This window comes from Bubalus kerabau, chromosome 3, assembly GCF_029407905.1.
Source record: "Bubalus kerabau isolate K-KA32 ecotype Philippines breed swamp buffalo chromosome 3, PCC_UOA_SB_1v2, whole genome shotgun sequence".
Classification (NCBI taxonomy): domain Eukaryota; kingdom Metazoa; phylum Chordata; class Mammalia; order Artiodactyla; family Bovidae; genus Bubalus; species Bubalus kerabau.
Genome location: NC_073626.1, coordinates 78,526,857 through 78,815,214, shown reverse-complemented (window position 1 = coordinate 78,815,214; position 288,358 = coordinate 78,526,857). Strand labels below are relative to the sequence as shown.

Below are 288,358 nucleotides of genomic sequence, written 5' to 3'. Positions count from 1 at the left end.
CAGTTCCCTCTGGCTTCACTTTCTGCCTTATCCAGTCAGACCCCACAGTCCTCTTCAACCCCATTCTTGCCAAGACCATTAATTTCCTTACTCTTTTAAACTTCATTCATTGAACTCACTCTGCATCAATCCAACCTCTGGCTTCTCCCTCTTATACCTGAATGTCTAGAAAAATAAGAATCATCGAACTATCAAAAATTAATACTGGAGATCATTTTGTAATATATTCTATATAATATCAAATTGCTATGTTGTATACCTGGAAGTTGGAGAAGGCAATGGCACCCCACTCCAGGACTCTTGCCTGGAAAATCCCATGGATGGAGGAGCCTGGTAGGCTGCAGACCATGGGGGCGCGAAGAGTCGGACACGACTGAGCAACTTCACTTTCACTTTTCCCTTTCATGCATTGGAGAAGGAAATGGCAACCCACTCCAGTGTTCTTGCCTGGAGACTCCCAGGGACGGGGGAGCCTGGTGGGCCGCCATCTATGGGGTCGCACAGAGTCGGACACGACTGAAGCGACTTAGCAGTAGCAGCAGCAGCATACCTGGAAGTAACCTGGTGTTGTAGGTTATTTATACTTCAATTACTACAAAAAAAGATGTTAGTAATGGCTATCTCTGAGAATATAGGGATATAGAGAAATTTCACTGTCTGTGCTAATACATGTAGAAGGAATGATGGAATTAGAAAATCACTTCTTGGCAATCCACATAGTAACAATTCAATAAAGGGGACACCAATGGATGCTAATGCTGAAGTGTGAAAGAGGAATAAGAAACAGAGTTTTATACAGTCGCAAAGTATTTCCTTCAAATACCTGTTAATAACAAAAAGGTAAAGGAGTAATTTTTCAGTTGAGAAACCTGTCAGAAACCATCTTAAGCAACTAATCAAACTAATGCCACCAGAAATGGGACAGACTGACATCACAGGCTACACACTGGGATTCAATTAGAAGAATCCAGTTCAGTTCTATGGTGTTCCTGGATGATCTTGGTCTAATCATAAGGAAACTTCACGTAAACAGAAACTGAGAGGTATGCTACAAAATTACTGGCCTATAGTCTTCAAAAATGTCAAGGTCATGGAAGTCAAGGAAAGACTGAAGAACTGTTTCAGGGTGAAAGAGACTAGAGAAATATGACAACGGCCTACAGTACATAAAAAATATGTGCTTTTGCAGCATCACCAAGCAGTTAATCCTGACATCATCTACCTGGAGACAGCATCAGATCCCTCAGGTTAAGGGCTCAGTCCAACAAGACTGCCTCCCCTACTTCAGTTACCAATCACAAATCCAGGTTGTTATTTGTACTGCTGACCAACTGGCTATCAATCAGAAGTTTTCACAACCTTCTCCTCGGGTTCAACTAATTTGCTAGACTAGTTCGCAGAACTCAGAGAAACATTTGCTTATGGACACCAGTTTATTATAAAAGGATATAATGCAGTAGCAGCCAGGTGGAGAAGATGTCTAGGATAAGGAACATGGTAAGGAGTGAAGAGTTCTTCATGCTCTCTAGGTATGCCATTCTTCCCACATCTCCATGTGTACACCAGCTGAACTCTGTCCTTTGGAGTTTTCTAGCAGTGGAAACGATTCATTAAATCATTGGTAATTGATTCAATCTCCAGTCTCTCTCCCTCATGGAAGTCAGGGGGTAGGTCTGAAATTTCCAACCTTCTTTCGCATGGTTCATTCCCCTACAACCATCCCCCTTCCTTCTAGGCTTTCCAACTCACTTCATTAACATAATCTTGAATACAATCGAAAGGTGATTCTTATAAATATCAAGATACCTTTATGGCTTAGAGAATTCCAAGGCTTTTAGGACCTTTGTGCCAAACAATGGGATGAAGATCAAATATATCTTTCTTATTATAAATTACAATATCACAAACACAGGAAACTAAACCCTTTTGCTATAAAAAATATTATTGGGACAATTGCCAAACTTATATGGGGCTTCTGGACAAAGGATATATGGCAGTTCTTTGCACATTCTTGCAATTAACTGTAAGTCTGAAATTATTTCAAATAAGTTGTTTCAAAATAAAAAGTAAAAAACAAATCTGCTTTTCCATTTTTTAAATCATGAATCATTGGATGTGTATTGCGTGCTCAGTCTCTCAGTCGTATCTGACCCCATGATACATACACACAGAAAATAAGTATAATTTACAAGTAAGTTATGACATTTAAAAATAAAAATGAACGCCTATGAATTTAACACTCAATTTGAGAAATTAGATATTAATCAATAATGTTACAGTTTCCAGTGTGCTCCCCTCCACCTTAACCGCACCCCCCCACCTCAAAAATATTATCCTGAATATATTTTATCATTCCCTTGCTTTTCTTTGAGGATTTACCAGATATATAGAAATTCCTAAATAATATTTTCTAATAACTAAAGACATTTAGCTTCCCACCTCCTTTGTTTATTGGTTACTTTGATTTCTTCTTTAAATCATCTTTTTTATCCTTTGCCCATTTTTCTATCTGATTGAGTTTCTTCCTTATTGGTTTGTAAATACTCTTCACATACTATGGATATTTTCTTTGTCTGTTATACACCTGGCCAAATTTTTTCCTAATTTGATGCTTTTCTTTTAACTGTCATTTTTTTGTGTGTTGCTTTTCATTTTATAGCCTTTTTGAGTATTTATTGTGCCAAGTATGTTGATAGCTTTATTTACAACAACCTCTAGATTTCTTATCCTGTCCAGGAAAGTCTTCCTTATTTAAAGATATCCTCCTGTGGTTTCTCCTATTACTTTGGTAGTTTTGTTTATTTTTGTGTTCAGATCTTTAATCCATAAGTAATTTATTTTTTGTTTATGGTGTGAAGTAGAGATCTCAATTGACATTTTTCACCTGTGATAGGCAGAATAATGGCCCATAAGATGTCTATACCCTAAACTCTAGAACCTGTAAATGTCACCTGACATAGCAAAAGAGATTTTGCAGATGTGATTAAGGTTATGGATTGAAATGAGGAGATTATCCTGGATTCATTGTATGAGTCCTTAAAATTGGAAAACCTTTCCTGGCTGTGGTCAGAGAGAAATTTGACTATATAGAGAGGAATGGTTAGAGAAATGCATTGTTGCTGGCTTTGGAGATGGAAGGGAGGCCCAGAACCCAGGAATGAGGGTGGTTTCTAGAAATGGAAAAGGCAAGGAAATAAATTCTCACCTACAGTCTCCAGGAAGGAATACAGTCTTGCCAACACCTTGATTTTAGCCTAGTGAGCCCCACGTCAGACTTCTGAGCTACAGAACTGTAAGATAATGAGTTCGTAGTGTTTAAGCCACCAGGTTTTTGGTAATTTGTTAATTGTAAAACCAATACATGCCTCTAACCAACACTTTTTAAAATATTTCATCCTGTTCCTACTAATGCTGGTTTCTGAACTCTATTGTGATCTGTTGACAATGGATCTCTTTTCCTGATCTATAAACTTATTGTTTAATTTCTGTTACTTTATAATTTTTTTAAAAATCTGAAATCCTTCCTCTCCTTTAAATCCCCACTCCTACCTCTCTATTTAGGATCTCTTCATTTCTCTCCTCTTTCCTGGCATCTTAACCACTCTCTATCTTGGATTTCTATTTCCTCCAGTTAATTTTCCAATCTATTGCTAGAATGATTTGAAATGCAAATATCATCAGACTTTTTTCCTTTAAGTCCTTCATGGCCATCATTCTTCCTTAATTCAAAGTCAAAGTTCCTAAGCATGGTACATAAAAGTGTTAGGACAAATGACGTTGCCTATCTCACCAGTGTCATCTCCTGCTCCTTCCTAACAGACGCCAGAGAACTGGAGGCTTGTAGACTACAAACTTTCAATCCTTCATAGCTTGTCTGTGTTACTGCTTCTGCCTACATACAGTACCTTTCATTCCTCCTCCAAGCCATGAACACTGTACATTCAAAACTTAGATAAAACATCAGCTTCCCTCAGCTAACTTTTCACATTCCTCAGCGTGAGACTGAGCTAGTGCCCTTCCTTTGCATTCCTATAGCTGCATAATTATATCCTTTCTAGCATGCACTTCTATGTTCATATTGCAATCACTGCTTCACTTGCCTCCCTCCCTCACTAGATAGTGAATTCCTTAAAAGCAAGAATTGCTTTTCACTTCTGTATCCACAGTACTTAAAATAGATTGCTAACAACCTTGTAATAATAATAAGAACATGAAAAACAATGAAATAAGTGGTACCTGCTATTATAACTTGGACTAAGTTCTTATCCTAATTCAATAACTATGAAGTGTCAGCTCATAATTTTGTGTTTTGTGAAACTGCTTTTAACTAAAAATAATATTGTCCAGTTTGTTCACTCATCTTATTCACATGGCTTGGTTACAAGTGACTTTGGGATGTTTCCAAAGAAAGAAAGTTTCCTACGTTGAACAAATTCAAAAGAACGTGACCCAGGCTCTAAAAGTAATTCAGAAGAGAATTTCTAAAATATTTTGAGTAAGAATGGCATTATTGGATTGTTTTGATAGGAATAACCCTTAGATGCATTTAGGTGCCCCTCCTCTGTGCTCCCATAGATATGAACACAAACAGTGATCCTAGCACATAGCATATGGAAGTGATGTGCCATCTCCTTTGGTATCCCTTGGTATTGGTTGCAAGAGACCTGTGGTTACCAAAATCTGCAGGTGCTCAAGTCCCATATAAAATCGTATAGCACAGTTGGCCCTTGGTGTCCCCGGTTCCACATCCGGGGATTTCACCCTGAATCTTTTCCCCAACTGCCAGTGTTTTTCAATCAGGAAAATAATACAGCTCCCCTTCCTTGTAGGCATGTTTGGGGAAATTTTTGATTATCCTAGTGATCCAGGTAGGTGGGGTGGTGGCGGTGCCCCTGTCATTTCATGGCCAGGAACCAGAGATGCTAAACATCCTACACTGTGCAGGCCAGTCCTGCACAGCAAAGAATTATCCTGCCCGTGTTCACTAAACTTACTGAAAAATCCTTTCATGGTGTATGTAAGTCAAATAATTATGCTCTACACCTAAAACTTCAGTTCAGTCGCTCAGTCATGTCCGACTCTTTGCAAGCCCATGAATCGCACCACGCCAGGCCTCCCTATCCATCACCAACTCCCGGAGTTCACTCAGACTCACGTCCATCGAGTCAGTGATGCCATCCAGCCATCTCATCCTCCGTCGTCCCCTTCTCCTCCTGCCCCCAATCCCTCCCAGCATCAGAGTCTTTTCCAATGAGTCAACTCTTTGCATCAGGTGGCCAAAGTACTGGAGTTTCAGCTTGAGCATCATTCCTCCAAAGAAATCCCAGGGCTGATCTCCTTCAGAATGGACTTGTGGGATATCCTTGCAGTCCAAGGGACTCTCAAGAGCCTTCTCCAACACCACAGTTCAAAAGCATCAATTCTTCGGTGCTCAGCTTTCTTCACAGTCCAATTCTCACATCCATACATGACCACAGGAAAAACCATAGCCTTGACTAGACGGACCTTTGTTGGCAAAGTAATGTCTCTGCTTTTCAATATGCTATCTAGGTTGGTCATAACTTTTCTTCCAAAGAGTAAGCATCTTTTAATTTCATGGCTGCAGTCACCATCTGCAGTGATTTTGGAGCCCACGTCTGACACTGTTTCCACTGTTTCCCCATCTATTTCCCATGAAGTGGTGGGACCGGATGTCATGATCTTCGTTTTCTGAATGTTGAGCTTTAAGCCAACTTTTTCACTCTCCACTTTCACTTTCATCAAGAGGCTTTTTAGTTCCTCTTCACTTTCTGCCATAAGGGTGGTGTCATCTGCATATCTGAGGTTATTGATATTTCTCCCAGCAATCTTGATTCCAGCTTGTGTTTCTTCCAGTCCAGCGTTTCTCATGATGTACTCTGCATATAAGTTAAATAAGCAGGGTGACAATACACAGCCTTGACGTACTCCTTTTCCTATTTGGAACCAGTCTGTTGTTCCATGTCCAGTTCTAACAGTTGCTTCCTGATCTGCATACACATTTCTCAAGAGGCAGGTCAGGTGGTCTGGTATTCCCATCTCTTTCAGAATTTTCCACAGTTTATTGTGATCCACACAGTCAAAGGCTTTGGCATAGTCAATAAAGCAGAAATAGATGTTTTTCTGGAACTCTCTTGCTTTTTCCATGATCCAGCGGATGTTGGCAATTTGATCTCTGGTTCCCCTGCCTTTTCTAAAACCAGCTTGAACATCAGGAAGTTCACGGTTCACATATTGCTGAAGCCTGGCTTGGAGAATTTTGAGCATGACTTTCCTAGCATGTGAGATGAGTGCAATTGTGTGGTAGTTTGAGCATTCTTTGGCATTGCCTTTCTTTGGGATCGGAATGAAAACTGACTTTTTCCAATCCTGTGGCCACTGCTGAGTTTTCCAAATTTGCTGGCATACTGAGTGCAGCATTTTCACAGCTCCATCTTTCAGGATTTGAAATAGCTCAACTGGAATTCCATCACCTCCACTAGCTCTGTTCATAGTGATGCTTTCTAAGGCTCACTTGACTTCACATTCCAGGATGTCTGGCTCTAGGTCAGTGATCACACCATCGTGATTATCTGGGTCGTGAAGATCTTTTTTGTACAGTTCTTCTGTGTATTCTTGCCACCTCTTCTTGATAACTTCTGCTTCTGTTAGGTCCATATCATTCTGTCCTTTGTTGTGCCCATCTTTGCATGAAATGTTCCCTTGGTATCTCTAATTTTCTTGAAGAGATCTCTAGTCTTTCCCATTCTGTTGTTTTCCTCTATTTCTTTGCATTGATCGCTGAGGAAGGCTTTCTTATCTCTTCTTGCTATTCTTTGGAACTCTGCATTCAGATGCTTATATCTTTCCTTTTCTCCTTTGCTTTTCGCTTCTCTTCTTTTCGCAGCTATTTGTAAGTCCTCCCCAGACAGCCATTTTGCTTGTTTGCATTTCTTTAGGGGATGGTCTTGATCTCTGTCTCCTGTACAATGTCACGAACCTCAGTCCATAGTTCATCAGGCACTCTGTCAGATCTAGGCCCTTAAATCTATTTCTCACTTCCACTGTATAATCATAAGGGATTTGATTTAGGTCGTACCTGAATGGTCTAGTGGTTTTCCCTACTTTCTTCAATTTAAGTCTGAATTTGGCAATAAGGAGTTCATGATCTGAGCCACAGTCAGCTCCTGGTCTTGTTTTTGCTAACTGTATAGAGCTTCTCCATCTTTGGCTGCAAAGAATATAATCAATCTGATTTCGGTGTTGACCATCTGGTGATGTCCATGTGTAGAGTCTTCTCTTGTGTTGTTGGAAGAGGGTGTTTGCTATGACCAGTGTATTTTCTTGGCAAAACTCTATTAGTCTTTGCCCTGCTTCATTCCGTATTCCAAGGCCAAATTTGCCTGTTACTCCAGGTGTTTCTTGACTTCCTACTTTTGCATTCCAGTCCCCTATAATGAAAAGGACATCTTTTTTGGGTGTTAGTTCCAAAAAGTCTTGTAGGTCATCATAGAACCGTTCAACTTCAGCTTCTTCAGCATTACTGGTTGGGGCATAGACCTGGATTACTGTGATATTGAATGGTTTGCCTTGGAAATGAACAGAGATCATTCTGTCGTTTTTGAGATTGCATCCAAGTACTGCATTTAGGGCTCTTTTGTTGACCATGATGGCTACTCCATTTCTTCTGAGGGATTCCTGCCTGCAGTAGTAGATATAACGGTCATCTGAGTTAAATTCACCCATTCCAGTCCGTTTTAGTTTGCTGATTCCTAGAATGTCGACATTCACTCTTGCCATCTATTTGACCACTTCCAATTTGCCTTGATTCATGGACTTGACATTCCAGGTTCCTATGCAATATTGCTCTTTACAGCATCAGACCTTGCTTCTATCACCAGTCACATCCACAGCTGGGTATTGTTTTGACAGAATGTGGTCCACTGGAGAAGGGAATGGCAAACCACTTCAGTATTCTTGCCTTGAGAACCCCATGAACAGTGTGAAAAGGCAAAATGATAGGATACTGAAAGAGGAACTCCCCAGGTCAGTAGGTGCCCAATATGCTACTGGAGATCAGTGGAGAAATAACTCCAGAAAGAATGAAGGGATGGAGCCAAAGCAAAAACACCTAAAACTTATACAGTGCTATATGTCAATTAAATCTCAATAACACTGGAAGAAAAAAATATCCTACCAAAACTGCCCACAGAGACTCCATTAAGAAGCTGACTTTTCTTTTTTTTACTTTTTGACTTCCCATTGACTTGGAAAGCCTAGCAATAAACGTCACTCTGAACTGAAACCGCGAAGAGATAGGGGCAGGAATACTTAGTTATAGTTTGTAGGTTATGTGGCCTTAAATAATCAGTCCATTATTCTGTAATCACCTTTCATAGTTACTTCTATATTTCTCTTATATAACTGATGAAAAGTAAATGATTAAAGAATAAAGTCCTTAAATTCAATTATTTCTTTTTCTGTTTTTGGTTGGTTCAGTTAAGGTTAATTCTAATCAAAACAGCAGAAAAAAAATTAAAGTTCATCTTCAATACTTTCTTCCAACAATCTGCTCATCTCTTGGAGTCTCCGTCATATTTTGGCATCCACCTCAAAGAACCTCCCCAATTTGGCACCATTCTAGGAAATAGATATCTTGGCCTGGATAATGTATTTCTGATCGTGTATTCCTGATAATGCCATTCCTTCAGAGTTCAAGGTCCTCTATTGTTTGAGCTGATAATTCAGATAGCAGATAATAGAGCTTCTACATTATATGTAAACTCCATTTCAATTTTAACATTCTGTGATTCAGTACAATTGAGAGTGTACCATATTTTCACAAGTCCTTTTCAAAGTTACTCATGACAAGAGTTACCAGCATTAACAGTTTTTATAAGAACTGTGCCAGTGCCATGAGTTGAAGTGTAAGGAGAAGGGGGCACAAGGCCGTTTCAGCCAAATGGGACATATTTGTTGAACTGCCAGATTTGGGGTTCCTCTAATTATGATTTTTAGGTAACCAGCTCACCACCATTCCCTAGGTTCATTCCTAGTTTAAAAACAACATTGTTTATTGCTTGCTTCTGCTAAAATGTCAACTTCATGGCAGCAAGAACCTTGTCAGCTTTATCTATACTGCATCCCCAGCACCTAAAACCATATCTACTCTATAGAGATACTCATTAAATACTTGTTGAATGAAAAAGTAATTTACTATAAGTAGAGATTTAATAATTTACCAGTATTCTACAATGGATATTCTACAACAAAAGGAAACTTCCACTAAGAGGAGATCATATAACATATTGTGAACTCTGTACTGAATTGCAAAGTCACGGGGCGAGAAGCAGGAACCATCCATATGCATAACACGAAATATAAAAATGGATATCACTGAATTATAAGGAGCACTTAAGCATGGTGCAAAGGTCAAGTGAAACTCATTTATCCCTGTGTCTGATTTAGGTGAAGAATATCTGGTAGGCTTGCAGCAAAACTACAATTAATTTTAATGTATTATTCTGACAAGTCTTAAGTCTGTTAACTTAAGCAATAATTCTAGACATACTTAAAATATTATTTTTCAAGATCCTAATATGCACACGAAAGCCAAAGCAAAATACCTCATAGAAGTAATGTTTAATACTTTACTGAGAATATACAAAGAAATTACAACAAACGCATTTACCTCACTTATGTTTACTGGGAACCAGCAATTATTTCCTTTTTACAGAAAGACAAAATAAAGGTAAATGAAATACAAGTCAATCATGAAAATCATCTTAAATCAATACCACATACTAAGTGAAATTTCCATGTAACCAGATAACAGTGAGGGAATTTCAATAAAGTTGAAAAATCAACTCAAACATTGATAGTATAATTTTAAAACTTCAAATGTTTCCTGACTTTAAATGTCAATGAAAAAATAAATAAATGAAATGTCAATAAGAAGCACGAGAAAGACTTGTGAAAACATGCATTTTTTCATTGCATAGGCAACCAACTTTTAAAATGTTCAAAGTCCCACAGAGATTTGCAAAAGAAATTCTGTCTCCTGGATCCTTAATTCAAATCAACATAAAGGGAACCATTTTAATTCAAGATTGCACTCTACAGCAAATAACAGAAAACATGATCAATTTTTTTTTTTATGTACCAGTGAGTTTGAAGGTAGAGAGTGACTTGAAGCTCGGCACCTTCTATCTTTCTGGACCTCCATCTTAGCATATAGTTTTTGCCCTCATGTCTTTATTTTGTGGTCACAAGAAGGCTGCTCGACATCCAGCATTGCACCTGAGTTCCAAGCAGGAAGAAATGACAGGGCAAAAGGCATATGCCAGCAAAAACTTGGAAAGAGATTTATCAGAAGCCTCAATTCAGTGACTTTTCACTAAGTTCTCATTAACTAGAACTTGTCTCAGATTGCCACCCCAAGCTGCAAGGAAAGCTGTGAGATGTACTGTTTAGCTAGCATATTGCCACACTCTTCATTTCTATAGGATTTAGATTTATGCATAGTAAACTGTTCCAAGTTAAAGTATTGACTATCTAACTGGGTAAGAAAGGGTGTGAAACTCAGAGGCAAATTTACCCTGATGCTAATGGAGCTTCAACTTCAGCTTCCTGCACTTATATGGACCCTGCTAAGACCCTGGAAGAACTTTTGGAAATAATGTTCATGATGTCATACATTTTTGTAGAATTGCACAATGAAGTTTGCAATTAATTAATACTACTGTTCTTTCCTGCTCTGACTTTCCCACTCTTAGGACACAAGGTGAGCTTTGTTGGAGTGGCCATGGATATTTGGAGGATCAAGCTAAGAGGAGGCTAAATTGAGGATACAATCAGTTTGGATTTAGTGAGCTATTTTAAGGGGGTTTGCAGGTGATTCTGTGTATAGTGGAGTTACCACCAGCCATCCAAATGTAAGAATCATTTTCAGGAATATGCCTACTGCCCACTGTGTTAACTCATCTGGCTCAACATAAAGGTCATTATTAGTTTACTACAATAGGATGCTGGTGCCAAACTGTTCAACGAGCGTCTTCAACTGAAAGATTACTTAGATTACTCACTAACAGAAAACCTGAAATGCTCTAAAGTCCAAACTTTGCAAATAATTCCTAAAATGCTACACGCTATTTCCAATAAGTTATAATGCTGAAAGAAACTTTTCTAACTGACCAGTAATGAAAAAAATTTCAAACTTGCTAGAGGAAAGCTTGGATTAGCTTTTTGTTTTTATTAAGGTTCAGTGAGGCAAGGACTGTTATTTATTTCTTTGGCTGCCTGCAGCGTGCGGGATCTTAGTTCCCTGACCAGGGATCAGACTCATGCCCCCCGCATAGAAAGCACAGAATCTTAACCACTGGACAACCAGGGAATTCCTCTGGATTAGCTTTTTATTCTACACAAAACGTTATTTCAGAATCTGAAATCTTCATATGAAGAGGCAAACAACAAGAATACAGCAAAAAATATTTTTTAAAAAGAGACGTGTGTCAGGCAGTTAATAAAATTTGTGTTGTTTTTCTGGGTCTTGTAACATTCACAGTACTTGACAGTTTTAAAATTTTAATTTGTTATAATTCTTTTCCTCATTTTAAATAGTCGCTTTTGCTTCTAATTTTGTATTCTTTCTCTTATCAAGTTCCCCAATCTCCAAACTGGGTAATTTTCAAGCTCCATCAAACCTAGTTCTGCCCTTGGGACCCTCATGAATCCTCTAACAAGAAGCACTCCCTAAGGCCTTCTAAATTTACCTCCATGTCCATTGCAGGAAGAAATTGTAAGGACAGTGCCGTTCTCCTGAGTCAGAACTGAAGCTGGCCAGAGATGCCTACTTGAAGTGTCCTTTATCCTGAGCTACATCCTAAGTTCACTTGGCCTGCTTAGATGAAGGTCATCGTCAGCCATCTCACAGCAGCCAAGAGAGGGTCACAAGAAGAAGCTAAAGGGAAGTAAGTCTTAAATTCTCTTACTCCTTTCACTGAAAACTAAACCCCAGAAATAGACTCAGATACATAGAAAACAAACATGGTAACCAAAGGGGGAAGGCAATAGGAAGGATAAATTAGGAGCTTGGGATTAACATATACACACTACTATGTATAAAATAATCAACAAGAATCTACTGTATAGCGCAAGGAGCTCTGTTTACTAGTTTGTAGTAACCTACAAGGGAAAAGAACCTGAAAAGGAAAATATATATAACTGAGGGGCTTCCTGGGTGGCATAGCGGTAAAGAATCCACCTATCGATGAAGGAGACGCGAGAGATGAGGGTTCGATCCCTGGGTCAGGATCTCCTGGAGTAGGAAATGGCAACCCACTCCAGTATTCTTGCCTGGAAAATTCCATGGACAGAGGCGCCTGGCTGGCTACAGTCCATGGGGTCACAGAGAGTAAGACATGACTGAGCACGCACGCAATGGTGCAATTATATAATTGAATCATTTTGCTGTTCACCTGAAACTAACACAACACTGAAAATCAGCTATACTTCAATTTAAAAAAAAAAAAAGAAAAATAAACTGGGGGAATTCTGCATGCTAGAATCTTCCCCAAACATTCCCAATGCACACTGGCATCTTCAAAATTTCAGAATGGAAGTCAGTTGACTTCAGTTCCACATTTTTCTAATCTCATTTGTCCATAGAATCCTTTACAATCCAGAATACATCTTCAGAATTTTTGCTCTAAATACACATACAAACAGTATTACTATTATTATTGTTAATTAGCTTCATAACACAAGTGGCAAGCCTCCAAAAAGACATTTGGATTTTGAACAGCTTTTGGTAACAAAAGAAACCAATCTGTAACATTGAACTTTAAGGGGTTATGGCCACAATGCTAGAGAAGTTTAAGACAATATCAGGAAACATATTTTAAATTCTGACATCTTTATGGCTGTTGTCCTAGCCATTCATAAGTCTGGTTTTGAACCTGTTCACAAAACAAAGAATTTATGATGCAGGATGTTATTTGTTTCTTGATTATGTTTCCATGCTATTATACTCAGATTTGAAATTAGTTGCCTAATGGATCAATAAGACTTTAACACATGAACTTATTAGTTTTTAGTTACAAAATCTATAGGATGATTAAGATGTAAAGCCTGCTAATTTTCCTTGCTTAATAATAAAGCCAATTTAAATCGTTATGAGAAATTTTGTTTAAAGTTGCTCTTTAACACATTCTGCTCAGGTATAAACTTGTACAGTATTGGTAACCACACATTTGGCAAAAGAAGGAAATCTGTGAGCTCAACCATATGCTAAGATAAATCGAGTACATGGAGCTGGTAACCATGGTTAGAAATTAATACAGGCAGTAACAAAAGGCCTAATTTAGGTGGAATGGACTCACTACCACTAGGACTTCATAATCCTAACCAAAACCCTTATGTCTTCAATAACATAAAATACATCTCCATGGTGACTTTAAAATTTTTGTTTGACTTTATTATTTATTTCTTGTTTTAATAATGCAGTTTCCCTGGTTGTGGCATGTCTGGATCTTTTTTCCCTCTTGTGCTAAAGGCAAATGGTTTACATGCCAGTTTGTGGTGGACATAGTTGGGGATCTCCATTGACGAAACGTATTTCTTTAGTTTCTGTTCATTCTAATAATCTGCAAATACAATGCTCAGGAAATGTAGGAAAATGAGCCTCTTCTATTAGGGCTGCCATATATGATTGCGCAAGTTGTGGACTGTACAACTTACACAACTATACACAGCAACTCTGTGCTGCAATCATCAATAGGGCCCTGTGCTCCAGTCTTTCATACTTGCAAAAATAAGCTGACTGAAAGAGTGGGATGTAAAGGAATCTTATGAAATCCTGTGCTTTTTTCCCCCCGCACATGAGGCAAAGTTTATCATTCATTATGTAATTTTAGGTTCCAGCCTTTATTATGGAATAAACAACATTTAGGGGGTTGAGAAAAAAAAGTACAGTGGAATAAAATTTTGAAGTGAAAGTCAATGTATTCATTTTCTATTAAGAGGAAAAAATCAGGGAGGATTGAAGTACAGGCTCTTGGCAACCACTATCTGAATCATCATTCTACTCATCCTTGCTCCTTTTCTAACACACCCTTTTCCTCAATCAGTTCAAAATGCAGAACGTCTGTGGCTGGCAAGTGGAGTCAGCAGCAAAATTTCTGAGATGCATTTTTATATATTTGCTGTCAGTAGACATGGAACTAGTGAAATCCTTCCAGCCATTACAGACATGAAATACCCTTCACAACCCCCAAAACCCTTTTCCCAGCAAGATAATCTCAGACATTAAGAAGAGAACAGTATCTGAGCTAGCTCTATAGTTAAATATATATCGTTTTCCAGAGGACAGTAATTAAATATGTCTTCATGTTTTGCTCCCAAAATTACATGTATAGTCCCTGAATAATACACTTTTCTTTGTGATCTATCTTCTTAGATCTCTTTTTGGTTGAGCATATAAACAACAAACAGTGATTGATCTTATAAGATTCTCTGTTGAGAACTAAATTGGCTCAAAGGCATTGTAGCTGCTCTAAGTGAGATGTGGTGGGACTGTTCTGCTTTGTTTAAATGTAATGTGGACAGCTGTATCCTCCTTACTGGAAAACATCAAATCCAGGAAGATTTTTTTGATGGTCTCAAAAATTGACATGTATATGCCAGTCTTATACATATAACCATATATATAATATATGACAGCTAAGTAACTGTCAATTTATATATATGTATATATGTACAGAGGACTTCCATGTATATGTACATGTATATGAATATGTATATATTATCTCCTCAGATGCATGGACAGAGTTTGTAGAGAAGTAAGGTGGGGGGAATGGATTTCTTCTCTGTATAGGGAGCTAGGGCAGCGCTTTAATCAGTTTTAAAAGACTAAGCAGATAGCAACTGAAATACAGAAAAGATGTGCAAGGATGGAGGTCATTATCAGATTGGTTTTTAAGAAAGATTTCACAAAGAGTTGGAAAAAAAAGTTTAAGACTGGAATTACGGTACAGGGGTGGGGAGAGGGGGGTGGACTCTGCCTGATCGAACTTAAGCATTAGTGAAAAATCCCCAAATTATGTGTATGTGAATATGGATCTAAAATTTCACTTGGTGAGACTAATATTTTGCTTTGTTAAGATGTAGTTTCATAGTCTCTTTCAAAGCAGTGGGCATATGGCTAGAATCTGCATCTCAAGTAAATCCTAATTTGGGTCTTTAGTTGGACTAGAAAAAACTAACTGTTCCTTTCTTCCTGGAAGCAGGAGATCCTACTTGCAGGAAAAGTATCTGTAGAAAAAGAACTGACTCAGAGTAGCAAACCTGAAATCTGAACTTTTACAAAGTGATACCATAATAGTGTTATAAAGTTTTTAATTTTATGGTTTAATGGGAGGAAGGAAAAGAGAAGATATATGTATTTAAAGCAAAGTACTCATATTTTAAATCTTCTCATACTTGACTGGTAATCTCGGAATATGAGAAGATTTCTTAGTTAAAAGTGACAGAGAAAAAGCATTAATGGAAGGGAAACTGGTTAAACATTTTCCCTTAAATAGCATCTTTAAAAAAACAAAAAACTTTGTGATAACAATCCAGAACTACAGGCACAAATATTCAACATTCAATAGGGTTTAATGTGGTATTTAAAAGTTTTATCAATGTACCTGCATCAGAATCACTGGGAGGATTTACTAAAATGCAAATTCCTGGGGCCAACCCAAACTTAAAACCTGGGGAGGTGAGAACTCCAGAATCCACACTTCAACTAATACTCTCAGACAGGTCTTCTAAGAACACTAAGCTATGAGAGTCGCAGCACCAAAGTATCTTCTGAGTAGAATAGATACGATATATCCATTTTTTGTGTCCTCAGTACCTAGCATTCTGTCTGGCCTAGGGCAGAGGTTCAATAAATGTTTACTTCAGCAACTTGTAAAGAGGAGATGGTCTTTCTCTTCTTAATCATAGCTTACATGCCTGCATGCTATGTTGTGTTGTGTCTCAACACAGTTGTGTCTGACTCTTTTGACGCTATGGACTATAGCCCACCAGGCTCCTCTGTCCATTGGATTCTCCAGGCAAGAATACTGGAGTAGGTTGCCATCGCCTCCTCCAGGGCAATCTTCCTGATCCAGGGACTGAACCTGCGGCTCTTATGTCTCTTGCATTGGCAGGTGGGTTCTTTACCACAAGCACCACTTATGAAGCCCTAATTGTAGCTCAAATCCAGGCATTTACCCAACAAAAGTATTCATCTATGTCCTACAATTACAAGTAGAGAAGAAAAGAGTGAAATGCAAAGGACATGGGCTGGCCAACTGGAAGATTATAAATGTATTTGATGTGCATGTTTAATGTGTGATATAAATGTATAAGCTCAATTAATGTGCTATAAAGGTGTCAGCTCAATTAATTAAAGCATGAAACTTTTCTGCTCAGAGGCACCATTTAAGAAATAGCAATGGATCAACATAGTCCCAGCATTTCAATTGCAAAAAAAATACATAAAATATTTGCATCTTTTGATGAGTAGGATAATGTTCAATATAAAAATCAGCACATTTAAGACAGCAATGGGAAGATCCTAAAATGAATGTGCCAAAGTGGAGGATTGGAGTGGGTTTGGATAGGATATATCAAAGGGCCATTAAAACTATTCAATTCCAGGTTGTGAGACAGCTGGGCTGGATAGAATTGGTGGTTGGGTTGGCGGTGATGAGAATGGAAAGTTAGACCAGTATCCGAAGATGTACCAGAAGTAGGTCTGATTGACTGAAGGATGGAAATGAGAAATGATTGCACATGGTCCCTAAAATCCTGCATGATCAGAAAAATCTGACCCTAGTAAATTTATCTTCCAATCTCCAAAAGAAAATGTTTGTCTATTTTAGTTCTTTTCTGATAACAACTCAGTCTTTACTATTCATTTACCTATCAATCAATTTTAAAGTAAATTTACAGTATATTTCTTAGGTTAAGGAATTGAAGTGACAGATTAAAATGTACAAAGCGTGCACTGATAGTGCCAGCATCTACCTTTTTTTGTAATTATATATTACAAATTATTTAAAAATAAGAATCAAGTCCTGCCCATTCAATAAGCTTCTAATGAAAGGGTCATATACCGAAATTAATTTTTAAAACAATATAAATTTTCTTTCTTTTTTTTAAGGGTGTCTATAACTAAGATGTTTGCCACGTGGAACTATTTCTCTTAAAAGTAGTGTTATGTTAGCCATGTGCATCTGTACCTTTTAGATTAGTTTTCTAGGCTAGCCCACAAAATCATGCCAGGGTCACTCGGAACTCAAAAGTCCCCAGGGGTAGGGGGTCTTTCTGAGCCTTGAGATGTAAAACCCAAAGTCACTCTGAAGCTGGAAGGATCCCTCGGACAGTGGGTCTTCCTGTAGATATGTGTTGGGGGTGGTGCACCCAATCTACCAGAGCAGTAGATCCAGAGGTACCCTTTGTTGTGGGAAAAGTTTTTGATCTGGGGAAAAGTTATCTTGCAAATTCAGAATCGGGAAGTTTCAGAGCCTAATCTCTTGAAAAGGTTCTACAGGGTAGAAATCATGGAATATGCTGCTGCTGCTGCTGCCAAGTTGCTTCAGTCGTGTCTGACTCTATGCGACCCCATAGACAGCAGACCACCAGGCACCTCCATCCATGGGATTCTCCAGGCAAGAGTACTGGAGTGGGGTGCCATTGCCTTCTCCGCATGGAATATGAGTGTTGGTGTTTTCATGTCTTCATCATACAGAATATCTGTGAACAAAAAACCTGAGGTTTTGTTGATATTTCAAACAAAGCAAGTCTAAGATGGAGGGTGGGGTTGGGGGGAAGCTGTCACACAATGGTTTGTGTAAAATTTACTAAAAGAGCTATTTGATATATTGTTAATATTGTTAACCTTTCAATTAACTCCACTAAAACTCAGAGAAATAAAGCTAGTGCTTTTTCCATTATAAAAATAATTTTAGGAGACATGGTTACTCTCGTATGCTACTGTTGAAAATGTAAATTTTAAAAACATCTTAACTGTGGTAAGATATACTTAACATAAAATATACTATCTTAACTATTTTTAAGTGTAAGTTTTAATAATGTTAAGTACATTTACACTGTTGTGTAACCAACCTCAAGAACACTTTATCTTGCAAAAATAAAATTCTATACCCATCAAGGGGCTTTCTGGGTAGCTCAAATGGTAAAGAATCTGCCTGCAATGCAGGAGACCTGGGTTCAATCCCTGGGTTAGGAAGATCCCCTGGAGAAGGGCATGGTAACCCACTCCAGTATTCTTGCCTGGAGAATCCCATGGACAGAGGAGCCTGGTGGGCTACAGTTCATGGGGTCACAAAGAGTTGGACACGGCTGAGCAACTAAAACACACACTCATACCCACCAAACAACAACTCTTCATTCCCCCCAGCCCCAGCCCCTGGCATCCACCATTCTACTGTCTGGCTCTATGGATTCGATTAATTTAGGTAACTCACATAGGACTTCCCAGGTGGCAACAGTTGTAAAGAATCTGCCTGCCAACGCAGGAGAAACAAGACACACAGGGTCAATCCCTGGATTGGGAAGATCCTCTGGAGTAGGAAATGGCAAGCTGTTCCAGTATTCTTGCATGGAAAACTCTGTGGACAGAGGAGACTGGCCATGGAGTCTCAGAGAGTTTATTCTACCGTCTAGCTCTATGAATTTGACTAATTTAAGTAACTCATATAAGTGTATTCATACGGTACTTATCCTTTTGAGACTAGCTTATTTCACTTAGCATCATGTCCTTAAGATTCACTGTTGTGACGTATCAATATTTTCTTATTTTAGAGGCTGAATAATATACCATTTTATGTATATACCGCATTTTGTTTATCCGTTCATCTGTCAATGGATACTGGGGTTGCTTCCTCCTTTTGCCTATTGTGAATGATGCTGCTATGAGCATGAGTGTGGAGAGTGAAAGTTCATACAAAATTTCTTAGAGGAAATTTAGTCATTCAATAGAATTTACTACAAACTCGTGACTGATGAGCTAAATAAGGATAATAAAAGAGAGGATGATAAAATTATGGTGAAGTGAGGGGTTAAACTTTTAAGTTTGTTGTATTGAAAACAAATTAAAAATTTGTATATTAGGGCCGAATTTTGAAGAGTTTAGAGTTAGATTGAAATAATACTGTTAAGGTGGATAAATCCATATAAACTCAAGATTTTCTAGAGAAATATCTTTTCCAGCTCTGCACTAAGGTGGCCTGGCAGTGTTATCATCTTGGCTACACCAGGACATGAAATGATGCAATTTGTAACTTGAGCATGTGCCCAGATTTTAGTGTTTAATTCTAGCACCCATTCAGTTCAGTTCAGTTCAGTTGCTCAGTCGTGTCCGACTCTTTGCAACCCCATGAACCGCAGCATGCCAGGCCTCCCTGTCCATCACCTGCTCCTGGAGTTTACCTAAACCCATGTCCATTGAGTTGGTGATGCCATCCACCCATCTTATCCTCTGTCATCCCCTCTCCTCCTGCCCTCAATCTTTCCCAGCATCAGGGTCTTTTCCAATGAGTCAGCTCATAGCATCAGGTGGCCAAAGTATTGGAGTTTTAGCTTCAACATCAGTCCTTCCAATGAACACCCAGGACTGATCTCCTTTAGGATGGACTGGTTGGATCTCCTTGCAGTCCAAGGGACTCTCAAGAGTCATCTCCAACACCACAGTTCAAAAGCATCAATTCTTTGGCACTCAGCTTTCTTTATAGTCTAACTAGCACCCATTACAAGTAGCTAATTCTATGTCCTACAACAGGGAGGAAAACTAACATAGGCTTAATATATCTTAATGTTTTCAGAAAGGAAGGATGTTTTTTAATCATCACTGCAATGTTGGAGGTACAATGGAGCCAACTTAAAGTTAGTCTTGGTTAACTTATTTCAATTTGAACTTTAAAAATGAAAAAAAGATAATTATGGCTAACTGAAAAGAGTTGCATCTATGAAAATCCATGAGTCTGTAATGGTACTCAAAAAAGAAAAATCTATATATATTGTATAAAAGGAAACTGTGACCTAAACATTGCAAATTAAATGGAATATGCTTAATTTTAAAAACATATTTAAATATATTTAGTTGAATGTATATAAACATATCTAAATATAGTTTAATAAGTAGGAAAATGTTGACATCTGTGGATGTCCTTTTTTTATATTAAACATCACAGTTAATAAATTATATATACATATTTGTGATTCTAAGATACCTTGTTTCTTTTTGGATTTTAATGTGTCTGAAATTGTGCTTCTACAGTGGATGGCCTTTTCAGTTGCTGTTGGTGAAGAGCTGTATGTTTGTTCATACTTGGTCAGAGCTGTTTATAACATTTCACTTCAGTTGAGTAATGTGCATTGCTGGTATTTTACAGGTTGAATTTAACCACCATTTGAAATGCCTTTTAAAAAGTTTCTACTGTAATTTTGGCACTGAAATGAGGTATTGTACACACAGAGAGAAAGTGAAACAGAGCAGTGGAATGTGCCTTTGACATTAGTGAAGGCTTCATATTTGGAGGAATGTCAACATATTTTTCATATTTTCTTTCAATGCAACAACCAAATACTTTATGGAAACTGAGAAAGAGAGATACCCACAAGCAGATGAAGTTATATTATAGTGACTGAGGGATCAAACCTGTATGTCTCCTGCATTGGCAGATGGGTTCTTTATCACTAGCGCCACCTGGGAAGCCCAAGATACATAAAAAAAGATTCTTAGATTCTTATTACTCAACAAGAAATACAACCGAGGGCAGGAAAACTCGCCAAATCACTTGTAATAGTTTTGGAGCAATAAGAGGATAGTTGAACTGATTCCTAAGTCATGCAAGGATTTAGGATTTTTTAAGGCATGTGTCATAGCTTAATTAGTTTTTTCCTTCTTATATAAAGGAAAGTATACAAAGGTGTATAAAATAATGGAGCAGCTGACTGTAGCATCTTATGCTTAATAAAGCATAATATGCATTTTTTCTGTATTTGATTAAGAAGGGAAAGAAAATGTCATAGAACTATGAGATAGCCACATAGTAATGGGGAAAAAGGAGTAACTCTACAAGGATAGGAAGAATGAGAAAAGACAGTCCAAGAGAGGGTTGAAAGATGGTGGATTAGCCACATATTCCAAAGAGGCAAGGGGCAGTACAATCTCCATTTCTGTCTCCATAGAAATGAACCTTTAAAGGACTTATTACTTCAAAGACCTAGTAAGGCTTATCTAGTTCCCCAACAGTGCTAAAGACCAGGACTTTTAATAGGGGACACGATACTTGTTTATATGATGCTGATCAAGCTAACCAAAAAACATAGTCGACACTTGAATGACATGAGTTTGACCTCATGGGTCCCCTTATACACAGATGTTTTTTAAATAATAAATACTACAGGACCACACCATCCACAATTAATTGAATCTAAGGATGTGGAATCAAAGATATAAAGAAACCTCGGATACCGAGGGCCATCTGTAAGTTACACACAGATTTTCAAACACACATAGGGTCAGCACCCCTAATCCCACATTATTCAAGGGTCAGTTGTACACCATTTCAGGAAAAGAGATCATCTTGCAGGAAGCTAAAATCCATGTGAAAGTGTAGACATGAAAATTCCCCTTGATATGAGTAAAACCTAACTACACAAAGGTACTTACCTTGCCCAAGAAGACATACAGATGATAAGTAATCATATGAAAAGATGCTCAAGATCCATGTCATTAGGGAAATGCATATTAAACCATCAATGAGATATGCCATATAACTGTTGCTGCTGCTGCTGAGTCACTTCAGTCGTGTCGGACTCTGCGCAACCCCGTAGACGGCAGCCCACCAGGCTCCCCGCCCCTGGGGTTCTCCAGGCAAGAACACTGGAGTGGGTTGCCATTTCCTTCTCCAGTGCATGAAAGTGAGAAGTGAAAGTGTAGTCGCTCAGTCGTGTCGGACTCTTCACGACCCCATGGACTGCAGCCCACCAGGCTCCTCCGTCCATGGGATTCTCCAGGCAAGAGGACTGGAGTGGGGTGCCATTGCCTTCTCCGATATAACTGTTAGAATGACTAAAAATCCAAAACACTGGTAACTCCAAATTGTGGCAAAGATGCAGAATAGGAATTCTCATTCATTGGTAGTGGGAATGCAAGTGGTACAGTCACTTTGGAAGAAAATTGTAGGTTTCTTACAAATTAAACATGCTCCTATCATATGATCGAGCAATTTTGCTCCTTGGTATTTATCCAAATGAATTGAAAATGTGTGTCCATACAAAAGTCTGAACAGGTGTTATAGGAGCTTTATTTATAATTGCCAAAACTTGGAAGCAACAAAAATGTCCTTCAGAAGGTGAATAGATAAATAAACTGTGGTACATCTAGACAGTGGGATATTAATAAGTGTTAAAAAGAAATGAGCTATCAAGCTATAAAGGAAGGAACCTTAAATGCATATTATTGGAGAAGGAAATGGCAACCCACTCCAGTGTTCTTGCCTGGAGAATCCCAGGGATGGGGGAGCCTGGTGGGCTGCTGTCCATGGGGTCGCACAGAGTTGGACACGACTGAAGCGACTTAGCAGTAGCAGTAGCAGTAAGTGAAAGAAGCCAGTCTGAAAATGCTCTGTCTTTATGATTTCTACTACATGACTTTCTGGAAAAGGTAAAACTATGGAGACAAAAAAAGAATCAGTAGTTGCCAGAGGTTAGGTGAGAGGGAGAGGGAGAAATGAATAAGCAGATCATAGAGGATTTGAGGGGAAGCAAAACTACTCTGTACATTATAATGGTGGATACATGTCTTTATAAATTTGTCCAAACCCACAGAATGTCTAACACCAAGAGTAAACCCTAAAGTAAACCATGGACTTTTGGATGATAAAGATGTATTAATGTAGATTCAACAGTTGTAACAAATTTACCTATCTGGGGGGGTGGGGATATTGATAGTGCAGGAGGGTATGTTGTGGGGGGACAGGGAATATATGGAAATTTTTGTACTTTCCACTCAGTTTTGCTGTGCACTTAAACTGCTGTAAAAAAAGAAATTCTAATGAGACTTCCCTGATGGTCCAGTGGCTAAGACTCTGTGCTCTCAATACAGGAAACCTGGATTTGATCCCTCAGGGATTAGATTCCACAAGCTGTAACTACGAGTCTGCACGCTGCAACTAAAGACCCTAATGCTGCAGTGAAGATCAAAGGTCCCAAGTGCCACAACAAAGACCCGGTGCAGCCAAATAAATAGCTAAAAGTAAATATTTTAAATAAATAAATAAAAGGCAATCTATTTTTAAAAGGGTGGGAAGGTATTCTGATGACATGATTTAGGTTTGAATCATCTCGGAAGATACAAGTTAACCAAATTGACAACTCAGGCCTGGTTTGAAGCAGTCTTTTTTTCCTTTATTTTCTTTTTTTCTTTACTTTTGGCTCTCATAAAATTACCAGAAAAGTATAAAATCCTGGGAAAGTATAGAAATTTGTATTATTGCAACCTTAGGAAGGTACAGAAACAAATATAGAGGTTGATTTTTTTCAATGAATTAAATTAATGATGCTATTTTAAAATATTAAGTATAACTTTTAAATATTATCACTGCTGTTTAAGGCATGTGAAATAGTCTAAGTAATCCTTCATATTATATTACATTTGTGATTAAAATTTAAATTATTGAAGACATTTTAGTTGTTTAGAATCAATTTTAAATGCCTAAAAAAACTGATTTTCTAAGTTTTATTTATTAGGTATATAAGCTTAGAGCATTAATTATGTTACAGGAGTGGAGAATGTTCCTGTCCATGCTTAAACATTCATGAAACTTTAAGAATCCCCAAAATAGTTTGTACACATCAAAAACCCTAAAATGCAGGAAAAAATGGATCAACTTTGAGAAACTTATTTTAAGGAAATAATTAAAATATGGACAAAGTTATAGCTATAAGAAGGACTTCCCTTTAGCTCAAAGGGTAAAAATTCTGCCTGCAATGCAGAAGACCCAGGTTCTGTCTCTGGGTTGGGAAGATCCTCTGGAGAAGGAAATGGCAATCCACTCCAGTATTCTTGCCTGGAGAATCCCATGGACAGAGGAGTCCGGTGGGCTACAGTCCATGTGATGAAAAAGAGTTGGACACAACTGAGCATCATGTGCCCGATAGCTATAAGAATATTAATTTTAGTATTGTTAAGTGTAGCAAAAGTGGAAACAACTTAAATGGTCAAAAATGAGGCATTTGATGTTGATAAACATTCGAAAGTTTGCAACTCATCCTACGGGAGGCTATGTAGAATCAGTCACTGTCCGCTGTTGGGACTGCAAAATGGTGCAGCACCTGTGCAGGGCAACTTGGTAGTGTCTGTCAAAATTACAAATGCAGTTTAACTCAGAAATCCCCAGTATTACTGTACTTGAAGGGTTTTAAAGATGTAAATTTAAGTTTAAACAAGGTCCTTAAAATAGTCCCTAACCCAACATGACCTGTGTCCTTATAAGAAGAGGAAATCTAGACACAGATATGTACAAAAGGAAGACATGAAGACACAGAAAAAAAAAGAAAAGGTCATCTACAAGCCAAGAAGAGAGGCCTCAGAAGAAACCACTCCTGCCTACACCTTGAACTTGGACTGCTACAGCCTCCAGCACTGTAAGAAAATAAATTTCTGTTGTTTAAGCTATCCAGTCTGTGGCAGCTTGTTATGACAGCCCTAGCAAATGAATACATGATGGATCCACCTTGTCAAAATTTTCAGGAGCTTGTACCACCAGTGCGGTACGAGAATGCCTGTTTCATACCTTCTACTAGTAATTAGTCAGCCAAAATATAGTATCCCATTCTAATTAGTGTTTTCCTCATGTTAAAAAGTTGTAGGACTCTTCTGAATTTGGATGTCATTACACTGCCATGATCAGTGAACCAACTGATTACTCTTAAATGAATAAGGCTGAGCTGGTGAACAAGGTGTATTGTGCCTCGCTGAAGAAGCAATCAGTTATCATGCCACCCACACCTTCACGGTCACCATCACACCCCCATGTGTGACAGTCCTAGCTAGGGCTACTCGCCACCATTTCTCCTCTTTCCACCCCCTCAAGCCTCACTGCGACTACTGTTTTCCCACTTTTAACACCAATTCTCCCAGAAACCGGTGCTTCTCTAGTGGCGCAGTTGGTAAAGAATCCGCCTGCTCAGTGTAGGAGACACAAGGGCTGTGGGTTCGATCCCTGGGTCAGGAAGATTCCCTGGAGGAGGAAATGGCAACCCAGTCCAGTATTCTTGCCTAGAAAATCCCATGGACAGAGGAGCCTGGTGGGCTATAGTCCATGGGGTCACAAAGAGTGGGTTATGACTGACCACGCTTACACACACGCTTCCAGAAACCACACCTAAGCAAGTATGTGGAAGAGGCAAGTATTTCAATCCCAGAAATAATCAGAAAAATCTCCATAATGAGCACATCTAATGGGCTGAGCACCACAAACAAACAAACGAAAAACCCAAAACCCAGTCTTAAAACTCAGAGATACTTTGGACTCAGAAGTGATTTGTGTCATATTGCAACATTCTTTGGAGAAGGCAATGGCACCCCACTCCAGTACTCTTGCCTGGAAAATCCCATAGACAGAGGAGCCTGGTAGGCTGCAGTCCATGGGGTCGCAAAGAGTCGGACATGACTGAGTGACTTCACTCTCACTTTTCACTTTCATGCATTGGAAAAGGAAATGGCAACTCACTCCAATGTTCTTGCCTGGAGAATTCCAGGGATGGGGGAGCCTAGTGGGCTGCTGTCTATGGGGTCGTGCAGAGTCCGACACGACTGAAGCGACTTAGCAGCAGTAGCAGCAGCAGCAACATTCTTACATCTGAAGCACCTTGCGGCTAAACTAGGATGCTTTACAAGGGAGAACCTGCTGGCTAATTAAATTAGGACAAAGTTAATTCATGGAGAATGCCATGAAGTGTGAAGAAGGAAGCTAGGAACCAACAGGAAATAGGCTTCTCTGACTGTTAGCAGCAGGAGAATGGAAGTGCATTTGAACCTGGATATATCCCAGAGGCTGAGAGTAACTTCACCCAGAAGGTGTGTACAGCTGGGCAGACCAAGGAGGGTAGTTATGAGCAGGCAGCCCAGAAGGTAGTTCTAAAGATGCATCTACTTACCTCATAAGATCTCTGCGGCGACCTCCTTGGGCACATGAAAACCTTACTTCTGGTTTCTTTCTCTACTTCCTGCCCCATGTTACATTCTTAGAAACTGAAAAGTGCTCTGAAGACAAATGCTCAACAGCTCAGAGAACTCAAATCTTACACAACTGTCAGTGCCCGTAACACAGTACATATTGCTGCAGAAACTTTCATACAATAAAATTTTAAAAATATCATTGTGTTACTTACCTGGTTCACTTTGTATAACAGATTTTGGTGGTAGGAAGTCTTTTGGGTTTCACCATGAGTTACTTCAAACCGTTTGTCATGGTAAATTCACTTCCTCTTCCTTTTCTTACATAAACTCATCTAAGGTACTACAATGTGGTTACTCCACATTCTAATATACCAGAAATATAACTATAATACTTCATCGATGTGCACACCAAAGCTTAATTTTTCAATGCTATTTTCTACGGACACTCTCAGCCTAATATTCTACAGCATAAATATGTTTGGTGATACCTAAGTTAAATGGAGGCTCCTTCCCCCTTTCTTCTCAGTCTAAAGCCTGTCTAACAAGCCTTGCCAGTTGGGAACTCCAGAAATTGATAAGCATCTGCCTAAGTGCAGCCTGGCCACTCCAACGGTTGTGTTTTATCATAGGAAAACATTCCTCATTCCCTCCCCCCAGTCCCCACTCCTCCTTATGCTGACTTCATGCCGCTTGAACCTAACATCTCCAAATTTCCTGAGATCTCTGGGGTTGATATTATCTTTATATCTTATAATAAGTCCTGATGTTTGATTCCATCATCTCTTTCTTGCCTGGGTAAGTTAATACGTTCCCTCAAGCAAATAAGAGACATCCTATTACACTTCCTTTATCAACGTCAGTGTGGTCTAAGGGAAAAAGGATTCTGAACCAGGAGATAGAAGACTTCAATTCCAGCACCAACTCTTTTTATAACTGGTTATGTGACCTTGGAAAAGCAATTTAAGTCCTCTGTACTTCTAGCATGTAGTTTCCCAACTGTAATAAATATTATAAATCCATTCTGTCCTCATCATTTTTATCATCAAAGAACATTTATCGAATGCCTACTTGGTGACGGCACCTTGCAGGGTGCGGCAGGCAGTCAGAGCCCCTTTTAGTTAGGGTCTAAAGCAGAGAGTTTGAGCCTCAGATGAGCATTTGAGCACAAATTTTACTGCTCTTTGGGGAAATAAGAGGAAAACACATAGTAAAAAAAAATTTTTTCAAGCTAGATGTATTTAATATTTTAAAAAATCTGTCCTTTAAAGATTAAATCTAATATATTTTTGGTGTAAAAAATGTCATCTCATTATGAAAAATGTCATTTCTTCTATGAAATTATGGTCATACTAAATGTTACCTTCTAAAACTGCCCTCACCAAAATAAAATTTTACTTTAAAAAAAATTTATCTCTGAAAGATTTTCCTAATGGGGGAATTTCAAGTCCAAGGTCTGGTTGGGCCATATCTCCCTTGAGAAAGTGTTTTCATCCCCCCGAGAAGTCATCTTCCACTTCAAGACTCTGTGGTGTGTAGTTTCACCACATTCTGAGTTGGCAGTCTCTGAGCAAGTGAGGACTTGGTGTCTGTGCCACCTTTTAGTGTCTGTTCAGTGTGGGTAAGTCCTCTAGCCCCTCTTCCCCTCAGGTTCCTCATCTATAAAATGGGCTTGAGAGAGGTCAGCTTTTATCTGAATGGGTAACAAAGATTCTCTTCTTAACCTAACTCTAGTCTGGCTCCTCTAAACTCTCAAGGCCCTGACCCCAGGCTCTGTCCTTGAGACACTGGTCCAGTTTTAGCAAGAATCCTGCTGGGTCAGTTTAGTGGAAAATCTGGCACCTTTGATATCTGATCAAATTCCTCATCCCCCACCCTGAATGTCTTATTACCCTGGCTTGCCTTCAGCAAGAATCCTGTTGAGTCAGTCTAGCAACAATCGCATTCAGTCCAGTTCAGTTCAGTCACTCAGTCGTGTCCAACTCTTTGCAACCTTATGGACTGCAGCACGCAGGCTTCCCAGTCCATCACCAACTCCTGGAGCTGGCTCAAACTCATGTCCATGGAGTCAGTGATGCCATCCAACCATCTCATCCTCTGTCATCCCCTGCTTCTCCTGCCTTCAATCTTTCCCAGCATCAGGGTCCTTTCCAACGAGTCAGCTCTTCAAATCAGGTGACCAAAGTATTGGAGTTTCAGCTTCAGCATCAGTCCTTCCAATGAATATTCAGGACTGATTTTCTTTAGGATTGACTGGTTTAATCTCCTTGCAGTCCAAGGGACTCTCACGAGTCTTCTCCAACACCACAGTTCAAAAGCATCAATTCTTCGGTGCTCAGCTTTCTTTATGGTCCAACTCTCACATCTATACATGACTACTGGGAAAACCATAGGTTTGACCAGACAGAACTTTATTGGCAAAGTAATGTCTCTGCTTCTTAATATGCTGTCTAGGTTTGTCATAGCTTTTTTTCCAAGGAGCAAGCATCTTTTAATTTCATGGCTGCAGTCACCATCTGCACTGATTTTTGAGCCCCCCTAAATAATATCTGTCACTGTTTCCATTGTCCCCATCTATTTTCTGTGAAGTGATGGGACCAGATGCCAGGATCTTAGTTTTCTGAATGTTGAGTTTTAAGCCAGCTTTTAAACTCTCCTCTTTCAGTGTCATCAAGAGGCTCTTCAGTTCTTCGCTTTCTGCCGTTAAGAGTGGTGTCTCTGCATATCTGAGGTTACTGATATTTCTTCCGGCAATCTTGATTCCAGCTTGTGCTTCATCCAGCCCAGCATTTCACATAACATACTCTCCATATAAGTTAAATAAGCAGGGTGACAATAGACAGCCTTGATGTACTCCTTTCCCGATTTGGAACCTGTCTGTTGTTTCATGTCTGGTTCTAACTGTTGCTTCTTGAACTGCATACAGATTTCTCAGGAGGCAGGTAAGATGGTCTGGTATTCCCATCTCTTGAAGGATTTTCCACCGTTTGTTGTGATCCACACAGTCAAAGGCTTTGGCATAGTCAATAAAGCAGAAATAGATGTTTTTCTGGAACTCTCTTGCTTTTTCGATGATCCAATGGATGTTGGCAATTTGATCTCTGGTTCCTCTGCCTTTTGTAAATCCAGCTTGAACATCTGGCATTTTATAGTTCATCTACTGTTGAAGCCTGGCTTGGAGAATTTTGAGCATTACTTTGCAGGCGTGTGAGATAAGTGCAATTGTGCAGTAGTTTGAACATTCTTTGGCATTGCCTTTCTTTGGGATTGGAATGAAAACTGACTTTTTCCAGTCCTGTGGCCACTGCTGAGTTTTCCAAATTTGCTGGCATACCGAGTGCAGCACTTTCACAGCATCATCTTTTAGGATTTGAACTAGCTCAACTGGAATTCCATCTTAGTAATTTTCCAGACACTGATCCCCATCTCGCTCTTTGGCTATAAATCTCCACTTGTCCTTGCTGTGTTAGGAGGTAAGCCAGATCTCCCTTCCAACACACCGTATTGTGGTAGTCCCTTGAAAAGTCTTTCTTTTAACAAGTATCACGAATAACTTTTTCTTTAACATGGGATTCCTGAAAATGGCATGTATATTTGCATAGCTCTTGGGGCTCCATTCCCTGGGCACTAGCTGTACACAGCTTCATCCCTTTCACTCTCCCTTGATAAAGCACACCTGGATGCCAACTGAGTTAAATTAATTCCATTTTAATAGTGGTTCTCAGACAGGAGTGGGCATCAGAGTAATCTTTGCGACCTCATGGACTACAGCCCACCAGGCTCTTCTGTCCGTGGAATTCTCCAGGCAAGAATACCGGAGTGGGTTGCTATTTCCTTCTCCAGGAAATCTTCCTGACCAAGGGACTGAACCTGGGTCTCCTGCATTACAGGCAGATTCTTCACCATCTGAGCTACGGGGAAGTCCAGAGTAACCTCTAGTGCTGGTTTATCATAGGTTGCTAGGACCCACACTAGAGTTTCTGATTCAGTAGGTCTGAGGAAGGACTTGAAAATCTGCATTTCTATTAAAGTCCCAAGTGATGCTGCTGCTCTTGCTGGTAGTCCTGGAACCTCGCTGTGAAAACCATTGTAAGCTAAAAACTTTGAATTTAGTAATCGAAGTAGAATTTAGTGATCAATCCAACAGTCAATCACTCACAAACTGTGCTCTTAGTATTTGTAACAAATTATTTACTATACTTTGGCTTATCTGCTGAATTAGTGACCCCTCAAGGGCCTTCCAGCTAAACAATTCTTTGATGTTTAAGTGAGGTGAGACAAGACAGTGGGTCTTAATTTTGTTGAAGCCTGACTCCCTCTGCAATCTTTCAATTCTTGCCATTACCCTGTCCACCCCACCTATCTAAAGACTAACACTCAATGTCATAGGGACCAAGGATGGTGCACGGTGTCTTGGTTTCCTGCATAAACATGGAGTGTCTTGTCAGCTGTAAGAGGGGTCTTCTGCTTTCCTCAGGGATCTTTCCAAGAGGATCACATCTACATTCTGGCGCTCCTGAGGCTGGAGGGAGGTCACTCCAGGCCGAGTCAATGCTGCAGCTTGCTTTCAACAATGTCCAACACAGGCACCAGGTTTCCCAGGTGATACTAGTGGTAAAGAATCTGCCTGCAACGCAGGAGCCAATGTGGGTTCAATCCTCGGCTCGGAAAGATCCCCTAGAGGAGGAAATGGCACCCCACTCCAGTATTCTTGCCTGGAGAATCCCATGGACAGAGGAGCCTGGTGGGCTACAGTCCACAGGGTTGCAAAAGGTTGGACACGACTGAAATGACTTAGCATGCAGGGAAGATGGGCACCACGGTGGTATATTGCTCTTTTTCTGATAAAGCCTACAGGGCATCTTAAGTTGCCATCCAAAAGGAACTGAAGAAAATTTAATCATATATACAAACACACACACATGAACACCTAACAGTGACATATTGCCTGTGACGTATTTTAATCACTTGTTCTTCAGAGGGTGATGGTCTAAAAGAAAGAAGAAACATTTCTCTGGGAACTTTGGAAGTCTACTGGCTTTATGGTCTGCCAGAAGCCAGGAAAGACAGCTTAGCAGAATAGGCAGTGAGAAGTATACTGGGCAGCTGCTCCTTCACTCTAGGTCCCGTTTCTCTTAGAAAGAGGCTCTTGTAGGTGCATTCACACAGTGGAATGCTTTATTCCCTCAGGCTTTTTCACAGGCCACCACCACCAGGCCTTTCTTAAGAAAATTGATTCTAAAAACAGTCAACTCATGGTAAGTCATTTTTAATTGAGAAAAAAAACACAAAACCTAACATGTATGAGGGTTCTTTTTGTGGCAGAAATTATTATAAGGACTTTCCTGGTATTATTTCATCTTATAACAGTCCCATACATACTGTTATCATCATGCTATAGACAAGAAAACTGAAGTACCAAGAATTAATTAGTTTGGACAAGATCACACCACTTAGTACAAGGTAAAAGTGGGATTCAAACTAACTCTGGCCCTTGGGTCGAATTTTGTGCTGCTTTTTTTTTTTTTAAACAGAGGACAACAATCTTCCAGATTAATTAAATCCATGATTCAATATTTTATTGAACCACTTAACAATCAGAAACTGTCCTGGGCTGAATTGTGCCCAACCTTCCCGCTCTCCACTGCCAATATCTCTAAGTCTTAAATCCACAGTACTCCAGAATGTGGCCTTTAGAAAGAGAGTCATTTCAGGGACTTCCCTGGCAGTCCAGAGGTTTAGACTCCAAGCTCCTAATGCAGGGGGTCCAGATTCAATCCCTTATTAGGGAACTAGATCCCACAGGCTGCAACTGAGAGTTCACATGCTGCAACTAAAGACCCAGCACAGCCAAATAGAGAAGTAAATAAAAATAAATAGTGTTGTTGAAGGTGTAATTAGTTAAGATGAGGTGATATTGCAATAAGTGGGCCCCTAACCCAATATGACTGGTATTCTTATAAGAAGATTGCCATTTACAGACCTTAATAGACATTTCTCCAAAGAAGACATGCAGATGGCTAGTAGGCACATGAAAAGATGCTCAACATCACTAATTATTAGAGAAATGCAAATCAAAGCTACAATGAGGAACCACCTCACACTAGTCAGAATGGCCATCTTCAAAAAGTCAACAAATAACAAATGTTGAGGACAGTGTGGAGAAAAGGGGAACCCTCTGATACTGCTGGTAGGAATGTAAGTTGGTATAGCCACTATGGAAAACAGTATGGAGGATCCTCAGAAAACTAAAAATAGAATTACCACATGATCCAGCAATCCACTCCTGTTGGTATACCCAGACTAACCTGCAATTCAAAGATACACACATCCCTATGTTCATAGAAGCATTGTTCACGATAGCCAAATCATGGAAATGACCTAAAAATCCACTGACAGATGAATGGATAAAGAAGATGTGGTACACATACATAATGGAATACTATTCAGTCATATAAAAGAACAAGATAATTCCATCTGCAGCAATGGGGATGCAACTAGAGATTATCACACGAAGCAGAGTAAGTCATAAAGAGAAAGACAAATACCACATGGCATCACTTACATATGGAAGCTAAAATATGGCACAAATGAATTTCTCTACAAATCAGAAACAGATACAGACACAGAGAACAGGCTTGTGGTTGCCAAGGTGGGGGGAATGAAAGCTTGGCAGTGTGAGGTCAGTAAAGCAAGCTATTCCATTTAGAATGGGTAAGCAATAAGGTCCTACTTATTAAGGTATAGGAGAACTACATTCAGTATTCTGTGATAAACCATATGGAAAAGAATATTAAAAAAACAATGTTTATATGTGCATAATGAGTCACTTTGGTGTACAGCAGAGATTGGCACAACATTGTAAATCAACTATACTTCAATTTAAAAAATAAAGAAAAAGATGACTCTTTGAAGACAGATACACACAGAGATAACACCACGTGACTACAAAAGTAGATGTTGGAGTTAGGCAGCTACAAGCTAGGAAACACCAAAGATTGCCAACGAAATGTCAGAAGCTAGGAAGAAAGGAGTCCCCCCAGGTTTCAGAAGGAATGTGGTTCTGCCAACCAACACCTTGATTTCAGACATCTAACCTCCAGAACTGTGGAGACGATGCACTTCTGTTATTTTAAGCTCCCGCTTTGTGGCATTTTGCTATGGCAGCCCAAGGAAACTGACATCGGACTGAGGCCTTCGTTCTGCCTTTCTCTCCCTTCTCCCCCCTGACTACCAATGACAGCAATGTCACAGAGCAGCACGGGCAGGACAAGGAGGAGAACCTGAGCTGTCCATTCATTCAGAGCGTGGCTGCATTCCTGGCACATTGTAGGTGATGAATAAATCTTTGTGAATTGAGTGAACTTTTCCAGCATTTACTAAGGGACTACTCTTTGCCAGGATTATCTAAAAATGTGACAATAAGTCTTAAAAATCAAGAGTAGACAGTGAATAACATTCCACCTTTCAAACTGACAGACAGCTTGATAAATATTAGTCACCAAAATGTCTTTCAGAATCCCCATCACACAGGTAAACATGGCCGTGTTGATTTGCTTTCTGGGCTTTCCTAGTCCATTCATCTATCTTCAAGTAATGCTCCCCCTCTTTTCCAATTCCTTGCCCCCCTCTGGTGGAGGTGCTGAAGAGCGGAGGAAGGTATGAAAAGCAGATGGCAGGAGGGAGAAGCACACCCCAGAGCTGATCACGAGAGACCGAGCACCACCGTCAAACTGCAGAACAAACACTCTGAGCACGCTGCAGACGTTAGTATCCAACGAAGGCTTATCAAGGTACTTGACAAAGGTTTGCCCAAAGACAAAGAATGAAACGAGTATTCTGAGAGTAAATTTGTTGAACATATGGAGTGAAAAGAGCAAAGAAAAGTATGTCATACAGTCTCATTTTTATAAAACAATGATAAAAAGTTCCTGTGTATGTATGTGTGTGCAGGAAATGTTTATGTACATTTATATATATTTGAGATTGTGTGAGCCTAGAGAAAAAGGTAAAAGTATGCTCTTTTAGTTTCCTGTGGTTGCTATAACAAACTGACACAAACTTGGTGTCAGAAAACAACAGAAAGTAGTTAAATTCACACAAATGGAAAGTTGAATGGTGGTTTCCAGTCGGAGAAAAAGTGGGGGTTGTTACTGAATGGGTATAGACCTTCAGTTTTGCAGGATGAAAACAGTCCTGGGGATTAGCTGCACAATAATATGAATGTACTTAAGAACTAAATGTACACTTTAAAATAGTTAAGATGATAAATTTTATGTTCTGTATGTCTTACCACAATTTTTTAAAAAGCTTGACACATTTCAGCTAAGTATTATTTTTAACCCTATTTTGGAGGAAACGAGGCACTGAAACTTGCCCAAGATTACAATCATAGTCAGTGGCAAAGTGAAAGTGAAGTGAAAGGGTTAGTCACTTAGTTGTGTCTGACTGTTTGAGACCACATGGACTGTAGCCTGCCAGGCTTCTCTGTTCACGGAATTTTCCAGGCAAGAATACTGGAACGGATAGCCATTCCCTTCTCCAGGGGATCTTCCTGACCCTGGCATCGAACCCAGGTCTCCTGCATTGCAGGCGGATTCTTTACTCTCTGAGCCACCAGGAAAACCCAGTAAATGGCAAAGCTGGGATTCAAATCCAGGACAATCGACTCTAAAGATCTTCCTCATAATCACTATGATATATAAAAGATAAAATAGTCTCTAATTATTGAAAAAAAAAAAAAGACAAAAAGAAAAAGACACTCCCTAGAAAAAACAACACCCACAAAGTGATTCTCTTTTGTTCTGAAGGCCAGAAGTCTGCCATCAGCTGTTCTGGGCCAGAATTAAGGTACTGGGAGGACTGCAGTGCCTCTGGAATCTCTAGGGGAGAATCCATTCCTTGCCTCTTCCAGATCCTGATGGTTGCTGGTGTTCCCCAACTTGTGGCTACATTGCTCCAATCTCTGCTTCTGTGGTCATACTGCCTTCTCCTCTTCTGTATGTGCCAAATCCCCCTCTGCTTCTCTCTTACAAAATCATTGTGATTGTATTTAGGGCACTCCTGGATAATCCAGGATAATCTTCTACTTCAATATTCTTCACTTCATCGCATCTGCAAAGGTCCTTTTTCCATGTAAGATGACACTGGTTTCAGAATGAGAATCTGCTATCTGGCCATTCTCCAGCCCACCACAGATACAGGGGAAGGAGCAGCACGGTCTCCAGCCTCCAAGATGAGCCCCGGTGATCCTTTCCTCTTGATATGATCCTATCCTCTTGATATGTGAGCCTTTCTGTAATCTCTTCCCGCAATGAATGAGGGTGGTCTCTGTGTTCAACATCTGGTGGAGCAGTGACAGTGTGTGACTTCCAGGCTGAGTCACTAAGGGTGTTGTGTAGTTTCTGCTATGCTTTTTTGGACAGATTGCTCTGAGGGAGACCAACCATCATGTGAGGATACCCAGGCAGTGCTGAGATAAGGCCCATCTGCAGAGGAACTGAGGTCTCCCATTGGCAACAGGCACCATGCTGCCAACCATGTGAATGTGCCACCTTGGAAGTAGATCCTGGAGCCCCAGACAAGTCTCAGATAATGAGAGCATTCTCAGAACTGCCCAATTACCCAACCAAGATATCCTGACCCACAAAAACATATGAGACATAATAATGTTTATTGTTTTGATCATTAAATTGTGGGATGATTTGCAGCATAGATAGTGATATGGGAGAAGGAGAAACCAAGACAAACAAACAAAACTATCCCCCCCAAAATTCCTCTTTCTACCCCTAGCATTATATATTTTAAAAATTCCACAGAGGATATTTTGGGCTCACGTGTTGTTAATCTCTGAGAAAAGAGACAGATTTGAGCGACACAGAGCATTCTACATTCTCAGGAGCAGAGAGGAAAGAGCCCATAGTTTTGTTGTAGTTACTCTGCCTCTTCTCATACTGAGGAGTATAATTAGAATTGGTTGTTACTGCTTATCAGTATACATCCTCTTTCCTTCCAGTAATAGTGCTCCACTTTTCCTCTAGGGAGCTACTCTGGAAGAACATAAACGAGCAAAGGAATGAAAAAAGAGCCTATTTGAAGGCAGAATTGATTGAAAAATAAATAAACAAAGGAAGCCTCTGGATGCTCGACTTATAACTTCAATAATCTGTGTGAGTCATATATTTAAAGGAGAGCTTAGGTATGTGTGTATGATGCCAGTGCACTCCTCTTCTAACCCTCACAAACTCCCTGGATAAAAAAAGAAGACGTACAAGTTGTTAAAAAATCCAAAGCTTTCCACTGCTTCACAATTAAGTATAGATTAGTTTAAAGCATTCTACAATGTGATTAAATCCATTATCTAGTATTCCCTCCCTCTCTGTGGTTAAAACATGGTATTTGTCAGCTCAGGGCTGCTATAGCAAGGTGCCATAGACTGGGTGGCTGAAATAATAGACTTTATTTATAGCAGACAGTCTGGAAGATGGAAATGCAAGATCTGGGTACCAGCAGAGTTGGTGTCTGGTAAGACCTCTCTTCCTGGCTTGTAGACAATCACCTGTGTGATTGTCTCACTGTGTCCTCACATAGCCTCTTCTCTGTACGAATGTAGTAGAGAAAGAGAGAGATCTCTGGTGTCTCTTCCTCTTCTTATAAGGATCTCAGTCCTATTGGGGTGGGGCATCAATCTTATGACCTCGTTTAACCTTAATTTCCTCCTTAAAAGCTCTGTCTCCAAATACAGTCACCTTGAGGTTAAGGCTTCAACATATGAATATTGAGAGGGGGACATAATTTAGTCCATGACAGATATTCACTGCTTACTAAATATCCACGTGTTTCCTACCATTTCCCAGGCTCCTTATGGTCAGTCGGGGTCATGTGACTAGTGGTAGCCAATCAGCTGCAGCAAAAGACACTTCTGATTAAAGATTTTAAAAGCTTGGTGCACAACCTCTAGTTCTCTCTACTTGCCTCTTAGTAACTCAGAAGGCATATATTCCAGTTGATGAGGTACAAGATGACATGGCCTCCATTAGCACGGGTCTTGAAATGACTATGCTGCAGCAACTCTCCCCCGCTACCCCCCCACCCCTGTCAGCTTGCGCGGGACATATATCTTGAATGAGAAGTAAGTCTTTGTGATGTTAAGCCTTTGTGATATCAGGGTAAATTTGTAGTTAAGCAAAACCTTGTGTTTCCTAATTCTTAATCCTTATCCTTGGAATTACTAAATAAATGGAAAGATGGTTCATTTTCATGGATCTAAAGTTTTATTATTGTTAAAATGGCAATATACCCCAAATCTATATATTCAACACAATTCCTATTTAAAATCTCACTTTTTAAAAACACATTTGACAAGCTAATCCTAAAATTCATATGGAAATACAAGGGACTTCAGAATATTGAACATATTGAAAACAATATTGAAAAAAAGAACAAAATTGGAGGACTCACATTTCTCAATTTAAAAACTTACTACAAAGCTACAGTAATCAAGACAGTATGATACTGACATAAGGCTAGATATATATGTATATGGAATAGGATTGAGAATCCAGGACTCTCCTGGTGGGCCAGTAGTTAAGAATCTGCCTGCTAATGCAGGGGACATGGATTTGATCCCTAGACTGGGAAGAGCCCATGTGCTGCAGAGCAACTAAGCCCATGTGCTACAACTACTGAAGCCCATGCACCCTAGAGCCCATGCTCTGCAACAAGAGAAGCCACTGCAATGAGAAGCATTGCAACAAAGAGTAGCCCCCACTCACCGCAACTAGAGAAAGCCTGCATTTAGCAACAAAGTTTCATTGTAGCCAAAAATTAAAAAAAGAAAAAAGAAAGTGAGAAGCAACTCACAGATTGAGAGAAAATATTTACAAATCATATATGTAATAAGGGTCTTATATGCAGCACATATAAAAAACTTTTACAACTCAACAATGGAAAGAAAAAAATCAATTTAAAAAAGTGGGCAAAGGATCTGAACAGACATTTCTCCAGAGAAAAAATTAAAATGGCCAGTTAGCACATTAGAGATGCTTAACATCATTAGTCATCAGGGAATGCAAATCAAAACCATGGTGAGATAACCACTTCACACCCACTAGGATGGCTGCAAGAAAAAAAGGAAAAAAATTCTGGAGAGGATGTAGAGAAATTATAAGCTTTGTACCTTACTAGTGGGAATGTAAAATGGTGCAGCTACTTTGGGAAATGGTTTGGCATTTCCTTAAATAGTTAAACATAGAGTTACCATGACCCAACTTTCCACTCTTTAGTTTATACTCAAGAAAATTGAAAACATATATCAATAAAAAAACCCGTACATGGATGTTCATACCTTATTATTTATAAAAGCCCCAAAGTGGAAACAATCCAAATGTCCATCAGTTGTTGAATGGATACACATGTGTTCTTTTTTTTTTTTTTTTAAGATTTGTTGTTTATTTATTTTATTTTTGGCTGGGTGTATCTTCATTGCTGTAACTGGGATTTATCTAGTTGCGGCGAATGGGGGCTACTCTTTGTTGCATTGCACAGGCTTCTCATCGCAGTGGCTTCTTTTGTTGTACAGGCTTTAGGGTGCACACGTTTCAGTAGTTGTGGCTTCCAGGCTCTAGAGCATGGGCTCAACAGTTGGGCACATGGGCTTAGTTGCATGTGGGATCTTCCAGGACCAGGGATCGAACTGATGTCCCCTGTATTGCAAGGCAGACTCTCAACCCCTGGACCACCAGGAAGGCCCCTACACATGTGTTATTAAGGCCTCCTTAATTTCTGGAATAATCTTTACCTGACCCAAACCTAGAGTCAGCCATTTCTCCAAGTTCTGGTATTTTTCATTAGTGAATTTAGAACCCAAGGCTCGGCACTAAGTATACTCATTGCTACTGGGCTAGTTGCTTCTAGGTACTATCAATGGATAGAGCTGGATTTTCTCGTTTTAGTTCTAAAAGTAATGCATCCTAATTTATAAATTTATATGATATCTACCCACCCCTTACAGTCTTCTGTGAGTATTTAGGGATTTCCTTTGATGGAGTCCTATATACCAGAGCCCCCAGGAAGCAGCCTGCATGGTAATACATGGAAAATGGTGGAACATGTAGTAAGAATGAGAAATAAGCTTTTGTTACTGTAAGCCTTTGAAATTTGGGATCATTTGTTACAATCAGCCTAATCTAGCCTAATCTGACTGTTACAGTAATTATGCACAAAGCGCTACGTTAGATCCAAATAGCCATTTTAATATAAGTAGCAAGAAGTATTAGGAAGTTAAAATCTTGTTTGCTTTCACATAAATAAGTAAGGCATCAGCAGAGTAGAAGTCCCATCAGAAATTTCAAACTGGCCAAATTTTGTAAAAAGCATCTGGTACTCAATTCTGAAATAAGAAGGGCCAGTTTCTATATAACAGAGGTTAAATCTCTAGGAGAAACAGGGTAACAAGGGCCATGTTTTCCATATAAAAATCTCTTCACTAGAATATGAGGACTTCATGTCACTGTACAGATTTATGAAGAAAACAGAATTCTTAATAGAGCCTCGGGCATCTGCTCATATCATGGAGGGAAAGCACTCCCAGAAGCAAGTAGACAACATTTGCCTAGAACCTGCTATTATTACATTCTGTGCATATGGTAGCTAAAAACTCATTAGTTCTATAATTCTGGCTGAAGTTGGCAAGCCACCTCCAGAAATATTTCATACAAGCAAAGTGACAGAAGGCAATTTCCTTTGTTACAGGATGAGCTGGTTAGGGTAGTGGTCATGCACACACACACAAAAATCAACCAGATAAGAGTGAAACTACTCTTATGAAATTTATTCACAGCTTTTGGTAAGTCAGTTTTCATGTCACTGGCCTCATGTTTGTCATCTAAGAATACAGTATTGGTCTGACTTACATAATTTCTTTCAAATAGGATTAGAAAATATATTTCAGGAGCCACCATGAGACAGATATATATTTATTTTGTTGAAACAAAAAACCAGAGTGTAGTCACTTTGTAACTTTCCTCCCACAGCCTCAGTTCCTTCTGCAGGGAACTGTTTGTTTCCCTCCCCATCCTCATGGTACCCCATGTGGAGTACCATCCGCATCTTCTTTCTGTAAGTAAAAATGTCCCAGTAATACGTTGAGGCTCCCTATGCCCTTCAACACGAAGAGCTGACCCCCACCCTTATCCTCAGGCTCTAGTGATGAATACAGGACCCAAAGTTGACCAATTAGAATGTCAATATATCCTGTCGTCATAACTGGTTCAGAAACGTGTACGTGACCAACTTGGGCCGATGAGAGGCTCCCTCAGGTTTTGTGCTGAAGTCTTTACAAAGATACTTTCTTTCCAGTGAATAGAATGCAAGCCTGGAGTTGTTTTTGGAATCTTTGCTACCACTTCAGCAGAGCCTGTCAGACAATGCAGCTGTAGAGGAAAGCACAACTAAGAGATTCCTGACTCTATCTTTTGTGTACTGCTGCTGCTGCCGCTAAGTCGCTTCAGTTGTGTCCGACTGTGCGACCCCATAGACGGCAGCCCACCAGGCTCCCCCATCCCTGGGATTCTCCAGGCAAGAACACTGGAGTGAGTTGCCATTTCCTTATCCAATGCATGAAAGTGAAAAGTGAAAGTGAAGTCACTCAGTAGTGTCCGACTCTTAGTGACCCCATGGACTGCAGCCTACCAGGCTCCTCCATCCATGGGATTTTCCAGGCAAGAGTACTGGAGTGGGGTGCCATTGCCCAAGATCCAAATAGTCTCAAAACTACAACCTGGAGCTTTTTTCATTTAGATGAGTCAGTAAATATCCTTTTTACATTTAAACCAGTTGACTTTCTTTCATTTGCAACCATAAGAATTCTGACTAACGTACTCACAGTTACAGGACAAACAACCAGAAAAATATAGTCCTCCCTGGCCTTACTTATCTCAATGACAAGTCATTGAGCCAGAAACACAATACAAATAAAATTTCTTCCCAATATAGTACATTTTCCCAAAGAATCTCAAAGCATTTACAACCTCAGGAAACAATACCCTGGAACGGAAGAGACACTTTGAAAAGAAGACCTAACTCTTGTTCATCGAGTTGAAAATAACATCGATCTTTTCCTAAGAACAGGCTATGTACCAAGAACTGTACAAGGTATTTTATAGCTTTACCTTATTTAACATTCACTATTTTATTAGGCTGGTGTTATTTTGCCCGCTTTATAGATAGGGATGTTGAGGCACAGAAAGATTTATTTTCCTGAAGTGATTCAGCTCAGAAATGACCTCTCCAGCATTTAAACTCATGTCTTTCTGGCTCAGTTTGTGCTCTTTTATGCAACATTGCTCATCTCTTTATTTATGCTAATATTATGTCAATACTAACCTTTCTATCGATACTTGCCCACTCACCACTGACAACTGGCCTTCTGCCTCCTAAAGTCCTAGTTGCATTGTGTGAATCGGACACCTTACCTGGGCAAGGTAATTAGATCCATTCATTTGGATATTTAAGTGCAGGACCCAGAAGGATATTCACTCAGTGCTAGATTCTTGACCTGAAAAGGCATATATGCTACTGGTAAGATGTACTTTTTTAATGTAAGGAACAATATGGTCCTACACCTTTAAATTTTTCAGTAATGTACTCATGTTCTCATGTATAACTTTTCTAGGATCTCCCCTGTGAGGATTTCCCCTTGAATTGTCCGAGACTCTCAGGGTCTTTCTTGGTACAAAATGATCCACTTAGTCAAACCTCAAAAAGAAAGAACTGGAAATGTGATTGGTTCTCTAGCAGTATCAGTCTTGTCCCTGTTACACTGCATTATGTTTCAGCGCTGATCCCGTGCTGGCTGGTGGATGCCTGCCCATCTCAGTTAGCCTGGATTCTCATTCTTGGCATCCAAGATCAAACCTTGGTTGACTTGCATTTACTTATTCAACACAATGCGGGAGAGCTGGGTCTCACAGAGAATCCAGCTGTCGGAAGTTTGTGTTTAATCCAGGTCACCAGTTTATACTTGCCCTTCCCTCTTGGTGCCACATATTTTGGAAGCTGTAGTGTCCGGTTCTTCCTGAGGACAGGCCCATGTTGGTTGACCTTGATAGGCTATTGAACTTTAATCCGAAAAACAGAAGGTCTCTGCTCTTCTGTATCAGGAAGTCTTTTCATTAACAGAAAGGTGCTAATGGCCTTTACATTTGCATGATTAAGGAGGGTGCATTCAAAGGATTCCCTCATTAATAATGAAACTCCTGGATTAGTTATTGTCCCCACCCAAGAACACAGACATTGCTAAAAGATTTTCTAAAATGGTACCTCACCAGGCACCCTATGCCATCTTGAGTCAGAGGCTCGACAAGTTAATTAGTAAAGCAGGCTGACTGACAGAGAAAGAGACTGACTTTCTGACTTTGCCTAAAGTTCCAGATCTGATGCCTAAGACCTTGTTATTCTTCTGGCCCTTCCTTAAGTTCCACCCATGTTAGTAAGGGGCCACCTCAGTTCAGGAGTTCATATTGCAGGTCAAGTTTATATTCCAGGGGAAGGCAACTTCATAGTATAAAGGGCTAATAAAAGGTAATCATTTCCATAATGATTAATACGAAAAATTAACATACATTTCCAGAAGCTCACCCTCCTTTCACCCATTAACTGCCACAAACACGTTAAATAACACTCCATTGTCTTGAATAAACAATAACAGAATAAAGAAAACTTTGTGTAACCATTCTTGAAAATGTTAATGCTGGACTTGATGCAAGAATTACTGAATGTTCTATGGAGAACACGAAAAGCCAGAACTATAAACACTATTTGGTGAAATGGCCAGTTATGTAAAGGAGAAATGGGGCAGAAGTTGGTCAGTATCCCCCACTGTACAGTCTGCGTGTATTTTGAGAGCCAAAAGCAGTTGGGGGACAGGAAGAAGAATTTTTTCGTAGGCTTGATGATATATATTTACGATATTTATCTGTATTTTTACGTATTTCAAATAACTCATGATTTTAAAGCATATATAGGTTATTTGAAATACATAGAAAATACAGATAATAGTACTCATAAGCCTCCCAGATTTAACATATTTTCACTTTTTGCTCCATTGTATTAGTTTCCTAGGGCTGCTATAACAAGTTATCACAAACTTCATGGCTTAAAACAACAAAAATGTATTCTCTTACTGTTATTCCAGAAGTCCAAAATCAATATGTCAGCAAAGTTGATTCCTTCCGGAGAGGCTCAGAGGGAGAATCTTTGCCATCCCATTGTGGCTGCTGCCAGGATTCAGTATCTTCTGCCTTCTCTCTTCTTCTAAGGATACAGTCAGTCCTTGGTATCCATGGGTCCTGCATCCACAGAGTCAACTAACTGCAGATAGAAAAATATTCAGAAAAAAAAAATTTCTAGAAAGTTTCAGAAATCAAAACTTTAATTTGCCACACAGCCTGCAACTATATACATAACATTTACATTGTATTTACAACTATTTACATAGTGTTAGATATGACACCCCACTCCAGTACTCTTGCCTGGAAAACCCCATGGATGGAGGAGCCTGGTGGGCTGCAGTCCATGGTGTCGCTAAGAGTCGGACACGACTGAGCGACTTCACTTTCACGTTTCACTTTCATGCATTGGAAAAGGAAATGGCAACCCACTCCAGTGTTCTTGCCTGGAGAATCCCAGGGACGGGGGAGCCTGGTGGGCTGCCGTCTATGGGGTCGTACAGAGTCGGACACGACTGAAGCGACTTAGCAGCAGCAGCAGCAGATATTATAAGTAATCTAGAGATGATTAAAATTATACTGGCAAAGGATGTATATAGGTTATATGCAAATACTACACCATTTTATGTGAGGGACTTGAGCATCCCTGAATTTAGGTAGATACCCACGAGGTCCTGGAACCAAACATCTGTGGACACTGAAGGGTGACTACACTTGTCCTTGGATTTAGGGCCTACCCGAAATCAGGATCTCAAGATCCTTATATTAATTTCATCTGCAAAGATCCTTTTTCCAAATAGGGACATATTCTCAGGCTTTTGGTGGAACACATCTTTCGGGGGGTGGGGGCACTGTTCAACCCACTACAACTATTTACCTTAACCCTTACAAATAAAATGGCACAAATATAGTTGAAATTCCTTCCTCAACCTTCTTCTGTTTCATTTCATCCTCATTTGTAACAATAATCCTAAGTGTTGCTGCTATGTATGTTTCAATACTTTTACTACCTTTATATCTGCAAAGAATTTGCAGTTGTTTATATATAGACACTACCTTTACAAGACTAAAAGATTTCTATAAATGGCAACACTGTGTACATTTTTTTGCAACTTTTTTTTTTTACTGAGTATCAATATTTTAAGATTTACCTGTGCAGAGCTATGATTTACTTATTTTGACTATGGCATGAATGTCCACAGTTTATTTCGCCATTCCTCTGTTGAAAGACATTTGGATATTATTATGATTTGGATATTATAAACTTAGTGGTCATGATCATTCCAGGATGTATCTCCTATCCTTGTATACACACACATGTGAGAATTTCTCTAGGGTTGATACCTTAAAGTGGAATGGATAGATTCCATTTTTTTTTTCCTCCATTTTTCTCTTTTCTTGAAGGGAATATGTAGACATCAACTGTTGTTTCTTGAAAGTTTGCAAATACTAGGGTATAAACTATCTGGATCTTACTCTGTTTGGGGGATGGGCTTTTTTTAAATTATAATTTAATTTCTATAATGACTGAAAGTATATTATATCTTAAAAATTTCTTTTTAAAATTTTGGTCTTTTATATTTGTCTGGAAAATTATTCACTTTGTTTTCAAATGTTTTAGTTTATTGCTGTTCATAATAACATGGAATTGGGGTTTTATAAGGGCAAAAGTTTGAATATTGGCAATTTCATGTGATGACATAAAAATTTCTTGTGGCTTTAAATGTTCTTTCTTCATTTATAATTATGAGTCTCTTTCATTACTAATATCATTATTTGTATTTTTGGTTTATTACCAAATACCTCTGTATTTTATTAGTCTTTCAAAATGTAAGATTATCTCAGCTGTTTCTTCATTTTTTATTTCATGAATTTCTAGACCCTGATGCTGGGAGGGATTGGGGGCAGGAGGAGAAGGGGACGACAGAGGATGAGATGGCTGGATGGCATCACTGACTCGATGGACATGAGTTTGGGTAAACTCCGGGAGTTGGTGATGGACAGGGAGGCCTGGCATGCTGTGATTCATGGGGTCGCAAAGAGTCGGACACGACTGAGCGACTGAACTGAATTGAACTGAGTCTTGTTTTTATTTTTCCTTCTTGCGGCCATCTTGTGACCTTTGAATTTACCCTTTTGCTCTTTTTCTAGATTCTTGAACATTGATCTCATGGCTTTTTAACATTTCTATTATCTGATATAAGTACATTTAAGTTTAGTCTCTCCTAGATGTATCCAAATTTTAATAAAAGGTATTTTCATTGTCATTTGGTTCTACATATTTTTTATTTCTATCTTAAATGTTTCTTTGAAAAGTAAATTATTTAAAAGTATGTGTTTTAGTATCTATAATACAGGAGGGTTCTGTTTATTTACCTTCTTTTTAAGAATTCATTTAAAATTTTATTTAGAGAAAATACATTAGTTTTATAGTATTTCTCTTTATGGCCTAATGCATGATTTGTTTTTGAAGAAGTTTATGTGTGCATGAAAAGAATGGGTATATTATGATTTTCATGGTTAAGTACTATATTTATTTGAAGCTGATAATTGTGTAGTTCAAGCCTTCTAGAAGCTTATTGATTTTTTTTGACTCTTCGATCTATCAATTTTAGATACATGTATTAAAATCTACTATGATTCTGGATTTATAAACTGACCCTGTTCATTTTTGCATTTCATATTTTGAAACTTGGCTATGAGGCATATACAAAGATAACAGCTACTTTCTCTTTGCACCGTGTAACATGTGGAATCTTAGTTCCCCAACCAGAGACTGAATCCACACTCCCTGCATTGGAAGCATTAAGGCTTAACCACTGGACTGCCAGGGAAGTCCCTCTCTTAGCACTTTTAAGACATTAACTCCATTTGCCTCTGACCTCTATTTTATTGTCTATCCAATTGTTGATTCAATGTAGGCAATCTGTCTCTCCTTATTGTTGATTTTCCCCTTTGTCTTTAATGTTCTACCATTTCATTATGAAGTTTCCAGGTAGATTACCCTACATGGAAATCTTACAGAGTCCTCAGACTATGGCTGCTGCCACTCAGCACCCATTCCCTAGGCCAATATCCTGGGCTTGTCCTGACCCTGAGCTGTGGGCTTCCCTGGTGGCTCATATGGTAAAGAATCTGCCTGCAATGCAGGAAACCCAGATTTGATCCCTGGGTTGGGAAGATCCCCTGGAGAAGGGAATGGCAACCCCTCCAGTACTCTTGCCTGGAGAATCCCACGGACAGACAAGCCTGGTGGGTTACGGTCCATGGGGTCGCAAAGACTCGGACACGACTGAGTGACTGTCACTGTCACTGAGCTGTTGGCGACTTCTGGCTCTTATTACTCTGGCTTTGAGTTTTTGCTTTATTTCCAGAATTCATCGTTTTATTTCTCTTACTTTTTTCTTTATGCATTTTCTCACATTAAAATGATTTAGTAATATTTTATCCAGAACTTTTATGCGATTATAGTGGGAAGAGGTTCTATGTCAGCTCTGTCATCAATACTGATGAATCAGAAGGCTCTGAAACCCCCTTTACTCTTCTATGAGATCAGGAGAAAAAATATGGAGTCAACTGCTTTCCACTGAGAGCCCAGCACTGAGAATCAGGGGATAATATTCTCTTCCATCCAAAATCCCTGTCTGACTTAAGGTCAGTATACTTTAAAACTGTGATGACTTACAGGGTGAAATGTTATATAAAATTAAGTGATGCCACTGTGAAAGAATATGTTATTATTTACATTTTATAGGGGAAGAACTGGGGCTCAGAAGCTAAGTAACTTGATCAAGTTTAGAAAGGTAGTAAGTGAAAAAATTAAGATTTTAAGCTATGATTCTGAGAACAAAGCCCACATTTCCCCTATTATGTTGCATCCTAGGAAATTGCAATATGCATAACAAGAAGACATTTTAAAAAGGTAAAAATTAAAGAATCAGGATACATTTAAGGGCTAAGCTGTGTAACATAGAAAAAATTATAAAAGGAAGATATCAATGTGGGGTATATATTATATATAGATATATATCACTTCACTCCTGTTGAGAGAAATCAAATAGCTGCATGTCAGTTGAATGCATTTCTCACAGATAGGATTACCTGTCGAGAACAGTTTTGGAAGAGCTCAGCAGATGGCATTCCAAATGAGAGATGCCCACATGGGCTGTGAAGGCTATAATGGATTTCAAACATCTATGTCTGTCTCTTTGGCAAATGACATCGCCTTGAAAAGGTGGATTTTTTTTCTTTGTCATTTGAAGGTTGTATCTACTTGTAAAGAGAGGCACATTTGCCTTATATGGATTGGATCTAAATCTGTGTGGACACATCAGATTGTGTGTGTGAGTTGACCCAATTATATTGGGTGATTCTGAGGTTAGAGGTACCCTAGCTGATTTTTTAAAATTAATAAATTAATTAATGTGGCTTTTAAATTACATTTGGCTGTGCTGGGTCTTTGTTGCTGTGCATGGGCTTTCTTTAGTTGTGGTGAGTGTAGGCTACTCTTAATTGCAGTGCATGGGCTTCTCATTGGGGTGGCTTCTCTTGTTGCAGAACAAGGGCTCTAGGTGCATGGGCTTCAGTAGTTAAGACCCATGAGCTTAATTGCCCCATGGCACATGGAATCTTCCTGGACCAGGGATTGAACCTTTGTCCCCTGCATTGGCAAGTAGTTCTTAACCACTGGACCACCAGGGAAGTCCACTCCAATTGATTTTTTTTACCCCTAATATTTGCCTTATTTCTTCATAAGATAAAAGGATCTGATTTCCCAAGCAAACATGCTATTTCCTGGTGTAAAGCTGATGTTAAGTGATGCCTCAGGTTTTAACTCTAATGCTTTAAGTTGTATATAATAGAAAAACCTAAGTGAAAGTGGCTAAACAATAAGGAATTAATTTTTCCAAACAGGAATTTTGAAAGTAGAGTGATTTTGGGGTGGTCAATTTAAGAGCTCAGATATGTCATCAAAGACTAGCTCTTTCCATGTGTTCTTGCTCCATCCCCAATGTGCTGATTTCTGTTACCTTGCTCTTCTCATTATGGTTCTAAGATGGCTGCCTCATCTGCAGGAATCTTTCCCTCATGGAGCAAAGTAGAGGCATCAAAAAGGAAATTTTTCCTCACAGGTAGAGAAGAAACTCCCAGAAGCTACCACTCAATCCAGAAGTTTTTTTCACAAATCATTTGCTAGAAGTGCCTCATACACCCATTCCTAAATAATCAATGGCAAGAAAAATGGGATTATACAATGGGTTTTGCTAACAGAGGCTCATTTTTGCGGGCTAGAGAGGGCTTATTTGGCCACGATAAGGATGAAGCTAATCAGGCTTCTACTGGTAAGCAACATGGCAGCGACCAGCTTTCAACAGGTAACCAACAACACTTGCCACATGTATGTCTCATTGGGCTGGGAAAATGTGCTAACAATTCTTACCTCGGTCAGTTGCTTGAAGAAGGTGATTGTCATTATTTATCCACCAGAGAGCTGTGAATAATATTTTGTTTTTAACCAGAAATACTTTCTCTTTTTTAGTTCATGAAGCTTGAATCTATAATACGAAAAACAAACAAACAAAAACTATAGTTTCATCAGCTCAAAACACCATCTTTTTTCTTTAAAAAAAAAAAAAAAATCACTCTACCTACTTCTCTGGCCATAGAGCTGGGCATATGACCCAGGATGGCCGTAGTGATTGGTCTGTGATGGGCATGTGGCTCGGGCTAGGTCAAGTGTCTTTCTCAAGATTTTTCTAACAGGAGATGATAGAAAAAAATAATTTTTTTTGCGGGTTAGGGTGGGAGTCACATACAGAATTATAAAGGCTGGAGACAAATGTAGCCATGGTTCTGGATGATAGTTATAGGTGTCCTGAAATAATGAGAACACATGCAGGGAAAAAAAAATCAGAAGCAAGGTATGGGGTAGAAAGGAGGACAGAAAAAGGAACATTCCTACATTGTTTGTGAGAATGTAAATTGGAGCAGCCACTATGGAGAACAGTATGGAGGCTCCTTAGAAAACTAAAAGTAGAGTTACCATATGATCCTGCAATCCTACTCCTGGGCATATATCTTGAGGAAACTAACTTGAATAGATACATGCCCCCCAGTGTTCATGGGTAATAGCCAAGACATGGAAGCAACTTTAATGTCCACTGACAGATGAATAGATAAAGAAGATATAGTACATATATACAATAGAATACTACTCAGCCATAAAAAGAATAAAATACCATTTGCAGCAACATTGATGGACCTAGAGATTACCATATCAAGTAAAGTATGTCAGACAGAGAAAGACAAGTATCATATGATATCACATATGAGGAATCTAAAAAGTGATACAAATGGACTTATGTACAGAAAAGAAGCAAACTTATAGAAAACAAATTAATGGTTACCAAAGGGAATAGCTGGGGATTGGGAGAGGTAAATTAGGAGTTTGGGATTAACATATACACACTCAGTTCAGTTCAGTTCAGTTCAGTCGCTCAGTCATGTCCGACTCTTTGCGACCGTATGAATTGCAGCACGCCAGGCCTCCCTGTCTATCACCAACTCCCGGAGTTCACTCAAACTCACGTCCATAGAGTTGGTGATGCCATCCAGTCATCTCATCCTCTGTCGTCCCCTTTTCCTCCTGCCCCCAATCCCTTCCAACATCAGAGTCTTTTCCAATGAGTCAACTCTTTGCATGAGGTGGCCAAAGTACTGGAGTTTCAGCTTCAGCATCATTCCTTCCAAAGAACACCCAGGACTGATCTCCTTTAGAATGGACTGGTTGGATCTCCTTGCAGTCCAAGGGACTCTCAAGAGTCTTGTCCAACACCACAGTTCAAAAGCATCAATTCTTTGGTGCTCAGCTTTCTTCACTACTCTGTGTAAAATAGACAAACAAAAGGACTGACTCTATAGCACAGGGAACTGTACTCAATATTTTGTAATAACCTATAATGGAAAAGAATCTGAAAAAGAATATATATATGTGTGTGTGTGTGTATATGTGTATGTCTATATAACTGAATCACTTGGCTATACACTTAAAACTAACACAACATTACAAATTAACTATACTTCAATTAAAAAGAAAGAAAGAAAAGACAAAGGCATGGTAGTGTTTGTTTCCCGAACCTTTCCTTTCTGTCTTTTTTGCAGTTTGGTGTTTTGAACCAATACATTCTTTCTTATTTAAGTTAATTTGAATTAGATTACTCTCTACTGCAACAAGAAGAGTCCTGACTAAACAGAGTCCTTTAGTTATCTAAACTATATAGTTGAGGGGGATCAACATTCAAATTGTACAATAGGGACATTGGGCCAAGGTCCAATCAGGAGGCAGAAACCAGAAAGTAATTTCAACAGAGGAAGTTTAATATAAAGAATTATTGACCATAATAGAGGGTCAGTGTAACAAGGGAACAGGTAGCAAAAGATGAGGAGAATTCTAAATAATACAGGAATAGCAGAGGTAATGGAGCAGCCACTACCCAAGGGCTGAGTTCGAGTAATCATGGAAGAGTCTGCCAGTCCCTCTATACTGATAGTCAGAACATGTTGGAGTGGGCAGGGTATATGACTTACTGAATGGCAGAAATTCCATGGATGGAGGAGCCTGGTGGGTTACAGTCCATTGGGTTGCAAAGAGTTGGACAGAACTGAGTGACTAACACTTTCACTTCACTTTCAAAAGTATCTTACTGGAATTCCTTGAGAACCTCATAATGTACTGAGTCTGGGGTCCAAGCATAAAGATTGCCTTACTTGAACCTGAAGAAATATGCATCTTTAACAGTGGTGCAGGATAACTGTTCCTTATTCAATTCCTTTCAGTAGTCAAAAAATGAAACTCAAGGCCATTCAGCTCACTTTAGGTTGTTTCACAAACAAAACAACTCCAACAGAAGATTGTCACAGCAAAGATTTTGTTGGATAGCCTATCCTCTTCCATGAAGTACAGTACAGTTTCTCACAATCGTTTGGTCATTTTGTTAGTCTAGGGCTTAGAAAAAAACATTCCCCCTTACAGAGAAGAGGCTGCTGTGTAAGAGACACGACACAGGTTCTGGAGCTGGACAGCCGAAGTTTGAAGCTTCGTTGGCCCTTTCCTATGCATGCGATCTTGGATCCTTAAGGATACTTAACCATTCCCGTTCAGATTTATTTCATCTATAAACTGATTATAATGATAGTCTCTCCCCCAATGGTTGCTTTGAGGATTGAGTGAGTTAATATGCTCAGTTGTTTAGAACAATTCTGTGCCTCCTGGTAAGTAGTTGGTGCTGCTAAGTCACTTCAGTCATGTCCGACTCTGCGCGACCCCATAGACGGCGCCCACCAGGCTCCCCCATGCCTGGGATTCTCCAGGCAAGAACACTGGAGTGGGTTGCCATTTCCTTCTCCAATGCGTGAAAGTGAAAGTGAAGTCGCTCAGTTGTGTCTGACTCTTAGCGACCCCATGGACTGCAGCCTACCAGGTTCCTCTCTGTCCATGGGATTTTGCAGACAAGAGTACTGGAGTGGGGTTGATAAATTGTAGCTATTATTATTAAAATCAGACCCTGGAAAATAAAACCACCAGAGGGCTATAAAAGAAGACAAGGTTAAATTATTTGCAAACCCAGACTCTCTTGAACTCTAATTCTTGATGTTTTTGTCTACCAAAAGACCTCGTCTGAGTGGGTAAAACAAAGAGAGAAGAGAGGCGAGAAAAGTGAGGAGACACACACACACGGACACATACACCACGGTCCTTCATCCACTGTTTTCTCAGCCCTTAGTAACCAAGTGATCTGTTTCTGCTCTATTTTCCCATGCTCCTGATTAGGCTCTATTTGGCTAAAGAAGCCAACATTCTTTGATTTCTGTAGTGAAGTCTAGGTCAGTGTCAAGGGGAGTCTCTGATCTTTTCAGTTGACACTTTGTCTGAGAAGAGAGCAGCTCTGCTCTGATTTTATTATGTAGCAGACGATTGATAAGGTGAACAACCCTTGTGTCAATTTAAATTATGCCCTCTGTCCTGTTCCTAAACAAAAATTTGCTAAAAATCCTCTATTCAAATCCTATGCTCAAAAGTACTCCCCCATGAAGCTTTTCCTTCTATTCATAGACCCCAAAAAATGCAACAGTGTGACTAGTGGTGGAAGATAGAGTCTGGGAAAGGGAAGGCCTATGCAACAGGGAGCAGGGTCATTTGCTGACTTGAATAAGGAAGTGGCTATGTGAATTTCAGGGGACAGAAAAAAGCCCCAAGAGCAGAAGCGCAGGGCAGATTTTGGCTGACTCTAGGTAACATTTCCTGATAGAGTGACTAAAACAAGAAGGGCCACTGTACTAAGTAGAGACTTTTCTGAAATAGTTCAGGTGCAAGTAATGGATGCTGCAGAGCAGATTCCTATCTTGCTGGGGAGAATGGATGAGGTGACCTCTAGACTTTCTATGATTCCATGACACTTGATGAGCAAAGGAACAGCTGTGCTTTGACAATCAGTCCTAAAGAGAGCTACTGGATAATGGTGACTTGTTAAAAGTCTCGGGCACAAACCAATTCTCATTTGGGTATCCTGACTCATCAGACATTGTCAATGCTTTCATTACTTAATCCTCTCAGTAAGTCAGTTATTTAAAAAAAAATTTTTTTTTATTTATTTGGCTGCGCTGGGTCTTAGTTGTGGCATGTGGGATGTTTTGTTTGTTTTAGTTGTGGCATGCAAACTCTTAGTTGCGGCTTACAGGATCTATTAGTTTCCTGACCAGGGATCGCATCTGGCCCCCTGCACTGGGAGCACAGTCTTAGCCACTGGATCACCAGCAGGATCACTTGTTGACCACCAGTATCAGTTATTATTTCACTTTTACAAAGGAAGAAACTGAGGCTCAGAGAATTTAGGTTGCCAGTCTTAATTAAAATTCAGTCTCATCTGTCTTTGATGTAAAAGAATGTCTTTGACACTTGGAAGGAAAGTTATGACCAACCTAGATAGCATGTTGAAAAGCAGAGACATTACTTTGCCAACAAAGGTCCGTCTAGTCAAGGCTATGGTTTTTCCTGTGGTCATGTATGGATGTGAGAATTGGACTGTGAAGAAAGCTGAGTGCCGAAGAATTGATGCTTTTGAACTGTAGTGTTGGAGAAGACTCTTGCGAGTCCCTTGGACTGCAAGGAGATCCAACCAGTTCATCCTAAAGAAAATCAGTCCTGAGTGTTCATTGGAAGGACTGATGCTGAAGCTGAAACTCTAATACTTTGGCCACCTGGTGCTAGGAGCTGACTCATTTGAAAAAACCCTGATGTTGGAAAAGATTGAAAGCAGGAGGAGAAGGGGACGACAGAGGATGAGATGGCTGGATGGCATCACTGACTCAATGCACATGAGTTTGGGTGAACTCCGGGAGTTGGTGATGGACAGGGAGGCCTGGTGTGCGGCAATTCATGTGGTCTCAAAGAGTCGGACACGACTGAGCAACTGAACTGAACTGAACTGAAACTGAAATACTGCTGAAAAGATGCTATACAAAATTAAGTGAACTTTAAAGGTAGTCAAATAAGTTCAGATACAAAATTTTGTTACTATGTCATAAATAACAAAATCTTGACTTTTCTCATTTGCTTTTCAGGAAAAGAGGAAAAAACCCTTTTTCCTCCCTCAGCTTTAAAACTTTCAGGCCCATGGCAGGCTATGAATAAATTGTTCTTTAAAAATCATAGTGGACATCACAGTGTTTCTTTCTTCTTTTGTATGTGCTAATTCAGAATTGTGAGTAGTATGAATTCCATATCTTTATTACATCAATTTTTCTCCACTATATTCTTTCCTTGCTCAGAAAAATATATCATGTTCTTATAGGGGAGGAAAAATTTTCCTTTCCACCCTTGTAGGTTCTGTGGTTGGTCTAAGAATTTGATTGACATAAGACAGATTAACAGGTGGAAAACATTTTTTTTTTTTTAATTACGGGCACAGGAGCCTCACAAAAGTATGAGGTTCAAAAGGTAACTTCCTTCAAAAGAATCTGGAGAATATATTCATCAGATTCTTTTTATATATATATAAAACTGAATCTTATATATTTCTGAAGAATATATATACATATATATATAACTGAATCACTTTGCTATATACCCCAAACTAGAATACATTATATATCTGAATATATATATAAATGAATCTTATATATATATATATCTGAATACTATATATAACTGAATCACTTTGCTGTACACCTAGAACTAACAGAACAATGTAAATCAACATATGTCAATCATAAAACAGCAGCCAGACAACTAAGACACCTACTATCCTGAGGTGAAGAGAGACAGGGGTTTGGAGTTTCTAGGTGGTGGTGGTGAGGAGGTAATTTCTGGAAAGGTGAAAGGAGGAAATACATGGTAAATAATGAATGCCTTGTTACACAATTAAGCCTCTCAGGTGAAAAAAAGTTATTTCTGGTAGTAATTCTCTTCCTGGTCCAGTTACCCTTTCTAGTGAAAATTTCCTTTACAAATGTAGATTCCCCCCTCCCTCCCCGCCCCCCGACAAATGGGAAAATTTATATTTACTTCTAGGAGACCCAGGTTGGATCCCTGGGTCACGAAGATCCCCTGGATAAGGAAATGGCAACCCACTGCAGTATTCTTGCTTGGAGAATCCCATGGACAGAGCAGCCTGGAGGGCTACAGTCCACGGGGTCGCAAAGAGCTGGACACGACTGAGTGACTAACACTTTCACTTTCTTTAGGTAGTTTTCAGGGAGGAGACTGTTGAATAGCTTTTTTTTTTTTCCTGAGATTTCTGGGCCTTCAGCTAAAAACAATCTGCATGTCAAAGTGGCATACTTTGAGGTTACCTGTTTCAACACCTTCACTCTCCTGGAGTGTCCAAAGTCTGTGTCTAACCACTTTGTTTCTTTTCAACCAGGAAACATTTACCCTAGTAACCAAGTTACTAATTCACTCAATTAACTTCCTCCTCCATCATTTTGGTTTAAGTGACTTAATTGGTTTAAGTGACTTCTTTGCTAAATCCTATAGTTTTACAACCTGTTCTGGCTAAACTGCATCTTCAAAAATACTTTTTAGCTTAATCAAAAACACTTTAAATATTATACTTCTTAACAGAATAGAACCATTTAAAATTATCTATGATGAAGGTATGGGCTTTCCAGGTAGCACAGTGGTAAAGGAATCGCCTGCCAATGCGAGAGATGCAAGAGATGAGTCTTTGATCCCAGGGTTGGGAAGATCCCCTGGAGTAGAAAATGGCAACCCACTCCAGTATTCTTGTTTGGAGAATCCCAGGGACAGAGGAATCTGGCAGGCTACCGTCCATGGGGTCATAAAGCGTAGGACACAACTGAGTGACGTAGGCATACTTAGTCCATACACCTCACTTGATTCATATTCTCAAAAATGGTGCTATTTGTAGAATTGTAAGTTGACTCTGATTTTCCCCTTGAAAGTCATAGGAAGGAGATGAAGCATCTAAGGACTGAAGCCCATGATTTAATGAATGCTACTGGGCTTCTCAGGTGGCGCTAGTGGTAAAGGACCTGCTTGCAAATGTAGGAGATGTGGGTTTGATCTCTGGGTCAGGAAGATCCCCTGGAGGAGGGCATGGCAACCTACTCCAGTATTCTTGCCTGGAGAATTTCATGGACAGAGGAGCCTGGCAGGCTATGGCCCATAGGGTCACATAGAGTCAGACACGACTGAAGCAACTTCAAATGCACTCATGCACATGCACAGTGAAACTGCACAACTCAGATTGAGACTTGGACCCACTGTCTTTTCATTGAAATCACACACCTGGTCTCAGAACTTAATGAAGCTCAGGCCCTTTATGTCTTGTCACAGGAAGAATTCAGTGAGATACAAAGAAATAGGTCAGAAGTGGATTTATTTAGAGAGATACATATTCCATAGACAGAATGCAGTCTGTTTCAAAAGGTGAGTACAGCTTTGGGAGAAACACACTCTACAGAGAGAGTGGGGGCTATCTCAGAAGATGAGAGACCCCAGAATATGAGGTGGTTAGTTTTTATGGGGGCTTCCCTGATAGCTCAGTTGGTAAAGAATCCACCTGCAATGCAGGGGACCCCGGTTTGAATCCTGGGTCAGGAAGATTTGCTGGAGAAGGGATAGGCTACCCACTCCAGTATTGTTGGGCTTCCCTTGTGGCTCAGCTGGTAAAGAATCTGCCTGCAATGTGGGAGACCTGGGTTCATTCCCTGGATTGGGAAGAACCCCTGGAGAAGGGAAAGGCTACTCACTCCAGTATTCCTGGAATTTTTATGGGCTTGGTAATTTCACAGGCTAACAAGTGGGAAGAATGTTCCAACTATTTCAAGTCAGGGGCAGAGATTCCCAGGAATTGACCCACCGTCCACTTTTTTATCTTTTATGGTCAGCTTTGGAACTCTCATGGCGCCTGTGGGTGTGTCATTTAGCATGCTAATGCATTATAATGAACGTACAATGAGGCTCAAGGTCCACTGGAAGTGAAATCTTCTGCCATCTTGGGCCTAAAGGGTTCTAACCAGTTATGTCTTAACTTCAATTGCTGTGTCATTCTTATAAAGGTTGTGCCCTGCTCCCTTCCCTCCTGTTTCATTAGGAATTCATTAAAAAGAAATAGGTGTGAAACTAAAAGAAAGCTTAAAAATCAATTAGAGACTCCATTTCTTCCATCTTACAAATATGGAATAGCAAGCTCACACTTCACAATCAGTAAATTATATATTTAATGCTAAAGTGTATAGTTTTCAAAAATATATATAATCCAAATATCAACAGTAATTCATGATATCCAACTTCAATTTTCATGATAACAACATATAAACACACTATAAAAAGTCTTTTTTAATGTATCTTATAATTTATTCCCTATTTTTACTGTAGCAAAGCAAAAATTGAAGGATTGTTACACCTGGAGCCAAATAATTTCTAAAAGAGATTTTGAGAAAGCTTCTTGGGAAAGCAACTTTAAGGAATATCTTGGGGAGAGTTTGGGTACCTGGCTCAGGAAATTTGTTTCATTGTCCAACTTCCTACCTTTATGAATCAAATTAATGGTGTTGGATTGTGGTATAATAAAAATGTATGTTTGGACTTTGTCCCCAGTTTCTGGCACAGAGCTCCTAAAATGCTGGGAAATTTCCTGAATGATAGGAGTGTTGTTATTCATAAGGTGCCCCTTTCACAAATATCAGAGTTTATACTAATGAGATGATTCAGGGTGGGGTATTAGAGCATTGTTGGAACTTTCAGCAAACCTCCCCTCCAGGGAGAGGGTGAGGGCTGGAGATTGAGTTCAATCACCAGTGGCCAATGATTTAATTAATCTAGCCTATTTAATGAAACTTCAATAAAAACTCTTAAACACTGAAATTCAGAAGTTCTGGGTTGGTGCCTTTGATGTGTTAGGGAAGAAGGTATGAAAACTCTGCACCCTCTCCTCCAATACTTTCCCCTTTGGATCACTTACATTTGGCTGTTCCTGACTTGTATCCTTTACAATAAAGCAGTAAACAAAAGTAAAGCCTTTTCCTAAGTTCTGTGAATTGCTCTAGCAAATTATCATACCTGAGACAGGGTAATGGGCTTCCCTGGTGGCTCAGATAGCAAAGAATCGGTCTGCAATGCGGGAGACCTGGGTTTGATTCCCAGCTTGGGAACATCCCTTGGAGGAGGGCATGGCAACCCACTCCAGTGTTCTTGCCTGGAGAATCCCCATGGACAGAGGAGCCTGGTAGGCTGCAGTCCATGTGGTCACAAAGAGTCGGACACGACTGAGCAACTAAGCACAGCACAGAGAGAGGGTAATGGGAACCGCTGAGTTTGTAGCCAAGTGCAGGTAGTCTGGGGCCAAGGACTTGTGACTGGCATCTGAAGTGGGGATGGTCTTTTGGAACTGAGCCCTTTACTTGGGTCTGCACTAACTCTGGATAGTTAGTGTCAGAATTGAGTGGAATTGCAGGACACTGGGCTCATGTGGGAGAATTAGAGAATGGTATTGGAATGACAACAATTTGTTGTTGGAAAGAAACCATACATTTGTTGTCAGAAAAAAAGACACATGGATATATGCAAAGTTTGTCCCCTCAGAGTTCAAATGTTGAAATTCTAATGCCCCAGTGCAATGGCATTTGGAGACGAGGCCTTTGGGAATTCATCAGCTGATGAGGGTGTTGCTCTCATGAATGGGATTATGGTAACCTTATAAGAAGATGAAAGGACCAGAGCTTTCTCTTTCCACCATGTGAGACTACAATGGGAAGCTGCCACTCTGCAACCCAGGAAAGCATTCTTACTAGAACTCGACAGTGCTGGCACCCTAATATTAGACTTCCAGCCACCTGAACTGTGAGAAATAAATTTCTGTTCTTTATAAACTACCCAGTTTAAAGTACTCTGTTACAGAAGTAAGACAGGATCCATTTTCTCCCAATTGATCAGATGATGCCACCTTGTAGCACTTGTATCACAATAATGAACTGTTTGTTTTCCTGTCCATCTGACCCACTCTGAGTACTTGGAAGGCCAAATTGGGCTTTAATGCATATGCATTCCCAAAGCCACATATCACAGACAATTCTAAGTTCGGTGTGCCTACAGCATATATAATTTGAGGAAGAAAGGATTTTTCAAAGGAATATAAAATTCGGTGAGAAGAAATCACAACACATTACAAATATAAAAAGCTGATAAATACCATCAAATTTATAAAAATGAAATATTTTTATTTATTAACTGCTCGACACATCTCTTTAATACATTTTTTCCTACTTTTTTGACTCTTATTCTTTGATCACCTCCTGTGACAACGGTTTATAAGTGCATTTTCTACAGTGATTAGAAGTATAGTTTATGCTTTTCCCTAGTGCGGTTGATCAACATATTTTCTATTCTTGATCATTTCAAAAGGCTTCTTTTGTGACTTCCCTGGTGGTCTAGTGGCTAAGACTCCGTGCTCCCAATGTAGGGGGCCCAGGTTCGATCCCTGGTCAGGGAACCAGATCCCACGTGCTATAACTAAGAGCTTACATGCTGCAACTAAAGATCCTGAATGATGATGAGTGAATGATAGTTGCTCAGTCATGTCTAACTCTTTGTGACTCCATGTGAGGCTACAACTACACGACTGTAGGCTCCTCTGTCCATGGAATTCTCCAGGCAAGAGCACTGGAGTGGGTTGCCATCTCCTTCTCCAGGGAATCTTCCCAACCCAGGGATTGAACACGAGTCTCCTCCATTGCAGGCACACTCTTTACCATCTGAGCCACCAGGGAAGCTTCAAAGATCCTGAATACACAAGTAAAGATCCCATGTGCCACAACTAAGGCCCGGTGCAGCCAAATAAATAAATATTCTAAAAAAAAAAAAAGCTTCTTTCAGTTTCTCAACTCATTATTGATAAGCTATATATATGTACATATGTGCTTTTATAGGAATATGGTTAAATTTGGGAAAACCTCTACAAACTTTCTTTCATATGTGGGTTGTAATGTCTCAGGGCATTTCAAGTTATGCTGTGCAGTGAATAATCTTAAATATTCTTCAAATTGACCATACTTGTATTAACCAGGGTATTATCAATGCCTCTGCACCTTTAGGACACAACAGAAGGTGAGCTGGCACAAAGAAGGGAAAGGTACTCCTACCAGCCATTCCTAAGAGGAGATGGCCAGCTATAACTTAACAGTTCACTGAAATGACTACCAACTACACATATTTATCCCACTAAATTAAAACAAAATATGTTCCTATCTTCCCTTAGTTGAATTTCTGTAATGACCACAGGCTCTCCAGAGTCATCAGACACAAGAAAAACTTATGACAATAGGGATGTCAGATTGGAAAGAGATAATAGTCTTAACTAATTGTGGCTAAAATATTTTACTTCTGCAAATTTTGTAAAAATTTATGATCAATGAATATATTGCTAGATGTAGCCTGGAAGAGATCCTTGAAATTTCAAGTCCCTGAAGATCAAGCTTTTTTCCCTTCATATCAAATTATCTATTCCCTAACATGGTGCCAGGCACAAAACAGGTGTCTAACAAGTACCTTAAGAGTGCAGGAGTGAATGAGAGAGCTCATCTCTGTGCAGCCTGTGGAAGGGCACTAATGATAACACAGGAAGGAAAGGAGTGCTTCACTTAAGTGCTTTGAGTTAATTATTCTAAGTCAGGGATTGTCTTATCTTTCCTTTTAAGCATTTATTCCAATGTAGTAAGAGAAATGAAAGGTTCCTCCAGTTAAAAACAGTGAAGTAATTAAATCCTAACAGCTCTGAAAATAACTTTTACAGCACATACCTCATAGTTTCTTCTTGTTGCGTAAAAGCAGAGTGGACTGGCAAATCCACTGAGAGATAAGGAGGCCTTCCAATTCCTCGCTGAGCTGATTCTGAATATCCCACTAGTCACTTAGCCTTATCACCCTGGTGAGTATCTCTATAATTTGGGGCATTCTTTAAAAATTTAGATATGATAAGGTCTTTCTCATCTTGAGGTCAAGGTTTAAGTTTTATGTTCACCAAATTCAAATGTGAAAAGAAGCTTTTCAAAAATTTAATTGGTAATCCTAGGCACCATCAAGAAAATGCCTTCACAAGTTGACTAAGGAATATTTCTGATCATGAAAATAACCAACATTTCCAAAGCCTGAAAGAATAACTTTAAGAGTTCATATAAAAGCATACCCCATCCTAAAAATTTAAGCCACTACATCCTAGCTGAAAAATGAGCTATTTGTTAATGTTATAGAGTATGTTATACATATATATATAGTTATATATGTACACATATATGTTATGCAGTATGGTATATAAATATATATAGTTATATATATACACATATATGTTATGCAGTACGGTATATATATATATATAGTGAGTGTATATATATATATATATATAATTGTGTGGTTTACTTTTTCTTTTACAGGCTCAGTTCTGGGTTATGCCCCAAGTTGTGACTTAGGGGGCAAGTGGTTGCTACCTTGTGGGAAGTCAGAAGTGGGTTTTGGACTTGACTAGCAAGAACAGGTCCAAAATTTGAGAAAACTAAAGCTAATAAAAGCAGGCTATTTACATGGCCAATAAGCACATGAAAATATGTTCAAATTCACTAATTATTAGAGAAAAGCAAAACAAAACTACAATGAGATATCACCTCACACCAGTTAGAACGGCCATCATTAAAATGTCCACAAATAATAAATGCTGGAGCGGGTGTGGAGAAAAGGGAATCCTACACTGTTAGTGAGAATGTAAATTGGCGTAGCCACTGTGGAAACAGTATGGAGGTTCCTCAAAATCTAGAGTTGTTATGTAATCCAACAAACACACTCCTGGGCATATATCCAGAGAAAACTCTAATTCAAAAATATACATGCACCCCAGTGTTCATAGCAGCACTATTTACAATAGCCAAGACATGAAGCAACCTAAATATTCAACCTAAATGTCCACTGACAGATGAATGGATAAAGAAGATGTATAGCTGTTTTTATCCATCCTCTCACACACTGGATATTACTTGGCCATAAAAAAGGATGAAATAATGCCATTTGCAGCAACATGGATGGATCTAGAGATTATCATACTACATGATATGATATCACTCATATGTAGAATCTAAATATGATACAAGTCAACTTATTTACAAATAGAAACCAACTCACAGATAAACAAAACAAACATATGGTTACCACAAGAGAATGTTGGGGGTAGGGAGGGATAAAATAGGATTTGAGGATTGGCAGATGAGAGCTACCATGTATAAAATCAACAACAAGGTCCTACTGTATAGCACAGAAACTATATCCAATATCTTATAATAAGCTATAATAAATATGAAAAAGAATATATGTATAACTGAGTCTGTTAGCTTGCTGTACACTAGAAACTAACACAACATTGTAAATTAACTATATTTCAATGAAAAAAAAAATGCGTCTGCCTGCAATGCGGGAGACTTGGATTCAGTCCCTGGGTTGGGAAGATCCCCTGGAGAAGGAAATGGCAACCCACTCCAGTATTCTTGCCTGGAGAATCCCATGGACGGAGGAGCCTGCTGGGCTACAGTCCACGGGCTTGCAAAGAGTCGGACACGACTGAGCGACTTCATTCACTCACTCATACTTCAATGAAAAAAAATAGAATAGGCTATTCAAAAAATAAGAAGTCATAAACAGGCGCCGTGGGAACATACACCCAGGTTAGAGGCCAGTTCTGCTGGATGGGTATTTGTAGTTTCTCCAATATCAGGTGGTCAGTCACCCCTCCTTAAAAATCTCACATGGGTGATGTTTATTGTCACTGATGTTTATACTCAGCATCTGAAACTCTCTCCTACTTTGGGGAACAAATGTTATGTTATGAGTCTCAATAGGAAACAGTTCCTATTTCTCACTTTAGAGGCAGAAAATGCCAGATGCTTATTCCCCAGCTTCCTTATTGGAACGTTATGCCACAATATGGGTAAAGCCAATGAGAAATACCTGCCTTGGGGACCCAAAGAGATATATATTGCAGAGAGTCCCCCTTGATAGTGGCATCAGCAGCAACATCAAGTGGGGAGCAGCTTTAGGTGACGTGGTTTTGGCCATGGTCCCAGCTGCTTCCTGCCCTCCCCATTCTTATCTGTTTTACATTTGTGGGAATTACCAAATATTGTTTCAAAAAATTTCTTTCTCACACACTCCCTTAAATTTTTTTTTTCTCTGAAATCAGCCAGAATTAGATTTGTTGTGTGAAACCTGTGATCAAATTGTAGCTCTGACATCCCAGTAGCATGTAAACTGCTATTTTAGGGGGCCTGAAGGGCACTTTGAAATTTTGAGTAGTTTTCTTAAGCATTAAATATGACTCTATCCTGCATTTAAACCTTAGAAAGGATGCTGACATCTATTTTGATCATTGATCCTCATTATAACACTTAAATAATTGGTGCATGTATTATAAATCCAATTTTACATCTTAGAAATCAGAGGCACAGTGAACCACAGTGCTCTGCCCAAGTAGCAGGTCCACTTGATGGCAAAGCTGAGAATGTTGAAACCCAGCCCCAGATCTTCCTCTTCTTTCTTTGCTAAATCTTTATTGTGAAAGCCAAAGAAAAGCAGAGAGAAAGGTCCAGGATCAGAAGTCGATTCATATTGAGAGCAGAAAGGTAAAACTGGCATCAAAATGACTTGAGGCAACTGCTTTTGTCAAGGCAGCCCCTCAACTCAAAACGGGACCTGAATGCAGCACAGAGGGTTTTCAGTTTCCTCACTTGTTCTGCTGCAAAAAAGACAAATCAAGAGATTCCGCCTTTTTCTATGGCCAACTTAGACTGTGACCAATTGTGAAGGGCAGTGACGAAATAGTCAATCATCAATTCTCTGTGTTTAAGAATAACCTCTGTCAGATTATCTTAAGGGGAGCAATTACTGCTAAAAACACACTCATGGAGTAGTAATCAGAAAGGCTTTCTCTAATACAATTCCCAAAGGAGATATTTGTACTGAATAACATCCTTAAAGCAAACCTACTTTGCAGAATACATTGCAGTTTTCTTTTAATGCTTCTGCTTTTATAAAACTCAACTCTGTAAAAAGTAACTTGAGCAATCATGGCTCCCACGGTATCAACCCCCAAACAGTCATATGCATTTAATGAGAACTTCAAGGAATGTTCCTTAATTTGGAAGAGGTACTGTCTATAGGCAATGACTGTAGTTATTGCAGGCAACCACTGAGAATTCAGCTGTTGTGTTAAAAACAAAAGGTCGGATTCCATCTTAGAGTTTCTCACAGATTATGTTCTATTCACACAGACAAATAACAAAATGCTTTGGGAAGTTGTTTTTTTGTGTGTGTACTGCTTTAATTCCAGTTTTTCTCTATTTAATTCCATTTTTTCTCTAAATTAGTTTACAGATGTGTGGCGGATACTTTATATCCTCCATCACCCCACTGCAGATAATAAACTGCAGAATGAGTGCAATGCAGAAAGCAACCGCTGCCTCTGGTTGTCTGTGGAAGGCTAGGGAATAAGTCTAGCAAAAGGGAAAATCTAATTTTTTTTTTCTTTTTAATAAAGCTTTTATTTTAAAAGTTTTGGATTCATAGAATTATTATGAAGATAGTGTTACCAAAAGGTGTTGGGGTCCGGCTGCTCGCCACCCAAAAGCCAATAAATAGGTCTGGTTGGTGGAAAGGAAAGCTTGCTTTATTTCAGATGTGGCAACTAGGTGGGGGAGGGCTGACGTCTGTGCAAAGGTTGACTCCCCATTTACTGACAACCAGTGGGGCAAGAGCTTTATATACAGAAGGAGGGGGCCACATGCAGAAATAGCACAGTTAGCTTTGTCATCTTGAAACTGGTCATCGGTGGTCTGACATGGGGTGGGTGCAAGGACTATAGGGTCCTACTTCAATAGTACAGAGTTCTCATATACCCAACACTCAATTTCCCCTATTGTTAGCATCTTACATTTGTTATAATTAATAAATCAATATTCATATATTATTATAAACCAAAGGCCACAGTTTATTCTGCTTTCCTCAGTTTTTCTCATGTCCTTCTTCTGTTCCAGGATCCCATCCAGGATACCACATTATATTCAGTTCTTATGTCTCCTTAGGTTCTTCTTGGCTCTGACAGTTTCTCAGATTTTCCTCATTTTTAAGGGTTTCTGAGGAGGACTGGTGAGGCATTTTATAGAATGTTCCTCAAATGAGATTTGCCCACTATTTTTCTCATGATTAGACTGGGGTTATGGGTTTTGAGGGGGCTTCCCAGGTGGTGCTAGGGGTCAAGTTCACACCTGCCAATACAGGAGATGTTAGAGACACTGGTTTGATCCCTGGGTTGGGAAGTTCCCCTGGAGGAGGGTATGGCAACCCATTCCAGTATTCTTACCTGGAGAGTCCCATGGACAGAGGAGTCTGGTGGGTTACCATCCATAGGGTCATAAAGAGTCGGACATGACTGAAGAGACTTGGCACGCACGCAAGAATGGGTTTGGGGGAGGAAAACCACAGAGGTAAAGTCTCATTCTCGTTGCATCATACGATCCACATGACCCGTCACTGCTGAAGTTCGAAGAGTCCATTTATTCTCTCACTCTTAGGTACCTTTTTCCAGGCCCCCAAATAACACTGCCTTGCTTTCCTTTCCAATTACTGAATTATTGTAATTTCAAAAATAAAATTGAAGATCTAATATTCAAAGGGAGAGAGAGTCCCTAAGGTAGGCAGGAATTCTATAAATTCCAAACCTGTAACAGCAGAGAAGGCAGCAAGAGAGAAGCCTTCTTGTCTAAGCCTCTGCCTTTTCATTGTTCCCCTGACAGATCAAATCACCTCAGATGGAGGAGGTTCTTCCACATCAGCGTACAAACCAGGTGATACTGTCAGTAAAGGACGAGAGGAATTGCCAATTGTGTCAATCACACTGTCCAGTATATTTTTATACAGATTTCATTCGGCTAAATGTAGTTGTAATTCATTTCTGTTGCTAAGCATCATATTTTTATTAGGCGAGGTACTCTGTTTGAAAATCCAAACAGTCTGAGTCTTGTAGCAAAGCGCCTGGAAAAAAAAGGGACAGACTCTAAATGTCAGTGACTTGGGTCAGTTTGAGCTTCCAGACGAGTGTGGTACTTTTTCCTAAATCCACCTCACAGATGAGTCCTGGGAATGACCTGTTTTCATCTCGCAGCCTCCCTGATTTTATTGCCATCTCCGCGTGTCTTATTTCATAGATCTTTCCTGTCAGCTACCGAGAGGCTACGACTGCGGCTGCTGGGCTGTGTCTCCACAGTCATGCGGTTCAACAAATGGCTCACTCGATGAGAGAGGGCTCTCCAGAGCAGGGTGATCTGTAGGAGAGGGGAAATCGAAACCTGTTTAAAATCCTTCCTTGTGAGGAGACTCTGGGAATATATTATCAGTGCAAGGAGACTATGGGTTGCTAAAATTGCAGCAGGTGACCCATGGACGTTTACGTAGAAAATTCTTCGCTGGCAGTTGAAGAAAAGCAGAATGGATGTTTGTCTATCTTGGTGGCTTAAGAATAAACTTTTCTTGAAACAGGCGTTGGCTAAATGTATTAGTCAGGGTTCCTAGTTGAACATCAGACACCTCCAGTTGGTCCTTTGAACACAAAAGGAATGTTTTTGTGGAGGTCAGTGGTTGTGACCAGCCACTTACTTTTACATGGCCTGAAAGCCAAGGATAATTATATACTTTAAAATAGCTGGATAAAAAAATTTTTTTAAAGAATATTTCCTGACACACAAACATATGAAATTCAAAATTTTTCAGTGTCCATAAATCAAATGCCATTGGAAGCCAACCATGCTCCTTTGTTTACATACTGTCTTATAGCTGCTTTCATTGCTACAGTAGAAGAATTCGGTAGTTGTGACAAAGACTATGTGGCCCACAAAGCCTAAAATATTTACTAATATCTTTTAGTTCAGGCAATAAAACACCATAGACTGAGTATCTTAAACAACAGAAATTCATTTTCTCGGAGTCCTGGAGACTAGAAGTTCTAGACCAAGGTGCTAGTGGTGGTTGACTTCTGGCAAGAGCTCTCCCCTTGGGCTGCAGACGGCTGCCTTCCTGCTGTGTCCTCGCATGGAGGAAAGAGATAGCAAGCTCTCTGGTGTCTCTTTCTATAGGACACTACGCCCATCATGAGGGCCCTATTCTCATAACCTCTTCTGAGCCTAATTACTTCCCAAAGCCCTATTTTCAAATAGCATCACATTGCGGGTTAGGACTTCAACATACGGGTTTTGGAATAACACAATTCCATCTATAGTAACTAATAATTCTTTTACAGAAAATGTTTGCTAATCTCTGTACTAAAGGGTATTAGGACACACACAGACTCTCCCAAGAATGCCAGAGAACCAGGCTATATGGTGTGTTGGAGGCAACACAGCCAGGAAATTCATAAACACCCTGCAAATCAGGGAGATTCCACCTCTACCACCAAGGTGCTGCCAATACTCCCAGCACCCAGCACTGGACAGGACGGCTAGGAACCGTGGCACTGCTGTCTCTGTAAGCTGGAGTGTTGCTCTTTGTATCTCACCAGAATGCATTGTCACTGACTGCTACTTCTATATAAGGCTCTTTTTTTAATTTATTTATTTTTGGGTGGGCTGGGTCTTTCTTGCTGCATACAGACTTTCTCTCTTTGCAGAGAACAGGGGCTACTTTCTAGTTGTGGTGCACGGGCATCTCATTGCCGTGGCTTCTCTTGTTGGGGAGCACAGGCTCCAGGGTGCACCAGCTCGGTAGTGGTGCAAGGGCTTAGCTGCCCCACGTCATGTGGGTCTTCCTGGACCAAGGACGGAACCTGTGTCCCCTGCATTGGCAGGTGGATTCTTAAACACTGGCACCCAGGGAAGTCTGCGTATAAGCTTTTGATTCAAAGTTTGCTGTGGGTGAATCTGATTGGTCAATCCAAGAACACATATCTGTGTTACCTACAGCTGCAAGAGATGCTGAAACAATGACTACTGCAGGAATAGGGATGGGAAACCCATAAAATGGCAAATTCCCTAAAAGGACTGTTGTTGTTCAGTTGTTAAGTGATGTCTGACTCTTTGTGATCCCATGGACTGCAGCACGCCAGACTCCTCTGTTCTTTACTATCTCCCGGAGTTTGCTCATATTCATGTCTATTGATTTGGTGATGGTATCTAATCATCTCATCCTCTGCTGCCCCCTTCTCTTCTTGCCTTCAAAAAGGACTGTGTGTGTGCTCAGTCGCTTCAGTCATGTCTGACTCTTTGCAACCGCATGGACTGTAGCCTGCCAGGCTCCTCTGTCCATGGGGTTCTCTAGGCAAGAATACTGGAGTGGGTTGCCATGCCCTTCTCCAGGGGATCTTCCTGATCCAGGGATCAAACCCACGTCTCTTGTGTTTTCTGCATTGCAGGAGGATTCTTTACCACTGAGCCACCAGAGAAGCCCTCATAAGAGACTATCTAATAGCAAATCACAATGTTAAAATGCCTCTTCCAACATTGCTTGTCCTCTACCACTTCCTCTGAGGATTGTTACCTCTTGAATAAACCCCTCTTCTCCTTGGAAAATATCCCCATGTTGCATCCCAATATTTGACAATTTATCTGACCCAGTTTCTTGGATCCAGAGTTTGTTTTTAACAAAATTCCCATTTTGGGGAAAAGTGGGTCTCAGAGATGAGAAGCTACTCTGCAGTGACATGACGTGCTTGTGTCTTTTCCTCCTTACCTTGTTACATTCTCTGTACCAGAGATGAGTTGCTGTCACTGCTCCCTACTTTGGAATTAGGATGTGTCTCCTCTATCTGGGTCAAAATTTAATTCTTTCTGATTACAGCACCATGAGAAGTTTGGGAGAACTAGAACAAAAAAACTCAGTCTCACGTTCCCCTTATTCTCTTTAAAGTACCATGTCAGGAGAACCTCTACTTTTAGCCAAGATAGGGTAACAGAGACCACATTTGCCTTCTATTTGAGAACAACCAGATTTTCCCCTTTCCACCACCTCCACCCCCACCCCAAACCTACAAAATATCAACCCCAAATATATTTTAAGATGGGTTTCTAAAAGCACTGGACATCAAGCATTGAAAGATAAAAGATGTGGGACTTCCCTGGTGGTCCAGTGGCTAAGACTCAGTGCTCCCAATACAGGGGGCCTGGGTTTGACCCTGGTCAGGGAACTAGATCCCACATGCCCCAACTATAGGTCGCTCATATCACAACTAAGACCTGGCACAGCCAAATAAAGACTACTAATAAAAGAAAGATACAAGATGAGCCCTATGATTGACCTTGAGAGAAGTTCTAGATAATAGCACATGGAGGAGGAACCCAGAAAGTATGTGTTTGTGTTCACTGGTAACACAAGATCTTGAATACTGACTGTTCCCACCAGCTAGATTGGTAAACCTCAAAATTCACAGGGCATTTAGGAAAGTACTAAGTATTAATAAGATCTTAGTGGGGAATTGGTCTCACATTACAAATCTTAAAAACAAGGTGCAAAATATTCAATCTGTTTTCAAATATTGCAAATAATTTTATTGCACCCCAGAACAAAATCCAAGAATATTTATAAGAAAACAAAAATATCCATCACCCAATAGAGTAAAATTCACAATATTTGCATACAGCAAAAGCTTACCAGCATGCAAGGACACAGGAAATGAGGAGAAAAACTAACCACTTGAAACTGATAGGAAACGGACACAGATATAAGAATTAGTGGCAAGGACATTAAAACAGTTATTATTATTGTATCCTAAATGTTCAAAACAATTAGCAGAAACATGGGGGGAAATCAAACTTCTAAAGATAAATGCTGTAGTATCTGAGAGGAAAATTACATTGATGAGACCAATGGCAGAAGAAAAGATTAATGAATTTGAATACATAGCAATAGAAATGATCTGAAAATTAAACAGGGAGAAAAAAAGGACTTAAAGAAGGGAAAGACCATCAGTGAGACTTAGGACAACTTCAAGCATCCTAAAATACAGGTAATTGTGTATTCAAGCTGGAGGAGGGACAGAAAAACTATTTGAAGAAATGATAGCTGAAAATATTCCATTTTTGATGAAAACTATAAACTCACAGATCCAAGAAGCTCAATGAATTCCAAGCACAAGAAAAATGAAGAAAACTACACTAAAGCACATCAGAACAAAATTCCTCAAAATCAACGATGAATAAAAATTCTTAAAAGCAGCAACAGAAAAAAGATGCATTATATACAGAAAATCTAAGATAAGGACAACAGAAAATTCCTCATAGAAAACAATGCAAAGATAAGACAGTGGAGCAACATTTTTAAATAATTGAGAGAAAACAAAGTATCACATAGAAATTTATATCCAGCGAAATATCTTTCAAATAAGAAGTTAGAACAAAGGCTATTTCAGACATACAAAAACTGAAAGAACTTGTCACTAATGGACCTGCAGTATAAGAAATGTTAAAGGAAATCTTTCAGGCAGAAGGAAAATATCACCAGACAAAAATGCTTAACATTTTAGAGATATCGTGGGCCCAGTTCCAGAACACTGCACTAAAGTTAATATCACAATAAAGTGAGTCAGACACATTTTTTGAATTCCTGGTGCACATTAAAGTTATGTTTACACTATAATGTAGTCTATTAAGTGTGTGATAGTATGTCTAAAAAAACCATTGTGGACACCTTATTTAAAAAATACTTTTTGCTAAAAATTAATAACTGACATCTGAGCCTTCAGTGAGTTACAGTAGTAATATCAAAGATCACAGATCACTGTAATAAATATAATAATACAAAAATGTGTGAAATATTGTGAGATTTACTGAAATGTGACACAGAGACATGACGTGAGAAAATGCATTTGGAAAAATGATGCCAATAGGCTTGAGAGGTCGGAGAAGGCAATGGCACCCCACTCTAGTACTCTTGCCTGGAAAATCCCATGGATGGAGGGGCCTGGTGGGCTGCAGTCCATGGGGTCGCTAGGAGGTGGACATGACTGAGCGACTTAACTTTCACTTTCATGCATTGGAGAAGGAAATGGCAACCCACTCCAGTGTTCTTGCCTGGAGAATCCCAGGGACGGGGGAGCCTGGTGGGCTGCCATCTATGGGGTCGCACAGAGTCAGACACAACTGAAGCGACTTAGCAGCAGCAAGAGCAGCAGGCTTGAGAGGTGCAGGGTAGTCACAAACCTTAAGTTTGTAAGGAAACCAGAAATATCTGTAAAGCACAATAAAGGAGAATATAACTTTATGGATATACACAAGAACAGAGAGCAACAAAGATGGTAACTGCATGACCAATATGTAAAATTTATTTTTCTTATAAGTTGAATATCTTTTAAAAGATAATTGATGGTTTAAAAAAATAGTAACAATGTATTGTGGGGATTATAACATATGCATAAGTAAAACACAAGAAAACAATAGCATAAGTGTTGGCCACAGTAGCCAAGACATCCTGGAAACAATGTAAATGTCCATCAACAAATGAGTGATAAAGAAGATGTGGTATATATATATATATACAATGGAATATTATTCAGCCATTAAAACGAATGAAATAATGCCATTTACAGCAACTTGGTTGAACCTGGAGATTCTTATACTAAGTGAAGTAAGTCAGAAAGAGAAAGACAAATACCATATGATAGCACTTATATGTAGAGTCTGAAATATGATACAAATGAATTTACCTACAGAACAGAAACTGACTCACATAGAGAACAGACTTGTGGTTGTCACAGGGGAGGAGGGTCAGCCATCTTTTTAGTTTTCTGCATACTGGGAGTGTGTGAGGGGAATCCTCACAGCAGAGTTACTCATGTGAACATAAAAAAGGGAACCTCATTTAAATTGGAGTCAAGAAGGCCAGAAGGGAGAACTCTCATGCCCTACCACGCACTGATAGCTGTAGACCCCAAATATTAATAGGAACAGACTACCCTGCTTACTCCTTGGAAGGAAAGTTATGACCAACCTAGATAGCATATTCAAAAGCAGAGACATTACTTTGCCAACAAAGGTCCATCTAGTCAAGGCTATGGTTTTTCCAGTGGTCATGTATGGATGTGAGAGTTGGACTGTGAAGGAAGCTGAGCGCCGAAGAATTGATGCTTTTGAACTGTGGTGTTGGAGAAGACTCTTGAGAGTCCCTTGGATCGCAAGGAGATCCAACCAGTCCATCCTAAAGGAGATCAGTCCTGGGTGTTCATTGGAAGGACTGAGGCTGAAGCTTAAATTCCAGTACTTTGGCCACCTGATGCTAAGAGTTGACTCATTGGAAAAGACTCTGATGCTGGGAGGGATTGGGGGCAGGAGGAGAAGGGGACGACAGAGGATGAGACGGCTGGATGGCATCACCGACTCGATGGACACGAGTTTGGGTGAACTCCAGGAGTTGGTGATGGACAGGGAGGCCTGGCGTGCTGCAATTCATGGGGTCGCAAAGAGTCGGACACGACTGAGCGACTGAACTAAACTGAACCCTGCATCTCCAACAGGAAGAACATTGGTACTTTACTACCCTAGCAGTAGGAAAGAAGATTTTCTCCTGGCCTGGCAACAACCTAGCCAATGAGAGACTGACATAACTCAACCAATGAAAAGCCACTACACTTTGAGCTTCCAGTTCCTTGCTATGGACTCTTCATTTATAACAGTCTAGCTTCCTCTTTTTCTCTATTAGAAAAATGTTCCACTCCTTTGTTTCACAAGACTTGTCCATAGTTTTTGCTGCAGCATGCTTACCTGATTTGCAATTTTCTGCTATTCCATTTTGTGGTAAAATAACTGGTTACTTTAGTTTTAAGATCAACACTTCCCTACTCATGGTAAGTTTCCCTGCCAAGGAATGGGGCTTTGGCCTCAATCAGCTGGATGGGGCTGGAATGTATTTTGAATATCCAGGTTCCCAGGATATTCGTTCCTGCTTCATGAGAGTATGAAACTGAAGATCAGCCATATAGCTTGGGAGGTGTGTGAAAAATAGTGTGAGCATTTCATGTTATGCCTGAAAATTACTATAGAACTCTAGGGAGAGCTTCAAAAGAGCATAAAAGTAAAAATTATCCTCTGATAATGTAGTTTCTCCTCATAGGACCTCAGAGAATATTTTCTAACAGAGCTAAGATCTGAATAAAATGAAAAGTGTTACTTTTATCCCCATTACTTGATGGGCAATGTTAGGCTACTCTGTTCTTTAGGAACTGGTCACTAGTCCCAGAAATCTTCTCAGTATAGGAAAATTTTGTGTGGACATTAAAATAAATCATACTGACTAACCTTGAATGAAACCCAACTCTATGCTCTGCCCCCCCACCAAAAAGTACCTAGTGAATTAGTTTGAAAAAAATGAAACCAAAATGTAATTTGAAAAATAAATATATAAAAAATGAAAAACATTCAACAATAAAAAAGGGGAATAGTAATTCCTCATCTAATCTCTGCCCCTTGTTCTCCTCCAGAGAGTGTTGTTAACAATTACTTAATCTATACATGGTATTGACATTTATGTGTATATTATATATATTCAGACACATACAGAGAGAACAGATGGATTGATAAGTATATAAATATAGATATCTTATGTATTCTTTTTTAGATTGTAAATTTCTTCATATATACAAAAGATTATAATGTATAAATGATGGATAAAGATTATGACTAACATGAACACTATTGTATCAGTCTTGGTCCTAGAAACAGATGGCATGCTTAAACTGGGAAATCGAGGCAAGCTGAATAAAATAATTACTTTCAAAGTTGCAAGCAGGTTTAGAGGAACCAATAAGGGTAATGGAGTACTTGATGGTTTATCCAGGTTTTGTGGCGTTCTAAACTTCTATTCGGTTTTTAAAACCTTCTTTAAGGAAAAGAAGGTCAAATGTTTGATATAAAAGAAGGTATATAAAAGAATTTAGAATGAGAAAGAAAGCATCAAATCACAAACAGATAAAGCTATAAATACCACAAATACTACAAAATCACAAATATCATCATCATATTACTAGTAAATTTATTATATTTCTTTAATACTTTTCCCTACTTTTTTTTTGTTTTTCATTACATGGTCTTTGATCTTCACATGACATTGACTTCATCCTCCAGAGAAAGAACAGAAGCTAATTCAGACTTCCCCCAAGCATAGCTTCTTCTGGGTTCCCTATTCTGTTCAATTGACCCATGAGTTCCTCCCTACAAGAGAATGAGAATAGTCCAGTATCACAGTTAGAAGAACAAATGGTAGCACTTGTCCTGTTGAGCATGGGTCAGAGGTACCATTTTTTAAGAGTAAAGGCCAGAGCATTTTACAAAGCTAAGGAAACTCTCAGTACATCTTCTATGCTTAAGAATGCTTTTGTCACTGCCTATGCCCAGCACTTCTATGGCTCCTTAACCCTTCAAGACAAAGTCTCAACTTCTGCACATGACAAATGAGTCTCTTCATCCTCCTATTCCTTCTCACTGGCCTGAGCTCGTAGTAGAACCTTCCTTCAACTACCTCCGCCTGTTCCGTACAGTTTATACTCCAGGAACACTCAATTGAACTGGGGTCTCCTGCACTGCAGGTGGATTCTTTACTAGTTAAGCTACCAGGGAAGTCCTCACGAACACTCAGCCACTTACAATTCCAGAACATCCTAGTTCAGCCCCATTCCTGAGCCTTTCCACATGATGTTCTCTGCTTGGAATACTCTCCCCAGTTTGTCCAGCAAATCTGCCCTGTGCCTTCAAGTCACAGATGAAATGCTAGCCCTCCTATAAAGCTTTCTTTCACTCCCTTAGACACACTTCAGGTTTTCTTAAGCACGCCTTTGTTACTTACTGACACAGTAATCTTACACTAATGTAATTGTTTGCTTATCTCCTCACTGTGAGTGTGTGCTAAGTTGCTTCAGTCAAGTCCTACTCTGTGACCCTATGGACCCTAGGCTGCCAGGTTCCTCTGTCCATGGGATTCTCCAGGCAAGAATACTGGAGTGGGTTGCCATTTCCTCCTCCAGGGGATCTTCCCGACCCAGGAATTGAATCCTGTCTCCTTCATTGGCAGGTGGGTTCTTTATACTAGCCCACCTGAGAAGTCCTTATCTCCTCACTAGCGTGTAACTTTCTGGAGATCACAGACTGAGCCTTCCCATCCTTGGATCATAGGCACCTGCAAAGGGCCTGGCACACAGTAGGAACTCAAGACATGTGTTTTCAATGAATGAGCATTGAATAGACTTCTATAGGCCTAGCACTGTACTAAAATATTGTCTCATTTTGTGCTTATAATAACCCTATGAAGAAGTATTCTCATCCTTATTTTATAGATGAAGAACTGAAATTCAGTGAGTTTAATTTGCCCATAGCTCTTTCAACCCAGTTTTGATGCCAAATATTTATGCTATTTACTAAATACATTATCCTGTTTCTTAAAAACCTGGTAGCTCAGACAGTAAAGAATCTCCCTGCAACGTGGGAGAACTGGGTTCTATCCCTGGGTCAGGAGGATCCCCCGGAGAAGGGAATGGCTAGCTACACTAGTATTCTTGTCTGGAGAATTCCATGGACAGAGGAGCCTGGCGGGCTACAGTCCATAGAATTGTAAAGAGTAAGACACGACCGAGAGACGTAACTCTTTGCCTGCCTGTCTGTTCTTCGAAGCAGGTAAATTGGGCTGTTTTGGTAGTACATAAGCTTGCTGCATATGGCATGGCTGACCCAACTTTCTCTGAAATAATACACTGTTTTTCATTCTCTCAGAGATGAAAATCCCCATTATATTTCTGCCCCATCTACTCCCGCTGAAACTGCTCTTTTTAAATGTCACAAGTGATCTCTCTGCTGCTGAATCTAACAACAATTTTTCTCTTATCTTTTTTGACTCTGGATAGCTTTCTACAAAGTCGACCACTGCCTTTGTTCTGGGAATAATTTTCTCTCTCAGCTTTTGTGACAAACCATTCTCTCAGCTTCTTTGCCTGTCTGTCTCACCTTTCTGGCTCTTCCTTCTCTTCCCTACCTCTGAATATTGGACTTGCTCAGAGTAAAGACTTGAACTAGCTGCTCTTCTCTACCCTAGGTGAACTCACCTGATCCCATGAAGTTAAATAGGATCCACATGCTGTTGCTCAAGGGCATCTCTCCAGCCCAATTGTCTCCTTACATTCATACATCCAACTAACTACTTGATATCACTACTTGATTGTTTCACTGGAATGCCCTCAATTTTCTTTGGTATCTCTTAATTTCTCCCCTCTCCCAGTGCCCCAGTTATTATAGCTATGCAACAAACCACCTCAATTTTTTTTAATTAATGTACAGTTGATTTACAATGTTGTGTTAGTTTCAGGTATACAGTAAAGTGACCCATATATATATTTCAGTTTCTTTTCCATTTTAGGTTATTACAAGATACTGAATATAGTTCTCTGTTTATACAGCAGGTCTTTGTTGTTTATTTTACACATAGTAATGTGTATTTGCTAATCCTATCAGTTCAGTTCAGTTCAGTTGCTCAGTCATGTCCAACTCTGCTAACCCCACGGACTGCAGATGCCAGGCTTCCCTGTCCATCACCAACTCTGGAGCTTGCTCAAACTTATGTCCACTGAGTCAGTGATGCCATCCAACCATCTCATCTCTGTCATCCCCTTCTCCTCCTGCCTTCAATCTTACCCACCATCAGGGTCTTTTTCAATGAGTCAGTTCTTCACATAAGGTGGCCAAAGTATTTGAGTTTCAGCTTCAGCATCAGTCCTTCCAATGAATATTCAGGACTGATTTCCTTTAGGATTGACTGGTTTGATCTTCTTGGTGTCCAAGGGCCTCTCAAGAGTCTTCTCCAACACCACAGTTCAAAAGCATCAATTCTTCAGCGCTCAGCTTTCTTTATGGTCCAACTCTCACATCCATACATGACTACTGGAAAAACCATAGCTTTGACTAGATGGACCTTTGTTGGCAAAGTAATGTCTCTGCTTTTTAATATGCTGTCTAGGCTGGTCATAACTTTCCTTTCAAGGAGTAAGCGTCTTTTAATTTCATGGCTGCAATCACCATTTGCAGTGATTTTGGAGCCCCCCAAAATAAAGTCTGACACTGTTTCCACTGTCTCCCCATCTATCTCCCATGAAGTGATGGGACCAGATGCCATGATCTTAGTTTTCTGAATGTTGAGCTTTAAGCCAACTTTTTCACTCTCCTCTTTCACTTTCATCAAGAGGCTCTTTAGTTCCTCTTTGCTTTCTGCCACACAGGTGGTATCATCTGCATATCTGAGGTTATTGATATTTCTCCCAGAAATCTTCATTCCAGCTTGTGCTTCATCCAGCCCAGTGTTTCTCATGATGTACTCTGCATAGAAGTTAAATAAACATGGTGACAATATGCAGCCTTGACATACTCCTTTTCCTATTTGGAATAAGTTTGTTGTTCCATATCCAGTTCTAACTGTTGCTTCCTGACCCGCATACAGGTTTCTCAGGAGGCAGGTCAGGTGGTCTGGTATTCCCATCTCTTAAAGAATTTTCCACAGTTTATTGTGATCCACACAGTCAAAGGCTTTGGCATAGTCAATAAAGCAGAAATAGATATTTTTCTGGAATTTTCTTGATTTTTCGATGATCCAGTGGATGTTGGCAATTTTATCTCTTGTTCCCCTGCCTTTTCTAAATCTAGCTTGAACATCTGGAAGTTCACAGTTCACATAACCAATTAAAAAAGTATATAATGCCCTTGTTTAGACTAGTGAGGGGGGCACTGTCTGTCCCCCTTCTGATGTCTATGTCAGAAGCTTTCTCTGTCCCTTTTTCACTTTAATAAAACTCTGCTACACAAAAGCTCTCCAAAAGTCTGTTTCTCCAGTCCTGTGTAAGTTCTGGTGGCTCTATGGTGGGGTTAATGGCGACCTCCTCCAAGAGGGCTTATGCCATACCCAGGTCTACTGTATTAACCCCACCATAGAGCCACCAGAACTTACAAAGGACTGGGGAAACAGACTCTTGGAGGGTACAAACAAAAGCTTGTGTGCACCAGGACCCAGGAGAAAGGAACAGTGACCCCAAAGAGACTGACCCAGACTTGCCCATGAGTGTCCAGGAGTCTCCAGCTGAAGCCAGTTGGTCAGAGTGGCCTGCTCCAGGGTTGGGGGCACTGCGTGCAGCAGTGTGTGCATGGGACCTTTTGAACCTTTTGAAGGAGGTCACCATTATCTTCATTACCTCCACCATAGTTTGGCCTCAGGTCAAACAACAGGGAGGGAACACAGCCCCGAGCATCAACAGAAAATTGCATTAAAGATTTACTGGGCATGGCCCCGCCCATTAGAACAAGACCCAGTTTCCTCCTCAGTCAGTCTCTCCCATCAGGAAGCTTCCATAAGCCTCTTATCCTCTTCCATCAGGGGGCAGACAGAATGAGAACCACAATCACGGAAATCTAACTGATCTGATGATATGGACCACAGCCTTGTCTAACTCAATGAAACTATGAGCTATGCCATGTAGGGCCACCCAAGACAGACAGGTCATGGTGGAGAGTTCTGACCAAACGTGGTCCACTGGAGAAGGGAATGGCAAACCACTTCAGTATTCCTGCTTTGAGAACCCCATGAACAGTATGAAAAGGCAAAAAGATAGGACACTGAAAGATGAACTCCCTAGGTTGGTAGGTGCCCAATATGCTACTGGAGATCAGTGGAGAAATGACTCCAGAAAGAATGAAGAGACGGAGCCAAAGCAAAAACAACACCAAGTTGTGGATGTGACAGGTGATGGAAGTAAAGTCTGATGCTGTAAAGAATAATATTGCATAGGAACCTGGAATGTTAGGTCCATGAATCAAGGCAAATTGGAAGTGGTCAAACAGGAGATGGCAAGAGTGAACATCAATATTTTAGGAATCTGTGAACTAAAATCGACTTGAATGGGTGAATCTAACTCAGATGACCATTATATCTACTACATGGGCGAGAATCCCTTAGAAGAAATGGTGTAACCCTCATAGTCAACAAGAGTCCAAAATGCAGTACTTGGATGCAATCTCAAAAATGACAGAATGATCTCTGTTCATTTCCAAGGAAAACCATTCAATATCACAGTAATCAAGTCTATGCCCCGACCACTAATGCTGAAGAAGCTGAAGTTGAATGGTTCTATGAAGACCTACAAGACCTTCTAGAATGAACACCCCAAAAAGATGTCCTTTTCATTACAGGGGACTGGAATGCAAAAGTAGGAAGTCAAGAGATACCTGGAGTAACAGGCAAATTTGGCCTTGGAGTACAAAACGAAGAAGGTCAAAGGCTAATAGAGTTTTGCCAAGAGAATGCACTGGTCATAGCAAACACCTGCTTCCAACAACACAAGAGAAGACTACACATGGATATCACCAGATGGTCAATGCTGAAATCAGACTGATTATATTCTTTGCAGCCAAAGATGGAGAATCTCTATACAGTCAGCAAAAACAAGACCAGGAGCTGACTGTGGCTCAGATCATGAACTCATTATTGCCAAATTCAGATAAATTGAAGTAAGTAGGGAAAACCACTAGACTATTCAAGTATGATGTAAATCAAATCCTTAATGATTATACAGTGGAAGTGACAAATAGATTCAAGGGATTAGATCTAATAGACAGAGTGTCTGTAGAACTATGGACAGAGGTTTGTGACATTGTACAGAGGCAGAGATCAAGACCATCCCCAAGAAAAGGAAATGCAAAAAGGCAAAATGCTTGTCTGAGGAGGCCTTACAAATAGCTGAAAAAAGAAAAGATTCAAAAGGCAAAGGAGAAAAAGAAAGATAGAGCCATTTGAATGCAGAGTTCCAAAGAATAACAAGGAGAGATAAGAAAGCCTTCCTCAGTGATCAATGCAAAGAAATAGAGGAAAAGAATAGAATAGAAAAGACTAGAGATCTCTTCAAGAAAATTAGAGATGCCAAGGAAACACTTCATGCAAAGATGGGCACAATAAAGGAAAGAAATAGTATGACCCTAACAGAAGCAGAAGATAATAAGAAGCGGTGGCAAGAATATACAGAAGAACTGTACAAAAAAGATCTTCATGACCCAGATAACCACGATGGTGTGATCACTCATCTAGAGCCAGACATCCTGGGATGCGAAGTCAAGTGGGCCTTAGGAAGCATCACTACAAACAAAGCTAGTGGAGGTGATGGAATTCCATTTGAGCTATTTCAAACCCTAAAAGATGATGCTGTGAAAGTGCTGCACTCGGCGTGCCAGGAAATTTGGAAAACTCAGCAGGGGCCACAGGATTGGAAAAGGTCAGTTTTCATTCCAATCTCAAAGAAAGACAATGCCAAAGAATGCTCAAACTACCGCACAGTTGCACTCATCTCACACGCTAGCGAAGTAATGCTCAAATTCTGCAGGCCAGGTTTCCACAGAATGTGAACCATGAACTTCCAGATGTTCAAGCTAGATTTAGAAAAGGCAGATGAACCAGAGATCAAATTGCCAACATCTGTTGGATCATCAAAAAAGCAAGAGAGTTTCAGAAAAACATCTACTTCTGCTTTATTGACTATGCCAAAGCCTTTGACTGTGCGGATCACAATGAACTGTGGAAAATTCTGAAAGAGATGGGAATACCAGACAACCTGACCTGCCTCCTGAGAAACCTGTACTCAGGTCAAGAAGCAACAGTTAGAACTGGACATGAAACAACAGATAGGTTCCAAATCGGGAAAGGAGTACATCAAAGTTGTATATTGTCATCTGTTTATTTATCTTATATGCAGAGTACATCATGAGAAATGCTGGCCTGGAAGAAACAGAAGCTGGAATCAAGATTGCTGGGAGAAATACCAATAACCTCAGATATGCAGATGACACCACCCTTATGGCAGAAAGCAAAGAGGAACTAAAGAGCCTCTTGATGAAATTGAAAGAGGAGAGTGAAAAAGTTGGCTTAAAACTCAACTTCAGAAAACAAAGATCATGGCAAATAGATGGGGAAACAATGGAATTAGTGATAGACTTTACTTTCTTGGGCTCCAAAATCACTGCTTATGGTGACTGCAGCCATGAAATTAAAAGATGCTTGCTCCTTGGTAGAAAAGTTATGACCAACCTAGGCAGCACATTAAAAAGCAGAGACATTACTTTGCCAACAAAGGTCCATCTAGCCAAAGCTAAGGTTTTTCCAGTAGTCATGTATGGATGTGAGAGTTGGACTATAAAGAAAGCTGAGAGCCACATAATTGATGCTTTTGAACTGTGGTGTTGGAGAAGACTCTTGAGAGTCCCTTGGACTGCAAGGAGATCAAACCAGTCCATCCTAAAGGAAAATCAGTCCTGAATATTCATTGGAAGGACTGATGCTGAAGCTGAAACTCCAATACTTTGGCCACCTGATGAGAAGAAATGACTCATTTGAAAAGACCCTGATGCTGAGAAAGATTGAAGGCAGGCAAAGAAGGGGACGACAGAGGATGAGATGGTTGGATGGCATTACTGACTCTATGGGCATGAGTTTGAGTAAGCTCCGGGAGTTGGTGATTGACAGGGAAGGCTGGCATGCTGCAGTCCATGGGGTCGCAGAGAGTCAGACATGACTAAGCGACTGAACTGAACTGAACTGACACAAAAACTCTTGAGTGATCAAGCCTGGTTCCTGATTCCAAATCTAAATCTTCTTCAGAGATCACGAATCTGACATTATTCACCTTAAGCTTTCAGTAGGTATATAAATAGATAGATATGTGCATCCAGTGGCAGCAGAAAAAAAGCTATTTCATCCTCAGTGCCTCTTTAGCCAGGAAGAAAAAGAAATTCTTAAGAAGTCTTCTCCCATGACAGCCAAAGTCCAATTTCCAGACTTCTTGAGATTCCAGCATCTAGATCCAGTTCCCGAAACAGACCTGGCTTCTTGATCACACTCTGTCCCTAGAGAAGTCATGCTTCTCAAATGATCAAAGCTATATATCAATTGTATGTCTTAGAGGAGGTGGCCTCATTAAACCACACTTGTTTCTGATGTGCAGAGAAGTTTGTGTTGGGTTTCTTAGGATCCCCATTTTCATACAGGCAGCTATCTGCAGCCCAGTCTAACCATCCACTTTTAGATCATCTCTGCAAACATTGTGCAATTCCAAACATTCAAAGACACAGACACAATGGTGTCTAAACATTTTGGATTTGTTACAACACTACATTTATCTTTTTCACTCCCCACTCACCTAAGAGCTATAGGCATATATTTGATTTTCCTGAACTAAAAAGAATCACAATGAAGTGATTTTGAAAGCATTTTTGAGACTTTTGCCAATTTCTTTAAGCTTTGTCAACAGCCTCAGGTGTCAAAAGACCAGCACTCCTTATCACCCATCTAAAGGCCTCTTGATAATCTCATTAGTACTGAAGGTTGGTTTACCATTTCATTTGGCCTTTTCAAGATGTTATTTTTTTCCCTTTTATTCACACTAGATCTTCAGCCAAGAAAATGTACCACCAGCTTCCCTTTGAGGAAGATTTTGCTTTTATTGTTTTTACTGCACTTATTTTTCTTTCTTTTTTTCTTATGATAGCTTGCCGTATTCCCTCTCAATTTTGTTTTTATGATGTTATTTAACCCTTTGATACCTGCTACCTTTATTGATAACAAAATGGTAGCTTATTTGTCTCTTCCCTTTGAAACTCAGGAAGGATTTGTCAAGTGAGACATTTTAAAAAATAACAAAAACCAACTTTATCTGTTTGGCAGAGAGTCACTGCTGTATGTGTGATGCTTCCCTCCATTACTTTTCCCCGGGACTGACAGTTTTTTGGTCTGTTTCACTGGCTGCTGTGTCGTGTTCCATTACACTGTCTCATCCCCAATGGTTTGGTAGCAAGTCTGTGTGATGAATGAGTCTTGGTAAACTGGAAATCACAGTTAACACTTGGAGTCCTCCACACTCTCCCTCAACCATGTATAGGCCACCTCATATCCTTTTTCTGCTGCAAAGAACTATGCAACTTACTCTAATACCTATTCATCTGTCTACAAGATGAGATTGTAGAAACCTTAGTCAAAGACTATGAAACCTTAGTGAATACAAAACATGGCTGCCATATCTAGGATTTTCTCAGCTACCCCTTTCCCCATGTGGAGTTTGCACTGTTTAAAATTTAAGTTTTCTGATATCTAAAGGCTAGTTTTCTGGTTAGGCCAAAGAAAGCATGAATGTTAATGAGCAATATTTTAATCAACTCTCTCAAGCTTTACCACACCACTCAACTATCTTATTGCTAAGAAGGATTCTACAAACTTTTCAGATGGAAATCCTTCGGACTGGTGCCTTACAGACCAACCTTGAGAACAGTTTAATGTGATTGGGCTTTTATTGTTTTCAGTGCTTTCAAAGAAAGGCAAATATTTACTACATCTGATACTTTGTCTCTAGTCAACTGATGTTTTAAAAAGACAAGGTCTCTTTGAGCACTTTATTTTCTTCTAAGTACTCAGAAAAGTATTCTGTTCTGCAATGCTCTCATAATGTTCCATCTGTTCTGATTTTTCAGAGGCTTTTTTTTTTCTTTTTTATAAAAATCTCCTCAGAAAATTCAATGAAAAAAGGTAAAGGCTTTACTGCCAGTAAATTTTTGTTTCTCTTCTTTCTGGGAAAGAGCCAGTTTGAGTTTAAAAATAGACCTGAGAAATGTCTAGCTTGAGATTCATTCAACCCACTAATATTTGCTCTAGAATAATAAAGGAGATTTGATACATCGGAACTAAACTGATCCCCATATTTGTCACCTTTCCATTTCAGATCAAATAAAACACCAAAGCAGCCTTCTGTCGAAGCAAAATTCATTATGTCAACCGCCCCCTCTTTCTTATTTTTAATTTATCCTGAAAAAAGTGAAGTTGGCAACTTAGGTCATTCAAAATGCCCCATGTTAAACGTTTATGAATTGATGCTATTTACTATTAATTTCCAGTAGCAGTTACTATGGCTCTAATATCAAGTACCCACTAGGAGAAAAATATTGGGGCAATCAAAAAATGACTTAATTTTAAAGTTTTTTAAAAATGATATTATTGAGGTATAGTTGATATCAATAAATGTCACAAAATCTAAGTATATGATCAATGAATTCTTTTAAGTGCATATAATTGTTTAACTGCCCTCGCAATTATGGCATAGAGAATTTCCATCAACCCAAAAGTTTACCTTTGCTCCTTTGTGATTTTTTCCCTATCTTTGGCAATCACTCATCATTGCCTTTCAGTAACTCTCCTTTTTACTTTTCTAGACTATTACATAAATGGAATCACACAGTGTATGGTCTGCCTTCTTCTGCTTAGCATAATGATTTTGGGACTCATTCATGTTGTTGTGTGATTCAGTAGTATGTTGGTTTTTATTGCTGAGCAGTATCCCATCATTTGGATATAGCACACAGTCTACCCATTCACAAGCTGATGAACATCTGTGTATTTCCAGGGACTTCCCTTGTAGTCCAGTGATTAAGAATCTGTCTTCCAATGCAGGGGATGTGGGCTCAATCCCTAGTCAGGGAACTAAGACCCTGCATGGCTTGGGGCAACTAAGCCTGAGTGCCACAACTAGAGAAAGCCTGCATGCAGCAAGGAAGACCCAGCACAACCAGAAAAAAAAAAAGAAAAAAGAAATTGGATGTCTCCAGTTTTTGATTATTCATAAAGTTGTTAGGAATATTCAAGTACCAATCTTTCAGTGAAATATATATTCATTTCTCTTGCATGAATATCTAGGAGTGGATTGCTGGGTCTGATGGTAAGTGTTTGCTTAATTTTATAGGATGGCCAGTTTTCCAGAGTAAATGTATCATTTTGGCTTCCCACCAGCAGTGTACAAACCCTGTGGTTGCTCCATATCCTTATCAACATTTGTTATTGTTGGTCCTTTTTATTTTATCCATTTTTGTGCTGATGTAGTGGTATTTCATTGCTATTTTAATTTGCACTTCCCTATGGACAGGGAGGCCTGGCGTGCTGCAGTTTATGGGGGCGCAAAGAGTTGGATTCGACTGAGCGACTGAACTGAACTGAATGACTAAAGGTATTGAACATTTGTTCACGCACTTATTTTCTGTATTCTTCTTTGGTAAGATGTCCATTCAAATCTTTTATCTATTTTTAAAAATCAGGTTATAGGATATGGAAATAATTAAGATGGGATGCTCAGAGAGGTATTGTTTTGGTATGGCCAAACCGATAACCATAGTCTAATCATGAAAAAAAAAAGTCAGATAAAATCCATAGAGGGCCTTCTACAATATACCTAATCAATACTTCTGAAAACTATCAAGATCAGCAAAAACAAGGAAAATCTGAGAGACTGTTATGGCCAAGGAGAGGGAGACATGACAACTAAATGTAATTTAGTGTACTGGATGGGATCATGAAACAGAAAAATGATACTAGGGAAAAACTAAAGAAATCTGAATAAATGATAAACTATAGCTAATAGTAACATATCGATATTGGTTCGTTAGTTGTAATAAATATACCATACTAAAGTAAGATGTTTATAATAGGGAAACTGGATGTGGAGTAGGGGGTGAATGCGGTGGGTAATAAGGGAAGTTTCTGCACGACTATATTGTTCTTCTAAAACTGTCCTAACAAAATACCACAGCTTTGGTGGCTTAAACCACAGAAATTAATTTTCTCACAGTTCTGGAGGTAAGACATCCAAGATCAAAGTGCTCTTGGGGCTGGTTTCTCATGAGATCTCTCTTTGTGGCTTGTACACAGCTTCCTTTTCACTGTATCCTCACTTGGTCTTTCCTCTGTGCACGTGGGTGAAAAGAAACTGAACTCTGGTGTCTCTTGTTCTTTATATAAGGACACCATGAGGTTGGATTAGACCCCCACTCATATAACCTCATTTAACCTTAATTACCATGCCAAAATTACCATCAAATCACCATCATCTGTTGGATCATAGAAAAAGCAAGACAATCTCAGGAAAATATCTACTTCAACTTCACTGACTACACCAAAGCCTTTGACTGTGTGGATCACAACAAACTGGAAAATTCTTCAAGAGCTGGGAATACCAGACCATCTTACCTGCCTCCTGAGAAACCTGTACGCAAGTCAAGAAGCAATAGTTAGAACTGGACATGGAACAATGGACTGGTTCAAACTGGGAAAGGAGTGTCAGGGCTGTATATTGTCACCCTGCCTATTTAACTTATATGCAGAGTACATCATGTGAAATGCTGGGCTGGATGAAGCTCAAGCTAAAATCAAGATTGCCAGGAGAAATATCAATAACCTCAGATATTGGAGAAGGAAATGGCAACCCATTCCAGTGTTCTTGCCTAGAGAATCCCAGGGACAGAGGAGCCCAATGGGCTGCTGTCTATGGGGTCGCACAGAGTCGGACACGACTGAAGTGACTTAGCAGCAGCAGCAGTAGATATGCAGATGACACCACCCTTATGGCAGAAAGTGAAGAGGAACTAAAGAGCCTCTTGATGAAGGTGAAAGAGGAGAATGAAAAACCTGGCTTAAAACTCAACATTTAAAAAATGAAGATCATGGCATCTGGTTCCATCACTTTATGGCAAACAGATAGGGAAACAACAGAAAAAGTGACAGACTTTATTTTCTTGAGCTCCAGAATCACTGCAGACAGTGACTTCAGCCATGAAATTAAAAGATGCTTACTCCTTGGAAGAAAAGCTATGAGAAACCTAGACAGCATATTAAAAAGCAGAGACATTACTTTGCTGATAAAGGTCCATCTAGTCAAAGCTATGGTTTTTCCAGTAGTCATGTATGGATGTGGGAGTTGGACCATAAAGAAAGTTGAAAGCTGAAGAATTGATGCTTTTGAACTGTGGTGTTGGAGAAGACTCTTGAGAGTCCCTTGGACTGCAAGGAGATCCAACTGGTCAATCCTAAAGGATATTAGTCCTGAATATTCATTGTAAAGACTGACCCTGAAGGTGAAGTTCAATACTTTGCCCATCTTATGTGAAAAGCTGACTCATTAGAAAAGACCCTGATGCTGGGAAAGATTGAAGACAGAAGGGCAGGGGGATGACAGAGGATGAGATGGTTGGTGGCATCACCAACTCGATGGACATGAGTTTGAGCAAGCTCCAGAAGATGGTAAAGGACAGGGAAGCCTGGTGTGATGCAGCCCACAGGGTTGCAAAGAGTCAGACATGACTGAGCGACTGAACAACAACAACCATCCTAAAGACCCTATCTCAAAATACAGTCATTTAGAGGGTTAGAGCTTCAACATATGAATTTTGTGGGAGGAGGGAGACACAATTCAGTCTGTTACAGAGAAGAAAGTGAGGGGAGGACCATAGAAATTTTTTGTAGAATAATGGCTTAAAAATTTCCAATCTTGATGAAAATTCTAAACCGACAGATCCAAGAAGCTCAAGAAACCCAACCAAACACAAGAAACTAGAAGAGAAGTATACCAAAACACATCATCTTAATCAAATTGTTCAAAATCAGTGAAAAGAAAAAAACCTTAGAAGTCTGAAAAAAAAAAAAAAGATACAGAGTAAACAAAAATAAGAATTACAGTAAACCAGCAAACTCTTGTCAGAAAAAAGGCAAGTCAGATGCCAGTGAAGCAACGTCTTTAATGTTCTGACACAAAACCAAAAACTCTCTCATCCTAGAATTTTACACCATGCAAAAGCATCTTTCAGAGTTAAAGGCCAAATAAAAACGTCTTCAGGTGCAGAAACACTGAAAAGCTTTTCACCAAGAAATCTTCACTATGAGAAATGTTTAAAAAAATCCTTCAGGCACAAGGAAAATAACAGCAGATGGAAACCTGGATTATACAAAGGAAAGAGGAACACCAGAAATGGTAACTGTGAGGGTAGATGTAAAAGACCTTTTCTTTTTTTTTTTTTGGTTTCTATTTTTAAACATCTCTTTAAAAAATAATTGAATGTGGGGATTAAGAGATACAAACTACTATGCTAAAAATACATAAGCAACAAGTATACATTGTACAGCACAGGGAAATACAGTGATTGTTTTACAATAACTTTAAATGGAGTATAACCTATAAAAATATCAAATCACTATGTTGTACACATAATATTGTAAATCAACTATACTTTGATAAAAAATAAAATGCAACTGATTTTTTTAAAAAAAATATATTGTGGGGTTATCAGATCAGATCAGTCGCTCAGTCGTGTCCGACTCTTTGTGACCCCATGAATTGCAGCACGCCAGGCCTCCCTGTCCATCACCAACTCCTGGAGTTCACTCAGACTCACGTGCATCGAGTCAGTGATGCCATCCAGCCATCTCATCCTCTGTCGTCCCCTTCTCCTCCTGCCCCCAATCCCTCCCAGCATCAGAGTCTTTTCCAGTGAGTCAACTCTTCGCATGAGGTGGCCCAAGTACTCGAGTTTCAGCTTTAGCATCATTCCTTCCAAAGAAATCCCAGGGCTGATCTCCTTCAGAATGGATTGCTTGGATCTCCTTGCAGTCCAAGGGACTCTCAAGAGTCTTCTCCAACACCACAGTTCAAAAGCATCAATTCTTCGGCGCTCAGCCTTCTTCACAGTCCAACTCTCACATGCATACATGACCACAGGAAAAACCATAGCCTTGACTAGACGAATCTTTGTTGGCAAAGTAATGTCTCTGCTTTTGAATGTGCTATCTAGGTTGGTCATAACTTTCCTTCCAAGGAGTAAGCGTCTTTTAATTTCATGGCTGCAGTCACCATCTGCAGTGATTTTGGAGCCCAAAAAAATAAAGTCTGACACTGTTTCTCCATCTATTTCCCATGAAGTGGTGGGACCGGATGCCATGATCTTTGTTTTCTGAATGTTGAGATTTAAGCCAACTTTTTCACTCTCCACTTTCACTTTCATGAAGAGGCTTTTGAGTTCCTCTTCACTTTCTGCCAAAAGGGTGGTGTCATCTGCATATCTGAGGTTATTGATATTTCTCCCGGCAATCTTGATTCCAGTTTGCACTTATAATAAGAGTGAGTTCAGAGCAATGCTATGGGAATAACCTGCATCTATAAAATAAGGAGACCTGCAGAAGTTTTAACTAAAACTGCTTTTTTCCTCAGAAAGCTTACAAAATAAACCATTTTTGCTTCATTCCTTTAGTGTTAACCTGATCACTAAGCAAGATGATTATGCTTCACTTGTTCTTTTTACCACTTGTTTTTACTGATTTCGAATATAGTCATTTAAAATAAACTTGGGCTTAGTTTCTGCTACAACTTGATGGTGAGGTAGAAGTATCTGCTTAAAAGTTAGTAGCAAACATTTGAGGAAGGAGATCCTACATGGGCATAGCTAACTCTATGCCCTGTCTGAACCAAATAGAGGAGGAGAGACAGAGAAAAAAAGTTGACTCAATAGGCTGGGCTAAAGATGGTATAGAGGATTTGGGTTAGTACAATGGTCTGGATATTTCCTTATTCTCACACATGCCATTATTGGAAAGACCACTCTGGGTCACTTTTTTTTTCTTTTTATTCTTTTATTGAAGGATAGCTGCTTTACAGAATTTTGTTGTTTTCTGTCAAACCTCAACATGAATCAGCTTTAGGTATACATATATCCCCTCCTTGTCCTTCCCATCTTCCTCCCCATCCCACCTCTCTAGGTTGATACAGAGCCCCTGTTTGAGTTTCCTGAGTCATACAGCAAATTCTGGTTGGCTATCTATTTTACATATGGTAATGTAAGTTTCCATGTTACTCTTTTCATACATCTCACTCTCTCCTCCCCTCTCCCCATGTCCATAGTCTATTCTCTATGTCTGTTTCTCCACTGCTGTTGTGTAAATAAATTCTTTAGTACCATTTTTCTAGATTCTGTATATGTACGTTAGAATATGATATTTATCTTTCTCTTTCTGACTCACTTCATTCCGTATAATAGGTTCTAGGTTCATTCACCTCATCAGGATTGACTCAAATGTGTTCCTTTTTATGGCTGAGTAATATTACATGGTGTACATGTACCACAACTTCTTTATCCATTCATCTGTCGATGGGCATCTAGGTTGCTTCCATGTTCTAGCTGTTGTAAATAGTGCTGCAATGAACAATGGGATACATGTGTTTTTATCAATTTTGGTTTCCTCAGGGTATATGCCTAGGAGTGGGATTGCTTGGTTGTATGGTGGTTTTATTCCTAGTTTTTTAAGGAATCACCATATCATCTTCCATAGTGGCTGTATCAATTTACATTCCCACCAACAGTGCAAGAATGTTCCCTTTTCTCCACACCCTCTCTAGCATTTATTGTTTGTAGACTTTGATGATCGTCATTCTGACCAGTGTGAGGTGATATCTCATTGTGGTTTTGAATTGTATTTCTCTAATAATGAGCAATGTTAAGCATCTTTTCATGTGTTTGTTAGCCATCTGTATGTCTTCTTTGGAGAAATGTCTGTTTAGATCGTTTTCCTATTTTTTGATCGGGTTGTTTGTTTTTCTGGCATTGAGTTGTATGAGCTGCTTGTATATTTTGGAAATTAATCCTTTGTCAGTTGTTTCATTTGCCATTATTTTCTCCCACTCTGAGGGGTGTCCTTTCACCTTGCCTATAGTTTCCTTTGCTGTGCAAAAGCTTTTAAGTTTAATCAGGTCCCGCTTGTTTATTTTTGTTTTTATTTCCATTACTCTGGGAGCTGGGTCATAGATGATCTTACTTTGATTTATGTCACTAAGTGTACAGCCTATGTTTTCCTCTAAGACTTTTATGGTTTCTGGTCTTACATTTAGGTTTTTAATCCATTTTGAGTTTATCTTTGTGTATGGTGTTAGAAAGTGTTCTAATTTCATTCTTTTACACATAGCTGTCCAGTTTTCCCAGCACCATTTAGTCAAGTGGTCCTTAGGAGCATCATTACGAACAAAGCTGTTAGAAATGATGGAATTCCAGTTGAGCTATTTCAAATCCTAAAAGGTGGTGCTGTGAAAGTGCTTCACTCAATATGTCAGCAAATTTGGAAAACTCAGCAGTGGCCACAGGACTGGAAAAGGTCAGTTTTCATTCCAATCCCAAAGAAAGGCAATGCCAAAGAATGTTCTAACTATTGCACAATTGCACTCATCTCACATGCTAGTAAAGTAACAGTCAAAATTCTCCAAGCCAGGCTTCAACAAAGATGTGAAGCATGAACTTCCAGATGTTCAAGCTACATTTAGAAAAGGCAGAGGAACAAGAGATCAAATTTCCAACATCCACTGGATCATCGAAAAAGCAAGAGTTCCAGAAAAACATCTAATTCTCCTTTGTTGACTATGCCAAAGCCTGTGTGGATCACAACAAAGTGTGGAAAATTCTTCAAGAGATGGGAACACCAGACCACCTGACCTGCCTCTTGAGAAATCTGTATGCAGGTCAGAAAGCAACAGTTAGAACTGGACATGGAACAACGGACTGGTTCCAAATTGGGAAAGGAGTACATCAAGGCTGTATATTGTCACCCTGCTTACTTAACTTGTATACAGAGTATATCATGAGAAATGATGGGCTGGAGGAAACACAAGCTGGAATCAAGATTGCTGGGAGAAATATCAATAACCTCAGATATGCAGATGACACCACCCTTATGGCAGAAAGCAAAGAAGAACTAAAGAGCCTCTTGATGAAAGTGAAAGAGGAGAGTGAAAAAGTTGGCTTAAAGCTCAACATTCAGAAAACGAAGATCATGGCATCCAGTCCCATCACTTCATGGCAAATAGATGGGGAAACAGTGACAGCTTTATTTTTGGGGGCTCCAAAATCACTGTAGATGGTGACTGCAGCCATGAAATTAAAAGACACTTGCTCCTTGGAAAAAAGTTATGACAGCATATTAAAAATCAGAGACATTACTTTGCCAACAAAGATCCATCTAGTCAAGGCTATGGCTTTTCCAGTAGTCATGTATGGATGTGAGAGTTGGACTATAAAGAAAGCTGAGGGCAAGTATTGATGCTTTTGAACTGTGGTGCTGGAGAAGACTTTTGAGAGTCCCTTGGACTGCAAGGAGATGCAACCAGTCCATCCTAAAGGAGATCAGTCCTGGGTGTTCATTGGAAGGACTGATGCTGAAGTTGAAACTCCAATACTTTAGCCACCTGATGCAAAGAACTAATTCACTGGAAAAGACTCTGATGCTGGGAAAGACTGAAGACAGGAGGAGAAGGGGATGACAGAGGATGAGATGGTTAGATGGCATCACTGACTCAATGGACATGGGTTTGGGTAGACTCCGGGAGTGATGGACAGGGAGGCTTGGCATGCTGCAGTCCATGGGGTTGCAAAGAGTCAGACATGACTGAGCGACTGAACTGAACTGAACTGTCTTTGCCTGTTGAATGTTCTTGCCTCTTTTGTCAAAAATAAGGTACCCATAGATTCCTGGGTTTATTTTTGGGCTTTCTATCTTGTTCCATTTCTGTACATTTTTGTTTTTGTGCCAGTACCATACTGTCTTAATGACTGTAGCTTTGTAGTATAATCTGAAGTCAGGAAGGTTGATTCCTCCAGCTCCATTCTTTTTTCTTGAGACTGCTTTGGCTATTCGGGGTCTTTTGTGTTTACATATGAATTGTGAAATTTTTTGTTCTAGTTCTGTGAAAAATGCCATTGGTAATTTGATAGGGATCACATTGAATCTGTAGATTGCATTTGCTGTATAGTCATTTTCACAATATTGATTCTTCCTACCCAGGAACATGGAATATCTCTCCATCTCTTTATGTCATCTTTGATTTCTTTCATCAGTGTCTTATGATTTTCTGTGTATAGTTCTTTTGTCTCCTTAGGTAAGTTTATTCCTAGATATTTAATTATTTTTGTTGCAATGGTGAACTGGATTGATTCCTTAATTTCTCTTTCTGGTTTTTCATTGTTAGCATATAGAAATGCAAGTGATTTCTGTGTATTGATTTTGTATCCTGCAACTTTGCTAATTCACTGATTAGCTCTAGTAATTTTCTGGTACTATCTTTAGTGTTTTCTATATACAGTATCTTGTCATCTCCAAACAGTGAGAGCTTTACTTCTTTTCCCATCTGGATTCCTTTTATTTATTTTTCTTCTTTTATTGCTGAGGCTAGGACTTCCAGAACTATGTTGAATAATAGTGGTGAAAGTGGACACCCTTGCCCTGTTCCCTGATCTTAGGGGGACTGCTTTCAGTTTTTCACCATTGAGAATTATGTTTGCTGTAGGCTTATCATATATGGCCTTTACTATGTTTGAGAAGGAAATGGCAACCCACTCCAGTATTCTTGCCTGGAGAATCCCAGGGATGGAGGAGCCTGGTGGGCTGCTGTCTATGGGGTTGCACAGAGTCGGACACGACTGAAGTGACTTAGCAGCAGCAGCAGCATGTTGAGGTAGGTTCCTTTTATGCCCATTTTTTGAAGAGTTTTAATCATAAATAGGTGCTGAATTTTGTCAAAGGCTTTTTCTGCATCTATTACAATGATCATATGGTTTTTATCTTTCAATTTGTTAATATGGTGTATCACACTGATTGGTGTATATTGAAGAATCCTTGCATTCCTAGAATAAACCCAACTTGATCATGGTGTATGAGCTTTTTGATGTGTTGCTGAATTCTGTTTGCTAAAATTTTGTTGAGAATTTTTGCATCTATGTTTATCAGTGATATTGGCCTGTAGTTTGTTTGTGTGTGTGTGTGTTATCTTTGTCTGGTTTTGGTATCAGGGTGATGGTGGCCTTGTAGAATGAGTTTGGAAGTGTCCTTCCTGTGCAATTTTTTGAAAGTTTTAGAAGGATAGGCATTAGCTCTTCTATAAATGTTTGATAGAATTCTCCTGTGAAGCCATCTGGTCCTGGGCTTTTGTTTTTTGAGAGAGTTTTGATCACAGCTTCAATTTCAGTGCTTGTAATTGGATTGTTCATAATTTCTATTTCTTCCTGGTTCAGTCTTGGAAGATTGAACTTTTCTAAGTATCTGTCCATTTCTTCCAGGTTATCCATTTTATTGCCATATAGCTGTTCATAATAGTCTCTTATAATTCTTTGTATTTCTACACTGTCTGTTGTAATCTCTCCTTTTTCATTTCTAATTTTATTAATTTGATTCTTCTCTTTTTTTCTTGATGAGTGTGGCTAAGGGTTTATCAGTTTTGCTTATCTTCTCAAAGAACCAGCTTTTAGTTTTATTAATCTGTGCTATTGTTTCTTTCATTTCTTTTTCACTTATTTCTGCTCAGATCTTTATGATTTCTTTCCTTCTACTAATTTTGGGAGCTTTTGTTCCTTTTCCAGTTGTTTTAGGTGTAAAGTTAGGTTGTCTATTCAATGTTTTTTCTTGTTTCTTGAGGTAGGATTGTATTGCTATAAACTTCCCTCCTAGAACTGCTTTTGCTGCATCCCATAGGTTTTGAGTTGTCATGTTTTCTTTGTCATTTGTTTCTAGAAATTTTTTGATTTCCTTTTGAATTTCTTCAGTAACCTATTGGTTATTTAGAAATGTGTTGCTTAATCTCCATATGTTTGTGTTTCTTACAGTTTTTTTTTTCTTGTAATTGATATCTAGTCTCATAGCATTGTGGTTGGAGAAGATGCTTGATATGATTTCAACTTTCTTAAATTTACTGAGGTTTGATTTGTGACCCAAGATGTGGTGTATCCTGGAGAATGTTCCATGTGCACTTGAGAAGAAGGTGTATTCTTCTGCATTTGGATGGAATGTCCTGAAGATATCAATGAGATCCATCTTATCTAATGTATCATTTAAGACTTGCGTTTCCTTATTAATTTTCTATTTTGATGATCTGTCCATTGGTGCGAGTGGGGTGTTAAAGTCTCCTACTATTATTGTGTTACTGTCAATTTCTCCTTTTATGTCTGTTAGTGTTTGTCTTATGTATTGAGGTGCTCCTATGTTGGGTGCATAGGTATTTACAATTGCTGTATCTTCCTCTTGGATTGATCCTTAGATCATTATGTAGTATCCTTCCTTATCTCTTGTAATCTTATTTTAAAGTCTGTTTTGTCTGATATGAGGATTGCTACTCCAGCTTTCTTTTCCTTCCCATTTGCATGGAATATATTTTTCCTTCCTCTCACTTTCAGTCTTTATGTGTCTTTAGGTCTGAAGTGGGTTTCTTGTAGACAGCATATATATGGGTCTTGTTTTTTTATCCATTCAGTCAGTCTGTGACTTTTGGTTGGAGCATTTAATTCATTTACGTTTAAAGTAATTATTGATATATATGTTCCTATTGCCATTTTCTTAATTGTTTGGGGTAGACTTTGTAGATCTTTGTTCTTCTCTTGTATTTCTTGACTATATAAGTCCCTTTAACCTTTGTTGTAAAGCTGGTTTGGTGGTACTGAATTCTCTTAACTTTTGCTTGTCTGAAAAGCTTTTTATTTCTCCATCAATTTTGAATGAAATCCTTGAAGATTTCACAGTAATCTTGGTTGTAGATTTTTCCCTTTCAGTATTTTAAATATATCCTGCCATTCCCTTCTGGACTGCAAAGTTTCCACTGAAAGATCAGCTGTTAAGTGTATGGGGTTTCCCTTGTATGTTACTTGTTGCTTTTCCCTTGCTGCTTTTAATATTCTTTCTTTGTGTTTAGTCTTTGTTAGTTTGATTAGTATGTGTCTTGGCATGTTTCTCCTTGAGTTTATCCTGTATGGGACTTTTTGTGCCTCTTGGACTTGAATGACTATTTCCTTTTCCATGTTGGAGAAATTTTCAACTATAATCTCTTTAAAAAAATTTCTCATACACTTTTTTCTTCTCTTCTTCTGGGACCCCTATAATTTGAGTGTTGGTGTATTTGATATTGTCCCAGAGGTCTCTGAGACTATCCTCAGTTCTTTTCCTACTTTTTACCTTATTCTGCTCTTCAGAAGTTATTTCCACCATTTTATCTTCCAGCTCACTGATTTGTTCTGCTTCAGATATGCTGTTATTGATTCCTTCTAGAATATTTTTAATTTCAGTGACTGGTTGTTTGTCTCTGTACATTTATTCTTTAATTCTTCTAGGTCTTTTTAAATTGATGCTTGCATTTTCTCCATTTTGTTTTCAAGGTTTTTGATCAACTTTACTATCATTATTCTGAATTCTCTTTCAGGGAGCTTGCCTATTTCCTCTTCATTTATTTGGGCTTCTGTGTTTCTAGCTTGTTCCTTCATTTGTGTAGTATTTCTCTGCCTTTTCATTATTTTTTTAACTTACTGTGTTTGAGATCTCCTTTTCCCAGGCTTCAGAGTTGAATTCTTTCTTCCTTTTGGTTTCTGCCCTCCTAAGGTTGGTTGAACTGTGGTGTTGGAGAAGACTCTTGAGAGTCCCTTGGACTGCAAGGACATCCAACCAGTCCATTCTGAAGGAGATCAGCCTTGGGATTTCTTTGGAAGGAATGGTGCTAAAGCTGAAAGTCCAGTACTTTGGCCACCTCATGCGAAGAGTTGACTCATTGGAAAAGACTCTGGTGCTGGGAGGGATTGGGGGCAGGAGGAGAAAGGGACGACAGAGGATGAGATGGCTGGATGGCATCACTGACTTGATGGACGTGAGTCTGAGTGAACTCCAGGAGTTGGTGATGGACAGGGAGGCCTGGCATGCTGCGATTCATGGGGTCGCAAAGAGTCGGACACAACTGAGCGACTGAAGTGAACTGAACCGAAGGTTGGTCCAGTGGTTTGTGTAAGCTTTGTATAGGGTGAGATTTGTGCTAAGTTTTTGTTTGTTTGCTTGTTTGTTTTCCTCTGATGAGGAAGGCTGAGTGAGGTGGTAATCCTGTCTGCTGATGATTGGATTTGTGTTTTTGTTTTGTTTGTTGCTTGAGGCATCCTGCACAGGATGCCAGTGGTGGTTGGGTGATGCCAGGTCTTGTATTCAAGTGGTTTCCTCTGTGTGAGTTCTCACTATTTGATACTCCCTAGGGTTAGTTCTCTGGTAGTCTAGGGTCTTGGAGTCAGTACTCCCACTCCAAAGGCTCAGGGCTTGATCTCTGGTCAGAAATGAAGATTCCACAAGTGGTTTCTTATGGCATTAAGTGATATTAAAACAAATATCCCAAAATGAGAAACCAAAGATGAACTCCAGACAAATGGCAGTTACAAAATCAGGCAAGTAATAATTAAAATAATGGAATATACACATATACATATACACCCATGAGGAAAGTCAAAACAGTACAACAATAATAAAGTACAATAGATTGATCCAGTGAACCAAGGAAATCAAAAATTATATTTATCAGTTAAGAACAAAACTAATTAAAGGACAAAGTGGAAAACAAAACTAAAGCAAGGTGCCATGTGGGGAATAAAACAATGAAAACAAAACTAACAAATATGTTGAGAAGAAAGGAAAGAAAGAATAGATATGCAAAGTTAAATAGAGGTAGATGAAGAAGATTTATATACATTAAAGATTAACTACAAGGGGAAAAGAACAGTAGAAAAGGCAAAAAAAAAAGGAATAAATGTAGAAAAATAAAATAGGTTTAAAAAATTAAAATTAAAAAAGAAAAAAGAAAAAAAAAAAAAAAGGAAACTCCCCAGAACTACAAAAGCACAAGATATAGCAGAGGTTTATAACAACAATAAAAAATGTGACTGAGAAAAAAAAGCTCAAAAGCTTAATTAGATTTCATAGTGCCAATAAAATTGACAACTACTATAGAGGGGGGAAAAGGGGAAAAGAAAAAAGAAAAACATCCAGAAGAATCTAGAGAATAAGTCAAAACATAAGAATAATAAATGTTTTTCTTGAGTCACTGCTGTCAGAGTTGTTTCCCTCGCTGGGAGTCACAGTCCACCTCACCTCCCTAGGACGCCCTCCAACACTGTGCTGATCTCTAGACCTGTTGTGGGGGCAGCTCAGATTCTAATCTGGTCCTATTCCTCTGCATTCTTGCCTCCAATGTCCGTAGCTATCAGAACTAGTGTGTTTTATTTTGTGGGAGCTATCAATGTCCTTTTATATATTCCATAAACAGAGTCTGCCTAGTTGAGCATGTGGGTTTAATCTGCAGCTTGTACAGCTGGTGGGAAGGTTTTGGTTCTTCTTCCTTAGTCACACCACCCCTGGGTTTCAATTGCGGTTTTATTTCCACCTCTGCATGTGGGCAGTCCACTGGGGTTTGCTCCTGGAGCTGCACTGGAGGACTTAGGTTTGCCCCTGTGAGGGCCAGGTGTGGAGGTGGAGCAGCTGCTTGGGTTGCAGGGGTTCTGGCAGCACCAGGTACTCAGGGGGGTTGGCGGCTAGGGCAGCAGGAAATATAGTGCTCTAGAAGGTTATGCCAACCAGTATTGGCCAATACGCTCCAGTGTTCTTGCCTAGAGAACCCCGCTCCCTGAAGAGAAGCCAGGCAGGCCACAGTCTACAGGGTCACAAAGAGATGGACACTACCAAAGTGAACCTGCATGGATAGATGCAAGACTTTTTTTTTGCCTGTGGCAGCTCTGCCCCAGTGAGAGTTGAGCACGAAAGTAGCGCAGCTGCTTGACTTGTGGGTACCCTGGCAGTGCCAAGTGTGCAAGGACACGGACTGCCTCAGCCACAGGAGTTATGGCCCTATCAGAGTCTTTTTTTGAGGCTCTTGTAGCTGGCGATCAGAAGGCCTCTTTGGCCAGTCTTTCTCCATAGCTCTGCTGGTTCAGGCACTTAGAGGGCTCCCTTGCCTGGGGTCCTTCTCTGTTGTTCTGCGCATCAGGCACATAGAAGGGCACCCCCCCGCCCCGGTTGGGGTCCTACTTTGCAGATTGGTGCGTCAGGCACTTAAAGGCGCACCCTGGGTGGGATCTTACTCTGTGGTTCAGTGCATCAGGAGTTTGATGGGCCAGCCTGTCCTTCAGCTGCCGATACTGGCATGTGGGGAGAGAGAGGCTATGGTGATGGCTCCAGTACCTATGCGTGGCTCAGCACTGTCACCTTGCTTCCATGGCTGCCCGACTTTCCTCCACCAGCATTTCCCACCACAATCTCATTCCTCCCATCTCCTCGATCTGTCTCTCTGTAGTCAACAGCAGCTCTTGCTCCACAATCCCTAAACTCCAGCTCCCAGCTACTGCACCTTCCGGAGGATCTACGTCCCTGTCCAGGCTGTGGCAAGGACTGTCTGATTCTCATTCCATTTAGGCTGCCACAGACTAGCTGTTTCACTCTCAGCCTTAAATGTTTCTCCTCTGACTCAGACAATTGCCCCGCTGTGGGACTCGGACCCACGGAGGGCAGGTGCAGTCCTACTAATGCTCCTGTTTTCCCCCCTAGTTCCTTTGTCCTACCGAGTTTTGCGTGAGTCTATATATTCTTTTTTTCCAGTCAGGGACTCCTGTCCGCTCTCAGCTGGTGTTCTGCATGCACTTCTGTGTCTGAAGGTGTACTCCTGATGTATCTATGGAGAGAGATGTACCCCACGTCTGCCTACTCCTCTGCCATCTTGTTCTCTTCCTTGTGTCATTTTTTACAGCCTTATGTTATTTGTGTTTTTTTCCAAGAATATGGGTTTTGCTTCCCTACATAGAGAGCAGACTCCTTGATGGTAGGGATCCCACTTTGACCTCTCTGAAAGTACAGCAACTGGTTCACAGTAGGTGTGGCAAAATTAATGAGGAGGAAAAATGCTTTATATTTTGTAAACACAAATGAGTTAAAAAGTGATTGTAGGGAATTCCCTGGAAGTCTGGTGGTTAGAACTTGGTGCTTTCACTGCTAGGACCTGGGTTACATCCCTAATTGAGGACTAAGATCCTGCAGGTTATGCAGTGCGGCCAAAAACCAAAAAATTATTGTAGGGATCAAGCCAGGAGGATAGAGAGGGGCTGGGAAGAAATATGTTACCACTTGGTACCTGTTTTTTTTTCAGCTTTGTTGAAGTATAATTGACAAATAAAATGGTAAGATATTTAAAATGTATATTGTAATGACATACGTATGCATTGTGAAAGAATATTGAGTAAAACAAGTAGGTAATAAGATAGTGTATGGTGTGTGGCAAGAAAAATATCAAGGTGAGTGGTGTGACTTAGATTTTTTTTTTTCCTATTTGCTCATTTGTATGTTCTACTTCCTTTACAAGAGGCATTTTTTTGTTTTTACAAAAGTATTTTTTAAATTGAATGAAATTCTGCATTCTCATTAAGAATTTGGACACTCAGAAGACTTCAAAATTCTCACCCATGTTCAACGGCTCAGAGGTGTTCTTACCTGGGGAGTGGGATGTGGGTACATTCCTTTCAGTGGAGGATAAGCTGCCACTCTTCAAACAACTCAGAAAGGTCTTAAATGAACAGGGCTCAAGAAACCAACATAGACGCCTCTGGGATACTGGAAACAACCTAATGGCCCAACATTATGGGATTTTAAAAGTAAATTATGGTACCTCCAGATAATTGGAATATTTGCAGCCATTAAAATCTGTTGTTTATAAGAATAGTTAATAACATGGGAAATGCTTAAATTTAACATTAAATCTAAAAAGTTACATGCAGTGTTATGCTATTTCAAAAGAGAATTATACATGTAATTTAATTTTCAAAAGGAAATAGACCCAAATATTAATAAACATTATCCCTGGGTGATAAAAATATGAATAATTTTGGCTTCTTTACCCTTTTGCTATTTTCAAAAATTCTACCATGACTTACTTTTATAATTAGAACACACACAATATTATTATTATAATTATTTTTAAAGAAGTTGTCTTACAGAACTGGAGAGTGGTTTGTGGCACTGAAGCAGACAACTTGGATGTAAATTCTGGTTCAGCCAGGCTGGCAAGCCACTGTCCCCTTTTGGGTCTCAATTTCCTTATCTTAAAACAGACATGAAAGTGAAAGTGAAGTCGCTCAGTCGTGTCCAACTCTTTGCGACCCCATGGACTATAGCCCACCAGGTTCCTCTGTCCATGGGACTTCCCAGGCAAGAATACTGGAGTGGGTTGCCATTTCCTTCTCCAGGGGATTTTCCCAACCCAGGGATCGAACCCGGGTATCTGGCATTGCGGGCAGACGCTTTTACCGTATGAGCCACCAGGGAAGTACAAATGATAGCATCTAATAGGATGACTATAAGATTAAATGAGTTAGTTCATAATTAAGTACTTAACATAATGCCTGGTAGTAAGCATCTACCAATTAATCTATCATTACTACTATTATACATGAAACAATGGAATGGTTCAAAATTGGGAAAGGAGTATGTCAAGGCTGTACATTGTCCTGCTTATTTAACATCTATGCAGAGTACATCATGTGAAATGCTGGGCTGGATGAAGTGCAAGCTGGAATCAAGATTGGTGGCAGAAATATCAATAACCTCAGATATGCAGATAACACCATCCTAATGGCAGAAAGTGAAAAGGAACTAAAGAACCTCTTGATGAAAGTGAAAGAGGAAGAGTGAAAGAGTTGGCTTAAAACTCAACATTCAAAAAAACGAAGATCATGGCATCCGGTCTCATCACTTAATGGAAAATCAATGGGGAAACAAAGGGAACAGTGACTGAGTTTCTTTTCTTGGGCTCCAAAATCACTGCAGAAGGTGACTGCAGCCATGAAGTTAAAAGAGGTTTGCTCCTTGGAAGAAATGCTATGATCAACATAGACAGCATGTTAAAAAGTAGAGACATTACTTTGCTGACAAAAGTCCATCTGGTCAAAGCTATGGTTTTTCCAGTAGTCATGTATGGATGTGAGAGTTGGACCGTAAAGAATGCTGAGTGCCGAAAAATTAATGCTTAAGAGTCCCTTGGATTGCAAGGAAATCAAAGCAGTCAGTCCTACAGGAAGTCAACCCTGAATATTCATTGGAAGGACTGATGCTGAAGCTTCAATACTTTGACCTCCTGATGTGAAGAGTTGACTCATTGGAAAAGACCCTGATGCTGGGCAAGATTGAAGGTAAGAGTAGAAGGGGGCAGCACAGGATTAGATGGTTGGATGTCATCATTAACTCAATGGACATGAGTTTGAGGAAACTTTCAGAGATAGTGAAGAACAGGGAAGCCTGGCATGCTGCAGTCCATGGGGTCCAAAGAGTTGGACATGACTGGGTGACTAAACAACAATAACTACTATTATTATTGTACATTGAAAGTTTCATCCTCTTACCTATTTATGAGTTTAGCTCTTTCAATCAAGGCTATTTTCTGAATATAATCACAGACCTCCAAGACCAAGGGGACTGCATACAATATAATTGCAAAGAATTATAACAATTTCCTTGAGGACTGGGTATTTAGGTATTCAATTAGGCAACAGAGAGCAAACTGTGGCTAGAGAGCAACCACAGGTGCTTTTCCTCTTTTTCTGTGACTTTAATGCTCCAGGTGGGATCACTGAGTTAAACCTGTTTATTCAGAGTAGAAGGCTAAAGGAGCTCTGTCTGAATTTTCTTTGGTAGGCTCTAAATTTAGAGCTGTGTCTCTACCTCTAAGAATTCAGTTCAATCTCACAATCCAAATTTGGTTGAAGAGATTCCCTGCTCTATTACCCAGCTAATAAGAGGCAGATCTGGGATTTGAACTTATGTCTATCTGACTCCACATGTCAGTATTTAATTTATATAATATACTGGCTACCAACTGAAACATGAGACATTTCAAGAAGGCCACTTTATCCAAGACCCAACAGTGAGACATAGAGAGGATCAGTTTGTTTCCCACTTCTCATTCCTAAATGTCATCAGCATAAAACAAATCAAGATTTAGCATGGCATTTGTACAAAAATCAGCTCCTGACTCTAAAATAGAGCATAGGGCAGAAGGGACCTACTTTATTCATAAAACAGAGAAGGGGTTATAAAAGAGGCCCCATGCATACCATGGATTGGGCTAGAAACCTGTGTCCCAGTGTCATTATCTCAGTTAAGACTGCAACTCAGGTGACACCTTAGGAAGGGAGGGGTGGCTTGGTGCTCTGACAGCCTGGAGTTCCCTGGCTCCTGCAGGGCTTACAGTCTGTGTGATCAATCCCCGTCTGTTGTCTGTATCTCTGCCTACTGAGTGGTGATCTCTTTCACATGTCTCGTTATTCCTTAAAAACTAGAATATCACCACCTCTGTGAAGCCCACCCCTACTCTCTGAGGACAGCTAATCATGTCCTCCCTACTGAGCTTACTAGTTCTGGGCCTGTTCCTTCGCATCATTGCTTCGCACACTGTGTATTGTTCTTTGTCCTGTCACAATCCCAGTTAACCCTCTGAGGTCAAAGACTACAATATTCTTTTTTAAGGTTGATGGGAGAATAAATTGAGATGATGTAAGTAAAGTGATAGTGTCTGGTACATAACAGGTGTTCAATAAATGTTCTCTTACCTTGTTGTCTCACTTGATGCAGTACTCAGAGCAATTCCTTCAAGGTCATGGTTTCTAAGCATATTTTTCTTGAAGAAATGAATGAGTAAATTAACAAGTGCATTCCACCTCTTGCTCCAGAGCAGGCATCACATCTTATACTGACCTATATCTCCTGGAATATCTGCTTCCCTATATTTGTATCCTCTGAAACATCTGTAACAATAATGATCACTTGACTGGGAAAAGTATATAACATGACTGGCTTTCTCTTCTTGCAAAGGATGTTGCTAGATGCAACAATTACCTCTGGGGCAGCTGCAGGAAAAATATTTTCTATCATCTGTTTCATCTTGAATAAGTGAGATTGCCAGGGGTCTTATAGACAAAAACTTTAAATCTTGCTAGTAAAACTCAACCCACTTGCCAAAGAGAGGGCTGTTTTCCTTTCTTTCTTTCTAAACAGTTAACAACCAGTATAAACTACAGAAGGATAAGCCCTCCAAAAGTGAGAACCCTGATGAAATCCAAGTGTTGACTGTTAGATCCTAAGTAAGGTCTCGAAAATCTCATTTATTTCCATGTCCCCATGCCAGCATCACAGGTACTCAAAAAGTCTTTCTTTAATAAAGTTCCTTTTAAGGAGATAAAGAGAAGGAAAGTGATGATTTCTGCAGTGTGATTTTGTGATGGTCTGTGGCTTTAAAGGCAAATAGTCCATAGGAAAGATGGAAAAACTAAGAATTCACATAGCTGGATAGCGTTACACAATTGTAAAAACATTTTCCCCATATGTTATTTAGTATTAATTGCATAGCATTAATTGAACCCTTACGGTACAATAGGTGAGTTAAATACCATTGTGTTTGATCCTGACAACAAATCTTGAAATGTTATGGCAGTGCTCATCTTATAGTTGGAAAAAAATATGCTTGGGCAGACTAAATGATTTGCCCAGGGCCACAGACCAATACTGATTACCGTTCCCCCCATTAACATATGGGCTTCATGAGGGCAGCATCTATAGCTCCTAGAACAGTACCTGGCATATAGTAGATGCTAAACAAATATCTGGTGAAGAATTAACCTGGTTGACTGACTCCAAAGCCTTAGGTCTCTCTGTAATTTCACCTGTTACTTTGTAAAAAAAAATTTTTTTTTTAAGAATCCAGAGGTAGCACCCTCTTTACACCCATGAGGAACTGAGGTTCTGGGAGATAAAGTTAATTTGCCTACAGCTAACATGGAAAGTTATGACCAACCTAGATAGCATATTGAAAAGCCGAGATATTACTCTGCCAACAAAAGTCCATCTAGTCAAGGCTATGGTTTTTCCAGTGGTCATGTATGGAGGTAAGAGTTGGACTGTGAAGAAAGCTGAGCACCAAAGAATTGATGCTTTTGAACTGTGGTGTTGGAGAAGACTTGAGAGTCCCTTGGACTGCAAGGAGATCCAACCAGTCCATCCTAAATGAGATCAGTCCTGGGTGTTCATTGGAAGGACTGATGCTAAAGCTGAAACTCCAATACTTTGGCCACCTCATGCAAAGAGTTGAATCATTGGAAAAGACCCTGATGCTGGGAGGGATTGGGGGCAGGAGGAGAAGGGGACGACAGAGGATGAGATGGATGGATGGCATCACCGACTCAATGGACATGAGTTTGGGTGAACTCCGGGAGTTGGTGATGGACAGGGAGGCCTGGCGTGCTGCGATTCATGGGGTTGCAAAGAGTCGGACACGACTGAGCGACTGAACTGAACTGAACAAGGATAGCTGTGCCAGGACTGGGGCTCAAGGTTCCAGAGTCCTGGCAGTATTTTCTGCTGGCTAGTCTGCCTAGAGGCCATGGGACAGACACAACCTATAGCCTGCTTTCTCCCCCCAGGAAAATCCAAGGAGCCTGGCCTGAAGAGAAACAGTTAAGAAAGAGTTAGGGCAGGGAAAGGATAAATTAGGAATATGGAATTAACAGATACACACTAACATATATAAAATATATAAACAAGGATTTACTGTGTAGCACAGGGAACTATATTTAATGTCTTGTAATAACCTATAATGGAAAATAATTAGAAAAAGGAATATATGTGTGTGTATATGTGTGTGTGTATGTGTGTGTGTATAGAATCATTTTTCTGTATACCCCAAACTAACACAATCTTGTAAATCAACTGTACTTCAATAAAAAAAAAGTGACATCCAAGACTTTCTGTCTAGGAACCAAAAGACAGCCTGATGCTAGAAGAAAATTTTGTCCCCCAATAGATAAGTGGACATTTGAGAGTTACTTTCTTATTATACCAGAATTTGATGTTTTGAGACAGGTCTAGTCTCATGGTAATGTCTAGCCTGGTTAGACCTGACTAGTTAGACATCAAATACAGTAGCTACTTCATCACACAATTGTTTTTTTTCTCTTAATCATATTATTTAAGGCTTCAAATGGTCTACGGACCTTAAATTTTTTCAAAGATGAGATATGTGTTCAATTAAACATCTCAAGGTTATGCGAACATCATAAAAATATTTTGCCAAATACACTTTTCTACTCTTTTTTTATTTTGAATGCCAAAGAAAGTGTCTCTGTATATCCCAATGTTATTATAAGTTAGTAGCTATGCCAACTCCTATATTGATTTGTTAAGTACCCAGCTGGGTATGTCCCTATGCTAGGTATAGTGTAAAACAAGTAAGTAAATATATATACATAAGAAAATAAAAGTTTACAATATTCTATATAGCAATAAAAAGGTCATGAAAAAGGAGACAAACTTATACCAAACCCACAGACAATAAAATAAACCTTTTATTATCTGGTATAATAGACAATGAAATATTTATAGCTCTAAAGGTCAAGGAACTAGCCCATCTCACCTGTCATTCCTTTTTTGCTTTCAGGCTATCCTTCCTCTTTCTTTTCCATTAAAAAATCATACTTTTCAAATCATCAGTATCAGTGGAGACAAAGCAATGCCTATTCTGGTTACATCCACCTCAGGAATCCCCAAACCTAAGCATCTGGCAACAGCTTGCAGAACAGCCATACAAAGTAGTCCTGGTGGGGAGAGAAGTCATCAACCTGCTAGCAGCGCATGTGCTGACAAAGCCCCACAAAGGAGATTATACGTGGGCATAACAGCCACATGGATATGCAGTTTGTAGCTGACACATCAGTCCCTGGATTCTCACACTGTGCCTGCTGTATGCCCTGGCAGAGCTCACTCCGAGGACACTGTGGAGCATGGCAGCCATGTTTTCCTTGGCTATTGTCCTTTCCCTCATCTCCACATTTAATAACTCCACATTGTGCAGTGAAATCCTTGGCAAGGTAAGAAAGAAATCAAGCCCGGAAGTCACTAGAAGGGATCTGTGACTGTCTCTTGCCCTTCTCTCTTCTCCTGGGTGCACTTTTGCTCTCCCCTAATTTTTCCATCTTATACATCGTTTACTGTTTTCTAAATATAGACTTGCTAAAACCACAGTGGAAAGATCATCTCTTGAAACCAGAGCGATAGCAAGTAATGCACCCAGCAGGCAAATCGCAAAACAAATAGAGGGTGCACTCAGCACTTTTGCTTCTGCTGCACAAAGAACCCAAATAAGGCTCCTGGAAACACTGGTTGAGTAATCAAGTCCTTTTCCTGGATGTACAACAGCACAGCTTTGGGAGATAACCAATTCAGCTCATGTAATTGTACACTCGTCTGGAAGAGCAAAAGGAAGCACAAAAAGAGAGAAAAAGGGAGTGGGCCAAACTTCAACTGCTCACCCCCCTTCTGCACCTGCCATGACTTGCAAGCATAATATCATGTCCCAGCTGGCCACATGTCCTGAATTCTGAGACCCCAAGACACCCATTGCCCTTGGAATTAAAGAATTACAAATGGAATTTTTGCACCTGCAAATTAAAAAAAGAAAAAAAAAGATGGTAGTGAGAGAGCTTAGAAAAGTTCCTTTGAAACATTTCTATCACCCTTGTTAGGCTGTGTTTTGTGCCCCTGGTGAATGCTAGCCAGACATATGAGTAAAGGATCCTGAGGACCATTTGGCTGTTTCACTGAAATTAATTTTGGTTCCTACAGATTAACCAAAAAGACATGCACTGGATGCAGGTGTGCCAAAGCTTGTGTTAGGAGCAAAGCCAGCAAATTTTGTGGAGCTGGTTAATGACTCCTGCAAAATTAATTTAAATTGAAATAGGATAAGAACATATGGAAAGAATCCGTCATTCCCCATTTTGAGTGAATATTATTTTAGCATGCATAGATTTCTGATATAATTTTCTTTCTTTCCCTTAAAGGACTGGGATGTACTCACACACAAAGTCTTTTTGCAAAAGAAAAGATTTTTTTCCCCAGGAAGGAGGAGATATGTGTTTCATAAATCTTTTTTCTTGTCTGATGCTGAAACATATATCTGGGCCTTCACAGGCACTGATAAAAGCCCTTGCAGAAAACACAACTCTGTTCTCAGGGTAATTATGCTTTCCTAGTGCCTGGACACTGGCTCTGGCTTCCATTTAGAATAAGATCTGGACCCACTTATTATGCATGTCCACATTAACTGGACGGTTTCTAGCATTTAAATGTGAAATGAGGAGAAAGCGCAGAGGCAATGGCAAAAGAATGGAAAATATAAAAGAAAAATATTTTTCAAGTGTTTGGAAAGAAATGACTACATTAACAAAAATCCCACAGCCACATGTTCACACTCTTGTACTCCCATTTCATGTGCAAAGCCATTTCCAAAGTTTGGCTCCAGTTCTTCTCAAGGGGAATAAGACAGAAGTAGACACACCCATTTTAAGGGATAGGTTCCCAGAGTAGGACTTAACATCAGTGTAGTCTCTTCTTCGCCACAGATATTCTTCTAATACTATTTATACTTTATTTACCTAAGTTATTTATGCCTTGTTCCAGAAAATATTTAAGGAAATATTATTTATATAAATCCTCATCCACATCAACTAGATATTTAATGATATTTACTTAATGATATTTATTCATTCTTTGTTCAACAAACACGGATTAACATTCTGTTCTGCACCAGGTATTGTGTTGGGCACAGGGTAGGGAAGGATTGGGGCTTCCCTGGTGGCTCAGAGGTAAAGAATCTGCCTGCAATGCAGGAGACCCGGGTTTGAGCCCTGGGTCAGGAAGATCCCCTGGAGGAGAGCATGGAAACCCACTCCAGTATTTTTGCCTGGAGATCTCATGGACAGAGGAGCCTGGCAGGATGCAGTCCACAGGGTTGCAAAGAGTGAACACAACTGAAGCGACTGAGCACGCACACACACAAGGAAGGATACAAAGATGGAAGACAAGTCCCTGGCCTTAAAAGCACATAATTCAGGGATGAAGTGGACACTTATCCTCCTAAATATAGCAATACTGTTCATGCAAAAATGATCTGACTTTTTCTCTGTTTTCACTTTGGATTTATTTTCACATGTATTTATTGGAGGTCTGTTATGTGGCAGGAAGTATGCTAGGAACTGGGAATATAAATTTGGATCCAAAAATCCAAAGAACTATAAATCCAATCAACTATGGTTGATTCATGTTGATGTATGGCAGAAACAACAATAACAAAAATCTTGATTATAAATCTACTTTTTCAATTAAAAAAAAATCCAAAGAAGAATTTTAAAACAACATCCCACAATTCTAGGGACAGTAGAAAAGAAGTCAGAAGACATCTATTTGGAATATTGTACCAATGGAGGTGGAGCAGAGAATTCAGAAAATTTTAAAAAAATCATTGCTATGTGACTTTGGAAGAGATCCTAAATTTTGTGGAGAACAGGGGAATAGGGAGTGGTGAAGGATTAATGTTCATCTACTTCAACTTTCCTTAGGCTAATGTTACAACTAATCCCTGTTCCCTGAGCAGTCATCAGCTGGGGGTGGGGGAGGGGGATGGTGGCAAAGATGAGTCCAGATTTCAGTAATCAGGTTTCAAATATCAATTGTAAAAAACCCACAAAAGAGATCATCTGTAATCAACTCTAGTACAAACAGTTAAAAGTAGGGAAAGAAAGCGGATGTGAGGTAGGCAGAAAAGGAAGTTCTCAAGAGAAAAGGCAAGCTGGAGGAGAGTAAAAGGAAAGACAAAGTCAGATAGTAATAGAACGAAAGAATGTCACCTTCTTCCAGCCTTGCTGACTAGAATCCTGGTGTAAGCATTTAACCAGTTGGTGTAACCAGTTTATGTGCTTCATCGGCCTAACTTATCGCTTCAGCTGGGGGCTGTGACTCCTTTCTGGTCCTCTGTATCTCCAACCTTAGCACAGTGCCTGGCCCATGGATTGGCCAGTAAGTGCTGGTTAAATAAGAAAATGAATCAAGTGAAGGAGAGGTCAGAAATAAGTCCTACAAGCCTATGTATTCTGTACACAGTGAGCTGTGTCTTCATTTCCATACATCTCAAAGCAGTTTCTGACTTCTTGTTTGACCCAAGGTTTGACCCACCTTGGTTATGTAGGTGCATTTTGTTTAATTTCCACATATGTGTGACTTTCCCAGATTTTCCATAGGAAAATGATAATGTAAACTGCTTTAGTCTGGGAGGTGGAGAGGATGTAAGTGTACAGATTAGAATAAGCATGAGGTGCCTGGTAATCTCTGCTCAAAATGAGCACATCTATATAAAACTGCACTCCAGCTCTCCACCCAGAGAACCCAGATGTGTTCAGCAGGGGCATATTCTTCCAAAATATAGATCAACTACATGTTCAATCACACATGATCCCAGACACAGAAAGACTTGGCACATAGCAGAATCAGGACTCTGGGAAGGCCAAATATCATCATAGTTAAGAGCTTAGGTTCAAATCCTTATTCTGCCATGTTTTTGGATGCATGATCTTAGGAAAGGTGCTAACTTCCTTAGGTTTCAATTTCCTCCTTCCTAAAATGGGAATGATTATAGTACCATAAGATTATTGCAATAATGATAATAATCACATAAAACACATCACCACAGGAAGCTTTCAATAAATGTTACCAGTGTTACAGTTAGCACTCAGGGGCCTGGAGTCTGAGGCTTTTAATATCGAATATGCTGCTGTACAGGTTTCCCAGGTGGCACTAGTGGTAAAGAATCTGCCTGCCAATGCAGGAGACATAAGAGACGTGATTTTGATCTCTGAGTAGGGAAGATCCCCTGGAGAAGGAAATGGCAACCTACTCCAGTATTATTGCTTGGAAAATCTCATGGACAGAGGAGTCTGGTGGGCTACAGTCCATAGAGCTGCAAAAAGTTGGACACGACTGAAGCAACTTAGCAGTCTGCATGCTCCAGTACTCCTGGGCTCCCACTGAATAAAAGAACTGGAGCCAGATTTCCTGGGTTTGAATCTCTGCTCTCCCACATAATAGCTCTGTGACTTTTATCAGATTACTTAAACTCTCTGTGTCTCAGTCTCCTCATTTCTAAAATCGGGATCAGAAAGACCCTCACAAGGTTATTGTGAGTAGATGAATTAATGTAAGCAAAGCTCTTATAATAGTGCCCTTCCCATACTAAGTAGCCAGTCCCTGCAATGATAAGACTTAAATTTTTGTTAACGAAACAGACAAAAGCAACAAAGAGACAATTAAACAAAATTACAAATTGTGGTAAGTGCTATGAAGGCAATAAAATAAGGCTGAACTAGAGAATGGGAAGGGACACCTAATTAAGGTATCAGATAGTCAGGGAACACTTTGCTGAGGAATAAACGTCTGAACTGACAGTTAAAGGAGGAATATCCCAATCTTAACCTTGCCAAGACCTGAAGGAAAAGCCTCTTAGGCATAGGGAACAGAAGACACAATGGCCAGAAGAGCATTTCAAATTGAATTCCTAATGATATCCACAATCATAACATTCCTTAACGTAAATATGTTATGTTTACAGAAACATGATGTAAAATTATGTATGATGAGATGTGAGAACATGTGCCAAATACACACGACTGAACCTTGCTGGGCACTTCCTTGAGTTATGTGTGCTACAGTGTGTGCTTAAGTGTGCTACAGTGGCCTACTAAAGTGCACCGTTTTATACAGGAGAACATGTGTAGATCTGAATTTTTATAAAAGATTAATGCAGACCTAAGCCTGCCTAATTAATAATCATTTAAGACATTCAATTAAAGTACAGAAGAGGCAGGAGGATTCTTATTCCTGCTGCTGCTGCTGCTAAGTCGCTTCAGTTGTGTCCGACTCTGTGCAACCCCATAGATGGCAGCCCACCGGCTCCCCCGTCCCTGGGATTCTCCAGGCAAGAACACTGGAGTGGGTTGCCATTTCCTTCTCCAATGCATGAAAGTGAAAAGTGAAAGTGAAGTCGCTCAGTCATGTCCGACTCTTCGCAACCCCTTGGACTATAGCCTACCAGGCTCCTCCGTCCATGGGATTTTCCAGGCAAGAGTACTGGAGTGGGGTGCCATTGCCTTCCCGATTCTTATTCCTAGGTTTGCACAAAAGCAGATTTACCTGGCAGCACAAGCTGATGATGATTTGTTTCCAGTGTGTTCACAATTTTGATAGGCAAAATGTGTGCCTGTGTGCATGTTGTGTTTTAGCAAAGTCTTTTAAATATTAGGAAATATATACATATTTAAATGAAGAAATGTCTGTGGAATCCCTAAATTCACTAAACCCCTAGTGTCACAGAACAGTTTCAACAGTACTATTTCAAAAATATTCCAGGTGGGAAAAAATTAATTTATCACTATTCTCCATTGTCTACTTTTATTCATTCATTTATTCACATATTTATTAAGCTCTGCTGGTTATTCTTCAACCTCTGCCCCCTTCCTGCTCTAACCTGTTTAGCCTTCACTTTTCTCTGTGCTACTCAGGGCTCTGGAAGGTGCATCACTCAGCATCCCTTGCCCTTAGGCTTCAGGTTCCTTGCAGTTGGTGGGAGCAGAGCTGGAGATCAAAGGTGAGTTCTCTGCTTGGCTCCTGGTTCTGGTGGCAACTGGGTCCCTCTGTAACTAGTGGTGGTGTTAAGTCACTGAGTTGTGTCCAACTCAGTGTGACCCCATGAACTGTAGCCCGCCAGGCTCCTCTGTCCTTGGAATTCTCCAGCCAAGAATACTGGAGTGGATAACCATTCCTTTCTCCAGGGGATCTTCCCGACCCAGGGATAGAACCCGGGTCTCCAGCATTGCAGGTGGATTCTTTACCATCTAAGCCACCAGGGATGCTAAGTGAGCCTAAGAGCACTTCTAGTGATCACCAACTCTAGTAACATCATTTTCTCCCCTCTTTTTGTAGGCTGAGTTTTAACTGTTCCCCTCTGTTGCCAGGCCTCCTTTTGTGGATTTCTTTAACCTGCCCACACTTTTGTAAATTGTCCCTTCACTAACATCTCTTCAAAATCCAAACTGACTATATCTTCTTTTTCTTGCTAAAACTCTGACTTGAACAAACTGCTGCTATGTTCCTGTCCAACTGAAATGTAATTTTAAACTTTTTAAAAGTAAAAAGAAACATAAAATGTTAATAATATATTTAACTCATATCCAAAATATTATCATTTTAATGGGTAACCAATACAAAAACTTATGAGCTATTTTACATTCTTTTATTCCTATGTCAAAGTCTGAAGTGTATTTATCATGTCTCTATTTTAGTTAGCCACATTTCCCATGCTCAGCAGCCACATGTGGCTAGTGGCCCCTGTACTGGATAATACAATTCTAGATGTTGGGTTAGGACTGGAGATACAGATATGAAAATTTTTTAGCCTTCCAATCATGGAGTGGATGGCCCAGCAAAAAAGGTAGACAAGCAAACTGTTACAAAACAATGTAGTAAATCCATAATCTGTGTTATGCACAAGATGCTATGGAAACAGAGCTCTCTCCACCAGTGGGGTTTAGAGAGAGAAGATAATAGGAGACATGTGAGGGAATCCTGAACACTGATTAGGATTCCACCAAGGAAAGGAGGGTGGAGAGAGCAATGCAAGCAGATAGTCCTCACCTTTTCATCTGCCCTGGCTGTGTCTGGTCTTTTTGGACTGACATAGACAGTCCAAAATAAATGGACCTGAAATGGACATGCTGACCACTCAGGGCACACTTGAATCTCCATAGTTATTCTGGTACAGATTTGGGTAGATCCCTTAGTCTTAGGCTCTGGGATGAAGTTTTCAGAGGAAACTCAACTAGGCAATAATGGGGAGGGTGCTGGTGAGATAACGTGTGTAGGGAGAATGTCTATACACAGACATTGAGAGAACCTGGATCCATTCTCAGGGGTAACAAATCTGGCCACTGATTAGCTTAGTTGGTTCAGGTTCCTGGGCACAGAACCCAGATTTATTTTCCTTATCTGTTTCCTTTGCTGTAAGAGTTGTCACCAGACAGATATTAAAACTCATTGTTTCTATCTTTTGAAGATGCTTTTTTTGCTGTTATTGTTGTTCATTATGAACCTCACTTCTTCTTCAGTGGTTCTCAGGACTTAAGGCTCCAAATCAACATGCCTTAAGTCTGTGTCTCATATGAAAATCCTACTGCCTTTTGCTAAACATAGCTTTCTTTTTCCATTTCAAAATGCAGACTCTCTCTGAAGTGAAACTGAAAGTCGCTCAGTCCTGTCTGATTCTTTGCAACCCCATGGACTGTAGTTTGCCAGTCTCCTCTGTCCATGGGAGTTCCCAAGCAAGAATACTGGAATGGGTAGCCATTCCCTTCTCCAAGGGATCTTCCCCACCCGGGGATCGAACTTCTGAGCCACCAAGGAAGCCCAGACTCCCTCTAGGAAAGCTCAGAAAGTTCGTATTTCCTATCTGAGAGACACTGCTGGTTCTTTGCCCTTTGAATAAAGGATATAACTTAAGTGACAGTAAGGAATGGCCACATCTTTCCTGCCTCAGCATACTTCATCAGATATTTTTGTAAAAGGAGAAAGATTTACATGACCTGAAGAGAAATCAAAGTGTGATCATCAGATATTTTTGGAAGAGTCACCTGACTCTCCTGAATTCACCAACTTGTTTTCTAGCATAAAAATACCTCAGGGACTTCCTTGGTGGTCCAATGGCTAAGGGTACATGCTCCCAATACTGGGGGCCTGGGTTTGAGTCCTGGTCAGGGAACTAGATCCCACATGCCACAAGTAAGACCTAGTGCAACCAAATAAATAAAAAAGTATTTTACACATGTAACAATAACAAAATAGAGCTGCTCACCTTTCAAGCCTAGGGCCTCGTGCAATGCTGATCCTGTTTGGTAATAAGCACCCCACAGATCTCTGGGTGATTCCACAATGCCTAATAGCTGGTGAGGATTCTTAAGGATACCCAAACAGTAATGAGAGAGGAAAGGAGGATAACTATTCTTAGACACTGAAAAAGAAGTATCCACTTAACTCAGACAAACATTCTGGCGCCCTTCTGTGTGAGCAGAGCTCTGATGTCCAAGAGGTTGGAGAGCTATGGCTGTTTATACATCCTTTGTCTGCAGCAGTCAGAAGGTATATATACTGTAGCCTTATTTTCCTTGTCTCCTCCTTAAATCAACCATAAATCATTTTCAATACCAAGCTTTCCACAAAAACTCCCTGTGGTTTCTTTCGGTCTCACACTCCAACTATCACGTTGCGATTTCCATTGGCAATAATGTCAGCATCTGTTCTCCATACTGGCGCTATTTGCAAATACTTTGAGACCAACTCCTTGATTACTACTCAAAAGTTCAACTTCTGTCTTCTCAGAGCCAAAACACATACTGTATTATCCAGTTTAAATAGTTTCCAATCCTCATTTGTGCAGTGGGCTTCTTCAGTTCCTCCCACTACTCATATTATGGTTTTTAAATTTCTCTCTATCCTTTTCTTTCAATTCATTCACTGTGTAGATGATTAACTTGGGTCTTGAACATGGCTAACTTTGCTCTTCTGAGCTCCCTATATCCCTTCTGAATTCCTTCCCTAAGGATTTCTTCCATCCATGCTGTTGTAGACTGAGTTCTCATACTCCCAAAGGCGATTTATTGATGCTGCCTTTTTGTTCTTCCTCTGAGTGGTCTATTTCAGATCTCAGTGTGCCAGGAATCAGGCAATGATTGCACACAGACAATCAATTACTCTTAAAGAGAAATTTCCATGGCTTACATCTGGCTATTTTCTCTGGCTTAAAACCTTCACAGTTTTATTTGTAATGTGCATGTATTTACATGGCTTGTTTTTGATTTTGGTTTTATAAGTGAGTGTATGTATGCAGTTTGATTTCACTTCTGGTTTTGTTTATCCGTTATTTTTCTAAATGACTTGGTTGAACAGTTCTTCAACTGAGCTGGGTGTGCCATTCTAAGCACTGTCTGCAATCAACATTTTTATGAGCTGTCCCTTTTGCACAGACACTGTGTCTGGATTTGTGAAAAAGTACATACTAATATGCCTGTGTGTGTACACATACACATGCAAAACTAATACAGAAATTAAAACAAGAAACAGGAAACTACCAAACCCAGCAGGCCAAAAAAAGGTACATCTATATTAGATAAATAGGTTGCCCATTAATTTATCAAAGATAAGTATGCATTTATACAAGGACTAGAAAAAACATTTTAATTTTTGATATAAATTATAAAGAAAATCACTAATATCTATGAGATAACTAATACCAATGCTACTACAAGCTCTAATTCTAACATTTTTTTTGAAGGTCCTCCATATATCAGGTACTATTCTATATGCTTTACATTTAGAAACCCATTTAATGCAACATCAACTCTATAGAAAGGTACTATTAATTATTAGTCTGTTTACAAATAAAAAAACAGAGCAACAGAGAGGTTAAGTGACTTATCCACAGTTGCACAGCCAGAGAAATGGAAAAAGGTACAATTAGACACTTCACAATTAGACCAGTAACACTGAAGAAGCTGAAGTTGAACAGTTCTATGAAGACCTACAAGACTTTCTAGAACTAACACCCCAAAAAGATGTCATTTTCATTATAGGGGACTGGAATGCAAAAGTAAGAAGTCAAGAAACACCTGGAGTAACAGGCAAATTGGCCTTGGAGTACAGAATGAAGCAGGACAAAGGCTAATAGAGTTCTGCCAAGAGAACACACTGGTCATAGCAAACACCCTGTTCCAACAACACAAGAGAAGACTCTACACATGGACATCACCAGATGGTCAACACTGAAATCAGATTGATTATATTCTTTGCAGCCAAAGATGGAGAAGCTCTATACAGTCAGCAAAAACAAGACTGGGAGCTGACTGTGGCTCAGATCATGAACTCCTTATTGCCAAATTCAGACTTAAATTGAAGAAAGTAGGGAAAACCACTAGACCATTCAGGTATGATCTAAATAAAATCCCTTATGACTATACAGTGGAAGGGAGAAATAGATTTAAGGGCACTAGATCTGATAGACAGAGTGCCTGATGAACTATGGACAGAAGTTCATGACATTGTTCAGGAGACAGGAATCAAGACCATCCCCATGGAAAAGAAATGCAAAAAAGCAAAACAGCTGTCTGAAGAGGCCTTATAAATAGCTGTGAAGAGAAGAGAAGCAAAAAGCAAAGGAGAAAAGGAAAGATATACCCATTTGAATGCTGAGTTCCAAAGAATAGCAAGGAGAGATAAGAAAGCCTTCCTCAGAGGTCAATGCAAATAAATAGAGGAAAACAACAGAATGGGAAAGACTAGAGATCTCTTCAAGAAAATTAGATGGGCACAATAAAGGACAGAAGTAGTATGGACCTAACAGAAGCAGAAGATGTTAAGAAGAGGTGGCAAGAATACACAGAAGAACTGTACAAAAAAAAGATCTTCATGACCCAGATAATCACAATGGTGTGATCACTCACACTCACCTAGAGTCAGACATCCTGGAATGTGAAGTCAAGTGGGCCTTAGGAAGCATCACAACGAACAAAGCTAGTGGAAATGATGGAATTCCAGTTGAGCTATTTCAAATCCTGAATGATGATGCTATGAAAGTGCTGCACTCAATATGCCAGCAAATTTGGAAAACTTAGCAATGGCCACAGGACTGGAAAAGGTCAGTTTTCATTCTGATCCCAAAGAAAGGCAATGCCAAAGAATGCTCAAACTACTGCACAGTTGCACTCACCTCACACACTAGTAAAGTAATGGTCAAAATTCTCCAAGCCAGGCTTCAGCAATATGTGAACCGTGAACTTCCTGATGTTCAAGCTGGTTTTAGAAAAGGCAGAGGAACCAGAGATCACATTGCCAACATCCGCTGGATCATCAAAAAAGCAAGAGTTCCAGAAAAACATCTATTTCTGCTTTATTGACTATGCCAAAGCCTTTGACTGTGTGGTCACAATCAACTGTGGAAAATTCTGAAAGAGATGGGAATACCAGACCACCTGACCTGCCTCTTGAGGAACCTGTATGCAGGTCAGGAAGCAACAGTTAGAACTGGACATGGAACAACAGACTGGTTCCAAATAGGAAAAGGAGTACGTCAAGGCTGTATATTGTCACCCTGCTTATTTAACTTCTATGCAGAGTACATCGTGAGAAATGCTGGGCTGGAAGAAGCACAAGCTGGAATCAAGATTGCCAGGGGAAATATCAATAGCCTCAGATATGCAGATGGCACCACCCTTATGGCAGAAAGTGAAGAACTAAAGAGCCTCTTGATAAAATTGAAAGAGGAGAGTGAAAAAGTTGGCTTAAAACTCAACATTCAGAAAACTAAGATCATGGCATCTGGTCCCATCAGTTCATGGGAAATAGATGGGGAAACAGTGGAAACAGTGGCTGACTTTATTTTTTGGGGCTCCAAAATCACTGCAGATGGTGATTGCAGCCATGAAATTAAAAGATGCTTACTCCTTGGAAGGAAAGTTATGACCAACCTAGACAGCATATTAAAAAGCAGAGACATTACTTTGCCAACAAAGGTCTGTCTAGTCAAGGCTATGGTTTTTCCAGTGGTCATGTATGGATGTGAGAGTTGGACTGTGAAGAAGGCTGAGTGCTGAAGAATTGATGCTTTTGAACTGTGGTGTTGGAGAAGACTCTTGAGAGTCCCTTGGACTGCAAGGAAATCCAGCCAGTCCATCCTAAAGGAGATCAGTCCTGGGTGTTCATTGGAAGGACTGATGTTGAAGCTGAAACTCCAATCCTTAGGCCACCTGATGCGAAAAGCTGACTCATTGGAAAAGACCCTGATGCTGGGAAAGATTGAGGGCAGGAGGAGAAGGGGACGACAGAGGATGAGACGGCTGGATGGCATCACCGACTCAATGAACGTGGGTTTGGGTGGACTCCGGGAGTTGGTGATGGACAGGGAGGCCTGGTGTGATGTGGTTTATGGGGTCACAAAGAGTCGGACATGACTGAGAGACTGAACTGAAGTAAACTGAGACACTTCACAGAAGCTAAAATGCAATCATAAATGGGAAAATGTTCAAGATTGCCTGTAATCAAAGAAATGTACATTGACATTAAGTGTCATTTCATACCACACCTTTGGTGAGATTTGGTTAAACTGTCACTCTCAGATATGGTGGAAATAATGTAAATCATTAAGGTTTTAGGAAAGCCACTTGTCATTGCTTATAAGCAATTGTAGAGACTCTCTTGAACTCAGTAATCACATCTCTAGAATTTATTCTTAGAAAATTATTCAAAAGAAGACTCATATGAATACAAAGTTTTCTGTAGCATTTATCAAACATTAAAAGCAATCTAAATTTACAAATATAGAAATACTTACACTATGGTACATTAATGAAATGGAATATTACGTGGCCACTTAAACTATAATTGTGAGTGATAATGATAATATAATAATGTTAGATAATGTTGATTAAGGTAAGTCAAATATAAAATTTTACCTATTTGCAATTATATAAAATTATGTATCCATATATTCAAGGACCAGAATGGAACATAAAATGAAAATACTTTCAAATGTTGGGATAGAAAAATTTTTTTTCAGATTTTTAATTGTTTTTATTTCTGTTATTTTCTGCTGCTGCTGCTGCTAAGTCGCTTCAGTCGTGTCCGACTCTGTGCGACCCCATAGACGGCAGCCCATCAGGCTCCCCCATCCCTGGGATTCTCCAGGCAAGAACACTGGAGTGGGTTGCCATTTCCTTCTCCAATGCATGAAAGTGAAAAGTGAAAGTGAAGTTGCTCAGTCGTATCTGACTCTTAGAGACCCCATGGACTGCAGCCTACCAGGCTCCTCCGTCCATGGGATTTTCCAGGCAAGAGTACTGTCTGTTATTTTCTACATGATGGCAAAACCAGGAGCTGGGAAAGATAGAAGATGTTGTCTTTGCCTTTTGATAATATATACTTTAACTGAGAATTTATAGAATCACTGACATGTAGAGCTGAAAGGGACCTTATTGGACTCTTGGTTCAACTTCCTGATTTTACAAATAAATACTTTGAGGCAGAAAAAGATTGACTTCCTCAATTGCTCATATTTAATTAGGAGTTAGAAATTACAACCTCAGAATGACTCACTGTCATTTAAGGTACATTTGTTGCAGAGAAATTAAGTTGTTAGGACCATATCTTGAAATATATCATATCCATAAAAAATGACTATTTTACTAATTCTACTTTCTTATCTGCATTATCAACTGCCCTCTTTCCCCACCTGAAATAAGCCTTATGCCAAAGCAAGAGCTCTAATTCTCGACTGTATGGTACACATCATGCATATTTTTGGCATTTCAAAGCATGTCAAAATATTTATCAAGAAGATGAGTATTTCAATAACAATGGAGAAGCTGCTAGTCATTTTCCCCTGATGGTAACAGCAGGGATTCAATTAAGATTTGATAAATCAATTAAGTTGAATTTCACTTTAAAGCATTATGTTTTCTAACACTGATTTTAAAAAATCTATTTAAATATCTTAAAACTAATTCCTGGGATAGGAATGAAGAGTGTAAGTGAATATATATTTACTCAGGCCTTGCAAAAAGGCCCCCATTACTTACCCATGACCCCAAAAGAAAAGCATATCTTCAAGAAAAGTAGACCCACTTGGCAGGTGAAGTTCTCTGCTCTTAAACCCATTTAGATGATTATCAATTTGGACTGGGGTCTCTGAAAGGACAAATAAAAATCAAAATACATGGGAAGAGGCTAAAGAAATTTTGGAAGCTGTAGGTTGGTGTGGTGATACTAAAGTTGTTTGTGTGTTTGTGTTGAATGGTTATGTTGAGCCCCCACAGCTGATTTGCAAGAAGTGTATATGAGGACATTTGAGGCCACAAGGTCTTCACTGCTGGGATTCTAGCATGCCTGAGCAGTGTGCATTAGTACAGTGAGTTTCTGGAGTATTCAAATAAATAGTACCAGCAGCCAAACTGCTAGTGCTGGCTGCTCCCACCAGTACTTTGTACCTGAGCCCTTGACAGCAGCACCAGCTTTGGTCCCTGGGACAGGAGCATGGGCTTGGTGGAAAGCCCTGGATGCCATTTAATGGAAGAAAGCCCTTGAGACACTCTAATGAGAAGACAATGAGACACAAATAAGGAATAAGAGTGTGTGTGTGCTTAATTGTTCAGTCATGCTCAACTCTCTGCAGCCCAGTGGCCTGTGGCCCGCCAGTCTCCTCTGTCATGGAATTTTCCAGGCAAGAATACTGGAGTGAGTTGCCATTTCCTACTCCAGGGGATCTTCCCGACCCAGGAATCGAGCCCATGTCTCTTGTGTCTCCTGCATTGGCAAGTGGATTCTTTACCACTAGTGCCACTTGGGAAGCTCAGGAATAAGAGAGGAAGACTTTAAAAGTCGTTTATACATACAATCTCTAGTTTCAAGTTAATATTCATATATTTAGATTCAAAACCTATTTACACTTTACAGTCTGAATCTACTGTTTTGCAGCTCCAAATCAGTTCAAAAGTCATGGAATTCTCTGTGACATTTTAAGTCATACTCTCAATGGTTCTCCACACTGGCTAGGCATCAAAGTCTCTGAGAATCAAAAATAAAACACCAACGCTCATGGTCCCCATGTATAGATAAAATCAGAATAACGTTGTAGGACCCAACGATCAATATGTTTTAAGAGCTTCCCAGGTGTTTCTAAGGCACAGCCAATGTGGAGATCCATTGCTCCAATAGGAGCAGCTAGAGGCTTTCTAGAACAGTTTTTATTCTAATATCCATATGAATTACCTGGAGATCTTATTAAAATATAGATCCTGATTCAAAGCATCTGGGGTGGGGACAGATTCTGTATTTCCAACAGACTCCTCTGGTGGGCAGAGATAGTAACAAAATAATATACATTTTTAATAAAAAAGGGCAAAACAGAAAGTGTATATGGCTTCATTTTATATGACCAAAACTTTTAACTTGGTCACCTAAATATTCTTTAAAGTCAAAAAGATACTGAATTTGACAGCATGTACATTCTATATTGCTTCCTACCTCCCAGGTGTGCCAGACACTCATTAGGACCAAGCCTTAGGGAGCACAGTTGAAAGGGATCTTTGGACCGAAATAGCAAGGAAGCTAAGGTAACAGGTAAGAAGATGAACATGAACTCTGAAGAGAGATGTAAGATCAGGAAAAGGGAAATAAACATTTTTGTCTGAAGGCAGGCGATGGAGAGCGTGAGTAGAGGCAGTGCCTAGAATTCTCATTAAGACCCTAAATGCCAGGGTGGCTTCTTCCTGTTGTGCCAGCACACTGTGTGGGGAAAGTCAACGTAACACCTTTGCTCTAAACACTCTCTGTTTACCCATCACTTCCAGCCACAAGGGTTGGTGGAAGGTCTGAGATTTTCCCAGGTCTGCTTGGTGGGTTTGATGATTCTAGAGTATTCTTAGTGGTGGGCATTATGAGAAGGTACTATGGTGGTGGGAGCCCAGGATCTCTTATACTTAACTCTTCTCTCTATGGGGCGGATGATGAGACTGTGTGCAAAGTGCCAGGCTGAGTCCAAGTGGGCTGGGAATAGTGAACAACAGTGGTAGGGTAATCTGTATGGAAAGTGGGTGGGAAGAACAGAGCTAGCGACAGAAGACCGCAAATTCATAATTTGGGAAGACCAGGCTGGACACAAAGGCTGGTTTTTGTTTTTAACTGTGCTAAAAATACACATAAAATTTACCATCAACCATTTTTAGTGTACAGCTCAGTAGCATTACGTACATTCACACTGTATTACCATCACCACCATCCATCTACACAACACTTTGCATCTTGCAAAACTAAAACCTTGGCAACTCTAGCCTACCTACTGTCTCTGTAAATTTGAATATGGTATCATATTCTAAGAAATCATTGCTGTATCCAGTCATGAAGCTTTTCTGTCTCTATGAATTACATGTATCTGTAAGTGGAATCATACCTTGTTCTTTCGTGACTGGCTTATTTCAGCTAGCATAATGTCCTCAAGGTTTATCTATGTTGTAGCATGTGTCAGAATTTTGTTCCTTTTGAAGATTCAATAACATCCCTTTGTATGTATATACCATGTTTTGTTTACCCACTCATTGCTGATAAATGCTTGGGTTGCTTCCTCCTTTCGGTTATTATCAATAATGCTTCTATGAATATGTACCACTTTGGGTCCCCACTTCTAATTCCTTTGGATATATATCCAGAAGTGGTGCTGCTGGCTTACATGGTAATTTTACCTTTAACTTTTTGAGAAACCACCATACTGTTTTCCATAGGTGGCTGCACTGTTTTTCATTCCTACTAACAAGGCACAAGTGTTCCAATTTCTCCACATTCTTGCCAACACTTGTCATCTTCTGTTTTTAATAGTGCCATCCTAATGGGTGTCAGGTACTGTGCCATTGTGGTTTTGATTAGTGATGCTGAACATCTTTTCATATGCTAACTGGCCATTTTTCATAGCTTCTTTGGAGAAACGTCTATTTAATTCCTTTGTTCATTTTTTAAATTGATTTGTTGTTGTTGAGTTGTAGGAGTTCTTTCTATATTCTGGATATTAACCCCTTGTCAAATATAAGGTTTGCAGATACTTTCTCCTGTTCTGTGGGTTGCCTTTTCACTCTGTTGTGTCTTTTGATGTACAAAAGTCTTAAATTTTGATGTGTTCAGCTGAGCATTTTTCTATTATTGTTGCCTATGCTTTTGGTGTCATATTCCAAGAAATTATTACTACATCCAACGTCTTAAAGCTTTTCCTATATGTTTTCTTCTAAGAGTTTTATAGTTTTAGGTTTTACATTTGGGTTTTTAAAAAAATTCATCTTGAATTAATTTTTCTATGTGATCTAAAGTTAGGGTCTAACTTAATTCTTCTGAGTGTGGAAATCCAGTTTTCCAACATAATTTATTGGAAAGACTGTCCTTTCCCCACTGAATGGTCATGGCACCCTTTGGAAAAATCACAACCATGTATGCAAGGGTTTATTTCTGGCCTCCACACAGGCTAGTTTTTTTAAATTTATGTGATAAGGTGATGATTATAGCAAGAGATGAGCCAAATCAGGTTCTTTGGTTGGATGACCAGCTCAGATGAATCATTTTTTATAGGGTGGGGTTTTGTAGCACTAACAGAGGAATACAGTTCTCTTGAAGGCAGCCTAGACCTCATCCAATAGTGACAGGTTGGATGGACTGAGGTAATGAAGGAATGGTACTGAGAGGTATTTAACTGGAAGCCCTAAATGCTGTGGCATGAGGAGATCTGTGTAGAAGTATCAGTTCAGTTCAGTTCAGTCACTCAGTCGTGTCAGACTCTTCGCGACCCCATGAATCGCAGCATGCCGGGCCTCCCTGTCCATCACCATCTCCCAGAGTTCACTCAGACTCACGTCCATCGAGTCAGTGATGCCATCCAGCCATCTCATCCCCTGTCGTCCCCTTCTCCTCCTGCCCCCAATCCCTCCCAGCACCAGAGTATTTTCCAATGAGTCAACTCTTCACATGAGGTGGCCAAAGTACTGGAGTTTCAGCTTTAGCATCATTCCTTCCAAAGAAATCCCAGGGCTGATCTCTTTCAGAATGGACTGCTTGGATCTCCCTGCAGTCCAAGGGACTCTCAAGAGTCTTCTCTAACACCACAGTTCAAAAGCATCAATTCTTCGGCGCTCAGCCTTCTTCACAGTCCAATTCTCACATCCATACATGACCACAGGAAAAACCATAGCCTTGACTAGACTGACCTTTGTTGGCAAAGTAATGTCTCTGCTTTTGAATATGCTATCTAGGTTGGTCATAACTTTCCTTCCAAGGAGTAAGCGTCTTTTAATTTCATGGCTGCAGTCACCATCTGCAGTGATTTTGGAGCCCCAAAAAATAAAGTCTGACACTGTTTCCACTGTTTCCCCATCTATTTCCCATGAAGTGATGGGACTGGATGCCACGATCTTCGTTTTCTGAATGTTGAGCTTTAAGCCAACTTTTTTTTTTTTTTTAAACTTTACAATATTGTATTAGTTTTGCCAAACATCGAAATGAATCCGCCACAGGTATACCCGTGCTCCCCATCCTGAACCCTCCTCCCTCCTCCTTCCCCATACCCTCCCTCTGAGTCTTCCCAGTGCACCAGCCCCAAGCATCCAGTATCGTGCATCAAACTTGGACTGGCGACTCATTTCATACATGATATTATACATGTTTCAATGCCATTCTCCCAAATCTCCCCACCCTCTCCCTCTCCCACAGAGTCCATAAGACTGATCTATACATCAGCGTCTCTTTTGCTGTCTCGTACACAGGGTTATTGTTACCATCTTTCTAAATTCCATATATATGTGTTAGTATACTGTATTGGTGTTTTTCTTTCTGGCTTACTTCACTCTGTATAATAGGTTCCAGTTTCATCCACCTCATTAGAACTGATTCAAATGTGTTCTTTTTAATGGCTGAGTAATACTCCATTGTGTATATGTACCACTGCTTTCTTATCCATTCATCTGATGATGGACATTTAGGTTGCTTCCATGTCCTGGCTATTATAAACAGTGCTGCGATGAACATTGGGGTACACGTGTCTCTTTCCATTCTGGTTTCCTCAGTGTGTATGCCCAGCAGTGGGATTGCTGGATCATAAGGCAGGTCTATTTCCAGTTTTTTAAGGAATCTCCACACTGTTCTCCATAGTGGCTGTACTAGTTTGCATTCCCACCAACAGTGTAAGAGGGTTCCCTTTTCTCCACACCCTCTCCAGCATTTATTACTTATAGACTTTTGGATTGCAGCCATTCTGACTGGTGTGAAATGGTACCTCATAGTGGTTTTGATTTGCATTTCTCTGATAATGAGTGATGTTGAACATCTTTTCATGTGTTTGTTAGCCATCTGTATGTCTTCTTTGGAGAAATGTCTATTTAGTTCTTTGGCCCATTTTTTGATTGGGTCATTTATTTTTCTGGAGTTGAGCTGTAGGAGTTGCTTGTATATTTTTGAGATTAGTTGTTTGTCAGTTGCTTCATTTGCTATTATTTTCTCCCATTCTGAAGGCTGCCTTTTCACCTTGCTAATAGTTTCCTTTGTTGTGCAGAAGCTTTTAAGTTTAATTAGGTCCCATTTGTTTATTTTTGCTTTTATTCCCAATATTCTGGGAGGTGCGTCATAGAGGATCCTGCTGTGATGTATGTCAGAGAGTGTTTTGCCTATGTTCTCCTCTAGGAGTTTTATAGTTTCTGGTCTTACGTTTAGATCTTTAATCCATTTTGAGTTTATTTTTGTGTATGGTGTTAGAAAGTGTTCTAGTTTCATTCTTTTACAAGTGGTTGACCAGTTTACCCAGCACCACTTGTTAAAGAGATTGTCTTTAATCCATTGTATATTCTTGCCTCCTTTGTCAAAAATAAGGTGTCCATAGGTGTGTGGGTTTATCTCTGGGCTTTCTATTTTGTTCCATTGATCTATATTTCTGTCTTTGTGCCAGTACCATACTGTCTTGATAACTGTGGCTTTGTAATAGAGCCTGAAGTCAGGTAGGTTGATTCCTCCAGTTCCCTTCTTCTTTCTCAAGATAGCTTTGGCTATTCAAGGTTTTTTGTATTTCCATACAAATTGTGAAATTATTTGTTCTAGCTCTGTGAAGAATACCGTTGGTAGCTTGATGGGGATTGCATTGAATCTATAAATTGCTTTGGGTAGTATACTCATTTTCACTATATTGATTCTTCCAATCCATGAACATGGTATATTTCTCCATCTATTAGTGTCTTCTTTGATTTCTTTCACCAGTGTTTTATAGTTTTCTATATATAGGTCTTTAGTTTCTTTAGGTAGATATATTCTTAAGGATTTTATTCTTTCCATTGCAATGGTGAATGGAACTGTTTCCTTAATTTCTCTTTCTGTTTTCTCATTATTAGTGTATAGGAATGCAAGGGATTTCTGTGTGTTGATTTTATATCCTGCAACTTTACTATAATCATTGATTAGTTCTAGTAATTTTCTGGTGGAGTCTTTAGGGTTTTCTATGTAGAAGATCATGTCATCTGCAAATAGTGAGAGTTTTACTTCTTCTTTTCCAATTTGGATTCCTTTTATTTCTTTTTCTGCTCTGATTGCTGTGGCCAAAACTTCCAAAACTATGTTGAATAGTAATGGTGAAAGTGGGCACCCTTGTCTTGTTCCTGACTTTAGAGGAAATGCTTTCAATTTTCCACCATTGAGGATAATGTTTGCTGTGTTTGTCATATATAGCTTTTATTATGTTGAGGTATGTTCCTTCTATTTCTGCTTTCTGGAGAGTTTTTATCATAAATGGATGTTGAATTTTGTCAAAGGCTTTCTCTGCATCTATTGAGATAATCATATGGTTTTTATTTTTCAATTTGTTAATGTGGTGTATTACATTGATTGATTTGCGGATATTGAAGAATCCTTGCATCCCTGGGATAAAGCCCACTTGGTCATGGTGTATGATCTTTTTAATGTGTTGTGTAACACTTAAGCCAACTTTTTCACTCTCCTCATTCACCTTCATCAAGAGGCTTTTTAGTTCCTCTTCACCTTCTGCCATAAGGGTGGTGTCATCTGCATATCTGAGGTTATTGATATTTTTCCCAGAAATCTTGATTCCAGCTTGTGTTTCTTCCAGTCCAGCATTTCTCACAATGTACTCTGCATATAAGTTAAATAAGCATGGTGACAATATACAGGCTTGACATACTCCTTTTCCTATTTGGAACCAGTCTGTTGTTCCATGTCCAGTTCTAACTGTTGCTTCCTGACCTGCATACAGATTTCTCAAGAGGCAGGTCAGGTGGTCTGGTATTCCCATCTCTTTCAGAATTTTCCACAGTTTATTGTGATCCACACAAAGGCTTTGGCATAGTCAATAAAGCAGAAATAGATGTTTTTCTGGAACTCTCTTGCTTTTTCCATGATCCAGCGGATGTTGGCAATTTGATCTCTGGCTCCTCTGCCTTTTCTAAAACCAGCTTGAACATCAGGAAGTTCACGGTTCACATATTGCTGAAGCCTGGCTTGGAGAATTTTGACCATGACTTTACTAGCATGTGAGATGAGTGCAATTGTGCGGTAGTTTGAGCATTCTTTGGCATTGCCTTTCTTTGGGATCGGAATGAAAACTGACCTTTTCCAGTCCTGTGGCCACTGCTGAGTTTTCCAAATTTGCTGGCATATTGAGTGCAGCACTTTCACAGCATCATCTTTCAGGATTTGAAATAGCTCAACTGGAATTCCATCACCTCCACTAGCTTTGTTCGTAGTGATGCTTTCTAAGGCTCACTTGACTTCATATTCTAGGATGTCTGGCTCTAGGTCAGTGATCACACCATCGTGATTATCTGGGATGTGAAGATCTTTTTTGTACAGTTCTTCTGTGTATTCTTGCCACCTCTTCTTGATATCTTCTGCTTCTGTTAGGTCCATAACATTTCTGTCCTTTATCGAGCCCATCTTTGCATGAAATGTTCCCTTGGTATCTCTAATTTTCTTGAAGAGACCTCTAGTCTTTCCCATTCTGTTGTTTTCCTCTATTTCTTTGCACTGATCGCTGAGGAAGGCTTTCATAGGTAGCATTATTAAAAGCGGCTTGGAACTTCTCTAGAGATCCAGTTGCTAAGACTCCACTCTCCCAATGCAGGGGGCCTGGGTTCAATCCATGGTCAGGGAACTAGATCCCACATGCTGCAGTTAAAAGATCCTGTATGCTGCAACAAAGATTGAAAATCCCACGAGCTGCAATGGAAGACCTGACTCAGTCAAATAAATAAATAAATATTTTAAAAAAATGTTTGTTTTAAAGGACTTGGACACCAGAGGGTATGTGACACAGGGGCTACATCTTGAGGACTTGTTTTACATGCTGTTTGGTTTTTGCTGGGTAGCACATGACTAGATTTATTCATGGAGGGCTTTGAAAAGCATCTGAAAAATTAGGATGCTAAATGATATTGTTTGGGTTGGGTAGACTATGGTGGTCAAATGGTAGTGGCCAGCTAAAGCCAAGAGACTTTAAGTAGGAGATACCACATCTCAAACAGATGGGCATCCATCCTAATTTGTGGGCATCTAAAGAGCAAGGGCCAAGTCTTATTCATTCCAGTATGCTGTGTCCAGCTTGAAATGAACTGAATGTAAGCCAAGGAGACAGCAATAATTTGAAGTAAGAAAACTCAACTCTTTATAGTTAGGAAAAGTTTCTTATGCCTAATTTACAATACTTATATTACAGGAAGAGTACATTTCTCCTCCTTTCAAAAAGATAAAGATTTGATCACCATCCTTTGTTTTTAAAAAATCTATTATTTACCACTTATTAAGGACCAACCTGACCTGCCTCTTGATAAACCTATATGCAGGTCAGGAAGCAACAGTTAGAATTGGACATGGAACAACAGACTGGTTCCAAATAGGAAAAGGAGTATGTCAAGGCTGTATATTGTCACCCTGCTTATTTAACTTGCAGAGTACATCATGAGAAACACTGGGCTGGAAGAAGCACAAGCTGGAATCAAGATTGCCGGGAGAAATATCAATAACCTCAGATATGCAGATGACACCATCCTTATGGCAGAAAGTGAAGAGGAACTAAAAAGCCTCTTGATGAAAGTGAAAGAGGAGAGTGAAAAAGTTGGCTTAAAGCTCAACATTCAGAAAACGAAGATCATGGCATCTGGTTCCATCACTTCATGGGAAATAGATGGGGAAACAGTGTCAGACTTTATATTTTTGGGCTCCAAAATCACTGCAGATGCTGACTTCAGACATGAAATTAAAAGACACTTACTCCTTGGAAGGAAAGTTATGACCAATCTAGATAGCATATTCAAAAGCAGAGATATTACTGTGCCAACAAAGATCCGTCTAGTCAAGGCTATGGTTTTTCCAGTGGTCACATATGGATGTGAGAGTTGGACTGTGAAGAAAGCTGAGCGCCAAGGAATTGATGCTTTTGAACTGTGGTGTTAGAGAAGACTCTTGAGAGTCCCTTGGACTGCAAGGAGATCCAACCAGTCCATCCTAAAGGAGATCAGTCCTGGGTGTTCATTGGAAGGACTGATGTTGAAGCTGAAACTCCAATACTTTGGCCACCTCATACGAAGAGCTGACTCATTTGAAAAGACCCTGATGCTGGGAGGGATTGGGGGCAGGAGGAGAAGGGGACGACAGAGGATGAGACGGCTGGATGGCATCACTGATTCAATGGACATGAGTTTGAGTGAACTCCGGGAGTTGGTGATGGACAGGGAGGCCTGGCGTGCTACGATTCATGGGGTCGCAGAGTCAGACATGACTGAGCGACTGAACTGAACTGAAGGACCAATTATCTCCAGGCATCATGCCTTTGACTTGATGTGCATTATATTTAGTCCTTGCCACAGTCTTCGGGTATGCAATATGATCTCCAATTACTGAGGCTCAGAGTTGTTAAGTATCTTGTTTAAGGTTACACAACCAGCAGGAGCACAGCTAGGATTTATATCTAAGCAGGTCCCATGTTTCTTCTCTGAGAACTCTCTTTCTGTTTCTACCTGGGAGCTAGCATTCTCATCTTCTAATGTGATATTCTTCCAGGGTTAATAAACACATTTTCTTCAGCCTCTCTAATCATGGCTCCTATTAAAAAACTATTAATAATATTTTATCTGTCACTGGCCTTCCCCCAAGTTCTCCATGTTCTTTGAGTTTGGCATCAACCCAGCATTTAAATACTACTGAGTGGGGGGAAAATATCACAGGTTTTGATTTCAACAAAAGAACTGAATCATCTCTCTTTCCATTTTACATCAGCATAGAAACTACTTTGCACCGATTCACATATTCACAAAAAAGTCAAAAATTTAAAAAGTGAACCAATAAAAACCATATGTAAAATAGATAGTCAATAGGAATCTGCTGTATGGCTCAGGAAACTCAAACAGGGGCTCTGTATCAACCTAGAGGGGTGGGATGGGGAGGGAGATGGGAGGGAGGTTCAAAAGGGAGGAGATATATGTATAGCTAAGGCTGATTCATGTTGAGGTTTGACAGAAAACAGCAAAATTCTGTAAAGCAATTATCCTTCAATAAAGAATAAATAAATTAAAAAAAAAAAAAAAAAAAGAACCCTGGTGACAGCAGGGTGGTGAGGGGTGGTTTTGTTTACTTCACACAGACAACTTGATGAGAAGGATAGCAGCAAAAATCACTGAGCACTGGACCAAACATTTCTAGGGGTAGGAGCCTAGGTCCTGGCACAGCACACTCTGAGGTAAAGAGAGACAACAGGGTTCAGGAGGCAAAGTCAGACATAGGTTTTTAGTCCCCCTGTGGCTTATTATTTATTTTTTTGGCCGTGCCACACGGCTTGTGGGATCTTAGTTCCCTGACTAGGGACTGAACCTGCGCCCCCTGCAGAGGAAGCATGGAGTCTTAACCGCTGGACCTCCAGGGAAGTCCCCTCCCTGTGGTTCACAGCAGGGCAGGTCAAGCGAGGGGAGGGTTGTGTCCGGGTGCTGGTGTTTCATTCCCACTTCCTGATGGGGTCGGCAGAGAGACTGAGTAAATTTGTATATGGTATCTAATGAAAATCTTGGGCTTTCCTAACTTTACCTTTTCCTGTTCACCCCTTCATTCCCCATACCAAGGGGAATGCCTGACATGTAACTGGTATGTAACTGGTACACATCGGCTGTAGTTGTTCTCAGTTGTTGAGTCACTGAGTCATGTCCAACTCTTTGAGACCCTATGGAGTGCAGTCTGCCAGGCTCCTCTGTCCATGGGACTTCCCAGGCAAAAATACTGGAGTGGGCTGCTACTTCCTTCTCCAGGGGATCTTCCTGACCCAGAGATTGAACCCGCCTTTCCTACATTGGCAGGTGGATTCTTCACCACTAAGCAGGGAAGCCCCACACACTGACTGAATGGGCAGTAACAAGGAGATTGTGGGGAGAGGGCAGGAACCGGGAAACAATGCCAGGAACTGGAGTAATTTTTTTTTTCCTATTAATTTACCATTATTGTGTTTTATGAAACTATTGATCTGGGACATGTGGAAATTGATAAAATAAAACAAAAAGCACCAGTGGTTCTTCACCTCGAATAGTCTGAGAAGTGCTGGTGTACAGTGAGTCAGTGTAGAAGTGCTGCTTGGCAGAGTTGCGAGACCTCCTGGCCATTTATTTAGTGACGTCTAGTAAAGATTTAAGTGTAGTAGGGTTCCCAGAATAAGTCACTGGTTGTAACTTTGGAAATTCATTTTGTTTGCAGTTCCTAGTATTCTAACCATGTACAAGTGTCAGAGCATACTGTGCAGATTCTACCCATCGCTAAGGCAGATGCTTACAGACCAGGAAAGCTGCCGCAGGCTTACAGGTAAATGCTGAGCAAATGACTCAGCAAGTGACAAAACGGCAAAGTAGAGTCCACTCCACACTGTTCTAGTCTCAGCAGATGTGGGGTATGTTTTTACCCAGTACTTATAAGACGTTGGGGTAATTTCCACTCCTGTTGTTTCTTGCCATGTGGAGGGACAGCAAATGGTCTCTTGAGTCCTGTCTTCCTCATTCCTGGGAGAGGTGAAGTGACTTAGATGAAAAGTGAATCTGGGAAGTGAATTAGGCATGTTTAACCTAGTCCTTTTTTACTGTCTCTTGGAAGCCAGGTACTCTGTAAAAGGTTGGGGCCATTCACTCATGGGTACATTCTCCTGGTCTGGCTGTCCAGCTGCAGGTTTTGATTCTGGGGTTCAGTACTAGGGGGACAACTGTTTCCACGCACCCTGAGCCATTCTCTCCAATATCAGCTTCATGTTTTAATTTTCATCTTTTGGCACCTTGGTCTTTCTCAGTTGGTTTAAAATGTGGGCAAGCAATACAGGGATACTCTGGGGGCCTCTTGAACTTCACCAGATGGGGGTGACTACATATTGTGGTATTGTATCACAGGCTATTCTGGCCTGTATTTACTTGCCCTCATTTCCTTGCAGAAGGCCAGCACATCTTAATTATTTGGTGACTCTATTATAATGATACCTAATATGTTCCCTTCTGCAAAGCAGGAGCTAGACTTTCCTCTGTCACACTGGTAAATGAGGACAATCTGCTGGCTTGGCCAACGTCCCCTTCTGCCTGCACCTTTCTGGGTGTGTTTATCCTAAAGCTGCACCCCATCTTTCCAGATTTATGGATATCAATAAACTCAAACTTTGTGAAAACAAACACAAGGCTCTGAAATCAAAAGTAAGAATTAGATAAAAGCAAGTCTTTGCTCTACTAAAACGTATTAAGAACAAAATGTCTTAATGGCCATTTCTGTGATATGATTCAGGTAAACAAAAAAACAGTTCATGGCCTCTGAAGCCTTTGGTTCTTCCTGGGCCAGGCTAGGAGGCATTTAAGCTTGCAGTCTAGTTCTCTGAATTTCAATTACAAGTCACTCTTGCCACAATCTTCCCTGACCTTGCATTTTTCTACTGTCACTAGAACAGTATTTGGCCACTCTGCCTGTGAACACTGCCTACTTTCTCTAGGCCAGAGTGCCAGCTGCTTCTACTGGTAGCCTTCCATGGTGGTGACTGTCTCTATGTGCCTGACCCTGGATTCCTTGTCGCCATACTTACATGGTATGCTTCCTTAACTGGACCTTGTCTATGCCAATAACTTTGTCTGTAACTCCCTCCCCATATGGTATTTTATTTGCCATATTATTTTCTATCATAGATTAAGTCCTTAAAGACAACACCCCCCCAATGTAGTGAAGACCTTTATCAGTCAAGGTTTTCTATTTTTATCATTCAACTATCCTAGTTTAAACATCTTTTAATATAAAAATCCATCAGTATATTTAAAGTATAGTCTCCAGGTTTAGAAAGTTACTGACACTTCATAACAAACTCTGGATAAATTCCCCATGGTAGAATGAATGAAGAGTAACTTATATATAACTGTAACTCTAGTATAGATAAAGATGGACAACTAGAATCAAACTTAATGTAAATGTGCCAGGAGAAGAAAGCACAAGATTTACAAAGCTTACATGAAATAAGAAAATGCAACTGGGTGATAACCAAAGCTTTGTTGACTCAGCAGTCTTGCGGACTTAGAAAGGGAGGTGGCTCTAGCGATTCTTTGGGTGTCACAGCTGCTTCTTTCCTAGGCCAGGCAGGTGGGTATGGAACTGCACGCAGTAGGGGTAAACACGGCATGTGTTGTACATCATTTTCATTGTAGGTAAAAAACAGCAAACGGAATTCTTCTTGAGAGTTTCCTTGTACCCATGATCAGCTTCTGAATGCACTTGGAGGAGAAACAATCCTATTAAAATGTCTCTCAAAAGCCAAAGCTAAACGACTAAACACCAAAACTTTGAGGAATGGAAGAAAAAAAAAAAATCTATGAGGAAAGCATCAGCTTGCTTATCCAGGGAATGAGTAGAATTTTAATTCTCATTCCAGCATGGGGCCGTTGGGCACCAGGCTCCTTTCACTCTGGGTAGAAAACAAATCCCCAGGTTGCTACTGAGCCAAACTTTAAAGGCCAGTCAGGAAATGAGCAGCACTCCCCCAAATGGGAAAGCCTGGATCAGTGTTTTTTTCTAAAGTAAACAAAAGATCTGCAGAAGTATTTCCTTGCACTATTTGGCAAGAGAAAGAAGCACCTGGAGAGTGAGTGAGGAAGAGAAAGCCTGTAAGACATGGGAGTAGAACAAGGATGGTTATAATGAAGCTTTGTCTCACTAATCTCCAGAGCCCCAGTGTTCTATTACGAAACAAAGCAGCAAATGAAGAGACGCTCAGAAAGACTGGTTGATTAAGAATACATTCAAGATAGGATAAATAGAATAGATGCCTTTCTGGATCCTGAATTTCATCTTTCATTTGGATTTTTAAAAAACCTTTAAAAAATATCTTCCAGAGAGTCAAAGTGGAATATATACATTAAAATAAATGAGGGCTGTGAAGGAAGATGTATGAGCAAGGAGAAAAGCTATTATCCTCGGAGGCAGAAATTTCCTTGCTTCAATGCGGCATGTGACGCTGGCAATTTCAGCCATTCTCTTTCAGGCAATTTTCAGTGCAAGTTCCAATGCTGCTTACTGGGATGCTATCTCAGCTCACCTGAAGGAGGGGGGCATAACTAAAGATGTATGGAGAGCTATTACGTTCTGTTCAGCAGGACAGACTCAGGAGAAAGACAAGTTTCTCTCAAGAGGCTGGAGGTGAGAGAAATGGGGCAGCAACCATAGCTGCTTTTGCTAAGTACACAGCATTAAAACAAAACAAAACACGGCTGAGCGACTGAGCAACAAACTAATGCAAGAGACTCAACATCTCATTAATGTCAGGAAGTTACACGGTTTCAGAGATTTTTACCAATGATAAAGTCTTAAAAGACTTGAAAGGGTGATTGTCCTTCCCCAAAGTGTTCTGAAACAACCAACAATTGATATCTAAAGATTACGTAAGAAAAAAAAAGTAACTTCTGCTTTTCCTGCAAAGAACTAGAAGTCTCATGTAAAGGAGCAATGGGTTGAAAACACTGCCAAAGAATCTGTGTTAAGGATAATAGTTTTCTTGAGTAGGCCCAAGTAGGAGAGATGTTTGGGCCTTTTGTAGGAGGCAATCAATAGCTCACCTAATTTGGCAGGAAACACCTGATAGAAAAGTATGTATTTTCTGGAGTCCAGGCTCTACTTAGTGCCTATCTGCTGAAAGAAAATCAAAGATAAGGACACAAATCACAGGGATGCCAAGGACACTGCTAACCAAACACTATGTGTGACTATTTGACATCTGCTGCTGCTGCTGCTAAGTCGCTTCAGTCATGTCCGACTCTGTGTGACCCCGTAGATGGCAGCCCACCAGGCCCCGCTGTCCCTGGGATTCTCCAGGCAAGAACACTGGAGTGGGTTGCCATTTCCTCCTCCAATGCATGAAAGTGAAAAGTGAAAGTGAAGTCGCTCAGTTGTGTCCGACTCTTAGCAACCCCATGGACTGCAGCCTACCAGGCTCCTCAGTCCATGGGATTTTCCAGGCAAGAGTACTGGAGTGGGTTGCCATTGCCTTCTCCGATTTGACATCTGTGTGCTCTTAAATATCCTTTTTTGCTCCCTATGTAATGTTAACATTATTTATCTCTTCACCTGCCTCGAGCTCTTCCTGACTGAAGGTTAAGTGGTTGTGAAACCACATGCACCGTAGAATCCAAAGCACCTGTTTTAAACTCTTGGCTAGTGGTGGTGCCTTGTAGTGTGCTTTTGACGAGCTCTGGGAGCAGCTGAGGGTGGGCTGCTTTGAGCCATCTGGAGGTTTTAATGTGCCCCATGTAGCTCATGCCAACCTGGCTTGCCAGAGTCAGGGTCACTGTGCCCTGAGACACTTCAGAATGGTACTCAAGGGAGCCATGCTCTGCCGCCACCTGGGCCCTCTTGCAGATGAACTTGCACTTTCAATTTGATGCTGTTTTTTTTACCCTCTGCAGGCACTCACACGCAGAACTATTATTACTTGCTTGTTACTGCATGTTGCTGATTCATACGCAGAGGAAAATGTAATTTTGTCTTAACACCTCTTCCCTGTCATTTAAGGCATATGTTAATGAAAGACAGATTTTGGCATTCACTCTCTTCTGCAGCTTTGAGGCCACAGTATATATTCATTATAAATGAAGATGCAACTGTTATTTTATTTCTATTTATATTTATAACTACACCAAAGCCATCTTGCAGGTACCTTTGTGCCTCTCAAATCTCAAACCATATTCCAAGAAATGCTCAACATTTCATGCTTGAATTGGCATTAATGTGGCATTCATGTACATACAATGTTTTAAATAAAGATGTTTTCACTCATATTTTATTATTGACACTCTCTGATCACATATTTTAGATTATGCTGGAGCTGAGCCCTTGAGGACACTTTACGAGTTTTTGTTTCCACTTGCAGTACAGACTGATTTTTTTTTTAAGTGAGGAGTATGCAAGTGATGGGTGCTCTGCTTGTCTGGAGGGGAGCCAAATAGAAGTTTGAAGCCCCAAGGGGGTGGGGCCAGAGCAGAAGTAAACATATGCAGAATGCTGAAAAGAGCTGACTGCAAGCTTCTGCTTTGTCATTCCTCTCCCTTCCTTTCCTCCCCTTCCTTCCCAGTGTGTAATGTGGATAAGTGCTGCCTACTTATTTCATAGAATCACTGGATCTAGAAGGAGCTGTCTCCTTGAAGATCGTCTGATCCACACTCCCACCCACTGCTGTAATTCTCCGCTTGATTCAGGAGCTCTTTTTCTTCTCCAGCAGCTTTCCCGAGCAGCATTGTAGCCTATCAATTAAAAGTGGACTGGTGAGAGGCAGAGTTTTTAGAATCAAGACAGTTCTGTGTCCACACTGTGTTTCTGCCACTGACTCCTGTTGATATCCTAGGCAAATTACCCAATATCTCAGAGTTCTAGTCTTATCTGTTAAATGGTTACAATAAAAACTAATTTGTAGGAGTTTGAGGATTAAATGAAGGAATAATGTGGTATATAAAAGTGTAGTATATAAAAGACTTAGCACTCAGAACTAAATTAAGAGCAGCTAAATGGTTCAATAGGAACCAGGACCCATGTTTCCTGTCTGACAGGCAATACTTTTCCACACATTTTACCGTCTTTCTCACAAGGTCTCATAAACCCATTGAAAACGTTTCTGTTGCTGGAGTACCCTGTATGCTGCCTTGTAGACTGTAGATGCTGTTATTAGTAACAACATCTCACACATATTCAGTACTTTAGATTTTTACAGTGCACTTTCACAAGCAGGGAGGTGAATAACCACGCCAACATGTCTACTGATGACTAATAGAGGCAGGAAGCAGAAGGAACAGAGGCTCTGAAAGAAGTCTATTAATGATGCAAATGTGAAGTTATCTGCACTTGTGAGAAGCATAATAAACATTAACACCAACTGGAAGTAACAGTGCATGATATATTCTGGCTTCAGAACTTGGCTTTGATGAGTTAGAAAACCAGAGGAACACAGCATAGGAGTTTGGGGGCAAGAATTTAAGTTACCTGAAATTTAATGGTCTAAATGCTTCGGATGTCCTGGAGGGCAGCTCTTCACACATGGGTGAATAATTTTCACGTACAAATGAGTATAGCAATGATATAGACCGCATGATGGTAGAAACCTCGATGTGTTCATAATTTAGAGACAAAGCATATGGAACTGAGACAAGCAAAACAAATAAGTTCTCGGAAGTCAGCATTAAATGGGTGTTTCAATACTACAAATGTGTCATACTGAAATGCAAAACTTTTAATAATAGAAACTGTTACCTTGGCTTTCTCACAACCTTCTGAAACAGTACTTCATGTGCATGAGAATTTTTACATTTGGAAAATGCTCAAAAGTGAATTTTTAGAAATGGAGGAAAATGGAGGGTGCATTTTTAATATAGCATATTTCATTGTTTCTGTATTATAAAATGAATGAATACATCTTTTTGTTAGAAAGAAAATGGTCCTTTTCAAATTCAGCTCCCTCAGCAGATGAATTTTTAAATATCAAACTCTGCCTAACTAGTCCTACCACTATGGATGAGGAAAAATGAGAATTTCATGCAGCTATCAATTATTTTTAAACTAATATCCAAGCAGATACATTTGTAACATTTCATGATTTCTTAATATCTATAGGCAATATTCCAAATCAGGTCTTTCTCTTTTTTTTTTTTTCCCTCTGCCAAAAATCTATATTATGTCTGGTAGCAGATTCTAGATAGGGGGTTGATTCAGGTAGGCTAAGGGAGAGAAAGCAGAAGACACTGATAGAAATGGCCCGATGAGCAGCCATGTGGAATAGGAGGTCTATGCTAGACAGAGCCCAAAAGAGCCCAGTTTGTGTCTCACAGTCCAAATTTGGTTTGATGTATTTTTGAAGTTTCTAAAGGTTAACTACATGCTGTAATACATTATAGAAAGACACGAAGCAGAATTTTACTGTGCCAGTCAAGAAGCTGGCTTGAATCTGCTATTTAGGACTGAGAGAGACAGTACAATTTACATGTGTGAGAATGTGGGAATAATTTTACCTTCTGTTGTTTTTAAAACCACCTTGGGCCATGATTTTTAAATTGAGACACAAGAAGATTTGCGGGGGGGAGGGGGAGTTCCCATAGCAACATTAACTTATCTAAGTGCCCTTGTTGTATGTAATACTTTCAATACTAGTTTGGCTTTAAAATACACACTTTAATTAGGAAAAACAACTGAGTTAAGAGTCTCAGGCAAATTTTGACTTTTACATTTACTGCATGTTTAAACGGAAACCTTGATATTGTACTTCTGAGGATTTGCTACCAAGGCAAATGTATGCAGATACCTTTCGGGATTTTCCTTGCCCCCATCTCTGACCTCACTGCATTCCATTCTATTGACAACTCCTCGATCAATCTCTCTATAAATATATTTAAAGCATGCTGTGGCTAGGATAAAACAGAAACAAACCAATCTTGAATGGCTCCAGTCCAGAGGTGAGAAACCAACGCACCCTCTTATTTAAGGCTGTCTACAAGCTGATGCCCTCCCCATCTTTTCTCCACTATTCTGAACCATGAGCAGCCCTATCAAACATACTCGTCTTCTCACCATCTTCTGAGAACGTATGTTCTAGAACTAGTCTGAGACCTACCTCCTCCCACAGCCCTAATTCTTTCCTTCCATCCCACAGCTAATCTTTCTCTCTCTTCAGAACATTATTACTATACCACGCAATGTCTGACCAGGCAACATCCCTCCCCTCTTTTTTTGATCAGTGTCCTCATTTTCCTTTGAGGAACTTTCCTCCATTCACTATGGTCTGGTGGAACCATCAAATAACCTGCCCTGATTCAGTCTGTCAATAAAAGAATCCATGACCCAGCTTGGATTAATCACATCCTGCCAGGAAGCTGAATTTTAAGTGAGTTCAAAAAGGAAAACTAGTTGGAATGATCATTCTAGGTCCTTTCAAGAGATTGTCCATGTCTTTCAGATTTCTGTGGCTCATAATCAAAGTCTGTTAGCTGAAAAGCTCCCTATTTGAGTAGAAAAGAAAGAAAGTGAAGTCGCTCAGTCGTGTCCAACTCTTTGCAACCCCGTGGACTGTAGCCCACCAGGCTCCTCCATCCACGGGATTCTCCAGGCAAGAATACTGGAGTGGGTTGCCATTTCCTTCTCCAGGGGATGTTCCCAACCCAGGGATTGAACCCAGGTCTCCAGCATTGCAGGCAGACGCTTTAACCACTGAGCTACCAGGAGTACTTGCTCATATATTATCTTGGTCATGATTTAGAGGCTTGGGATGCACACATTTTGCTTTGCCAGCTACAGCCTACTTATGCTCTCAAAACACAGGGCTGGGACTTTATTTATTTATTGTATTATTCCATATAATTCAGCACAAAGTAAGTACCCAGTATACATTGTGTAACAAATGAAAGACCAGTCTTAGAAACTCCATTTTTACTAAATGCAATTTGCAAGCCAATTTATATCTTTTTTGAGGCAAAGTGGTAAATACCATTTTTATTTTTTTGGACGCACTGGGTCTTTGATGCAGCGCACGGGCACTTCATTGCTGTGCGAATACTTTCTCTAGTTGCACTGAGCTGGGGCTGCTCTCTAGTTGTGGTGCCCGAGCTTCTCAGTGCAGTGGCTTCTTCTTCTTGTGGAGCACGAGGGTGTGCAGGTCTAGTTGCCCCATGTCATATGGGATCTTAAGTCCTGGATCAGGGATTGAACTCATGTCCCCTGCATTGGCAGGCAGATTCTTAACTACTGGACCACCAGCAAATAGTAAAAAATTTTTAATTGCTACAATTTAAGAATTTCCCTGGGTAAATACTCTTCTTAAAGAAGGCTTCCAACTTGTACACCAAAGAATAGCCTGAAAATAATGTTAGCATTAGTCATACTTCCCCTATTTTAGGAAAGGAAAGATAAATTAAAATTCTGTTTCAGACATTAGTCTCTAAATTAAAAAAAAAAAAGGTTTGGGGATGGACAACAGACAATAACAAAACAAAAAAATAGGCCTTTGCCTTGGTCTTGTGACTTTCCTTGGAAACAAGGCAAGCTGACTCTGCTATCAGTTAACAATGGAGGAGAGTTCAGCTGTGTTCAACTAATGTATAAATAAAGATGATTTTTTTCACTTCTAAAAAATGGCAGGCTTTGGTTTCTCAGAATCATCTGACTTATATCAGTAATTTACCTAAATGCTTTTAAAACTCAGAACAAACAAAATGGTTAAGACATAATAAATCCAAACAGGCTTGAGCATATTAAGTTTTAAAAACACAGAATGTTGTGCTCTCTTCCAAGTCACTTCTGTGTGCTTAAAATGCACAAAACAGTCCATCCACGATAAACAGCAGGATACATAAATTCTCTTCTTCTGACTGTCTTTTCAAAAAGAAAGATTTACTGAAGACTCTGAATAGTGTAATCCTCTGGTTTGTACCTTAACATGATACATAGTTCAGCCATGAGAAAGGACTGAAAATACCAAGTTGGAGCTTTTTTGAGTCAAGTGTAATGGCTTCTGGAATTTGCCTTGAACCCACACTCGGTGCATTTTCACTTTTTTTTTCCTATTAACTTGTAAGCGACGATCAACCAGATTTTGCTTCTCATCTAACCCAGCCTTACAGAACATATTATGCACTTCCCCTGTGAGACAAAAATGGCAATCAAATATATGACATGTGACTTGGGGGGGGGAGGGGCAGTCAGGAACAATGGAACATTAATGGAATGACTGACCATATGAATTTCATTTATACCAAGAAACATTTTCTAGTACAAATTGATGAAGGAAACCTATGACACCAAGTAGGCTTCCTCTACTTCACACAAACACACCAAATATAAACAGCTGAACATAGCAGGTATTAATAGATACACAACAGTACTGGTTGCAGCTTTCAATATTTTGAGACATGCCCTAGGTCTGAATTCTTGCTGGTTTGCAGAGATCCCAAATAGCACATTATAAAAGTACTCATGTAAGTTTGGGGAAAGTACTTGAATGCAGAATTCATTTTAAATGCTTTTTTTAAAATGAGAAATTGACAAGGGATAAGTAATTTTCTATGGACTCTTAAAATCAAACTCCCTCTTTTGACTGTGGAATGTCATCAATTTTTTTATGTCTGGGCTAATGGTACCTCCAAAACGGAAACCTCATTTGGGCATGAGAATGAAACAAGTGATTTTTTAAAGCAGTTTCAATTGGAAAGAGATTAAAAGGCAAAAGGCCATTTTCAAGCTTTTACACACAACAGTTATAATCACTAAAGTGTAAAGACATCTCATGTTTAATCAGCTCCTGAAGCCTCATTTTAGAGCTTTTGAGTTTCTCCCTGCAAAGTATACCCAAGAAAAGTTTCTACAGCTAATTATTTCCTCTTATAGATATGCATACCTTTTGTAAAGAAATATGCTCTGGTGCCATCTCCTCGAACATAAAAATTTTCAGATAAACAATGTCCTAAAAAAAATTGTGACAAGAGAAACTTAGTATTCCTTAAAAAAAACCACCACCTACAACAAAACTGACATGAAATGTAAACACAGCATTATTTAAAACACATGAAAATAATTCCAAACTGAATACATCATTACCCCTTTTAAAACGAAGCTGAGTCTTATCATATCTTCCATAGTCCCGAAATAACAGCATTCCCCCAGGTTTCAGTAACTTGGACAGTCGGTTTATAACACCTTGCATCCTTTGAAGACAAAGCAGGAGACTGTGGAAGTCTTGTTTTCTACACAACATTTAACATTCTTAATGATAAAATAAGCATAGCTTTATAAGGCCAAAGAAATCTAAGCCACAAACATAAGGGCACCAAAAACAAAAGTATTTTGTATAGAAAGAAAAAAGGATAGCAATTTGCTCAATAATCAGATTCAAAAAGTCTAGAATATCAAGAAATCACCCAAATGACTAGAGTGGTAACTTCACATAGCTTGATGTATGAAGTCAAAACTGAACTGCAAAACCATACAGACATTCCTGATATTTACAGCAAATTCAGGTAGTTACAAGGCAGAAAAAACCAAAGTCGTTTCATTTTCCTTGCATGACAAAAAATATGCCAGAGCTGTCCCAAATCAGATATACCTAAGCAGGGACATCTTTTCCTCCAAAACTAGCTGCTTTTCCTCTTGACTTCTTTATTTAGTTCAAAGGTACCATCATTCACTGAAGTGTAACACCTCAGAAAAATCTTTGACCTCTTTTACTTTTCTCTTTTTCCATTATACTCTTCACAACTGTTCAATCATCAAATTGTATGTCTTTTTATTATCGTTATTACATATTTGGTATTTTCTCTCTTTTGTTTCCATTAGTACTCTCTTAGTACAAACTCCATCGTTCTCTGGCTGGAAAGAGAATTTCTTCCTAACTAGCTTTATTATTTTCCCTGCCAATCCTTCCTGTATTGATGAGTTATTCTGCTTAAAAAGATGGTTTTCTCAAATCATCCCTTTGTGCAAATTTTCATGATATTAATCCATAGGATAAAAATCTTAGTTCTCTTAGTTTCTTAGTTGAATCCTTAAGGTCACCTACAACTGGCCTCAATTAATCTTTCCAACATCTTTCCCACTGCTTCTTAATCTGAAGCATCGCTAGCCAAACTGTTACATGCTTCATTCTGAGCCGCCCATGACTGTGCTCACGTGGCTTCCCCTGAAAAAATTCTCTCCTCCTTACTCTCTGCCTATTTAAATTCTATTCACACTCTAAGCCCCAGCTCAATACTGGGAAGCCTTTCCTTCTTTTACTGTTTATTCTACCCATCTGGCTCCCAATCAGACATGACCTCTTGTGACTGCTCTTGATTTAATGTTTTTTGGTTAAGTGTTCAAAGCCTTACGTGTGATTATGGTACAGAGATGGCAAAGATTTCAGATCTCATAACAAGCCAAGTGACTGACACTGGCTGCCAACAGAGCTCTATTAAGGACTCAAGACTTGCTGGGAATGACAATCTACAAAATCAGTTATCAATGTCGGCCCTGGGCAGAGAATGGTAAATGGCAGCCTGTGTAGTAAGTCCTTTCTGTCTCTGCTTTATCCAAACTACTTAAAGCTTCTGAGCATTTCTTATTTTAAAAATGAAAGGTTTGGATCACATAATCTTTAAGTTCCTTCCAATTAAAACATTGTTCAGTGGAATAATGGGGTGAAAGAGTATGTCAGGTAATGAAGAAGGTAGTGAGAAACTGAAAGTAACCATGAAAATAAGAGACAAAAAAAAAAGTGGCATGACTAGGAGAAGATCTCATTTATACAAATGAACATAAGTGTATGAAAAATAAAACTATTTTTCCTTGTTTATTTTATTACAGGTTATTTTCACACTGTGCTTATATCCTTAGGATCTGGCAATTAAAACCATATCTAAAGCTTAAAATACTCACTTTTAGGATAAATGGTTTATGTACAGAGAAAAATCTCTTTCTGCAATTATTAGCAAGACAAGCATGAAATGAAAACACAGAAAAGCAAAGAGTCAAATACTTCAAAATGTAGCCTGCTTTTGCAAACCCTTTGCTCCCAACTGTCCTTTAAAGTCTGCAATGTGGGTCAAGGCAAGGGGTGGGGAACTGCTTCTCTTATCAGTACATCTTGGCTCATAGTGCAATTCCAGAGCCAGTTTCTAAGAAATGCAGGTGGGAGTGGGTTGGGGATGATAGGGACAAGACAAGAATGGGGAAAGCCCCTTTTCTCTTAAGATGAGAAAGAAGAGATTTTTTAAAAAGTTGTTTATCTATACAATCTCTGTGTAGATCTTTAGAAAATATATTATATTTTTATTTCAATGATAAGAAGGACAGTTACTTCTTGTTTTGTAGCCTTCTATGGTTTACTCCCATTTAAGCTGGGACTCCCTAGACTCAACGGCTTGCTGAATTGCTTTTCCAAGCTGGCAAGAAGCCACTTTTCTAGAATTTTCCTGGGGCTAAATCTACTATCACAGTGCTAGATGACCTGAAAGATACTGCCTCACTTTTCACTTACTATTATCCAACTTCTACTCACTTACCTCATTTTTAGATCATTTCCATGTAGGTAAGAAAGTAGCTATGTAATGTACTGACATGATACATCTGAATGTATTTTATAATAAACAGAATGAATATATGTACTATAAAAACAATCTTTTCAAGATATCTGCTTCCCCTTCTCCTTTCCATTCAATTCAAATCATGAAAAAACATATAATCTAAACTAATATAAATAGCCTTTTTGAGGGTTTATTTGAATTAAAACTTTCCTGTTATACGTGTTAGATAGAAAATCTTGTTCATTATCCACCTCCTCTATCCTTTTAGCTGTGAAAAAATATAGATGACATCTTTATGTTAGTACCTAAATAATGCCAATAGCCTCAACAGGTTAGCAGAAATAGGTTACAGAACTGGGAGGAAGTAACTTCATGGAACTTGATAGATCTCATTAGGTGCAATTACATATTTCATTCATTATTTGGAAACCTAATTTTTTTCCCTACAAGTCATCAAAGTGAACATCTCTGAATGAGAAGTAAAAGGCCTGTAAAGGATCCTAGTGATCTTATAGCAAAGAAAGAAGTACACAGTGCTTGATTTCTCTGGGAAAGAGTAACACTCACCAAAGTGGTCGATGCTAAGTCTGCACCTACTAACCAGAAGATCACAAAAACCCAATTTTAAGACACATTCTGAAGGGACAACCCCAGACATTTAGCACACTTGTGTCTTAATACATACAGAGTGGAAAAATTTTAAGAAAAGTGATCATTTCAATTGCTGTAATATCTCTTTGTGCTTCCTCTTTGGAGAAAAGCTATATTTACTATTTCAGAACACTATGTGAACAAAAATATTTAAGTCATAAATACTTAAATGATGGCACTAGACCAACCTTAGATGATAGAGGTCCAAGGTTAATCTGGAAAATCTTGATAAACCCTAATTCCTTAGTGGGCTTCCTTAAAACAAATATTTTAAAGACCTATGTGAAGCCAGATTCACGGCCCACCTCATTACAAACATTGAGCAAGAAGCTAAATCAAAGATGTTTGTTTCTGATCACCAAGTACAGTTTCCCTCTTGGGAGTCTATTAGGCTGTTCTGAATTTGTAATTTTCTTGAAGCACTGTCACTTTTAATAGGTATGTGTCTTGCCATAAGATGCTCACTTCTTTCTGACAGTGACAGAAAGCTCACTAATGAAACAGTTTGGCCAGTTTCTTTCTAAAAGTCTGAAGAAAGGAAAAACTGCATTTAAAAGGCTGCATATTACACGTAATGTAGTTCACGAAATAATAAATTCAAGAATTGTCATTTTTGCTTTGATAGATCTGAAAGCCACTCCTGATAAAGGGGCTGTACATATTTGCTCTGCCCTTTCGTCGTCATTTACCTGTCAGGATGAATAGAAGACAGAACAAAGACGAGGAGAATGACATCCAGGGTCCCATCCGGAAAAGGGTAGGGTAAGCCATGGTCACAAACGTCATGAACAAAGGCACAGCACTGGGCTGCTCTGTACGATGCATGAGACTGTCATGATAAAGGAATGAAAAGACAAAGTTTTCAGCAGACTTCTAGTATTTTTTTTTTCAAATCAAAAAGGTTAATTTAACTTCTCCCAAAGGCCTTTCTTCTATGAATTTGATTTTCTGATTAGGTGTTCTGTTAGCTTATTTCAAACTGTCATAAAAAATTAAGTCTAGCACTTGGACTTGGTAACAAATATTCTTTTGCAATCCTTCTTTAGCTTTAAAAGTGGAGTAGGGCAGTCTTTCTGGGTCAGCAGGCAGTAGTGCTGGAAGCTCACCCTATGTTACTTCGCAGGCACTGAGATGGTCCTCTGCACTCTCTCTCACTGCTTGTTCCATGCCTCCTTTGGCTTAATCAGTAAATATCCTATAGTATGTAATCAACATTAGGCAATGGTGATGACTGTACAACTCTGTAAATATACTGAAAAAATCACTGGATTGTATACTTATAAATGGTGAATATTATGGTATATGAACTATATCTCACTAAAGATGCTATTTTAAAAATGCATTAGAGTATACACATACTATTTGCCTATAAAAACAATACTAAAAGAATATATACCAAAATTCTGAGTCACTCTAGGACTCCAGAAAGCATGACTATAGGTAAATTTTATCTTTCCCTTTAGGCTTTTCAGTATTTTAGAAAATGTCTACAATGAAAAACTAGTAACCCTTATTACCAGAAATTATGTTCTGTGTTTACCAAACATTTTTGTTAGCAGAATTTCCATTCCTTTTCAATTTTCTAAAATTACCTCTTTTTGCTATGATAATGCTTACTAGAATTTGGGAATTGGTCAAATAAGACCAAGTGCCAACTGTTTTCCTTATAGTCAGGGACATTTTAGATTTGTGATAATGCCTTTTCAGACCTCTTTTTTTTTTTGCAGAATTTTTAATTTAATGAGTGCCTACCATGTGCCAGGCTATGTATAAAGCTCCATGCTATGCTATGCTATGCTAAGTCACTTCAGTCGTGTCCGACTCTGTGTGACCCCATAGACGGCAGCCCACGAGGCTCCGCCATCCCTGGGATTCTCTAGGCAAGAACACTGGAGTGGGTTGCCATTTCCTTCTCCAATGCATGAAAGTGAAAAGTGAAAGTGAAGTTGCTCAGTCGTGTCTGACTCTTAGCGACCCCATGGACTGCAGCCTTCCAGGCTCCTCCATCCATGGGATTTTCCAAGCAAGAGTACTGGAGTGGGTTGCTATTGCCTTCTCTGGTATAAATATAAATATCACCCTGTAGGAGCCACTCCCCTGAATTCCAAGTCCCAAACAACTTCAATTGTTTTGATGATATGATTTGCAAAATAGTAAAAGCTCAGTTAAAAATGGTCACAGATGTGCTTCTCTGGTGGTCCAGTGGTTGAGTCTGCCTTACAATACAGGTTCAATCCCTGGTCATGGAAGATCCCACATGCCATGGGGCAACTAAGCTCGTGCACCACAATTACTGAACCTGTGCTCTAGAGCCTCGGAGCCGCAACTACTGAAGCCTGCGTGGCCTAGAGCCTGTGCTCTGTAACAAGAGAAACCACCACAATAAGAAGCCCATGTGCTGCAGCTAGAGAGTATCCCCCGCTCTCCACAACTAGAGAAAGCCCATGTGCACAGCAACAAAGGCCCTGTGCAGCCAAAAAATAAACAAAAAAATATAAAAAAATAAAATGACACATCTCAAAAATTTAAAAAAAAATGGTCACAGATAATATTTGATGTAGTTACATTAAAAAATATCACTTCAACAGTAAATAAATTAAGATTCTTTTAAAATACAGCTCTCTTTAAAGAAAATACAAGGCATACCTTTACTAGCTCCACAGCTCCAGAAGCAAAATCACAACAATAAAGAAAGAACTCTGGCACATTCCTATGAAAAAGGAAGAAATATTTAAATCTAGAGTTCAGATAAGCTGAAGCAACACACGAAAGAAACTGTAAGTTGAAACTTGTTAGTAAGTACCTCTTTACCAGAATTTTGGATGACCTTGGCTTGCTGTTTCTTTTTTCAAGGTACTGTTCTCTAGAGTGGCATGTGAGTGCCTTCATGTTGTTTCTGAACCAACACTGTCTCAAAACACTTACCAATTACAGGGTAACTTTCAAGTTCCTGATCTGCTTGTAAGGCCCTCCCTTTCTTGGGCCTACTTGCCCTATATTCCAGCATACTCTCACATGAGAAACCTCTAAAGCCATCCATCAGCAGTGCTCAATCTTGCTCCTACCCCTTCCAGGCACCCTTTCTTGTCTGCCTACAGCTGGCATGGCCTGTAATTCCTCTCAGCTTGTTACTGCTAAGTCACTTCAGTCGTGTCCGACTCTGTGCGACCCCATAGACGGGAGCCCACCAGGCTTCCCTGTCCCTGGGATTCTCCAGGCAAGAACACTGGAGTGGGTTGCCATTTCCTTCTCCAATGCATGAAAGTGAAAAGTGAAAGTGAAGTCGCTCAGTCATGTCCGACTCTAGCGACCCCATGGACTGCAGCCTACCAGGCTCCTCTGTCCATGGGATTTTCTAGGCAAAAGTACTGGAGTGGGGTGCCATTGCCTTCTCCGCCTCTCAGCTTAGCCAAGTTCTTTTCTCTCCAAGGACCCTCAACCACATGTCCGTTGGTGCCTCATTCCTTTTCCTGTGTGTACACTCATTTGTTCCTGGGTCTCTCACAGAGGCTCTGATGCTCCAAAGATGATGTATATACATATGAAAAAAATATATATATATATTTTAGCAGTTGTAGTTACATGCTATTAAATATGTTTATATTAATATCATGTACATACAACTTCTAAAAATAATAAAACATTTGTATATTAATTTTTGTTATCTTTTCAAATGATTTTCAAACTTTTACTGAGCCCCATATATGGACCAAGCATTAAAATACAAAGTAGTAAACGAAACTGTATAATAAAATAGTAAGAGTGTGGGATTTGGGAGCCAATTGTATATCTTTTTAAATCCTGGATTTGCCACTTATTAACATGGAATTAGACTTAACGTCTCCAATACTCAGTGCTTTATTTAGAATATGCAAATAAAGTAAGTAAATTAAGGGTTTTTTTTTTTTGAGGGGGAATATTTATCCATATAAAAATCTTGACTAATTTTAAATGGCCTCCACTGAACTTAGGTAAGGGTTTTACCTGAAATTCACTAACGATGGCTGAGCCATGGTTACTAACGGGCAGCACATATAGCTCCTTAAACAATGCAAGTTTGAACTTCTAGGTCAATTACACATCGATATTGTTTACTAGTAAATACTAAGTACTATATGATCTGTGGTTGGCTGAATCTGCAGATATGGAGGAACCACAAATACAAAGGGTTGACTATAAATTTTTGTGGATTAATCACCTGCAGTGTTAATAGTCAACTGGACTTTGAATTTTGTGGGTCAGTACTCTTCCTGATCATATCTTACATGCTATTATCAAAAGAATTCTTGAATCATCTTGCTTCATACTGTGTCTGAATGACAAGAGATTAGTATGTCCTTAAACAGTAATTACAGGTATGGTACTGGTTTTTGTGGATTTTATAGCCTAGCTGGGGACGTAATTTCCATAGAAGTGTGGATAAGGCAGGCACTGTCAGGCCAAAGTTTAAGAATTTTGAAAGGGGAGGATGGAATTGCTAAGTGGGAAGAGGGGAAGGGTTTACAGGTGGGAATCACATACCAGGGATGAGAAGCAGAGGTGATTTAGAATATGAGGAAGGATATACGGGCTTTGAAGGACATAATTAGAACTTCTAATCTGATTCAGGAGGCATATTAGGCAAGGAGGATTTCTAAATAAATATGGAATACAAGCCCAAACATGCATTTAGCAAAATCTCACCCAGACTGACATTACTCTCTTAAAGGCTAGTCACTGATGAATACTACATTAACATATAGCATTCTCATATACAGTACAGTATTCACATACAGTGCCACTCTGTGGCACTAGGAATTTTAATTCAAATTAAGATCTGTCCAAATAAATGAACATATGATGAATAGAATTTGGTTATGAAAAGTTAACCAATACTAAATCAAAGTTAAAACTTGTGCTGCTTTTCTTTTTCATTCAACCCATTTAAAAATGCATCCCTGGTGGCTCAGACAGTAGAGAGTCTGCCAGCAGTGCAGGAGACCAGAGTTTGATTCCTGGGTCAGGAAGATCCCCTGGAGAAGGAAATGGCAACCCCCTCCAGTATCCTTGCCTGGAAAATGCCATGGACGAAGGAGCCTGGCAGGCTACAGTCTATGGGGTTGCAAAGAGTCAAACATGACTGAGTGACTTCACATATAAAAATTTTCAAATTCTTTCCCCATTTAGGTTGTTACAGAATATTGAGCAGAGTTCCTTGTGCTAAACAGTAAGTCCTTGTTAGCTATTTTAAATATAGTAGTAGTACATATGTCAGTCCCAAACTCCTAATAGAGATCAAATATGGCATCTAAGTTGGTTGTGAGGATAGAATGGACTCAGATAGGTAAAGTTTATAGAAAAATGCCTGACTCCGAGTAAGCACCTAATAAATGTTTTAAAAATGTCATTTTTATTATTCTTGCTATCATCATCACAATCATCATTATCAAAGGAATATCTGCCTCTGTCTTCCAGGAACTTAAAAATGTAAGAACTTAATATGCTTTTGTAAAAACTTCCATAAAGCTCAAAATGCTTCTCTGGACACTGGCACATCTAGCTCATTATGAGAGGCATGCAATCTACCCTTGTGCAGAAATTATTAAACAACCACAAGATACAGAACAGTTTAGTAGCTAAAGGAAAGCTTGTGCCATTTGCCATGTGTCCTACCAGACAGAAACATGACCTCTGAGACTGAATTCCCACTGCATCAGCAGCCCAAGTTGGTCTTGTGACCACTCAATGATTTTCCAGGGCTTTTCTTTAAAATCAGCTGACTGTCTTGGCCCTTCTCCCAGGAAACAGGTGTAAATATCACTACTACTACCACACCATCAGGCACTCTCTTGGCAGGAGGTTTAAGAATTAAATGATCCTTGGAGAATGATATGACCTCTCAATTCCAGAGGTCTAATTATGGTAAAATATTCTGAAAATGTAAAATATTAATTCTATGATCTCCAAAAGTAATAAAACATAATTTTTTTGGTGGGGAAAAAAAGTTTAATCCTCCCTTTGGAAGGCTAATCACTAGTTGCCTTTTAAAGATGAATTAATTATCTCAGGTTATTGAGTTACAGTGATTTCTAAAATACGAATATGAGGCCAAAAAAAGACCCAGTCAAAAAGAAAGAGTCAGGGGGTGAGGAGGCAAGAGCCTGCAATTATTAGTCAGATGGAGAAGCAGAAAGGGGAAAAAATACAACTAACAAGTGGGGAATCAGAGATATTAACCAGTCAGTATGTACCGAACTCTGTCTAACTATCTATATTACATTGTTAGGCTACCTGGAAAACCAAATTAGAATACGTTATGCTCTCTACCTCAAGAAATATATAAATAGTAGCTGAATAAAGAAGATATAAGGAAATGATATGCTAAATAATAATTTGAGATGTGTCATATCTTCCCTGGTGGCTCAAATGGTAAAGCGTCTGCCTACAATGCAGGAGACCCAGGTTTGATCCCTGGGTTGGGAAGATCCTCTGGAGAAGGAAATGGCAACCCACTCCATTACTCTTGCCTGGAAAATCCCATGGATGGAGGAGCGTGTAAGGCCACAGTCCATGGGGTCACAAAGAGTTGGACACGACTGAGCGACTTTGCTTTGCTTTTCACAGAGTAACACATAATCAACTACCAATGTAGTAGCTTTATGTGTATTACAAGTTCAGAGAACACTAGGGTGAAGGAATCTGGCTATGTGGTATAAGAACAGGAAATTTTGGCCTAGAAATGGGAAAAGGAAAATAAAGAAAATAAATCCTGAAAGAAAAAGGCCATTCAGAACTGCAAATTGGCCAGTATCACTTCTGGCCAGACACTTTAACTGGTAATTTGATGATATTATGGAATTACTTTTTATTATGTTAGGTTTATAATAACAATTAGGAATGTCTTATTTTTTGGAGATCCATCATAAGTTCATAAAAATAATGTGTCATGATGTTGGCCTTACGTAAGTAACTGCTGAAACAAGGTGGTAGCTATATGAGAATTTACTGTATTACTCAATTTTTCTGAAATACATGTTCACAATGGAAAGTTAAAAAAAGACTTTAATAAATTTTAAAATATGCATAGTAAATTCTGTCAGCAGCTATGTTTTGATGTTTTGATGGTAGGAATAATGGGTGATTCCTTCCCACCTACTTTTCCTCTAATGGGAAAGTTCTACAATGTGCTTATGTTAATTTTATAATGGAAAAATGATAATCAGAAAGCTATTGTGTAAACTTAAAAAAAACAGACACTTGACAGACCAGCCACAGGTAAAAGGAATAAAAGTTTTGTAAGATGTGTCTTCTTCATCACCTACTAAAACACATTGGTGAGGTGGTGAACAGGAAGGGCAGGTCAGGAGAACATCTCTGCTCCTATCACAGACTTCTCCCTTTATGAATCTTAGGGTTAGGTGTTATAACTCCAAAAATTTCAGCTCTAGCGAGTCATTTCAACTCTATAGGAAGGTTTTATCCTCGGTGTGACTCCAGAAGTGATGACAAAATAAAATGATTTTGAAGCTTACACAAAATAAAGTGTAAGCTTTAAACTCAATTCTCTATGTGTAAAATGACGCCTAAGTAACCTGGAGGAGTAAATAAATCTCTAAGTTCAGCAACTCCCAGCTTAGCAGAAGGATCAAATCTCTTGCTCATTTCTTACTCTCTCATCTACATAAGCACAAGCTTAAAAAGTTACTTCAACTCATGGTGGACACCCTATGTCTGTGAAATATTATTTCCAGAGTAATTCTCAGTTCACATGAAATTAGATACTAAGACCAAGCCACTTCTTTTGAAATTTGGTTTAGTCATTGTTTATATGGGAACAAGGACACTATTGGTATATATATGACAACATTTTCCAAGAATTTCTCAATATCCCATACATATGCAGAATTTTGTAGGAGAAAATTCTAAAACTCACTGCAAAGTGTTCAGAATTGGAAAAACACTATTCCCAGCACCACAGCCAACCTAAAATCAAAGAATAAACAAGTATCATGAAAATAAAGTTAAATTTTCCTCACCAATGTCAGATTTTTACTTAAAAAAACTAAAAGAAATGTTCTGAATCTTTGTCTATAGGAGAGTTGTCTAAGCTCAAAATGGAATAAATCACAAAAATAATATGTACTGAGAAATGTGACTATTTAAAATTTTTACATACCAAACCCCCAAATGAACCAAATTAAAAGGTGACAAACACACTGTGAAAAAATATTTGAATTAAATATGATAAAGGGCAGAGCTCATTAAAAACACACAACCTAATAAATAAAGGAAATAAGTAGATGACAGAAGAACAAATGGTTTCTAAACATCTGAAGAACTATATGACCTATTTAACAATCAAAGGAATGCAAATTAAAATATAGCTTTTGTCTAACAATAATCTTAAAAATAAGATTGTTCTAATCAATGAGGGTGTGACGAGACAGACCTACACTGCTGTAAATTGGTATTAATACAGCTTCTTAGAAAGCAATATGGCAATATATTTTAACAATATTAAAAATTTTAATAAGTTATGAACAAGTCAATTGAACCCAAATAATAAAAGAAAATACAGAAAAGTCTACACCTGAAGATACTTGCTGTACAAAACCTGAAAACAATTTAAATGCCCAGTCAAGTGAAAACAGATAAGTAGAATCATAGTATTTCACTTAGTATTTTTCAGCCATGAAAATGCTTATAGAGAATTTTTAAAGATAGGGAAAACTGCTTATGTTATGTTAAATACAAAGAAAAACCCTAAAATGCAGATATAGTATAGCTCAACTATATAAAACAGTATAAACAAAGGGAGAAAAAAGTTAAATGTTAACAGTGGTTAAATCCTTTCTTTATGGGATTGTTTATTCTTTCTCTTTACCAAAATCTCTGTAATCAGCATCTATTATGTTTATAATCAGAAGGAAAAGTTTTCTTTTTCTAAAATGGAAAATCAAGGTATACACCAGATTATAGCAAATTACATACTTCACTTATTTCTATTTCACCTACAAGTGGGTAATAACACAAAGAGATGGAAATTGAGGCCAAAACTTAACTGGTATTTAAAACTGCCTTCAAGTTAGAAATTAAAGCAGAAAAACTTAAGAATAAATCACAAACTTAAAACCTGACTGATTAAAGATATGAGTCCCTTACGTAATTTTTATGCACAAAAGTACACAAACAGTTATTTGATCATTTTCCCTCTAAAGAATCTGGATCATTAATAAAGTAATATGTGATATACATTAAAAAATTTTTCCCCTGTAGTACCATACCTCAAGGATTCTGAAAGAAGCATTGCTACCAGGAAACAATTCAGTCTTCAGAGGTCTTTCTCTGTATTCTTCAGAGTCCAATTTAGAAAAGTCAGATCCTGCTTTGCTTTGACCATCTGATGAGCCAGAACTTTCTTTATAATGATTTTTTTCTTCAGGCATAGTAGGGCAGTGCATTTTTGAGAAAAAACTTTCGGCATTAATTTTTACATGATTCCATGATAACTCTTTCACCTTCTCTTCAGTTTTCTGACCAACTGGAAGAATTTCAGGAAATTCCCTCAATAGCCAATTACGATCTTTGAAAAACTTATTCTTATGAATCTTGTAAAACGTGTCCCAATATTTACTGGCTTCACTCTCATACTTAACTAAAATAAAGAGGAAAAAAAAGATTTATTTTATTATAAATTATATGTAACATTAGTTATTATTTTAATAACTATATTAAAGTCGCTCAGTCGTGACTGACTCTTGGTGGCCCCATGGACTGTGACCCACCAGGCTCCTTTGTCTATGGAATTTTCCAGGCAAGAATAGTGGAGTGGGTTGCCATTTCCCCAGGGGATCTTCCTGACCCAGGGATCGAATCTGTGTCTCTTGCATCTCCTGCACTGGCAGGTGGATTCTTTACCACTAGCGCCACCTGGGAAGCATTTAATAATTAAATACTATTGAATATATTACATATACTATTCATTTATAACAATTATATTTACTATTGAATAATATTACAGTAATTTTTACTTATCTGATTTTTTTTTAAACCTCTTAAAGGTTAAAACTACAGAGTATTAATCCTCTCAAAATGTGTCAATGTGTCGGGTATTTGGGCTTTTCCTGGTAAATTTGCTTCTGTCTCAATTGTTTAGCTGATAAATTTTTGTGAGGAATATAATAATTGCAAACTACTTTCTACAGTAATCTTGAAATCTTAATAATCACATTTAAAAAATCACATTTTTATCAATAACGCTGTAAGTATCTTTATTTTCTTGGAGAAATGATAACCTTATTTTTTATGTTGCTATAAATGTAGTTTCAACATAACAAATGTCTGTGCAAACTGGTAATCAAACAGGAAACTGTGAAATAATAAATGATGTAATCTTGAGCTAGAATGGTGCACTGAAATAATCTACTCCAACCTCCTTGTTTTGCATTTGAAGTAAGGACACACAGAGAGATGAACCCACTTGTCTGGGTGCTGGAGCCCTGTCATAGTAGAACCAGGACCACACGTCCTGACTCCTGCGGTTTAGGGGCCATCCCACAACTCCATTCTTCAGCCACCTCCAGAGCATCTCTTCATATTGATATCTCCTAATATGAAGCCTTAAAGAGAATTTCTGATGCAATTTAAAAGCAGATATGCATTTTGTGATGTCATTCCTTAGATTAACCCTGGGTCCCAGCATCAGGGTCAGGTCAACATTCTCAGACCTTCCAGAAATTCTTAGCTTTCTGCCTCTTTCTATCTGTATGTTAAATTAACATAATCACTAATTCGCTTACTTTCTCACACACTCATTCAAGAAACATTTCTTGGATACTATTATGTACCAGACCTAAACCCTGGCTTAAGAATTACTTTCAATCAGTGCAGCAGCCGTGAAATTAAAAGACGCCTGCTCCTTGGAAGAAAAGCTATGACCAACCTAGACAGTATATTAAAAAGCAGAGACATTACTTTGCCAACAAAGGTCTGTCTAAAGCTATGGTTTTTCTAGTAGTCACATATGAATGTGAGAGCTGGACCATAAAAAAAGGTGAGCACTGAAGAATTGATGCTTTTGAACTGTGGTATTGGGGAAGACTTTTGAGAGTCCCCTGGACTGCAAGGAGATCAAACCACTCAATTCTAAAGGAAATCAGTCCTGAATATTCATTGGAAGGACTGATGCTGAAGCGGAAACTCCAATCCTTTGGCCACTTGATACAAAGAACTGACTCATTGGAAAAGACCCTGATGCTGGGAAAGACTGAAGGCAGGAGGAGAAGGGGATGACGGAGGATGAGATGGTTGGATGGCATCACCGACTCAATGGACATGAGTTTGAGCAAGCTCCAGGAGTTGGTGATGGTCAGGGAAGCCTGGCATGCTGCAGTCCACAGGGCTGCAGAGTTGGACATGACTGAGCAACTGAACTGAACTGAGACACATGACATTTTTAAAGTGCTTTCAAAAATTTTAAAAAATGTTCCGTTGTTGTAGAATAATTTCCAAGACTTAATGTTATGCGAGAAAGCAAAATGTAGAACAGTATGTATATGATGCTATTTTTTAGGGGAAAAAAAAACTATTTTTTAGGAAAAAAAAGGAGGAAAAACACATGTGTTACATGAACAGAAGTCTTTGGGCAGGATAATCACATAATTAGTCATACTGGTTGCCTCTCAAGAGTAGAACTGAGTGGTTGGGGACTAGGGTTTCAGAGAGAATTTTCATTTGAATTTTGATCCATTTAAATTTTGATTATCTATTCTCAACACCCCCCCAAAAATTAAACTAAAACTAAAAACAACAGACTCTTTTCTTTCATAATTTTAAAGAAGCTCCTATCCTGAGAACAAGCAGTTGTCTACAGTCAGTTTTGTCTTTGTTACAGAACCCTGTCCTGAAACCCTTATAGTTTTCCTTTTCTTTCCACTTTTATCTTTATGGCCTTGTACCATGGATCTCCACCCATTTAGCCACAAGACTTCCTTCCCATCAAGGCTGAATTGTATCTGGCAGCAGGACTGCTTGAAAGACAGAAACTCCTATCTTTATTTAAGGTCTGAGAAATGAAAGTAGATCTCTGTAACAAAAGAATTATGTGATGTTAAAGTCCAAAACATGCTCGCTCACATCTGTACTAATGGGTGGTGGTGGTGGTTTAGTTGCTAAGCCGTGTCCGAATAATGGGAGGAAGGCTATTTATGGTTAATCTAAAATTGTTGTATATTTTAAAAATAGTTCTATCTCAACTCAAAAAAATTGGGAGTGTGCCTGTTATACTGTGTAAGAAAACAAAACAACATTCTGAAAATCAGACTCAGGAGGAATTAGGAAACTGTCAAATTTCCCCAGTCTTCTCATACCTTCTCTTCTTCCTTTTATCTTAAAAACTCTCTTTGTAACTCACTCTGTGCTGGTAAAAGATTCTTCTGTTTAATAAAAAGCGACCCACTTAAGACGATCTATATTTAGTCAAATCTCTAGTATCTGAGTTTCCAATACCAAGCTACTTTTGAAGTGAGTTTGAACCTATTAGTAACTAGAATGTTAACACTACAAGTGATTAATTTGTGGCATTATCCCCCTTAGAATTAACTGGCAGAGGAAGAGACAGACAGAAGGGGAGTAACTTGAAAGAAAAGATGTTCCTAGCAGTATTACTTATTATAAGAAAAAATGGGAAATAACTCAAACAGCCTCAACTTTGGAATGATCAAGCAAACCATGCACGGCAAAACAGAGTAATCTTATGCAGCAACTGAAATTTAAAGGATAATAATATTAAGAGAAAAACCTCACACAGAATGGTCTGCATCTTTAAAATTGCACTGACTACAATTTTAAAATTTGTATTCATTTATAACTATAAGATGGAAATCTGGAGTGTTAAATTGTTAAAATAATTTAACAATTATTAGGTAGTTCTTCTTTGGCAAAGGTTTTGTTTTTTTTTTTTTTTTGGCTTTTTAAATTGGAGTACAGTTGCTTTACTGCTGTGTCAGTTTCAGTTGTATAGCAAAGTCAATCAGCCATATGTATACATATATGCCCTCTCTTTTGGATTTCCTTTCCATTTAGGTCACTACAGAACCCTGAGTAGAGTTCCCTGTGCTATACAGTAGGTTCTCATTCATTATCTATTTTATGCATAATGGTATATATACATCAATCCCAACCTCTCAGTTCATCCCATGCCCCCCGCCCTTTCCTGCGTGGTACCCATATGTCTGTTCCCTATGTCTGTGTCTCCATTTCTGCTTTGCAAGTAAAATTACGTATACCATTTTCTAGATTCCACATATATGCATTAATATATGATATTTTTCTCTTTCTGACTTACTTCACTGTGTATGTCAGTCTCTAGGTATATCTATGTCTCTACATATGACACAATTTCATTCCTTTTTATGGCTGAGTAATATCTGCAAAGTTTTATCTGCATCTTATACAAAGATAAAGAATCTTGGTTGAATTCTTCATTCTACTTTCCTAAAAGATATCTCTATGTTCAAGTTCTAAAAAGTCTATGTACTTTCCTATTAAATCCCATGAATTTATGGAGAGCATTAACAAATGGCACCCCACTCCAGTATTCTTGACTGGAGAATCCCATGGACAGAGGAGCCTGAGGGGGCTACAGGCCGTGGGGTCACACAGAGTTGGACACGACTTAGCGACTAAACAACAAACATTATAGTTCTACAAACTGCAAAATCTTGGATCAGACTGCTGTCATAAATATGAGCTTGTCCTACTGTTTAATTTCTACAGTTTATCATGAAAATAAACCTGCAGTGAGGTGACTAGAATCTGGTTCAGATACTAAATATATCAAGCACCTAAATTCAACCCGAGCTTATCCAATCTTTAAAAAGGATCTGATTACTACTAAAATATGATGGTCACAGTCTGCTAATATATACACTTTCAAGCTTTTTCAAGTATTTCCCACTCAGGAATTAGGAGAAAATAAACAAACAATCACATAAATCATTGTACCAATAACAGCAGCATTAAAAATAGCAACAATAGTATATACTGAGTGTTTATTTTCTGCCAGGCACTATGTCAAATGCCTTACTTGGATTTTTTTTCCCCATTTAATCCTAACAATACCTCTCAGACATACATATTATTATAGACAAAGAAGTTCAAGGTTAGAGGGGATAAAAAATTTGCCCAAGGTCATCCACCAGAGCTAGGACCTGAACTAAGTCTATCAGACTTAATGCTGTTAACCATTATATTGCCTTCTAACACAAAATCAAGATTAACCTCCTCCAAAATACCTCTGAAAATAATCTGTTTTCCTGATTTTGTACTTTCCTCTTATTATGAAGCATCAAGTTGAAATTAAAACCTCAGTATGACTTATAATCAGTATAACAGAACAGTAAAAATAATGCTGATTGGAGTGAACCTACATAAAGGCAGATCAGAAATATAGAATTAATTAAACTCCATTTGAATTATATAAACAATAAACTATGCAAGGCTGCATAATGAAATTATGATGAGCAATGGGAACATAAAATGTTCTATGAGAATAGATGGGCTTGTGGGACAGCAACAAAACAGAAACAAAACAGAATGGGCTGGGATAAAGGCTACTGGACTGGAACTGGGTTTTGGGGGTTTCTTTTTTTTTTTTTTTTTGCGTTTTCAAGTTGTGCTTTCAGCAGTACCTTCAATCAATGCTGACAATTCCACAGTTCCCAGCAATGTATAACAGCTTCTGAGACCCCAAGGAAGCTCAATCAAACTCATAATTATGGCTGTGAGACAAGGTAAACACATCCAACGTTTAATTTAATTTTGTGAACTGCAAGAGTATCTGTGGTATCAGGGGAACTGGATGAGCAACTTTTCTGACCATGAGAGAAAAGTTTAGTTTAAACCTCTGTTTCACTCACGGTAAATCCAATAATGATAAAAGAATACAATGTGGAGAAATCAGCCCTGTCTATATCTTGTCCAGCTGACTTTCTAAACAGGTATATCAATTTTTCCTGGAGGAGAAAAATTTCCCTTTACTTTCCTAGGTTACCAACTCAGAGTTAATTGCTCTATGCCAACGGCGATAAAAGGGGTGTAGTGATCTGTGTAACCACAGTCAGATGAAACAACTTCTCAATTATTCATTTATTAAATTCAATACTGCTGAGGGGAAGAAAGACTATGACACACTACCCATACTTAAATATTCAGAATTCACTCTGAATCACACTGAATATCACAACTAAAAAACTGAATTAAACCACCTATGTATCTGACATATTAGTACAAATTATGAAAATTTATTCTAAGTTGCAATGTAACAAAAGTCATTTTAAAGCTGTTTTTGTACAGCAACTACACAAACACCTAAGCTCTCAAAGTTGGAAATTTCCACATGTCATTGATAAAGTTAATTGTCTAACAAAATAAAACTCCTAAAGTTATGAAATTTAAAGTCCGAGCACAGTATGAAATTAACAACCAAAGCTGACCTATAAACAAGTACTCTAAATTTATCAGCACACAAAACTTTAAGCTACTCTATTTTTTTCTCACACAGGACACTCTCAAGTGGCAAGGTATTCACAAAGGAAGGTATAGTGGGATTCTTTTACTATTTTTCTTGACATAGGTAACTCACCCTAGGTAGGTAGTTATTTACAAGGGTATTTTAAAGTAAAAATAGCAGCTGCATTTGTTATTAAGTTTAAAAAACCCATTACATTTGCAAAATTACCAGCTGAGATATAACACACTGGAAATGTTTTTAGGAAATTAAAAACATAATCATATTAACTCAAAAACTGCCAAATGTATCTTTCTCATTTCTCTGAATTAATCTGCTTTAAAAAGAAATCTGAGCTATTATAAAATTTAAAATAAATTACCAAAAGGAAATGTGGAACCACAAATCATTAATCTGAGCATCTAATTGAAAGAAACATTGCTAATGATAGCCTAGATGCTTTATGTTTTAATCACAGGAATGAAAATGTCCACCACTGTACAGCAAAAGACTGTCTCACTTGTGACAGATAAGTTCTTACTTTCAGAATTGTGAGGGTGTTTCCGGACTTCAGTTCTCACCAACAGCTGAGACAATAGATGAGAAATGGGAAATGGGAGTGACAGGAGAGACTGACACACAGAGACCAAAAGGAAGGTGCCAGAGAGCTGGTCAGCATGGGAGAACAACCAGTACCCCCTCCTAGTGGCATTAAAATGAGTAAGGTAAAATCAACACACAAGGCTCATGCTATATACTATTCTGTAAGTGGAATACTTTGCGATGAGAGAAAATTGGCTTTTTCAAAGATTTAGGACCCTCCTGGATAAGAAGAGATGGTAGGGACTTCCCTGGTGGTCCAGTGGCTAAGACTCTGTGCTCCCAATGCAGGGGGCCTGGGTTTGATCTCTGGTTGGGAAATAAGATCCCACATGCCACAACTACGAACCCATGCAGCCAAACAAATAAAAATAAATATATATAAAAAAGAGAGAGACAGTGGTTAACAGGGGCAGTGGGAGAAGAACCGGGTCATAGCTTCCTTTGGGTTTTCACAACATTTGGGAATACAGCTTTTAAATGGATCTCTTCACCTTGACCTATATTCATCAGAGACATTAAATATCCAATTAGGAGCCTCACCAAGGGCTTCTGCAGACCTGCAGGTTGATGATCCCTGGTGGAGACTGGAGTGGGGGGTTGGTATGTATCTGGTCTCACTGTAACGTCCTGTCACTCAACATGGTTCCTCAGGACAGAAGTTTTCTTTCTTTCTTCGCCACGCTCAGCAGTTGCCTTGGTTGCTGCTCTGTGCAACCTTGCTTAAGTGTGATGTAATGGTCACCCTCATTGTGGGTTCCTCTCCTTGTAGTGGTTCTCTGACATGTATAAAGTCCACTGCACTGAGTAGTGTTATGGGGGTAGGGACTCAACAGAAGCCTCGATCACTGGGAGGCATTTTTAAATGAATTCTTTTGTTCTGTGTCTCCACAGCAGCCAGAAAACTTGCTCAGAAAGAGACTGGACATGCTAATACGCAAACCAAACGCTTCAAAGGAGTATCATCAGTTCTCTCCAGCTTGCTTTTCCTGCTTCTATAGAGAAGGGCCAGTCACCACCTTTCTATTTCAGTCACATTATGGTTCTGTGGGAACTGTCATTTTCCTTTACTGCGGTTTCCAAGGCCTGAAAATAACCTCCTCATTAGCTTCACTCAAGTTCATTGTTAACATAAATAGGCCAAAATAGGCAGCCACATATAGAGCACTTTAAGGGAACATTATCAGCACTGCTCATCTATTTATGTTCTAAACAGAAATATTCAAAAGAGCATGAAAAAAAAATCCTTGGTTTTTCATATTCTCAGGAAATAAACTATGGATAATTTTTAACTTCCTGGAAAAGAATTAAGATGACTGATATCTTTTAATTCTGTTTAGGCTTGATTCTCTCTGTCATATCCAGGTGGCCACTAGCAGAAGCTTGAGTAATGTGGAAAATATGTCTGTGCAGCTGCTGGCAAAGAAGCAAAATTATACTTCCTCAGAAACAGTGTGACAGAGTTCCTGCAAAGGAATGCAATGTTGGCTGATTTGTAAGCAGAATTGCCACTGGTATGCACTCTCAAATCCAACCCCAACACTCCCTGGCCACATCCCATTCTGGGACTGCATGGCTGGAGCTCATAAAAATAGAATGGTTCCACTGTGGATCAGGTGCTCTTCTTTCCTGTTCATCCTTCAGGACACATTCATGCTTACGGTAAGGAAGGAAAACTAGCTCTGAGGGACAGCAAATGATACCAGAGGATAAGATAGGGCCACACTGCCCCCTTCACTGGTAAAGGGCAGTTAATGAGGGCTGTTTCACTAGTTCAGTTTCAACAGCACCCTTTGCTTCAAACTTTAGCCTCAAGTGTAGACTAAAGTCACCAGAACAATAGTTAACTACCAGTGGGGTTAGTGATTTTTACTATACTTGGCTTGAACAGAGGAGGAATGCAAACATTTCTCCCTGGGGAATTTCAAGACCGCTGATGAATGTGGAAACAAAATTCTATCTCAGGGGTTGGCAAACTTTTTCTGTAAAGGGCCAGATAATAAGTAGTCTGTGTGGGCTATACAGAGTCTTTTCAACTATTCAACTCTTTAGATACACCTCTAAAGCAGCCATGGGCAATGTTAACAAATGAGTATGTGCTCCAATAAAACTTTATTTATAAAAACAGACAGTGGGCTGAATTTGGCCCATGGCCACAGTTTGCTGCCTCTTGTTCTAGCTAACAGGTACACTGATATTGCTACATGAGTGATTGAGAAATGATGGTGACCAGAACCAAGTTGTTCTGGAACAATTAATTTATGGTATTAGTAGCCAGAATAGTGGTGCTCTATGTGGAGTCTTAGGGGTTTAGGAAAGTAACTGGGACACAGCATGAGGAAGTTTCTGGATTACTGATAATTTTCTGTTTCTTAATAAGGGTATTGGGAAAATTCACTGATTTTTGTGAAAACTCATTTATCAGATCAGATCAGTCACTCAGTCGTGTCCGACTCTTTGTGACCCCATGAATCGCAGCATGCCAGGCCTCCCTGTCCATCACCAACTCCCGGAGTTCACTCAGACTCACGTCCATCGAGTCAGTGATGCCATCCAGCCATCTCATCCTCTGTCATCCCCTTCTTCTCCTGCCCCCAATCCCTCCCAGCATCAGAGTCTTTTCCAATGAGTCAACTCTTCGCATGAGGTGGCCAAAGTACTGCAGTTTCAGCTTCAGCATCATTCCTTCCAAAGAAATCCCAGGGCTGATCTCCTTCAGAATGGACTGGTTGGATCTCCTTGTTGTGTTAATTTCTGTGGGTATTTGGTATATCGATAAACTGTATTTTTTTTTTTAAGAAAACAAAACAACCTGTTTTAAAGGAGAAATCATTTTAAAAAAACAAGGCAGAAAATCCTCTCTAGAAGAGTGTAAGGGTTGGGCCAGCTGTCTGTGGGTTCCCAGCTACTCAGTGAGGACAGAGGCGAAATTTTTTTAGTGTCTTAAAAAAAAAAAAAAAAAGAAACTGGTTAAAAAAAACACATAACATTCACCATCCTAACCATTTTTAAGTAAACAGTCCAGCAGTGTTAAGTGTATTTACATTGCTGTGAAACAGATTCCCATAACTTTTTCATCCCGCAGATCCAAAACTCTATACTCACTAAACAACAACTCTGTTTCCCATTCTTCTAAGCCCTTGCTAACCACCATGCAACTTTCTGTTTCTATGAATCTGACTACTTTAGATACCTCATATTCAGTTCAGTTCATTTCAGTCGCTCAATCGTGTCCGACTATTTGTGACCCCATGAATCGCAGCACGCCACGCCTCCCTGTCCATCGCCAACTCCCAGAGTTCACTCAGACTCACGTCCATCGAGTCAACGATGCCACCCAGCCATCTCATCCTCTGTCGTCCCCTTCTCCTCCTGCCTCGAATCCCTCCCAGCATCAGAGTCTTTTCCAGTGAGTCAACTCTTCGCATAAGGTGGCCAAAGTACTCGAGTTTCAGCTTTAGCATCATTCCTTCCAAAGAAATCCCAGGGCTGATCTCCTTCAGAATGGACTGGCTGGACCTCCTTGCAGTCCAAGGGACTCTCAAGAGTCTTCTCCAACACCACAGTTCAAAAGCATCAATTCTTTGGTGCTCAGCTTTCTTCACAGTCCAACTCTCACATCCATACATGACCACAGGAAAAACCATAGCCTTGACTAGACAGACCTTTGTTGGCAAAGTAATGTCTCTGCTTTTCAATATGCTATCTAGGTTGGTCATAACTTTCCTTCCAAGGAGTAAGCATCTTTTAATTTCATGGCTGCAGTCACCATCTCCAGTGATTTTGGAGCCCAATAAAATAAAGTCTGACACTGTTTCCACTGTTTCCCCATCTATTTCCCATGAAGTGATGGGACCGGATGCCATGATCTTCGTTTTCTGAATGTTGAGCTTTAAGCCAACTTTTTCACTCTCCACTTTCACTTTCATCAAGAGGCTTTTTAGTTCTTCACTTTCTGCCATAAGGGTGGTGTCATCTGCATATCTGAGGTTATTGATATACCTCATATTAGTGGACTCATATAGTATTTGCCTTTTTTGTGACTGGCTTATTTCACCTAACATAGTGTCCTCAAAATTCGTCCAGATTATATGGCATGTGACAGGGATTCCATTTCTTTTTATGGCTGAATAATATTCCATATGAATAGACCACATTTTGTTTATCAATTTATCTGCTGGAATTTTGGGCTATTTCTACCTTTTGCCTACTGTGAATAGTGTTGCTATGAACAAAGGTATGCAAATATTCCTTCAAGACCTTTTGGGTATCTCTTTCAATTCTTTTGACTATATATCCAGAGGTGGGGCTGCCAGATCATATGGTAGTTCCATTTTTAATTTTTGGAGGAACTTCAATATTGTTTTCAGTAGAGGTTGTACCATTTTATAATTACACCAATAGTGCACAAGGGTTTCATTTCTCCACATCCTCACCCATACTTACTATTTTCTGGCTTGGTGATTACACAATAGGGCAATATTTTAGAGACCATTTTTGAAGGTTGGCAAGGCCTACCTAAATTAAACTCTAAATATCAAAGGCCTCCAAGAAAAATAACTTAAATCATTATTGAAACTTTGTGTTCATCTTAAAAGACCAGCAACATTTTGATATGACTTTACCTTCTTTGCTCAAAGTTTTTGAATTCATTGAATATTCCCAGCGGTTGAATGCACAATTGCATACTAAAAGATGCATAACAACAAGGAAATTTTTAAAATTGTGTTTTCCTATCTTGCTTGAAATGCCACCTTTACCTATCTCCCAGAGAAAGCAATAATATGACTACCAAAGGAGCAAGTACATATAGGGTGAGTACGTAATTTATTTCATTAACTTTGGTTTCACTACACTGGAATGACTGGGAATTCTCCTAAAGGAACAAGTAAATTAGCATAGGCAGAAGCTAAGAACAAATGGTGACGCAATTAGGAGGAAGAGAAACTAAGGTGTGAACTGAATCAGTGGGAGGTCAAACAGAAAAGCCAGTCTCCAGGAGCTACATATAGCTGCCTACCTTGCTCTTCCAAAAGGACTCGCACAGCTGAGTTTTCCTCTACTTTTTTTCTGGCTGCTTCTTCTTCTTCTTTTGACCATTGCATGTGATCCCTTTCAAAAAAATAAATATTATAAAACGTGTTTTATAACTGAAGAAGACAGAAAAAGAGTGCCAAGGGATACATCTTTCATTCTAGATTAGTCAAAGACAAAGGATACAAACAAATCCCATATCAAATGAATATATTTTGTGTCAGATGTTCCTTCTGACAGTGCTGGTATAATCCTGTAACTCCTACAGTTCTTCTGTTTAAATTTGGTTGTGTTGCAAGCCCCAGCCACCTTTTGGAAATGATTGCTGAAGTAATGTCCCAGGAGCACTATGATGGTTTCCTGTGTTTTATTCTAAAGCTTAATCTTTTTGTTAATTTATGTATTAGCATTCTTTAAAAGTTTTTTAATATTCCTTTTACACTTTTCTTATTAGCTGTCTTAATTTCTGTGTATGGATTTACTTATGTTTAAATGATAGACTACTTTACACAGCATATTAAAAGGTCATCCTTCTAAGATCTGGCACTTTCTAGAAATAAGTATTTTCAGGTTCATAATTTACTCTATATGAGAGAATATTATTTTCTGCTACCAAAATGCTTTTCTTGAAATATAAGTAACTTTATACAAAAAAGGTGATTTTTTGTTTTGTTTTCAAAATCTGCATTTCTTTTTTTTTGTAATAGGTAAGACTATAAGTAGTAAGTGATACAGTTTCCTGGAATAAACCACTTTTCTAAACAATAAAATTACATATGCAAAATTCAAGTCTGTTGCAGTGGTATAGGAGTAATGAGTCTCAGGACTAAGGTGGTGGTAATGGAAAACAGAAAGGAAGAGTAGAGGGAGTTGATCTGGAGATTAACTAGATATTGAGGGGAGAGAAGACTGAGAGTCAGGAATGATCCTAAGGTATTAAAACTGAGTACTGAGGAAAGTGGGGGCAACAATGACAGAATAAGGGGTTGCTTTGGGTGGAATGATGACAAGCTTGGTACTATTTTAAGTCATGCTTATGCAATCAGATATGACAGGGTATATTCTAGTGACCTGGTTATAAATACACCAGTGAAAGGTGAGAAATTACTTATTAGATGAATCAGAACCAATATACTGAAGTTCCTAGGAAAAGTATATGATAATGTAAAAATCAGAGTTTCACAGATGTTATTTAAAAAACCCAATTATTTACAAACCAAATAATCACTAAACAGCTTTATCACTTGCTTTAATGAATGAGATTGAAACAAATTTTTCCTTTGACTTATTTTAATATATGTGAGCAATCACATATATAACTTGGACTTGATAAGTACATTTTATATTCTGTACATAAAAATTACAGAGAATATTATTAGATGACAGTTATAACATTAAAGGCAAGAAATCATTTGTTGAAAAAAATAGTATTATTAAAGCTGGGGATAAGTTTCTCATCTATAAATTTCTAAAAATATATAAGAAGGCAAATAGAACAGTCCATTTTCCTGTTAAAAAAATCAAGCTCTGAGACAAAGAGAATATATGTGGTTTTTAGCTTTACACATTTATTTTAAATTGTAAAACTTGCTTCTTCCTGAGTATTTAATAGATTCAGTTATTTCTTAAATTTCTCTAACTTCCTTACACTGTTTTTTATGTTGCTTCATTTTCTTAACTGCTAAGTGAGGAGAATATTATACCCTAAGCCCCAACAGAACAGATTTTCCACTATATAGTTACAGAATCCCCTCAGAAACCTATAAAATGTTTCTACTGTATTTATGGGGACTTCCTCCAGACCTGCTGCTTTATGGCTGTTCTTATATTAGAAGACTCTGATTCATGTATACCCAAGCCCAACAGACAGCAGTAAGAATCATTCAGGTTTATAATAAATACAATTATAATAGAATTTAAGCATAGAGACAGCTAACTAACAAACAAACTGAAAATAATCAGGTATTTAACAACCACCACCACCACCACCACAACTACAACTGAAGGAATAAAATGGTTTATACTGTTTGACTTGCAAATTATACTTCTGGGAATTTATTGTAATGAAGCCAATAAAACAGAAAAGTACCTGTACAACAGTATTCACTGGAATACCAAATGTAATAGCAAAAAATTGTAAACAACCTCAGTGATAGGATAATGGAAAAATTATTGTAACTCAAAGGAATATTATGTAGACATTTAAAATGATACATATGAAGATTATTTAAAAATATGGAAAAGTGTATATGAAATAGCATGAGGTTAAAATGCAGGTCCCCAAACTGTAAATGTATTATAATCACAACTACACACACACACACACACACACTGGGTAAAATAAAAACAATTATAGTAGAATTATGGAATTAAGAGTAACTGCCTTACAGCCTAGATGGGAGGAGTGTTTGGGGGAGAATGGATATATGTATACGTATGGCTGAGTTTCTTCACTGTTCACCTGAAACTATCACAACACTGTTAATTGGTTACATCCCAATACAAAATAAAAAGTTAAAAAAAAGAGTAACTGCCTTAAAATTTCCTTAATATTTTAAAGCTGCTTCAATTAGAGATAATTTAAAAAATATTTATAAAAAACTATACTGTATGTTTAAGATATATAACAATGGCCATTAAAACTTTACATTATCCTTTGGGAGAAAACCCGGCAATCTTTATAATAAAAAAGAATATATGTTTTCCTAAATAAGAGAATTGAGAAGAAAATATAAAATATATTGAGTATTTCTCCTGAAAACTTGAATTTGAGAAAAAAAAATCTTAAAAAGACAGGATTTTTAAAAAGAAAATTTTCACAACATGGCTAGTAGAATAAAATCATAATTTTGGAGTAGTCATAAGTCCTATGAGTTCAGTTCATATGTGTCTGTGTGTGTGCAATTTTATATTCCTTCTATATACATAGTACAAAGGCTTTAACTATGTGGATCACAACAAACTGCGGAAAATTCTTAAAGAGATGGGAATACCAGACCACCTGACCTGCCTCCTGGGAAATTTATATGCAGGTCAAGAAGAAACAGTTAGAACTGGACATGGAACAATGGATTGGTTCCAAATCGGAAAAGGAGTATGTCAAGCCTGTATATTGTCACCCTGCTTATTTAACTTATATGCAGAATGAATCACGTGAAATGATGGGCTGGATGAAGCACAAGCTGGAATCAAGATTGCTGGGAGAAATATCAATAACCTCAGATACACAGATGACACCACCCTTATGGCAGAAAGTGAAGAAGAACTAAAGAGCCTCATGATAAAAGTGAAAAAGGAGAATGAAAAAGTTGGCTTAAAACTCAACATTCAGAAAATGAAGATCATGGCATCTGGTCCCATCACTTCATGGCAAATAGATGGAGAAGCAATGGAAACAGTGACAGACTTTACTTTCTTGGGCTCTAAAATCACTGCAGATGGTAACTGCAGCCATGAAATTAAAAGATGCTTGCTCCTTGGAACAAAAGCAATAACCAACCTAGAGAGCATATTAAAAAGCAGAGACATTACTTTGCCAACAAAGGTCCATCTCTTCAAAGCTATGGTTTTTCCAGTAGTCATGTATGGATGTGAGAGTTGGACTATAAAGAAAGCTGAGTGCTGAAGAATTGATGCTTTTGAACTGTGGTGTTGGAGAAGACTCTTGAGAGTCCTTTGGCCTGCAAGGAGATTAAACCAGTCAATCCTAAAGGAAATCAACCTCGAATATTCATTGGAAGGACTGATGCTGAAGCGGAAACTCCAATACTTTGGCCACCTGATGTGAAGACTCACTGGAAAAGACCCTGATGCTGGAAAAGACTGAAGGTGGGAAGAGAAGGGGATGACAGAGGATGAGATGGTTGGATGGTTGGACTGACTCAATGGCCATGAGTCTGAGTAGGCTCCCTAAGTTGGTGATGGACAGGGAAGACTGGTGTGCTGCAATCCATCGGTTTGCAAAGAGCTGGACACGACTGAGCGGCTGAACTGAACTGATACATAGTACAAGTGATGGTTCCTTGCTTAGCTTTAAGTTGATGACAATAACAATCTAAATAATCGTGCATTTGGTTTGGTTTCAAAAAGTTAAAACACACACACACTCTCCACAGTCACTTAGCTTGGGTACTAATGTTTCTGAGGATCCTACTTATAGAAAACTCTGCTGAACGTGGTGCCACTTCCTATTATAATTTTTAACAATCAGTTAGATATAAAACAAAGTACCCAGTGTAAGCTATGCATATAAAATGTTTTGTCTTTGTCATTTACTGTGTATGTAAAAGTGTTATTACAGAATATAATTTAAAGATAAATTTAAGGAATGTATTAGGTACCTAGTGAAATTAAAAATAAAATATTCTAAAGTAAAAGGAAGAAATAAAGTTAAATAGTTTCAGCCTAAAACTATTTCAATAATCTTTAATTTCATAACAAAGTCATTTTTATTACATAGTCACAATTATAGTAACAGAAAAATCTGAAGTCTGACCTTTTGTTTAAATATCCTAATCAATTAATAATTCTTAATTTTTCAAGTTCCCTTCCTATATGTTTGGATACACACAAACACTTTTCTATAGAACTATAAAATCTTCATAATTATTAACAGGACTTAAAACTGTTGTATAGGATCTGTATTTTGGACCATGACAGAGTACCTAGAAATAGGCTTATCTTTCTGCCATAAACTATAATAAATCTGGATAAAATAGTATATGAAGCAACTCTTTTTAGGCACTGGACTACACTTCAGACAGCACAGGACTGTGATCCTTAAAAGAAGAGAAAGACAAAAGGTCATTCCCTAATTTACTCTGGCTTTCTGTCTAGGACATGTTCTAGACTGTAGTGCAGAGGGGACTCCAAGAAGAGCCTGGCTGTCTCACTGAGTGACAGCTTTGTGAGTTAAGAAGGCAGAAATCAGGGTTCAGAGCCACTGAGATGGTGAGGCTTTGTGTGGCGGAATACTGAAGAAGAGAGGGCTGGACAAAGAGGAGGGCTACTGAAGTCTGCACAGATTGTGCAGTGCGGTGCTTGGAGATGCTAGAGCTCTGGCTAAGCCAGAGACCATTCTGAACACCTTGGGTATTCAGTTAAGACCCCCAAAATGCCACGCTATAGAAATAAGAACCACATTAGATTCAGAACAGATTTAGAAAACAAACTTTTATGGTTACCGGGGGAGGGGGTGGGGGGAAACGGAGAAGGGATAAACTGGGACACTGACACGTACATACCACTGTATATAAAATAGATACCTAATAAGGACTGACTATACAGTACAGGGAACTCTATTCAATACTCTGTAATGACCTACATGGGAAAAGAACCTAAAAAAGAGTGGATATATGCATATGTATAACTGATTCACTTTGCAGTATACCTGAAACTAGCACAAAACTGTAAATCAATTATACTCCAATAAAAATTAAAAAAAGAAAAACGTCTGTCAATCTTGATTTATATATGCAGTGAGGATATCTTTCAAAATTTAAAAACAGAGATATCTTCAGGTATATAAAACTTGAGAGAATTTGTTACCAGCAGAATCTACACGACAAGAAATTTTTTCAGACTAAAGGAGAATGGTACCACATAGACACTGAGGTAGACTCAAGAGACCACAAGCGATAAATATGTGACTAAGTACAAAAGACAATATTTTAAAAAATTCTTTCTTAATTCCTCTTAAAAATTACTAACTATATACAGCAAAAATAATGAATTACAAAGTTTATGACATGTATAGAAGTAAAAGTATGTGTTAGTTGCTCAGCTGTGTCTGATTCTTTGCAACCCCAGGCACTGTAGCCCCCCAGGCTCCTCTGTCCATGAGATTCCTTCCCCAGGCAAGAATTCTGGAGTGGGTTTCCATTCCCTTCTCTAGGGGATCTTCCTGACCCAGGGATTGAACCCACATCTCTTGCATGGCAGGCAGATTCTTTACTGTCTGAGCCACTAGAGGGCTATAGCAGTAAACTATATAACCACAATAAAGCAAACTCTGAATGAATAAGTAGAAACACACTGCTGTAAGGTTTTTACATTTTACTGACATACAATGTTGTAAAAACATTAATTCTAAGTGGACTTGTATGAAGTTGAGGAAGCACACTGCAATGTCTAAAATTGTGGTTCTCCAAGTGTGATCCATTTTCAGGTAGTTCATTAAGTCAAAACTATTTTCATAATAATACTGTCATTTGCATTTTTCACTGTGCAACATTTGCACTGATGGTATAAAAGCAACGATGGGTAAAACTGCAACTGCCCAAGTATGAAACGAGGCAGTAGCACCAAAGTGTATAGATGATCTCTGATTTATGATGGTTCAATTCGTGATTTTTCAACTTTATGATGGTGCAAAAGTGATCTGCATTTAGTAGACATCGTACTTGGAATCGTGATCTTTTTCCGGGCTAATCATGGTGGTATAATACTGTCTCATGATGCTAGGCACTGGCAGTGACCTGCAGCTCCCAGTCAGCCATGTGATCACAAAGATGAACAATCAATACACTTAGAACCATTCTGTACAAATACAACCTTCTGTTTTTCACTTTCAGTACAGCCTTCAATATATTACACAAGATACTCAACAATTTATTAAAAAATATGTGTGGTATGAGATGATATTGCCCAATTGTAGGCTAATGTAAATGTGCTGAGCATGTTTAAGGTAGGACAGGCTAAATTTTGTTTGGTAGGTTAGATATATTAATTGGATTTTTGACTTACAATATTTTCAACTTATTTGTACATAACCCCATTGTAAGTCAAGGAAGATCTGTACTAGCAGTCATCAATTCTATACCACCAGCCAGGGGATGATAAAGAATGTACCAGTTTTTGTTTTAAAAAATTCAATTCACTGGAGAATGTGTTGGGAAGCATGCAAAAAGCTGCACACTGAAGACAGATGACTGACTTGTAGAAAAGCACTTGTACAATTGTTTGCATTGTGAACGGAATTAGGTGCTTTTTTCATGGAATGCTATTTTTACTTGAGAGAGCAACTGTAGACAAACTACAGCTATTCAGACTTGAGTATCTGGCATCTTAAAAGTAAATGAAATGAGCTTTAAGGGGAAAAAAATGACAGTATTTGCTGTCAAAGATAAATTTTGTGCTTTCAAACAAAAATTTGAATCTTGGAAAAACTGTGTCCACCGCCATGAGTTTGATAGCTTTCAATACTTAGAGATTTTTCCTGATAGGAATAATGGCGTATTAATAAATGTGATTTCTGATTATTAATGAAATGTGTCATATGGATCTACATAAAACAGGGAACTAAACTTTCCAAATTATCCATGTGAGATATTATAAAATGATACCTAGGTTTAAAAAAGATTCATTCAAAGTATAAGGTGCAACAATGGTTTATAATATAGCAGAATATCAAAAGTTCACTGATATGATTTCATATTCCATATTTGCAACTAAGAAACTGCTACTAAACTTATAAACTTATCATGCTTATAAACTTATCATAAAAGGCTATTATAAAACTCTTCTCCTTTACAAGTACATATTTGTGTGAGGCCAAATTTTCTTTATATAATTCAACCTAAACAGCATGATATAACAGACTGAATGAAGAAGCAGATATAAGAATCCAGCATTTTCCATTGTCAGATATTAAAGAAACTCTCAAATATTTAAAACAATGCCATTCCTTGAACTACATTTTTTGGGAACACACAAATATTTTCATTAAAATATGTAATTTATATGAACATATAATGAATTTATTATTGTTTTAAAATGAATTAATACTTTAAATGTTCAGTTTCAATCTCTAATATGGAACATATCAATATATACAGTCCACATAAATAAAAAGTTTTGGGGTCCTCAATGATTTATAGTGTACAGGGGTCCTAAGACCACAATGTTTGAAACCGTTGCTCTAAAATAACATCTAAAAAATAATTTTAAGATGTATAGTCAAAAAGTTAGTAGAGAAAAATAAAAGAACAGATGAGTCAAAAAATAAACAGAAATATAACCAAATTGTATTAACTTACAAAGCTACCAGGATTGTGTGTTACCTTAAATTTCTCGCTCTTTTTCTTTCATTTTTGGCATTATTTTAGTAGATCTAAAAAGGTATCAAATTGTTTTGATTTGTATTTCTTTTATTGTTGTATATTTTCCCATGTGTTCACATGTACTTCTTTCTGGGTCAACTTTCTATTTCTGTTGCCAATTTATCCACATAACAAAAGGTTTTCATGCTTTTCTAACAATATAACAAATACTCAAATGTTAATCTTGATATATAGCAGTGGAAAGTAATTTAGATTTTCTGTGTCTCTCAGTTTTAGTATTAGTAAAATAAGTGTAATAGTTCTCAAAACAGCATACAACTAAGATTAAAACAAAACAGCATACAACTTTGAAATTATAATTATCCTATTTCATCAAATCTAAGATACCATTATTTTCTGTACCAGTAGGAAAGAAAAAACACTTCCAATTACAATAGTAAGATGCTATCAATTTTAAGAAATATCCTGATTTTAGAGATGTAATTGGTGAAAAAATATCTTGGGTGGATAAAAGATAGCTGTTATAGATATATCAGACAATAACTGAATTAACTTCAATTAAATCTTTTCTACTACTGACACTAATTCTGAATCCTGGATTTCCACTTATCTTTTTGGCTGTAATAAACATTTAAATTGATTGTTTTTATTAATAGTTCAGTTTCTCACTTAGGAAGGTATGATCTACAAAAGATACACAAAAGAACCAGTGCCTTCTCATTTCTGCATAAATAGAGTCCACAGTTGCTGGAAAAAAAAATTCACTCCTCTCATTAAACATTTACTAACAACCTATATCTATTAGCCTGTGAACTGGGGATTTGAAGATGAAGATTTGGTATAACTCAGAATTGTTAACGATGAGGATTATTAAAGAACAAAGACTGTAAGATAGACAGTAAGATGGGAATAGGTATATGGGGGCATTCTTTTTAAAAAATCAAAATGCAAATAATACTAATGCTTATAAAGTTTTATCTCTACCCTATCTCTTATCCCCATGCCCATCCCTGAGATAAACACCATTATCAGTATGATGGGGACCTTTTCAGACATTTCTCTAAGCATTTAAAAACAAAGATATGAATATACATGTAGTAGACATATAGAAATTTCTTAATAAAAGTGAGGCCATACCAGAGATACCTTTCTGCAATTTGTTGCTGTTTAATGACATATCATAGCCAACTCTTGATATCAATACACATGGATCTTTCTTATTTTTATTAACTGCTACATTATTTTCCAATGTATGGATATAAACCATATTTTTAAAGGCCTTATTGAGATACAGTTGACATACAGTATATATTTAAAGTGTACGATTTGATAAGTTTGACAAATATAATCTTCATGAAACCATCACCACAACCTAGATAATGACTATTATCCACCACCCTCAAAAGTTTCCTTGTGCCCTTTTGTAACTCCTCTCTTCCACCCTTCTCCTTCTCATTACACCCATCTCCTGCTTCACCATCAACCACTGATCTGTCGTCTGCCTCTACAGATTAGTTTGCATTTTCTAGTCTAGTAAAAGTAAAGTACACATTCTTTATTTCTAGCTTCTTCCACTCAATGCCCTCCTCCAGGGGATCTGCCCAACCCAGAGATCGAACCCAGGTCTTCCACATTGCAGGCGATTCTTTACTGTCTATTACAATTTGTTTATCCATTTACCTATTGATGGATATTTATTTGCATTGTTTCCAAATTTGGTTATTACAAATAAAGCTGCTATGAACAATCATGTAAAAGTATCTGTATGGATATATGCTTTCTTTTCTCTTGGATAAATATCTAGGAATGGAATGGCTAAATCATATACAGGGTACCTGTTTAATTTTTAAAGAAGCTGCCAAGCTGTTTTCCAAAGTGATGGTATTATGTTCCCACAGCAGTGTATGAAAATTCCAGTTCCTCTACATCTTCACCAACAGTATTGGTACAGTATTTTGAATTTTAGTTATTCTAATGACAATGTAGTGGTATTTCACTGTGATTTTAACTTGCACTTCCCTAATGACTAATGGCAGAGAAGGCAATGGCACCCCACTCCAGTACTCTTGCCTGGAAAATCCCATGGATGGAGGAGCCTGGTGGGCTGCAGTCCATGGGGTCGCTAGAGTCAGACACAACTGAGCGACTTCACTTTCACTTTTCACTTTCATGCATTGGAGAAGGAAATGGCAACCAACTCCAGTGTTCTTGCCTGGAGAATCCCAGGGACGGGGGAGCCTGGTGGGCTGCCATCTATGGGGTCGCACAGAGTCGGACACGACTGAAGCGACTTAGCAGCAGTAGCAATGACTAATGGTGTTTGAGTATCTTTTCATATGCTTGTTACCTGTGTATGTTCTTAGGTATAGTGTCTGTTAAATATTTTGCCCATTTTTATAAGGTTGTTTGTTTACTGAATTTTGAGGGCTTTTTATATATTCTATTAGTCATAAAATGAACAAACTATTGATATATGCAACAACATGTATAAATCTACAAACATTATCCCTAGTAAAAGAGGCCAGACAAAAAAAAAGAGCATATATTGTGATTCCCTCTACATAAAATACTGGAAAATGCAAACTAATCCATAATGCATGCTATGTTCTTTCTCCTTCATTCCTTCTTTCCTTTCTGTTTTGTTGGCAGATAAATTCTCTTTTATCTTTCTCAGTAAGCTTCTGTTTGAAGGCTGGGTATTATGTATTTTCTGCACTTTTCTGGTAATCTGAGGGTGTCAGAGGTGGGGGAGAAGGGGAAACTCTACTGAGTAGTGGGCAGACTTTATGTGGGTCTGGGTCTGCTTTTTGCTTTTTTGAGATTAAGTTCTATGCTAGGTTTCACTTTACCTAGTTAGGATGTGCCCTATTCCTAAGCGGGGGATTCCCCTGGGCTTTGGACAGTTCCCTCAATTCAGCATGGAACTCTGGAAAATGGTGAGCCCCACGATTTCCCCTGCTCTGCTAAGACCTCAAATTCTTCTCTAATAGGTAAGAATATGTATTTTCAAGGATTTGTTCTCAACTTTTGCCTAGTGAGTTGCCTAGTGAGTTTAGTAATGATTTGTCAGCTGATCTTTCCGTAGTATTGCTTCTGAGGGATAGAGGTAGGGTTAGGAGCCACTCTGAGCCAAATACGAACCTACAGTTTCCTTCCTTGGTCACTAATTGTCCATGTTCCTGAACTCTTATAGTTGCTGTTGGTATAGTTTTTGCTTGTTTTTACTATTTCTTATTCATTTTGTTGGAGGAGAAATACTTCGGTTTTCAAATTCAACCAACTTCCTCTCCTGGAGGACTCAAGCTTACTCATGAAACAGACTAGAGCTCCTTTAGAGCAGTGATCATCTCCTACTCCTCTCCTGAGTACTCCTTAGAATCTAGCCCAGTGATGGGAACATGTGAATATTCACATTCAATTTAGTTATGTGACAATACAAGTGCTTACTGCTTCCTTATAAATTTTAGGGACCCCCCTGAAAAGTTCTTATACCCATAAACCAGGAATAGCATGGAATAAGAAATGATTTTTCCAAGTAACTATAAGTTGCTCAATATAGACAGATGTCTGAGCCAAGTCTCACGAGCAATCTGAATATAGTTTTATGTCAGTGGCTCCCAAATGGATAAATGTAATAAATATAATTAAAAGACTATAAGCAGAATATAAAATGGTTTAGTCCCTGTGGAAAAGTTTGGTCGTTCCTCAAAATTTAAATACAGAATTTCCACACAACCCCACAATTCCATTCCTAGGTATTTATCTCTAAGACTTGAAAACAAAGACTCAAACAAGTACATGTACACACATGTTCACAGCAGCTCTATTTACAAAAGCCAAAAGGTAGAAACAACTTAAACGCCCATCAGTAAATGAATGGATAAACCAATTGTGGTGTATGTGGAATATTATTCTGTCATAAAAAGGAATGAGGTACTAATACATGCTACAATATGGATGAACCTCCAAGACTTTATGCTAAGGGAAAGAAGCTGGACCCAAAAGACCACTTGTTATATGATCTCATTCATACGAAATATCCAGAAGAGGAAATTCCTAGAGACAAAACACAGATTGGTGGTTGCCAGGGGCTGAGAACTGTAGCGTAAGTATAAGCTGCTTAATGAATAAGGACTTTTACTTTAGAGTGATGGAAATGTTTTGTAACTAGATAGAGATGCTGGTTGCACAAAATCATGAATGTAATTTATGCCACTGAACTGTTCCCCTTAAAATGGTTAACTTTGTGTTACGTGAAATTCACTTAACTAAACTATTAATAATTAAGAACCTATGCTGCTGCTGCTGCTGCTAAGTCGCTTCAGTCGTGTCCGACTCTGTGTAACCCCATAGACAGCAGCCCACCAGGTTCCCCCGTCCCTGGGATTCTCCAGGCAAGAACACTGGAGTTGGTTGCCATTTCCTTCTCCAATGCATGAAAGTGAAAAGTGAAAGTGAAGTCACTCAGTTGTGTCTGACCCTCAGCGACCCCATGGGCTGCAGCCTACCAGGCTCCTCCGTCCATGGGATTTTCCAGGCAAGAGTACTGGAGTGGGGTGCCATTGCCTTCTCCGTAAGAACCTATAGGCAGATATAAATACTAGTTATACAAATTCTAGAATCTGGAGGGCAAATATTACTCAGGATATAGAAACTGAAGAAAAAGGGTTATTTTCATTTTGCCTCAAAAAAATTTTTAAAAGAGGTTCATATATATAAATAGTTCTTATTAACTAAATCAGAAGCTAGAGGAAAAAATAAACTGTACATAATTCTGAGCAACATCTCTGAGAGAAAATTGACATGTATTTTTTAAGAAAAATCTTAAAAGGATTTCCCTGGTGGTCCAGTGGCTAAAACTCCAAGCTCCCAGTGCAGAGGGGCCTGGGTTCGATCCCTGATTGGGGAACTATATCCCACATGCTGCGACTAAGAGCTGGCACAGCCAAACAAATAAATTCTTAAAAAAATCTTAAAAAAATAAAAATTCAGCATGAGGAAACATTATTCTTAAATATAAAGAAGGAAATAAGGAAGGAAGTGAGAACTTTTAGACAGAACTTTGTACTTGAAGTAAGGAGAAAGTAAACCAGTCTTCTGGTTTCAGTTTAATTTACATATCTTCTCTTCAAGCAAAAAAAGGTGGGGGGCTCAGGGACATGTGGGGAGATGATGTGAAGCAACTATTTCCCTCTTCCCTTGGAGGAAATTATTATTATTTTTTTTATTACAGTACGTATCTCTCTTTGGAGAGAGTTCACTAGAGGTATCCTGGCACAGGCAGAATAACGTCTTTTGGGGGTATGCTATGGAGGAGGATGGCTGTAGAGACCAGGTCAAGGTTTTTCAAACTTTCTCTAGGCTGCTAGAGTGAGGAAGAGGTGGGAGAGGAAAGGGGAGATGGAGCTGTCCCAAGCCTCTATGCCCACTTCACTCAGAAGAGGTTTGTTTTTTACCTTTTAAATACTGGGATTTTACATTAAGATTTCACTTGGAAAAAAAAATTCTGCTGCTAAAGAAATATTTGAAAACCACTGGACTGGATCAAGGATTCCTAAACCTGGTAGCTCAAAAGAATGACTAAAAGAGCTTTTTCAAATTAAAAATTTTGGGGCCATACCTGCAGACCTAGTGAAATAACTCCCAAGGGATTCTTGTGCAGTTGCCCTAAGCTAGCCCATAGTGTTTGAGAGGCACTGAACCAGATGATCTTTGCTCCCTGAGAGCCTATGACAAAACAGAACTTACGTGGGCAGGCAGGATATCTTGGGCAAAAGAGCTGATGGTAGCAAACAGAAAATGAGATGTAGACAACTAAATAACTAGAGTCTACTGACAAACACAAACAAATACAAACAACCAAACACATTTGGCAAACAAAGAGCTTGCCTAGGACCAGAAGTTCCTCTGGAGGTTTAACTGCTTGGCAATTATCTCATAGCCTATTATAACTGTCCAAATTGGTGATGACACTCAAAATGGTTTAACTCAGCAACAAGAAAGTATAATGTCAGCCAAATATATAATTTAAAATTTTTTAGTAGCCATATGAAGTGAAAAGAAAAAAAATTAACAAATACTTTAGCTCAATATATCCAAAATAATATCATTTTAACATTTAATTAAGTACAAAAATTACTAATGATATATTTCACAATTTATTTATATTCAGTCTTCAAAATGTTACAGCACATCTCAATTCAGACTAACTAGGTTTCAAATGCTCAACCACCACATGTGCGTAGCGGCCACCATATTGTATAATGCAGGACTAATTAGTAAAAAGTCAATCTATTTCTTTTTAAAATTGATATTCTGTTTCAATATAGAAAGTCAATTAATTACTTTCCCAGCCCTAGAGGTCCTGCACCCAAGGCTGAGGTAATAATTTTGTCTGTAGATGTTATACCCAGCCTCTTAACTTCAGACCTGACTCCTCTCTCTCCTCCTAGCAGAGGAATCTGTGTTCTGGACATTTTTCTCAGAATGTCTGGCTCCCAAAACCTATTCAAAATATCTAAAACTAAATGCAACATCTTTATTCCAAAATAAAAAATCAATTTAATGTTATTTTGTCAAATTCCTGTATCTGTTATGAGTATTCATATGTGGACTTGTTTTCCGTTATTCTGGTGAATACCTGGGAGTGGATGGAATTGCTGTGTCATGTTTGATACAGAGAACAAACTAGTGTTCTAGTGGGAGAGTGGTTACCAGAGGGGAGACAGAAGGAGGCGGAGGATTAAGAGGTACAAACTATTATGTATAAAGTAAGCTACAAGGATATATTGTACAACACAGAGTATAGTCAATATTTTATAACTATAAATGGAGGATAACCTTTAAAAATTGTGAATCACTGTGTTTTACACCTGTAACTTATATAATATTGTACATCAACTATACTTCAATTTAAAAAAAGAAAATAGACCACTTGTTTTCTTCTATTATATATATATTTTTTAAAAATCAATTTATCTCTTGATTTTCCTATTTCTGTTAGTCATTTGGGATCAAACCTTCAAAGTCAAATGTTTCCTTTTCCTTTATTACAAAAGCACCAAGTTCTACTTTTTCTTTCCTTACAATCTCTCATTGGCCCTTTCCTGCTTCTAGTTATACCTGCTGATCTCTGTTATATGTAACAGTATATACTGTTAACCAAATACTTAATATACCATGTATAATGGATGCCATTTCTCTTCAGTGACTCTGTCATACCTTTCACTTCAGGTGTGAATTTAAGACCACACAATCTTGCTCCCACCCCTACATCTTGTCTATTATCATTTCAACTTTATCATTTTCCAATCTCCTAAAAAAGCCTTTATTTTAGGCAAACTATCCTGTTATCCTAATTAGGCCTTATACTTCCTCATCTAGGTAGGTATGGCTTTCTACCCACCTGGAATGCCCTTACTCCAGCTTTATGTTAAGTCATTATTCCACAAATATTTATGTGCCTGGCACTGTACTGGGTACTGGAGAAACAACAAATATCTCAGCTTCTCCAATTAAACCTTCCTTAATATGTCAATTATACCTCAGTAAAGCTGAAACTGAAAAAAAAAAAAAATCTTCCTGACTATTCCAAAACAGAAGTGATTCTGCACTGCTGAGTTGTTCTTACATGGAACTAGGCCTTGTAAGAATACACTGAGACCTTATAATTTGCTGCTTTGTATTCCCAATTATCAGTTTTTTCTATAAATACCAGTCTATCATCACAAATAGAGGAGTGGATTTCCTAAAAGCACAAATTAAGGTCAAATCAGTGTGTTCTCCCTGGTGCTTAGCTGTAAAAGAGACAAGTGGAGGGCTCTACATAGAAAAGAAGCCTCTTTGGTGATATGCTGCAAAATCAGGATCATAAGTGAGCAGGGAGGGCCTGTAAAAACCCAAACAAATTCAGAACTGGCAACACTTAAGTAAGGATCCAGATCCTTACTTGTACTGGTGGTAAAAGAACCCAACTGACAATGCAGGAGATGCAGGTTCAATCCCTGTGTCGGGAAGAACCTGGAGGAGGGCCTGGCAACCCACTCCAGTATTCTTGCCCGGAAAATCCCATAGACAGAGGAGCCTGGCAGGCTACTGTCCATAGAGTCGCAAAGAGTCTGATACAACTGAAGTGACTTGGCATGCATACAAGTAAGGATGAATTACCCTGGCTTTTAGACTTCAACAACACAGGGGCTGAGTTTTAAAAATCTTTTTCTGGCACTAAATGAAAATAATAACACTGGTGACACTTAATGTACATACATTATATCACACCTAAAAAGATAACTCACCACATGTTATGTTCAAAAACTTTTGTTGGATCAGTTAAAATCCTTGATCCCAGAGGGGCCACTGGGTGACAACCACTTTGGTATCTGTGAGGTACTTTTCTTATCCTTGGACAGGAAATATAATTTCTCCAAATCACATTCATCCTAATAGGTACCTGGAAAGTTTCAAACAATTAATTAGTCAATATGGATTAAACTATGTATTATTTACCTAAAGCCAAAAACTGGTATAAAAGAATGACAAACTGAGAAAGGACATGAAAACTAACCACTTTTAAATGAAAGATGGGCACGGTAGCTTCTCTCCTGAAGTATTTAGACTTAAGAGAAAGGAAAAGAGTATCTGGAGTGTGCAACACTGTCTGGCATTCTTTACAAGTCACAGCCTTGACGAACTTCGCTTTGCTTGGTATTTGCTTACATAATTCTTAGCACATGGCCAAAGCATAAAAGCCCAGAATCTGGATTTTGCATATTAAAAAGTTCTTTAAAGTTATTATTTTGCTTTGGGAATTCTATGCAAATGTATTTCTGGGAAATATTTGATGACCACTAGACCAAAAACCCAAGTAGAGGACCAAAATAAAAACAAACTTATTAATCTCATTCCCTGGGTTGAGCTGAATAATATAAATACTGATAAAATAAACAAGTGAATACCATATTAAGATCCCATCAGTTAATTCTAACAATCATAACACATACATACATTTTTAAAGAATAATCAATTCATCTGCAAAACAGATTTCCCTGTACAAAAAGCATGCTTAAATCCCAGGTCAAAAGGAGAATAATCATTTGATTAGCCAAATCTATGTCCATTTCTGGAGAATAACTTAAACATTTAAAAAGTATGTTATTTTAATTATGTACCAGCATATATGTCAGCTTAAAATCTTTATGGAAAAGTATTAAAATAAGCTCTGCTGCTGCTGCTGCTGCTGCTAAGTCACTTCAGTCATGTCCGACTCTAGAAAGCTTATTTTGTCTAGTAAGAATCCACTGTAATACTGCTTGGCATTTCACCCTCATTCAGTTGTTCATTACAATATTCAGCCTAATGCTGTAAGCTGTCAGGTAGAAATAGATGCTAAAAAGTGTGTATATATAATATGCATTAGACACTATCCAAAGTGCTATTAGGCATAAAAATGACATGTATTGTACACCCTTTACCACCTTGTGAAAGTCAAAAGGTTTTAAGACTGTGAATTCCAAAACAAACTGCAGAATGTCAAAAACATCTCATAGTGCTTTTAAACATAAAATTCAAGATATTCTTTCCAGAGAAAAAAGGCTTAGTTATACACACCAAAAAGACTGCAATGATTCCATTTAAATATGACTAACAGTGATGAGAAATGAAACATTCAATAGCTAGTGCAGATTTTCTGTTTCTTATTTGTTTTTCCTTCTCTAAATACAAGCTCGTTGGTGGAGGCAAATGAAATCAAGTGCCCCGCCTACCACTACCTTTCCTCTGCTGTGCCTTTGTTCTTTTCTCCTGCCACTGCTCTACAGAAGACTAACAAAACCCTACCAGCACAATTATTTTTAGAGCTCTCTTTCTGCACTGAATATTATTCATAAAATCTTCCATATGCTGAAGAGTAGAAATGGATTACACCTAGAAAAAGAGGCAATTCATGTTCAAAAGTATAAAATGATATAAATGTTTTCTGCCCAGGAAAGCAAAAATCAAAATGAAATTTCAATCCTTCAAATAATCATGTGATACTTATCTGTATCTACTAAATATAGAAAAGGAAGACAGGGGGGAAAAAAGATATGAGTTTCTCTCACTATAAATTACCAGGAACCTCTATAGACAGCTGGAGACAAAAAGCCATAACCAGATTGGGTATTAGGCAATTGAGGAAAATGTCAGAGAAGCGTGTGCCTTGCAGACGGCTAGTCCCTAGAAAAAACATGATGTGGCCAGCACCTAAACATGTGGCAATTTGTCCTGCTTAGGCAGCTGCTTCTCTAATTAACCACACAAACATCTATCTATTTCATTTATGTATTATCTGCAACAAGCTTGCATTGCTCTTTATCTTTATTATATAAATATACAGTGCATGCATGTGAATGCTGTCACTTCAGTCGTGTCTGACTCCTTGGGACCTGATGGGCCACAGCCCGCCAAGTTCCTCTGTCCAGGGGATTCTCCTATCTCCTTGGGATACTGGAGTGTATTGTCATACCCTCCTCCAGGGGATCTTTTCAACCCAGTGATCAAACCTGTGTCTCTTACTTCTCCTGCACTGGGAGCTGGGTTCTTTACCACTAGAGCCACCTAGAAAGCCCTAAATATATAGTAAGTTTATATAATAAACATAAAAACATAATAAAATTACATAAATGCTTTCTCAACTAAATTGCAAACGTCTAAGGGTGGTATCAAGCTGCTCACAAATTACTTGTTTGATTACGCAAAATTGATGCTTGTCTGACACAAATTTAATTGGAAGAAAGTTACTTCATATTTCTCAAGGGGGGTCCTTATAGCCTAATAGAGAGGAAGAAGGAAGTGACAGCGTCTACTTTAAGTGTACACTGTGTGCACAGTACACAGGCTACACTCCAGTTAGAGTCACTGCAATGATAAATAAACATGTACTTTATGTCTTGACTATTGTGTTAGCTTCACATTTACTGGATCATGGTTCCATTTTGTGATGGAAAAGAAGGGCAGGGTCAGTTTCCAAAAGAATTATGGTAGAGAATGTTGGTTTCTGCCACCAGAGAGTCCCCCTCTCATTGTGTACCCTCTATTAACTCTCTTTTGGCATACCCTAAACTGAATACAAGTTTAACTAAGATATTATATGCATAATGAAATTATATGGATAAGTGGTATTTTATTTGAAGTAGCACAAAGAAGCACAGCTAAAAATATTCTAATCACCCAAAAGAAGTCAGGAAAGGAAGGAGAAATTAGAGATCTAAACTAAAGACAACATGATTTTTAATGAAAGCCTAATAGTTCAATTACAAGTATCCACCATCTGTTATTTAACCTTCCCCCTAAGTTGGCCACAACTCTGTGACTAAACAACAAAAATGTTGGGCATTCAGGTTGTTTCTTTTTTTTTTTTTTTGCTCCTTTACAAACACTTTTTCAAACATAAAAAGAAATTATCAGATAGACACATGAAATAGTCATAGTATTTCCTGATGAAATTTCCAGAAACAAAAGGCAACTATTTGTTGCGCCATGTGGCTTGCAGGATCTTAGTTCCCTGACCAGAGATTGAACTTGTGCTGCCTATAGTGGAAAAGCAGAATCCTAACTACTGGAATATCAGGGAATTTCCACAAAAGGCAAATTAATCACAGTAGTATCTATGCACATTTTACAAGGAGTCATACACATATACAGGTTAAAAAACTATTCAACTCCTGTATGAGTTCCTAATATTCTATAAAATCATACAAGTTCAATGGGGGTCTCTGGTGCACAGGTGGGAAAGAGTTGATTATAGCACAGATGTAGGAAGGATGTTCCAGAAATAGGCACAGAAAAGTGGCATTAATATTTCCTCAGATTGTAAAACTCCAGTGTTATTAAGGCCCCTTAAAGTGAAAAGCAGGCACTAATTTGCTGTCAGTGATCTGTATCTGTTTTATGTAATATTTAAGGAAACTTCTGAAACAGCAGGGTTAGAAATCATAACATAGCTTTCATGCACATTATTACAGGTCCATGCATCTGTTTGTGTCAGCAGCTAATATTCAAGATCAGTATTTTGCTTTTAAAAAAACTAAAGAGTTTGTATCTACCATGAAAATTTGTCTATATCCAGTAAGGAGAAGGAAATGGCAACCCACTCCACTATTCTTGCCTGGAGAATCCCAGGAACAGAGGAGCTTGGTGGGCTGCCGTCCATGGGGTCGCACAGAGTCAGACACGACTGAAGCGACTTAGCAGCAGCAGCAGCAGCAGCAGCAGTAAGGAAATAAAAGGGCAAACTTTTCCTGCATAAGACAGACTTTTAACACATTTCCTAACTCTTACAGCCAAAAGGTCAAGAATAATGTAAAAGTAAGAGAAAAATAGATATTGAAGAAGGAACAACCACAATAAATCTGTTTTAATAGTTCACACTAATTAAAGTCAGTTCAATACATCTATTTTGAGGTTTTAGCACATTTGATGCAATTTCAGTATTTAAAATTCAAGAGAGCAAGTCATTTGCTATTCCAGCATTTAGTTATTGGTAGGCACACAACAAAAGTTTTAAAATACTTGTCCAAATCTACAAAAAGGTATTTATAAGGACTGTACAAATATCTTCCACTATCATCTGTAATGGCAGGCCTATAAAATTTTCTCTATTTTTGAATTGGAATAGGCTATAACTTGTAATAAAATTTTTAAGAATCCAGATTTAGATAGAATATATATTTTTTTAATTTTGTTTTGTTTTTAAACTTTGCATAATTGTATTAGTTTTGCCGAATGTCAAGGTGAATCCGCCACAGGTATACATGTGTTCCCCATCCTGAAGAATATATTTTTTTAAAACACAGAATGTCTATGAAATGTGGGTCGGGGGGAGGACGTAAAATTATGCCCTGTGTCTTTGCAAATTTTTTTTTATTATATTGATGCAAGCCAAGTGTCAGTTGACACTATCCTTCCTTAAAGATTTAAATAAAATTTTGCTTCCTTTCTAAATCCCAAAAAAAAAAAAAAAAAATTAAAAAAAAAAAATAAACTAAAGATGGAACAATTGAAAAAACAAATAGCAAGATGCCATATTTAAATCCAACCATATCTGTAATTATATTAAGTGTAAATGGACTCCAGTTAAAAGACAAAGGTTGTTCACTTGTATAAAAAAGCAAGACTCAACCATATACATGGAGAAGGAAATGGCAACCCACTCCAGTGTTCTTGCCTGGAGAATCCCAGGGACAGGGAAGCCTGCTGGGCTGCCGTCTATGGGGTCACACAGAGTCAGACACGACTGAAGAGACTTAGCAGTAGCAGCAACCATATACAGGTTTCCTCCACTATCCGAAAGTGGAGCATTCCTGTGAAACCTTTGTAAGCCAAAATGGCGTAAAGCAAAAAAGCAAGTAGCACACACCTTGCTAACAGATGCACAAAATAAATCAAGGTAAAGCAAGGTGCTCAAAGTTATGGTGGCTTGATGCTGAGTGTAGTTCCCAGGGAAGGAGCTCAGAGATGCCACTCTCGATGGTTAGAGTTTGCACTGCCTCTCTATAACAGCTCACTGCAAAACAAACACTGAAAGCTATTTCCACTTTTCACTTATTTTTGTAAAAGTGAAAATCCTCTTCAGATTTCTCTCATTTAGTGAAAACAGGTACCAATATAGGTTTTTCATCAAAGTGAAGTAGGTAAAGCAAACTTCCAAAAAGCAGGGTATACCTGTACTGTCTATAAGAGAAGCACTTTAAAGATACAAATAAATTACAATTAAAAAAGAGATAGCATCCAAACACTGCATTAAAAATACCAGTGGAGGTATAATAACAGACAAAGAAGACTTAAAAAAAGACTAGTACACTTAATAATGATGAGCCAATTCATCAAGATATAACAATCCTAAATGTGCATGTACCTGATAAGAGCTTCAGAATACATGAAGCAAAAATAGAAATTTTAAAAGAAAAAATTAATTTCACAGCAATACTTGATACTTTTAAAATTTGAGTATAATTGCTTTACCATATTGTGTTAACTTCTGCTCTACAACAATGTGAATCAGCTGTAAGTATACATATAGCCCCTCCTCTGGAGCCTCCTTCCCACACCCACCTCCGTCCCACCCCTCTAGGTCATCACAGAGTAGGGAGCTGAGCTCCCTGTGCTACACAGTGGCTTCCCACTAGCTATCTACTTTACACATGCTGGTGTATATATGCCAACGCTACTCTCTCATCCCCACTCTGCTTCTTCCTCCACTGTGTTCACAAGTTCGTTCTTTACATCTGTGTCTCTATTCCTGCCCTGCAAGTAGGCTCATAAGTACATTTTTTGAGATTCCACATATATGTGTTAAAATACAACATTTGTTTTTCTCTTTCTGACATACTTCAATCTGTATGACAGACTCTAGGTTAGGTTAATAGCGTTCTCTCGGTAATAAACAGAACAGCACTCAGAAACAAATTATCAAAAAATCAATAAGGACACAGAAGATTTGAACATTATCAACTTGACCTGAATGACATTTACAGAAAAAGCAATGTAACTAATAACAGCAGAAAACACATTCTTTCAAGTGAACATGGAACATTTGCAAAGGCAGATCATATATGCTGGTGTATAAAAAAAAGTCCTAATAAATTCCAATGTATTAAAATGATACAAACTATGCTTTCTGACCACAATAGTAATATAAAATATTAATATTTTTGATGAACTGATTCATTAATACTCATTAATAAATATCCCTCCTTATTTTGATTAACAGTCATTTTCTTGAAGTCTATTTTGACTGATATTAATATAACCCCACCAGCTGTCTTGTGTAGTGTTGTGTAGGGTATATCTTTTAAAAAATATTCTGTGTTTACATTTAAAAGAAGGAGCAGATTATTGATTCTTGCTTTTTTTATCCAAACATAAGATATCTAGAAAAATTCTCAAATGTTTTGAAGTTAAGCAATGTACTTCTATACAACCTATGAGTCTAAGATTTACATGAGTTAGTAAATCTTAAGGCAAATCGGAAAGTATATTGAACTGAATAATTATCAAATCTTAAAATATCAAATTTTGTGAGATGTATCTAAAGCAATGTTTAGAGAAAGTTTTATATGCTTTTATTAGAAAGGAAGAAAGATCTCAAATCAGTGATCTTGCCTTCAATTTCAAGAAACTAGAAAAACAGTAAATCTGATGAAAAGTAAATAGAATGAAGTAAATAATCAAAAATAAAAGCAGAATTCAATGAAATAGAAAATGGACAAAACAGGGAAGATCAAGGCCAAAATTTGATTCTTTGAAAATATGAATAAAACTGATAAACCTCTGGCATGACTGATACTAAACATTTGTGTTTCAGAAAATATAAATTTCTAATAATAAGAAGGAAAGAGGAGACATCACCGTAGACCCTATAGGCCTGGAAAAGGGTAACAGGGAGATATGGTGAACAATTTTATTTTATTAAATGGGATTAATGTCTTGAAAAATACAGTTTACCAATAACTTACATAGTACAAGAAAAAATAGAAATAGCCCTAAATTTATTAAGTAAATTAAATTTATAATTAAAAGCAAATAAACATCACGCCCCATGGGCTGCAGTCCATGGGGTTCCAAAAGAGTAGGACCTGACTTAGTGACTAAACAAAAACACATTTTAAAAAGCTCAGAAATTAACAAGTGTTGGTAAGGACAAGGAGAAACTGGAGTCCCTGTGAGTTGCTGGTGGGAATGTAAATTGGTACAATTGCTGTGAAAAACAGTACAACAATTCCTCAAAATACTAAACATGGACTTACCATACAATCTACCAATTTTACTTCTGGAAATATACCTAAACAAAGTGAAAGTGGGGACTCAAAGAGATAACTGTACACCATGTTTATAGCAACATTATTGACAATAGACAAAAGGTGGAAACGATCCAAATGTCCATCAAAGATGAATGGACATCCTTTTATGATATACACATAAAATAGAACATTACTCAGGCTTTAAAAAGAAGGGAATTATGATATACACATAAAATAGAACATTACTCAGGCTTTAAAAAGAAGGGAATTTGGAACATGCTGCAACATGGCTAAGTCTTGAAGGCATTATGACAAGTGAAGTAAGCCAACTGCAAAAAGACAAATGTTTTATCATTCCTCATATGAAGTTCCTAGAATGATCAAAAGTTCATAGAGACATAAAGTAGAATGGTGTTGTCAGGCACTGGGAAGAGGAGTTCAGTGTTTAATGGATATAAAGCTATAGTTCAGGGAAGATGAAAAAGTTCTGGAGATGACTGGTTGTGATGTTTGTACAACAGTGTGACTAAGCTGAATGCCACTGAGCTGTACACCTAAAAATAGCTAAAATGGTAAATTTTATGTATATTTTACCACAATATAAACAAACCAAAAAACCTTCCTACAAAGAAAACTGGAAGCTCTGATGGCTTCACTAATGAATACCATATGTTTAAGGAAGAAATAACACCAATCTCACACAGACTCTTTCAAAAACTAGAGAAAACACTTCGCAATTTGTTTATGAGACCAGCATAGTGTGGTGGAAAAGCAGTATACTTGTATGAAATAAGGTTTTGAATACTAGCAACATTGTTACAATGTTTCCTAAGTCTGTTTCCCCACAGACTGAGGACTTCTCCTTATAGTTTGGAATCAAGATTGTCGGGAGAAATATCAATAACCTCAAATATGCAGATGACATCACCCTTATGGCAGAAAGTGAAGAGGAACTCAAAAGCCTCTTGATGAAAGTGAAAGTGGAGAGTGAAAAAGTTGGCTTAAAACTCAACATTCAGAAAACGAAGATCATGGCATCTGGTCCCATCACTTCATGGGAAATAGATGGGGTAACAGTGGAAACAGTGTCAGACTTTATTTTTGGGGGCTCCAAAATCACTGCAGATGGTGACTGCAGCCATGAAATTAAAAGACACTTACTCCTTGGAAGGAAAGTTATGACCAACCTAGAAAGCATATTCAAAAGCAAAGACATTATTTTGCCAACAAAGGTTCGTCTAGGTAAGGCTATGGTTTTTCCTGTGGTCATGTATGGATGTGAGAGTTGGACTGTCAAGAAGGCTGAGCGCCGAAGAATTGATGCTTTTGAACTCGGGTGTTGGAGAAGACTCTTGAGAGTCCCTTGGACTGCAAGGAGATCCAACCAGTCCATTCTGAAGGAGATCAGCCCTGGGATTTCTTTGGAAGGAATGATGCTCAAGCTGAAACTCCAGTACTTTGGCCACCTCATGCGAAGAGTTGACTCATTGGAAAAGACTCTGATGCTGGGAGGGCTTGGGGGCAGGAGGAGAAGGGGACGACAGAGGATGAGATGGCTGGATGGCATCACTGACTTGATGGACGTGAGTCTGAGTGAACTCCGGGAGTTGGTAATGGACAGGGAGGCCTGGCGTGCTGCGATTCATGGGGTCGCAGAGTCGGACACGACTGAGTGACTGAGCTGAACTTATAGTTTGGAGATCCAACCAGTCCATCCTAAAGGAGATTAGTCCTGGGTGTTCATTGGAAGGACTGATGTTGAAGCTGAAACTCCAATATTTTGGCCACCTGATGCAAAGAGCTGACTCATTTGAAAAGACCCTGATGCTGGGAAAGATTGAGGGCAGGAGGAGAAGGGGACGACAGAAGATGAGATGGTTGGATGGCATCACTGACTTGATGGACATGGGTTTGGGTGAACTCTGGGAGTTGGTGATCGACAGGGAGGCCTGGCGTGCGCAATTCATGGGGTTGCAAAGAGTCGGACACGACTGAGTGACTGAACTGATCTAGTGTTTGTCAGGAATAAAACTTGCAGATATTAAAAACGGGGAAGCCTGGTAAGAGTTTTCTAGGCATGTCTTGGTATGCAATTTTAATTGCTAAGGCTTATATTTAGTTTGAGATACAAAAGTCCAGAGCAGAGAAATACAAAGGCAACAAGAATCTCCACAAATCCTTGTCAGGTATTTGAGAGTGTTTTTCTTTACTCTTGGAAGCCCTTGAAAAGGTTTGGGGTCCTGACCTTTCACTTCACTTCGCTCGAACTAATTCTGCCATGTTAAATTCTTGGCCACATATAATCGTGGCATGTTTTGACCCCCCTGCCTGTGGGTGCTCACGTGCTGCTTACCATCCTGTGACAGTTCTTCCTCTCAAGTCCTGCCAAGGTCAAAACGAAACACAACCAAGAAAGAACACGGCTTTAGGGCCACGGTCCTCTGAGATCTCAAGACCACGACTCGAGCATGAATAGTCAAGTGGCTAAAGCGATTACTAAGGAACAGATCCAGAAAGGAACTGAAGCTCATATGGGTATCAGAGTGGCAGAATTTCATTATCAACAGCAGTTATTATGCTATAACTACACTGGAATGCCATGAAAAGCTGATAGACTTCCTGCCAGCTATTAGATGTAGGTAAGGGTGCATCCATTTTAGAATGCAAGGAAATGACCAAACATATAAAATGACCTGGATTCCACATATATATCGTATGACATGCCAAGGAGAAGGTGGTTTTAATATACGTTTTCTGAGTTCACCATTAACACCATATTACACTTGCAGCTGAGAAGAGATCTCTGCCCTACCTCCAAATTTTGGCTAAATGCTTTTGCTTGCCACTAAAATGGAGTCCTTTTCACAAAGACTGACAGCCCTTACTGTACCAACAAACTATATCGTATTCTTCCAGTTAGGTAAGAGGTACACAGGATATTTCATGTTACAAACATGAAAAAGTGTCTAAGTACTTGAAAATATTATTTTTGTAGAGTAATTGTTTTAAGTACTTTTTAAATAAAAAAGATTATTTTAGTAAAGGGAAATACTCCATAGCATACTTTGCAATTTGAACAAATATTTGAGGAAGTAAACCAGCAATCCCCATTTATCTTTCATTTAAATATAAATATTAAAAAGTTAAGCATTCACCATGCTTGAGGCCCTGTTCTAAGCATTTAGTATTATCTTACTTAATCTCTATTTCCGTATCAAAGGAGTTCTACTTTTATATTCTTATTGCAGAGGAAAACCTCACACAGAATGAAATAAAGCAACATGCTTAAAGTTACCCCATCAAAATGCTTAAAGTTAGCCCATCAAAAACTAACAAGGCTTCAACTTGAACCCAAGTAGATGAATGAGAGAGCCTACACTCTACCTTTTATTTATTTTTAATCTTTATTATGCATATACATACAATATGCATCCTAGTTTTATGTACTACACATGCAAGAAGCATCACAGTACTTATTCCCCAGTCTTTATTGGGGTTGCTAACTTGTACTTGACATAAGGAAGCCCAGACTATCTTCCCTCCATTTTTCTCACTTCTGTTTTTTCTCTTGCTACTACTATTGCCAAGTCACTTCAGTTGTGTCCGACTCTGTGCGACCCCATAGACGGCAGCCCACCAGGCTCCGCCGTCCCTGGGATTCTCCAGGCAAGAACACTGCAGTGGGTTGCCATTTCCTTCTCCAATGCATGAAAGTGAAAAGTGAAAGTGAAGTAGCTCAGTAGTGTCCAACTCTTCGCAACCCCATGGACTGCAGCCTACCAGGCTCCTCCGTCCATGGGATTTTCCAGGCAAGAGTACTGGAGTGCGGTGCTTTTTCTCTTGGGCCTTAATCAAATAGCAAGCAATGCCACTGGCAAACACCAGTCCTCTGATGTAGGAAAGCAAAGTCATTCTCTTTTCAGTACTCAAATCTCAATATACAGGCAAAGAACGCTTATATCACCTAAATAACGTAAGATTGTAACACCCAGCTCTTTTCACTGGCCCTCTACTTTTACACAGCTGAGGAGTAGAAGCAAAGAAGGGCTTATTTCCTTTGCTATTAGGCTTGAGCCTAAGATGGCTTTCTCACATCTCAATACTACTGGAAGAGCACCAAAGAACTAGAGCAAATAGTACTGCTGTTTGTGTGACTCTGTAATGATTATCCCTGGAGCACTTGGCTGACTCTGAGCTGCCTCCCTAAGAATGATTCCCTGCAGTCTCAGCTCACTGAAATCTCAAGGAAAGAAACTGCCGTTAATCATACACTAAATGCTTGCCCTTTGTTTAAAAGTTAACTTCCCCTGGATGTGTCCTGGGTTCTGAGCATCCTTTAAATGAATAAATTAGTGAGACATTCATGCTTTTACCTCTGTAACTATTTAGCTTTTCTTCTCAGCTGGGAAGCTGGTCCAAAGGTTTCATTCAGAGGAACAAACATCATCTAGACAAACCTGCACTAACATTACCTGAGAGGCTGCCATTAATGAAAGCAAATTAAAGCGCTATTGTTGTACTGTTTTAAATAGTGAAAGCCGACAGGTAAGAAACATTTAAGTATCAACTACACCTGAGTGAAAACTGAAGCTTCAATTAACCCCGGCAATTTCAGGGAACTCTGAGTGTGACCATCTGTAAGGCAAGGAGCTCAGGCAACACATACATCTTGTTTTAATCTTTCTTTGGATGATTATAATTTCAAAGTATAAATAAGGTTATTAGCAAGAACAGAATAATTACAGTAAGTATTTGCAGAGCACTTTGATCACACTATGACGTCAGTCACGATGCAGCTTCAAAATGCGAATCTCATGCTGTGTTTGCTCTGCACGACCACCCTTGAAGGTGTCACTATGCACACACTCACACACAAAGAGGTTATGGGACTCGCACATTGTATGAGGAGCTTCACGTAAACCCATCTCAAAGCTGCCCTTATACTCAATATCTGAAGGATATACTGTTCTAATTGCTCTGGAATTTGTCTCCCAAAATTGGAGACCAGAATGAAATCTGTTTTAACTTACCCGCCTGGCATTTCACATTTCTGTGCACTACAGTAACTTCTGGAAGTAGTAATCAGACTTGGTGGACTGAGAAAAGGTGTTAAGTTACATGCATACTTTATGTGTTACGAGTCCTTACAATTTCTAGTAAAAAACTCACATGGATGAAGTTAATGGAATTCTACTCTTAATGAAGCTTCTCCTTTCTGATTAAGTACACTAGATAGCAGGAGATGCTTATACCTGTAGGCAAGATTTACCCAGTCATGTTTGGACTAATGTATCAATAAGGCTGTCCTGGCACAAAATGGAGTATTATAAAGAATTCAAGTTGTAAGTGAATGTTATCCATAAAAAAAATCTGAAATGTAATAGTGAATAAAAAGCACCCAAATGAATGTATTTCCATAATTTCAAAGGAATGTGGGGTTTAGGTAGGCAGAGATTATGGCACTATGTAAATTCTACTTTAAAGAACTATAATTAGTTATAACTTGCAAAAAATCAAGGCAAAATACACCATGATCTATCAGGTAAAATTTTGACTGTCACATCATAGGAGGCATGACAGTCAGAAAAGGTGCCAGAGAATGGAAAGTAAAATTCACAAGTGATACACTTCTACATGAAAACAGAAAAGCTGAACGTTTCCAGGGAGCAATACAGAATGCTATAGATATAGAGTGGGTGGACAAAGTACGTTAGATTCCTTATTAGGCATGCTTGCGCTTGCCACCAATTAAAGTTAGATGTTGCTCCCACTGGCATCACCCCCTTTTCTCCTTTTGTTTTCAAGAGTCTTCTCAGCCTGGTCTTCTTCTACCCTCAGGCCTTTTATCCAACAGGAAACAGATCCCTGATTTCCTTGTAGCCTTGTGATTACGTATGTACGTGAAGTCGCTCAGTCGTGTCCGACTCTTTGCGACCCCATGGACTGTAGCCTACCAGGCTCCTCTGTCCATGGGATTTTCCAGGCAATAGTACTGGAGTGCCATTTCCTTCTCCAAAGATCTTCCTAACCCAGGGATCGAACCCAGGTCTCCCGCATCGTAGACAGACACTTTACCGTCTAAGCCACCAGGGAAGTCCGTGTGATTACCTGGAGCTTAATTCCTACATCTTGTTCTTACTGAAAAGATTAGCCTTCCTAAAAATTCACCGTCTCATCTTCTCTTGCAGTTTTGTTCTAGATGACAGAAATCTGTTAAATGGCAAAAGTCTTTGCTTCCATACAGAAGAGAAAGGAGTTGAAGGACAGCTTGCTGGCACCCTCAACTCTGCCTTTTTCCTGAAAAGAAAGTGATGCTGTGTATAGGAGAGAGAAAGGGCCTGGTTCTTGATGGTATCACTGAACAGGGAAACCAATGATAGTTATGACTTTCCTCTGGATTTCCTACTAGATGAGAAAAATAAATCCTTACATATTTTAGTCACTTTTAGCTTTTCTGTAATTATCACCCAAGAGGAGCTAAACATAACCTCCATTACTGGATCCATTAGAAATCCAGGGACAAGTCTACTAGGTTTCTGCCTTCAAGAATCCTACTATCATGTGAAGAAGAAAGATGCAAACAGAGTCCTGTTACATGTGTAACAGAGGTGAGCATAAAGTGCTATTAGAGTACAGAGGAATTAGTGATTAAGTCTCTTGCTTGTGGTTAGGAACGCTTCTTGGTGGAGTCAACATCTGTACTGGGTCTAGGAGAGTGAGTGGCAACATTCCAAGGAGATAAGGATAAAAGCCAGGGCACCTCAGACAGGAACTAGCAGAAATAAAGACAAAAAAGTGTGACAATGTGTGGTATTGTTAGGGGAAACACACTGATTGAAACCGCCCACCCTGGCCAGGCACCATAGTATCCATTTGCATGAGTTGTTTTACGACAGGAGATCCTGATCAGGAATACGGAACTAATAAGCCACCACCAACCGGAAGAGTTCAGGAAAGGTCAAAAGGAGACACCACGTGTCGGTCCACTTCCAAGAATCCCTCTCGCTAGCATCCATCTTGGCTAAGCGACACATGCGCCACCAGGAAAAGACTATGAATTAGAATGACTGGCCAAAGACCACCCGGAAACTAATCCCATCACCATAAAACCCGAGACTGCGAGCCACGCGGCAGAGCAGTTCTCCTGGGTTCCCTGACCCTACTGCTCTCCACCCAGGTGCCCTTTCCCGGTAAAATCTCTTGCTTTGTCAGCACATGTGTCTCCTCGGACAATTCATTTCCGAGTGTTAGACAAGAGCCCAGTTTCGGGCCCTGGAAGGGGTCCCCCATCCTGCAACAAATGGCGACTCTGGCGGGGACTTTTCTTCACTGAGACTGACATCCTGACTACTCGGGGTACTCAGGGGCCAGCTTGCCTGCCAATGGACCAGACTCACTGGCCGCAACTGGGACCTTTTGTCCCTGGTCTCCTCCTGATGTGGACAACTGGCCAGAGTGCCCTAACCGGTAAGGAACAAGAGACTTTATTGACCTCTCTCCCCTTCCCTCTCTCTTTCCTCTCCTTAACCCTTCCTATCCTTCCCTGTTTTTCTAGTCCCCCAGTCCTGGATGCAGGAATCTGGTCAAAGGGCCTCAACCTGAGCTGAGGATTGGAGACTGATCACCTCCTCTCGGCAGAGAACTCAAATTCTGGTTCTGGTCTGGTCTGGTTTCTGGTAGGGCCGAGTTCCAGTCCTCCCTTCTCTGGAGGCCCAGGGTAAAGTCCCATAATGCCTGGGTATCTGCAGGTGGCAGGAGACGTCTGTAAGGCCACCCCTTTGGCCCCCTCTCCCACCTCCTCCCCCTTCTTCTTTCAACCTGGCTTCCTTTCCTCCCTTTGAAATCTTTGAAGACCTGAGATATTTTCCTTTACTCTGTTAGTACTTGGATCTGAAGTTCTGTGTCTCTATAGGAGGTTTTCTGAGAGACTGTATTCTTGTATTTAAGGGAGTGTCTGATGAGGACTGCCAGGTTTATATGTGTGTGTTTCATCTCTGTGTTCTGTGTTGTGATTTTTCATGGCCATTTTGCTTTGTCTGGCCACCATTTGGTTTAGACCTGCCGCCATTTTGTTAAAACTTGATTTTCTTTCCCTGTGCCTTGAGACCAGGGCTCTCAGAAACATTTATCTAGACCATCTCTAACTCCTGAGACTGAGGAAAAAGGAAAAAAAGACTCTAAAAAATTTACTTATTTCAACTGTTTTTTTTATAAACTAGTAAATTTTATATTGTAATAACTAATTCATGACTAAACTTAAAAAAATGAAGCTAGATCTTGCACTGTGTCTGTCTAAATATGTCTTGGTATGTCTTCGTCTCTGGTTAATATTTTTGAGGCTAATTTGTAAAGGAGCTCTATTTAATTGGCTTAAAAAAAAGGTAAGTGCTTACAAATCAAATAATTCTAAATTAAACAATAAATTCCAGGTTCATGTAAACTAAAAAATATTCAGTATTAAATACCTGATACTGAATATTAGATAGACCTGTCTAGCTAATATAGACATGTCTTAGAGTAATTAACATTAAGTAAAATATTTTCATTGTACCTAGGTTTAATATAAGTTAAATATTTATATCTGTTACAAGTTTGTCAACAAGGAAATTACCTCGAGTAAAAAAACTTCAAAAAATGTAAATGAGATATGAATTTTTATATAAACTCAATTAAAAATAATTCTTCTTCAAAAATATCTGTCTAAAATAGTCTCTCCAGATTGACATAACTTAAATTTCTAAGGGTTGTGCTATGTGTGCTAAGTGTTAAAAGTCTATTAAATAGTTAGGTCATTTCCAAATAAAATAAGATTTTGAAACATTTACTACTAAACCCTAATTTCCTCTTGCAGAAAAACTAAAGAAATTTGAGACTAGAAATAAATAATGTTGCAGAAAAACTAAAGAAATTTGAGACTATAAATAAATAATGTTTGGTGCCTTCCTAAAATGTTCTAAAAAAGCAAGGGTTTTAAAAATTATCACTGGTATTTATGCTCACCAATCCATAAAATGCTAATATAAAAGTTAGTTCTTGGTTGCTAAAAAAAAGTGAAGTGTTTTCAGTTTAAAAAAAAAGGTATAAAAAAATACTAAAAAGAGTTATACATAATCAAGATTTTCTAAAATTAAATTACAATTAATTAGATAAATGGATTTTGTTAGAAATGACACAGCCATAAAAAAACTGGTTAGCGCCAACTAGGTCCAAGATGGCAGAGCTGACTTTCACTAGACCTTGAGCCTTGGTATTCACGCCCATTGTGACATATCAACAAGCTAAATGATACACCCATCAACATTGACTAAATCTGACCAAATGTTCTAAACGCTTTTAATTGATCTTTTCGATAAAACTTCGAATCGAATTCTTTTGAAGTTCCTTTGACCTCTAGCTAACTTTGGGGTGCTTCAGAGAGCCTCTAAAACATCCCAAAGAGAAATATTAAACTGTGTTTATTTGGTCGGTTAAATTACATAAAAAAGATTATCAAATGAGTAATAAATCCACTCATATAGTAAAATTACTAATACAGATATCCTAAAAATTATATGGAGTTCTTAACATTCTGCTATGTCCTGATATTCTAATGAAAAACCTGATGACTTCACAAAAGTTAACAAAAGGACTGAATGAACCAGCAAATATGCTTATAACTTTTATGGTTTCTGTCTAAAAAATTAAGGGTTTAAATCTTATGTGTTCCAGGAGTGGGAAAAACCTTCCTCTCAAACTAATTATGACAATACTTTGGTAAAATTATACATTACAAACAAAACAATTATATTTTCTCTCTTACTCCTCCAGAAATTAAAAACTCTTAGGTTTCCAGTAAGTTTTTCAAATAAATTAAAAAGATTATCTCATGAACAGATACAAAAATCTCAAGAAATTTTTGAGACCTTAAAAAAAAAAAATTCACTTAGATTTGTTAGGCAAAATCTTTGATAAGCCTTTGCTGTGTGTTTCCCAGCCCTGTTTTATTTTACAAGTTCAGTCTGAGACTCTATAAATGTTTCAACAAAATAAAAAGTCTATGATCAATTATGGTTATATAAACCATCAGATCAAAATTAGTGAGAACAGACTTATTTTGCAAACAAACTAGCCTTAATTTGGTTATATTTAATAAAAATAAAAATAATTTTAGAGAAAAAAAAGTTTCATTAAATGTTAAATCCCAGTTTGTTAATAGAGGCCTGCATGTAATAAGACTCATTTCTTAGTTCTTTGCTGTTATGTAATATTAATGTAAAATTTAATTAAATTCTTAAAGAACACCCTAAGTTTGTTTCTAAAGCTTACCTCAGTAATCTATCTTTGGATAAAGATCAGATGCCTCATGACCTGCAACCAGGACTAAAAAAAGACATAATATAAGGGACTGTCTCCAACCTGGATAGAAAGACTTTTTTTATCAGAAAAAACTACACTACACCAGGATGAGAAGATGACGACATCAGTTCAGTTCAGTTCAGTCGCTCAGTCGTGTCCGACTCTTCATGACCCCATGAATCGCAGCACACCAGGCCTCCCTATCCATCACCAACTCCTGGACTTCACTCAGACTCATGTCCATCGAGTCAGTGATGCCATCCAGCCATCTCATCCTCTGTCGTCCCCTTCTCCTCCTGCCCCCAAGCCCTCCCAGCATCAGAGTCTTTTCCAATGAGTCAACTCTTTGCATGAGGTGGCCAAAGTACAGGAGTTTTAGCTTTAGCATCATTCCCTCCAAAGAAATCCCAGGGCTGATCTCCTTCAGAATGGACTGGTTGGATCTCCTTGCAGTCCAAGGGACTCTCAAGAGTCTTCTCCAACACCAGAGTTCAAAAGCATCAATTCTTTGGCGCTCAGCCTTCTTCACAGTCCAACTCTCACATCCATACATGACCACAGGAAAAATCATAGCCTTGACTAGATGAACCTTTGTTGGCAAAGTAATGTCTCTGCTTTTGAATATGCTATCTAGGTTGGCCATAACTTTCCTTCCAAGGAGTAAGTGTCTTTTAATTTCATGGCTGCAGTCACCATCTGCAGTGATTTTGGAGCCAGAGGTAGACAACTTGCCCAAGATGCTGGACCTGATTCATATGATCATTTATAATGTTTTCTTGACTTCTCAGACCTTTACGTATAAATCAAATACTTTTCTATCATAGGCCTGATCCTATGCTAGTTTTAAAAATCAATCCAATTGTTGGGTTTGTGGCCAATTAACTGTGTCTAGTTCTGGGTTACCTTGGTAAATTTCTCTACTACAAGACTCTAACTGGTTGGCCCTGAAAAAATTTACTTAAAAAACAATTATAGTCATATTCAGGTCACTGTGATATTACTAGATGAGATCCCCTCACCAGGCCAATTAATAATGCCTGCTCTGACTCTGGCCATAAATTTGAGCTTTTATCTATTACTCAAACTCAACCAAAACAACAACAAAAAGTTTCAACAAAAGAAAAAAAAATCTCCCACAATTATGAGATGGATTTACATAGATAACAACAGGCTATGGTAATTTAGGTTTAAAGTCTCCTCTGTGTTAAAAACAATTAAATCATACTAAAGATAATCAGTCTGCTGCTGCTGCTGCTGTTGCTAAGTCACTTCAGTCATGTTCGACTCTGTGCGACCCCATAGACGGCAGCCCACCAGGCTCCCCCGTCCCTGGGATTCTCCAGGCAAGAACACTGGAATGGGTTGCCATTTCCTTCTCCAATGCATGAAAGTGAAAAGTGAAAGTGAAGTCACTCAGTCATGTCCAACCCTCAGCGATCCCATGGACTGCAGCCTACCAGCTAGTAACACTAAAAAACTGGGCTACGTGCCTTATAGATGGTGGTGCCAATATATAACTTCCCTGAAAGATAAAGATTCTACAGAGTAGACTAAATCAGATGAGCTGAGATATACTGGGCTACATCTAATAAAAGTTCTTAAGTCTTACTTGTGACTTTACTAATACTGCTGGCTATGTTATTTATATTTCACCTGTTTTACAAAATTGCTGTTTCTTACACTGCCAAATGTGTGTCTGAGGCCTCTAATAAAATAATATGTAGTCCCATATGTGATCGATAATGGTAACAGTGTAACTCTAGATATGAAAAAAAAACAAGCAGGAATATTTTCCTGGACCAAGAGGCTAATAAGACAGGTAGTCCATAAAATTCTGGATACTGTTGTATGGCCTAGTCTAGTAACAACACATTGAGTGGCCTGTCAACAAAATCTTTGCCAAACCTGAGGATGGACATTCTCAACACCATGAGATAAAATGGTCATAAAATGCCCCCCTCAAAATCATGGTCAAGTTTATGAACAAAAAGGGGATCTGCCAACTAAAGACTGACATTTCCATCTACATCTACAAAGATTAAATCATGGCCACTACAACTGGTGACTTTCAATGCCCCTAAAAAGAGTTCAGGGTAAAAATAAAAAATGAGGCACTCTGTGCTCTGGGAAAAACTGGCACAACAGGCCTTCAGACAGTTAGATCTTTTCAGGAAAAGATTTTACGAGTTCCAATTCTTACATCTTCTCATACCTAAAAAAACACTGACGTCATTAATGGTGACATCTGCTTTGGCTATTAAAAAAAAATTTTACAATTAAAAGTCAAAATAAAATAGCTATGGTTCAGACATCCTGAGAAATAACTAGGTGATACTATGGGTGTAATTTCAGATTAGATGTTATATTGCTAAACACTTGAGTTTTCTGAGTTGTGTCAGGCTTAGATGCCACCATTCTCAAAACAATGTCTGCTAAAAGCTAGTAATACACTAAAGGAGATCAGTCCTGGGTGTTCTTTGGAAGCAGTGATTCTAAAGCTGAAACTCCAGTACTTTGGCCACCTCATGCGAAGAGTTGACTCACTGGAAAAGACTCTGATGCTGGGAGGGATTGGGGGCAGGAGGAGAAGGGGACGACAGAGGATGAGATGGCTGAATGGCATCACCAACTCGATGCACATGAGTTTGGGTGAACTCCGGGAGTTGATGATGGACAGGGAGGTCTGGCGTGCTACAATTCATGGGGTTGCAAAGAGTGAGACACAACTGAGCGACTGAACTGAACTGAACAACCTTTTTATAAAACTAGGTAACTGGCTACCTAGCTACAAGTCTCCCCGAAGTGCCAGGTCCAGACTGGGTTTCAGGAATATTCTTCTAAAAAAAAATTAAATTTATTTTGTCTATTAAAATTCCAGTTATCCCTCCTCCAGCTACTTCTAATTGGGTCTGTTATAACAAAATGGCAGACCAAGAGATTGAGATTTTAATCATACAAGGCTCAGATCTACGACTTGGAACTCAAAAACACTTCCAATTCAGTGTCTGTTCTCCAAGCTGAGGCAGTCCTATGCCCCATTTTGACAGGAAGTTATCACAGTCATAGTTGCCTAGTTCCCTAAATTAAAACTGAACAAGACTCTGTGGGGCTCTGGAGTAGAGATCTGTTCTGTGTTCTCCATGTCTTATCTATAAGCTATAGACTACATTCAGCCTCCTTTACCTTCCCTGAGATCCAAAGGGTGGATTCAAACAATTGCTAATCAGAGAAGAGAGGGGATACAAAAACAGAAGAAAAACAATCAAATGGTGGTACAGCCTTGAGACAGGGTCGTGGTTCCTACAAAAAAATATACATAACAATGTCTTTGAGTTCTACAAAACTAGAGCCACCACCCAAGTGAAAGATGGTAACCTCAGACTGAACACAAGATTCCTAGAACATAGCTCTGTTGCTTCAGCACCAACCAATCAAAAAAAAAAAAAAAAAAAAAAGGCACAAACTCTGCAGCCCTACCCCAAATGTTGCCTCCTCTTTCTGGGGACCAGTGATGAGCATCCTGTTAGGTTTCCTGTTTGGCCCCTTTCTATTTCATCTCTGAGAAGAGCCAACAGTTTCAAACTAAACTGCTGTTACTACAAGGGTAAAAGCTGGTTTCAAATGTAGAACACCCCAACTTAGATCAGGTAGAGAAAGACTTCTGCTCTGCTAGACAGGCCTACGCCCATACACAGCAGAAAAAAGTTACAGGAAAAAGAGACTTCCGCCCCAATTCCCAAAAAATATCTTAAATATAAAGCCTCTCAGGGGGCAGTTGTTAGGGGAAGCACACTGACTGAAACCACCCACCCTGGCCAGGCACCATAGTATCCATTTGCATGAGTTGTTTTATGACCGGAGACCCTGATCAGGAATATGGAACTAATAAGCCACCACCGGAAGAGTTCAGGAAAGGTCAAAAGGAGACACCGCGTGTCTGTCCACTTCCCAGAATCCCTCTCGCTAGCATCCTCTTGGCTGAGTGATGCGTGCACCACCAGGAAAGACTCTGAATTAGAATGATTGACCAAAGACCACCCGGAAACTAATCCCATCACCATAAAACCCGAGACTGCGAGCCACGCGGCAGAGCAGTTCTCCTGGGTTCCCTGACCCTACTGCTCTCCACCCAGGTGCCCTTTCCTGGTAAAATCTCTTGCTTTGTCAGCACATGTGTCTCCTCAGACAATTCATTTCTGAGTGTTAGACAAGAGCCCAGTTTCGGGCCCTGGAAGGGGTCCCCCTTCCTGCAACAGTATTACATATTCAGGGAATCAAAATAGTTTGAAAAAAGATGCTAAGTCAGTCTGGAAATGAGTTGAATCTGTTACACTAAGGGCAGTATGAAGAAACTACAATACAAATATACTGGAATTGAACTATTAAGAAATAGATGGTAGGAACCAGGTTTCTCACCAGGAGTGAAAGGTTACAGATAAGTGAGGGGAGAAAACTAGAATAATTCACATGGAGATGAATTAGAATTGGGAGTCATCAGTATGAATTCATATTTAGGTTAATCTAAATACAGATGTTACATACAGAACTATTTGGAGATTTGTGTATAAACAGGGGTTAGCACATATATTTCCTTATTCTGCTAGTTCTGAAGCAACAAGCACACCAGGGACCCAGATCTTGGTTTCTGATACCATTCTCTAATAAAAGGAATCAGGGCTCCTTGGAGAAACTAGCTGATGCTGGGATTGGGGCAGGGAATATATAAAATGAGCCTGTAGCATGGTGCCAGAAAGTAATGAAGTGCTCAAACACAAACGAAAAAACAACCCACAACAAAAGGGATGTGTCAAAGGGACACACAAGCCACCTGAAGGTGCTCCCAACGGCCAAAGCTGAAATACTTTGGGCAACGAAATAATTTTGGCTTATAACCCAACGTTTAAAATAAATATCCATGTGTTCATATTGATAGAAATAGTTGAATAAATGAATAAGTAAATGGGGAAGAAGAGAAAAACCTTCCAAGACTTTCAAAATAATTGATGTAGACATTCCACTCTCAAGGAGGTGGAACATAACTCCTCATTCCTTAAATGTGGGCTATGCATAGTTACCTCCTCTAAAAAGCACAGTGTGGGATGTGGGGGAGTAACTGCAGTGGAGAAACTTGACAACCAAGACCTCAGTCAGGTGATCAAAGATCAACAATAAGTCAGGTTGATAGTATATATATATATACATATATATTCTTTATATGGGGCTTCCCCGGTGGCGCTAGTGGGAAAGAACCCGCCTGCCAATGCAGAAGTTTGATCTCTGGCTTGGGAAGATCCCCTGGGAAAGGGCATGGCAACCCACTCCAGTATTCTTGCCTGGAGAATGCCATGGGCAGAGGAAGGAGCCTGGCAGGCTACAGGCCATAGCGTCTCAAAGAGTCAGACGTGACTGAAGCGACTTAGCACACACACATTCTTCACATCATATGATGAGAACATCACTTTGCCTCCAATCTAATCTGAGAAAAACATCAGACAAAGCCCAATTGAGGAACACTGTACCAAATACCTGACCATATGCCCCCAAGCTGTCACGGTCATCGAAAACAAGTTGAATCTGAGAAACTGCCAAAGCCACAAGGTGTCTGAAGAGACATGAAGACTAAATGTAATGTATCTTCGATGGGATCCTATGACAAAGAAGGATATTAGGTAAAAAGTTTTTAAAAACCTGAATAAACAATGGAAACAGAAGAATATCTGTTAAGACACAGAATCCCAAGTATCTTAGTAGGATGGGAGAAAAATTATCCAATGTTTGAAATAAAACAGACTGGAAGATACTGGAAAGAGATGAATTGCTAACAAACAAGTTTCAAGAAGCGGGAGGCAGGGAGGGGAAGTACACAGAAAACAAGTTACCCATGTAAGGTGTCAAGCACATTCTCACCTTCTGATGAGTGAGAACAGGTGTGTTTATAGTGGTAAGGCAGATTGTTAAGAGAGCCCTTTGCCAAAGCTCTCTTCTCTGTGAAGTAAGAGGCTACAAGGTATGGGACTTGAGAAAAGAAGGAACAGGGAAAAAAAAAAGAGAGAGAGAGAGAAAGGAAACTAACAACACTTGAGTAAAGGAATGTCAGCAACATAACTGGGCCATATGAAGTCTCAACTCAAATTATGATGATTTATTGTCTGCCTCCTGAGTACTCACTCCCCAATTCCAAGAGTTCATGGACTTGGCAAGAGCTCACGGACCTGGATCTATGAGTTTGCAGAGAAGCCACAGTGGACCTATCGAAGCCAGGGATGCACTGCACAACCTACACTAAGCCAATCAGTACATTCCAAACTTGTGGGCACTGAGGCTGGTTCAGAGGTCAGCATGAGACTAAGTTTGGCCAACAGAGTGCATCTTTTAGGTCTAGTTCTAGAGCTTTAGGAACAAAGATGATTTCTCATACCTATTACACATAAAAGAGGAAGCATGAAGCCCTGGAGCTCTTGAAAGCTGTATTAGTCAACTCAGGCTGCCTTAAAAAAATACCAGACTGATTGGTTTAAACAACAGAAATTCACTTTCTCACAGTTCTAGAAGCTAGAAGTCCAAGATCAAGGTGGCATCAGGGTTGATTTCTGGTGCGATCCTGTGTCTTGCTGTTTTCTTGCTGTGTCCTTACATGGCCTTCCATTTTGCACACTTGTGGAGAGATCTCGGATATCTCAACTCTTCTTACAAGGACAGGGTTCTATTGGATTAGGGCTCTACCCTTATGACTTCAACTTTTATTTCCTCTGTAAAGGCCCTTTCTCCAAATAGAGTCACATAGCGGGTGTGGATCTTCAACATCTGAATTTGGGGGGAGGGGACACAATTCAGTAGATAACAAAAGCTATGTTGAAGCTATGTGGCCTAACGATGATGGCATGGTACAAATTTAGGATGAAGCCAACTCTGAAAAAGGAAAACTGGGAAAATTGAAAGAAGTTAGGTCCCACTGTTAGTTAGAGTAAGTTTCATTTGAAGCCAGTCCCACATCTGGCTTTTTCTGTTATTGAGCCAATATTTTCCCTTAATTGTTTAGGGCAGTCTGAATTTTCTGTTATCTCCAACCAAAAGTAACCAAAATAATAGAGCAGTTGTGTGATTTCCTCTACCACCAGGTGGTGTGAGGGAAAATATTCAGTTTTACCTATATTATGGCCTGTCTAAGCTGGTAGTACAGAAAGCAGTGGTGATTTAGGATGTGGAATTGAGGGAGACTATAACTGAGGACCATAAAGTAAGTCCAAAATGACTGGAAATTTAAAAATAAAGAGGAGAGAGGAAGAAGGACTAGATGTGGCTGAAGTCTGGGTTGAACAGGAAACAAGGGGAAGCAAAGACAGACAGAAGGTCCTGGTTAGTAATTAGGCCTTCTGAGTCTGTTAACCGGTATCACCTAGTAACAAAAACAGTAACACTGTAACGAGGAGATGGAAATCTTGCTTTGAATGAGAGACTCATAGTGTGGGAGAACCACAAGGTCATGAACACCTAGGGGAAAAAAAAACTTTTTAGCATAGACAAAATGCTGAAATACAGACTCCCATCCACTACCTCATTTTAATATTTAGCAGGTCATTATAACAAATCTCCATCCTTTGCTCCTCAGGATCAATCCCCACCAGACACATCTAAGATGCTATGACAATTTTTTAAATTGTGTATTATGATAACCCAAAAATAAAATCAATACGAGCAAATGTGTAAAAGCTACTTGATTTCAGGGCCTGTATGTGCATTTATGATCTTGTTGCAACAAGCAACACAGATGGAAATGATGCATCTGAGTACACGGCACACTGTAAAAAGATTCTACAGTATTCAGAATTGAGACAAGTGGTAAGGGAATTAAGAAGATACATAGCGCACACCGTGCAGACAGGCTGAAGTCAAAAGAGCCTATGTGGTGGTGGTCAGTACCTTGTTTATAATGAGAGCTGCAATTTAGTTCTGTAAAACATCAGCAGTCACATTAAAATGTTGCTAATTTGAATTTTATTGGCTTTGTGGTTGTATCTGTGCTTATTTTGACTTTATAGTTGAATATGAGCTCTGCACTTATATCCAGATTTATGCAAGACCTCAACTCAGGGAGAATATTTTTCCTTTAAATGGAGGTTTATATATTTTTCAACACTGAGTAATACAGTATTAGAAGATTCCGTTCCAGAAAATTCTTCTCCCACTTCTCCTTAACAACAGAAATGCTCCAAGTCGGGCAGAATCACCTCAATTCTCCTTTGAAAACAATTTCAGATGATGAGAAAAAGGGTTTGGATTAAGTTGAATCCAGGCTCTGTCACTTACTACCACATAACCTCTGACATGATACTTAATTTTGTTAACCTCAATTTCCTCAATAACATGTGACTAACAAGTTTACTGCAAAATATGAGAAGGTTAATCAATTGGAAAAGTAAATGGCAACCCATTCCAGTATTCTTGCCTGGGAAATCCCATGGACAGAGGAGCCTGGCAGGCTACAGTCCATGGGGTCGGGAAAAAGTTGCACATGACTTAGCAACTAAATAACAACATAGGAGGTGATGTATCTAGCATTTATGTAGCACACTGCTGGGTGCATGGTAAGTGCTCAATAGTTGATATTACTGTTGCTACCATTAGTCTGGCTCTTCTTACAATCTCCATACAGCTTTATGAATACTACAGGGTCAAGTCTTCCACTATGTTTACTATACAGCCCTAAAGTATCCCCAACTTCCCAAGAAAGTGAAAGACTAATTTACCAGTGAAGTGGGGTGGTGGTGGTGGCGGTTTAGTCGCTAAGTCGTGTCCGACTCTTGCGACCCCGTGGACTGTAGCCTGCCAGCCTCCTCTGTCCATTGGGATTCTCTAAGCAAGAATGCTGGAGTGGGTTGCCAGTTCCTTCTCCAGGGGCTTCCTGACCCAGGAATCGAACCCAGGTCTCCTGTATTCCAGGCAGATTCTTTACCAACTGAGCTATGAGGGAAGCTAGCCATTGGGAAGTCGGGTAGTAGAGTAGAAAGTGCTGAACTGAGAAAAGAATAAGCCTCAAGTTTAAACCATGGTCCAGTGAATCCATTAATTATGATTTTGGGGAAAGTCACATACTTTGCCTAAGGCTCATTTGTAAGATGGAGACAATTCCTAAGTCAGAAAGTTTATACAAAGAACAGTAAAAACTACACTGTGTTTCACAAATGTAAAGTCAAATTACTATTCAGTGAATTCCAGAAACATTTCTAATGGGCAACCCTTAAAGCCTGAAAAGGAAAGAAAAAATAACAAAATAACGAATTATGAACACCATTCCCACTTCCCACTGTGAAGCAGTCAAGGTATTGAGGTGATCCATTAGGACAAAAAGACAAACGGAAAGTAGCAATCAAGCCTTTTACTTACCATAACAATGCAAGCAAGAGGAAAAAGAGGCCCTAGCTTCCTTCCCAGTGTTCCATTCTCCTAGTGGAATGGCATTAGGGAAGATCAAGTGGATGCAACATGATGGAAAAACTGTCTCACCGCCCAGGACCCCTGAGAAACAGACTAATGCCTTTTTGTGGGCCCATGGACAGTGAGGGGGTGGGTTAGGAAGAGGGAAAGAGCCAAAGTGTCTCCTCTGAGGCTCCCACTAAGGAGTCCTCTGAATGCAGGCATCTGGTCTAGGAATTGTCAAATGAAAAAAACTAAAACAATTCAGTAATGAGATTGATATCTTTTTTCAAGGGAAAATCATACATGGATTGGGGGATACAGTGTCTCACAAGCAGTGGAGCACTCTTCCCAAGTTGTTCTGGGGAAGAGCTGGTTTTATTAGAAGAGGCAATATGGAAACAGGGCATGATTGCCCAGGAGGTCAGGGATTTTGTTATAAGGCTAGCAGGTCCTGTTTTATAGTGTACAGCAAGCTAGCTAAAATTCAATTCAGTTCAGTTTACTCAGCCGTGTCCGACTCTTTGCGACCCCATGGACTGCAGCACATCAGGCTTCCCTGTCCATCACCAACTCCTGGAGCTTGCTCAAACTCATGTCCATCAAGTTGGTGATGCCATCCAACCATCTCATCCTCTATCGTCCCCTTCTCCTCCTGCCTTCAATCTTGCCCAGCATCAGGGTCTTTTCCAATGAATCTGTTCTTTGAATCAGGTGGCCAAAGTATTCAGCTTCAGCGTCAGTCCTTCCAAACAATATTCAGGACTGATTTCTTTTAGGATTGACTGGTTTGATCTCCGTGCTGTCCAAGGGACTCTCAAGAGTCTTCTCCAACACCACAGTTCAAAAGCATCAATTCTTTGGCTTTCAGCTTTCTTTATAGTCCAGCTCTCACATCCATACATGACTACTGGAAAAACCATAGCTTTCACTCGAGGGACCTTTGTCGGCAAGCTAAAATTAGGTTGGAGGATTGTGATTGGAGTATGTTAGGTTTCCTCAACAGGTGTTTCCCATAAGTGTTGGCTGACTAAGGTTTAGAAACGTGACCTTAACTAGGCCACTGAAGCAACATCCATTTCGTGAGTCCCCATATATGAATCAACTTTATCAGAATGCAGATGTACGTTAAGACAATGGCCACACACAGGAGGTGAGTCCCGGGACAGAGGGAAGGAGGTCTTGACTGAAATCCCTCCAGAAAATGGCAATGCACTGGTTGTATACTGATTCTGGTGTGAACACTGGTATGTACCAATTCTTTCAATGAGGCCTTGCAGGAAAAGACTTATAATTGCTTACAGTCAGGTCTGAAAGATCACACATCCAATTCCAACCTAGAGCCAGACTCCTCACCCACCCAAAGGAAAAAAAAAAGAACACAAGCATTCTTTACTTAACATATAATAAACTTATTCCAAGAAATTATATATAAACTAAAACATCAATACAGGGACTTCTCTGGCAGGTCAATGATAAAGATTCCATGCTGTCAATGCAGGGGGTGTGGGTTTGATCCCTGGTCAGGGAAGTAAGATCCCACATGCCAGCAGGGTGCAGCCAAAAAAAAAAAAAAAATACACTTAAGAATTATTAAAACAAATAGCCCATGAACAATAATGCCACAGCAAGTTGCTTAAGAATAATTGAGAATGTTAATTATGGTCTTAACTTTCACGGACCACAACATGTAGAGAAACCTCAGTAATCTTCAATATACAAAAGGTCTTATTTCTAAGACCATCTACAAGTCAGATGTTATGAGCTCAGAATCACATTTTCTACAGAAGCATTTTAATTGATGATTAAGATACTAGGTTAGACTACACATGCTTTTGATATCCATAATGTAGATGAAAAGAAATTTGTTTATTTTAAATGATCTTAGAAAACTGGCAAACTCCAAATTCCATTTTCCCAAACAGCTGAAACATTGCCAATCCATAATACCTGGGGCAACTGAATCTTATTTAATACAGAAAAACTGATTAAATGCTTCTTTTACAACAACAACAACAACAGCAAACACATAAAACCTGTCAACCATCTCTTTGACACCTGATAACATAAGGCATATCTACAAAGTTATGTTGCTTAACTAAAAATTACACCTCTACATCAAAATAAAGGTTGTCCTTTCAAATAAATCATGTTAAGAGATTACTATTTATTCCAATAACAGTAAAATATCTTTGAAAACATTATTTTCAGATAACATCCTCATAGCAAGCTAATTAATTCCTTTTCATATTTTCAGTGGTGGTAATTTTTTTTTAAAGAATATATATCCTTTGTTGTCTTTAGAATAAATTGTTCTTGTTGTCATAAATGTATAGATTTTCACCATAACCAGCTTGGAAAGATCATATTCATTAGCATATAGTTTCTGGGAAGTTCTGTTCCCTTAAACAGTCTTCAACAGTCATACCTCATAAATCACATAGTCCATACTATACTACCACAAATGATAGTATCCTTTCTGTTTATTCTGTTTTGAGAAGCCAAAACTATCTGGAAATGTTGAGCTAGATTTAGGGTTTTTTAAAATTGATAATCAAAACAAAATATACAGGGGAAAAGATCCTTCTTCCAATTGTAACAAAAAAATATGCAATATCTAGGAATAAATTTATCCAGAAATGTACAGGACTGATAAGAAGAAAGTTATACAACTCTACAGAGGGGCATGGAAGATAATTAAAAGGAAGACAGTAGGTTTTTGGAACTGAATACTCAATATTGTGAAAAATGTAAATTCTGGTCAAAATTAAAGTAATTCCAATCAACGTTCCAAAAATGTTTGGGGAACCTGAACAAACAATTTAAACTTCATCTGGAAGAACAGACACATAGGAAGAATCAGGAAAATACTGGAGGGAAAATGAGTGTTGTTGATTGTAGTGGGGTAGGGTTAGGGAGGATGGGGGGAGTCCTTGTCCTTTCAGACATTACAAAACTCTACAAAGCAAAATGTCCTGGCCATGTCTATAGTGCCAGGATACACAGTCAAAGCACTGGAAGAGAACAGAAAGTCCAAAAATTAGTCAGAATTTGTTGTTCAGTTGCCAAGTCACATGTGACTCTTTGAGACCCCACGGACTGCAGAACGCCAGGCTTCCCTCTCCCTATATACAAGAATTCCATTTCTAATAAAGCTAGTATTTCAAATCAGCAGGTTAAGGTTGGACTATTCAAAAAAGTACATTAAGAAAAGGGGCTACCTGGGCTTCCCTGGTGACTCAGATGGTAAAGAATCTGCTTGCAATTCAGGAGACTAAGGGACTGAAGCAGGAAGATCCTTTGGAGAAGCAAATGGCTACCTACTTCAGTATCCTTGCCTAGGAAACCCCATGGACAGAGGAGACTGGTGGGCTACAGTCCATGGGATCACAAAAAGTCAGACACAACTGAGTGACTAACACACACACACACATTTAGAAAAAATAAAGTTATATCCTTACTCCATCAATACCAAAATCAATTCCAGATGAATTAGAGTTTTCAATGTAAAAATACTTTTTAATAGACCTAGAAAAAATATATGTGAATATTTACTAAAAAGTAGGGTAGAAAAGACTCTTTTAAACATGACACCAAAGCCAACATAAAGTGTAAAAGAAAAAAGACTAATTGATTGCTTATAAGAATAACATACTATGCAAGACATTTGTGGATATAAATACAAAATGTTACAATGTGTTAATATGATTAATATGTAAGGAATGTTTAGAAAATAATTAAAAATGACCTCGGTAGAAAATGTGCTAATACCATCGATAAGTATTCACAAAAGAAATGCAAATGGCCACTAAAAATGTTAATTTTTGACACTTAAAAATGTTCATCACTAATAAATATTAATACCTTCTGGGGATGCTTTTGACTGCAAGTAACAGAAGACACTATTCAAACTGGCTCAGATAATAAGAGAATATTCTCTCTCTTAACTGTAAGTCCAGAGGTTTGGCAAGTTCTAGGTATGGCTTCAGTTCTATAATATCATCAAGGACCCAGGTTCATCTCATTTCTCCATCTTGCTCTAAACAGCATCACCTTCATTCTAAGGCTGGTTGGCTTCGTCAATTACAAAATAGTTGCAGTGGTTCCAGGCATCACACTGGCATGGCAATATTGACAGGAAGAAAAGGACCATCTCTTTCTTATGTCTCTTTTTAGCAATGAAGAAACTTTTTCACAAGCTCTTCGACAGACTTGCTCTCAGATTTCACTGGCCAGAATTGGATCACAGACTATTTCTAAACCAGTCTCAGGTAAGAGAAAGAGTTCCTATGACTAGTATCTTAGACCAGAGGTTCTCAGAATGTGGTCCTCAGATCCCTAGGGGCTCCCAAGACACTTTAAGGGGGTCTGCAAAAAGTCAGAAATATTTTCATAACACCATCAACATGTTATTTGCATTTTTTACTGTGGTGACATTTGCACTCACGGTGTTAGGCAGTGAGATAAAACTGCTAGTATCTTGGTCAGAATCAAGGGAATAGCACCAAACTTTAGGGGAGGTCATCCCTAGGTTGGGAAGACCCCCTGGAGACGGAAATGGCACCCACTCCAGTACTCTTGCCTGGAAAATCCCATGGATGGGGGAGCCTGGTGGGCTACAATTCATGGGGTCGCAAAGAGTCGGACATAACTGAGCGACTTCACTTTCACTTTCACGCCTTCTTCACCAATCATACATTTGAAGAAAAAAAACCAAAAGGCCAATTTCACTTAAGCGTATCCTTGATGAAGCAATAAAGACTGTTTTCATGGAACACCATTTTTACTTTGGCATTTTCTCAGAAACAAAGTAAGCCTGTCAAGAAAACAATGGACAGCGTTTGTTGCCACTGATAAAATTCAAACTTTCAAGCAAAAATTAGAATTTTGTAAACCCTATGTCCACCACTGTGAGCTTAAGAGCTTACTGACCCTTAAAACACTGTTCTTATGAGAATAAAGTATTTTTGATATTGTATAATGAAACGTGTCAACATTTGGAAGACCTGCACAACTCAGGGAACCAGTATTTTCCAGATGGCCAACAAATGATGTCACAAAAACATGCAGATCCAAAGTACAAGGTAGACCATGGATTTTAATGTAACAGAGTATTAAAAAAATGCATGGGTATGATTTCAAATATTATATTGAAATTAACATTTAAAAAACTACCACTTACTGGGATCAGTATAGGATCAAGGGAGATTCTTCACACTTATGTGAATAGACTATTCAAGCACTCCTTTCTTAACTAGAAAATTATAGATCTGTGTGACATCAGATTTTCTTCATATATATCAACCAGAACAACATATCATAACAGACTTAATGCAAAAGCAAATATAAGAATCTAATCATCTTCTTTTAAGCCATACGTTAAGATTTGCAAAAATATAAAACCATGCTACTCTTCTAATTTTTTTCTTTTGAAAAATATAGGTACTTTTAATAAAAAGGGTATTCATGCTAATGTGTAACAGGCTTATTATTGCTATTTTAAAATGACTTAAATATTTACATTTTTCTTAGGTTTAATTTCTAATACAGTAAATAATAATAGCCATGATCCACATAAACAAAAGCTCTTGGAGGTCCTCTATAATTTTTCAGAGTGTCAAGGGGTCCTGTGACCAAAAAACTTGAGAACTACTGCCTTAGATTAATTTAAGTCCACCAATATTTTTAAAATGGTGCAATGGGTTATTCACTATCATTTTGGAAAAGGTGAAATGTTGTCATCAGTAATGTGCAGTAAAAAGCATCCTCAAAACATTGTGAGGGAGACTGCACCAAGAGACCTTTCCTGAGGGAACTGTGGCAACGCATGAACATTTTTAAATAAGAAATCTAATAGACACTCTACTTCTAGAAATATATCTTAAGAATACAATCAGAAGAATATATTAAGGATTTATCACAGCATTATACTGCAAAGTTGCAAACAATCCAAATACTCATCTTTAGAGGGCTGACCTATGTAGTCACTTAAAATGTTGGTAAAAACCTAAATTTGCTGATATAGAAAGAAGTACATGACTTATTAGGTAGGGCTAAAAAGGTACAAAAGAGTACCTATGGTATATCTCTTTAAAAAATGAATATATATATATGTTAATCAATGTGTGTGTGTATATATATATGTATACACACACACACACCAATATATACACATATGTATGCACAGAAAAAGTCTGGAAGAGTTTACAGGAGTTCCCTCTGATTGAAAGGCTCAGGGATATCCTTACATTTTCCTAATGTCTCTAAACATTCTTTTCAAGAAAACTCAAAGTACTTTTATAATCAGAATAAAAAAATATTTTTAAAACCATTAAGTATATACATGGGTTTCTCTCATAGTTCAGTTGGTAAAGAATCTGCCTACAATGCAGGAGACCCCAGTTAGTTTCCTGGGTCAGGACGATCCTCTGGAGAAAGGATAGGCTACCCACTCCAATATTCTTGGGCTCAGCTGGTAAAGAATCCGTCTGCAATGCAGGAGACCTGGGTTCGATCCCTGGGTTGGGAAGATCCTGAGGAGAAGGGAAAGGCTACCCACTCCATTAATCTGGCCTGGAGAATTCCATGGACTATACAGTCCATGGGGTTGCAAAAAGTCATACACAACTGAGCAACTTTCACTTTCACTTTCAAATATATACATTCTATGTACTATCCACTCTTGGGAAGGAAGAGGAGAAAAGATGATATGGGCAGTGAGGTAACACTAAAAAGTTAACAAATTTTCTGATGGTCACCCATTTCCATGGAGGAAAAAAAGATGCCACAGCCTCTGTAAGAGTTTGGTTAGAGGGACCCTGACAGGATGCTGTAGCTGACTGGATTCAGGACCCAAATACCTTAGGGTCAAAGGAGTCCAGGGAAAGGTTACTTTTTAAAAACCCCAACTTATTAGACCGGGTGAGGCAGACAATTACAGATGCTGAGAAGGTGAGGCAAAGAACCTGGAAAGAGAAGTTTTGAAATGACAAACAGTAGCAGGAGGAGGTGCCAATCAGACAAATAACCCATCTTAGAATGTCAAATTCCAATTATCCAGAAACTTCCTATTCACCAACTAGGGCAGGTACTTCCTACATTGCTGTGTGACATTATGGCGACTGTCTCTTTGCATTCGATAACTGTGTTTCTGATGTGCTAGAACCTTTTCATTTATAGTGCTTGTTAATCATCACACAGATGGCTCCAGTCAGGTCTGCCCAGCCTAGCTTCTGGGAAAGCTCGTGCACCCTCTGCTGGTCAGCTCCACATCAGGACAAGAAGGTCTCTATCTGTAGGAGACGACTTCCTAAATCACAGGAACACACTTGTGTTCTCTACATAGCCAATTTCAGCGAAGAGTTTGGAAATCATATCCTCAAACAGCCACCTTAAAGAGACAACTCCAGATTAAAATAATGCCTTCCTTTGTTAGACCAAAGAAAAACATAAAAACTAAAGTCCTGTGAGAAAATATACCATCTAAAGCATTTTAAAATCAAATGATTTCAGTTTATTACATAATAAGTAAAGGTATATAGATGACCGCCAACACTTAATATGACTATCAAGCTCCATTAGAGTTGAACTTTGGTTGAAAACCTGAGATTATTATAACAAATAATACTTGTACAGGTTTTACAACTTACAGAAGCTCTCACATTCATTTTCACACCTAATCCTTACAACAATTCTATAAGCTAGGGAGGAAGGCAGGACGCATTCCTGTTATCACTGTTTTACAGATGGGACCAGAGGCTCAAAGGGATTAATGAGCTGCCTTGATCACACAGCTACAAGAACCCATACTCCAAGTTGGTCTCCTGATTCCAAATTCTATGTTCTACTCAAAATTCTATTCTACCTGAACTGCTGATCTACATGGGGTTTTCTAAAGAGTTGGTATGTATTCTAGGCAGAGAAGTAAAAGGCCTAAAAACATGTTTCTATAATACATTCATTCCATTTTGTTTCAAATATTACCAAAATTTTAGGTGCTGAAGCCTAAATCTAAGGGGTTTGTGCTGTGGGCAGTGCTTTGTAAAGAACACCAGTTTAACAAGGGAAATGGATATTTTAATAAGGAATCTTACCATCTTGATGATTTCCCCCTTACAAACAAAACTATGAATACTGTTTTGTCAGAATGCCAAGCTAAAACTCAGTATGCTGATGGATACTCAGTGAAATTCAGCTATAATCAGAAATCCCCCAAACTGAAAAGTAAAGAAGTAATGATATTAATAAATATACTCAAACAATTACATAGTGCTGAATGTGTATGGCATTATTCTAAGTGCTTTACATACATTAACTCATTTAGTCCTCTGAAGAATCTAACAGATGAGTAAACTGAGGCACATAGAGATTAAGTAATTCTAGTTAATTAGGGTAACCAGGTTCACAGAGCTAATGAGTAGTGAGACTGAGATCTGAACCCAGGCAGACTGGTACCTGAGCTCACCTTCTTAATCACTAAAGCAATGCTGCCTCTATTCAGTGGTATCTACCATAGTCCTGTTGCATTTTTAAAGTAAACTTTCAATTTTACAACGGTTTTCGATTTATAGAAAAGTTTCAGATAGTACAAAGAGTTCCCATATAGCTGACACAGTTTCCCCTATTATTAAAATCTTACATTAGTACAGTATATTTGTTACCATTAACAAGTCAATATTAATACATAATTATGAACTTAAGTCCATAACATATTCAGATTTCCTTCATTTCACCCTAACACCCTTTTTCCCTTCCAGGTTACCATCCACGACACCACGTGACACTTTGTCAGCAGGTCTCCTTAGTCCCCTCTTTGGCTCTAAAAGTTTCTCACACTTTCTTTGTTTTTGAAAACCTTGACAGTTTTGAGAAGTATTGATCAGTTTATCTTTTGAATGCCTCCCAGTTATCTTTAGAAAAACATCAGATGTTTTTCCTCATGATTAGACTGAGGTTATGGGCACGAAGAGCCAGACACTTACTGAGCGACTTCACTTTCACTTTCATGCATTGGAGAAGGAAATGGCAACCCACTCCTCTGTTCTTACCTGGAGAATCCCAGGGACAGAGGAGCCCGGTGGGCTGCCATCTATGGGGTCGCACAGAGTCGGACATGACTGAAGCGACAGCAGCAGCAGCATGGGCTTTAGGGAGGAAAAACTGTCATTCTTATCACATCATATCAAGGGTACATGATATGAACATGACTTACCACTGCTGATGTTAACCTTGATAAAGTGGTGAGTTAGTGACTGGCAGGTTTCTACTGTAAAGTTACTTCCCCCACTTTCCATACCATACTCTTAGGCAGGAAGTTACTATGCACAGCCAACCTTTGAGGAGGAGAGAGTTATGCTCCACCTTCTTAAGGGTGGAGTGTCTACATAAGTTATTTGGAAATTTTTTGCACAGATTTGTTTCTTCTTCCCCATTTATTTAATTCAACCACTTGTTTATATCAGTATGGACTCACAGATATTTACTTTTAAACTTTGGGTTATAACCCAATACTATTTAATTTTGTTGTTCAAACTTTCCTGCTGTGGCCATTAAAACCCTCTTTCAATTGCCTCCTATATCCTTTTGACACATTCTCATCAGTGTGTTTTTGAGCATCTCCTTACTTTCTGGCACTACAAGATGCTGCAGACTCCTGCATACTCCTTGACCCAGTCCTAGAATCAGCCCTTTCTCTACAGAGTGTTTGTCCCTTTTATTGGAGAATGGTCTGGGCGCTGGGTGTGCTCTTTGCTCTTAAGCTGTCCTCACTTCTGGGCCCTCTCAACTGACAAAGCAAGGAAATATATGTGTGTATATCACACCATGCATATGCAAATATCTTTATCTACAAATGTTTCCATATATATCCATCTGTATCTACAGTTAAGCTAAACTAGAGCTTATACTTATGTCTCCGACTCTAATCCATTACCACCTGATCATACTAGCCTTCCACTCTTGGTTGTCTCTAATCGCCCACACCAACAGTATGAAATCTGGCTGCCATCATCCACCAATTACTAACTGTTCAATTCCAGTACACATGTGAACAGAATTATTAACCCATATCAGTGGGAAACTTTTATCGACTTAGAGGGCAGTACTACTAGAGGACAGTTCCTAGTGCTTTTAGTCTCACAGTCTCAAAGTCACTTAGGTCAGCACCTTTCCCGGACCTTTCAGCGAGGTCACTGCATACTTTTGTAATACAGTTAGATTCTTTTGTCTCAATCTGCATTATATCCTGGAACCCCCTCATCCTCTTGTTTTTAAAATTTTGCATACATTAAACTTTACTCTTTGTGCTGTAAAACTATGTTGTTGTTGCTGTTTAATTGCTAAGTCATGTCCGACTCTTTTGTGATCCTATGGACTGCAGCCTGCCAGGCTCCTCTGTCCGTGGAATTCTCCAGGCAAGAACACTGGAGTAGGTAGCCATTTCCCTCTCTAAGAGATCTTTCCAACCCAGGGATCGAACCTGCATCTCCTGCAGTGGTAAGTGTATTCAGTAATGCTGAGCTACCAGGGAAGCCCACTGTTAAGCTATATGAGTTTTACTAAATGCATAGTGTGGGACTTCCCTGGCAGTTCACTAGTTAAGACTCCACACTCCCACTGCAGGGGGCACAGGTTCAATTCCTAGTCGAGGAACTAAGATCCTGCCAGCCATGTGCAGCACAACTGGAAAAAAAGAAACACATAGTGTTATGTATCCACCATTACAGTACCATAAGAAATCTCCACCCTAAAAAAATCCTCTGTGCTACTTAATCAAAACTTTCTCCTTCCTAAACTCTCCACAACGTGTTCATGTTTATAAATTTATGTGATTCTCATTTCAATCCTGTTTCCATTTAGCAGATGATTGAAGGAAATTCAGAGAGAGTAAGTGGCTTGGTCAAGCTTGCAGCAACTGATGCTGCTGGTGCTGCAACTCGTGCCTTCTGACCCTTCTGTGAGGCTTTCTACCGTACAACTCTACGTCCTTGTTTTCAGCAAGGAGGGGCATGATTATGCACAGAGACGAGAAGACTGAAACGGTGGTAGGTGATCGCATTTCACATTAATGGAAGCTTTTTACACTAAAGATATGAGGAAGTGGAATTCTAGTTCTGGTAATTTGGTGAACCTGATACCTCCAAAATCTTTCTGCTATAAAATATTCCTAAAAGGCTAGACAAGTACTTTAAATACACCAGTAAACCAGCTAGATAGAAAGAGAAACCCTCAGAGCCAGCAAAGGTCCAAGGAGCCGAGCAAGTAATGAAGCCAGTAGTTACCCAACTCCCAGTTTTTAAAAAACAAAATACATCACAAACACTTATCTAAACCCAAGTTTGGTTTGACATTAGAAAATATATTCATGTAATTATCACATTATCAGACTAAAAGAAAAAACTATATCATCACCTCAGCAGTTACAGAAAAAGTTTTTGACAAAATTCAATACGCATTCATATTTTTAAAAAAATGAACAAGACTTTTAGCAAATATGGAATGGATGAGAATTTCATTAACCTAACAAAAGGCACCTATCAAAACCCTATGATATCATCCTTAGTGGTGAAATATTAGAAGTATTCCATTTATAAACATGAATAAGACAAGGAGGTCCACTATCACTGGTTCTACTCAACACTGAACTGTATGTAGGTCCTGGCCAACACAGCAAAAAAAAAAGAAAAAAAAGAGGAAAGAAGGTAAAAGAATTGAGAAGGAAGTAACAAAACTGTCACAGTTTTCAGAGGACATGATTGGCTATGTGGAAAAATTCCCCAAACCTTACAAATGACAATTATTGCTATTAAAGATAAACATTGGCAAGCAAAAGATCAATATATAAGAACTGCTACTGCTGCTACTGCTAAGTCACTTCAGTCGTGTCCGACTCGGTGTGACCCCATAGACTGCAGCCCACCAGGCTCCCTGGTCCCTGGGATTCTCCAGACAAGAACACTAGAGTGGGTTGCCATGTTGCTAAATATAAGATCAATATACAGACAACTGCATGTTTATATACTACCAAAAATTTAGTTAGAAAATCTAAACTTAAAAATATACCATTTACAACACTGACCAAAAATACACTGTACTTAGAAAGTTGCAAATTATGCAATTCAGTAAAAAAATATTATAAAATTTCATTAGTGAAAGTCACTCAGTGGTGTCCAACTCTTTGTGACCCCATGGACTATACAGTCCAAGCAATTCTCCAGGCCAGAATACTGGAGTAGGTAGCCTTTCCCTTCTCGAGGGGATCTTCCCAACCCAGGGATCGAACCCAGGTCTCCCACATTGTGGGCAGATTCTTTACCAGCTGAGCCACAAGGGAAGCCCAAGAATGTTGGAGTGGGTAGCCTATCCCTTCATCCAGGGGATCGTTCCGACCCAGGAATCAAACAGGGGTATCCTGCACTGCAGGTGGATTCTTTACGAAGTGAGCTAAGACACTAAAAAAGATCCAAATAAATGGAGAGATAAACTGTTTTCAGAGATAGGATAATTTGATATATGGTAAAGATGTCAGTTCTCCTCAAATTGACGGGTGGATTTAATGTCATCCCAACCAAAATTTCAATAAGGTTTCTGTAGAACTTAAATGGATTTAAAAATGTATATGAAAGGGCAAGTGCAAATGGTAAAAAAAAAAAGAAAAAGAAAAGTAACACCCTCCTAAAGAAAAGCAATAGAGGTCTTGCTCTACTAGCTTGAAAGCCTTATTATAAAAGTGGTCAGGTATTCATTAACCTGGGGATAGAAAAACAGACCAGAAAACAGAGCCTAGAAATTGACTATGAATGTAAACTTGATAAACAGAGTTAGCACTACAGATTTGTAAAGAAATGAGGACCCCCTTCGATAAATAATACTGACAAGTAGTTATCAGTGTTATTAAAAAAAAAAAACAGACAATAAATGGGTGTTAGTTAAGGTGCTTAGTTTTGGGTAATTTGCTACGTAGCAATAGAAAATGAACACCTTTAATGTGTGTACCAAAAGACAGGTTTAAGGTCTAGAGCAGCACTTTTCTAGGAACAAAAAGCCCAAAAGAAACAAAAGCCCAGCCAGTAGAAAATGGATAAATAAACTGTAGAAAATTTACACAATTAACTACTATATAGTAGTAAAAATAAATGAAATTAACCCACAGGTACTTTGTCAAGTATAATGTTGAAGAAAAAAAAAGACGACCTGTATAAGAGTACATATATGCACTATGATTCAATTTACATGATGCTCAAAAACATTCAAACCTTAATGTTTTATTTATATTAAGAGAAAAGAGGGATCCAAGAACCAGGATTGGCACATAGATGTCAAAATTTTAGGTAATGTTCTGTTTTATTAAGGTTAATGATAGCTATCTAGGTATTCATTTTATTTATTATTTATATGTTATGCCATGTTAGCTATACATATTCTTTTTAATAAGTAAAATGTTTAAAATAAATAGCTTGCAAACTTTACTACCAATCCTTTAAACCTAAATCTTTCTGGATTTTGCATATGAATGAATGCACTACATATTTGTACTACAGTGCAGTACATCATTAAGTGTACATTTAATGATACTACATATCATTAAAATATACAGAGAAAAACAAAAGAACCAAATTTACAGTTAAAAGCCTCAATTAATTTCAAAATAAATTTCCAAGAAAAACTCTCACCAAAACTACACAATTAACCTGCTAACTGGTCTGCTTCACTCTTGCCCTGATGCTGTATGCAACTATCTCTTAAAGGGAATGTCACATCACTCTATAGAGATTTTTTTCCATCACACTGCATGGACCAACAAGCTCTGACCCCTGCCTATTTCTGGCCTGATTTTACTCCTCTCTTCCCACATGCCCCAGCCATAGAACAGATCCTAACATTCTCCAGCATTAATGTCTACAATGCTAATGTGTTAATTTAATAAAATCTTTGTTTCCTTCATTGACAGCACATCAACTATTTCCCTGCTTTCCATTTTTTTTTGGGGGGGGGGAGTTTGAGATGTTTATTTGTGGTTCTGCTTGCTGAAGCTGAAACTCCAATACTCTGGCCACTTGATGTGAAGAACTGACTCACTGGAAAAGACCCTGATGCTGGGAAATACTGAAGGCAGGAGGAGAAGGGGACAACAGAGAATGAGATGGCTGGATGGCATCACCAACTCGATGGACATGAGTTTGAGCAAGCTCTGGGAGTTGGTGATGGACAGGGAAGCCTGGCGTGCTGCAGTCCATGGCGTTGCAAAGACTCGGACATGAATGAATGACTGAACTGAACTGATACTTTTTATTTAGTATCTTTAATATTTTTTTAATACCTTTAATATTCAAATCATCAGAAGTCCTGTCAATTCTGCTTTTAATATAAACATATCCTGAATCAGTTACCTTCTTTCCCTCTCCCCTGCCACTCTAGCTCATTTGCCATCGCTTATCTGGGTCAGTGCCACAGCCACCATGTCCCTGTTTCCCTTCTCGTGCCCCTGCAGCCTATTCTCTACACTATAGCCACAATGATCGCATCAGAACAAATCAGATCATGTTACTTTCCTTCTCTAGAGTGTCCCATGGCTTCCCTTCACCACAAAATAAAATCCAAAATTCCTTACTCCCGACAAGGCATACTAGCCTTCTGATAGTTTTAGAATAATCCAACGTTGTTATTGCCCTGGGGACCCTGCATTGGAACATCCCTCTGCCTGAACTACTCTAACTTTAGTTCTGTGCAGATTGGCTCATCCTCATTCAAGGCTCAGTTCAAAACTCCACTCTTCAGAAAGGCCTTTCCTGACCATTCTGGGTACAGCAGGGCTCCCAACCACTCACTATCAAGCACATCCCCCTGTTTTATCTTCTTCACAGTACTTTATCAGTACCTGAAAATATTTTAAAAATCTATTTACTGTCTATCTCCCTGGACATGTGAGGATCTTGTTTCCTGATCAGTTAAACCCTATGCCAAAATAGTTCCCAGCACACTGTAGATGAAAATAATTACATTTTGAATGAATGACTTCTTGTGGCCTTGGTTCAAATTTTTTTTTGTCTCTGAGTAAATGTTTAGGTTTAATAACCAGAGTGCTTTATATATTTATTCTGTTAGCCCTCTTTAAACAAAATATATGAACAAAAAGCATTTTATTAACTTCTGAACTCTTATCTCTTCTTCATCCTTAAAGTATCATGGCAAGGATGGTTAAGTATTCTCAAAGCATCATATAGACACAGAATGAAAAAAAAGAATTAATGCTTCTTCTATGCCCCAAATTAAGAGATCAGATCAGATCAGATCAGTCGCTCAGTCGTGTCCGACTCTTTGCAACCCCATGAATCGCAGCACGCCAGGCCTCCCAGAGAAGTCATCTCCAAATCCTAAGCTAGGGGTTTATGCCATTTTACCTTCAACAAGAAAATATCTACTTATAGGGAGAACTGTTAGGGATAAAAGTTTTTTTTTAAGTTATTTCTTCTTATTGGCTGGGTTTCCCCGTTGGCTCAGTGTAAAGAATCTGTCTGCAACGCAGGAGACACAGGTTCGATCCCTGGGTCAGGAAGATCCCTTGGAGAAGGAAATGGCAATCCACTCCAGTATTCTTGCCTGGGAAATCCCATAGACAGAGGAGCCTGGTGGACCAGTCCATGGGGTTGCAAAAGAGTCAGACACAATTCAGCAAATAAAACAACATTTCTTCTTCTTAATATTGTGGTTTCCTACATTTAAAGAATAAAAACTAAATATAGTTCTATGTTAAAAGTATTTAGTTAATGATAATAGAATCTATACATACATTATTTTTAGAAGAGTCCATTCATTCAACATGGGCTTCCCTGGTAGCTCAGACGGTAAAGAAACTGCCTGCAGTGTAGAAGATCTGGGTTCGATCCCTGGGTTGGGAAGGTCCCCTGGTGAAGGAAATGGCAACCCACTCCAGTATTCTTGCCTAGAGAATCCCATGGACAGAGCCTGATGGACTACAGTCCATGGGGTCACAAAGAGTGGGACATGACTGAGTGACTAACATTCATCCAACATACATATGCATCCAGAGCACGGGGCCTAAAATGTGGCTAATGCATATGGATGTTGAATGAATGAATGGATCTCTCTAAACAAACGTTGGAAAGACAGACAAACAATTCTAATATAGTGCTACAGCCAGTGAATGCAGAGTAACACAAGAGAAGAGGCAAGGTTATCACTAAGATGGAAGGGTCAGGAAAAGTGTCTGAGAGGAGCTGAGATACCTGACATGAGTCTTGAGATAAATGGATAAGAGGAGAGGAAGGGAGCTCCAGATAAAGAAAAATTTTAATGTAAAGGGACCCTGGCTTGAGCAAGGAGGAAACATGTCAGAACCACAGGAGCAAATGTGAAGGATGGGCAAAGATGAGGCTTAAAATGTGGGCAAAATGCAGATAACAAGTGCCCTGTATACTACACTGAGACTTACAGACTTTGTCCTATAAAGCACCTATACAGATATTGAGGGATTGGTACATGTAGTCTCAAGATGATGAGACTTCCCTAGGGATACTTTTTATTTTCAATTTGATAAAAATCTAAACAAAATTTTTTTGAAAAGGATACTCTGGATCATCCCTTTGATTAATCACTGTCACAATCAAATTTGATTGATTTCAAATCACATTTGCGTTTAGAACTGCACTGGCTAACAAGTGGGACTATTTGTCATTGGCACAGGTTAATGAGAGACACGGAGAATATTTTATGTAAATGGTGTTTGTCAAGTGAAGGTCAAATGAAATCTTAACACAAGGAACAAAGGAAGGTTTTTACAGTGGTTTAAATAAAGAAAAGAGGTGAAGTCACTGGGTAAAGCAATGGCACCCCACTCCAGTACTCTTGCCTGAAAAATCCCATGGACGGAGGAGCCTGGTAGGCTGCAGTCCATGGGGTCACTAAGAGTCGGACACGACTGAGCGACTTCACTTTGACTTTTCACTTCCATGCATTGGAGAAGGAAATGGCAACCCATTCCAGTATTCTTGCCTAGAGAATCCCAAGGATGGGGGAGCCTGATGGGCTGCATCTATGGGGTCGCACAGAGTCAGACACAACTGAGGCAACTTAGCAGTAGCAGCAGCAAGGACAGTAAGGACAGGTCTTTCTGTAAGGAATTCATGCCCCCAAGAACAGTGAAGCATGACAGGTCTGACAAACAGTCTCACTGGTAATCAGTGAATAAGCATTCATCAGAGTTTGTTTCATAGTTCATTTAATGTACAACTGTTTGAGCGTTATAGTTGTTCAAAAGATACAACATAAGGAGTTTATATACAGTTTTATATTTGCATATATCTAATGTACTGAACATATTTTAAGTTCACCATAGAAAATCCTAGGTATCTACGTAGGTTTGAGAAATTCTGCTCTGGGTGACTGGAAGCCACTGAAAGACTTAATAGGGAAATGACAGATTTGTGCTTTAGAAAAATCACTCTGGCAGCAGTGTGGAGGGTTGGAATTGGAAGTATTTAAGTAAGGCAGAGAGAAGGCTACATAACATAATAATGTGAAAAAATGGTGAGGTCCTAAATTACTTGGGGTGGGGGGGATATGAAGAGGAGATGGATAACAGAATCAAAAGTACTTGGTTGAAGGTGATGGAAAAGAGGGCAGCTAGGACGACTGTCCCTTGGGTGACTTGTTTGTGAGACCACTGAAAGACAAGCAAATGGGGGTGAAGGGAAAGGAGAAAAAAAAAGATGAATTCAATTCAGCAGTGATTTGAATTTCATTTCAGCCAAAGAAAATCCAGTTATCTTTTCTGGGTCTGTTTTCTCAGTGACAGCTGCATTCATGAATTACCAAATTAACTATTATAGCGCTCTCTAAAAATATACAAAGCACTCCACAGTATGCTGTAAATAAGTCATGAAAAATCAGCAAAAGCCCAGGCCCCAAAGGAAATTTAGCAGGATGGAAATTTAGCAGGGTTAAAAAGTTTCATCCTAAACGCTTAAAAACAGCACGCTCACAGAGTACTGTACTTTTTGCCCTGTCAGTCCGATGCAATCACACCCTAGCCCATGTGTGAACAAGAGGCCACGTGGGAGACGCAAAGGCACCATGCTCAAGGGACTTACGGGCAAAGCAATGGGTCTCGTCTGGGACATGCTTACTGAAAACTTAGTGTGGTGGGAATGGCATATCCTCAGTGACACAGCCCCTGAGGATATGACAGGAAACTTGATTGACCGACCGGGAGGGCCACTCACAGTTATCTTAGAGGAATCAACGTGGAACATCTTAGGCAGTCTAAAAACAATGTAAATATTTCATATTTCATTCCTCAATAAAGAGGAGAGGAAAAAGGCGAGAGGAAGGAAAATGCAGCAATTATCGCAAAACCAGCCTGAGTCTCCACGGGCCACGGAGGGGCGGGCCTCTAGAAAAGAGTAATTCAACTCTACTTTGGTAGTAATGTCAGAATTTTCACCACTAACTCACAATGTTCAAGGACCCAAAATGTTTAACCATCCACAACATCCAACGTTAAGACTGAGGGGAAAGCCGAGGGCGTACCTTTCTTTTTCACAGGACGCTGCCTTGTGGGGAGGGGAGGGGCGGTCGCACACGACACAGACCCCCTCTCGGCACCCAGCCAGGGCTCCCAGAGCGAAAGTCGGGGACTGACAAGCGTGGGGGCACAGGGGCGGCAAGGGACGGACCCCTGAGTGCACGGAGCGAACACGGAACAGAGACCAAGAGGCGGCAGCACAGCGCCCCCACAATCCTCCCCAGGCGTCGCGAACAGAGCCGGAAAGCCACGCCAACCCTACGGCGCAGCCTCCGCCCCGCCTGAAGAGGCGGGGTAAGGTGGGGCCGCGGTGGGTTGGAGGCGGGACCGAGGCGGGTTGGAGGCGGGGCCTGGGCAAGGGCTCATTGCCCGCTGCCTGATGGGGATTGTAGTTCTGGGTACAAGCCAGGCTCCCCCTGCGGACACTGGGAACTACGTTTCCCGGCAAGTGAACGGCTTCGGCTGACTGCGCGTTAAGTACGTTGCAGTGTCTGCTGCTGGGTTCGGAGCTGGATAGCGTTTGCCAGGCCAGCCCGGAAGGGGTTTTTTTTCCTTGCCCAATCTCTGCTCTCAGGCGGCGCCGGCACTGTCGTCCCTCGCCCCACAGCTGTGCCCTTCCGGGCCCAGCTCCCGGTGTCAGTTTTTCTGGGCTCCTCGAGGAGTTGGGGCCAGGAGGTTCGGAGATAGTGGCCGCTTACCGGCGCGGGAGTAAGGGGCGCGCCCCTCTTCCTCTCTGCCGGGCCCGCGCCTCCATGGGCCCAAGCCAGAAGCCCAACGTGTGCGGCCGGCTCAGTCGCCGGGCGCTGGGCTTTTTCTCGCGCGACGCGGGCATGGTGCAGAGGACGAACCTGGGCATCCTGCGGGCGCTGGTGTGCCAGGTGACCGCCTGCCGGCCGGGAGGGGAACGAAGAGCAGCGGGGCGACGGGGGTCGGGGGCGTAGGGGAGGGGCAGGCTTACTGCTGGGCTGCAGTATTTACGCAGTATAATTCCCTTTTAAGAAGATCGCAAGTGATGGGCAGGGTGATCACGGCCTTGAAACTGGAGGTTAGTAAATAGCCATTAGCAGAACCGTCACATGCTTTATGGAGAAGGAAATGGCAACCCACTCCAGTGTTCTTGCCTAGAGAGCCCTGTGGACAGAGGAGCCTGGTGGGCTGCTGTCTATCGGGTCGCACAGAGTCGGACCCGACTGAAGCGACTTAGCATGCATGCATGCGTTGGAGAAGGAAACGGCAACCCACTCCAGTATTCTTGCCTGGAGAATCCCAGGGACGGAGGAGCCTGGTGGGCTACCGTCTATGGGGTCGTACAGAGTCGGACAAGACTGAAGCGACTTAGCAGCAGCACATGCTTTTAGTTTTAACTTTCTTATATCTTGCAAACAATTTTTCTAAAAATTAATTACCCCACTTAAGCCGAAATGTGAGGGCAGAGTGAGGAAGAATTGAACATACTATTTTTTAAGAACGTACTTGAAGTTATTTTGAAAACTGTAAATTTAAATATCCAGTTTAAGATTGGTGCACAGTAGAAACTTATGAGTTATTTCCTAAACCGAAATTCCTTGTGTTTTTCAGGAAAGTACTAAATTTAAGAATGTTTGGACAACTCATTCCAAATCACCTATAGCCTATGAGAGAGGAAGAATATACTTTAACAATTATCGGTGCTGTATCAGCAGGTATCTTGGTGAAAATTTTTGATGTAATTCATTTGACTGTTGACCTTTAATTTTTATAGAAACACATGCCTACATTAGTGCTTAGTGTAACAGAATGGAAAAATGGGTTCAAAATAAGGGTGGAGTATAAACTGCATGTAATTTAACATCTTGTTAAACCTAAAGGCTGAGGTTTCATCTGTGTAAATACCAATTTAAAGAGAATTTATAATGTAGGCAAAATGACAGATTGCTGAGTACAGTGTAGTATTTTATTCTGCCTAAGGGATACCAGATGTCAGGAGATCCAAGTACCTACTAATTAGATGCTGTTTTAGGGAAGAATTTCTGTATTTTGGTTTGAAAGTACTTGCCTTTGTTTTAAAAGAAAATTTTCAGACTTGCTAATGTAGTCTATATAGTATATATATAAATAGTATAGTGAGCCCCCATACATTTATTACCTAGACTCAGAAAGGATCAAGATTTTTGCCACATTTGCTTATCTGTCCCCATATCCTTTTCCTTTATACCTTTGCTAAATATTTTAAAACATATTCCAAACATGCCGTACTTAAGTTTGCTCCTCTAAAAAAGTAGGGTTATTTTCTTATTTAACAGCTTAATAATTCACCCATTTAAAGCATACAATTCAATTTTTGCATCCTTGAAAGTCATATTCAGTGAAAATGATTTGATGAACCATTGATGGTTCATATAGGCAACCATCACTACAGTTAATTTTAAAACATCTTCATTACCTCACAAAACCCCCAAACACTCCTCTTTGGCTGTCACCACCATACCTTCTCCACCCTCAGCCCTATGCACCTGCTAGTCTACTTTGTTTCTGTAGGTTCACCCATTGTGGGCATTTCAAAAAAATTGAATCACGTAATACTTGACTTTTGTGTGTGTGTGACTTGTTTTTGGTGACTGGCTTTTTAGTAGTTTACCAGTTTATTATAAAACTTTATAACACAGGAACAGCCAGATGGAAGAGATGCATAGGACAAGGTATGTGGGAAGGAGCACAGAAATTCTATGCCCTCTGAGCATGTCACTCTTCCTGAATCTTCATGTGTTCACCAGCCCAGAAGCATTTCTCCTTTTCTAAAGTATATATTAAATGCCATACATTTTCCTCTAAGCACAGTTTTTCCTGTCTCACAAATGTTGAAACATTGTATATTCGATTTAAAAGGTCTCCGGACTTTTTCGTACTTTTTTCTTTGTGCGAGCTCATCCCCTCAGTTGTGCTCAGTCTGCTCAGCCATGTCCGACTATGCAAGAATACTGGAGTGGGTTGCCATTTCCTACTCAAGGGGATCTTCCCTACCCAGGGATCAAACCTGCGTCTCCTTCATTGGCAAGTGGATTCTTTACCACTAAGCCAGACCCCTGTGTTAATTAGAAATGTGTCATTTAAGCTCCCAAGTATTTTGAGATTTTACAGCTATCTGTTATTGGTATCTAACCTAAATCCATTATGGTCTGAGACCATATTTTATATTTTTTTCTAGTCTTTTAAATTCTAGTATTTTATGACCCAGAGTGTAGTCTGTCATGGTGAACTCTTCACATGGGCTTGAGAAGAATGTATTGTTGCTGAAGTAGTCTAAAGATGTCAGTTTGAGCCAGCTGATTGTCGGTACTGGTCAGTTCAACTATATTCTTACCTACTCTACTTGTTGGATCTGTCAGATACTGACAGGTTGTTTTGAAGTCTCTAAGTATAGTGGTGGATTTGTCTGTTTCTCCTTGTATTCCACCATTTTTGTCTCAGTATTTTGACATTGTGTTGTTAGATGCATTCACATTATATAATTCTACTCTTTATCCCTGATAATTTTCAGTGTGGAAGTCTACTTTGTCTGATATTAATATGGTTACTCCAGCTTGCTTGCTTTTTTTTTTTAAGTTAGTATTTGCATGGTATATCTTTCTCCATCCCTTTGCTTTTGTATCTCTGTCTTTATATTTAAAGTGGGTTACTTGTATATAACATATTCAAGTCTTGTTTTTTATTCACTCTATCAGTTTGTCTTCTGACAAGTGTATTTTAGACCATTCACATTTAAAGTGATCATTGATATAATTGGTTTGATACCTCCCACATTTGTTTTGTTCTCTTTCTTCTTCTTTTGGTATTCTCATTATGTGTACATTACACATTTTCTAATTATCCCACAGTCCTTAGATGTTCTGTTCTTTTTTTTTAATTCTTTTTTCTTTCTGGTTTGGGAAGTTTCCTTTTTTATCTTTTTCATCTACTAGTTTTCTACTACTAGTTGAAAGAAAGGAACTCTTTAATTTTCATTTCACAATGTTGGAATAACAGATTATAAAGGTGAAATTCAACAGATATATTGGTAGTAAATGTTAAATGGAAAAGAAACAATTCAATATGCTCTAATTTTGGAAAATGATCTGCAGGTGGGTATAAGTGTATAAAGAAAAAGTAGAGTGAAATGAGCCAAAATATTAATAACTGAACCAAAATATTAATATTGGATAGTTTTGTGCTATTATAATTTATTACATATTTGATATTTTTTCTATGATTGTGTATTATGAATTTTGTGATTAAAAAGTAATGTTGACATTTAGTTAAGAAGAGGAAAGCAAAGCAGCAGGTTGTATTTTTGGTGTTCCAAATCTCTGAATTAAAAAAATCGCTGAAATCCAAGCAAACACTATTTTATTTATGAAGAAGAATAATCTTTTTTCCCCCCAGTGTTGCATCAGAGCCACGAAAACTTTATGAAATGCCAAAATGTTCCAAATCAGAAAAAATAGAAGATGCTTTATTATGGGAATGCCCAGTGGTAAGATTTGCTTTCGTAGCATGTTTGTAAAGCATTTGTAGTCTAGAAGAACTGCTTATTGTTAATATATTGTATAAAGAAATAAAACATCTAAGTATCATAGCGATTCTTAAACCTTGAAAGGAAGCAAAAAGAGAGCATATTTTTTATTTTTATTTTTCCTCATGAAGTAACTTCTGTCTTAAAAACTTATATGTTAATACTGTGAATATACTTTTAACTTTTAATACCATTTTTTAATCTTGAAAACTAAAAAATGTTATGAACTGATTAAAGGTTTCATAAGCAATATAAGCTAGTTTGCAGTTATTCTCAATGTTTAAGAGATTATTCTACTTAATATATTGAGACAATAAAATATTTAGGGCAGGAGTTATGTTTCATGACTCTGAAAGTGGATTCTTATGGGTTTCCTCTATTAATCTTCTTAGGAAATAATAAGATAAAAATGAAAAATAAAATAATAGATAAGCTCATTCCATAGATCTGTATTGCCCCTGTGTGTATTTTTCAGAACACTTTTTTCATAAGATATTAACATCTTATCCTTGTTAGAGGAGTTGGGAAACAAATTTATTTGTAGAATTACTTCACAGAGCCTTTAATACTATTAATACTTATAATAATACTAATGTGGATGGTTATTGTCAAACCATTTTCCCAACTCTTTTGATCATAGAACTTCCTATTTTGAGTTATATTTCTAAATATTAATTTTCCATGGGATCAGTGTTGTAAGAAACATTTAAGGAGTACTGCAGCAAGTTAATCCAGTCTTTTAATCTGGCTGTTTTGTTTTTTAGGAAAAATAGGATATATGACCAAAAATAATGTTTAAAGTTAATAGCCTATGCTTTGCATTTATTATTATAATTCTTTAAAAGGAAAAAAAAAAGACTTGTTTGTACATAAAATTGTAGTTTTCCCTGGACAGTTACTCTTTTCATTGAAGTTTCCTTTTTAAAAATAAGAAGCTTTAAATCTACATTTTCTTCCCCAACTTCTTATTGAACGTTAAAAATAACTATTTTGCCCCCAACATCTAAAGCCTTCTAATCCACTTTCATTGATGAGGGGAAGAGGATGACAGATTCCTTAATTGAGAAAAATTTTGAAAGACGTCAATGCAAAGCAACAAAAATTTAGAGCAATCTTTATAAAAATAAAGTTTCTAGTAACCTAATTCCTAATCTCACTTCTCTTTGAACATTTTGCTCTTCTTATTTGAAGTGAACCAAGATTTTCCACTGAGAAAAACAACAAAGCATATAGTATTGTTGTTAATATACTCATTGTGAAAATAAATTTAAACTTCTCTTTTCTTTAAACTTCTCTTCTGAGACAGTGTGTGAAATACAACTTTTAGTTTAGGAAAATAGCTCAAACCTATTACGTTTGCTACCTAATTTTTTTTAATAGGCAAGATATAGGTGATACATTTTTTAAAACTTTAAAAATTCCTTGAGATTCCTTGAGATAAGACATCAAAGAATAAAAAAAATTACATCATTGCCTATGATTTTAATGTAAGACTTAAGTAGCTAATAAGTTAAAACACACACACACAACCAAGAAACAAACACACACAAAAACCTAGTTTCTTTCCCTAACATTTGAAACAGGAGACAAATCTTAAGGCACGTAAGTAAAATAAATGTGCCTGCATTCTTTTCTATTCACTTTTCAGCCGAAGCAATATTAGATTAATTTTAACTTCTCTGTTCTTAACTTTCATCTTTGAACTTCCTTTTTATTCTACAAATCAAAGTAGAACCCTTGGCTTCTCTTTCTCTTCCTGCCTTAGACTTCCACCCTAAGGTAGCTCCTCAGTGGCAGATGTGCCCTTTTGGAGGGTAGTTCATTGGAGTCAAGGATTATCTTTAAAACTAGGTCCATCTCTGTTCTTTGGCTGCTTTGATTCTGGATGTTAGCTTTCCATTTGGAGTTAGAGTAGAGCCACAGTGACTAGTGGGATAAATTGCTTTTTTCCCATTTTAACTTCTATCAATAGGAAAACAAGTCTTGGAATAAAGAAACATCTGTTCTAGGAAATGACTCTTAATTGCTTATGCTATCTAATGTTATACTTGGTTTTAAGAACTGTTATTGTTATCATAGCAGCATCATTAGTATTACTTGTATTACTGTTGTTACGATGATGATGATTGGCTAACATTTGTTGAATACTTAATGATTAATAATTAATAAGTAATAATTATTTCTGGAGAAGGAAATGGCGACCCATCCAGTATTCTTGCCAGGAAAATCCCATGGAAAGAGGAGCCTGGCAGGCTACGGTCCATGGGGTCGCAAAAGAGGCACAATTTTGGCAACTAAATGAAAAAATAATTATTTCAGGTACTGCTTAAGCACTCTGTGTGAATAAGCTGACTTAATAAATTAATAATGAAAATCATTTCTCACAATTTTAATCTTTCCTCATCTTATTTATTTTCTCACTAATATTTCTTTTTAAAATTTACTTGTTTGACTGTTTAGCTGTTTTCTTTGGATATGGATTACTGTAGGTTGTTCATGATCAAGCAGTTTCAGTTTTATCTCTTTTAAGGGAGAAATGCTTCCCAATCCATCAGATTATAAATCCTCACTCATAGCACTGACTGCTCATAATTGGCTACTTCGTATATCAGCAACTACAGGAAAAGTCCTTGAGAAAATATATCTTGCTTCATATTGCAAATTCAGGTATTAACTGTGACTCTGTTGTTTAAAATTTGATTATGAAAAATTGAGACTTATGGCCTAGGATATGTCAAGATTTTTTTTTTTAAGTTTTCCATTGTATATGTGGATCTCAGTTTATAAATCTATTTATCTCTCCTCATGACTGCTTTTGAAGATCTAAGGATGGAGACCCTTTGTCATTTATCTTTGTATTCCTCATAAGTAACTAACCTCTAGTAGTTGTCAGATACCCTTTTTAAAAAAATTTACTTTTTACAAATAGTATTTTTTATGTGGGATGTATTTTTTGGTAGATTTTTCTGAAAGCTAGTCTGTTGCAGTTAAATTACCTGCCTAGTATAATCTAAGAACTGTTACTTATAAACTCAGAGTTTTACAAATTAGATGTAAGTTTTTGGAATGAATATAAGCATGCAAAATGTGAATGTAATATTTTTAATGTTTTTTGTAACTTCTTTTTTACATTAGGAATGGTTTTTCGTTTTCTAAGTTTTGAATATTGACAGATCAAGTACAATTTTTATTCATTGAGACTGCAGAAGGATTAAAATTATATATATATATAAACAGAAATAAATGCATATGAGGATCTTTTAATTGTTTATTTTTTTAAATAAGTTACTTTTATAATTTAAGTAACTGAAAACTGTTCACTTATAAAATATCTATTATATTTTGATTTGAAGTATAAGGAAACTGACCTAAAGGAGTAAACTTCTCTTTATTCTTTTAAAAGATATTTGAGCTGGGACACTCCTCAAGAAGTCATTGCTGTCAAGTCAGCTCAGAACAAAGGTTCAACATTGGCCCGACAGGTAGACATCTTTAAAAATTCAGTAAAATAAAGAATTTGTTTCCAGAGGAACTTGTCTGAAAATTTGTTATGAGAGAACTAATGATCTTTGGTTTCTGGAGCATGCTATCAAAATTGTTTACCATGAACTTAAAATATTCTCTTCAAGCCACTCTGGGGAAGTAGGTTGTTTAACAGATTACTTTCCATTCCATAGCAGAAAAATAGTTACTAAACCTTATTCTTCAAAGTAAAGAAGCTACCTTCTTCAAGCAGAGAAATCACTCAAGTTATAACTGTTGATATTTTTTTCTATTTCATTTAGCCATGTTAGTGTAATGCTAAATGATGTGACCATGATAATGCTGTGTCTTTTGATTAGGCTCTTGATGATTAGAATTCCAATTTATAATATAAATTAAATTGTGTTATAATATATTATAATTCAATGTATTAATTTACATTATAACATGATCTATTACATAGTACATACATACATTTTGTTATAAAGTATGTTTTTTACAAAATATATTGTGTTGTTAAGAAATGCTTACTGTTATGCTTGTTTTAATATATTTTTGTGTGTGTGTGTATTTTGTAGTGTCTGAAAGGCTAAAGGTTTAGTGGACATATTTTGAACATGTAGGCTTTCCTGTTTAAGTAACTTTTCAATTTGATAGAGGGTGGTTTTCAATTCATGAAAATAGAGTGTTTTTATTTTTTTAATTAAAAGTTTTTTATAAAAATTTTTCATAGAAGTATAGTTGTTGTACTGCATTGTGTACATTACAGGTGTACAATGTAATGATGCATGATTTTTCAAGGTTATACTCCATTTATGTGCTCAGACACTCAGTTGTGTCCGATTGTTTGTGATCCCATAGATTGTTTAGCCCCGCAGGGGCCTCTGTTTATGGGATTCTCAGGGCAAGAATACTGGAATGGGTTGCCATTTCCTCCTGCAGGGGATCTTCCCCACCCAGGGATTGAATCCGTGTCTCTTATGTCTCCTGCATTGGCAGGCAGATTCTTTACCCTAGCGCCACCTGGGAAGCCCATACTCCAACTATAGTTATTATAAAATACTGGGTTATTCCCTGTGTTGTACAGTATATCCTTGTAGCTTGTTTTATACATAGTAGTTTGTACTTCTTAATGCCCTAATTCTTGTATTATCCCTTGCCTGTTCTCTTTACCCACTGGTAACCACTGGGAAAATAGTGGTGTTAATATATTCTTGAGAGCGGTCTGTGATTTTAGTCTTTCCTTTTAGGCAGGCATTCAACAGCCTGTTTTGCTGTATCTTGCAGTGTTCCATGTGCTACCTTTTTCACTCATAGGGATTCTGGAGATCAACAAAAAGGTAAGAACTCATTTCTGATTTAATTATAATATTAATTTTTTGACATTAAGATGTGATATTATTGTTTAATTGTTTATTAGGTATTTGGTAAAGTTTTTAATTAAGAAGTTAAAAGCAGCTGCCCAAATTTAAAGGCAGTAAATGGAGAAACTGGAATTTGAACTTATATTTGACTCCAGAGATTAAACCAAGTTTTAAAATAGAGTGACTACTTTATTTTAGCATTCATTATTTGAAAATACATTTGAATTACACAAATCCTTCTTTTCGAAGTGGGGAACAAGGATCAGGGAATAGAAAGTCATGGGCTAGTCAAAAACAAAGCAAACCGTAATTATCCTTTTAAGAGATGACAAAAAACACAACTCATGAATTTAATTGTTCTCTTTGCGCTTGTGGATTAAGTAATTGTGTATACTTATTACAGTCTACAACAGGAATGTAGTCATAAATTGTTTCTATTTATTCTTACATGTTCAAGATAATCATGTGAGGGATTTGATGTTGATTGTGGTTATTTGAAACTAAAGTACATCTTTCACTTACCATGCATAATAAGACTACCCAGGGGCCAGGTTCAGAATGTACTTGAAGCTCTTTCTTTGCCGGGGTAGTAAACCTTTACTAAGTGATTTATCTTGAGTGGAAACTGAAACAGATTTTCACTTAGTTTCTACTTGTTCTTTCCTTGCTATGAATATTTGTCTATGTTGGTTGGCTTTTGTTAAATATTAAAAGAGGCACAGAATCAAGTTCTTTATCAGAGCTCTGTGGAGCATCACAACAGGATCCAGTACACAGAACAGAGACAGGGAATAAGGAGCCAAAGCCTTACTCAAGATCAGCTAGGTTATATGTCTCCGTGTATATTTGGTCTTTAACATGTTTGGTTTTTATATGACTAAAAAATCAAATAGTATTAGATGTTTAAAGAACAAGGTATACCTGTGTATACTTGTGGCAGATTCATTTTGATATTTGGCAAAACTAATACAATTATGTAAAGTTTAAAAATAAAATAAAATTAAAAAAAAAAAAAGAACAAGGTAATGATAAAATTCTCGAGTTGGCTGTTTTTTATTAGAATTACTTTCTTAGATCAAATCTTTTCACCACTAGCTGAAAAAGGTCCCTTTATAAATAATATTTTATAAGGAAAAGGTCCCGGTATTTATTCAGCCGTGCAAATATTGCATGGTAGAATTAAATGGGCTCAGTTTACACCTATGTCCATAAGGAAAGGGATTTGTTATTAAAAGATTTTGACAAAACGGAAGTAAATGAAAGCTGCTGCATCATTTTGAAGGATATATATTAAATCCCCATTAGTACTTCAGTTTGAGACCCTGGAGGTTACCACTCACCCCTAAAAATACCTTAGCTGCAAGTTCGTAAATTATAATGAAGTTGGAATGTTAGGCAGCAGTATTGTAAGGGTAAACTGAATATTAAACAGATACACATACCACGGTGAAAACTCAGAGGATTGGCCTTCTGGTCTTTTCTCAGGTGATGTCTACCTTTCCCCTCAGATTTTCGGGAACGTCACGGATGCCACCTTGTCTCACGGAATACTGATTGTGATGTATAGCTCGGGACTGGTCAGACTTTATAGCTTCCAAGCCATCACCAAGCAGGTAGAGAAAATTCAAATTTGCCATATTCAGATTAACTTGAGATTTGGATGGAGGTATGATTTTTTTTAATGAGATATTTTTAACATAAGGCTCTTGTATAGATTTCAGCTCTACAAAACTGTACAAATGCAGAAAGGCAAAGTAACCTTTAAAAGAGGGGTGGGAAGATAAATAGAAAAGCCCTTAAATAAAGACATTTCCTCTGTCATATACATGTAAATTTGATTTTTTTTTCTCTCTCCGGACAGCAAATAAGTAGGTGCTAAAGCCACCGTTTTTGTTTTGTTTTGTTTTTAGTTCATGCAACAGAAACTTGACTTAGGGTGTGCATGCAGATGGGGTGGGACTACTGGAACTGTAGGAGAGGCTCCCTTTGGCATTCCTTGTAATATTAAAATCACAGGTATGGCTACAATATAGTACTTTTTTCACCTTAAAAATTAAGTGGTCGTATTGATAGTGATTAATTGTAATCATCCAAATGTTTTTTTCCTAAATTCAATTCATTTTGCTCCTATGCAGAGTATTCCTTGCTTTTGCCTAAGTGTTCACAGAAATCTGTTATTCACTGAAATAAAGGCCTGGGGATGCTGGGCCTTGCTTGGCCAGAGATCTGTAACCTTTGGCAAGTGACTTTACCTTTCTGGTCTTGATTTCCTTATCTACAGAATAATAAGTTGCAGCAAATGATAATACCTTAGCTCCTTTAGAACTTGAAGTTTTACAATTCAGTGACATTTAATCCAACTTAAAGATCATTAAGGCACAAAAAAGAAAATTATATACAATTTTATAAATATAAAAATGTTCTATATTTAATTAGCTTATCAAATTCAGCAGTTTGTTGAAAAGAAAACTGCTATAAAATTGAGCAATGTATGTCAGATAAACCATAACTGACCAGAGTTCATGTCATCAATACAAGGATTACTTAATGCAGATAGATATAAAAATCATGAGTAAATTTAAAAAGAAAATATATTTTGTTATCCTAATATTTGTTTATCTTTATTCTTAGTTCATTAAAAATTATTTTTTATCATGTTGCGGACATTTACTTCTAACCAATAAACATATTTAGGTAAAACTCCAAAGGTTTTTCTAATATGGGTCAAAATACAACTTTTTTCTATTGTTATACAATATTACATCATCAACAGATCAAGAAACAAATGAAAGACTTAATTGTGAGAAAGGAAATGTTCTTTTTATTAGTAAATAACAAAGTATGAGGACTGAGAGAGTTCAGTATAGCCAGTTTTCCAAGCTCAAAATAAAATTTTAAAAACTACTCAAATTTTTAGGCGTCTTGGGCGAGCTGAATTAGGCAGTTCTGTAAAAACTCAGCCTTTGCAATGCCTCCTGTGTATGTGCTCAGTCACTCAGTGATGTCTGACTCTCTTGTGACCCCATGGACTGCAGCCCACCAGGCTCCTTTGTCCATGGGATTTCCCAGGCAAGAACACTAGAGTGGATTGCCATTTCCTACTATGTTTGATACAAATACAGAAGGCAGGAATCTGTTAAGAATTTGAAAACTACAGACTCCAGTGATAACTAATATGTATTATTTTGAAGAGAGTTTCCCTAAATGGTAGCATTGTTCTCTTTGAAATGCAGATAATAAGCAAGTAAAACAAAGAACAGGGTGATAAAGAAAGCTCATGGAGCCTCTGATTGTGCTGTGATTTTGGTCCCTGTTTACAGAGAGAAGACTGGACTTGGGATCACAGTCTTGGTCTGCTCCTATGAGAATGAAATTCCACTACTAATTGGTGGTATGGTAGTGAGCAAATTACTTAACCTCTATGGGCCTCACTTTTATCAGCTTTAAAATAATAACATTTGAAAATACGATCTGTGAAATCATGTGCCACTGTAAAACAATATAGTAATTGTTAGACATTTAGCTTAGAGGAGTAACGTATTATATTGGAAACTTTGTGTATTTTTTCAGACTCTGTTGACTGAAATCCAGTTTATTTCTCTAGATTTGTTTTTCAGGATCAGTAAAACCTATACAAAATACTTGTATAGGTATTTGTATAAAAGTTAAGTAACTTTTTCAAGACAAAGCAGTTTATTTTCATTATAGAAGAATTAGGAATTAATGAAAAAATAGAGAAAGTTTAAAACACTCACAGTCATCCTGCATGGCATTAGTTGCTATCACCTCTGTGTTTTTTGGATAATCTTAAAATGTATATATGCCTAAAACCAAAAAAGAATCATACTGTGAACACTGTTTCATAACTTGCTTTTTCAAAAATCAACTCTTTTGAAGTGTAATTTACATGCACTTAAATGCAGCCATTTAAACTGTACAATTTGAGTTTTGCCAAATATTTATATCTATGAAACCACTCCTACAATCAAGATTTAGAATACTTTAATCACTCCAAAATGTTCCCCAGTGCCCTTTCCAGTCAATTTCCTTCCATCCCCAGTCTTCAGCAACCAGTGAATGTACTTTCTTTCACTCTAGATTTCTAGAGTTTTGTATAAATGGAAGCATATGATATGTAATTTTTGTCTGGCATCTTTCACTCACCATATAATTTTTTAGATTCATTGCAAATAGTTATCTGTAGCCTAACCCACTTTTAAATGTTAATATATTACAAATATTAATTTCCATTGGGATTATTTAATAGATGGTCTTATGAAAACAATAAAATTAGAGTCCTGTCTATTTACATCTAAAGAAACAATAGGTGGATCAAAGATTTTAAAGTTCTGTGAGAAAACTTAGAGAATCCTTTTATTGCAAAGTTGAAAAGACCTTTCTGACACAAGCACAGAGCCATTAAAGAAGAGATTGCTAAATTTGGCTACATAAAGATAAAGTGCTTCATGGTAAAAAACAAAAGTAAATAAAAGCACAAACCAACCAAAATTCAAACAACAAATAGGGGACATATTTGCAACATACACTATAAAGGGGTAATTGCCTCACTATGTATGAGTTCTGCAGGCCAATAAGAAAAAATGACAACGTAGCAACAACAACAAAATGAGCAAAGGATATTGTGCAGAAGAAGAGGAATATAAGTGACTTTTAATTAGGAGAGGACAAAGCCCAATGTCACTGATAAGAGAAGTGCAAGTTAGCACTACCATGAGATACTTCTATTTAGATTCTCAAATATCAAAAAGCTAGGTAACAGGATTGGTGAAAGTATAAAAGAGACACAGTTGTTTATTGTTGGAGTCCCGTGTGGAGGACAATTTGTCAATATATTTCAAAAATTTAAATGCATGTATTCCTTGAGCAATTCCATTTTTTTTAATTTATCCCAGATATATTCACATGTGTACAAAATGACAAACATATAATTATAACATTTTTCTAACAACGAAAGATCGAAAACAATGTATATATTGATAGGTGACATTGGTCTTCTTTCATTGTTTGGCTGTGTCATAAACTTAATTATTAAAAAGAAATAGGAATTATTTTTGGTCCTTTATAGAGAAGTTTCCAATATACATTAGTAAGTGAAAAAAGGAGTGCAAAACTATGTGTGTAAAAAGCCTCATTTGTGTTATATTCTTATGCATACGTTAAAAATATAGATGTGAGCACATGCTTTGAGGATTGCTTGAAGTATCTGGAAGGACACACAGAAAAAATTATAAATGATAGTTACTTCTGAGGGAATCACATGAAAGGAAAACTTAGTTTTCCTTATATTTCTTTTCTGATACTTTTTGAATGCAGTGCTCGTTTTATCTTTGCCAAAGAGTAGACCTCTGTATATGTGTGCACATGCTAATTAAGCTCCTCGAGGTTTTAAGAATTTATATACCATTATATGTGTAACTTTCCTTTGTGGCTCAGCTGGTACAAAATCTGCCTGCAATGCGGGAGACCTGGGTTCGATCCCTGGGTTGGGAAGATCCCCTGGAGAAGGGAAAAGCTACCCACTCCGGTATTCTGGCCTAAGAATTCTATAGACTGAATAGTCCATGGGATCACAAAGAGTTGGACACGACTGAGTGACTTTCACTTTCATATGCATAAATTGTAAATTTATTTAACCAGTTTACTATGGACATTTAGGTTTTTAAAATTTTCTGTGCTTACAAAAAAGTACAAGAATATTCCTGTAATTATTAATAATACTGAGATTTCCTCATCACAGGGTGTGAAATCAGCCATTTTTTGCAAACTTTGGGATCTTGGGGCTAACGGTGACACACCAGAGTTGTAGTGAGCCAAGTCCTGATGCTACTTTGGGGCCATTTTTAGCAACTTCTGGGAAAAGTATTTCTTCTTAAATACATCTTTTTGCATTAATTTTTTTTTCCATTATGAGTTTCCTATTTTATATTCTCTACAACTTCCCTATTTAAAATTTTAGCCCCCAATTCAAACTCTAATTATCCTTTTTTCTCTTCATAATTCATTTCCTCATCTACCATCATTTGGTAGCCACCATGTTATCACATATGATGTTTATATATCTTTCATAATTTACTGACTGATGTACTTTGCCCATTTATCTATTGGGGGGTCAATAGTTTTCTTATTGCTTAAAAAAAACCTCTTTATGTATTAAGAATATCACCCTTTCCTTGAAAGGTTTCTTCAAGGGTATTTTAAATGTACTTGATTTGTTTGTATCTGTCTGTTCTTTCTCCTGAAGACTTCAGTTTGTGAACTCACATTTCATTATTTGTTTTTCTCCTTTGTGTAGCTTTAAGTAGTAAGTTGCCCTTACGGAGAGGCCTAACCAGGCACACACTTCTATATGTAACGTGTGACTCTGTAGTGAATGCTCTCCCTAAGATAAGTGCCTTTACAGATGGTGGTGGCCTCATAAACCAAAGATTAGACTCTGAAGTTAGAAACAAAGGACTCAGATTAGCCACCTTCCCAAACAGGCCAAGCGGTGTCCTCATAAGGGCCCTCCCCAAAGAATTCTGGTCTTCAGAAGCAGCAGCACCTTCTGTTTATGCTTGTCTGCAAAAGTAAGTCTGTTACACTCCATATAAAATTAAGTATCATCAAAGAAGAGGACTAGGAAGCACTAACAGATGGTCCTTTTGTGGTGTCAACCTCCAAAAGACGGTTGCTGACAAGATGTATGTAAATTACCTTAAAATTAACTTGCCTAATACTAGTAGTAGTGACTCTCCTTTGATGAAACGTCCACTGCACAGGGCCCATCCTAAGTGGTTACTTTCAGTATGACTCATATCACTTCTACTGCACAAACTTAAGCAACACTTCTCTTGTAAAGTTTGCTAAATATAACCTGTTAGTCTAGAATATGAAAGATCTCTTCCTCACATTTGAAGGAATTATTAGACCTAATACCTGGTTGGATTTTTATGAGAGTTGGAAATAGTATCTACCCGAGGTACTCATTAAATGGCAACTGCTTTTATTACGTGTACCTTGTCATTTTTTTGCCATCGTAGGCACCTTCAGCCCACTTTATTGCCCTCCAGCTGCATGTCACACATATCCTGAAAATGGATGTCTAGAAAGTTGACTGATAACCTAACAGCTGTTTGCTACTTGCCTTTTCGTATCAGTAAGCCTCTTTCCAAATTGTATTTTATTTCCTTGAACATAGTCATTTTTCATTGGTAGAAATTAATAGATGACACATGCAAAGAAAGGTTGAATTCAGTTAATGAATGTTCCGAAGCTACAAGAACAAAGAAGCTAACAAATTCCTCTCGCCCATCTCTGCAGACACACCGCCACTGCTCTTTGAGGTGTCCTCGCTGGAGAATGCTTTTCAGATTGGAGGCCATCCTTGGCACTACATCATTACACCTAATAAGAAGAAACAGAAAGGAGTTTTCCATATTTGTGCCCTAAAGGACAATTCCTTGGTAAATCATGGTGATCAGGCTTTAGTAGTAAATTAATATCAGAAATTCTTTATTCTTGTGGCTCAGAGGGTAAAGCATCTGCCTGCAATGCGGGAGACCCTGGTTCGATCCCTGGGCCAGGAAGATCCCCTGGAGAAGGAAATGGCACCCCACTCCAGTACTCTTGCCTGGAAAATCCCATGGATGGAGAAGCCTGTAGGCTACAGTCTATGGGGTCACAAAGAGTCAGACACGACTGAGTGACTTCACTTTTCACTTTCTCTAATTGGTCCACATTCCCAGGAATTACTTTTCAATTTGTATCAGTAATTTGTAGACAGTGTAAAGTACAGGAGACCAGAAAGAATATAGCAAACACTTGTGTGTACTACCCAGAATTTAAAACATTATTAACATTTGAAAATTCTCAGGGCACCAAAGATGTATTAGTTTTTCTTCTTACCGTCTCCTTGACCTCATGTAAAGCATCTCAGAAGCTCCATAGTGGGAATCATTGGTGGAATGTGTTCAGGCTGCCCCTGAAATTACTGGTGGAATGTGTTGTTGGTTCTGCTTCTTCACAGTTTGTTGCTCTTGGTTTTTCCAAGCAGAATTAGATAGTATTTTGTTGGTCACAGTATAAGCATTGAAACACCAAGTTTTCAAGGATATTTTAAAGTTATATATGGCAGAATAGGAAGAAAGGGTATATAGCAAGACAATAGAAATTTTTACCCTTTGAATTAATATTCTTTATTTTCTTTTTAGAAATGATTTAGGCATTGATTTATCATTTAGTAAACATTATTGCGGAGAAGGCGATGGCACCCCACTCCAGTACCCTTGCCTGGAAAATCCCATGGATGGAGGAGCCTGGTAGGCTGCAGTCATGGGGTCGCTAAGAGTCGGACACGACTAAGCGACTTCACTTTCACTTTTCACTTTCATGCATTGGAGAAGGAAATGGCAACCCACTCCAGTGTTCTTGCCTGGAGAATCCCAGGGACGGGGGAGCCTGGTGGGCTGCCGTCTGTGGGGTTGCACAGAGTCAGACACGACTGAAGTGACTTAGCAGCAGCAAACATTATTGAGGACCTACTATATGCCAGACTTGGCTGGAGACAGTCCCTTCTCACAAGTTCAAAACAAAGCAGATACGTAGATTAAATAAAATGCAGTCCATTCAGTACAGTGGTTGAGATGAATGCAGAAGAGGGAGTGCACAGAGGAGGGGTGTTTATATTGTTTATATATCCTTGTTTTATATTGTTGATTTACTTTAGTTCTGGAACCTCTTGATACACCAAATTAACTTTTTGTGAGACAGACTCAGCTTATTCCACACCCTTCTCTTCCAGAATCTTTCTCAGTCAGTCTCTGTTGGACCCAGTGGCTTTGAGAGTCAATGGTCATCTTTCACCACCCTAAAGATTTGCAGTCTTGGGTCTGTTTATCTATTTCCCTTTAGATCATGGCCACCAGGAAACATTGTGTATAGTATCTTTGGATTTTTTTTTGCCGAAGCATTCTTCCCTTCGGTTTTCTCATCAATCTGTCACATGCGGCACCTCCTGTTTGGCCCAGCCCAGTGACATCCACTTTTCCAGTGGATGCTGGGGACTGTTTACCACGAGTTTGTGGTTTGGTTATTCACCTCCCAGCAGTGGACATCCTTCAGCCACTAAGGACTCTGTCACATTGCTTTTTCGTTGAAATTTCTATCCAGTCAAACCCTGCATAGTTCATGTTCTTCCCAAATAAGAACTGATAATATATTCTCTTATGTGTGTGTATAAAATGGCCTTCAATATCTACATCAAGCATGCCTATCTGGTACTCTCTTTGTATAATTACTAATTGTAACATTTAGTCAGATCTGTATTTTAGCATATTCATAAATAATTGCTGAATCCAGGGGAGTTTTCAGTACTTTGCTGGACAACTTCATTGCAGTGACATTACCTTAATGATGTGTATGTGTGCTACTTCCGCACCTGTCAGTCAGAAAAGTTGGTAACCCAAAAACATATGTGCAGGGGAACTGAAGAATTCAGAAAATGACCTGTAACTTTCTATTAAACTGAGCCTTAAACTAGCATTCGAGCAAATAATAACTCCAGAAGCTGATAATAATGCTGCCTAGTATTTAACACAAAGAGAGAGAATGTTTCTTTCACATGTTGTGTTTGCTGCTGCTAAGTCGCTTCAGTCGTGTCCGACTCTGTGCAACCCCATAGACGGCAGCCCACCAGGCTCCCCCGTCCCTGGGATTCTCCAGGCAAGAACACTGGAGTGGGTTGCCATTTCCTTCTCCAATGCATGAAATTGAAAAGTGAAAGTGAAGTCGCTCAGTCGTGTCCGACTCTTAGCAACCTCATGGACTGCAGCCCACCAGGCTCCTCCGTCCATGGGGTTTTCCAGGCAAGAGTACTGGAGTGGGTGCCAACATGTTGTGTTTAGATATTATAATAAAGAGAATAGTCAACTAAAGAAAGATATGGGTTATGTGTGCATGTTTATGTGTGTGTTTTATTTTAAAAAAACATTAAAAAGTTTTATGTTACATGAAGGAGCATTTGGAGATAATGCCAAAATGGACACATTAACTTTTTTTTTTGGCTACGTTGCGTAACACAGGCAAGATCTTAGTTCCACAACCAGGGATCAAACTCACACCCCCTGCAGTGAAAGTGACCAAGATGTTTAATTTCATTGACGTTCTTATATGTAAAATGCAATAATACAACCATTTCTCTTAGAAATCATTAGGTTCTTGAAAAATTAAAATACCTGTGCTAATTTGATACATAAAATGTGCTAAATTCCAATTATTAAAAAAACATGGCATACAAAGCACTTGCGATGTAGCCCTCACCTGCCTCTCCAGTCTCATGACTGGACACTCTGCTTCTCAATTTAATTTTGTCTGCTACTCATGTTTTTGCACATGCATGCTATATGGACAAACATATCTGTGCTTTTGATTGTGCTCTCTCTTCTTTCAAGCCACTTTCTCATTTTAAGGCAGAGTTCAAGCTCCTGAAATTCTGCTTACCTGGTTTGGATGCTTGATAATAGCCTGTGTATGGCTTGACTACTTTATTTTCTCCACGGCCTTACTCTGTTTCTGTCTCCATTCTTGAATATGAGCTTCTGGATAATAGAGATTATGTTTAGTGCATGTCAGGTATGAACAGCTGGTGTCGTACCTTGAACATGGTGTCCTGTCAGTATATGCTGTGCAATTAATACTTTTATTGTCGAAAGCTTTGAGTATCTAATAAAAAAGAAGGTGTTGTTTCATTTTACATTGGAGAAATTGAATGACTTGGATAAAGCCAGTAAAGTTAATGTATCCATGATGGTATTAGTCCCCAGTGCTCCTGTGTGTAACATAAAACATTTGTTACATATGTGATCCATATGGCAGTATCGTTTTCTTTATTTTAATGTTTAAATATACTAGTATGAAATAAATCTCTCTACTTACCTTAAGTGCTAGGTGGTAGTAGACCATTTCCTTAGCATTAGTTTAATATCTGACTTTTGCAGGAGACTGTCCAACCTGTTTCATTGCATGTTTATTTTTGTGCTGTCTACTCTTCTGATTGACAATCTGTTGAGGATAGGAAAGGGATAAAGTTGTGGGAGACTGCAAGTACATAATTATGACAGTTAAACAAGGGAAAATGCATGTACCTTGAAGGCTAATCTGCTGTTTATTAATAGTAGGTGCAGAACATTATGCAAATGATTTTTCTTCTTTGTGCATTGGTTTCCTCATGCATACGATGAGGATAGCAATATATGCTTCAAGAATTGCTGAGATCAAAAGAAATAACGAGTAGAAAACATGTAATCCAGTGCCAGACACAAATTAGATGCTTGAAATATGGTAACTTAAGTTATTATTTGTGAGGCATGGTGCATGGTACACCTGTGAAATTTCTGTATTTAAATGTTGTGGATTATTTTATTTTCCTTTAATTTTTATTTTCAATATTTTGTCCCAACTTCAGGCAAAAAATGGGATCCAAGAAATGGAATGTTGTTCTTTAGAATCTGATTGGATCTACTTCCACCCTGATGCTTCTGGCAGAATAATACATGTTGGCCCAAATCAGGTCAAGTGAGTATTTTCCTTAGTTACTTTAAAGTTAAAAGTAGCTTTTGGTAGTATTTATTGGCAACTTTATTTTTGCTAGCTAACTACTGAGCCAACTGTGGGAATCATTAGCTGCTTGTAGGGTGCTTCCTCAGAGAATGCCATCTAGAAAATGTTACTTTATACTTTCAACCTTGTCCTTACTGTCTATAAATACTACATTTGGGTAAGTTCTTTGATGGATAAGGGATGACATATGAAGGAAAGGAGATCACAGATTGGTTCCTTCACATCAGGTCTTAATTCATTTCTCCAAGATTAATGAGAGATGATTTATCTTTGTTCTAAAAGACAGTCTTACTACTGGAGAAGTAGCAGGTTGTTTGAAGTAAACCTTATTTTATTTAGTTTACGCACATCTTTCATATAATCAAAACACTCTGCATTTAGCTTCCCTGACACCACGGTGCTCCTGAATATTTCCCTCCCTCTCTGATCTTTCTTAATATCCTTTCATGTTCTTCCTCTTCTAACCCAGACTTTAATTGCTAGATGTCCTCAGGATTAGACCCTCTTGCCCCTCTTTTTTGTTCCCTTTCTGCTTGATTCTTCTGTTTATTCCCTTGGCTTCAAAGATCATGTATACACCAAAACTCCAAAAAAGTTTTATGTTTGCCTAAACCTCTCATCTGAGCTGATGTCATAAGTCTGGACTCATTCTTAACACTTTCTTGCCTTCTTGTTTTTCATCAGTTTACATGTACTTAAACACTCAGTTGCATTTGCCTGTATACTCTTCTCTCTCTCTCTCTCTCTCACACACACACACACGCCCCGTATATCCCATCAATCCAGTTTATTTTGCTGCTAACATTTATTTTGCTAACGTTTCTTCAATCTGCCTCTTTCTATCCTTGGCCACTGTCGCCACCTTAGCTAGACCGCTGTCATCCCCAGCCTAGACTGTAATAATAGCCTTCTCACCAGACGCCAAGAATCAATCTACTTTTTACTCTTTTAAGTCTGTTTTCTTCTTAGCAGCTAGAGTGATTTTTAGAAATAGTAACAAACACAGAAACCGAACCATGTGAATTCTGCTTTAGCCTTTTTATGGCTTTCTGTTGCACTTAAGATAAAAGACCAACATAGTGAGCCAATCTGAAAGATTCCTCCCACTCAGTTTACTTCAGTCGTGCTGTCTTTTCAGAAAGCTGAAGACCTGTTCACTCTGCTTGGAGTCTGCTTCCCTTATCTGCCTAATTTCTGTTCATCTTTTATGGCCCTTTAAATGTCCCTTTTTCAAAGAGCCCTTCCCTGGTACCCTTCATTAGATTAGCTCCCCCATCATATTTTCACTGTGTCCACTATGTAGTCTTCTATAGTACTTACAGAAATTTAAACTAATTATTTGTTTGGCTTTCTGTTTAAACATCTTGCTTTGGAATCATGAACTCCGTAACAGGGAAAGGGTCTGTCTTACACCTGTAACTCTGGCATGGAGCACAGGTCTTAGTGCAGAGTAGGTGCTCACTTGAGTATCTATTGAATAAGAAGGGCAATATCTATATTCTTTATTTTGTATGCCTCATGATAATTAGTCCACTCTGGGTCAGTTTATAGGAGGATGAAGGAACTTAATGAAAAAAGATTACTATTAACAGAATGTCATAAAAAGTATAGTTCAGCTTCAGTAAATCTTACTCTTCCTGTTTGTTACCACCCATCTTTTATATTAGTTTGAGTTTAAGAAAATAAGTTTCACAAAGAGTGTTGTCCTTTTGCCAGGTTTTAAAAGATAGGCACTTTTAAATATCGGCACTAATTAAGATAACTAATTAAGACGTTTAAATATAATCTGATTTGTCTCCGGCAAAACTCGAAGGCCTTCAGCTCTCCTTGGCCACAGGGGCTGCTCCTCCCTGCTCTCTCTTCACTTGCACTTGAGACTCTAAGATTTGAGGACATTGTGCTTTTGATGCTTGTTAATGCTGTGAAAAGATTTGTGTGGGTGGTGAGAAAATTATTTTATTTTCACTTGCTTAACAAGCTTGATCTGTGAGGCCATTTACACTCAGAAAACCCAAGTCTTTAAATATAATGCTAAGACAAAAAAAGTATTAAGTCATTTGCAGTTTTAAAATATTACTCTATCATGAAAACTTAGACTAAGTTGCTAATGCAGTCTATATTATATTTAACGTTTAGTGTTGTTCATTGATAACTAATTCTATCTTCAGAAATAAAAATGTAAGCATCTACTATAATGCCACTGTTAAAGCTGAAACATTAAAGACCTACTGCAGGATGCAGAGAGGACGTTCTTTAGAATGACTTTCAGCATGGAAGCTAGTGGAAGCCTCAGCAAGCTGCTTCAGTGGCACCTGTCGCCACAAGTCCAGTGGTTTTTTTGGTTTAATAAAATCTCTAAATTTGAAGAAAGTTGTAGACACTTGAGTTATCAGATATTAATATTTTGGAGTAATGAGGAGAAGAGAACTGACTCAGGATTGTTAGTATAAGTTTCATTTGTTCAGTTTCTTTTCAGTAGATCAGCTTTGACACTTTGATGCTGTGTTGATGTCTTAGGTTCTTAGAATCCTTTTCACCTTTTCAGAATTTTAAAATTAAGTGAAGTAGAAAATAATAGTGCCCAGCATCAGATCTCTGAAGATTTTGTCATTTTGGCCAACAGAGAGAAGAACAAAGTAAGTCAGCAGTACTTTAAAATCCTTTGTATATCACTGTCTATAGGAGAATATAATGTGCAAATGTGTTTGCCTTTTAGTGTGGCTGGAAAGAACAGCACAGTCCTGTAGAAGTCTGTTCATTTTGTCTGTATGAGTAGCCAGTCTCAGCCCCACGTACCTATGAGATTTGAAAAGAGTCAATTATATTGACTTTATCTTTTGCTTATTTCTGTTTCCTTTCTGGGTTTCTCTTTAAATTTTTTGGATAAGTTATTGACCTCTAGGTTTAATTAATTGTGCAAACCTAGGGTAAATTGGGTTAAAAAATCACACACCATTCTTTAATTCCAAATGATTCTTTTTCTTTAGCATACAAATTAAGAACATGAAGAAAATCATGCAGAGAAAAAAGCAGATCCACTGTTTTATTTGCTGTGCTATACTAAGGCAGAAATCAGAAGGGCAAGCCACATACTAAATCTATAACCTCTGTGTTTATTTTTGCCTATTTTGGTATTTTATTCTTTAGAGATTTTATTATAATAAAGTATTTTTACTAATTGGAGGATCTGGAACCTGATTCAGAATTTTCTCAACTGAGGAAAGACTTATGGATGTTGGAGAAGGATTGGTTAGTTTTAACAAATTTGTTTAGTCTTGCCATCGACTACATATAATGGTACTTGTCATAGCTTTTTATTTCTCTCCATGTGATAGAATGAAAACCTACCCACTGTTACAGCTTCTGGACGGGTGGTAAAAAGAAGTTTTAGCATTCTGGATGATGACCCAGAACAAGAGGTATGACTTTAGCCACAAATAATAAACGAAACTAGCATGAACTTGCCCTGGGATAGAGGTCAGGAAGCTCCATGCAACCTTAGTCAGTAGAATTGTGCAAGCTGTTTGAACCAGGGCATCCCCATCATCCTCTCTTTTCTTACTGAAATTATTCATGAGATTTTGCTTGTAGAGTGTTCATAGGACCAAAATAATTTGAGAAAACAATTATTAGCTTATTTGTTTGTTGTGTTGATGTGCACACTTCCTAGGGAAATCTCTTCTAAGAAAATTATTGAGTTATATTCTGATGATTGTGACTTTTGCCTTATGTTTCACTTGCTAGACTTAGATGTGTTTGTCAGTGTTCATGGCCCAGAGGAAGAAGGTGTGAGGGTGTGGTAAATCAGCTCAGCCTTTGGAGATACATTTCTACCTATGCTCCCACCCATTCTTTTTCTTTCTACATAGTTTTATAATGTTAGAATAGTTAAGCCACAACTGTAGAAATAATCAAAACTGGATTTTGCCCCTCTTTTATTTTACCTTGTCTTCTGTTCCCTAAGACTTTCAAAATTGTCGACTATGAAGATGAGTTGGATTTGCTTTCTGTGGTAGCTGTTACTCAAATAGATGCTGAAGGAAAAGCTCACCTGGATTTCCACTGTAATGAATATGGAACTTTACTTAAAAGTATTCCACTCATGGAGTCGTGGGATGTGGTGAGTAGAGTCTGCAGAATACAAAGTTGTGAGTTTTCTTTATAGGTGACTTTTATTGGGATGTCACTGTGTTCATATCAGTCCAGGTTCACCTATAGCAATGACCATGTGAAAGAGATTTTCCTACACACATGACAAAATGAGTTCTTTAGCCTTTCTCCCCTAGAAAGTAGAGGATGCCTGCTTACCAATGGTCTTAAAGATAAAAGCTTCATGTTTTCTCCTGAGACATGCTGTCTGACCACAGTCTGATTTTCTCCCATTTTACAAGTTTGGTAATGTTTTGAAAAATAAAAATTCTGTTTTCTGTATTGAATCCCCAGAGTTACTTAATAGAGACTTCTGATCATGTAGAGTTTTCAAGCACTCTTGGAAGCATTTGTCTCTTTTGAGTAATATGGAATATAAGAGTTGTAAGGAACAGTAGATGTTACTTTATCCAATCATTGTTTTGTCAGTGGAGAATGTGAAAGATTTAGCAACTTGCCCATAGTCACAGTAGCAATGTTGACAATAAAATCTGGGTGTTCAGACACTTAAGTCCAGAACTCTTCATTCTTAATATTTTCTGTAACGCTTTTCTCATAAATCATCTGCATATCCATAAATAATGAAAAATAAACTATTTCTGGCAACTATTTTGCCTTCAAGTATATATTTGAGCATCTCTAAAGATGCTGTGAAGTCTTAATGAAACAGTATTGAACATGGTATGTGAAGAGGAAGTCCCATTTGCCTGTGTTTTCATTGCAGACATACAGCCATGAAGTCTACTTTGACAGAGACTTGGTGCTCCACATAGAGCAGAAGCCCAGCAGGGTCTTCAGCTGCTATGTTTACCAAATGGTATGTGACCCTGGGGAAGAAGAAGAAACCACAGACAAAAGGAGTAAAACAGATCACAATAATTTTAAATTTTGAGATGTAACTTATGAGACTTCTAGCCAAACACCCCAGGAGCCATGGCCAGTCCTCTTTTTTATCATCTGCATAGTATATTCTCCAGTGTTTTCCAGAAAAGGTCTTGTGTTGACTTCAGACAATTGTGACTTCTTTTTTAAACTCTGGCCATACAAGGTGGTGAGGACTTCACTTTATATAAAGGTTTTTACAATAACATCCCAAGAAGCCTAGCATTTTGCAGTTTTTTAGGTGGGTGGTGATGCAAATATAAAATACTAAAGGTCAGAGAAGGAAAGTTAATTCTAATTATTTGGAGGTCATTGATTAGGGGGTGTTTTGCATGGCTATTAAAGGATGGCATGGAATTTTGGTGAAACTAGGAGGAATAGACAGAAGGATACAAAACATACAGAAGGAGATCCTGTATCCTGCCAACCAGATTTGAAGGATGGAAGATGAGATCTATAATATGAAAGCATACTTGGAAACAAAACTGTGTCATCATGGTTTTTAAAATATATATATATATGTATACGTGTTTGATATTATATATAGTAGCAGAAGTTGACTTTTCCATGTTTTTTTTCTCTTTGATGTTCCCATTGGTTTTTTGTGTTTCTGTTAGACTAATCTAAAAGATTTCAAGCAAGCTTTAAGTGATTTTTTTTTCTCATACATAGCCTGTTTAGCTGTTAATACATCTAAGAATATTGTACTCATTTCACCGTTCTATTTATTTGGTGAATCTGCCAGTTCTGCTTAGGCAATATTTTTACACCTAAGCAGTAAGATTCCCAGGTTATACCAGCTCTGCTCCCTGTGGGAAGAATGGATAAAGTCCTAGGAGTTATTATTAGTTTGAAAACTGACTGACAGCTAGAAAAAGCTTTTGGTTCTCTCTTAATTGTGAAATGAGTATTTTTTTTCTTCTTTGTTAGAACCAATGGAAATATGATTCTTGAACTCAGATAATCATTCTTAAGAATGGTAAATAAAAGCAACCCAAGTAAAGGGAGAAAATGTTCCTTTGTGCTTCCTACTTGAGAAATCCAGCTGCCTGCAAGCCACATGTTTAGCACATTCTCTGATTCAGACTCAAAAAAAAAAAAAAAAAAAAAAGTGGTAAAAATAGAAGGGGAGAAAACAGCAGTAAAAATCATTGCTGATTCAAATGTAAAGTTAAAATATGGGATTTTAGCTTGGATGATTTATATTAAAATTATCCAGTTCTTCCTTCAGTTTTGGCTTGGTATGTTAAGAATAATGTGAATTCTGCCCTGCCCTTGAAGTTTGCAGATAAATTTTAAGCTTATTGTGCTCAACAGAGCTGCTGAGAGAAAGGTGTTAGCTATTCAAAAAGTCAAGATATTAGTAAAAGAGTCCATAAATTTAAAAGAAATAAAGGGAGCAAACTTAAAAGCGTCATTTGTGCAATAGAAAAGAAGATTGCCAACATTTTGGAATAGGGGTAAGTATTTATATGTTGGCTAAAAATAAATCTTGCTGAATCTGCTCCTGTGTATAATCATTTGGGAAAGTAGAAGTGATTACCTCATGAGCAAGATAATAAAACTATCTTCATCTATTAAATTCTGATCATTTTATATGTACTAGTTGAAAAATCCATTCTCAATAGCATACATAGTAGTACTACTATTTAATATTTGAAGCTTTCAGAGTATTTTGGAGATACAGTTGTGATTACAAAGAAGTTGGATAGTTATAATGTGCTAGAACATTGCCCCAACCTTCCAACTAAAACATGAGCTATATCTAAACAGTCCTGTCCAGTGAATTTATATCTTCAAAAACAAGTCCAATAAGAGGAAATAGATTAAAAAAATCAGAGAAAAGAAAAACCAGTGTGTAGGTTTTAAAGCAGGCGCGGTGCTATGTAAAAGCAGAAAGCCTGCTCTCCATTTCCAGAAGTATTTCAGAAAAGGATGTCTTAAGACTTCAGTCCTATCAGATTTTTTTTAAAAAGAGGTTTGTTGAGTTTCCCCTTTGCTTAAGTCAGTGCCTTCTTTTGAGGAAGTGATAGAAACTCATCTGTTCACAAAGGCATCTGAGAACTATCTTAAGATGATACCGCTCTGTTTAAACAAATTAAGGTATTCTACATTTTCCATCAGCTGAATGTTTTGTTTCTTGTGATACGTTATTCTTAATGATAACATATTTACTGAGTGTTTTCTGTCAGTCGGGCTTCCCTTGTGGGTCAGCTGGTAAAGAATCCACCTGCAATGCGGGAGACCTGGATTCTCTCCCTCGGTTGGGAAGATCCCTGGAGAAGGGAAAGGCTACCCACTCCAATATTCTGGCCTGGAGAGTTCCATGAACTGTACAGTCCGTGGGGTCCCAAAGAGTCAGACATGACTGAGGGACTTTCACTTTCTATCAGTCACCGTGATACATGTAAAATGAAGTGTCTCGCTTAAGATTCAGATTAACCATATGAGGTATGACCTATATTATCCTTCCTCATGTTACAAATGAGGAAACTGAGGCTCACAGAAGTTAATTTGCCCAAGGTCCTGCAGAGATGGGAAATGCATTCAGATTTGTTTGATGCAACCTTACGCCAGATTTCCTCTAAAGCTCTCCACAGGCAAAGAATGTTATTTTATCCCATATATAGCATATTAACAATGATAATATTAGGTATATAGGAAAACGCTCAAAAGTCTTTTTTAAAATGATGATTAGATACCCAAATTCTGGGCAAAGTTGGTCACATTGGCCTATTCATATATTGTTCAGATACTCAGTCATGTCTGATTCTTTGCGACCCCATGGATTGCAGCACTCCAGGTTTCCCTGTCCTGCACCATCTTCCAGGGCTTGCTCAAACTCATGTCCATTCAGTCAGTGATGCCATCCAACTATCTCGTCCTCTGTCATCCCCTTCTCTTCCTGCCTTCAATGTTTCCCAGCATCAGGGTCTTTTCTGATGAGTCAGCTCTTTGCATCAGGTGGCCAAGCTTCAGCATCAGTCCCTCCAATGAATAGTCAGGGTTGTTTTCCTTTAGGAAATTCATATATATAACTTGACATAACAGATAGCTCTTCCTGCAATGGTTGAAAAAAGTCAGTGTTTTTAAAAATACAAAAAGTAATCCTCTCATCTGATTTTGTGGTAATAATAAACACCAGTATTGGTAATTACTCGTTAATGTAACTTGGCTTCCTTTTCAATAATTATTATATTTTCTTACCTTTCTTAAAATGTTTACATGTATGACTTACCTTTTAGAGTCCCAGAAAGTATGCAGGAGCTAATTTCTGGTCCCTAAGTTTCTATAGAGTTTCTATCCTATGAAAAGAATAATTTATTCCAGGCCAAGGGTATATAATAGGAAGATAAGACCTGGGAATCTTCCCCCATCATTTTATTATAAAAATGTTCAAACATATAACAAAATTGACAGAATTTTATAGTAAATACCCAAATAACCAACCACATGGATTATTCATTTTATTCTACATGTTTTATTACTTATCCATCCATGTTATTTTTATGGTGCATTTAAAATAAATTGTGACTTCCCTGGTGGCTCAGACGGTAAAGCATCTGTCTGCAATGCGGGAGACCCGGGTTTGATCTCTGGGTCAGGAATATCTCCTGGAGAAGGAAATGGCAACCCACTCCAGTATTCTTGCCTGGAAAATCCCATGAACAGAGGAGCCTCTTAGGCTGCAATCCATGGGGTCTCAGAGAGTCGGACATGACCGGGCTTCACTTTCACTTTCTTTAAATAAATTGCAGACATCAGTATACATCCCCCTAATACTTCATTTATATTTATTATATAAATATTGTTTATTATAGTTTAGTTTTTAATTTTTTCAGTGTATATTTACATGCAACATTACACACAAATGTATATAAATTTGCTGATTTTTTTCACAAATCCGTATACCTCGTGTAACCCAAACCCTATTCAAAATTTAGAACAGTACAATCATGCCAGAGAGTCTCCTCATGCCCCTACCGAGGCAGTCCCCACCTACCTCTCAGATAAAACTACTGTTCTGATTATTTTGCCTCACAGATTAAATTTGCCTGTTCTAAAACTTCATATAAATGAAATCATACAAAGTATGCTTCTTTCACTTAGCATGTTTTTAAGATTAATTCATGTTGCCTGTATCAGTGGTTCATTTCTTTTCATTGCTGAGTATTGTCTTTTTTTCCACTTTACTGTTGATGGATACCTGGGCTGTTTACAATTTTTTTTTTTTTTTGATATTATGAATAAAGCTACCATGAACATTCTTATACAAATTGTACGTGTGTGTGTAAACACATGTCTTTATTCATCTTGAGTCAACATCTAAGTATGAAATCATTGGGTCCTTGATTAGGTGTATAGTTTCATAAAAAACTGCCAGACCTTTTTTCCAAAGGATTGTACCATTTACATACCTGCAACCATGGGGATTTCCAATCGCTGCACATGTTCTCCAACCTTTCTGCTTGTCAGTCTTTTTCATCTTAGTATTTGTGGTGGGTGTATTATTTCCAGTCGATACTTTGACTATTTCTACTTGTGCCTAGTAGCCCTCTTGTCGGATCTACCCCTTTATCCTTTTTAATACCACCTCCTGCTAGGAACTGCTGAAAACATTCTTTCTTTGTGATAATAGTTAAGAAACCCAAAACTCAGCTTGAGTTATTCTTTCTCAAACATGGAATACATCACTCACCAAGGAACTTTTTTTCCTATAATGAAGACCAACATCTGAGAAAAAACCTGAGTTGCTGAAGAGATGTTTTAGACTCTTCCACATGACTGCTGGTACTGGTCAGGATGGCACCAAAACACTGTAATAAAACAGAATATGAGCTTTTCCTGTAACAGTTAGCAGTTCATGTTATTTCTAAGTCAGGTGATTTTTTGATGCTAACATGAAAGCATATTAAACAAGCTGTATGCTTTCCCCAACAGCTATATTTGGTGTGGTTTAATTCATATTTCCTTATTAACTAATGATAGTAAGCACATTTTCATGTGTTTGCCCATGTGTAAATTTTTAATTTTCTAAACAATTTTATTGAGGTATAATGTATGTATAATAAATTATAATATTTAAAGTGTACAGTTTGATAATTTTTACATGTATGCACCAACCAATGAAACCATCACCACAATCAAGATAATGAATACATCTATCACCTCAGAAAATCTCCTCTTCTTTGTAATCCTTCCCTCCTGCTTCTCTGGGCCCCCTCTCCCTTCCAAGACAATCACTAATCTATTTCTGTCACTTGAGATTAGTTTGAATTTTTAGAATTTTATTTAGAAGTTACATGGTAAGTACCTTTTTTTCCTGCTTCTTTCACTCAGTATGATTTTGATATCCATTTGTGTTGCGTGTAGCAATAGTTTATTTCTTTTTGTTGCTAAGTAGCACTTCATTATACTTACATAATCAAAACTTGTTAATATATTTACCTGCTAATGTACATTTGAGTTGTTACCATTTTTTGGCTACTGCAAATAAAGCTACTATGAGCATTTGCAGACAAATTTGTATGGACATATGTGTTATTTCTGTTTGCTAAATACTAAGGAAGGAATGGCTAAGTCATATTTTAGGTATATGCTTGACTTTTTAAGAAGCTTCCAGACTTTTTCCTAAATGGCCAGACAAAATTATTCCGCATGATATGATAAATACTCTATCTGCTGCTGCTGCTAAGTTGCTTCAGTCGTGTCCAACTGTGCGACCCCATAGATGGCAGCCCACCAGGCTCCTCTGTCCCTCGGATTCTCAAGGCAAGAACACTAGAATGGGTTGCCATTTCCTCCTCCAATGCATGAAAGGGAAAAGTGAAAGTGAAGTTGCTCAGTCATTTCCGACTCTTCGCGACCCCATGGACTGACTGTAGCCTACCAGCCTCCTCCGTCCATGGGATTTTCCAGGCAAGAGTACTGGAGTGGGGTGCCATTGCCATCTAGAGAACCCTAAAAACACCAGCACACCACACTATTACAAATAATAAATGAATTCAGAAAATTAGCAGGATACAAGGATAATATACAGAAATCTGTTATATTTCTTTATACTAACAATGAAATATCAGAAAGAGGAAGTTTCAAAAAAATTCTGTTTAAAATTGCATCAAGAAAAAAAAAGAATAACCAAGGAGATGACAGGCTTCCCTTGTAGCTTAGTCGGTAAAGAATCTGCAATGTAGGAGACCTGGGTTTGATTCCTGGGTTGGGAGGCTCCCTTGGAGAAGGAAATGGAAACCCACTCAGTATTCTTGCCTGGAGAATCCCATAGACAGGAGCCTGGTAGGCTACAGTCCATGGGGTCACAGGAGTTGAACACAACTTAGCAACTAAACCAAGGCGATGAAAGACCTGTACACTGAAAACTATAAAACATTGATCAGAGAAATGTAAGACGATTCAAAGGAATGGAAAGGTATCCCATGCTCTCAGATTGGGAGAATTAATACAGTAAAATGACCACACTACCCAAAGCACTCTACAGATTTTATGTGATCCCTATCAAAACATCTGGGGCATATTTCACATAGAGAAGATAATCCCAAAATAATATGGAACCACAAAAGACCCAGAATTGCCAGAGCCATCCTGAAGAAGAAAGCTAGAGGCATAACTAACTCTCAGACTTCACATTATACTACAAAGCTGCGGTTATCAAAACAGCATTCTAGATATAGGGATTAATGGAACAGAATAAACAGCCTAGAAATAAACCCACACACCTATGGCCAGTTAATCTACAACAAAGGAGGCAAGAAAATGCAAGGTAGAAAAGTCTCTTCAGCAAGTGGTGTTGGCAGAGCTGGACAGCTACACATAAATCAATGAAATTAGAAAACTTCCTAGCACCATCTACAAAAATAAATTCAACCTGGTTTAAAGACCTAAATATAAGATGTGACACCATAAAACTCAGAAAAACATAGACAAAACATTCTCAGACATAATTCGTAGCAATATTGTCCCAAGGCAATAGAAATAAATGCAAAAATAAACAAGTGGGACCTAATCAATTTAAAAGCTTTTGCACAGTGAAGGAAACCATCAAAAAAAAAAAAAAAAAAGAAAAGAAAAGGCAACCTACGGAATGGAGAAAATATTTGCAATGATGCAACTGATGGGTTAATATTCAAAATACACACAGCTCATACAAGTGTGTATCAGAAAACCCAATCAAAACATGGGCAGAAGACCTAAATAGACATTTCTCCAAAGAAGACATCCAGATGGCCAATAGGCACATGAATAGATGCTTAACATCCCTAGTTATTAGAGAAATGCAAATCAAAACCACAATGAGGTATCACCTCACATTTGTCATAATGGCTATTATTAAAAAGCCTACAAATAAACCCTGGAGAGAGTGAAGAAAAGTTAACTCTCCTATACTGTTGGTGAGAATGTAGACTGGTGTAGCCACTATGGAAAGCAATATAGAGGTTCCTTAAAAAACTAAAATAGAGTTACCATATGATTCAGCAGTCTCGCTCCTGGGCATATACCTGGAAAAGATGAAAACTCTTAATTTGTGAAGAGTATCCCAGTGTTCATAGCAGCACTATTTACAATAACAAGACATCAACAGACAGTTGATTTAAGAAGATATAGGAAACATACAATGGGATAGTACTCAGCCATAAAAAAAATGGAATACTGCCTTTTGCAGCAACATGGATAGACTAGAGGATATCATACTAAGTAAAGTAGCTCCAACAGAGAAAGACAAATATGTAATATCCCTTATATGTGGAATCTAAAAAAAATACAAATGAATCTATAAACAAAACACATAGACTTACAAACAAGCTTACGGTTACCAAAGGGAAGAGGAGGATTAGGAGTATGGGATTAATACATACAAACTGCTGCTGCTGCTGCTAAGTCACTTCAGTCATGTCCGACTCTGTGTGACCCCATAGACGGCCTCCCACCAGGCTCCCCCATCCCTGGGATTCTCCAGGCAAGAACACTGGAGTGGGTTGCCATTTCCTTCTCCAATGCATGAAAGTGAAAGTGAAGTCGCTCAGTCGTGTCGGACTCTTAGCGACCCCATGGACTGCAGCCCACCAGGCTCCTCTGTCCATGGGATTTTCTAGGCAAGAGTACTGGAATGGGTTTTCGTTGCCTTTTCCAACATACAAACTACTACACGTAAAATCAATAAACAACAAGGATTTATTGTACAACACGGAACTATATTCAAAATCTTGGAATAATATATGATGGAAAATAATCTGAAAAAAATAGATCTATAACTGAATCACATTGTTGCACACCTGAAACCAGACACCTGAACCGGACGTGGAACAACTGACTGGTTTAAAATTGGGCAAGGAGTATGACAAGGCTATATATAGTCACCTTGCTTATTTAACTTATATGCAGAATGCATATGCATGCTAAGTCGCTTCAGTCGTGTCTGGCTTGGTGTGACCCTCTGGAATGTAGCCTGCCAGGCTCCTCTGTCCATGGGATTCTCCAGGCAAGAATACTGGAGTGAATTGCCATGCTCTTCTCCAGGGGATCTTCCTGACCCAGGGATTGAACTCAGATCTCCTGCACTGCAGGCAGATTCTTTACTGTCTGAGCCACTAGGGAAGCCCTATATGCAGAACACATCATGTGAAATGCTGGACTGGATGAATCACAGGCTAGAATGAAGATTGCTGGAAGAAATATCAACAACATCAAATATGCAGATGATACCACTCTAATTGCAGAAAGCAAAGAGGAACTGAAAAGCCTCTTGATGAAAGTGAAAGAGGAGAGTGAAAATGTTGGCTTGGAACTCAACATTCAAAAAACTAAGATCATGGCATCTTGTCCCATCACTTCATGGCAAATAGAAGGGAAAAAGTGGAAGCAGTGACAGATTTTATTTTCTTGGGTTCCAAAATACTGCAGACACCGATTGAAACCATGAAATTAAAAGACACTTGCTCCTTAGAAGGAAAGTTATGACAAAACTAGACAGTGTATTAGAAAACAGAGACATCATTTTGCTGACAAAGATCTGTGTAGTCAAAGCTGTGGTTTTTTTTCCAGTAGTCATGTACAGATGTGAGAGTTGGACCATAAGAAAGACTGAGTGCTGAAGAATTGATGCTTTTGAACTGTGGTGTTGGAGAAGACTCTTGAGAGTCCCTTGGACTGCAAGGAGATCCGACCAGTCAATCCTAAAGGAAATCAACCCTGAATATTCATTGGAGGGACTGATGCTGATGCTGAAGCTCCAATATTTTGGCCACCCAATGTGAAGAGCTGACTCATTGGAAAAGCCCTCATGCTGGAAAATATTGAAGGCAAAAGGAGAAAGGGGTGGCAGAGGATGAGATAGTTGTATAGCATTACTCACTCAATGGACATGAATTTGAGCAAATTCTGGGAGATGGTGAAGGACAGAGGAGGCTGGTATGTGCAATCCATGGGGGTCACAAAGAGTCAGACACAACTTAGTGACTGAACATCACCACCTGAAACTAACACAATATTATAAATCAACTATAGTTTTTAAAAATGTAATTTCTGTGGACAAAAATGAAAAAAATTAATCTGCAGACTCATGACTGCTTTCCAGCATATTCATGGGTATACCTACCAAGGGCCAGCTCTTTCTAAACCTCATTTTGTCAGCTATGTGTGTTACTGTCATTACATAATTTATTTATTAAATTAATCCATGAAACAATTAAAAAGGAAAGTTCGATTTTACTATTAAAAAGGTTATATACTTTCAAAAGACTTGCTATAATCAGGTCACTAAAAATTACTGTCAAATAAGGAGTGGATAAAGAAGCTGTGAAAGATTGAGAGATGTCTTAGCCTTGGGTTCCCTCAAAAATAGAGCCTGGGGCTTCCCAGGTGGCTCAGTGATTAAAAAAACTTGCCTGCCAATGCAGGAGACAGGTTCAATCCCTGATCAGGGAAGTTCCCACACGCCACAGAACAACCAAGTCTGTGAATCACAACTACTGAAGCCCATGCTCTGGAGCCCATGTTCCACAACAGGGAAAGCACTGCAGTGAGAAGCCTATCACCGCAACTAGAGAAAAGACACAGCGACGAAGACCCACCTCAGCCAAAAATAACTAAATAAATGCTTTAAAAAACAGAGCTTAAAACAAAGCTTATGTGCTGCTTCTGCGATAAGGAGTGACATCCCTGCAGGAATGAGGGGTAGGAGGAATGAAGGAGACACAGAAAGAAACCTAATATCAAGCTGGCTAAGAGCAACTAAATGCTTCATCTCATGAATCAACTTCTGAGAAGTCACAGAAACCCCTGAGGCAGTAGGTGAGGGCAAGATGGGGGGAAATGGATAATAATTTATCCTCCCAGTTCTTATCATCTGCTACTCTTCAAAGCTCACACTCAGCACATCATTCCCATGAGTTTGCAGACTGCACAAGGCTGAGTTCACCTTGACATCAATGGGCAGGAAGCAAGGGAACTCAGAACAACACGATATGAGTGAGGTTGTTAGGCAGGCTGTGCCAGCACAAAGTCTGCAAGAGTCCATCCACACAGAATGGTGATGGGAGCAGTGGCTGGAACAAGAGAGGAGTGAGGCCAAGAGAATCTGATTTTGCACGGAGTGTCTTTCTAAAGGGGGAATTGAAAAAAATGGAAGGATTCTGAACTCAGATTTCTCCACGTGTGTCTCTGAGTTCTGGTCTGCTTTAAAAATACCATTTCTGGAATTTGAGTCAGTTGTAGTGAGGTGTATGAACCTAAAGCCCATTACACAGAGTGAAGTAACTCAGAAAGAGAAAAATATCATATATTAGCACACATATTTGGGAATCTAGAAAAATAGTACTGATTAACCTATTTACAGAGAAGAAATAGAGACACAGACATAGAGAACAGACTTGCGGACAGAGCAGGGGAAGGAGAGGCCAGGAGAAACTGAGAAAGTAGCTCTGACGTGCATACACTGTTTGTGTAAGATAAATAACCAGCAGGAGGCTGCTGCACAACACCGGGAGCCCACCGATGACAGAGAGGCATGGAATGGGGAAGGAGGGCGGCAAGAGGGGATATATGTATAGTTATGACTGATTCACGTTGATGTATGGCAGAGACCACCACAACATCGTAAAGCAATCATCCTCCAATAAAAAATAAAAATAAATAAATAAAAATACCGATTCTGGAAATGATATCTGTGAGTGTGGTCTATGTCAGAAAGATAGCAGAGAACACCAATTAGCAAAATCAAACCTAAAGGAAACTTCCTGGCCTTCTATAAAAGATAGTTCAATGAATGTGTACCCTTTTATGTTTTAAGTTGGAATAAAATGTTTGCAAAGTGTGTATATATCTTTATACAATGACTTCCTTTTTAATTAATAGACCAGTCTTCCTCAATAATGTCAGATAACAGAATTTATTTATTCTTTCTAAAAGATTAAGCCTTGATTAACTTTTAATTAATTAATTTAATTAGGATTGAGTTTTGGATAGTTCTTTAATTTTTACAGTTGAGAGATACTGATTTTTTTTAATTGAAGTATCATTGACTGACATTGTTGTGTTAGTTTCAGGTGTACAGCAAATTGATTTAGTTACACATATATATTCTTTTTCAGATTCTTTTCCATTACAGGTTATTATAAGATACTCAATATAGTTCCCTGTGTAGCACAAAGGATATTGATCTTTTAATAACAGTTTTATTATGTATTTACTCTTTGCAGGACTTCCCCTGTGGTCCACTGGCTAAGACTCCGCGCTCCCAATGCAGAGGGCCCTGGTTCAATCCCTGGTCAGGAAACTAGATCCTGCATGCCATGCAACTAAAACCTAGTGCAGCCAAATAGTCTTTTTAAAAAATCACTGTTTGAAAGTATACAAGTCCGTGATTTTTAGTATATTTACAAAATTGTGCAACCATCATCACTATGTAATTCAAGAACATTTACATTACCCCAAAGAGAAGCTCTGTCTACATTTGCAGTAATTCCCGTTCTCCCTTTTACCCTGTCCCTGGTGATTATTGCTCTACTTTCTGTCTCCATGGAGTTGCCTTTCTGGACTCTAATAGGTAACGGCAAAATAGTGCCTGTGATAGAGGCTTGTATGGCTTTCTGAGCAATTATTAACTTTTTCTGTCTCAGAATCTATCTTAGAATTTTGATAATGTGTTATGATAAATAACTGTTACCCATTTTAAACTTAGTAGACTACACAGACATGTCTAAAAATGCTTTTGAGTCATTGCAGGGACGTGCCTGCTAAATAAGGACTGAAACATTAAGATACAGCAACTTTTGTGGCTGTCTCCTAAGTTTGATCATTGAACTCATTAGGTGCTCTGTCTTCAAAGAACAGCATTGTTAATTGTACTTTTACCTGCTAGAAGAAACGTATGTTAGACCAGACAGTGTAGTTAGTAATAAAATGTCCATGTCAATGAATAGTAAAATTACATACAGATTAATGAAATAAGACTTTGTGTATCTGCTGATATTAATCTAAAATTCTGATGAGGGGAAATGCTATATTTAGGTGAATTCAAGAGTGAATATTCACTGACAGTCATTCTAATAAACAGTATCAGTTGGGATATAGTACTACAGTTAATACCTAGGACTTTTACTCACCTTTGAAGTTTTCAAAAATATATTGGTGCTCCAAGGAGAATCAACAGATTAAATATTAGAAAGGAGGAGAATTTGCCAAATTTTTTTTTTTTTTAGCAGCAAAATAGTACAGACTCATGAAAGAGCAGTAGGGAATGTCCTTAATGGAGTAGGATCCAAGGTGTTGGAAGTGGCTGGAAATGCTCCATTTGGGATAGGACTGTGTTAGTATATGACTAAGGAGAAGAAACCTGGGAGTCACAGTTCACTGAAGTTCCTGGGCATCAAAGTCCTCATCACAAAGGAAGGAGCTTATTTTGAAGTGGTCTCTGAAGGTGTCTCTCCCAAGTTTGGGTCTGTATTTCAAGAAAGGAGTCTAGATCTCAGCATCACTTAGATGTGCTGTAAGAGGGTAACTACCTCACCATCCCACTGCTGGCACAAAAGTTTACAAACGTTCAAAAGTAAGAAGTAAATCTCTCATCCGCTTTCTGAGTCTGTTTCTGGGCTGTCTCTTTCTAATCCTTATCTTTTATGTTTGAAGCTACAATCAACATGGAATTGATTTTTGCTTATGGTTTGAGATGGCAGGGTGTCTCTTTTCTTTCCCTTTTCATAGGAAAATCTAATCCATCACCACTTTTGCAGTGACACCTTTGTCATAAATCAGGTGTCTATATATGGCCTCTGCTCCATTCTGTGATCTATTTGTCAATGTTTTCACCAATATCATACTGTATTAACTAGATTTACATCTTAATATTCAGTAGAGTTTGTCCTCACACATTTTTCACAGGAGTGCATGGTTAGTCTTGACCCTTGACATATTCTTTATCCTTCCACTTCAGAAAAAGTGAAAGTCGCTCAGTCATGTCCGACTCTTTGTAACCCCATGGACTATACAGTCCATGGAACTCTCCAGGCCAGAATACTGGAGTGGGTAGCCTTTCCCTTATCCAGGGGATCTTCCCAACCCAGGGATTGAACTCAGGTCTCCGGCATTGCAGGCAGGTTCCTTACCAGCTGAGCCACCAGGGAAGCCCAAGAACACGGGAGTGGGTAGCCTATCCCTTCTCCAGTAGATCTTCTTGACCGAGGAATCAAACTGGGGTCTCCTGCATTGCAGGTGGATTCTTTACCAACTGAGATATCAGGGAAGCCCGTTCCACTTCAGAATCTACCTGTCAATTCCACAAAAATTAACTCATTGCAATTTTGATTGGGACCACATTGACTCTACAGGTAAACCTAGGGAGGAATGACATCTGTACTAATTTGAATCTTCTAATACATCAAAAGAGTATATCTTTCCATTTATTTAGATCATTTTCAATTTCTCTAAAAATGTTTTTAGGTTTTCTGTAAAGAGGTATTCCACATCTTTCTTTAGATTTATTGTAGGTGATTGGTATGTTTTAATCCTATTGTAAATGGTATCTTTTTAGATTTCATTTTTTAATGGTTTTATGCTCAACAAGGACAATTTCATTGACTTTTGCATGACAATCTGTATCCTGTAAATTTGTTAACTCACCTAATCATTCTTTTTATTTATCTATTTTTATTTTTGGCTGTGCTGGGTCTTCACTGCTGTATGCTGGCTTTTCTCTAGTTTTGGAGAGTAGGGTTACTCTATTGCAGTGCATGGGTTTCAGTAGTTTTGGATCCCAAACTGTAGAGTGCTGGCTCAATAGTTGTGGCACTCAGGCTTAGTTGTTCTGCAGCATATGGGATCTTCCCGGACCATGGATTGAACCCGTGCCTCCTGCATTGGCAGATAGATTCTTAACCACTAGACCACCAGGGAAGCCCTCACCTAATATTTCTAGTATCAATCTGTGGATTTAATTTTCTAAGAATGCAAAAGATTCAATTTTATTTCCTCTACCTTTAACCCTGTTATCTATTTTTCTTGCCTTATTGTATTAGATAGGACTTTCAGTATATTCCTTGTTTCAGAGTGAAATATTTCACTATTAAGCACTGTTTCCTATAGTTTCGTTTTTCCATAAATGTGTACTTACATACTAAGTTGCTTTAGTTGTGTCCAACTCTGTGTGACCCTATGGCCTGTAGCCCACCAGGTTCCTCTGTCCATGGGATTCTCCAGTCAAGAATACTGGAGTGGGTTGTCATTCCCTCCCCCAGAGGATCTTCCCAACCCAGGGATAGAACCCGCATCTCCTGCGACTCCTGCATTATAGGTGGATTCTTTATTACTGAGCCACCAGGGAAGTCCCTTTCTCATAAATACCCTTTAACAATTTAAAGATGTTTCCTTCTATCTATAGTTTGCTAAGAGTTTTTTTTTATACCTACATATAGAATTTTATCAATGCTTACAGTATTAAAATAATCATAAGTTTTCCTCATTTCTCCTGTTAACATGGTGAATGGCATTGATTAATTTTTTATGTTGAAACAGTCATATTCCTGAAATAGAGTCAACTTAGTTGTGTTATATCCTTTTATATTTTGCTGGATTCAGTTAGTTTGTTTAATAAAAACCTTAACTTCTAAGTAGGATATATTAATTTGCAGTATCCCAATGTTTTTGTTGCAACAAGTAGAAAATAAAATGGATAAATTGCAAATTTATATTTGTAAAGCTATCAGAGAGTTGAGGAGCAAAGAGGAATGGGTAAACTAAAATTCTGCAACAGTAATAACCAATCCTAGGTGAACAAGTGATTGTCTTTTTTTTTTCCTCTGGTGGGCTTGATTTAGGCGGGGAGGCTGTACTAGAAGAAAAAGAAGCCAGCAGAATTTTTGACAGTCACACAGAGCTGGTGTGACCAATTAGAAACTGGGAAAGCCCAAGTGCAAGGCTAATTTGCCCCTGAGACATTTCCTGAGGGTGATGTGAGGCTGGGTGCTAGTCAGAAAGGCAGGTTTTCATCTCCATTGTCTTGTGGTGCGTAGGGGAAAAAGCCTACAGGGGATAAAATCCTACTAGAGGCTTTCACAGATTCACAACTAGGCTCTCCCTCAGGTTTCTGTCCATGGGTGTGTAGCTTGCTGTGCTTAGTCATCAGTCGTGTCTGACTCTTTGCAACCCTTTCGACTGTAGCCCACAAGGCTCTGCTCTCCATGGGATTTCCCAGGCAAGAATACTGGAGTGGGGTGCCATTTCTTTCTCCAGGGAATCTTCCCAACCCAGGAAAGAACCCCGGTCTCCTGTGTCTCCTGTTGAGCCATTGGGGAAGCTCAGCAAGTTTGCTAAGTGCTGCCATAACAGACTACCACGGACTGGGTAGTCTAGAAAAGTTTATTTTCTCACCATTCTAGAAGCTAGATGTCCAAGATCCAAGTGTCAGCAGGGTTAGGTTTCTATACTGTCTATTTCCTTGGCTTATGGATGGTGGTCTCCCTGTCTTCACACGGCCTTCTTTCTGTGTGTGAGTCTGTGTCCTAATCTCTTCTTATAAGGACACACACTTATAAGGGCTCACACTGATGAACTCATTTTAACCTCTTTGAAGACCCTCTCTCCAAATATGGTCACATGCTGATGACTGAGAGTTAGGACTTCAGCATAAGAATTTGTGGGGGGTGGTCAGGCGGGGCAGGGGGAGGCACAATTTAGTCTCTAACAATGGGGTTGGACACTAAAGAGCTAAATTCAAACATGAAGAACAGAGCTACAGGGCTGAGGAAACAGAGATTAAAGAAACTCTCAGTTAGAAGCTCTGAATCAATTCAATCACTGATTGGATTGAGGTGATCTGTTCTGCAATCTATCTGCCTGAGGAAAGTATGAGCTGGAGCCTTCTTTTATATACAAAGTCTGTCATATAATAAAATACTATTAGACATGTAAAGAAGGAAAAGGTGACCGATGACAAAGACAAAATACTAATAATAGAAGCAAACCCTTCCTTTCATTGAGAAGGTTTTAAATTGCAGATGCAATTTTGAGTTATTGAATTACCTGGTTTCTTCTTGTATCAATTTTGGAGAACTGGGCCTTGTTAGAAATGTATTCCTTTCATCTAATTTTTCAAAGTTATAAAGTCTCATAATATCCTTTTGAGATCTTTTAATATCTAAAAGATTTGTAATAATGGTAACCACAGGTAAAGCACCAAAAAGTTCAGTTCACTGCTGATCCAAGCTGTGGTAAGATGAGATGTTTTCTGTTTTTTCCTGTTCACTCTCATAAGAAGTTTATTATGGTCATTCAGTTCAGTTCAGTTCAGTCACTCAGTTGTGTCCAACTCTTTGCGACCCATTGAATCGCAGCACGCCAGGCCTCCCTGTCAATTACTATCTCCCGGAGTTCACTCAAACTCATGTCCGTCGAGTTGGTGATGCCATCCAGCCAACTCATCCTCTGTCATCCCCTTCTCCTCCTGCCCCCAATCCCTCCCAGCATCAGGGTCTTTTCCAATGAATCAACTCTTCGCGTGAGATAGCCAAAGTATTAGAGTTTCAGCTTCAGCATCAGTCCCTCCAATGAACACCCAGGACTGATTTCCTTTAGGATGGACTGGTTGGATCTCCTTGCAGTCCAAAGGACTCTCAAGAGTCTTCTCGAACACCACAGTTCAAAAGCATCAATTCTTCAGCGCTCAGCTTTCTTCACAGTCCAACTATCACATCCATACATGACCACTGGAAAAACCATAGCCTTGACCAGACGTACCTTTGTTGGCAAAGTAATGTCTCTGCTTTTCAATATGCTATCTAGGTTGGTCATAACTTTCCTTCCAAGGAGTAAGCATCTTTTAATTTCATGGCTGCAATCACCATCTGCAGTGATTTTCGAGCCCCCAAAAATAAAGTCTGACACTGTTTCCATTGTTTCCCCATCTATCTGCCATGAAGTGATGGGACCAGATGCCATGATCTTCGTTTTCTGAATGTTGAGCTTTAAGCCAACTTTTTCACTCTCTTCATTTTTCAAAGAACTCTCTTTTAGCTGGGGCTTCCCAGGTGGCATTAGTGGTAAAGAACCAGCCTGCCAATGCAGGAGACATAAGAGATGCAGGTTCTATCATTGGGTCAGGAAGATTCCCTGGAGGAGGTCATGGAAACCCACTCCAGTATTGTTGCCTGGAGAATCCCATGGACAGAGGAGCCTGGTGGGTCACAGTCCATAGGGTTGCAAAGAGTCGGACACAGCTGAAGGGACTTATCACACAGCACACATCATTTAGCTGTGTTGATTCTTTCCATCAAATGTATGTTTTTATTGCATGAATTTCTGCTTTTAGCTTTATTTTATCCTTCTTTCACTTTCTTTGGGTTTTATTTCTGCTATTTTTCTTTCTTTTTTTTGTTTCCAGGTGCTCAAATTTTTAATTCTTACAAAATATCATAGAAATGAACCCAAACCAAACAGATATGTACATGAATGTATGTACAAAATTTTACTTCTAAAAAGAAAACTTAAAATAGGCAGTTAAAAAAAAAAAGATTTAAAACCAGTACTATGAAATTGATTTTTGTAAAGTAATTTTAATTTACTGATTGTAGTTGGTTTTCTAGGCTTATTTATATATTTTATTCTGGTAAGATGCATAAAAGAGTTTTTTATTTTAGAATATTTTTGGTTTCATTTTATTTCATCAAATAGTCCTGAATTTTTTTCCCTTTGCAAATCTTTCAACATGAGGACACGGCATCTAAGTTACAAATCAACTTTTGTCTTGTTCCTATTGAGTTACAGGTGAGAAAGGCAATGTGATTTATCCTCTTTCAGGATCAGACATTCAAAGAATTCTCAGTCTGTCAGTTTACTTGACAGACGTGAGCTTGTGCTTTGAGGGGTAAGCAAGATAAATTGAAACACTGGGAATCTGCTGTCTTGAGTATCATATTCATTATGTCCTTTAGTTAACTGTATCATGTAGAACATCAGACTTGTCCAGCCATCTGAACGGAGATTCAGCAATGGACCATAGGGAAAGAATGAAACAAGCCATGGGAAAAACAAAAACAAAAACATTCACCTCTGGATAAGGCCTTGCTGTTATAGAAAGGAACTTTGTTTCTCTCCCCAGGCGGAATTGATACAGTAACAGTGTCATTCTTGTGGACAAAATTCATTTTTCCATAAATAGGCTGGCTGAGATAAATTGTCAAAGTACAATTTGTATTACAAAGACCTTCTAAATTATTGATTTGCTTTGTATCTATGAGTTCTTGTTTCTTCTAGTAATTTAATAAACCTTTCAAAAGTCTTTACATTATTACCTAGATCAAGATATGTTTCTCACGCTTCTCAGTACTGCCTCATTATTTCCTCGTGATCTCCAAAACTAGCATGTTCAGCCTGTATCTTTTGTCTTAATCTATTCATTTCCTTGTCTAAATTTTTTTTTCAGATTTCAGCCTATGTTTTACTATGATTTAGATTTTCCAAAAAGAACAAAATTATACAGAGTAAAAATTCAGGTGTCAGAAAGACTCAAAAGGCTGTTTTTCATTTTGTTCAAGTCTTGTTTCCAGGCATTGTGTCATAGAGTTGTTGGCATTGTTGTTTTCCAAATGTCCGATGTGTGCTATGACTGACAACTACTTTTCTCTGGGTTTGATCACTTTTGTAGTAGACCATTTTAGTTCTTACCACATCAGTAACAAATGCTTCAATATCATCAGCTCCAATTTGAAGATCTTGTTGCATTGTGTCAAAAGAAATTTCTTTATTTTCCACTGCCATTCCCATAAAATAAGCAGTCTCATTTTTGCCATATTCTGTTCATGTAGTAGGCCAACTGAATCAATGAAGTCTTTATCATTCTGATGAAATGACATATGATGCTAATTTAGCACTCACAAAAACGGTTAAAAGATCATGCATAAGCTCGCCTTTCAAAAACGTGACTGGTTTTAAAGTAAGAAGATGATCAGAAAGGAATGCATTTGGATCTTAAATGCTTGCACAATATACCTGTGGGCATCAACTCGAGCCTGGGAAGCATTGTCCTGCATGTAACTGCCTAACAATTCCACCATAACTTTTGATGCGGCATCACTTTTCTTACAAGCCGCAAGTGCCTCATGATGTAGTCTTAAAAGAGTGTGTGTGTGTTTTTTTTAAGTGGTGAGGTTCCAGTCAGAAATCCATTTTCTAACTTGATCCAGCTCAGTTGGAATATACTGGATGGCCCCACAAGAGGCTGCAACTATAGTGAGGCTGTATATCTTACAGGAGTATTCTTATCCATCCCATGGAAAAGATTGCTTAGCAACTGTAGTCTCAGAGATGGACGTTCACCTTCCTGAAATCTGACCAGTTTCTCACACAGGCTTTGAATCAGAACTTCCTGCTTATCTGGTTCCAGGATCAACAGGGGGATACTGTGCTGTTCATCACAATTTCAAGGACTTTATCATCTTCCTTCAGACATACATCACTGGCTTCAATAATTTGAGCTAAATCTACATGAAGTCCACCTTTAGAGTTCTCTTATGAAATTTCAGCTCCTTTAGATTTCAAATAAGCGCGAAGCTCAGCAACTTGACCTTCCTCACTGACGTCGCAACGCAGGAATGCTCATGGTGAAGGCCCCGCGCACTGTGGACATTCCGCTGGCTAACCACGATGACAGCTAAACTTTTTTTCTTCTATTTTCTCTGGGCAGATTTATCTTCTTTTTTCTCCTCTAGTTCTTTTTCTTTCCTATCTAGTTTTCACTTATTTTTTTCAAAGTATCCAGAGGACTTCCCTGGTGGTCCAGTGGTTGACTTTGTTTTCCAGTGCAGGGGATGTGGGGTCAATCCCTGGCCAGGAGCTAAAAATCTCAGATACCCAGAGGCCAAAAAAACAAAATGTAAAACAGAAGCAATATTGTAACAAATTCAATAAGGACTTTCAAAATAACCCACATTGAAAAAAACCTTTCAGTTCAGTTCAGTTCAGTTGCTCAGTCATGTCCGACTCTTTGCGACCCCATGAATCGCAGCGCACCAGGCCTCCCTGTCCATCACCAATTCCCAGAGTTCACTCAGACTCTCATCCATTGAGTCAGTGATGCCATCCAGCCATCTCATCCTTTGTCGTCCCCTTCTCCTCCTGCCCCCAATCCCTCCCAGCACCAGAGTCTTTTCCAATGAGTCAACTCTTCCCATGAGGCGGACAAAGAACTGGAGTTTCAGCTTTAGCATCATTCCTTCCAAAGAAATCCCAGGGCTGATCTCCTTCAGAATGGACTGGTTGGATCTCCTTGCAGTCCAAGGGACTCTCAAGAGTCTTCTCCAACACCACAGTTCAAAAGCATCAATTCTTCGGCACTCAGCTTTCTTCACAGTCCAACTCTCACATCCATACATGACTACTGGAAAAACCATAGCCTTGACTAGACGGACCTTTGTTGGCAAAGTAATGTCTCTGCTTTTGAATATGCTATCTAGGTTGGTCATAACTTACCTTCCAAGGAGTAAGCATCTTTTAATTTTATGGCTGCAGTCACCATCTGCAGTGATTTTGGAGCCCCGAAAAATAAAGTCTGACACTGTTTCCACTGTTTTCTCCATCTATTTCCCATGAAGTGATGGGACCGGATGCCATGATCTTCGTTTTCTGAATGTTGAGCTTTAAGCCAACTTTTTCACTCTCCACTTTCACTTTCATCAAGAGGCTTTTGAGTTCCTCTTCACTTTCTGCCACAAGGGTGGTGTCATCTGCATATCTGAGGTTATTGATATTTCTCCCGGCAATCTTGATTCCAGCTTGTGTTTCTTCCAGTCCAGCATTTCTCATGAGGTACTCTGCATATAAGTTAAATAAGCAGGGTGACAATATACAGCCTTGACATACTCCTTTTCCTATTTGGAACCAGTCTGTTGTTCCATGTCCAGTTCTAACAGTTGCTTCCTGACCTGCATACAGATTTCTCAAGAGGCAGGTCAGGGGTCTGGTATTCCCATCTCTTTCAGAATTTTCCACAGTTTATTGTGATCCACACAGTCAAAGGTGTTGGCATAGTCAATAAAGCAGAAATAGATGTTTTTCTGGAACTCTCTTGCTTTTTCCATGATCCAGCGGATGTTGGCAATTTGATCTCTGGTTCCTCTGCCTTTTCTAAAACCAGCTTGAACATCAGGAAGTTCACTGTTAACATATTGTTGAAGCCTGGCTTGGAGAATTTTGAGCATTACTTTACTAGCATGTGAGATGAGTGCAATTGTGCGGTAGTTTGAGCATTCTTTGGCATTGCCTTTCTTTGGGATTGGAATGAAAACTGACCTTTTCTAGTCCTGTGGCCACTGCTGAGTTTTCCAAATTTGCTGGCATATTGAGTGCAGCACTTTCACAGCATCATCTTTCGGGATTTGAAATAGCTCAACTGGAATTCCATCACCTCCACTAGCTTTGTTCGTAGTGATGCTTTCTAAGGCCCACTTGACTTCACATTCCAGAATGTCTGGCTCTAGATGAGTGATCACACTATCATGATTATCTGGGTCATGAAGATCTTTTTTGTACAGTTCTTCTGTGTATTCTTGCCACCTCTTCTTAATATCTTCTGCTTCTGTTAGGTCCATACCATTTCTGTCCTTTATCGAGCCCATCTTTGCATGAAATGTTCTCTTGGTATCTCTAATTTTTCTTGAAGAGATCTCTAGTCTTTCCCATCCTGTTGTTTTCCTCTATTTCTTTGCATTGATTGCTGAGGAAGGCTTTCTTATCTCTTCTTGCTATTCTTTGGAATTCTGCATTCAGATGCTTATATCTTTCCTTTTTGCTTCTCTTCTTTTCACAGCTATTTGTAAGGCCTCGCCAGACAGCCATTTTGCTTTTTTGCATTTCTTTTCCATGGGAATGGTCTTGATCCCTGTCTCCTGTACAATGTCACAAACCTCCGTCCATAGTTCATCAGGCACTCTATCTATCAGATCTAGGCCCTTAAATCTATTTCTCACTTCCACTGTATAATCATAAGGGATTTGATTTAGGTCATACCTGAATGGTCTAGTGGTTTGCCCTACTTTCTTCAATTTAAGTCTGAATTTGGTAATAAAGAGTTCATGATCTGAGCCACAGTCAGCTCCTGGTCTTGTTTTTGCTGACTGTATAGAGCTTCTCCATCTTTGGCTGCAAAGAATAGAAAAAAAAAACTTTAAAAATATTTAAAGTATCCAAGCATTCTTTTTGTTTTGCTTCACAATGCCATTTCTCTTGTTTTTGGTTAGCCACTTCAGAATCAGCAAGGTTTAATTCATCTTTAAGTGGATCTGCTACTGTTTAATTTTCAGTTTAATTACAGCATACTTGTTTTCTGCTTCTTATTTCAGACTTTTAAGAGGCTCCATGCTTTCTTTTGTTGTTCCATATTTTTCTCAACAATTTTCATTTTCATTTTATTTTCTTGAACTTCATCTTCCGAGGTTTCAACATCTACAGACTAGGATTCTTTTATATTCTCAAGTTCCTACATTTTAGAAAGAGTTTTTCTTAATTTCATCCTAACACTTTACAATCTAGTTGGCAACTTCTAAGAAAACTTTCATTGTGTTTAATATACTCTTCAAGAATAGACAAGTGTTGCTGAAAATTTGTTATCTGGGCTTATGTATTTTCAACCTTCTTCTCCAAGTCAGTTTGAAATAAATCCACATTTCTGCTTAGAAACTCAAGTCTTATTTTCAAGTAAATAATAACATCCCACAAAGACTTGATCACCATCAGCAGTAAAAGCTACAATTTTCGGGTAGCTTTGGGACTGCATTACTGCACAAGCTACGCAATTATTTTTGATTAGTAGCACTGTCTCTATATCTCTCATGTCAGTTAGACTATTTGTAACAACTGCATTTTCTATTTCTATAGCTGTCAGAACGGTTGGAAACTGGATGATAAGCAGCTCTATCTAACACCATACGTCTTATTCCCAAACTCAGAAACTATTGTCTGTGGCTGTGAGGTCCCTAGTGAATAAAACCTTTTCATCCGTGCCTGAAGCGTTCTTTCCTCAGCATGATTATGGCAACAATAGGCTTGCGGAAGTCCTTTAAGCAAGATTCAATAGCTAGAGCAAGCTCAGCGTCCCCAGGATGAATGAAAGAGCCTGAAGAGCCGACAGGTTTATAGGTAAAATGTCCACTTCAATAAGCATCATCTCTGGCTTCAAGAAGAGTCAGAACATGAGGGCCAAATCCTTTTAGTCAACCGTTATTACTTTCTTTCAGTTGCCTCTGATTATATAGCTCAGTATATACTTCACATCTCATTCTTCTCCCTAAATTCTGGTATGTTTCCTTTGGCTTGCTGAAACTGTTCAATCTCTTGGTTGACTGAACTTCTTTGAACCTATAAGGCCTTTACACTCTTTTCTTATATATATATAATTTTTATTCAAATATAGTTGATTTAAAATGCTGTATTAGCTTCCATATCCACTTTTTTTTAGATTCTTTTCCCATATAAGTCATGTTGGGGTTTTGAGAAGAATTCCCTGTGTTGTCCAATAGGTCCTTATTAGTTATCTATTTTATATATAGCAGTGTATATATGTCGGTCTCGATCTCCCAGTTTATCCTTCCTCCATTTCCCCCCAGTAACCATAAATATGTTTTCTACATCTATGACTCTATTTCTGTTTGGTAAATGAGTTCACTTGTACCATTCTTCTAGATTCCTCATCTAAGCGATGTCATACGATATTTGTCTTTGTCTGATTTACTTGACTCAGTATGACTAGGTTACACTCTTTCTTTAACCAAGGTAATTTTTTTGCCTTTCAGCTTAAGTTCCAAAGATTGATTGTACCTTTTTTTTTCAGTTCTTCAATTCTTTTGAAAAGCTGCTCATCATCTTTCTTTAATGTTCTATACAGATTTGGATTTTTTTTAGGGAATGATTGTATAAAACTTTAGTTTCATTATAGGCTCTTTTCTTAGGAGTAACATCTATCTGCTTTCAATACTATACATTCTGGTGTTCATGCATTTGTCTCTTCACTAATATTTTCTGTTTTATCTTGAATATCCTTGTATTTTTTTTTTCTGCTTCATTAAGTTTGACCTGTTGGTCTTCATTTTCCTGTCAAGTCTAGCAGCAGGATCTTCTCTAATTTTTATATTATCTTCCATAGCATTCCATTGTTTTTCTGTTTAATTGATCACTGCCCAAACCATTTCATGTTTCAAGAATCTTAAATTAGTCTTCAATGTACTTAAACTAGCAGTACTTTGAAAATATTCTTCTTTCTCTAAATACTGGTGGTTTAGTTCAATAAATTACTCTTCCTTGATCTATCTACTCCTTGTTCTTTCTTTTGTTTCCATAATGTATAAATAACCTTCCTTCATCTGCTCAAGTTGGGTTGCTCTCATGGAGAATTTATATTTGTTTCCCTCAGTTTAGACAGCTATAACTGGTTGCTTATCTCTTGTGTTAAACTGAAATGAGATTATCCACCTGTATGTTGAAATGATCAAGAACTACAATCAGTTCTTCTTTCCTAGTAGAAGCCACGGTTCGTGATTCACTTTTTAGTTTGTAAGACTGACTTTCTTTTCTGTCCATGCTGCTGGGATGTCACACAGCTAGAGTCACCAAACACATTTGGCATCACCTCCACTGTTTCTTGAGAAGGCAATGGCACCCCACTCCAGTACTCTTGCCTGGAATATCCCATGGACAGAGGAGCCTGGTAGGCTACAGTCCATGGGGTCGCTAAGAGTCGGACACGACTGAGCGACTTCACTTTGACTTTTCACTTTCATGCATTGGAGAAGGAAATGGCAACCCACTCCAGTGTTCTTGCCTGGAGAATCCCAGGGACAGGGGAGCCTGGCGGGCTGCCGTCCATGGGGTCGCACAGAGTCGGACACGACTAAAGTGACTTAGCCACTGTTTCTTAATGTTATTGAGATAGCTGCTGAGTTCCATTGTTGCCAATAATAAAGCTGATATTAGAACCAAATTTAAAAGGTCTAAGTATCAAACGACACTTGAAGTTTCTTAGCTAAATACTCTCAATTGTCCTAATTTCTGCTGCAAAGTAGAAGTGTCATTAGTGAGAGAAACTGTACATTCATTTTCCTCACTTTATGTAAATCCCCCAACTCTTGAGAGAGAAGAAATTTTCTTCCTCTCTTTAGCCATCAAGTCTCAGACAAGTTAGAGTGTCCTCAAGGAACCGATAGGAGGGACTGTCATGGTACAACCAGATATGAAGGCCACCCTGAGGATGTCTGGGCCTTGCCTGGCCTCCTCCGGCCCACGAGCAACCGCGTGCCTGCTCCACGGCGCTCTGCACCTGCCTCTGCTGTTTTTCTAATCTCATGAGAAATTTTTAGACCGTAAGTTTCTCCATCTTCCTTCTTTCCTAATATGTGGATTTTATGTGCTGTAAATATCCCTCTCAACATGGCTTTTGCTGCACCTCACAACTTGTGACAGGTGGTATTTTCAGTGTTACTCCATTTAAAATATTTTCTAGCACCCTTATGATTTTTTGCTTGAACAATGGACGATTTAGAGATGTGTTTCTTAATTTACAAATGTGTGAATTTTCTACTGATAATTTTATTTCTAGCTGACTTCCACTGTGGTCAGAGAATATGCTCAGTATTATTTCACTTTGAAATTTGTTGAGACTTGCGTTGTGGTCCAGCTTTTGGTCAGTTTTGCCTTAATTTTCCATGTAGACTTGAAAAGTTCTACTTTCCCCTGGAATTTGCCTATTCATTCCTGGTACTTTCTTGTGGCTTGTTTATCTTAGTGGTGAGTTCCTTTAGTTTCTTTTTTGAAATATTAAACTGTGAAGTATAACATGCATTGTGGGAAAAAAGCATAATTCAAAAAATAACCACAAAACAACCACATAACCCATCCTCCAGGTCAAGAAATAGAATATTATCAGCACTCGAGGAGCCCACATATGTGTGCCTTTCTGATCACAGTTCTATCTATCCCCCAGGATATAACCATCATCCAATGACTTGTAGTAATTTCCTTGCTTTTCTTTATAAATGTACCACCTTACTACCTCTGTGTGCATTTTTAAACATAAGGATTTACTTTTGCCTCTTTTTAAACTTAAAGTATATAATCACATTGAATGTACTGTTTTGTATCCTGCTTTTTTTTTTTAACTCAACATTAGGTATGTAAGATTTGTTTATGTATCTCCAACTTATTCCTTTTGCCTGCATTTTAGTTGATATTTATTACTGTATAATATTCAGTTGTACCAAAATTTTATTTATCCATTCTGCTGTTGGTGGCTTTTGGGTTACTTCCAGTTTGGGCCAATTAATAACAATACTCCTGTGAACATTCTTATACATATATTCAGATGCACATCTGCATGTATTTCTCTAAGGTATAGATCTTGAATTTAAATTGTTGGGCTGGGGTTACAAATATGTTCAACTTTATTGGATGCCACATGATATTTTCAGGAAGATGATACTAATTTACATCTCACCAACATTGTTTGGATGTTCCTATTGTCCCGGTTTTCTCTCCAACACTTAATATTGTCAGACTTTTATTTTTCTAATCTGATAGGTGTGTAGCCCATTGTAGTTTTAACGTGTACTTCCCTAATTACTAAGGATCATGTTTATTGATCATTTGGATATCACCTTTTGTATAGTACCTGTTAAAGTCTTACCCATTTTTCTATTTGACTGTTTCTGCTATCAGTTTGTAATAGTAATGCTCACTAGGCTTTGCTGATTATACGTACTGCAAATACCTTCTCATGACCTTTCTTTTTTTATTCTAATAATACCTACCAATAACTAAAAATACAGTCTTTTGAGGAACAAAATTTCTTAATCTTAATGTGGTTAAATTTATCAGTCTTTATTTTGTACTTGCAATTGTTTGCATCATCTTTTATAAATTCTTTACTGTCTGGGGGCTGTGATATACTCTCCTCCATTCTTTTAAGAGCATTATAGTTATGTCTTATTTAGGTTTTAATCCACCTGGAACTTATTTTTGGGTAGCCAAAGAAACCATCATTCTGGGGTCACTTCAGGGTCTTGGCTCAGTTCGTTCTTTTCAATCTTCTACTGGCCAAAGCCCCAGTATCCTGATAACAGTGTTACTACTATCATCATTTACCTCAGAACAACTCTAGTTTTATTTTGATTTTTGGAACGAGAGGGTCTTCAGAAACCTCCCCGATCTCTTGAGAGACCAACAATGCCTCAAAGAGTTGGGTCCTATCCAAGGTCTAGTTGTTCCTTAGCAGAAGGAGGGCCTCTGTGCACCTAATCAGTCATAACACCATTCGGAAGTCCTTAATAATATGTTTGCATATTGTTCCAAATCCATACATATAAAGAATTTTCATTCTTTTAAAAGGCTGCATAAGGATCTATTATATGAAATTGATTTAACTGGTCCCCAAAGATGGGCCTTTAAATTCTATCCAATTATTTGTCATTACAATATTGCAATGTCATTTCACACCTGAGTATATCTGTATTGTAACCTCCTAGAGATTGAATTACTAGATCATATGCCCTCCCCCAACTCCTAGCATAGAGTTTGTATCCATTTAAACTCCAGAACTGTAGGAGCATGACTATATTTTCACATTCTCACCAAATGCATTTATACTTATCTATCTGATAGTTGAAAATAATATCTTATAATTTCAATTTGTATCTTTTAGTAAGGATAAGACCATGCCTTTTATACATCTAAGAGAAATTTGTATTTCCTTTTCCTGGAACTATTATGATCTTGTGCTGTGCTGTGCTGTGCTTAGTTGCTCAGTTATGTCTGACTCTTTGTGACCCCATGGACTATAACCCACCAGGATCCTCTGTCCATGGGCATTCTCCAGGCAAACATACTGGAGTGGGTTGCCATGCCCTCCTTCAGGGAATCTTCCCGACTCAGAGATTGAATCCAGGTCTTCCTCATTGCAGGTGGATTCTTTACCATCTGAGCCATGCTCAGTTGTATCCAACTCTTCGTGACCCCATGGACTGCAGCCTACCAGGCTCCTTCATCTGTGGGATTTTCCAGGCAAGAGTACTGGAATGGGTTGCCATTGCCTTCTCCTCTGAGCCACCAGAGAAGCCATATTCTGATCTTGGTCTTTGCCTTGTTTTCCAGATGGTTTTTAAGAATCCCAAAGTTTGCAAGGTCTTCATGCTTTACTGCCATGTTTCTACTCAAAAGAATACTGTTTCTAAATAATTAAATGTTCACAGAATATTTGCTTTATACAACTTAAAGGAAATATACTACAAATTTTTGGACAAAATATAGATGCAGTGTTGCAATTTAGATATTTTACCAGACTCATTAAAAAGAAGGGTTTGGAGAAAAACTAGAACTTTGTAAGTACACGTGGACTATTAAGCTAAACTGTTTTTCAACTGTCCTGTGTGTTATTCTTTACATATGAAAGACTGTCTTGTTTTTCTTTCTCTATCAAGAACCAAACTTTATAAAGACTTATTGCTGCCAAAATTTTAATCTACTCAATTAATTTGTGAATCATTTATTGTAAATTAATTTAAGTAAGCATGCAAGCCTGAAGTTCTTTAATATTAATAGACTAGATGTAATGGTACACGGCTAAAATGAGTAACAGATTACATCATCTTATCTCCTCTGCACTTTAAACTAATAGCGCTTTCCAGTGATATTTTTCTGATAGAAAATTAGCCCAGCTTCTTTAGGATTCATAAACTTTAAAACAGCTGAAACTTAAGAACATAAACACTAATAATTAATGTGCATGTGTACATATGCTCGGTCACATCCAATTCTTTGCGACCCCATGGACTGTAGCCCGCCAGGCTCCTCTGTCCCTGGGATTTTCCAGGCAAGAATACTGGAATGGGTTGCCATTTCCGACTCCATAGGATCTTCCCAAACCCAGGGATCAAACCCATCTCTCTTTTGTCTCCTGTATTTGCAGGCAGATTCTTTACCACTGTGGCACCTGGGAAGGCTAATCATTAACTTAGTACACTGTTAATTGAAACTGAACTCTGTTCTTGTTTTAAAATTATAGTAGTAAATTCCTTTGGAAGCAAACAAGGGAAAATGATTTTTCACATCATCAGGTTTTCTAATTCAGGACACTAGCATATCAAATGCAGAATATTTTCAAAGTAAAACAAATCACACTCTCACATTAATGTCTTTGGGGATTAGATAATTTATGTATATTTGACCAGCCGAATATATTCTTATACTTTTTACGTTTGAGCCATTGACTAAATTATGTTTAATTAAACTGGACAAGTATTTGACTATTATCCTATAGAATATATCCAAACTAAACCTATAGCCTTAACACTATGTTAGAAAATCTGATAGTTAAAGTTATTGACTTTGCAACGTATGTACTCTTTAGCACTTGCCCTTGAAAACACTAACCAGACATTTTAAATATTTGGGCCACAGATGAATACCATTTTTAAAGATTAAGCCATTTTAGGATTGGAGGAATTACAAAGAATATCTGGTTTAAACCCCTGCTGCTGCTGCTGCTAAGTTGCTTCATTTGTGACTCTGTGCAGCCCCATAGACGGCAGCACACCAGGCTCCCCCATCCCTGGGATTCTCCAGGCAAGAACACTGGAGTGGATTGCCATTTCCTTCTCCAGTGCATGAAAGTGAAAAGTGAAAGTGAAGTCGCTCAGTCGTCTTTTAAACCCCTACTTTATCCTAAATAAAAAGTGAGACAGGAAAATTGTGCCTTGCTCCCATGGATAAAAGCAGCTCAAATGCACAAAATATTCTGATTAAATCTGCTTCCAACACATCAATAGAATTTTCATTCTGTTCTGAGTTTCACTTTTGATGTTATAAAGATGCCAGTGATGGAAACCATCCAAAGAAAATATCCCCTCAGTCTTTCAGATCAGATCAGGTCAGATCAGTCGCTCAGTCGTGTCCGACTCTTTGCGACTCCATGAATCGCAGCTCGCCAGGCATCCTTGTCCATCACCAACTCCCGGAGTTCACCGAGACTCAGGTCCATTGAGTCAGGGATGCCATCCAGCCATCTCATCCTCTGTCGTCCCCTTCTCCTCCTGCCCCCAATCCCTCCCAGCATCAGAGTCTTTTCCAATGAGTCAACTCTTCACATGAGGTGGCCAAAGTACTGGAGTTTCAGCTTTAGCATCATTCCTTCCAAAGAAATCCTAGGGCTGATCTCCTTCAGAATGGACTGGTTGGATCTCCTTGCAGTCCAAGGGACTCTCAAGAGTCTTCTCCAACACCACAGTTCAAAAGCATCAATTCTTCGGCACTCAGCCTTCTTCACAGTCCAACTCTCACATCCATACATGACCACAGGAAAAACCATAGCCTTGACTAGATGAACCTTTGTTGGCAAAGTAATGTCTCTGCTTTTGAATGTGCTATCTAGGTTGGTCATAACTTTCCTTCCAAGGAGTAAGCGTCTTTTCATTTCATGGCTGCAGTCACCATCTGTAGTGATTTTGGAGCCCAGAAAAATAAAGTCTGACACTGTTTCCACTGTTTCCCCATCTATTTGGAACTGGATTTTGGTGATAGGAAGAACATTCTGAACAACTAAAATAGTCATTCTAGCACTTACAGAAAAGCATCACTTAAAAGACTTCCTCCTCAATTTTAAGTTTGATGGCAAATATCCTTGCCCCCCAAATCATACCACTCTAGAATCAATGTATAGTGTTCTAAGTTTAATCTTGGAAAACTATTTAAGGACCAAGTATATGGAGTTATTCTTCTCAGCTTTTTATTTTTATAATTCATTTATTTTTGGCTGTACTGGGTCCTCTTTGCTGCACAGGCTCTTTGTCTAGCTGTGGTGAGTAGGACTACTCTCTAGCTGCAGTGCACGGGCTTCTCACTGAAGTGGCTTCTCTTGTTGCAGGGCGCAAGTGGGCACACCGCTTCAGTCATTGCAGCACCTGGGCTCAGTAGTTGTGGCTTCCGGGCTCTAAAGCACAACCTCAATAGTTGTGGTGCATGGGCTTATCTGCTCCCCGCCATGTGGTTATCTTACCAAATCAGGGACTGAACCCGCGTCTCCTGAATTGACAGATTCTTTACCACTGAGCCACCAGGTAAACCCTCTTCTCAGTTTTAATGTCCATGTCAAACTAGAGAGCTAAGACTGGACTTCCAGATCATTATATATTTCCATAAAACACTTTCCCATGAGTTTAGCCTGGGTGAATCATGCAAATTAAAAAAATCCCCAGTACCTAATTGTCCCCAAATAAAGACTATTCCCACAAACATAGATATGGGGAGATGTGAGTCAATGCAAACATGAAAAATAAATACTATAACTCATTTCATAGTTGGTAGCTACAATTGAAATATCTTTGCCAGAAATTGTTATTATAGTGAAGATAGCCAGCCAAATCAAAGTCGTCAAACCAATAGTTCTTATGACTCTCTACATAAGCAAGGAAAGCCTTTATAATGTCACTGAAGGGGAGGCAGGTTACTAGAATCTTGTTTTAGCACTTTAGACTTACATAATCATCTTGACCCAGCTCAAATAGAAATTTATCACCTAAAAGATGGATTTGGAGGAGTTTCTAGAAGCTAAGTTTGTCATAGCTTGGAATACAGTTGGACCTGGAGTGGCCTAACCCGCAGTGGTCTGGGATGTGCTGATTTTATAGTTACTGGTTCCTAGAGTTAATCTGCCTTCCTGGCTGGGGAAGACACTGAGGGAATGGACCTAACTTATGATGGCCATGGATTAATGTCCAGCCAGCAGACAGATCATGGTATCCAAAAGCTATGGCCACAAACAATAGAAAGATCAAGTCAGCAACAGGAAGATACAACCTGGGGTAACTTAAAATTCATGAATATAGTTGTACGGATCATGTGCTGCACAAACCTAGGTGATGCCATTTATGTCAATGGTATGTCCCAGCAGGTGAATCAAACACAGATGGTGGGAATGCAGGAATAATAGGTAAATGGTTGTCCAAATAGGTATATGAAGTAAGTGGGAGCAAGCAAAGTCTACCAATAGTTAAGAATTCAGAGACAGGACTCCAGTCTAAGAAGACAGACCATAAAGGAAATATTCATGTCTCTAACAGAAAAGAGAATCGTAAAGGTTTTGTCACCTTGGAGTGCTATCAAAGGGTGATTCAGCAAGTGAGTCTGACCACCTCCTTTTGAATTTCATCTCCTCTAGATTCTTGCTACTGCCATGCACACTGTGGCCCAGGGGTCCAATGCTTTGCCATTAAAGTTCTGGTGCAAGCAAGTGTGGACAAAAATACCTTGCTTTGAGTCTTCCTAGTAGAGTAGAAACAAGCTAGAACTTTTCCAAAAAAGATTTCACTAAATAAAACACATGAACAAAAAAGAAATATTTAGGGAATGTACTATCTCCTCCCAGATTTCTAGGAATTTATCAAAAAAAAAATAGTTATGAATGAGCATCAATTAGGGTTTGATCAGAGAAGCAGAACCACTTATGAGTGATAGAGAGAGAGATCTGTGTAGAGATTAGGCCTTCCACAGTTGTGGGAGCTGGTTGTGCAGTTTGTGTAAGACTGTGGCTCTTCATCCGGTGCCAAGCCTGCAGTCAGCAGGGCAGCAGCTAGAAAGGGAAGACGCACATGAAATGGGAGAGAGTGAGGAACACGCAGGATGAGCCAACACTGAAACAGCAGAGGCAGAACTTGCATTTGCCTCTCACAACTTCCAAACATCCTACCTCAGTGATGAGAAGACGTCTAGAAGATCTAGAGCATGTTTCCACAGGGCGCATGTTTACCTGGGTAGATACACGGAGAAGTTGAAAGAGAAGATCTGGTGGGAGCTGGATCGGTTAGGCCCAGGTACGGTCCCGTGAAGAACTGACTGGAGTTGCCACAGGCTGCTGGCCCTTCTAACAAGATGAACTATCAGAGCCACGACGATATGCTTGAGCTGCGACAGTGTCTGACCCTACACCAGTCTTCCAGGTATACGTATGACTTGCTGCTTCATTTCTACCATCTAAATCTCATGCAAAAAAAAAAAAAAATTTTTGTTTTATGGCTCTGATTAACTCAAAACCATGCAGGGAAAGGGGTCCTGGGAAATGTAAGAGCAGCTTGCTGCTGCTGCTAAGTCGCTTCATTCGTGTCTGACTCTGTGTGGCCCCATAGACGGCAACCCACCAGGCTCCACCGTCCCTGGGATTCTCCAGGCAAGAACACTG

At 38.7% G+C, this 288,358-nt stretch overlaps 2 protein-coding genes, 3 long non-coding RNA genes and 2 pseudogenes across 16 annotated transcripts; 2 read left to right on the top strand and 5 right to left on the bottom strand.

Annotated features, from left to right (window-relative positions):
- Positions 1 to 74,056: 74,056 nt before the first annotated feature.
- METTL8 (methyltransferase 8, tRNA N3-cytidine) lies at positions 74,057 to 239,463 on the bottom strand. Of its 4 annotated transcripts, XM_055572253.1 has the most exons (11): positions 239,445 to 239,463; positions 182,856 to 183,010; positions 166,488 to 166,579; positions 154,644 to 155,014; positions 153,293 to 153,342; positions 148,027 to 148,090; positions 146,070 to 146,209; positions 142,271 to 142,377; positions 142,071 to 142,136; positions 120,220 to 120,328; positions 74,057 to 74,205 (listed from the first exon to the last, which is right to left on the bottom strand). In XM_055572253.1, the coding sequence occupies exons 2-11, from the start codon at positions 182,996 to 182,998 to the stop codon at positions 74,133 to 74,135; spliced, it is 1,215 nt and encodes a 404-aa protein (XP_055428228.1). In that variant the 5' UTR covers positions 182,999 to 183,010; positions 239,445 to 239,463; the 3' UTR covers positions 74,057 to 74,132. The 4 variants fall into 4 exon arrangements, with proteins under 4 accessions (XP_055428228.1, XP_055428229.1, XP_055428226.1 ...); XM_055572254.1 differs by lacking the exons at positions 74,057 to 74,205; positions 120,220 to 120,328 and adding an exon at positions 140,003 to 140,531; XM_055572251.1 differs by lacking the exons at positions 74,057 to 74,205; positions 120,220 to 120,328; positions 239,445 to 239,463 and adding exons at positions 140,003 to 141,316; positions 228,633 to 228,770.
- LOC129646308 (uncharacterized) lies at positions 87,680 to 103,334 on the bottom strand. Its single transcript, XR_008711841.1, has 3 exons — positions 103,276 to 103,334; positions 100,166 to 100,296; positions 87,680 to 87,806 (listed from the first exon to the last, which is right to left on the bottom strand). It is a non-coding gene; the product is annotated as an uncharacterized LOC129646308 (long non-coding RNA).
- LOC129646306 (uncharacterized) lies at positions 160,076 to 162,737 on the top strand. The gene is made up of 3 exons (XR_008711840.1): positions 160,076 to 160,151; positions 161,346 to 161,592; positions 162,362 to 162,737. It is a non-coding gene; the product is annotated as an uncharacterized LOC129646306 (long non-coding RNA).
- DCAF17 (DDB1 and CUL4 associated factor 17) lies at positions 229,002 to 255,662 on the top strand. 9 transcript variants are annotated; one of them, XM_055572250.1, is made up of 15 exons: positions 229,002 to 229,104; positions 230,206 to 230,309; positions 231,842 to 231,945; positions 233,026 to 233,116; positions 235,686 to 235,822; positions 236,559 to 236,637; positions 237,889 to 237,978; positions 239,511 to 239,615; positions 239,913 to 240,018; positions 245,323 to 245,465; positions 249,464 to 249,573; positions 252,164 to 252,254; positions 252,954 to 253,037; positions 253,583 to 253,738; positions 254,492 to 255,662. In XM_055572250.1, the coding sequence occupies exons 4-15, from the start codon at positions 233,057 to 233,059 to the stop codon at positions 254,657 to 254,659; spliced, it is 1,329 nt and encodes a 442-aa protein (XP_055428225.1). In that variant the 5' UTR covers positions 229,002 to 229,104; positions 230,206 to 230,309; positions 231,842 to 231,945; positions 233,026 to 233,056; the 3' UTR covers positions 254,660 to 255,662. The 9 variants fall into 9 exon arrangements, with proteins under 9 accessions (XP_055428225.1, XP_055428224.1, XP_055428219.1 ...); XM_055572244.1 differs by lacking the exon at positions 231,842 to 231,945 and adding an exon at positions 229,630 to 229,672 and having other exon boundaries at positions 229,089 to 229,104; XM_055572243.1 differs by lacking the exon at positions 231,842 to 231,945 and adding an exon at positions 229,627 to 229,672 and having other exon boundaries at positions 229,089 to 229,104.
- On the bottom strand, positions 245,140 to 259,168 carry LOC129646305 (uncharacterized). Its single transcript, XR_008711839.1, has 3 exons — positions 259,068 to 259,168; positions 248,935 to 249,060; positions 245,140 to 245,406 (listed from the first exon to the last, which is right to left on the bottom strand). It is a non-coding gene; the product is annotated as an uncharacterized LOC129646305 (long non-coding RNA).
- A 13,734-nt stretch (positions 259,169 to 272,902) lies between these two features.
- On the bottom strand, positions 272,903 to 282,091 carry LOC129647276 (structural maintenance of chromosomes protein 6-like; annotated as a pseudogene).
- Positions 273,126 to 274,743, bottom strand: LOC129647987 (eukaryotic translation initiation factor 3 subunit M-like; annotated as a pseudogene).
- Positions 282,092 to 288,358: the final 6,267 nt, after the last annotated feature.

Bases quoted from the DNA above. Each gene is read 5' to 3' on its own strand.
- METTL8 (XM_055572251.1), bottom strand. From the start codon at position 182,998: ATGAATGTGATTTGGAGAAATTATATTTCCTGTCCAAGGATAAGAAAA. The intron at 148,091-153,292 runs GTGAGTTTTAGA...CCTTTTTCATAG, and splicing joins CCAATTCTGAACACTTTGCA to GAATGTGCCAGAGTTCTTTC. The intron at 146,210-148,026 runs GTATGCCTTGTA...TTATCATGACAG, and splicing joins GAGCTGTGGAGCTAGTAAAG to TCTCATGCATCGTACAGAGC.
- DCAF17 (XM_055572242.1), top strand. From the start codon at position 229,380: ATGGGCCCAAGCCAGAAGCCCAACGTGTGCGGCCGGCTCAGTCGCCGG. The intron at 233,117-235,685 runs GTAAGATTTGCT...ATCTCTTTTAAG, and splicing joins TATTATGGGAATGCCCAGTG to GGAGAAATGCTTCCCAATCC. The intron at 252,255-252,953 runs GTAAGTCAGCAG...TCCATGTGATAG, and splicing joins CCAACAGAGAGAAGAACAAA to AATGAAAACCTACCCACTGT.